This window comes from Boleophthalmus pectinirostris, unplaced genomic scaffold (genome assembly GCF_026225935.1).
Source record: "Boleophthalmus pectinirostris isolate CB_2022bp ecotype Guang Dong unplaced genomic scaffold, ASM2622593v1 HiC_scaffold_9, whole genome shotgun sequence".
In the NCBI taxonomy this organism is placed as follows: domain Eukaryota; kingdom Metazoa; phylum Chordata; class Actinopteri; order Gobiiformes; family Gobiidae; genus Boleophthalmus; species Boleophthalmus pectinirostris.
In genome coordinates this window covers 22,241,140-22,529,497 of record NW_026571541.1, presented here as the reverse complement: position 1 = coordinate 22,529,497, position 288,358 = coordinate 22,241,140, and the positions used below count along the sequence as shown (strand labels likewise).

At 38.2% G+C, this 288,358-nt stretch overlaps 1 protein-coding gene across 2 annotated transcripts; it reads right to left on the bottom strand.

Annotated features, from left to right (window-relative positions):
- Positions 1–145,447: 145,447 nt before the first annotated feature.
- On the bottom strand, positions 145,448–281,775 carry zgc:172282 (leucine-rich repeat and fibronectin type III domain-containing protein 1-like protein). 2 transcript variants are annotated; one of them, XM_055148061.1, is made up of 10 exons: positions 281,583–281,775; positions 279,447–279,598; positions 277,048–277,301; positions 275,093–275,336; positions 271,378–271,535; positions 268,125–268,505; positions 183,695–184,335; positions 176,320–176,404; positions 169,873–170,518; positions 145,448–145,587 (listed from the first exon to the last, which is right to left on the bottom strand). In XM_055148061.1, the coding sequence occupies exons 1-8, from the start codon at positions 281,773–281,775 to the stop codon at positions 176,352–176,354; spliced, it is 2,076 nt and encodes a 691-aa protein (XP_055004036.1). In that variant the 3' UTR covers positions 145,448–145,587; positions 169,873–170,518; positions 176,320–176,351. The 2 variants fall into 2 exon arrangements, with proteins under 2 accessions (XP_055004036.1, XP_020796114.1); XM_020940455.2 differs by lacking the exon at positions 176,320–176,404.
- Between the last annotated feature and the right edge of the window lie 6,583 nt (positions 281,776–288,358).

Here is a 288,358-nt window from a genome sequence, read left to right as displayed (position 1 = left end):
GCATCTATGTTTCACTTTTTAAAATTCAAAGGCAACAATGACATAGTGGACAGGGACTTAAAAGGTGGACAGATCAATCAAGGAATCGTGACAATCCTGCAGTTCCTAATGTGTCCACCAGATGCCGCCATTTCACATACTTAGGGAATTTCCATAAATCACACATATAAATATATACTTATAATCAATGCTTTCTAGTTACAATGCTGGATATATTCCACCCAGGATCCTCTTTATAGTTATGTCTGAAATAACCATACAGATAGACAAGGCCATTGACTTTGGCTGTCCTTCCCTGACCACCCTTTTACTGCCACCATAATGTTAGCTTATTGATGGCTTTGCTGTTCCAGAATGAGACCATTTATTCAGCTATTCAGTTCAGCTCTACTGTCTCCAATCTTTGGGCTGATTTATTGACTATTTTATCCACTACTAAGCCACTACTTTTTTCTTATATAAGCTATTGTTACGTTATTGTTTTTATGTCTACGGAATAAAAGGTCAGTAGCTGTCCTCTCCAGTGTTGTGCAGTAGAGATTAATTACAGTAGAATGTTCATGTTCAAACAGTTTGTGAGTGTGAATGTCCCTTTGCACTTCAAAGATATTTCTCACAAAGTTACTAAATGGTAAATTACTTGGAATAGTAAAATATTGACTATGTTGTCTTCGAAACTGAAAGAAAAAAAAAAAAAAATCATACGTGAAAGAGTGGTGCAAGAAACACAACTATTCAAATTCTAGGCTTCTAGGTTTACTCACAGTGGGAAGAGTAATCCAAACTTTTACCCAAGAAAGAGTACTGCACACTGTAAAGTATATTACACAATTAGAGTAAAAGTATGCTTGTGTGCAAAGTACTCCAGAAACAGAGGAGTCGACAAGGAAGGGAGACAAAGGGGGCTATTGTTCCGGACCTCAGGGTTTTAAGAGCCTATAATTGGACCCTTTTTCTATTAAACTATATATGAGGGGGGCCCATGTGAGGATTCTTGCCCCGGGCCTCAAAATTTTTGTCAGCGAGCCTGTTTAAAAGTACAAATTTATTAAATGGTGACTCAAGTACAATACATATTTTTAACATACATACATACTTTTTTTTCTTTTCTATTGTTTTCTTTCTTATTTCTGTCTATTTTTATTTTTTTGTTACATTTCTTGAAGTGTACATGCATCTCCTGCCTTGTATAGTTGTGTGAGTGCTGCTGTCCTCCCCAATGTCGTAGCTTGGTGCAAGATGGTTCAGCTGCTCTCAGACCAACACTCACGGTCACAGCAGTCTTATTTAAACAGACATGCGAGCACACGCAACATCGCACATTTCAAGAGCCCCCCCAGGGACACACAAACGAACGCACAAGCTCAGGATTAATAACCCAAACACTCACACACATGCAGTCTGCCAGGGAAGGAGGAGCCCGCACAGAATTCCTACAGATACACATATTGGCCGAGTCATGGTGGGAGCTGGATAACATATGGGCCTCAGAGCGGAGGACCTGAGGGAAACCATAGCAACCACATATTAAATAATCTGTGAGCTTAGTCGAGCTTCTGTTTGATCACACCAGGATTGTGAAAAGCATTGGAGATCTGTGCTGAAGTACTTTTACTTCTGATGTGTATTAATGGATTACTATAGCAAATCTGAGGAACAAAAAATGTATGCCTTCCCTTCTAGTGTTACAGGAAATGATCGATCTTTAATATATCTTTGGTTTTAATCTGGATGCCCTTCCTCTAACATTTGCATGCACCTGCCTCTTTTAGACAGGTCCAGTTGCAACAAGTTCTTCATGATTTCAACTAGATTTTTATTCCATTTTATTTTCTCTTAAAGGTGCACTATGTAACTTTTTGCTTGGGTGTGCGTTGCTTGCTTGTTTCTGCCTGGAATATTACACAGCATGATAATAAACAGCTCTATCTTACATTTATTTTTCACATATCATATATTTATCTTACATATCATTACGGATGGTTTTATAGCTCAAAAATACCTAGAAAAACAGGTGCTCCAGCTGAGAGCAGGATTGCCTCTCCACAGATCTGCTCTGCAACTTGGTCTTGAAAGGTTTGAGACAAAGCAATTATGTCTCCATGGAGGAAAAAAAAATAAATAAATACAAAATCTTTAAAAAAAAAAGAGTCTTCTTCAATCCACATTTTTATGGATATGTGAATAAACCATGTAATTTAAAAAAAGCAAATATATGTATCTGTATTCTATTCAGATCTTTGTATTTCCCTAGATAGCAATGCATTTTTGTTGTATATTACTTACAGACAGTATTATTTTGAAGTACTACCAATAAATTTACCTGAGTGCAGATTTTGCTCCCTCATCTAGCTCATTTTTCAGCAGACATCCTTTAAGACTCTGATAGCTCTGGCAGAGGAAGGCTTGTGTTAAAGGTCACAGCTTGATTGGACATGATATTTATTTATGCGACAGAACTCACTGACCCACAACAGTGTTTGCCGAGTGAGAGCAGCTAAATTATTTCAATTAGACTTTGTTTGGGCTGGTAGTGTTCACCTCACCGGACGTGCGGATATCAGCACATCCTGGTCCCCATAGTCCCAAGTTTATTTGTATCTCCGTGCACATTCTCTCACAGAAATACCAATAGTTGTTTTATTAAATATAATTATATATTATTAAACCCCATCAGTATGAGCACAAGGTAGTCTAAGATGTTTGGAATTCATTTATTGGCCAGTGGTGTTGGTGCCTGGAAAGTTGTTTATTATTAAAACAATTAGAACAGTCAAAAAAAGGACAAAGGATACAGTATTACTTTTACTTTTGGTTAAAGTTAAGGTACTTTTTTTTTTTTTTTTTTTAATCCCTGTAGAGAAATTTGTCCTTGGCATTTGACTCATTTTCAATACTGCTGCCAGGTAGGCCTGTCGTGATAAATACTAAATCAACTTATCGTTTTTTATATGCTAGATAGAAAAATATTTTTGGGGGGTCAACATTTATTCAGGGTACTATTTCTTAGTACTAGTCGTGAATTTTTCTCTATTTTTCCTGTTCTATGATTAGATTTGAGCTGTAGAGGGTTGGATAAATAATTACTGTGACTCAATATACAGTACCATTGTGTATAATTTGGCCTTTTATTTAATACAGTTTTTTTTTTTTTTTTTTTTTAAACATATTTTACAATTCAAATAGTATTGGAGGTTCATTCTTTTTAGGGTTATAGTGTCAGTCGCATCTCTGGATCTTGAAGTAGGTTTGATCCAGAATGCTTTAGCTGGAGGATTTTACATATTGCATGTCTGGGATTGATGGGGGAAACTGACCAGCAAGAACCACACGCTTTAACAAAACTTTACCAAGATGAGTGGATCTGGAGGCAGATTAACCAATCAGAGAGACGCATAGCCCTTTCAACTCAAAAACGAACATGATTATGGCATACACGTAAAAGAGGTGAAAAAACAACACAACACCATGAAACAGCACAGATTTTTTTAAAAATCACCAATTGCAACACCAAACAATTATTCATTTCAGGAGTTATATTTTGCTCTGAACCTTACAAGAATTTTCAGGAGATGTCTTCAACATTTGAGAGACACGTGCATCAAATTAGAGGCTATGGTGTCTCAAGTTAGGACAGAGGATTTTGCCCTCTATTGTCCGGTACCATTTCCGTCTGAATTCAAACAAAATGTAGAAGCTGTTATGCCGTAGGAGACCCACCCAGAGACAAGGAGAAACATGCAAACTCCAAAAACCCAGAAAAACTGTGTGACCCAAGGGTCAAAACCTGCACCCTTCTTGCTGTGCGTGCTCGCCAATCAGCCTCTGCTTTTGCTTTGGGTCTGACACGTTAGCGCTTTTCCACAGAAGCTCTCAGCAAATTCCAATTGTCCTCGTATTCGTGACGCTTTTCAAACTAAAAATCCGTGCAGCTATTTTCTGTCCCTGCAGCAGTTTTCAGAGGAGCCTCCATTTCCAACCAGAAAGACTACCTTTGCAAAGCACATCATAGCAGCACCTGGCAGTGGCTGTAGCCCCCCCTTCCTCCCCATGCCTGCACACATGGACCCCCCTTGGCACAGAGAGCAGAGGGCGGCTGTTTGCCTTGTCAAGTGCTGCCATCTTGGACACGGACATCGCAGGAGTCACGTTCAACTGTCTGTGGATGAAATGGCATGCTGAAATGCTCCTCTGGCATACTCCTTTTGCTAATACATTTTTTCCATTGGAGCTGTATAGTTGGTATTGCTTTTTAATGACTTATTTGTTCTTCCACTTCGAAATAGGCCCCTAATGAAATAGAGTTGCTATAATATGCTGCCACAAAGTGCAATTGTTTATTTTCTATTTTTTCCCTGCATTATTCAAAGATAGTCGGAGTCATGTACTAGTGTATTGCAGTATAGAAAACTCTGATATGACCACTTTTGTATATTGTATTCTTGTCTGGTTATGGCTTAAGGATACATTTGTTCCTATGCCTGGTTGTTATCAAATACCAAAAGGATAGAGATACCCAGACCTAGAATATATACATCATGCAATTTCTCTGCTCCAAAATTTAGTGTTCTGTTTTGAGTCATTTTTATGAGTATGGAGAGAGACTGGCAGAGTAGTTAGCTCTTGTGTCATTTTGTTTTGTACCATCTTCACATTGTACTAATTATGTCTAAATACACTCCTAGAAGGAAACTTGCAATTGGCCCACATAAAGCACTTTTAGCAAGTTTCATAACAGGTTTTAGAGCTGAAAAATACCTAAAAATACCTGACTGAGTGGGGCTGCCTCTCCACTAGGGGGTGTAACAATAACCCCTAGTTCTCACAATAATATCGTGAGTCATCACAATATATCAAATCACAGGTTTCTTTGTTTAAAGTCATTGCTGTGGTGCAGCAATAGCTAAAAAAACAGAGGGAACTACATCGACCATGATCCTTTGCTCCATTTTGGTACAAGCTACATGAGGAAATAGCAGTTCTAAGCACTTTTAAATCTTAGTTCTTTGAATTAAGTCTTGTCAAGGCATTTTAAGAGGAAAAAGTAGCATACTGTTTTCACAGTTTTGTTAGCCTCCACAAAATATCTCAATAAATACTGTACCGTGAGATGTATATCGTGAAAATATTGTATCATGAGATTTGGATATCATTACATACCTACTCTCCACAGATCTGACCTGTAGCTTGGTATGATTTGGTCTCCATGAAGATAGAGAGGTTTAATGCTATACTGTGAAACCTTCCTGACAATAACAGCAATAACAGCTCCAAGAATAAAAAGCATTTGATGGACCGTCCACCAGAAAATTTACACAGTGCACCTATAAACTTGTTTATCACTTATTGAAAGTCCAGTCATTCTTCTACTGGACACTGGGGATTCTTTTGGATTGGCTGCTAATTAGGTGCTTACTAGCCAATTATCAGCACCACGAGTCAAGGTAGTGACGTGAAGTGTGAGTTCCTGTGGTGCATTTAATTAGAGACTGCATCAGATTGTTAATAACATCTACATAGACATGAGTTCTTGGCAAGGTTCTTCCTGCAAACCCATATGTCTTCCTTTTAACAACTGATGGAAAGCTAGTTTCACTGGTTCTAAGTGTTTCTCATTAGTGATAAATATCAAACAAACCTAGTTAGACCAACATCTTAGTGGGAGAAATTAGAGTATTACAGTGTTCTAGTGTTTAATGGTGATTATAATATGTCCAGACAGTCACCATGGTGATAGAAGTTGGTTATCTTGTAATATTAGCTATAAACTCATTATTTTACCACGCAAATAAACAAAAAAACATCTAACTACTTCGTGGCAATGAAGCACAACACCCAGTCAGAATGAATTTAGTTTTTAATACATCTACCACACTGTTATTTACTCTGCAGACTTCCTAGTAGTAATTAATGAGGATTTCCATTTCAGACATTATGAATGCAAAAAAAAAAAATACTGCTTTGTTAAGAGATTCCCTGGGGTACAACAGTTCTGTATTTCCCATAGCTGATAGTGACAGTACAGACACTTTATTTTTTATTTTATTTGATTGTTTACGTTTAGCTGATGAAGTCACTGGACAGTTAATGAGATGTTTTTGCTGAGAGACGTATCATTTATTTCATATAGAATGCTTGAGAAAAACACGTTTTCCTTTTCGCTGCCTTGTCCCCAGATTGATAAACTACGGACGTTTGGGATTGATGACGCTGACAGCACCTGTTTAAATCATTTTGCCAGTGAGACTTGCCACCATAGATCTTTCATACAAGTAAAGATGTGTGCCCACTACCACATCAAATACAGGGCTATTTCGATATACAGTGACCGACTATGAAAGATGGTATATTAAGTCTGGTGCTCATATGTTTTTGACTTTGGAAAGATGATGTGAAATGTCAAGCTGAGGCAACACAGAAAATTCTATAATACATATATATTCATATAACTTATTCTGATAATTTCCCCAACTTTAAATGAATTCAGCTTTAACATTGTCTATTGTCTATGTGGAAATAATGGTTGTATAAAATTAAAGGGAGGGTAAGTGGCCTGTTCCCTTACTGGTTAAAAAAAACATCAATTCACAATTGAGCCTGGTTTGCCGTGTCTTAACCTGCATAGAGGACAGGTTTTTCTTATTTTCGAAGGATGGATCTCATATGAAAGATCAGACCCTCCAGAATTCACTCTGCATTGAGTAATGATTGGCTGCAGATGCCTGGGTTTAGGTAGAGAGGATTCAGCTCAGATTATTGATTCGAACATCATCTTGAGAACCAAGACACTAAAACATAAACAACTTGTCCATCAGATACAATGATTTTGTAATTAAGAATCGATCAGTTTTAAAATTTTATCAAACCAGTACTTTGCCTGAACCAATTTAAACATATTATGTCACCTTATTCCAGTCAGTTATTTTGACACAAAGCAATACCAGCTTGTCAAAACCTGATCTCATCAGATCTGAGAAGCTAAGCAGGGCCTGGCCTGGCCTGGGTAGTACTTAAATGGGAGACCACTGGGAACACCAGGTGCCACAGTGGGCCGCCAGTCGCAAAAACTGTCATTGTATCCTTAGGCAAGGCATTTTGCCCACATTGCCTAGTAAGAAAGTGGAGTGTGCATGAGTGGTGGTCGGAGCAGCCAATGGCGCAGATTGGCAGCCTTGCTTCTGTCAGTCTGCCCCAGGACAGCTTTGGCTACAATAGTAGCTTACCACCAGGAGTGAATGAAGAATGAACTGTAAAGCGCTTTGGGTATCTTAAAAGGCGCTATATAAAATGCAATGATTTATAATTCATTAATAATAATTAAAATATATTTTTACATGATTATTTCAAATAAATGATTTAGCATTAAATATTAAAATGGAAAATGATGACGCACTGTATTTAAATTACAAACATGAAGTTTGAGTGCATTAAAATGAATACATTTATTTAAATTTCATTAAAACTTTTCATGTAGAGGATCTGCCACTTAGCTGCCTCTCCATGGAGATATTAATTCATTGCTTGGAATATTCCACAGTATGGAGTTAAAATACTCAATCTCCATGGAGAGTTACTGGTCAGATCTGTGGAAAGAATAAGAATGCCTATTTCTGTATATTTTAGAAATATACAAAAAACTTAAAGATAGATCAGTGTAATCTCCTCTTTGAAACATTTCAGGCAGTTTGAAAACACCATTCCAGTGGTGGACCCCCTACCAGAAAAGCACATAAAAAAAGAAAAATCATCAAAATGTTCTTCTGTTATGTAAATTAGCATGTTTGTCATTGGCAGAGTGGAGGGATGCCTGTCTCCCATCTCCGAGCCCATCCGTCAAAGCTGATGTGAGCCTGTGTGTGTGCTTGTGTGTGTGCTTGTGTGTGTGCTTGTGTGTGCTTGTGTGTGTTGTGTGTGTGCTTGTGTGTGTGCTTGTGTGTGCTTGTGTGTGCTTGTGTGTGTGCTTGTGTGTGTGCTTGTGTGTGCTTGTGTGTGCTTGTGTGTGCTTGTGTGTGTGCAGATGTTCACCAGAGCACAGGATATTAATGGACTGAAGGCTCTCCAGCTCATTACATCTGATGAATATCAACTGCAAGCAGCCACACTACTGCTGTACACTGGCACAGGGGTGACTTTGGCCTCCTCTGGCTCCTATTGGCCTTTACATGGGCGTGTCAGGGGATGCCATTATAACAGTGGACAAAATGAGAAGGGAGTTTAAGGTCATTAGTTTCACAGGGTACATCTTAAAATCATCTGAAGATTTGAGCTGTTTTACCAGTTTGACCAGAATCATGTGTAGTAATTAATGGGCCTGTACACCCTTTTTTGTGTCTGAGCAAAATCTATCTTGCATCATTAGATATATTTTACAAGCTGTTCTAGAGGTCAAAGTAAGTCCATTAAGTTCTGTCTGCATCTACTTATAAAGCGTTTTCTTGCCCGAAAATCAGGAAGTATGGAGCTAATATGGTAGTAATTATTAGCATTACCATCACAGCTAAAATCCACTCTGACGGCTGAAACTTGTGAAAAGCGCTTATAAACTCATTGTAGTGGATAATTAGGCTGCTCAGAATGCATGAAGTAAGTGAAGAATAACTTTGGACCACTGCAAACTATAAAATCAACCAGTTCGGTTTTTCACATAGTTTAAGACTTTACAATTAGATACAATATGTGAGAAAGGAAAAATAAGATACCTAAAATGACACAATTTACATCCATACTGTAAAGAATTTATATCTGAGCACACTTTCATCGCAAACATCTACTTAAAATGTAATGTTTCACAGTATGCAATTAATGAAGTGATGCCACCAGGCCTGCTCAGATCTTGGAATAAAAATAACTGTAATTGAAAGATCCTAGATAACTACAAACAAGTTACCTTTTATAAATTTGTGTTGCTGTACTTTTGACAGCCCTCGATTTTACATTAGATTGGTTTTAAATAATTTGATTGGCAGTTCCTTCGTCATAAATATGCCACACATGTATATATTGTAAACATTAAGCTAAATAAAAAGCATGCCTCTAAGCACTTCCCACTGCACTGCAACCTCGTTCTTAAAGGCACACTACGTAACATTTCAGGTGGGGGGATTCAATTTCTGCACGTTTTCATGGAGATGTTATTGCTTTCCAGGAATGATGCACAGTACAGAATTAAACTTCCATCAGCAAAGTTGCATACTCCACCTTTAATCAATACATGGATTTGTTTAGGACAGAGCTATGAAATGTTTTGTGTGTAAATTTAAACTATATTTTCTGTTATACCATGCCATATAATTTAGCTCCACATTTTCCTTTTCCAATCCTTAAATTCGTCACAGAATTTCTCTCCCATTTTGCCAGTGCACCCAGTCAAAAGAGACGTCAGCGTGACTCTAAACAAAACAGACAGTTGTGCAGCATTGACGCACTGTTTGCTGCCACATCCACTAAAGAAGACTTTATATATTCCTGCCAAGCACTGGCTTTCTGCTATTGCTTTAAATGACTTCTGCGTATGCACTGCAGCCTCTCTCATTTGCAGCCTTCTGGGATTTGACTTGAGAAACAGTGTATTTATTTATGCATATGAGCAACAGACTGGATAGGATCTCCCATCTTCTGACATTGAAAATAGATCATTAATTTGCTGTTTAGGGTCCTGATGTGTAATTAGTAGCTGGAGAAGTCCCCTAAGCCCCCTTTCCTCACTTAAGATGACCCTTCGCACAACCACGTCCAATCTGCACACTTCACAGCTTCAGGATTTAATTTATGCTGCAAACATACATCAATTAGTGGATTGATTAGTGCCTGTCTCTGTGGGTTAGTCACAGTACCAGTGCTAAGTGACTCCTGCTAACACACACTGAAAACTTAGAACATGAATGCTAAAGAGCAGAGGTCCATAAAATACGATGATATGTATTTCAAAGACAAGCCATTCTGTTGCCTGGTTATCATATTGTGAAATAAAAATATGACCAGTCAATAAGTCAGCAAGAAGAAGTTTGCATAATACAATTAAATTCATGTTCAAAGCCATTTCAAAAGGTGCCATACCTACACACGGAGAATACTGCTCAGATCAAACAAAGATGTAGGTGTTTGCTCACGGTGTTCCAATCAGTAAAAGAGGCAGAGGTGCTCTTGGGAACAAGGATCAAACTGCAAAAATCAATGTGTAGTTTGTTTTGATTTTTGTAGGTTGAATATCAAGTTTGTGAATTTAGTGGAGCTAGTGTACATAAGCTTTTGGAGGTCACATAACATGACATGACTATGGTACATGAGACATTTAAAATCATTAGACACAAAGTCACTAAAATTGTACAAGTTAGCATACACTACATATTATAGCAGTGTTTTTGCTTTTGTATAAATAAGAAAAAGCAAAAAGGGGAGAGATGGTCCCACTCATGGTTAAGCTCTGATTCTACTTTGACTTAAAGCTTCAGAGACTAATCATAGACACAGTGTGAGGAAGGCTCACTCTGCCACCAAGATCCCAAAATATCAGACCTGATTGATGTTGATCGCAGCTGGTCTTTGGTTGTACAGCAGTTCTAAGTTTAATCATTGTCACTGTCTCACTGTGGGACCCACCACCCAGCTTTTTCATTAACAGTTACAATTTTTCCCATTGCCAGAAATGTATTCATTGCAGAAAAACAACATTGTGACACCAGGCTTTACAGGCTGTGTAAAAAAAATCCCTCTATGTAATCAAAAATCCATTACAAATGCATGGTCAATTTATACAATTTAAGTTAAAACAGTAATTCAACAATATAAACATATCATATATTTGAATTTGTCTAATCCCAACTACCGTATTTTTCAGACTATAAGTCGCTCTGGAGTGTAAGTCGCACCAGCCAAAAAATGCGTAATGAAGAAGAAAAAACATATATAAGTCACACTTTTTGGGGGAAATTTTAATTTCATTAAATTTTTATTTTATAAAATCACTTACCAGGAAATGACATCTCATCTTGAAAGGAAAGTTATAGTAATAACAATAGAATAGAGAACCACAGGCTGTTAATGTAACATGTTACTCAGATAACTATAGCATAAACAATAGAACAGAACAAGTTTACCAAACTCTCCATCTCAGTCCAAATCACTAAATCCATTGAAATCTTTATTCTTGGTGTCACTTCTGAGCAACTCCATGATGTCCAGAGGTAAACAGAGCACCGCTTTCTCTTCTGCGTAGCTATCGCAATTTTAATGTTATTTTAATAGATCCATGAGCTGTCGTCAGACTCAGCTTCAGTTTCAGTTAGAATTATTCCGGCCTTTCTGAATCCTGACAGGATGGTTTCGATTACCATTTTCAGATGCATATTTTGCTACTTGCAGCTTGAAATCTGCAAAATATGATTTTTATATACTAGTCGCACCGGAGTATAAGTCGCAGGACCACCCAATCCATGAAAAAAAGTGCAACATAGTCTGAAAAATATTATATTCATAATTTGCAAAGACATCATGCTGGGGGTGTTCATTAATGCGTATCTATTGGAATAATCTTCAGCAGTATCCATGGTGCCGCATGACACACATTAGCAAACAGAGACAAAAAAAAAAGTTTTAAGATAATCTGGAAACTCAAGAAATATTCAAAATGGCTTTAAATAACACAATGATCAATACAAGCATTCCTGTTTAGGTGATTTTCAACAAAAAGGTGAGACTAACTAACTGAGAAACTGTCAGTTAGCTTCACATCCACAGGGAATATGGCTGACATCAGCTCCAAAGTATGAAATGAGCAAATGAGTGCTTCTCTTGCCAGTGTCTCCAAACAAATCTGATCCCACCACCTTTCCTTTCATTCTCACTGACATTTCTCCAATCTCCCTGGATGCAAATTTCAGCAATTGCACCAACTATAATGGTAACTGCTGTAGCTAGATTTAGAGATAAATTCCATCACATTGTCTTCATGAAGCAATAGCCAAGCGACTATGTTTTGGCTTGGTAGCAGAGCTTTGTTTACCACCTTGTAATTTTGTCTTTATAGCCTGTTGTCTGGTGCCTTTGAGAGAAAACCATTCGTAAAGTGGCCATTCTCTTTTTGGGGTAATGTTGTTTTTAGAGGCGCAATCGTCACATCAGTTCCGCGGAGACTCTTTTCCCCAAAGCTATAATCCACCATTGATGTAGTGGGAGCACCATGGACATGTCGTAGGCCCAGTCGTACTGCTTAAATCGCAAATCTCAGAGTTGGTCCCATGTGGCCTCTAAAGCAGCCAGCTGTCAAAAGAGGAGTTCGTCAAAGCGCGAACAGCAGGGGAGTGTGAGGACTGGGTTGGAAATATAGTCGAGCACTTCCTCAACATTTAGCAGTTAGTCTGTGCGGTCAGACTACTCTAACTGTCACAACAGAAACGCCTGATACGTGTGATGTGTGGTGCAGCCAATAACTGCTGAGACAAAGGGGGATGTTTTGACTTTGAGTGAATGAAAGTTGAAAATCCACAACTGACTTTGTATTTGGGTGATAGAGGTGGAGGAAAATGATTAAAATTGTAGTTTTGGAGATTGCACAATTAGAGTATCAAGTATATCCTCTCCATAATAATTAAAAAAAAAAAGTCTGTAAAAAGAGATGATTAAAATCAAAGCAAAGAAAAACTTTCAGTAACTTTTTTTCTTCAGTTTTGTTCATTGTTGTCTTTGTATTTTCATTTAAGCATGTTTTATCACTCATATTCCACCATTTGATCACAGACATGAATACACAATCAAGAACCGATGACACTCCAGGAGATCAAACATTAAAAAGGCATCTGAAAAAAGGTAGGCTGTTTGTATTTTTAAAAATTAAAAATCTGAATTTTGTTGGACTTGTATGAAAGAAACATTTTCCATGATTGGACCGGATTCACATGCAGTTATTCAATTAAAAATGCAATAATTTCTTATTGTTGAAAATAGTTGGAACACTGTTGGGGGATGTTTTGGGAATTGGGGCAACAGTGGGGTGCAGGGGATAGAGTGGCTGATCCTCTCAAAACTAGAAAGATGGTGGTGGTTTGACCAGTGTATACAGTGCCACTGTCATGTAGTATACATGGATTATACAAGGCTTTTTCTCACAGTAGTGCACAATACTCAACCTCAAAGTCTTTTAGTTCAGAGGTATGCTCTGCCCATGAATAAAAATTGGTTTTGAAAAGGTTTGATTGCCCTTCTCTTTGCTGTTTGTTTTTCCTGGCCTTGTGGTGAACCACCATTTTGACTTTCTTTACCGCTGTGCCCCAGGTGCCCTCTGGAAAATGCTGCTAGGGTACTCCCAACACACACACTGGCTTTGGTGTGTACTGTGCCACTATCTCACTTAGGCCCTGCTCCCTTTGGCTACAGCCTGCTCTGTGTACACGGCTACTGAGCACTGGCCTTTGTTGTAGCTGAATGCTGCCAACAGTCTCTCCTCACCGCAGGCGTCTGGCTAACTGTCCCCTATGTTTTTGACGTTGTCTTTGTATTCTTTTCTTTTGAGCATGTTTTATCACTCATATTCCACCATTTGATCAATTTCAGACATGAATACACAATGAAGGACCGTTGACACCCCAGGAGATCAAACATTAAAAAAGCATCTGAAAAGAGGTAAGCTGTTCATATTTTTAAAAATGAATAATCAGAATTTTTGTTGGACTCACATGAAAGAAACATTTTCCATGATTGGTCCAGATTCACACACAGTTATTAAATTAAAATTTTAATAATTTCTTATTGTTGAAAATAGTTGGAACGATCTGTTCTGTAGTTTGCGCTGTTGTGGGATTTGGGGAAACAGTAGGAATGCAGGGGTTGAATCTCTAATAACCAGAAAGACATGTGGTGATTCAACCAGTGTATACTATTGTTGTGTCCTTTGGCAAAACACCACATCCACCTAGGATTAGTATGAGGTGTGTGTGTGTGAGTGGGGGTTGGAGACTAACTGACATAAGCCAGACTGATGTGTGTAGCTATCTTCCCTGTATGCTTTTCAAAAAATATATGAATATATACATATTTGTTGTATTCTTGTGAGTTGGTGACCTCATAAATATCTTATTAATACAATTGGGGCAATACTGACAAACATACCTTGCTATAAAACACCCATTTTATCAGCCATGCAGAAACTATGGGAGGAGAGTAAGGAAAATTAAAGTAAGTAAAACACCATATGGAGTCAAAAGTTTGCACTCACATCTCTCTGAGATGTGGAGATGTGAACTGAATATCCTCGCTGTCAAAGATATACACGAGTCAATGTTAACGTTCCCACATCTGCCCCGTGTACCCTGTGTAAGTTTGAAGTAAAGGTCAATCCAAGTGAAAAAATAGAAATGTCAACAGTGTTTACACACCGTGCTATAGTTGTCAGCCAGGTTACACGATCTGTCTACTGCTGCTTCCTCAGAAAGCATTGTGCATTACATTAGTGCATACTGCATCAAATATAATTGGCATTTGATATTATTGAATATGCACAAACAAATCCAGCTTGATTTGCATGATGGGGAACGCTACATTTGAATAATAATAAGAAATGCATAAGGGACATAAATACTGAGACCAACTGAGAGGGAAGAAAGACATTCTGCAGCACTGTGAAAACTTTCATTCAGAAAAAAGTTTTGTGGAAAAATAATTCAGTAAAGACAGGTTAAGAGGAACATTAAGAAGGCTGAATAAAAAACCCACGTGGAATAAAAGGTGATACGGACAATAGGCTGAGATTAACCGATGTTTCCATATTAACAACATACTGTAGTGAAAGGAGCATGGGTGAGTGGAGAGGCCTTGCCTCAAGTGGAGGAGTTCAAGTATCTCGGGGTCTTGTTCACGAGTGAGGGGAGGATGGAGCGTGAGATTGACAGGCAGATTGGTGCAGCATCGGCAGTGATGCTGTCGCTGTATCGAACTGTTGTGGTGAAGAGGGACCTGAGATGAAAGGCAAAGCTCTCGATTTACTGGTCAGTCCACGTTCCTACCCTCACCTATGGTCATGAGCTCTGGGTAATGGCCGAAAGGACAAGATTGACACAAGCGGTCAAAATGAGTTTCCTCCACAGGGTGGCTGAGTGCTCCCTTAGAGTTAGGGTGAGGAGCTCAGTCACACAGGAGGAACTTGGAGTAGAGCCGCTGCTCCTGCACATCAAGAGGAGCCAACTGAGATGGCTCAGGCATCTGTTCCAGTTACCTCCCTCAGGAGGTGTTTTGGGCATGTCCCGCTGAAGGAGGCCCCAGGGAAGACCCAGGACATGCTGGAAAGACTATCTCTCGGCTGGCCTGGAAATGCCTTGGGGTCCCACCAGAAGAGCTGGAGGAAGTGTCTGGGGTGAGGAAGTCTGTGAGTCCCTGCTTAGACTGCTGCCCATGTGACCCAGCCCCGGGTAAGGGGAAGAAAATGGATGGATGAAAGGAGCATTTTGTTTTCTGGTGTAACTCTTCTTGTCAATGGTCCAGTGAGTCTCCATGGAGATGTTCCACAGTATCACTTTACACGTATGTATTCCCAATGGAAACAGGCAAGCTCCTCCAGGCGGCATAGTCACTAGCATTTGTGCTTCGCAGCAAGAAAGTTCTGGGTTCGATTCCCATGTTGCAGGCGTGGAGCTTGCATATTTCACCCCGTGTCTGGGTGGGTTTCCTCTGGACACACCGGTTTCCCAAATCAACCCAAATCATCCACCAAATGTATAATTCTCCAGCAAAAGTCCTAATCAAGCCCAGCAAAAAGATCAGCAACAAGAGATGGGTCCCCAGCCCTTAGGTTACAGGTTTCATTTGCAAAACATAATGTGACATTCTTTCTGATAGTGTGAGTATGGGCAAAACACAAACTTCCACAAAGTTCCACAAACTTGCTCTCTTCTTGTCTCTCTGAGCACAGATCCCCTTCAGTCTTATCTCTGAAAACCCTGATGCGCAAAGAATTTTTGGACCGAAGCACTCATTTCCAAGTCAAGTTATCTTTTATATATAGACCACAAACTTTCTACATACACATGATTTATAAATAAGATCCCAGGATTATGAAGAGGCAACCGCAATTAATTCTAGTTTTTCAATATAATACAAACACATGTATGGATAAAGTAAGTGAGGAATCATTTTAAGCCACTGCAAACCATTTAAAATTACAGTTCTGTTTTTAACGTTTTAAGATAATAAAAAGCACACAGGAACAAACAGGAAGTCAAGTGACAACCCAAGTGAAATTTTTCCTTGTTGAATTAACAGTTTCTTGTCTTTAACAATTTGATCAATTCCAATCCTTTCTTTGCTACTGCACTTTCGGGACTGTTAGTACAATACACACTCCACTGCACTTGCCTCTACATAACACAGTAGGGCATTGTACTGCAGGCTCCATCCTGGCCTTGGGGCACCAGCTTTACCTCTCACAATCCACATCCATTCTGCCACATGGGAGATGAGCTCACGTATTCCCACAAACCAGTAAATTCAGAGCTAGAATCCACAACCTTCAGATTCTGAATATGTTTCTCTGATATTTATTGCTGTACATTTGAAAGACGTTTTGAACCAAGACACTGCATTTATTGAATCAATTTGTTTTTTTCAAAATAGAAATTAGAAAAAAACAACAGAAAACAGAAATAGAATAAATAAAAAAGTATACAAATAAAATAATAACTGTAAGACATTATTCAGTAGCCTGATTCATCAGCTGAAACCGGAAACCGTCTGACCTCGCAGCATTAGGATTCGTTCGCTCAACGATAGGTGGGTACTTTTTTTTTATTTAACCCATCGTGGCATTGATTGTGACCTATGTAATGTGCCAAATCTCATAGGAAGTAGGGCAATAATGCCTTTCCCCTTGATAAAATTCACCAAACATTTCTTTGTTCTGGCTTTCTGGATTTTGGGAATAATTGCCAACACAGAATGTATGGCTTCATCTACATCCATCTCGACCGCTTTGTTTACTACTACTAATAATAATAGTGCATCAGTTTTATATAGCACTTTTTTTGGAGACTCTAAGACACTTTACAGAGCATTATTCATTCACTCCATACCCAGTGGTGGTAAACTACTACTGTAGCCACAGCTGCCCTGGGGCAGAATGACAGAAGCAAGGTTGCCAATCTGCGCCATCTGCCCCTCCGACCACCACCAACACTCACACACACACCATTTTCATACTAGGCAATGAGGGTGAAGTGCCTTGCCTAACCTGATTTTCCCAGTGGTCTCCCATCCAAGTACTAACCAGGCCTGGCCCTGCTTAGCTTTTGAGATCTGACGGGATCAGGCTTTGGGCACAATGGTAGGTATGGTCACAATGGCCATGGTTAACTGTTGTGCTGCACCACAAAAGGGATCCAGCACTAGGTGGCGCCAGCCTGGCTAATAATTTAGTATAATACAAAAAAAAAAAAAAAAAAAGAAAAAGAAATTGGGTTAAAATTATATTTAGTATGCATAGTATGTAATTTATTTTGCTATATGTAAATATTTGTAAAGTTTCATGATCAGTGTACATAAGCAACTACATAATTTTTGAAACTATGTAATGAACAGGGATGGGTTAATATAAGTTTTTCTTCTTACCACTGATTTTCGAGAAATGTGCTTTTCTGTTGTTTACAATATATTTGTAGTATGTATGATTATTTTTTCTCTCTTGGCACAAACTGGAAATAAAAACAAATCAATCCATCAGTTTTACTGCAAATGGTGCTGTCTTGTTAAGTTCGTCTTTCTGCCCATTTGATGAATTAAATGTTCCAAAAGAGATGTTGAAAGTTTCCATGGCAACGTCTTTTTCATTTAAACCATATCAGAGAGAGTTCCTTATTTATTTAATAGCTTGCATTCACTCAACTAATGGATAATTGCAGAATGGATGCGTAATAAGTCCAATGCAGTGTTCTTTTGCTCTAATCAACGCACCCTCCAAACCACATCTCAAAAACTCACTGCAGTAAACTCACTCAAGTAATCTTCTGTATTTTTCATCTGTTTTTGCCAAGGACTTAATTATTAAGTCCCCACTCTGCCTCTCAGTATCTTAGCCTTCTTGTCTGCAGCTCAAAGTTGGTTATTTATTTTTTTGTTTTATTTTTTTGCCAAACATTATTCTCGGTTGGTCTTCCTTAGAAAACGCGCTAACTGACAAACTGTCTGGGTAGCAGTGTCTGGCATCTCTTATAGTCATTTGGCTCTGCATTTAATGAAGACTACAATCTAGCAAGTGGGAAGCAGACATCCCCTAAGCTCGCTGCTCGGCTGTTATCATGATCCTCCTTCAGACCATTTGTTCCACTTTTTTATGCCATTGTGTTGTGTTTTCTCCACAATTAGCGGGGTAGTCAACTCAAGATGAAACTCAATGAGAGCTGTGACCAATTGCACATGGACAAATGCCCAGTTGTTTCTGATATTTTTAAGTTATATTTAGAGCATAATTCATTTCTCTGATGGAGATAACTAGCAGCCAGCGATTCCCAAACAGATTATTTCATTTTCACATGCTGTAAGGTATCATAATATAATTTTGTGTTAAGGATATTTTGAGATGAAATATCATGATTTAATAATTATCTCAATAAGTGACACCATAACCAAAAACTTAAATCCTTAATTTTCTTTCAGTACTGTCAGTAATTCTTTAAGTATGTGACCTTTATCAAATCAAACTTTCTAAATGAAAGTAACGTTAAAGGTGCACATTTATAGTAGAAGGTTGGCTACCTGCTTGTGTCCATGGAAATGTTATTGCTTTGTCTAGAATGTTTCTAGATTAAACATTAATGTTTGTATAGATTAAACCAATATATCACAGGGGAGACAAGCAGCACTACACTATATTACAGTTCAGATCTGTAGAGAGTCGCCCTTAAAAGGATATGTTTAATGTCACACCATGGAACATTCTAGGGAAAGCATTAACATGTCCATGCAGACAAGTAGGAAGGACCCTCCATCAGAAGAGTTGTGCAGTGCACCTTTAAAGAAATGTATGTAATATTTTTTGCAAGGATACTGATTGATTTAAATTACTTAATTTTGACTCTTAAATACTCCCAGTAACAATTAGCCAGAATAATCATGATTATCAATTTACCAAATAATCTTGACATCCATAGAATTTATGGGTTAAAGGCAAATCTAAAAGGGACAGTTTGGGATTTTGGGCATAGGGCCTCACACTTTTTGAAAAATTCAATCCTGTCCTTGTGTTTCCAGAGGTTACTGGTGCTAGGCAAGTGCATGTCAAAGGCCATAGTTAGTCTGCCACTAAAAACAGTCTTACCCATTCCACAAAGCACCCAAGGCCAAACATTTATAACGGCAGACTATCGATGTGAATGTCCGTGTTGATAGAATCATTTTAGAAGTAAAACCAACCTTGCATTTGAAGGATTTATGTCTGAGCAGCAGCAGCACGTTGCTCTTCCTGGTAGAAAGCTTGGCAGGTGCAGACTGATATGTGACAAAATAGTCCCTCAACATACGATGATTCATGCGATGCAAGGTCAGTTTTATTTCAAACATTATTCTAACAAGACAGACATTTACATTGATAGTCTGGTGTAATTCTAGATTTGCTTTAGGTGCTTTGTGGAATGGATAAGACTGTTTTTAGTGGCAAGCGAACTATGACCATTGACATGTTCTAGCTTAGCACCAGCGACCTCTGCAAATACAAGGACTGGATGGAATATTTAAAAAAAGTGTCTCCACACGTCTCCAACACTCTGGCTCACTAGGAAATGAGGCTTTATGTCAAAAATTTAAAACTGTCCCTTTAACTATTCTCTCTTGGTAATTTCTGACTTTTTGGTTGCAGCATATCACTGTCACTTATAACTAAACACAAGAACTGTAAATACACCTACATACACCTAACATACATCTTAGGTGTATTATCTTAGCAAGTGCCTGTGTTTGTGATTTTATCCACTTGTTGCATAGCCAGTAATGTATCCTATTATTTCCTTCTCCAGATAGTGAATGACTTGCTTCCCTCTCTTGGATTCTTCCCAGTACTAAAACGGAGACACCAGTGTGCATTTGTATTGCCTCATTTGTCTGTATTTCCCTGTTACTGTGCGCATGAATTTGGTTTGCATATTCACTTGCATATTCACAGCTTTGACCTTGTGCAGCCAGGCATAATGGAGCTTCCTTTATTTCCCCACAGGTGTACTTGGTGAGAGGGGAGTCCGTGCGTGCTCGTGTGGGCAGGTGTGGGCTCGTGCGAACAGTGGAAGTCCTTGTGCAATCAACCACATCTAGTCCTCATTTCGCACAGGTACCGGGGCATTGTTGTGCATGTGTCACAGTGCGGGGCCACTCCATGTTTAGTCGAAGTTCGCTCATCTGAAAACCTGCTTGTTCACAATTAAAGACAGTGCTCGTTGAGGCACATCTTTTATTTTTTCTGTTTTTATTACTACTAGTTGCACCACACTTGTTTCAATTTGTAATAAAATGGATAGTAGGGAAGTAGTAGTAGTATAGTAGGGTTTAGTAGTGGGTAATATGGCTGTTATTCACTCAGAGCCTTCTAGATGCTCAGCAATAGGTGGAGTGTGTGAGGAAAAGTGAGATAGCCGTATTAAAATGAGCCCATATTACACTATTTTCTGAGCTATGTTATAATGTTGTTTGCTTATCAAAAACATTTCTGGAGTTGTGTTTTGTTTCATTCATACATGACACACAAATCCTGCCTTGTGATGTCATGGCAATACAGGAAGTGCTCCACTCTGTATTTAAAATCCATATATACTTTCACTAGCACATACTTTTGTTTTCTGGGGACCCATATTTTAAAAGTCACAAATCTTCATGTCCCAAGTCAACAGACATTATCAGCCTAGTGCACATTTGTTTACATTTTATAGAAATGAAGCTTAAACCCACATGGCTAATTTGCATAAACTATAACCTATAAAACAAAAACAAAACAAAAAACAGCTCGCTCCTTGTGCACTGATGCGGTTAGCTTCTGTTGGACTGAAGGACACGACTCAATGGAATATATGTAAAAATCGGTTTGAGGTCAGTAAGCACAACCAAAATTAATACGCAGAATTATGAGGCGCACTGTCGATTTTTCAGAAAATTAAGGGATTTTAAGTGTGCCTTATAGTCTGAAAAATATGGTACTCAAGATTAAAAAAACAAAAAACAAACAGAAAATTGGTTAGGCAAGACGGTGCTGCCGAAAAAGTGAGGAACAGGGGTCCACGGAGAAGAAGTGAGGAGCGGGGGTTGCACAGAGATGTATGTATATGTATATTGCAGACATACATGCAGACCGTGACAAGGCAACCCAATAAAATCTCTTCACTCAGTCTTTGGGAAATGCACTAGCATCATTTGGATCATTTCAGCTCTGGACTTGCCAATCTACTGAACAAAAGTACCGCTTCATGACATCACAAGGTGGAACAGAGCATTTGGAGCTTTGGAGATGTAGATAGATTTGTAACAAAGGTTTACTCAGACATGTGTGGATGAGGTATGTTTTTGAGAAAGTAACGCATTTTGCTTAATGTAGAACCTTTACATTTTGAATCACGATCTAACAATATGACCAGAAAATTGACACGTGGATGAAATCACTATCCTTTTTTTATCACCATATCACCCAGCCTTAAGTTATACATTTTTACACATGGGGTTCTACATACAGCTAATACAGTAAACAAGCCGAGTCATACATTTTAAAAAACATTCTCTTGCAGCCACTCAACCATGTTTTTGTATTTCAAAGCTATTTGTCAAAAATCAATAGACCGTACATTTTAATCAAGCAACATTTTGGACACACAAACATTTCAAAAACACTGTTGACACGTGATGGCCAAAACAAACTGTTATTTTATTTACCACAATGAAACTAAAAATATCAAGCCTTGACAGAAAACTCTACAAACTATGCTAATGCTAACCAGCATATTAGGTAACAGTCGCTGTAATGAGATTGGATGTTTAGCGCTTCCTTTGTAATGCTAATAGAGTGTACTAGCAGGTGCAGTCATTTCTTTTATCGGGTTTAGGTGAAGAGCGGGTCAAATACCTCTTTTATCCATCCACTGCATTTTTGACTGCTTTGTTGTTTTAATAATTTTGAATTTCAATTTCTCTACCTCACTTGAGACATGATGTGGCTCCACTGACTTATTAGGAGAATAACACACTTACACACGTTTGCTTAGGGTGACCAGACGTCACCATTTACCCAGGAAGTTTTGAGCCCTGTGTCCCCTGTCCCAGTGGATTTATCCAAAACCAGAGATTTGTCCCAGTTTTATACAAGAAATGTCCCTGGTGTCCCTATTTTTGAATAATCTGATCCCTGCCAAGAATAAAGATAGGTATAAATTGTCATTTGTTTAGGTAAAATTGCAGAAAACACAAAAAATATGACTATTTTGACTCATGATTCATGTTAGTCTTGAATAAGTCATGAATGGGCCAAGCACATAACTGTTTTCCTTAATTATGTACTCCTTTCACAGTTTTATTATTGTCAACCACCCCAAACTGGGGGTGTCCCAGTTTTTGATTTTGAAAATCTGGTCACCCTATATTTGCTGCTTTATAACAACTAAGAACTCAATGCAAAATCACACCCTTGAAACATAATTATGCTGCAAACAGCGTGTAAAACTGTCATCAAATCCACGCTCAATGATACTTCCAGGTGCCTTCTCTTCATGTAATTCAAGTAACACTTAGAACTGCCAGTTTTCTCCCCAACAAACATGGCTGAACATCTGCTGGTTCACTCTATCCTCTTAAACTTCCATTAAGTCTCACTTTGGTATTCTTTTCAAGGAGGGAGTCGAACCGCCCATGTGCATCTATTCTATTTGCTGCGCTACTGCTCCACTGCATTACCGCTGCCTGATTTTCCTCAAGGGAAAATTTGACAAAGTAAAACATCACATGAGCCTCCACAGTATATTGTGTGTGCATGTTAAATATTTAATGTGACAGGAAATAAAAGGTAGCACTAACGGCAAGGGCAGAGAATGGCAGTTTAAGTTAGCCTCTGGTCAAGTGAAGCTGGAGATTAGCACAGATCAAACAATGGCTGTTACTGTGTATATTCAAGATTGATTTGCCGGCATTGGCCTCTTGGCGGTTGTGAAATGACATTTTGTAATTAGCTTGTTTACCTTGTTTGTTTTGCTGACTAACATTTGGGTAGCGTGTTATGACCTATGCTTTTTGATTTGCTAATTGCACTATCATTGTAAATGCTTTCATCAGGATAGTATTTGCTTTTTGCTTGCTTGTTAGGTAATTCATCCAAATTTGACCCATCCTTCAATGCATCTGGAGCAGTGGGCAACTGCCCATGTTTTGGATTGACCCGACATGTTTTCACATGTTCCTGTGCCCGAGGAGCAGCCCTCAGCTGACCTCCAAACTTCTTTCAACTGACTTCAAGCAGGAGCCCTGTAGACAAGCACACGCTTGCTTCCCTGGCAAGGGAAAAGAAAGACCCTGGTGAAAGAAAGAGCCTTACTTTAGTGGTCTTTCTTTCACCTGGGGCTAAATATACCGTGAGGGCGATGCACGCTGGTGGCAGCAGAAAAGAAGCTTCCTGAACAGCACAGACAGACCCAGCCTTACATGTGCAGACAGAGGCTAGCGGAGAAGTGTCTTGCCGATAAAAAGTTGATCCAATTTGCCTTGTCAGACGCAGGATTCAAACAGACAGCTCTGCAGCACCCATTCACACAAATAGATGTGATCCAAGTGCTTTTTTGAGACATTTCCATGCTCTTTTACTTGCAATGTGGACTGTGTAGGTCGGCCTGAGGTCGGCTGCTTTCACACCTCACTCGCCCTGCTTCAGAGTGCGTCAGGAGCCATTCTGAGACCAACTGTTTCAAACTGTTTCTGAGAAGCCATTTACTGCAGTGCAAAATACAGCTGTGGACACAGGCCCTAGCACATCTTTCTCTAACTCTGATAGAAAACTCTTATGTCGACCTAACCAGTAAGAGTGTAGCACCCTAAGACACACACCCTCCACACAGAAAGGCCCCAAGCATGTGGGAATCGAATTTGGGAGCTGTGCTAACCACCCAGCCACGTCCACCAACAAATGAGCCACTTTATTGGTTTGATGCAATAAACTAAAAATGTTTTTTTTTTCACTTTCATTCATGACATATAGTTTATTTTTGCCAACTTTCAATTCAGAATTTCATGAACTTTTTAAAACTCCGATAAGCTGGTTTGTTTAACTTCTAGAATCTATATCTCTCCGATGAAGTCAGAGCCCAAACCGATCAAAACATGCCCTTTGCAGTTGGTGCGTATATGCAGCTTCAGTGTACAAGACTGTGATGTAATCGGAGGAAGTAGTGGGAGAGCGCGTAGGCATTTAGTTCTTACCAAAACAATACAAAAAAACATGTTCACACCACGGAGCGGTTTAGTGAAGCTTTGGGAGCTTTTTATCTTGTGTTGGACTGCACACCCACAGCAGAGGCCACATGGAACTGCAAATGTCAGACTGTAAATAAAGTGAACTCGGATTAATGAGAAGTAGCAGCCCAACGAGCCCAGAGATCCCACAAAATGAACCAAAATGTGTCATACAAGAGGACAGGGAACTGAAAAATCAATTGCGAAAAACAACTTAATTAAATTGTTGTAGCTGTATTGTGAAATCATTTGCCAGAGATAAATTAGATGCATATTTATTAATTTATTAATTGATTAATTTATATTTATGCTCTTCTCTGAATAGAGGAATAGTTTGAAAACATACGATCTATAATGATAAAGAAAGGCTAATATTTAAACATTCAGTATTAAACTTCATACACATAACATATTTAGATCACATCACCATGGCATTTGGCTCAATAAAGTTTGTCTATGTCATGAGTAATCTTGCCATTGGTCACCCTGCATTAGGTTAGATACAAAAAAAAAAGTGTCATAAATTTTCTAGGACCAACCTTCATATTCTCCCCACATGTGAAGCACCAGGAGGAATCCAGAACCCTCAAAACCAGTGTCTCGTGAGTGCAGAGAATTTCTGTGTTATATATGACAAATGCAAATGTGGCTGGACAGAGAGCACTGGAGCTCCAAGAGGTCATAGAACCCCCAGGCTACCCTTATGAAGTCTGCCTCTGTTGGTCTGGTCAGGCACACACTAGGTCAGCTGAAGGTCATTTATATGTCTCTCAACCTTCTCTCCTTGCACTGTGGAGCAGATGTGGTCTTGTTGCTTCTCCATTCTCTCATTTTCACTTACAACACATCACACACTTCCTATCAATCTGTCCTTTACCAGATTACATCTTCTAGACAACCACTCTCTGCTCTTGTAAATAAGCAGTAAAAACACTTAGCGTTCTCTATTACCCACATGCTTGTTTCAGTCATTGTTTTGCTTGTGAGAGGTGAATCACCCTAACAAGAAGAGGTTGTTGTCAAAGAATGCAAGGAGACATAGGAAAAAATAAGAAGAAAAAGAAGTACAGAGCCTTGATCTTAGTTTTTGATTAATAATGAATGGAATCTCTCCAAGGGAAAACTTTTTTTTTTTTTTAAATAACAAACACACAATTACCTATCTCCTCCTTGTAGTATGAACTCCCTTTCTTCTAATGGCTTCTCCCCACTTGAGCAGAAACTCTGAGGTGTGCTGCTCGCAGGTCATGTAGTAATTCCAAAGACAGTTTTAAAGACTAGCCCTAGGCCTCCATGGTTTAAAGGAGACGCTATCTTCTATATTTATGCTCTTTCAGGTTGGCTGCTTCCATTCATCACTAGATCACCATCTGAATCCAGGTTACTGGGAGAACTATGTGTGCTGTATGTGCCCCATTTTATCACCTTAACCTTGCTTCGATACTATCTTCACCTTCAGCAGGAGTTACACACAGCCCAATATTATTCCAATGATATCTATGAAAGATCTTTGTTAAGATTTAAAGATTATATTCATCATTATGAGCATAAGCATTAAAACCAATTGTGCTTGTATCTCGTTACAGTTATAATCTTTGACTCCCGTGGTTCATTATGTTATAATTTGCACAGTTTAAATGTATATACACTAGCGGTTAAAAGTTTTAGAACACCCTAATTTTTCCAGTTATTTATTGCAACTCAAGTCATGCAAGTCCAATGAAGAGCTTGAAATGATACAAAGGTAAGAACTGAACAGCCAAAGGTAAAAAAAAAAAAAATCAACAACACAGAAGATACCAAAACACAAGTCCAAGCTGTGCCAAAACTACGTTAGGAAAAAAGAACAAGATGGTAAGCTTGGCCAACACAGTCTCCAGATTTAAGTCACACTGAGCTGGTTTTGGGATGAACTGGACAGAAAAGTAAAAGCCAAGCAACCTACAAGTGCCACACATTTATGGGAACTTCTGCAACAGACTTGGGAAGAACTTTCTGAAGAATGTTTGATTCTGTTGTAAAAAAGAATGAGCCACGAGTGTGTTCAGCTGTTGTATCTGCCAAAGGTAGACACTCATGAATCAAAAGTTTAGAATATGTTTTGGTCAATGGAAAACAGTAAAGGGTAAAAAAATTGGGAAAAGTGTGGTGTTCTGAAACTTTTGACTGGTAGTGTATGTAAAGAATATAGAAACTTGTCTGACTTCCACTTCCAGATCAGGCTAGCGAGCAGTGAATGTTTGCCATTTCTACCAAAATGAGTACACTACGCTGTTGAATAATGGTGAAAATAAGCAATTACAGATTGCTCAAATATGCACTAATCTCTTCAAATAAAATTTTGGTTGAGGAAATGGTGATGGGAAACAACTATAACATGATTAAAAGTTGATTTTGCATGATAGTACACTTTTAAAGCAGACCTAGGTGTGTATCTTCATTAGAGACAAGCAGCTCAAAGTAAGATTTCAGGTCTTTAGCAATGAAACACATGTAGTTGAACACATAAAAGACCAACACTGAGGAATATTCCAGGCAGTCCAAACAAGACAAAATTGCATCAACATGGAAACAGCAGGTGGTGGACTGTCCACCATAAAAGTTACACAGTACACCTTTAATGCTTTATTGCTACTGTAAGGACCAAGCTAACCGTTATAGAACAACTGCTTCCCCACCTGAACTCCTGTCACCTCTTATATTATAACACTTTATGACATTTGCTGTACATCTCTGCCTGTCCTCCACTCTGCCACTTGTTAGTTTATTTATCTACTACCTTTTTTCACTCGAGGCTCCCTGCGATCACATCTTCTGCCTGTCCCTTCTCTGTAAGTGAATTATGGATAGCAAAGTCAGCACTGCACCCGACCTCTGGGTTGTGTTTTTCCTCCACTCATTGTAGAATCAATATTTTGCTTCTGCCTTTTATGTCTCCTCATTTTCAAGGCCAATGAAGCCAAAGTGCTGTTTATTTTCTGTCATTTGTATTACATTCAAAAAAAAAAAAAAAAAAAAAATCCACTTACCAAACCGTCAAATAGCCCGAAGTGTTTTGAGAAAATTGCTCAAGTCGGAGAAACAACATTACAGCTCAACGGGGAAATGGCTGTCACAGTTTTTGTATGGCTTTGTGAAATTATACTTGTTCTATCTTTGATGTTGTTTCATTACATTGCTATTTCAGTGTATTTACATCTTACTAATCATATCCGCCTTAAGAATATGACCACCTAGCAAATATGCCGTCTTGGATGTAAAAACGGTAGCACTTAATATTTTGTTTTCAGTTGTGTACAGCTGACTAAAACTAAGGATCAAGGTCTTGAAAAGAATCCAACTGCTCCTTGTTGGCAAGAAAATGTTTAAGAGCCCATATTTAACATACAAATCCAGCATATTTAGGCTGAGTTCTTAAATTGAAAACACTCTGTTTCACCTTGTGATGTCATGTGGCAATAAAGGAAGTGCTCCACTGTGTTTTTAAACTCTACACTCTGTTGAACAAAGGGTAAAAGGAGCTGTTAACTTGAAAATTACTGGTTCATGACACCACAAGGTAGAACAGAGCATTTTAACCTTTGCAGATGTAGACAGACTAATAATATGGGATTAATTAATTTAAATTAATCAAACATGTGTGAATGAAACAAATCACAAATATTTTTGAGGAGGTAACAGCATTATAACATGATTTAAAGCTCACAATAGTAAATTTTGCATAATGTTTTAATATCTCATATGCAGTAGGCAAGGCAAGGCAAGTTTATTTGTATAGCACAATTCGTACACAAAGTAATTCAAAGTGCTTTATAGAATAAGAAATACATTAAAATCATAATAAAAACAAATCAAAACATAAATAATCATGAAGATTAAAATTAAAAAAGAGAGACATACATTGGAGAGAAAAGTGCGGAATGAAAACCTTTCAGTTATATGCACAGTTAAACAGAAATGTTTTGAGCCTGGATTTAAACAGCGTCACAGAAGAGTCTGTCTCACATGTTCAGGAAGACTGTTCCAGGTTTTAGCTGCATGAACCTGAAACGCTGACTCCCCTTGTTTAGTCCTGACTCTGGGCACCAGCAGGAGGCCTGTCCCTGAGCTCCTCAGAGTGCGAGATGGTTCATATGACACTAACATGTCACAGATGGACTTTGGTGCTTGGCCATGGAGAGACTTGTACACAAGCAGAGCTGCTTTAAAGTCAGTGCAGAGACCTGAGCACAGGACTTATGTGCTCGTTCTTCCTAGTTCGAGTAAGGACCCGAGCTGCAGCGTTCTGGATGTTCTTCAGCATCTCACAGCTCGTTTGGAGAGACCAGTGAGCAGACCATTACAGTAGTCTAACCTACTGGAGACAAACGCATGGATAAGTTTCTCCAAGTCTGCTTTAGACAGTAAACCTTTGATTTTTGCTATGTTTTTTAGATGGTAAAAGGCTGCAGATGTTATTGATTTGATGTGGCTGTTAAAGTTCAAGTCTGAGTCCATTATTACCCCTAAGATTTCTTGCCTGATTTGAAGGTTTTAGAGAGAGAGACTGGAGGTGACTGCTGACACTGTCCCTTTGTTTCTGTGGACCAAACACTATGAATTAAGCCTTGTCAGAGTTTAGCTGGAGAAAGTTGTTTTGCATCCACACACTGATCTGTTGGATGCAGTGACAAAGTGAGTCCACTGGTCCATAGTCTCCTGCTGCCAGAGAGACGTAGATCTAAGTGTCATCTGCATAATTGTGGTAGGACACATTATTGCTGCTTATTAACTGGCCTAATGGCAGCATGTAGCGATTGAACAACAGGGGGCCCAGGACTGACCCCTGAGGCACCCCACAGGTCAGGGCCATATGATCTGAGACACAGTTTCCAATTTCAACAAAATACTTCCTGTCTTCTAGATAGGACTTGAACCAGTTTAGTACAGTACCAGAGATGCCCACCCAGTCCTCTAGTCTCTGTAAGAGGATCCCATGATCGACAGTGTCAAAAGCAGCACTAAGATCTAACAGGATCAAGACTGAGACTTTGCCTGCATCAGTGTTCAGGCGGATGTCATTTGTCACCTTGATAAGAGCAGTCTCAGTGCTGTGGTGGGCTCTAAAACCTGACTGGAAAACATCAAAGGAGTTGTTCATTTGGAGAAAGTTCGTAAGCTGTTGGTAAACAGCTTTTTCAAGGACTTTGCCAAAAAAAGGCAGATTTGAGATGGGTCGGAAATTGTTCAGTACTGTGGCATCAACACTGCTCTTCTTTAGGAGAGGCTTAATGACCGCAGTTTTCAACGCGTTTGTTCCAGATTGAAGTGACATGTTAACTATGTGAGTGAGTGGTGAAAGTAAACTGTTGAGGACGGACTTTAGAAATCTAGTGGGTAACATGTCCAGGCAGCAAGTAGATGAACTCAGACTGGTAACGATCTTTAAAACAGTTTTGTCAGTTACAGGTGCAAAGTGATTCAGCTCTAAGTGTCTCTGTGGCTGCATGCTTGTTATTTGTGTTGTGGAATTGATGGCATTTTTGATGCCCTGAACTTTGTCATTAAAGAAAACTGCAAACTCATTACATTTAGATGTGGAAATTAGTTCTAGTGGCAGTGGAGCTGGAGGGTTTGTTAATCTGTTCACTGTTGCAAACAGGACACGAGAGTTGTTACTGCAATTACCAATAATGTCTGAAAAATACTTCTCTCTTGTTTTACTCAAAGTGTAGTTGTACATATGCATTTTTCCTCTGTAAATCTCATAATGAACCTGGAGGTTTGACTTGGGCCATTTCCGCTCAGCCTTCCGGCACTCCCTTTTCTGTGCTCTGACTGAGTCATCATTTCTCCACGGAGCTTTTTGCCTATCTTTAACCATTTTAACTTTTATCGGGGCAATGGCATCCAGAACATTCAAAACACTCAAAGTCACAGAGTTCAACGCATCATCAACATTAGAACATGAGGCAATTTCAAAATGTTATCATTTCCATGAACAGTGCACCTGTGTTATCATTTATGTGTCTTCTTCGAACAACTGTAGGAGCAGCCGGTGGTTTGGGAATAACAGACAGGTCAAAGAAGACACAGAAATGATCAGACAGAGCAACATCAACCACATTGACATTTGAAATATTTACACCCTTTGTAATGAGCAGGTCCAGAGTGTTGCCCTCTGTTGTGAGTGGGCTCACTGACATGCTGAGTCAGACCAAAAGTTTCAAGGACAACACTAAGCTCTTTGGCATTTTTGTCACACACATTATCCACATGTACATTAAAATCACCTGTAATGACTAAACCATCAAAGTCTGTGGATACAACTGAAAGCATCTCAGTAAAATCATCAATAAAACTTTGACAGTGCTGAGGAGGTTTGTATATGACGATGTAGAGTATGGACGGTGATTGTTTTAGTAATATGTCTGGTATATGTATGGTGGCTGAATGCTCTATCTGCTGACAACCAAACTGGTGGGGTTGACTAATGACTCTTTTGACATGAAAGTAAAACAATAAATTCCCTTTAGAGGCAAGATAATAGCTGATGCTACAGGGCCGAGTTACAGGTCAGATCTGTGGAGAGGTGACCTCGCTCACATTACAAAAGCATGTTTTGCCAAAGTTTTTTTGAGGAATAAAAACACTTCATATTGAATAAACGCCAAAAAAAAAAAAAAGTCTATCTCCGTGGAGACAAGCAGGTTGCACATGTTTCAACCACATGTGAACGCAACCCGTTGGAGCAACAGCATAACCTTTTAACGTTTTTAAGGCAAGGCAAGTTATTTGTGTAACACAAGTCGTACACAAAGTAATTTACAGTGCTTTACGGAATAAGAAATTTATTAAAATCAAAATACAAACAAATCAATACATAAATACTCATCTTAAAATTAAAAAGAGAGGGAGACATTAAATGAGAGGGAAGAGTGCAGAATGAAAACCTTTCAGTCATATGCACAGCTAAACAGAACTGTTTTGAGTCTGGATTTAAACAAAGTTAGAGTAGATTGTAGTTGATTGACAGTGTTATGTTTTATTAAAAACAGACCAGTGATTATTGCATGAAAAGTTGTTAACTATGGGATGTTTCTTTTGTCTTCTCTTTGGCGTCACTGCTAAAATAACTGGACTCTTTAATGCATAATATTTTGGCCAAACTGAGTTAAAGAAATCCATGCTGTTAGAAGCACTTGGGTGGGTTATTTTCTGTGGTAATAAAAACCCAAAGCACCATTTACCTTTAAACAATCATTCAGTCCTCATGCAGTCTTCATAGGAGGTTTGCTTAGATAACAGTGAGTGCTCATACACCTACATGCTGTGTAGAAAATACGCTCCTGTCAGTTGCTTGGTTTTGCTTATGTCTTTGGATGTCTGCATTGTTGGAAATAGCACTGTACATCAGCATGAGGTAATATTGATTTTGGGGAAGGTTACTCATACATGTAATGACAGCTCTTTCAGAGACATTGGACATTTTGTGGAAAAACAAACAACAATGCCAACTTTGGAATGCCCATATTGGATTATACAACAGGCTGGTGACGAAGCAAGATGCTGGGTATTGGTGTGATGATTGTGCACAGTATACTTACCTACGCAGAGCAAAATAACTGGCTACCAGCTAGGTCTGTCTGCAGATGCAATTTAGATAGCCACAAGAGCAAACATCATCATCCTTAAAGCTAACTTTGTGATAGACTACAAGTATATTGGACAAACATGGCCTGTGATTGCAGCGGCGAAGAGAGCAAGAGCCACAGTTTCTCTTCATTTCAAGTTGAACAGAGTTTGGTTCTGTTGGAGTATGACCCAGTGCAACAAGATGAACTCCTTTGATGCCTTCACAAACTCACAAGAATTCATCTTGTGGTGCTCAGTCAATGCCCAGCCAGTGGCGAACTGGATCAACATGGGTGTATAGTTGTTTAGAAGTGTACAAAAATATTGAAATATTGTGGTGAAACAATATGGTTATTGTGAGCAGCTGTATCAATATATTGCCAAGAGTAGTTTTTTTGTTTTTGTTTATTTTTCTTTTAGCATTTTTTGTTGCTTATTTAGTGAAAAGGACTTGAACTTGCTTGTGTGATACACTTGACTTATTAACTGCTCAAGAAGTGGTTTAACAAAGAGATATTGTTGCTAAAATGTGTTTGGTCTTTAAAAACAGCAATATACCACACACTATGATGTGCAATATGATGATTATTGAATGTACTGCCATATCGTGATAGTATCATAACGTGAGGTATGTATCGTGTATCATATCGAATTGTGATTCCCAGCTCTATTGTTGTTTAGACAACCATGTCCCTAAACAAACATTGGCATGCCAACAAATGGAGCTAGTGTAAATTCAGCCTACATACTGCTACTGACTGCTTGTGCAATTGTGGATGGGAAGTCTTGGAGATACTTTTATAGATTTACCAAAAGTTTGTTTATCAGTTTGCAACATTGTTCCGCCTTTCCTTGTTGTTTTCAACATTTTCACAACTTCGTAATCCATATGCTGTACACAAAACATATTTATCTTGGTATCATTCTCTCAAAAGTCCTCTAAGAATCAATATATGTTTTGAAGTTTGAATGGACACAATCTCAAAAACTACAGTATTGTTCCTGCTGGAGATTGCTATGTTCTCCAAAAGGACAGAGCAGAGTGTGTTTCCAGAGGAGTGCTTTATACATTTCTATTTTCCACATGGGATCTGTCACAATAAACAGCTTTGTCACATAATGGAGTGATATGTTTTCAGAAGCCAAAATAACTTGAGGCTTTTGTGTACAACTTCAGACTGAGTTGACTTTTCCACAAATGATCTCATGCTGGGATTGGAAATGAATGTTTTTAATTTGCACCTTAAACGCTGTCGAAAACTGTCAACTTTGTATTTTGTGGACACAACAGAGACAGAGCAATAAGAAAAAGAACTCATGAGGAAGACAATCACTGCAGTGACTAATGGGCCTGCAAAATCTGCTTAATAACAGAATGTATGTGATGTGGAGTAAATGATAAAATATACACTTGACTTCGACAATTCCATAAGTAAGCCGCAACCAGTTCAATTAATATAGAAGGTCAAATGAAAAAAAAAGAAGATATGGTTTATTTGAATTAATCGTCCACTAGTTCATGATCTTTCTTCAAACTGAATTATTTGCACATACGTACCATATTTTTCAGACTGAAGTCACGCCAAAGTATAAGTCTCACCAGCCAAAAAATGCATAATGAAGAAGAAAAAACATTATCTAAGTCACACCAGACTATAAGTTGCACTTTTTGGGGGAAATTAATTTAATAAAATCAAAGACCAGGAACTGACATTTCATCTTGAAATGCAAGATGTAGTAATAACAATAGAATAGAGAACAACAGGCTGAACAGTTGTCTGGTATGTTAACATAACATATGAACAGTTATTTAGATAACTATAGGATAGGAAAAACAGAACAAGTTTACCAAACTCTCGATTTCACTCCAAATCACTAAATTCATTGAATTCTTCATCCTCAGTGTCACTTCTGAGCAACTTGGCCACCTCCGCAGGTAAACGGGGTGCAGCTTCTGTGTAGCTGTCATCAGACTCAGCATCAGTACCAGTTAGAATGATTCCTGCCTTTCTGAATCCTGACAGGATTGTTTTGATTGTCACTGAAGTCCAGACTTTATCGATCCATCCAAAGGAAAGTTGCATGGCCCACCCTCCCGGTTGTCATGAAGCTGTGTTCTCCATCCCCACTTTTCCCCAGCCCCTCACAAGTTTCTCGCTCACTCCAAACTTTCTTTCTACTTGCAGCAGGACAGCGGCTTTTTCTGCAGGAGAAAGTAGAGCACAGTAGACGGCGAAGTGACAGTGGTACAGACGAAATAGTAGTAGCAGATACTGACACACAAGCCTAGAGCCTCTCGCGGCTGTCAGTGTAAAAATTTTAATATATAAGTTGCAGAGCCACCCAAACCATGAAAAAAAGTGCAACTTATAGTCCAAAAAATACAGTTCATAGATGGATAGATGGATGGATGTCAGGTAAAAAGTAAAGCAAGCTGAAGCTTAATCCATTGTTTCAAAACAAATTCAAACCCTCATTTTGGACTTTGAAAGGTGTGTAAAGCTCTTATAAAATGCTCAGAAAGCACAAGTTAACTTGTGACCACTGTGCTTAAAATGAACCAGCTTTGTTTTTCACGATTTAAGACTCTAAAAATCAGGTACAGTGCCTTTTGTTTTATTTTTTTTTGCTGTTCCACGCTTAGATGAGTGTAGATGATTTGCTGTGCTGAAAAATAATGAAAACGCCCTATGATAACACTAGAGATATAAATATTGCAGCAATTTACCTGCTATTATTATCACACCATTACTTCAATTAAAAACAGGTAAAAGCTACTCCCTTGTGAAATACTATTTGCATACCAGGGCTGAATTATGAAAGTATACAGTCCCTCGCTGGCTGAACGTATGCATAGCGCGATGTGTACTGCTACCTGGAGGACATTATTATTCCTGAGAGTACTGACCCAATCTGCTGATCTAGCTTTGCGTGTTATGTAAGCTTATTGTGCACCTCAACTTGAGCAGCTCATGAAAGAATGCTTATAGATGGTAATAAACGCGAATGCCTTTATGGACCCTCTGGGACGCCGTACTCGGGTTGTGATTACTCCTCAGCAGGCCTAATGAAGCCTCGCGTTCAGGGTCATGGAGGAGATATATGTGTGTGGTAGATTGCTTACAATGATACAAGGGAAACAGCCAATTATACTGCAGTAACATGCATAATATTGAGTCACTGTGGTGTGTTTTCCCGTGTCTCTATTTTAACAAGCGGAATCCGTCGAGGCCACACTTCTTTTACTTGCAACTTTAAGTGGAGAATAAATGAATAGTAAATCCCATAGAAAAGACGCTATTACTTGACTATTGTCTGTATGATGGGCTGAAAGATCTCTACTTGATGTACTTTGTGCAATATCTATCAGTGCGTGTAAATGGTTTAGACTTTTACTTTATTGCGATAAGAGGGACTTGATCTATAAAAAAATGTTTTGACAACTACTGTAGATAAATGCAACAAATCATGAAATGCATGTATTCACTGCCAACTATGAATCTAAAAGGAGCATATTTTTCCATCACACCAAGCCTAACTTTCACACAGCAAAATCAGAACTTATTTATGATGAGTAATAAAGTCTGTTGTCTTAAAAGTTCAAACTCAGAATAAGCTCATATCTTAGCCCATGCTATAGATTTACAATTTATGATATTTTTTAGTTTGAAACTACAGTTGAAACAATAGCTCAGAGTGATTCAAAGGCTGGTGGTTCAAATCCTGCTTTCAACATTAACATCAATGAGAGAACAATTGCAGCTCTCACAGATGAATGATGTTGTTATGTCCTTAGGCAAGACACTTGCCCCCAGTGTCTGCGTACACTGATGTAGGAATGTGTGAATGTGTGTGGTTCCTTGATGTAAAGAACTTTGAGTTCCTTAAACTTGGAGAAGCCTCCTAGCAGGTCTGGCACCACCTAGTGCCTTTGCTCAATTTAATTCCTCTCCAGTGACTAGGTCAGGAATTGGTATACACTAGTCGGTTTGCAAGAACGCCAGAAGTTGTAGACTGTGCACCGGCCAATCAGCGAAGAGTGGTGAAGCCATGTCTGGGTCCCTTTTGTGGTACATCTCGACCACATTGATGTGGATGTAGATGAAGCCATACATTCTGTGTTGGCAACGTTTCCCGAGATCAAGGATTTAAAGCCGGAACAAAAAGAATGTTTGGTGAATTTTATCAAGGGGAAAGACTTTATTTTACATATTACATTCTTCCTACGGATTTGGGAAACGCTTAATATACCAGTTAGCCCCTTTAGCAGTGCTTTACATACATCACGACTAAATAGCAGCAATTAGTTAAATAAAAATTGTACCTGCTTACTGTCGAGCGAACGAATTGTAATGCTGCGAGGTCAGCTGGTTTCCACAAAATGAAACTGGCTGATGAATCAGGCTAGAAGCCACCATAACTATTGACCAAAGATAGTTCCACCAGCCTTGGTGTCCACTGTACAGTTTTGTTCATCTATGATCAAAAATATCCAACATGTCTTTTCCTGGGGATAATCTTGTGTTGTACATGAAGAAAACATGAGCTGCTGGTCTCACAATGAGATGGGTTAGATTACACTTAGAACTGTTGTACAACTAAAGATGAGCTGTGACTGATATCAAGCGTGTCTGATATTTTGGAATCTTTGTCTCTACAGAGTGAGCCCCCTCTCTCTGTGTTTACGATTAATCCTTGTCAACAGTAAACACAAGTGCACTGTCAAAGCTGTGAAGTACAGCTGTGAAGGGGACACGTTTCATTCACATCATAGTGCACCTCATGAAACTCAGCCAATCCTTATGTATTTTACCTAGTGCTCTTAATGCCTTAATGTTTTTGTCTCTCACTCTCCTTTATTGGTTATGACCTAGATTTTAAGCCACTGAGCAGCAGTTTCATTGTGACACATGCACATCTTTATCTTCTCCCCATCTTTTATTAATCACTGACCAACGCATGACAACAAAAGAGCCCCTGAACACTCAAAAAGAAAAGAAGCTCATCATGTAATTTAGCAAAAATACAATTAAGATAACACATGGCTGAATATGAACTTAACACATAACCATAAAGTGTTTTGTTTAAAAAAACAAAACAACAAACACTGGGATGTTTGCTCATAGAACCTGGAGTCGATAATTTCAAAGGCAGACATTGCTGAGCTGAAGTTTGGCCTTTGTGAAATAGTGCTGTAAAAGTGGCAGCCCAGTGTCCGCTTCAATAAGTTCAGATAAAAGTAAGTCTCTCGCCGTCAGCGTAACCTTTCCAATTACTGCTGATCTGGCCGGGTTTGTTATTTGAGTCCTGTCCCGTCCCATTAGGCATTACAAATGTGATATTTGGTTAAAAAGGTCAGGTATCGCAACTACTTTTGATCATTTTAGCCATTTCTCATGAAAGGTTACACATTACTGGGGCATTACAGAGTGTAATGGATGTCAAGTGTGGTAAGCACATGGTGTAACAGCCCTGACAGCAGCTCTGCCTTATGGACCACTGCCTGTCTAATGCACTTGTTTATAGGTCACAACACAGCCACTGATTATGGTTACTTTACATGTCAACATGTGTGAGGATACATACTTCTCTCCATGGAGATGCCTTTGCTTTGCCTGGAAGGTTGCAGTATGTATTGATCATTTGTAAATTGAATTTACACAGATACAGTTGTTAAAAAATATCTTGGAAAAAACTAAGTATATATTTTAGTTATATATTTTAACCTATATTGTTGGTGAAGTGAATCTTATCAAATCTTTTTTTTTTTTATTGAAAATATGATGGCAATCTTTTACATTATATCTTATTTTTGAGGAAACAGCCAGCAAACTCTGTGTTGCAATGTATTTCTTTTTGACCTGCAGTTCTCAGACTAACCTAAAATGTTGAAAATAAGCAAGTCATTTATAGAGTCTTATCTGCTGAGTTAGAAGCTTGAACCTTGGAGAAAATACATTTGAGATAACAACAACAACAACAACTAGCTCTGAAAAGATTTGTCTTCATGGACTACTCTGCAGTGTCCCCCCCGGTGCTGCCCCTGACACGTGGGTCCCATTTCAGAAGGACCCAGTGTCTCCTCTGTGCCAAGATGGATGCTGAAATAAACAACCATAGACATCAAAGCACATCTCCTGTCTTCTCTGCTCCTTTTAAGGTCGCCTTGACCAAAAGTGTAACACAACATGCCACCTGAGCGCACTTACGGTACAAGCAGGGCACAAAGCACTAATGGACATAATACACAGAGGTGGGAATAGCAAGACTCGGCTGGAGCAAAGGAAAGGGTCAGAAATAGTCCAGCGCGAAAAATGTTGGGTTGTGAATGCAATAAATGACTTAAACAGACTGTGTAGACTTTGGCACTTAGACCCAATGAGAGGTACTCAGGATTAAGGATTTCTCAAAAATAAAATAATAATAATAAAACAATTTGGAATTATACTGAACGAACCATGCCCATGACTAGTATACCAGTAATCCATTCTACTCAGAGACACAGAATAATAGTTTTTCCATCTGCACACACAACACATCCTCTGCTGAAGTGCTGGGCATATTACAGGTTTTACTCGTAAGCATTGCCTTCCCATAACCCAGTCCCAGTGTGCTTTTAGAACCACTGTAATCTGTAACACATCACTTAATATCCAACTGACAACTCTGTGCTTTACTTCTGGCACAGTGTCTGGCAGAGCTGGTCTGTGTATGTGAAACAAAAGGCAGTGATGGCAGGCGGTGGGGCGGGTGTGTGGACACCTCACTGAGTACAATGGGCCTGTCAGCTCTGACACATGCAAATCCAAATGCCAGGTCGGCCTGACATGGGTCTGTTCTTTCCCCAGCTCCTCTCCACTGCCTCTCATTGTGCAGTGTGCTCGCTATCAGCACGTCTCATGGATTATTGACTGATCCTTGTGAAAATGTAATATCACTGCAAAGGATAAGAATACATACAAATGGTTTAGCAGTTTGCGCTTAATACACAATAAACAAAGCATCAAACCAAGTCGAGTAATGGTCTCCCATTAACTTTACACCAATATTATTCACAACAGCTTCTGCCTCTGCCCGAGTCATACTCATACTCACCCTACTCATAGGCAATTATTTGTCGTGGCATTCCTCGTTTCTGTGGGTCAGTGCAATTCTTTTACAACTATTTGTTGGGTCGCACTTCCAAAACCTCAAATCACAAGGTTCCAACATGTTGTGAATCCACAATTGTCGCTTACGATCAACTTTACAACGATCAGAGCAGCCAGTACGCCCCAGGCTCCCGTTGCCTAGTGACAGCTTTTTAACTGTAGAAATAGTGGGGAAGACACCAACAGGACTTTTCCATTTATCATCATAGCTACAATGACTGTAACAGGCTCCTCACCTCCAGCTCACACTGTAGAGGAAATGCATCACTCTGGTAGGCTTTAAAAACAGGATTTAATTCACACGCGTTTTCTTCTTGTTATTCATTTTCACTGTGAATAAGAGATAAGAGATAAATGTTGCAAAATGTCCTTGTGTCTGTGTTTTGCTAAATGTGTCACATCTTAAAACCTCCAAAGGTGTAAATATAGATACTTTAAACAGCCTTCCACTTTAATGGCCCCTCTGTAATAACAACCTCCTGTTGACCTCCAGATTCAGACATGGTGTTAGACACCATAGCACCATTCAGATAATAATTTTAAATGCATTTGAAACACATGCAGCTTCACCCTGCCTCTGAAACCTCTGATCATGATATCTCTGTAAATCTTTTGTGAGCATAAGAGGGGTGACCAGTGCCATCTAACTGTCTGCTATTTCTTTACAAAATGATGTGAAGAGAGAATTCTATATTAAAGACAAGATAAGACATTTAAAAGAAACACATTCTATTGTTACATTGGCCATTCTTCTTGTAATTTGTCATTTGTCATCTCCTCAATGTGTCACTGCTATCCCTGTATCTCCATAATTGCTATGAGAGTTCTGAGAAAAATCTGCAGTTCATGGAAGCCACTTTTCTGTCACAAAAAGTTAACAACACTGATTCCCTGCTGGTCCTCGGGGCACACGTCACAAAGCAACACCAATATACTATGAGTCATTATAAAAGCCAAATAATGGAAACGCTACAAGAGAAGAGTGAGAAAATAGTCTTTTCTGCCTCCAGGCAACTGCAGCAGGGAATATGTCTAATCAAATAAGTAGCCCCCCTCGATAACTTGACTGACTGCTTCACACTTGTCCAGTCTGTCCTCTGGCTGCTGGACTCATTTAAACCTCTGTTTCTGCAAAAAGGCATTAAAGGTGGAACTTTTTTGGGTGAGGGTTCACCACATGCTTTTCTCCATTGAGATACTTTAAAGGTCCTATATTACACAAAATGGAGTCTTATGAACTTTAAGCCATGTTAGAATGCTGTTACCACCTGAAAAACATACTTGGAGTTGTGTTTTGTTGCAGTTTTGTATCATTCACATTTTTGAGGAACTCTTTATAATTAATCTGTTTATATCTCTAAAGCTCCGTTCAACTTTGTGATGTCATATAGTGGTAGTTTTCAAGTTAACAGCTCCTTCTACCTTTAGTTCAGTAAAGAGAGGCAATTCCAGGACTTAAAATGACCAAATCATTTTAGTGAAAGTAAATGGAGTTTAAACACACAGTGTTTTCCATTTGAGCGAATAACTGCGTAAATATGCAAGATTTGTGTGTTAAACATGTGTGAAAAAATCAAAACCCCCGGTATGTTTTTGAATAGGAAACAGCATTACCACATACGGAAAATAGTTTGATATCGGTCCTTTAAGTATGACATTAAATGTATCACCATGGAGACAAGACAAGCAACCAGGCCAAGTTACAGGTCAGATCTGTGGTGAGACAACCTCGCCCACAAAGCATTAATATATATTTTTAGTAATAATACATTTTGGCATACTGTGGACCATTCCAGGCAAAGCAATAGCAGGTGACACAACCCTCCACTAGAAAATTTGCAACTGTTTTGTTTGAAACTGGTGTGTTAGTTGAAATAGACCTAGTTTTAGTCCTGGATTAGTCCAGGTTCAGTCTTGGTTTAACTGTGGTTGAGATTGGAACAATGTTTGAACTTGGCCCTGGTTAGAAAACAACACAACTCAGCCACTATGTCCCCTGTTACTGAGGTTTAACTTTGACATTAGTTATTTTTTCCTGTGATTTTGTTTTGTTTTGGACTTGGGTTGTCTGTTCCTGATCTCTTCTTTGGGCTCTTGTTTGAACCTGGTTTAGCCCTGATATTTCTCTTTCAATCTTCAACCACAAACGGATCTAAAATGCTCCTTGGCCAAACAATATCTAAGACTTTGTTATTCTGTTTTTACTCAGGATCTACTTTTTTGTTGCTTTATGGGTATCCACCATGGTGTCCAGCGCACTGTGTGATGTGACTCGGTGTGTTGTCTCATTACTGCGAGCTGCGGGGTTCTTACACTTCCCCAAAGCGCTGTGCGTATGTGCATGTGCGTGTGTGAGTGCACGTCTGGTCACCCGCGCTGCCTGGCTAGGACACATTCAGTGCAAGTGAGGAGCTAACAAGGCAGTGCAGGCAGAACAAAGCAAGTTGCTCAGTACTGGGGATCTAGAGTTGTAGCTTCGTCTGTTTAGTACATACCTCTGTTTATCATTGATCACTGAGTTTACATACCATTCATTAGTTTTGCCTCTACCACAGAGTATGAGTTATGTTTTAATTTGTGCAGGTTCGTGCTGCTGCATATACTCAAAACTTCACTTTACAACATGTCTTTGTATTGAAATCATTTTGCAACTTCTCAGATGATATTGTCAATTATACTGTTAATCTAGATGTAATTCAGGCATCAATGGTGTTTCAAGATCAAAATATGCACTACAGGTAAAATCCTCAAACTAAGGTAGTCTTAACCAAGCCTAGCTCAACATCTGGAGATGGGTTCCCAGGTGTTGTGCCCACAGACATTGAAGGATAGATTAATTAGAAGGATGGGCCATGGAGAGGATAACCTACTCTACTGGGACAATAAACTGCACCTTAACCTTTGTGAATGAGGAAATGAGGAATGAGGAAAAAAACAAGTATATAGCACTTTTACTACTACTTTAATACTATTACTTTAAATACTATTGCTGCATATGTGTAAACAGGGTATGAGTCATTGTATCTTGGAAGTGCACGCAGTGCTTTGAAACAATAAGTCTTGTTTAATTCAAACCTTCATCTTTTTTCTTTGAGTTATATGGCAGAGGACAAATATAATTTAATAACTAATCAAGTGTTGATGAAGATGAACTGGTCCTATTACTTGATTTGATCCTGTGCCTGTTGTTTTTTATGGCACACACTAATGCCAGACTATATTTGTATAAAGCAATTATAGCAGCAGTGTGCATCACAATCAAGACATTAATCAGCATTCCTGTGCTGACAGTATATCTGACCTGTACAGTGTCTGCTGCTCACTCTGAGAGCACCATTCGTAGGTGTAATTACAATCAAGCCGCTTCAATTAGTCAGCCAGACAGGAGCACAGTGTCATTTGTATGGAGTTTACTGAGCTGAGTTTTAGGACCTCTACACAGAAAAAAATCAAAAGATGACTTCATAGTACAGTGTGTATAAAAACACATATGTTTAAGAGTTGACCTTTATCTAAATGGTGGTGCCCCTAAGTTGACCTCCAAATGTGTCCAGAAAGTATCATCTCTTTTTCTTTAACGTAAGGATGTCCAAACATTTTTTTCATTGCATAATTATATAAACATAGCGAGCCAAGCAGAGGCCCACAAACCTATCAATAGTGAATACTTTTAAAAGTTGCCTTTATCTGAGATTTTAAAGTGCTATCTCAATTTCTCAGGGCCTCCATGTGTTTGTTTTTGAAGTATAATAATGGTACGAGGATACCCGAGGAACAAAAATGAGTTTGAGTGCCACATTTGGCCCCTGTGCCATAGTTTTCTGCTCTAATACTATTAATGCCAGCTGTCAAATTACTGGCCATGTGTACTGAGGACACTTTTCAACCATTTTAAAACTTACATTAGGACTAAGTGTGAAGCAAGTTCCCTTTTTGGTGTCAATTTACCAAAGAAAACTGTCCACCAAATAAGCCCAGATTTGCATAATTATTTGATATAGGGTTTTACATTGAATGTCCTTGATATTACCGCCTCCATTTCATCTGGTTTGGGATTTGTACAGAAAAACCCTCTGGCTGGATTATTCATCTCAACACATCACTTACAAAAGTTAGTATAACAAGAAAGGAACAATGCATGCTCAAGTACCAATGTTATTGAAAAGCTGTTATTTCAATATTCTGGACCAGATGTGTTCCATACCCACAGAGCATTGTCCACACTGAATGCACCTCCTTGTATTAGTCCTGTCACACATGCTGAGAGGGCCGATGACTTTGCCAGCTGGTGCAACTGTTTCAGGTCAGGTCTACTGGCTGGGGAGTGTAAACCTTGTGGTCCACCTTCACACGCTCACACACACACAGACACACAATAACAAAGACTGAAAGCTAGTCCCAGTCTGACCAGGCCTTGTGATAATGAATAAGCCAAACACTTGCTGTTTTTTTTTTGTTTTTTGTTTTTTCCGTTTGGTAACATTTGAAAGGCAGCCGGGTCAGTGGGGAACCTTGTCACTCTCATGCTGTGAGCACCTATCTTCCTGTCTTTAATTGTTTCCAACCCTGGGTCTGACATCTACATTGTTGTCAAGCTCTTTGATAGAAATACAACAGAAAAGATGAAGTTAAAACAACAAAAATATCTGCCAAATTTAATCAGACCTCATTATTTGTTACTGTACCATTCATTTTTAAACACTCCTGTAAAAGTAAACAGCTAAGCACATTTTTTCTCCTTCTATTTCACAATACTGTCTAGACAATCAATAATAAAAGATGCATGGGGGCCCGGTCAAGCAGAAGTAAACAGCAAGGCCAAAAATTCAAGTTAATGCATCTGATATAAAAATGTATTCAACAGATACATATGTACTCTAGTTTATGAAACTGTTTACCTTTTTTCTGTACCATTTTTGGTTCTAAAGTTACATACATTTTAAACAGACCATGTAAGCAACATGGAACAAAAAATATTTCCCAAATTTCAAAGACCTGCAAATCATGTAAATAAATGGATGTATTTCATCATATCTTGTGTTATTCAATCTTTGAACTGTTGATGAAGGTACATGATTTTTCCAAAAAAAATGTATTTAAAATTATAAAAATTTGCTTGGAAGGACTGATATATTTTATAGAAATAGTTACCTTTCATTTTGAAGTAATATTAAAGTATTCAGAAGAAAAAAGCTGACAAATTATGCAAAATCATGCACCTTCTACTTGCTTGCACAATTTTCCCTACGTTACCTTTCCCTCCGTTACCATGACCTTTCTTAATAAAAAATCTCATTACTCAGAAAGTAAGAGGTTTTTCAACTTAATCTTGTACCATGTGGTAGAAAACTATATGAAGCAAATATTCAAACCAGTTTGTTAAGGATATGTAAGTGAGAGCCAGTAGTTATCGCTGTTTGTATTTATTGCCCAAAAAGTGCTGTATTTCATTCCCTCCGTTACCGACATGAGTTTTTAAATTTTTTGTCAACAACTTGAAAGAATATTGCAGGTTTAACTTTACCCTGTTGGAGTGTTAACTCTTTCCTACATTCTGATACCTTACTTCTTTCAATAGTCCCTCTAGTTTCTGAATAAGAGCTATTTGAATATAAAAAATCTGCCCCTGTTTCCCTCCGTCCCTCCGTTGACAGGACCCATGGATGACATTAAAAAAAACAAAAACAAAACACTTGTTTTGAGGGAGTGACTGTAGTTTGTAACATTATAGAAAGCTCCAAAAAGTCAATTTTGCATAAACAATGATTTAAAGGGCCCATATTACACTGTTTTCTAATCTATGTTATAATGTTGTTTCCGCATCACAAACATAGCCAGAGCTGTGTTTTGTTTCATTATGAGTTCTTCTTTCAAATTGAAACCACTCTGTGATGTCATGTGTTGCTCTACAGTGTTTTTAAACTCCATACACCTTCACTAGAATCATTTGGATAATCTTAGCCCTGGAATTTCCAATCTCTACTCAACTAAAGGTAAAAGGTGTCTCTTATCATGAAAATAGAGCCCTGCACCTGATGCAAAACAATGCGGCGCGGGACACATTTTGAAAGCTCTTTGCAGGCGTGAGCTGGAGTGGGACTGCACACTGCGGGAGCGGGTAGGTGGGGTGATAAACTGCAGTCCCGCAAACTAAATATGAGTGTAAACTAAAATATAGAAATTATTAATGTTTGCCTATCATACATCATTTGTGCTGAATATTTGATTTGGCATTAATAAAAACATTTTAAGAAGCCTAAACTTTTGTATGTGGTCTAATCTCCTTTCTGCTTCTCCGTGTCTGATAGAGTTTAAGAAAGCAAATGTACCCATCTTGCGGGACTTGCGGGCGAAAACGGGACAAAATATGTGGGCCGGAGTGGGACTGAAAATTACAATTCTTTGTGGGAGTGGGAGTGCACAATGTGGGTGTAGGCAGGAGCGGGATTGAAAATTCTGTCCTGCGCAGACCTCTACTTGAAAACTAAAACTACATGACATCACAAGGTGGAACAGAACATTATGGGTTACATACATGGGTGTATGAGACAAAACACAACTCCAGATATGTTTTTGAGGAAGTAACAACATTATAACATAGCTAACAGCTCATATGTTTTGTGTAATATAGAACCAATTTTTAGAACTCTTATTTACAAAGTTAGCATGGGTTGTCTTTACACTGCCACGTTTTTGCACTCATAAAATTACACATTAAACTTCTAACTTCTATAAGGTCTGCCATATCAGCGAGGTTACTTGGTGTAGGGAAGTAAAGTGGAGAGAAAATCATTGTATAATGGGCTTTCGCAACCTCTGAATCAGAAGAATAATAAGTTATGAAAGGATGTGGCGTAGCTGGGCAGCTTTCGGTATAATTATTAGTAGCAGTTCATGCTATAAATGTAAGGCCTAGAACCATTGTCTATCTGAAATCCACAGATTGGAACTCTTGTCGTTCATATTACCTCTTGAGTGTTAAAATAATGATCTCTTATGCTACGCTCTCATAAATTAAACACGCCAACTAATTAGACGCCATTGTCAGGGAATACTTTTCTTTCCTCTGTAGTCGATCTACCCATGAGTCTATTCCACTGTTAGCTTTTACTGTCCAAATGAAACCCACCTTCATCAATAAGTCATAGTGCGCCCAGTGACAAAGTTCAAAGGTCGCAAGGTTAAGAGCGGTAATCATATTCTCTCATGGCTGATGTGATTCCAAGAGTCCATCAATATTAAAGATGGCGGCGTGTCTGTGTGTCCATGAGTGTGCGCCACATTGAGCAGTACATTCATGTCACAGAACACGCCATCGAGTCCATTGTATGTGTGATATATTGGACAGCGTTATGCAAATGACAGGCTATTGGAGGAGACGAGGAATTTCTTATGACGAGGGGATTCAGAGGATGTTAGAAATGTAGCCTAATAGTGTGGAAAATAACTCAAGCAGCAATGGGGAAGAATTTAGAGGGAACATTTCGAGATGATCATTAACATATTTGTCAAAGCTCGGAGTGTGTTAGGTGTAGGTCATTATCGGTGTGTCTTGTGGGTGACTAAAAAGTCTCAAATTTATTTATTTTTTTCTAATGAAATTATTTTATTAATTTGCAATGGCTACCAAAAAAGCCATATTGGTTTTATTGCAGTTTGTGGTCAGATACATTGTGTATTTACATAATTTAAATAGACTTAAACTTAGACAAACTTTATTGATCCTCAAGGGAAATTATTTGGACACAGTAGCTTATCACAATATATTATATATCAAAGAGCATAAATTTAATTGCAATAATAAAATTGAAAATAAGTTGCAAAAGTTGGGTAAGGAAAAACAGTGCAAAGATGAAATAGTGATTAAGATGACAGAAAGTTATCTATGACATAAGGGTGAGTTGTTGTGCTGTACTGTTATATTAATTATCGTATACATCAGGGGTCACAAAACTTTTTTCTCTGGGAGCCACATTATTGCTTCTGACTGTGATGGGGGGCCGGGGTCGGGTTGGCTGTTAAACAGAACTGTATTACCCTGACAACGCAGATTATTTTCTTTGAAATCCTTCACACTTTCTTTACATATCAGATAAACTGCACAGTCCTTACACTGAACAAAAAAATAATCATCCACTATTCTTTGAAAACTTCGCACTCTCTGTCAACTTTTTGTCCTTAACTGCACTACAGTACTCTGCGAGTGCGTTGACTAAGCTCATCAGGTGATGAAAATTCAGCAGCAAATGTAAATAATTTAATTTAAATACAAATATAAATACGTCATATAAATATAATTTTTAAATTGAAAAAAAATAATAATACAAAATACAAGATGCAGACGTGTTATTATTGGCCAAAAAGCAATTAAAAAAATAGGCCATGACAACTTTTGAGGATTGCCTCATAGGGCCAGTTCAATTGTTGGGGGCAGAGGGGCTGGGGGCTGGTCAAAGGGGCGTGGAGGGCTCGGAGTCGGCCTGCGGGCCTTAGTTTGACGACCCCTGCTGTAAATGTAGTCCTGTATCTCTCACTTTTTCAGCAGAGGATCCTGTTGGAGGATGAGCTCCTCTGACCCTTTATAGTCTGGAGCAGTGGGAGAGCAAGAGTGTTGATGAAGGAGAGCTGTTTGTCCAGTGTCCTCCTGTCCCTCACTGCATTCAATGTCCCTTTTGCTGGTGCTGAGTAAGGTTGGCAGTTTGACTCCCATTTCAATGAGTTCATGACATGTCCTTGGGTGAGACATGTCCCCCAACTTTTATGTTTTTGAGTGTCTCTTGGTTGCTTTAGTGTGTTTGAATTTCTTTTTTAATTATAGTTTTTATTCTATTCATAGCTAGGTACACTTCATTCTGCACTATGATTTTGAGACGACCACTGAACATTTGTTCTTTGCTGCTTGCTCAATTTATTGTGCTCAATTGTGCTCAAGTAGTTCATACTGATATTGTGTCTTTGGGCAAAGCTGTCAGTGTGAATAATACGTATATGATTAGGATTCATCGCAAAGGCCATTTGTGCAGATTAGCAGCCAAGTTTTTGTCCGTCAGCATCGGAGCAGCTGTGACTTCAGAAGTGTGTAAGGAGTGAATTAACAAAGCAATGCAATTAAAACATTTTGTGAAGCAACACTAATATGTTCAAAAAATCTATTTTGCATAAACAATGATTTACAATGAATTGTTTACATTTTTTTTCCTCATCCAAAACATACCTAGAGTTGTGTTTTATTGTTTGTTAGCAACACTAATATTTACAAAAAATCAAGGTAGAGGAGAGTGTGTGTGTACATACTTTGAACTGGGTAAAATAAAGCTGGATTTTGGCTGTTATCAATGCCAACATTTCTCATTTGAAAACGTTTTACCGCAGCGTTCAGTCGAATGTGGGAAACGCGATCCTTCCTGTTGTGAAAGCTCGCAGGTGGTGAATAACACACTCCTACTCTTTGTTGTGACCAAGTGGGATGCTTTTGTTTACTGCCTGGTTCTGCTGATGGTCAGGGATTATGCCTCGTATGCTTTTCTTTCTATTTCAGATGTGATTTAAGTGTTTTTTATTACTTCATTATTACTAATTCAGTTTGTGCAGTTCAGAATTTGTAATGAAAGGATTTTTTAAAAGTTTAGCAAAGGCAATAGTGAAAAATCTGCCTGACCAGCCAGTCCCTTCTACATTCTCTTTGAATCCAGAAAAATTAAACGTCCATCCAAATTTGAAATGATCCAACCACAGCTGCTAATTTGTCATGTGTCTCTCAAATGTGGAAGACATCTTTCTTGTAACATTCAATACAAAATATATAACTTCTTTTACCTGAGATAAGTAATAGTTTGGTGCTTTGATTATTGATTCTGTAAAAAATTATGGACCATGGACACAATGGACACAAATGGACCATGCGTCTCTCTCTCTCTGATTGCTTAATCCACCTGTCAATCATGTCCCCTGAAATAGCAGAGCCAGGATATGACTCCAGATCCACTAACTTTTGTACAATTTTATCAAAGAGTGTGGCCGTGGCTGGTCAGATAATGCAGGAACCATTGACTGTGTACTAATAAAAATCTACTGGAGCTTTAGCTAATTTGTGAAAGTTTAGACAACAGTGTACAATGTAAAGTCTAGAATCTGCTCACATCTGCTCAGAGCTCAGATAGAGAAATCGTGTCACCACAGCCGAGTGCCTCCACTGTTTGCTGACAGTTGAAATAACTTTGCCTCTCTCAGTCTTTCTGCTGCATGACTACACCCTCATAGACCATGGTCCCACTGAGCAGCGCGTTGGAATCTCACGTCTCTGTGTTCCTTCACTGCTAAGAAGAGTGGCCTACATTCACCAAACGCCACATCAGCTCCATTGTTGTTTGTCAAATCCATTTGAATTTCAGCAAAAGCCAGGCCACCCACGGTCCGCGCCCGCCTCTTTGAGCTGTGAAAGCTGCCAGAGTGAGTGCCGTAATGCCGTTTTATTGAATGGAGACTTTCTGATTTGCTGTCATCTCCGGCCTCTTTATCGTCAGTGGGGGACAGTGGATTCTTATACACACACAGCATGTCTGAGCTTAACCAATAGAGACCATGACTCACAACAGGACACAAAGAACCTGCATGCATTTTGAAATAAAAATAAACATCTTGGTAACACTTAATAGCCTTAAAAGTGCGTTTCAGGTAAAGGGTAGACCACCTGCTTGTCTCCATGAACATAGTATTACTTCGTCTGAAATGTTTCACAGTGTGACATTAAATTTATCCATCTACCATTTCATTTAATTATGTGTGTTTTGATTGCTCACTGCACACCTATAGTCAGGGAGCCGTCCTCTGCACAGATCTGACCGGTATCTTGGTCTGGTAGAATCTCCTGCTTGCTTCCATGGAGATAGTCAAGTTTAATACCATATGGTGACCCATTCCAAGCAAAGTAGGCAGACCCTCCACTGGAAAAGTTACACAGTGCACTTTTAATAAACCACGAATAAATACTTAATTGAACAAATGCCTGATTCTGGCTTAGAAACTTCTTAACACCTTAACCCTGACTTGTAATCTTAAACCCTGAATATTTATTGATAAACTACTCCTAGAGCCAGTGATGGTTTATGGACCTAAAACTGTGTAGGAGAAGTCTGACGCATCCCTCTGACGCAACAATCCAAGCAAAACGCAAACAGAGCATTGTGTGTGCTCAGAGAAGACACATTTGGACCAATGTTTTAACGCAGCAAGCATGAATGACACAAAATACAACTCCAGGAATTAATATATGACAAAAAAAAAATATTTTGTATAATTTGTGTCATTTAAGTCTTTGTTGATGCTTTATTAAGATTTATTAAGGTGTAGTTGATAAAATTTGTATCCACATCTTTACTGAATGATGTGACTGGAATTGACTACGTTTTATTACTGTCAGATATTCCTGTCCACACCACTGCACCACAACACGGTGTGATTGCAACCAAATGTCAGATCTGACTATAGGGACTGTTTTTGGCCCCAACAGTTGGTTTTTAATTTAACAAAATGTCGGAGGTTCATCTTGGGCTGGAGGAAGGTCAGGTTTGACTATAAAATTGTTTATATGTATTTTTAAGCCTAAAACAATAACTTGTAAAGATCATTGTATGGTAAAAATAAATGAAATACTGTACATAACACAATAGACACTGACTACTGCAGCATTTTTTTAAAGGTCTTATATTCTGCCTAACTGGCTCATGTTAGAATGTTGTTACCCTGTCACAAACATACCTGGAGTTGTGTTTTGTTTCATCCTTACAGTCACAGCCTGTTTCCATCTCCAACTCCAACTCCAGCTCAAAATGCTCTGTTCCACCTTGTGATGTCATGAAGCAGTAGTAGTTATCTTTTATCTTTAGCTCAGCAGAGTTTGGCAAGTCAAGATCTAAAATGGTCTTAAAGGGACAGTCCAGATTTTTATATATATTTTTTTACATAGGACCTCATTTGGTGTTGGAAACGTGTGGAGACTCTTTTTTAAATATTCCATTCAGTTCTTGTATTGGCAGAGGTCGCTGGTGCTAGGCTAGTGCATGTCAATGGCCATAGTTAGCCTGCCACTAAAAACAGTCTTATCCACTCCACAAAGCACCCGAAGCAAATCTATCTCTGTCGATGTAAATGTCTGTGTCGACAGAATAATGTTTGAAATAAAACTAACCTTGCATCGCGTGATTCGTCGCATGTTGAGGGACTATTTTCACAGCAGCAGCAGAATTTTACTTTGCTGGTGAGATAGGTGCTAGGTGATATCAGTCTGCTTCTGCCAAGCTTTCTATCAGGAAGTACAACTCGCTGCTGCTGCTCAGACATAAATCCTTCAAATGCAAGGTTGGTTTTACTTCTAAAATTATTCTATCGAAACAGACATTTACACCGACAGTCTGACGTTAAAAATGTTTTGCCTCGGGTGCTTTGTGGAGTGGGTAAGACTGTTTTTAGTGGCAGGATAACTATGGCCATTGACATGCACTAGCCTAGCACCAGCGACCTATGCAAATACAGGGACTGGATGGAATATTTTAAAAAAGCATCTCCACACGTCTTCAACACTCCGGCTCACTAGGAAATGAGGCCCTATGTCCAAAATTCCAGACTGTCCCTTTAATGGCTCTAGTCAAGGTGTAGAGAGTTTAAAAACACATTGAGTGGAGCACTTCCTGTATTACCACATGATATCACAAGGTGGAACAGAGTGTTTCCTGTTGAAGAGAAGAACACAACCTAAATCTGCAGGGTTTGTGTTAAACGTGTGTAAATGAAACAAAACACAACTCCAAGCCTGTTTTGTTGACGAGGAAACGTTATAACCTAGATCAGAAAATGCGGGGCAGCCCTTTGACTCTTCATTAGTTTTTGGTGCCAATGTGAATTACTTAAAGGGAAAACCTAAAATGTAGTATCTCAGTTCACAGGCTGTAGGTGGCATAGAGCAGTGGATCGGTAACAAGGTTGACATTTCATGAGGTGGTGCTGCTCAGTTGAGTCAGCTTAGGACAATTCTTGTTATCTCCTTAAATACAGGGAAGGGAAACACTCTTTTAATAATACACAAGCTTCAGGAGCAAAGAGGGTCATAAAGTGCGTTACATAATCAAAATAAATGAGACAGCAATATGCTCAAAAGATAATGCCATTAAAACTAACAGCGTTCTCTGAGTCATTTTACTGTGGTGGGAGTTCGCAACAAGGCAATAGGAAAAAAAAAAAGACAGATGTGATGTTATTGCATTACTCATATAACAATTTCATAAATAAAAATCGAGCTCACAATTGGGGAATAAGCTGCTGTTGTGCAATAATATATTCATAATGCTGCCACATATGAGGGGTTTCAGTGGATGTGTGTGCAGTTTCCCATTATTATAAAGAGCAGAGGTCTTATTTGTAACAATATAAGGTGGAATTCATAACCACTACTTAAACTGTATGGAAGGACGGAACAGACTTTCTCAAACATCTCGTCTTTCTGAGTAAAGATCATGACATAGAGATTTTAGCTTTATTGATCCACAAGGGAAATTACTTGGACACAGGAGCTCACACAATGACATCACAAAATATTCTAATAACAAAGAGAATAATAAATATAAATGGTAATAATAAATTATAAATAAGTAGGGCAGCACTGCACACTTCCATGCCACCCGATCAGCTCAAAGTATTCATCTGAAAGTTCCACATTTTCCCAATCGCTTTCAGTAAAATGAAATCCATTCTAAACTGACAATGTGTAGAATCAAGAAATCCAGAGTATTTCATATCAGTCTGGCTTCTCTGTGTCTTCTCTATCTGTGACTTCCAAACTGTGCTGTTAAAATACAGCTGTCAGACATGAGGTTAAGTAGTTTGAAATGTCAACTACAGCTGTGTGAACTTTGCAACATTACCCTTGGATTAGAATCAGTCAGTAAGGATGATCAAATGCAATATTGGTGGTGATGGTGATGGCGATGGCGTGTTTGACTGTATGCATCTTTTAGAATAATAAACGAATATATACAGAGTTCCCACGGTCATGGAAATCCTGGAAAAGTCATGGAAATTGTCATTTTACAGCCCTGGAAAAGTCATGGCATTTTGTACATTCAATGAAAATTTTGGAAAAGTCATGGAATCTGAGTATCTCTTTGACGCAACTATAGCATTCTGTTAAGTTATCATTAGACTCTTATGAGCGTATGCGCCTTTTGTTTAAAAGAAACTACATTAAATTCACTGACAGCTCAGATCAGTGAAAAAGGTTAACATTTCACATTTAGCCCTAAAAGTATGCTCAGTTTTACACATGTATGGTCATGATATATATCTATATCTATATCTATATCTATCTATCTATCTATCTATCTATATAAAAAAAATAAAAATGTGTTTCTCACCTTCCACGGTGGTAGGTCTCTCTCACCCTCATTGAGCTCGGGTCCTCTACCAGAGGCCTGGGAGCTTGAGAGTTCTGCGCAGTATCTTTGCTGTTCCCAGTACTGCACTTTTCTGGACTGAGATGTCCGTTGTTTTTCCCGGTATCTGTTGTAGCCACTCTTCCAGTTTGGGGGTTACAGCCCCGAGTGCTCCGATCACCACAGGCACCACTGATGCCTTTACTTTCCAGGCTCTCTCCAGCTCTTCCTTGAGCCCCTGGTATTTCTCTAGCTTCTCGTGTTCCTTTTTCCTGATATTACCATCGCTTGGTATTGCGATGTCAACCACCACGGCTCTGCTCTGTTTCTTATCCACCACCACTATGTCTGGTTGGTTCGCCATCACCATTCTGTCAGTCTGTATCTGGAAGTCCCACAGGATCTTGGCTCGGTCATTCTCCACAACCTTTGGAGGTGTTTCCCACCTTGATCCTGGGGTCTCCAGCCCGTACTCTGCACAGATGTTTCTGTACACTATGCCCGCCACTTGGTTATGTCGCTCCATGTATGCTTTCCCTGCCAGCATCTTACACCCCGCAGTTATGTGCTGGACTGTCTCAGGAGCCTCTTTGCACAGTCTACACCGTGGGTCTTGTCTGGTGTGGTAGATCTGGGCCTCTATTGCTCGAGTGCCCAGGGCCTGCTCCTGAGCAGCCAGGATCAGTGCCTCTGTGCTGTCCTTCAGACCAGCCCTCTCAAGCCATTGGTAGGATTTCTTGATATCAGCCACTTCAGTTATGTTCCGGTGGTACGCCCCATGTAGGGGTTTGTCCTGCCATGATGGTCCCTCCAGCACCTCTTCCTCTGGACCCCACTGTCTGAGACATTCTCTGAGCACCTCATCTGCTGGGGCCTTGTCCTTGATGTACTCAAGGAGCTTGGATGTTTCATCCTCCTGGACAGTGGTTCCCACACTCACTAGTCCTCGGCCCCCTTCCTTCCAGGCCTGCGTACAGTCTCAGGGTGCTGGATTTGGGATGGAACCCTCCATGCATGGTCAGGAGCTTTCGTGTTTTAACATCTGTGGTCTGTATCTCCTCCTTTGGCCAGCTTACAATCCCTGCAGGGTATCTGATCACTGGCAGGGCGTAGCTGTTGATTGCCTGCACCTTGTTCTTGCCATTGAGCTGGCTTCTAAGGACTTGCCTCACTCTTTGCAGGTATTTGGCCGTAGCCGCTTTCCTTGTTGCCTCTTCGAGGTTGCCATTTGCTTGTGGGATACCAAGGTACTTGTAACTGTCCTCAACGTCTGCTATTTGTTCCCTCTGGGAGTGACACCCCCTCTGTGGACTACCTTCCCTCTCTTTGTCACCATCCTGCTACATTTCTCAAGCCCGAATGACATCCCAATGTCTGTACTGTAGATCCTTGTGGTGTGGATCAGTGAGTCGATGTCTCGCTCACTCTTAGCGTACAGCTTGATGTCATCCATGTAGAGGAGGTGACTGATGGTGGCCCCGTTTCTGAGTCGGTATCCATAGCCAGTGCGGTCGATTATTTGGCTGAGAGGGTTCAGGCCTATGCAGAACAGTAGTGGGGACAGTGAGTCTCCTTGGTATATGCCACATTTGATGGACACATGTGCAAGTGGCTTCCCCTTGGCTTCAAGGGTGGTTTTCCACAACCGCATCGAGTTCGCAATGAACGCCCTTAGAGTCCTGTTGATATTGTACAGCTTCAAGCACTCAGTGATCCATGTGTGTGGCATTGAGTCGTAGGCTTTCTTGTAATCAATCCAGGCAGTGCACAGGTTGGTCTTACGGGTTCTGCAGTCGCGGGCGACTGTTCGGTCAACCAGGAGTTGGTGTTTGGCTCCCCTGGTGTTTTTGCCGATACCCTTCTGTGCTGCACTCATGTATTGATTCATGTGCCCACTTATCTTAGCCGCAATGATGCCTGACATGAGCTTCCATGTTGTGGAGAGACAGGTTATTGGCCGATAGTTGGATGGGACTGCACCCTTTGAAGGATCCTTTAGGATCAGGATCGTACGCCCTTGGGTTAACCATTCAGGGTGAGTCCCATCCCTTAGCAGCTGGTTCATTTGTGCTGCCAGGCGCTCGTGGAGGGCAGTGAGCTTCTTTAGCCAGTACGCATGGATCATGTCAGGGCCTGGTCCAGTTTTTCATACCTGAGACTCTTCCCTGGATGTCTGCCACTGTGATGGTGACTGGATTCTGTTCAGGGAGGTTGCTGTGGTCTTCTCTCAGATCCACCAGCCACTGTGCATCGGTGTTATGTGATGCCTCCCTTTCCCATATGCCTTTCCAGTACCTCTCAGTCTCCAGCCTTGGTGGGTATGCTCTGCTGTTATTACCCTACCCTGCCACTGAGCGTACACTTTCGCCGGTTGTGTTGCGAACAGCCGGTTTATTCGTCTGGCCTCGTTATTTCATGTGTGTACCTCTTTAGGCGGCTGGCCAAGGCTTGGAGCCTTTGTTTGGCAGTTTCGAGTGCTTCAGGTATGGGCAACTGGTTGTACCTCTTGGGCACTTGCTTTTTCATTGCACCTTTCTGGGCCTCTGACAGTTGGCTCACTTCTCTCCGCACCTCCTTGATTTTAGCCTCTAACCGTCTTTGCCATGGTGGGTATTGTATCGCATGGCTCCCATGGTTGCTCTTATAGCCCAACACATCTAGGATCACTGCTGCTGAAGTGTATATCAGCTCATTGGTTTCAGTGATTGTTGTGGTAGGGATCACTGTCAGTGCTGCATTCACATCGTCTAGGAGACTTTCAGATGGTACTTCACATAGCCTCTGTAACCGGCATCGGGGTTGCCTATATATATATAATATATATATATATTATATATATATATATATATATATTTTATTTTTTTTTACTTGCTGCTGCACTAGTCTAAAGTCTAACCTCTCTTTCTCTGGCAGAACTACCCTTTATTTGGTTCCATCATAATTCTTTCATTTGACCTTAGGTGTGCAGTTCCTGTTCCACAAAGCACAATAGGTGTTAAATGTTATAATTCTTATGTAAATGTCAGTTCAGAAATGACTTTTTATTTGCACTGGACTTGAATAAATCTAACATTTTATAACTGATAATATATTGTAGAGGATGCCCTTTCTGTAGGTGAGTGGGAATTGAACCAACAACCTCATAATCTGCAGTACCATTTCCTCCAGTTCTTTTTCATGGTATCTACTCTAATGAAGCATTTACCTTAATCACATATTCATTAAAAAAATTAATAAATCATATAAGTTAGAATATTTTTGGTGACTTAGAAAAAAAAATAAAATCTTTAAATCATCTACATTTTCAATTTCAGCACAAAACAGCAGCCTCTAGCACAAGTACTTCACATGCCCTTTAGCTTGAGAATTGATTTTAAACTTTCATTTATTGATTACTCCAGAAGCTACACATTTTTCTTGCAGTTTCACTTTTTGCTCATCAGGAACTAGTCTTTATTTTTAGCCTTGCCTTTACATTAATACTTCCCCAATATTTAACTCCAGCCTTTGAAAGCACTTAACGCAAATGTATTCAGTCGAAAAAGTCTGACGAGTTGGCGTGCCTATAGCTTGCTACTTACTGCAGGAGTCCATAAGTGGTAATTGTAGAAGGCTTCTGAAAAGTCTCTCTCTTTCTCTCTCTCTCCTCTTCATCCATTTTGCTTACACTTCTTATTTCCACCTCTTTGTCTCACTGTTATGCACAGTTTGGTACAGTGACAAGTCAGGTTTGGAACTGCATTCATATTGCTAAGGTATTAAGAAAGCTGATATTAATAAGATCTGCTTTGAAATTTCACACACAATATTGTAGAGAAATTGGGGCATTAATTTTAAATTCTATGTCTGAATAAAAAGAAAGTTTTGAAAGTTTAAAATAGTCTTTAAAGAGGGAGTTCACTGTGTTGTTTGGGGCCTTAACTGTCTGTCTCATATTTAGCATACGTATTTGTGATGTAGTAAACTTAGTAGTCATTTAGGGAGATGTTTGACATTGGAACTATTACCAAGGTCAGAGTCAACCATTACCAACTGGATTTTGCTAAAGTTAGATAAATGTAGCTCCCCAACACAATGACTGAATACTTGACTACAGCATATCAGAGGACATCAAAAGATCTCACTTTCTGTTGAATAAATAATCTGCTGTGACAATTTTTTTCCACGGATTCTATGATGCTTACAGACCAAATGAACTAAAAAATAACCAAATCAAAATAACTCTCCACTCAATGCAGACACTGTCAACGTCCACTAACTGGAGAGCATTTGTGGACTTGGTCTGTCCAAGAGGAGACAGTTGTTTTTATCCTCTGTTCAAAAGTAAAAGTCAGCTACTTAAAGTCTTCCTCATTCGCTTTTTTAACACATGCCACAATCACAGTCATCTTAAATCTTTCCGATTGTGCTAGAGTGGTAGTCAAAGCCCAAACAAGAGCAAAAGAACAAGTCAGGATCCAGATTTGAAAACAGAAATAGCAAATCAAACCAAAACACGTTCTAAACACGAAGTATTTCCATAAGGGCACCGTCCCATGTCACTGTTTCATGGGCCTACTCCCCTCCTGACCTTGTGCCAGCTTGATTTATGCATTGACTTAGTGTTTATTCAAGCAATGGTCCAAATCGTGCTAGAATGTGATGTGTGTTGTGGCTTAGTGCCCATTCAGCTAAATCAGTTCATGCCAAGTTGCTAACTTATGTCACGCAGAGCAGTTGCATTAGTTTAGAAGTTTATCCCATTTTTCTTTGGATTCTGGTATTTGTTTCACACCAACAACTAAGATTCAATATGGTGGCGAATGAAGGTTTTGTCACGTGACAGGCAAAGACCTATTTGGATTCCAGGTACACCCACAGACTGTATAAAGAAGTGACTAAGTGAGTGTTATGTCACCCATACTGTTACGTTCCAGTCAAATAAAGCTCACGAGGCTAGCAGTTATAGGAGCCAATTTGGAGCTGAGTTTTGCCGCATTGGGAAGTTGGGAGTTTATTTACAGACAAAATTGCTAAATAAAAACTAGGGCTGTGCCAAAAATCAAAAGATCGATAAATCACTCTACTTTGGTCGATCTTGATAATAAGGCATGTGCATTTTAATTGACAGGTCAACAGTCAAGCTTGGGGCACTAAGTGGTGCTGACGAGGATTTATAATCTATTGTCCTCTTTCTCCTCCTCTGCTGCTTATCATTACAATCCAAGTTATAGAAAGTAACTAACTATTTTCTAACTGTTGATGAAATTTAAGACCTCATTTAGTGCACGGACATTGCACGTGGACATGTCTCTGCCGGTAATGGTAATGTGCGTATACAATAGCTTTTAGGCATAAGCTATTGTACAAACTCATTACAAACTTTACATGTGGATTTCTCCTGAATTATTGGTCCTAACAACAAGGAATATAGTGATCCTTACACACTTCCCTTTATGTCTGAAGTCCACATGTCAGTGTTTTTAATAAGATTAAGTCAAAAATTGAGATTGATCAATTTTTGGGAAAAAACAAAACAAAAAATCTTGTCTCTTTTTCCCCAGCCCTAAATATCTACATATATAAAAAATATCATAAAAAACAGGATAATGTAGTTTTTAAGACCAAAATGACGAGTCTGACAGCAGCAATTACAGAGAGAGAGGTGGCATTTTTCATTGTAAAGTCATTTGGAGTAAGAGTCGATGGAGATGGAAGCACCTCCATGTTCACCTCCTAGTTGGAATGCGGCGGCTAGTGGGTTAGCTCTGTCCGTTTATATATATAGTCTATGGGTATACCAAATCAAATGCTTTACATTACAATAAGATACAAAAAGCTAAACCACTAGTCAAGAAGAGAATAATCTAACTGTAATGAGCACTGGCACTGGCGGTATACCATCTATTGGCTGGTGGAAACAAATGTACCTGATGAATAATGACCATACAGTTTTCCTTGAAAGCACCGCAGACTATTAATTACACAAGTAAATGGATAAACAAACTCCTTTCAAAAGCAAATATGGAACAGTAAATACTCTCCTTATTATGTCCTGCTAATTGGGTCCCATCGAACATACACCAGAAGCATTGGAGAAACCTGTCTGGGGTCGTGATTCAGAAGCAGTGTTTCTCTTCAGCAATGTGCAGCCAGTCTCCAAAACTAATGCACAATGAGAGAACATCATAGCATTATTAACACAAGGTCTAAAATAAGCTCCACCATCTTTCAAATCGGCAGCATTCCTCACTACACAGCCAGAAAAATTTCAAAGCAATGAAAGTAGAAAAAAAGTAAATATTAAAAAGAGAACACTTGTGAGTCATGACATTCAGTACATTTATTCTTAGTGCACTGCTTGGCCTTGTAGACATACATTTGAAGGCCCACCTCATAACTTAAAAGCTAAAATAAAAGCATGTTTTTCAATATTTTATCCAGAGAGAAAAATTTACTGTGAACAGGCTTGCATCTCCACAAACCTGTCTCTTACTTTGCCTGAAGGACTGCCTGGCTCTGCTTGTCTCCATGGAAATGTTCCTTCTGCTGACTTCCTTTGCTTTGAATGACATATTCAGAAGTTTAACTGAGTCGACTATACAGTCTATAATTGTAGAGTAAGAATATAAAATGCATTTTATAACTATGATGTGACAAAAAAGACAAATACATGGATTCATATTCTGGTTTGATGTTTGGTACACAGTGTTTCTGTCTGTGTTCTCTGGATCTGCTCTGACACTATTAGAAATGAGAGAGTACATCTTCATGAAATCACACTAAAAGTGTGTTTTTGGTGAAACATAGATGTTTCCACATAAAATGCTAAACTGGATAAAATGCATTTTGTAATGTGTTAAAAAGTTTAAAGGAATGACTTTATTGTAAATATGGAACATTATTTTCATGCCTTTCTTTCTGTTTTGAGAATGCACTTTGTGTATTTGAAAGAAATATCTCATCTTGAAAGTATTTATTGAAGCCTGTGTGCTTCTTAATACTCACAGAGCCATCACTTTATTATGAGGGTGCTGCTATATTTCATTTGCCTGACTTGTTATTGCTGCATATGGCTTTGCTCCTGGCTGAATTGCTGTATAATTGGGTTTCCCAGTTTTCCCCATGCAGGTTCCTCAATGTAATTTTTCACCTGCTTGAGCAGTTGTTTTTTTTTTTTTTTGTGTGTGTGTGTGACTTATCTATAATGTTAGAGTTTGTGGTTGCTTTCCTGGCTTTTGGACAAGCTGTGCTTATATTTTCAGATAGTGTGACTGTGGCAAATAGTTTGCATGATTTTTAAACCCAAACTTTGAATGAAAACATAATTTGTTTTGCCTTTACTCCAGAATTTAATTTGAATTTGAATTTATTTTGAACTATTTGGATTTTGCAAAGTTTTATCAGTAGCTAAACTCGAGCCACTGGGGTTGCTGTTTGATCCCAGCTCCAAACAATGCATACTGTTGTGATGTCCATGGGCAAAACACTTCACCTCCCCTGGAAGCCTGGCTACTATAGAGAATCCCCACATAAGCTGTACAATGAATATTGCATTGTGATGCACTTATGGATTTAAGCATACATGTTCATGTGAGATACCCTCTTGGTGTTTGTAAACTGGATGCCTGCTTTCTAAAGCCCGGTGCCCTTCTATACACCAGCTCCAGTGCATTTTCAATGGGATAGTCTCAGATGGCCTTATCCTTCTGGACAATGATTAGCATTTGTGCCAAACAGCATACATGTGATGGACCGTGTATTAAACATTTCTTAACTTTCTTAACGTTACGCTTGACAACAATGCACCAAAAATAAAGTGTCACAACAATTTGAGTTATATTTTATTAACCGCCATAAATCCTGCATACATTAGTGAACTTTCAGTACTGGAGCTGCAAGTTATGATTGCAAATGTAGCAAACATAAACAACCACCATTTGTCTGCACTGCTACAAATGTCAACATTTATGTTTTAGCTGTCCTACTGAAATGAATAGGCCCGAATCCTCTGTTCCACCTTGCATTGTCATGCACTGGTCATTTCCAAGTTAGCAACTACCTTTTACATTTAGTTTGGTAGAGATTGGCAGTTCCAGGACTGAAATTATCCAAATGATTCTAGTGAAGGTGTATGTAGTTAAAGCACAGTAGAGCTCTTTTTTTATTACCACATGCCATTACAAGATGGAACAGAATATTTTCCATTACATTTCAGAATTCAATATTCAAGGTTTTAAATGAATGTGAATGATGTTTTTGATGAGGAGACATTATAACATAGATCAGAAAATAGTGTAATAGAGGCTCTTTAATTTATTTCATTCATACATCTATTTGCTTATTTATTCAAAACCCTTACTGCTCACACCGGCCGATCAGTAGACATGTACATGGAAGTGACATTGAGATTTTTTCCCTGGATCAAAACAATATATCAGCTTAATGGACTGAAGTGAGATAATGTTCCTGTTCAATTACCATCTGCCATAATACTTACACTTCCTGATTTAATCTGTTTCTGCCACATAAAATCAAACATGTTAACAGTCATGCATGACCTGAGTCGTGCATGCATGCATGCACCTTACTCTCTTGCTCTACTTCCACTGCTCCATAAACATTTCATCAATACATCCTGAGACAAAACCATGTCTTTTAAACATTTATACTCACATGACAGGTCCTATACTCTGCTTTCCTACACGCCACTCTGTCCTTCGTGAAACCATCGTGAGGAAATTATCAACAGCACAGAGACAAGATAGTGGTCGGTGGTCTTAGGCAACTCAACAATGCAAGACACATCAATATTTAAATGCAGGTGTATGGGGAATTTCCAAATTGCTTTTTCCTTTCTCTGCAGTCTGGAATATTGAAGCCAAGCCCCTCAAGGGAATCTCCACCAGCTGCACATGAGGTGTACATGTGCTGGGGGCGCTGTCTTGATGTATCGAGTGTGGAGGAGTTTTCTGTTACCGATAAATCCTCCCTCTCCTCTCCAGCATGTGCTTGTATTGTGCTTATGTAAGGTGCTGTATAAGACTGCGTGTGATTTGTGGTTTACCCAGGCTGTTTAAGGACAAGCTTTTAATATAATACCAACATGATCAAGCGTGTTCTGATGTTATAGGGCTTTGAATGTAACATGGCAAGGGCACTGGTTTAACATTGGGCCGGTGGCTTTCAATTTCAGGCCCTCTACCCAATTTTTTCCCATGTATCTGGACAAAATTGTCTTGCCTCAGTACAAGTATATCGCATAAGCCGCTCTCAAGGTCAAAATATGTCTTCTTTGTGCTGTCTGCATCTATTTATAAATGTTTTTTTATCATCACACAATCAGGAAATGTGTGGTTGACATTCTAGTTGTTGTTAGCTGTTAGTTGTGGCTGGAGTTTCCAGTTGTGAAAACTGCTTATAAACTCATCGCTGTGAATAATTAGGATGCTCAGAATGCATAAGACAAGGGTGTAATAACTTTTGACCAGTGTAAACCATTTAAAACAGACTAGTTTGTTTTAAGATTTTAAGACAATAAAGATCAGGTAAGATGACTTTAAAGAAGACATATTGAGCTTTATTAAGGTACTTATTGATACTCTAATACACTCATAGAATATTTGGTCATTGTAAAACGTGATCCTGATCTAAAAGTATTTAGTAATAGAAACATTTCCATTTACATCTGGTTTAAAACCTGTAATGGTATGATCCTAGTATTTTGGGGTGCATAAGTTATATTTTCTTCGCTCTCTAGCCTCCAATACAGGATTACACAGAATTAATCTAAAAAAACAACAACAACAAAAAACAAGTGAAGGGTTGAAAGCTTTGTAAAGTTGATTTTGTTGACAAATGTTTCTCCTTTAATATAATGGATAGGATTTATACCTGTTATTATAATATACTACTACTACTACTACTACCACTGCTGGTCCTCTCGATACTTGACACTTACAACACTGTACATGTTAGATTTGCTTTTCCTTAACATTGTCTCCCAGTTTTATTCCTTTTTCATCATGTCAGTCTGAACATGGGTTCCTTTCTTTGATAGAATAAAGAGCATTTGTAAAACATAATTTTCTATCTATTCTTTTGATGATCTTGTGGGTGTGGCCATCGGGGAACTGCTGCACTGGGATCATGAATAAGTGATAGCTTGTTGAGTTTCAGTTGAAGTTGCTCATTGAAGCGTTTTGTCTTTGTATCAGTGGCCTATGTTCTGTTCTGTTATTCAACCATTGGGCAATTGTGAAACAACTGACGAGATTGAGTTTGAGAGGTTGGTGAACAAAGCTTAAAGAAATATTTCTTTACATCAAACTACTGGACCAGTATTTAGCCAGGAATCAGTCACATTACTTACTACCCTAACAATACTATAATTTATAACCAAATTTTAATCATTATAATAATTATTTGTCACTATTTTATATGAAGATTGTTTTTTTGTTTTTTTTTAGATTACATAGAGATTTTTTTTTCTAATAAATTAATATTGTGTAATAATCCAACTAATTACAATACCAACAGAGAGTAAGTGCAGCTGCCGTGGAGGTTGGGCAGAATGGAGCTCTGCTTCATCACATCAGGTTCCAAAAAACTAAAACATTTGATTTTATACATTTAAATTTATACATTTACAACTGCTACCCTACTCAGATTTACAAAATGAAGATCAAAAACTGTCTGTGTTTTAGGTTAGATCAAGGTATGATTTAGCAATTAAAAAAACAATGTATTTTTCAAAAAAAACTAAAACAAAAAACAAAAAGAAGTAGTTCAAACCTGAATTTGGACTATAAAAGCATGTATTCAGATATATGACTGTTTCACTGTATTTTTATATACTGAGACGAAAGCATTTTGTTATTGTTTAAATATTTTGTTCATGAAAAGGCAGTAAACAATTCCTGTGTGTTCCTTTACCAAATATTTAGCCTGTTATATAACACCCTGGAATAATGAACAGATACCTGCCTCCACTCTCTGGCCTCTGGATGAGAATAAAACAGCACATGACATACTGTTCCTCCTCCAACCTTCCCACCACTGTACCCCCCTCCCTCACTCTCTCTCCCTCCCTCTCCTCCCTTCTTCCCTCCTTCTCCATCTCTCCCTCCCCTCCCTCCATTTTTCCTCGCCTCTTAACTCCTACAATCTATCCATCGCTCCTCTCTCAGTTTCTGCCCTTCTGCTGTAGCTGCACCCGTCTCCTGATCTCCCGGTGTCGCTCGTCCCTGTCCTTCACAGCACTCCCTCCTTACTGTAACCACAACTACTTCCTCATCAAGTCTCTGCCCTTTTTTCAGACCAAGGCTTCGGTTCACAGTACTACTCTGTTATACGCTCAGGAAACAAAACCAAACATCGTCCCACTGACTGTTTAAGGTTACATAAGTGATTTTGCTAGGTTCTTTAAGAATTTTACACTGACAAGGTTCAGAGCCTTGACTATTAAAATACTTATTTTTCACAATGTGCCCAATTGAAAAGATGTTTGTAGAAAGTGATTCCAAACAAAGTTTTAGGAGTTTAGGTGATAGCAGACTATTTAACCCAGACAGTGTTGTTTTCGATATAATAACTATTCATGTGGTTTAGAGGTGTACTGTAAAATCAGTTGATCAACATTCCCTGGAGGTATAATGCTAAATAAGGCACTGGTCTGTCTGAAGCTCTGTTACTCAAGTTACACAGCACAATCTGACCATAAAGACTTAGCTGGAACTACAATAGGTGAGATGAAATTTTAAAATTACTGTCACAAGTTAGGCTACATTCAAATTGCAGCCTGAAGTCACCCAAATCCAATTTTTTTGTCCCTATGCCACCTCTATCTGATAGTTTAATGACAGTCTGAATGACACAGATCCGATTTTTTCAAATGCGACCCAGGCCACATGGATATATGCTCCTAAAACTGATACATATTCGATCTTTTGACATGTGACTTCAGTCTGAACCACCAGGTCACATTCATCCCACCTACTTGTCAGGCTCGGAGGGAAAGCGACGTTAGAGAGTTTATTAATATTTATATTCAGACTGAACTGGAGAGCATTACGAATCAGTGCTAGGGATAAAGGAAAGTAACACAAACCAGATGTGATGTAATATAAGTGGCATTTATAAAGTAAATGTAAGGAAGTATTATAACACAAAAAGGTGTTTTACAATTGATAAATCAAAAAATCCAAATACAACTAAACCATACATCTAATGGGATCAGTATAAATCAAAAGAAAATACAAATGCCCAAGGGCCAAGCCAAACTAAGAATTTCAAAAAGAAACGATCAGGTCAATAGCGACCCCTAGAATCTCAACACACAATTCACATTAGCAATGGGATGAAACAAAGACACGTCTATTCACAAGTGTGGCGAATTGAAACTGACATCCAGCCACGAGGAGGAACAGGTGCACATAACAGCACATTTATTGGATGAGGCAATGGGATGTGTAGAAAGGGGACTGGAGGAACGGGAAGTCAATCCTCCAACCAGGCACAACGAACATCGGAGTCAGCCCAACAGAGAAAGGACCACACTCCACCAATCAGGCACCAGGTACCACACAGCATGTGCAAATATGGAGGGCACCAGCGGTGAAACAAACAGGGAGCACTGGGCAAGGCGGATCCGCACCGCGAGCCGTAAGAGAGGAGTCTTATCAGAACCGGGTGTTTTTTTAAATAAATTGCTAAAGAAATGGCCGAGTGCGGGTACAGGCGGTCCTGGCTTCAATGTCCAAGAAATAAAGAGCCTGTGAGTCAAATACAAGGAGGCTAAAGACTCAAACAAACAAAGCGGCCTTGGACATGTAACCTGTCCATTTTACGAAGAACTGGACCCGAGTTTGGGAGATTTTAGGTGACTTCCTTAAACACTGAGCATTTAAAGTTCACAATGAAGATCACATGCAAGACGGATTTAATTGGAAATGTGAATGACCTCGCAAAAAAAGTTGGATTTCACAAAAAAGTTGAAGTTGGGTATTAACACCTGTGGTCTGAATGTAGCCTTAGTTAGCATTAACCAACAGTTTTTCAGTTAGTCGCTCTCACCTTTTGTCAAAAATCAAACTCCGAAACAGGACCAAGAACACTCATATTGATCGCAGGCTCCTGAAAGTTTGTTGTATAAATCCATTTTTTTTCTTGAGTTTTCAGATTCAGAAAATGCTTTTTGGCAGTGTTTGCTAATGTCTGTATTCTTTTACCATGGAAAATGATGACTGTTCCACAATAGACATACGTGAAAACCACCCCCAGCATGATGTAAAAGTAATACATTCAGTTTGATGCATTATTCATAGACGTTATCAGTAAGTCTTTCGCTGACGGTAATGCTATATAATCTTTGCAGTACATTATGATTTTACTGTTACTCTGAGAGACACATGTAAACAGAGAAGGAACAGACTTCAAGTGTATCGTATCATTGAAATGGTATTTTTGAAACTGCCAATGGAATTCATAGGTGGAGAAATTCATCGTTATTATTTCATCTTATTTTTCGTCTGCAGAGCCAAAACATAATTTTGTTGCGAATAAAGTCATGTTTGGGTGAGTTTATGAGATGGGTTATTACAGCCACGCAGTTAAAGTTAAATTTACTGGATTTAAACTCTAAAACCAGGACCTGGAAAAGAAGTAGGCGTTTATGGATGTCTGTAAATATTCAGTAAGTGCTGTTCTGACTGTTTTCTAACCATCACAATTTACACAGTTTCCTCGACATCAGGGGGGAGCTGATTTGGCAAGCGTTTTTGTTTGGGTAATTCAATGTTGTTTTTGAATGAACTCATATGTTTTGAAAAATATTGTGCTGCTAGATTCTGATGCCACTGAAACTGCTGAAGTCTAGTTCTTATTTTTACACTGGTCAACTATTTCATTTTAAAGAACCACCGCATATAACATGTGTCCTTACTCAGGCTTGCATCTCCTCAAACCTGACTCTTGCCCTGTTTTAATCTGACAATTTCATTAGTGAGATGCATTTACTCTTTATGTTGCATTATCTCTTTTACTTACTGGGCCTTGAGGAATACATTTTGTTATGTCGTGTTTTTCTATGCATGCTTGAATGCCAATAAAGAACCTTGAACCTTACTTTGGCATGTTTTGGCTTTAGTATAAATATGGCTTCAAATGTATATATCTCCGTGCGGAATGTTCCGAAGTATAGTTTTAACTATTCTCCCTCCAGAAAGTTACGCAGTGTTAGCCAAGATGAATCGGAATACACTAAACCGTTTGCAAGAACCTTGGAAGTGCGAGTGCAGCAGGCATCAGTCAATAAGCGAAGAGTCATGTATTCTGTGTTGGCAACGATTCCCGAGATCGAGCATTTAAAGGCGGAACAAAAAGAATGTTTTTTGAATTTTATCAAGGGGAAAGACATTATTGCTCTTCTTTCTACAGGATTTGGGAAAAGCTTAATTTACCTGTTAGCCCCGTTATTGGCGCATTACATATGTCACGACCAAATAGCAGCGATTGGTTAAATGAAAAAAGTACCTGCCTACTATCAAGCGAACAAATTCTAACTCAAATTCTAATTCAAATTAGAAGTCAGACTTTGTGGAAACCAGCTGATGAATCAGGCTAACGCAGTGTAGCTTTAAGATGTAAAATTGGATTTTAGACAAACTGTTTGCAGCACCCCCCTGTTGTAAAAGTAGGTGCACATGATCTCTGTACAGTGCAGTTAGAAGCTATGGCACTCCTCCATGTCATATTTCCTCAGTAGAAGGAGCAGCGTGCCGGTGTATGTGGCTAACCCTTTGAGCCAGTGCTGTCATACAGCTATGATCCAGGAGCTAATCCCTTAGTCTCCGAGCTGAAGGCTGCACAACTGGGTCACACAGCCTCCTGTCTCCTGTCTCTGCTACCCTGAGGCCTGGACCTGCTCACTCAGGAGGGCTCTGTCTTTATTTACTCTTACATCTTCATTAGAAAGCTTAAATGTAAATGCCAAGACCCTTTTTGGGCTGTGTTCCAAAAAATATAAGAAAACTGCAAAAATGTATGAGAAAATGCTTGTAACCACCAGACTGAATGTTACTGGTGAATGAAAGATAGTTGATAGCATCTGGATACCAAAATTAATTAAAAACACTCTAAAAGCAAAGACAACCAGCTTTGTTTTCATTTTGTACCTATTGTTCCAGATAAGCACATACATCTTTCTTGTTTTATTTCTTCGCTTTCAGCCTGTAATTGACTAAAGAAAATTTTGTCCAGTTGATTGATTAGTTGACTAAAAAGGAGCATGCTCTCTAAACTTTTCAGTATCTGTGATCTGCCCATGCATCTGACTCAAATGGCACTCAAAAGACTACAACTGCAAAGGAGCTGATGCAAAAATAACTAAAATAGAAAAGTACTCAGAAACTCTGTGTTTATCTCATGACTCATTCCCAAATCTTCAACTACTGCTCATGCCATACTCTTTATTTCTGCTGCTGTGCACATAAATCCTTATTTAGATCATAATTGACTTACAATTTTTCATCATCAGTTCTTCATTAAGATGCCACTGATTGACTGACTGAAATCTAAAAGACTACAGCCTTATTTTTACTTAAGTTTTTCATGTGGTTTTGACAAAGAGATTTGGGCTAAGTTGCCCCATTAGATACCAACCTGCACAGTTTATCTGTTGTTATTATAACAGGGGTCTCCCTTTTTCCTCCAGTTTACAAAATGAAAATGCCAGAGAGCTACTAGTTTCAGCAGTTACAAGAAATGGAGTATGTTTAAGTGCCACTGCGAGCCTTAAATGAGGTACAGTTAGACGCCTATAAAACATAAAACATTATCTATTTATTAGTGCACAAAGTTAGGCATCAAAATGATACATGTACAATGGTAATAGCCTTTTAATTTGGCAAATTTTACTTATTCAGGACAATTTGTGTAATTCAGAAATCCCTTGGTGAGCTTCTTGGAAGGGGGTGCAGAGCTACTTGTAGCTCCCGATCTACAGGTTGGAGACCCCCTGTATTAAAGGTCCTATTAATTATGAAAAATGAGATCTTGTGAGCTTTAAGGCATGTTAGAATGTTGTTACCCTATCAAAAACATGTTTGAGTAACCCATGTGTACTAGTATGTCTACATTTCCGGAGCTCAAAATACTCAGTTCCATTTTGTGAGGTCGTGACGCAATAATGTTCAAGTTAACAGCTACCTTTTACCTTTTGTTCTGTAAACACTATTTGCACTAGTGATGAAAAACAGCCATATAAAATCTATGACAACTATAACATTTCATACAATATAAGGATCAAATAATAACCTGACTCAACATTTTACCTCCTTTTCTCCTTATTATCCTTATTTAGCATCCTGCAGACATAAACATAAACCACAAGCTTTTACTCTCATTGTAGATGCTATTATATGCCCAATTTGTTTATCACTGCTCTAAAATTGCAACCATTACACCTTACTGATGTTGTCTCGGATGCTTTTGAGTCTAACCTCCAGTGCTTATGTCATGGAATCATTGGGAAAGTAGGCTATCTCTACCATGGCTGGCTGGAGCAGGCACAGCTTGTTTAAAGGGGAAAATGATGAGGCTGCACTTCACTGGAGTTGTACACGTTTAGTTTGTGCAGCAAATCTCCTCAGCAGCAGCCTCTTCATTAAACCAGGGTCCCAGTAATGTATGACCCCGCATGTGCTGAGGGTGGGGCAGGGCTGGGGCAGACAATGCATCGCTAGAGGAAAATGCAAGCTCATAAAAAAAAATAATAAATGGAAGAAAGAAGAAGATCATGGTATGCCTTTCCATGGGTTTTAGATTGGTGAGATCTATGACACCATTGCTATGACAATTCACAATTTAAAAACAAAATCAAAACACTATTAAACAAGAAGCTGAAATAAGTAACCAAAATAAAATAAATTTACAGTAGCTTTCATGTAATCTATAATTCAATTAATTAAAGTTAAAGGTGTACTATGTAACTTTTTTGCTTTTTGCATTGCCTGGAATATATTTATCATACCGCTATTTTTATTGCTCCAAAAAGATCCTAGAAAACATGCATTTATATTTTGAGCAGACTTGCAAATGCCCAGATCTGACCTGTAGCCTAGTCTGGTTTAGTCACTTTCTGTATTTTTCAGACTATAGGTTGTACTTTTTTTCATGGTTTGGGTGAGCCTGTGACTTATACTCCGGTGCGACTTATATATTAACATTTTCACACTGACAGCCGCGAGAGGGCGCTGTAGGCTTGTGTGCCAGCCTCCTATTACATCTGTACCACTGTCACTTGGTGCTCTACTGCGCATGTCTCCTGCAGAAAGAGCCGCTCCTGCTTGTATCATGTCAGTCGCACCATTCCTTCTGAACCACTGAAAATTTAAAATTTTAACAAATTTATAAAGACAGTTGAGAGGATTGAAATGTCCCCAAAAAGAAAATCATATTTTGCAGATTACAAGATGCAAGTAGCGAAATCTGCAGCTGAAAACTAAATCTAACAGCAGAAAGAAAGTTTGGAGTGAGCGAGAAATGTGACAGCCAGGAGGGTGCGCCCTGCAACTTTCCTGGAAGTCACTGGATGGATCAGAAAAGCAGAAATTCAGAGACAACCAAAACCATCCTGTCAGGATTCAGAAATGCCAGAATAATTTTAACTGTAACTGATGCTGAGTCTGACAACAGCTACACAGAAGAGGAAATGGCGCTCCGTTTATCTCTGGAGGTCACAGAGTTGCTCAGAAGTGACACAGAGGATGAAGAATTCAATGGATTTAGTGATTTGGAGTGAGATCAAGAGTTTGGTAAACGTGTTCTGTTCTGTTGTTTATGCTATAATTATCTGAAGAACTGTTCATATGTTACATTAACAGCCTGTTGTTCTCTATTCTGTTGTTATTACTATAACTTGTGTTTCAAGATGAAATGATGGTTCCTGGTCTCTGATTTAAAAAAATAAATTTCCCCCAAAAAGTGCGACTTATAGTCCGGTGTGACTTATATATGTGTTTTTCTTCTTCATTATGCATTTTTTTGGCTGGTGCAACTTATACTCCAGAGCGACTTACAGTCAGAAAAATACAGTACTTGTCTCCATAGAGGTATATACTGTATGTTTAATGTGATATTGTGGAACATTCCACGAAAATCAATAATATCTCATTGCTGACAAACAGATGGCAACCCTCCACCAAGTTACACAATGTTGCTTTTAGTCCAAAACATAGCAAAGGAAGATTTATGTGGTTTTATTGCTGTCAAATAAACTGTGGAGTCTCTGGAGCTAGGACTTCTGCAAAGGAGTTTACACCCAACCCCCATTTTATTTGATGTGAGTGACGAGACTTCCAATATTTTTTAAACTTCAACCAAAGATTTGATTTTAGAGGTTAATACCATTCCCTCTCGATTCACAAAAATGTGTTAAAAGTAATTATGTATCTTATGAGGGAGGAACAACACTTCTTCATTGGCTGCAACAGGCTGTTATCCGGTAAAGAATCATTTTAGAAGGGCAATGGACACAAACTACATTTTGAGAACTGAAAAATGAAACCACCTCTCACTTTGACACTTTGGCCCTGCCCAGACTCTGCGTGTTTTTGGAAAGAATTCATAAAACATATACGCAACTTCTTATCCTATTTTACCCTTTCTTATAAAGATGTGCTGTTTGGTATTTGCAGTGTGCATCAAACAAAAAGTAAACAATATTATATAATGAATTTGTTAATCAAGTAACCTACTAGTTGGTTTCAAAGCTGAGACCAAACCTACACCCTTGTCTTAATAAAGTCCCTTTCTCTGCCGAAGTCCCAATAGCTTTCATCTTGCACAAGAAAAACTCATCATTTAGAAAACCAGACATTGTCTAAGTGGGAGATTTGTGGAACATTTTCTTCTGAAGAATTTCACAATTGTTGGTTATCTTTTTGTGCTTGTAAAATAGCAGTATGTTTAGTAAAGTTTTGCTATTCAAGCTTTTCAGTGGCAGTGTTCTCAACCACTCTGTTTGAAAAAGTGATATTTTCGTTCTTCTAATCATAAAAAACAGAACTGGCTCATTTAAAACTATTTGTAGTGGCCCAAAGTTGTTCACACTCACTTACCTTATGCATTTTGAACATATTAATTACTCACTCTGATGACTTTAAAGTGCTTTTCACAATTTTCAAAGTACCGTACTTTCTGGGCTATTAGGCGCTCTGGATTATAAGGCGCACTGTCATTAAATGGTCTATTTTCGAACTTTTTTCACAAATAAACCGCACCAGACTTGAAACGAAAGACAACTGTTAGATGGCTCAGTCGGACTTTGTTTGGTGCGTTCACGGTGACTCTTGGCTTTGTTCAATTGTGGCGTGTAGGGAGGGTGCTGTCTGGGACCACTGGATTGTCGGCGTGTCCACAGTGACTCAGTTGTTCAGTTGTGGCTAGAAGTGGCACATTACACTCGCTTTTTCGGTTCGTTCCTCCGTTCCATTCCTCGTCCGCGTGGAGTGAGGAGTGTGGCTGTGGGTGTGTTTCGCTGCGTGGTCGCTGTCTGCTCCGTGTGTGTTTGCGTGCGCTGCTAGTGGTGTGGCTTTGTAGTTTACTGAAGTTGTGCTGGGACACCTGAGTGGATTCGTATATAGGGTGCTCTGGATTTTGTCGTTTTGATGGGGTTGGAGGCTTAAGAGCTCACCTAATAGCCTGGAAAATATGGTAACTTCCTGATAAACTTCCAAAAAAATGCTTTAGAATTAGATGCAGACAGTACACAGCAGACTTAGTTTGACTTCAAGACTTGCTTATACAATACATCTGAACTGGGGTACGACAAATCTACATTCAGGTACAGACAGGCCCTTTAAGCAGTTTTGTGAATTCTTTCTTGGGAGATTTAGTAGATAACTGAAAAATTGAAGCCCATCATCCAATCTCTGAGGCAGGCTTGGTTACCAGAGGCCGCAGCCGCAGTGTAAAAGGCCTATTAATTACATATTCTTAAATAAAATATTGAACAATCTTCTCCAGTCTCCCGCTGAGAGGCACCATCTGGCATTTTCTCTTGAAACCCAAACTGCAAAGTGAATTCAGAAGATGATAGAACGAGTGAGGATTTACCTGAGAGGCTTGGAGAGATCCTTGAAGGCAACCTGAAATCAAACCGCTAATGTCTTTATTTGAGAGTATCTGGAGCATTATGTATGAATGAAACCAGGGCTATTCGTGCTTGAAGGTGGCTAGTACTCAGTCAGTACTCATTACTCATTACTCAGTTACTTGGGAAATTGTACTTTGCAGAGTACTTTTATAGCAGAATTCTTTTATTGGTTACTTTTCACATTGCGAGTAAGTCTACAAGTGACAAAAGATTTATGTTAATTTGAATGTTTGTGTTTCTAGCTCTTTCAGATTACTTTTTTCTCATTTGTGTGTCTATCCTAAAATAAATACCACATTTTTTGCATCATTTATATTTTGTCCTTCCAGTATATTAACTTCAAATTATAAATCAGCTATTCTTTCACTTGAGTAGGAGTTTTCCCAAATACTCTGACTTGAGTCATTTCTTGGACCACTACTTTGTGCTTCTACTTGAGTAATATTATTTTGAAGTAACATCATTCCTACACTGAAAAAAAAAAGGTCGCTGGATTTGCGTAAAAAAGTTATGGAAAGCGGTTGCATGCAATAAAATTATGTTTAGGCTTTGAAACTTATTTTGATCCCCTCTGCACGTATTTTTCTCAGAACATGAATGTCACTTTTTCATGTTGATGAAATTTGATCAAATCATGCTGAATATGCATATTTATCTTATGTTACCTTATGGTGAAATGTGTAAGTATGTATAATTTAATTTAATTGATCTAATTCTGTAAAATAATACAAAAATAGTATTGTCTTAAACAGAATCAAACACACACAGAGCACAAGTACAGAGACACACAGTTTGGAGCTGGACAGTGTAAAGATTTATTCCAGTGAAGACGCTCTGGTCTCTGTGGACACAGGAATAACACATGATGATCACATTCTGATGATCTACTCTGTTATACATGTTTAAATACACTTATAGCACTTATTAATACAATAATGGACCAGAACAGAATCACATGAACATTAGAACTGTATCTGCAGAAACAAAACTCAAAATGTGCTGCTTTTCTTCCTCTAAACGCATTAACAGGAAGGGCATCTGGTATAAAGTCTCCTAGTGTCACATCACCCTGTAGAAACACAATAACTGTTTCAAAAGGAAGTTCACTTTGAAAAATTTGTTTAAAATCATTTTAGTTGAGTTACTTACTTTGTTCATCTGTGGTCTGTGTTTTGTTGGTTCTCACACATCTTCCTTTTTTCTGAAACATCAGCTGTAACATTCATGAACTTCCTCACAGCTCCAGCAGAGCTCTGGACGTCACTCTGTGTTTGCAGATGACTCTGGAAACAACACATTAAAATCTGAGTACAACTGTCACACTCTTGTAGATGGACAGTCAAATACAATTTGTTTCATGGAAACACTCCTTACATTAACTCTAATTTCAAATAAAACACCACAAACATGTTTTAACAATGAAAACATTCGAGGCCAGAGAAGTAAATACAATTTTTAAAAAGTCTTACCTCTAGATCAGCTCTCATAATCCTCCTGCTCCACACTGCATGTCCTCTGCTCCTGGAACTGTCCTGTGTCCTGTTACATTTGAATTTTCCCTCCAAAAGTTACCAGAGATTATAATAAAGTCATGTTTCCTCAACCTGATTAAAACATGCAGATCTAACATCGGCCACAATCAAGCGACCTTTGTAAGATTTAAACATGCTGGACAGTGAAACATAAAAAAGTCAAGTTATTGTTGTCAAATTAGTTTTTGCAATTTGAGCAACCCCTCTCGGACCATTTTTTCAGTGTACTTGAGTCAAATTTTTGGTTACTTAACTCTACCTACCTCTGTTCATGCTAAAAGTGCTGCTACATTTTGTATCAATTATTCTGGAGTAGTTTGTACATGTTTTGGGCAAAGTTGCTTTAATAGATTTCAAATTGCATACATTTTTCCATCTCCATTATAATTTCATCTTTTTAGAATATTTTCATTAACTATGAAAAACTGCTTTATAAACCTACTTAATAACAAGTCAGGATAACATAGAAGAACACACAGAATATACAGAAGTAGCAGTAGTTTTCCCAAAAACTTGTTCACTCACACTCGAGTCATTTCTTGGACCACTGCTTTGTACTTCTATTTGAGTGATATTATTTTGAAGTAATGTCATTCTTACTTGAGTAAAATTTTTCTTTTCTCTACCCACCTCTGTTCGTGCTAAAAGAGCTGTTACTTTTTGTACCTATTATTTTGAAGTAACATGGAAATATTACATGTTTTGGGCAAAGTTGCTTTAATAGATATCAAATTATCCATTGCTATTATAATTCTTTTTAGACTATTTTCGTTAACTATGAAAAACTGCTTATACATTACCGGTCAAAAGTTTTAGAACACCCTAATTTTTCCAGTTATTTATTGTAATTAAAATCATGCAAGTCCAATGAAGAGCTTGAAATGCTACAAAGGTAAGTACTGAACAGCCAGAGGTTAAACAAAAATAATAATGACCCAAAACACAAATTCAAGCTCTGCCAAAACTACATCAGGAAAAGAACAACATGGTAAAGCTTGAAAACATGGAGTGACCAGCACAGTCTCCAGATTTAAGCCACACTGAGCTGGTTTTGGGCTGAAGTGGACAGAAGAGTAAAAGTCAAGCAACCTACAAGTGTCACACATTTATGGGAACTTCTGCAACAGACTTGGGAAGAACTTTCTGAAGAATATTTGATTCTATTGTAAAAGAATGAGCCACGAGTGTGTTCAGTTGTTATATCTGCCAAAGGTGGACACTTTAATAAATTAAAAGTTTAGAATATGTTTTGGTCTATAAATTAATTCCATGATTTCTTTTTAGCTCACATTGCTTATTTGTTCTATGCGTTCATGTCAGATTGCAATGACACAATGAACTGAATAATTTTCTGTTAAAAAAAAAAAAACTCAGAAAAGTGTGCGATTCTAAACTTTTGACCGATAGTGTAACTCTACCTAATAACAACACTTCGAATAAGACATAGAATACAAGTAGTAGCTTTCCCAAATACTTTTTCATCCCCACTACTTTGTACTTCTACTTCAGTAATATAATTTTGAAGGAACACTAGTCCTTCTCCACCCACATCTGTTCTTGCTTGTGTTTGTCCTTGAAAATGAAATGCGAATAATCCAAGTATGTTTTTCCCAGCTCACAGCAGAGCAGCAGCCAGGGCTTGGTGCATGGTGCATTTGATTGCAGCTCCAAACCTGATTTTGTAACAAGGGCTGGATGGTAGAAGTGTAGCAGTGAAGAATCGATCTGACTGAGCTCCCCGAGGGACTCTTTTATTGTCAGGCGCGTTTGTTTAAGCTCAGCACAAACTCTAACTTTGCTTGTTTTATACAGTTTGCATTTTTCATAAGATACAAGAGATCTGGGTTTAGCAGCACAGGAAAAATATAAAATCTTTACATATATATTTCCGTTATTGCTATTATTTTAACATATGTCCTCCAAACTGCAACAATTAGTCGATAAAACTAATAATATGTACATAACTTTAAAGGTGCACTGAGTAACTAACCAGCTTGTCTCCATGGAGATGTGCCTAGAATGTTCCACAGTACAGCAATAAACTTAAGAATCTCCATGAAGGCTTGCAAGCCAAATTACAAGTCAGATTTGTGGAGAGGCGACCCCACTCATAGTAAGAATTTATGTTTTTAAGGATATTTTTGAGCAATAAATGGCACCTGTAAAATGAATAGATACAAGACAAAGTTTAATGGACAGTTTAAACTAAAGTGTTAACATCTCCATGGAGACAAACAGATTTCAGCTCCTCTAGAAAAGTTACACAGAGCACGTTTAACAGTTTTGTGTAAAAACTGAAACACATAAAGAATATACTAGTACAGAATTCATTAAAGGGCCCATATTGTGGTATTTTCTGATCTATGTTGTTTCCTCATCACAAACATACCTGGAGTTGTGTTTTGTTTCATTCACACACATTTAACACACAAACCCTGCATATTGAAGCTGAGGTGGTCTCTCAAACAGAAAACACTCTGTTCAACCTTGTGATGTCATGTGGTAATACAGGAAGTGCTTTGCTCCACACAGCTTCACCCATGGATCTATTAAAATAACTGGATAGGGTATTGCTGCTCGTAGCTGCGTTCAGTTGACATAGTGGCCCCTTTCTGGTACTCCAGCAGAAAAATCCCTCCAGCCGTGAAAGGATTTTTCTCATAGAGCGCAATGTAATGTAATGCAATGTCGGCTGACAGGGCACCTACAACTTTCAAAAATGTCAGAGTTTGTGGCCGATTTTTATCCTATTTTTAGATCATAAATTTTTTCTCAGCTCAAAATCCTTCAGTTTCTTCATTAGCTCCAGCTACGCTCTGCTCCGCTGTAGCTCCACTCACTCTGATTGTTCAAAGCGATCGCATGATACAGAAGACCGTGCTCTGTGTGAAGCTGTTCATTTGAACTTTACAACTTCCATGACATCACAAGGTGGAACTGATAATTTTAAGTTTTGGAGCTCTAGACAGACTAATAATAAAGGGTTACTCAAACATGTGTGAATGAAACAAAACGCAACACCAGGTTTTTTTTTTTTTGATGAAGTAACAACATTCTAACATGGCTTAAAGCTCACAAGAGTTGCTATAAATACTGCCATATTTTTGTATCATATTTGTCCCATCTTCCCAAAACCACTAGCTGTTCCTTTTCCTCCTTCTCTTCCACACACTACCCTCGTAACAGCTTTTGTGAGTTAGGAGCGTCTGCAGAATTCACCTGTGCCCAATAAAGCGCCAACACTTCCCCAGTAACAGTCACAGTAGTTTTTTGATCATGGCTTTAAATGAGGCTCTTCACTGTGAACAGTCCTGCCCTCATCTCTGTGGACTTGTGCAGAAGGAGCAGGAGCAGACACGCTGAGCTCACACTACCTCCACTGTTAACAACATCGGATACACAGGAGCCTTCCTACTGGCTATTCTCCAACAAACTATGGTCTGTATCTGCTAGCTTGCACCAGCTCTCATGGTCAAGGGAATCATTAGGAAAGGAAGAGGAGTTTAAGGATTTATACAAATAATGCATTTGTAGTTGAGAGTCATAGACAAAAAAAAAAAAAAAGATCAAATTGCTACGAGACTGTGCCCACATGGGAAAAATGATCTGGCGAGATGTGATCCTCTGTCTTCACATTTGAAGGGTTACACGCCTCGTTCACACTCTGGAACAGTTGTGGGGCTCCACATAGAGATTTGTGTCTCACAGAACTTTGCTACACATTTTATTTTGTAGTGATAGGACCAATATTGACACAAGTATTCGTTGCTAAAATCAGTGGACAGCACAGACTATGTGGTAATTTCCATGCTTAAACATTATTTGAAAAAGATCCACAAAGAGATATTTAAGCCCTCTTCATCCGTAACTTAGTTTAAAGTGAGAAAGAAGAGAAGCTCTCCTCCTCTGTCTGTGTCCCTCTGGACTGTGCATGTTAGAGCAGCAGCAGTGGGGCAGAGGGGGGGAGAAAGAAGGGTGTGGAGCTGGAGACACACAGACAACAGAAGAGCAGGTTGTTTTAGTATAATCGTTGTAATAATACAAATGAAGTGTAAATGACATATTTTATACTGAGTGTATTTAATCAGTAGTGATGTATGTGATAACATTACACTGCTGAAGGATTGGTGTTTAATGCAGACAAAGCACTCACATTTCCATGGAGACAAGTAGGCAGCAGACCCTCCTGCATAAAAAATACATAGTGCACCTTTAAAAATACATTAGATTAGACCACTCAATACCGTTAAGTCACTGATTGATTTTTTTCAGATGCCACTCAGGCTAAACAGTATAGATAATACAAGCCTAAAGCAAATATTGACCATTAAGATTCAATGAGTCAGTTAATGAATTACAAAAGTTTTGACATTTTAGTGTTTTTGATCAGTTATGAAAAGAAATTATGCTAAACTAAAATGACATAAAATTACACTAAATTGAGAAATAGCCTTGCTATTAAATGTGAGCCTCTTGAATGTCTGTATACAGATTCTGTTACCCTGTTCCCTGTGTCTGATGGACATTGCATTAAGAAACTTTGAGTGCTCTTTATTTGAGACCACTTGACATTTAGCCAGCACAGACTGGTGTAATCACTCCACAGTGCACTACATATGAAGTAGACCTGGACTTTGACTTTTAGATACTTGGTCAAATGAAAACAAAACCAAAGCAGACTGAATCTGTGTATCATTCATTCATTTGTTTTTCAAAATAAAACCAAAAATAAGAAAATAAAAAAAACAACAACACCATTTTCTTCATTATTTGTCTCCAAAACCAAAATGAAAAAAATGCATAAGGATTAATTTTTTCAGTTTTTGATTGTATTTAAATGAATAATGGAGAGAAAAAAAAACAAAAAACTTTTATGCTGCATACAGACTGAACAGGACTGAACTAGGACTAAACCAGGACTGAGTATCAGGACAGGCCTGGAGGTGCACCCCCGTAGATCAGGAGTGAGACTAGGACCAGACCAAGATCAGACCCGGACCAGACCGGGACCAGACTGGGACCAGACTGGGACCAGGACAGGACAGAGACCGAGACTGAGACAGGACTGAGACCGGAAATGAGACTGAGACTAGACCAGGACTGAGACCTGGACTGCGACTGGGACCAGAGCATGACCTGGTTTACTCCAGGTTCAGTCCTGGTTCAGACCTGATTTAGATCTGGTCTGAACCTGGCAAAAAAGTCCTGCATCGCAGTTTACGTCATGGAAACAGGAAACGTTTTTTCCATTATTCATTTAAACACAAAATCGAAAACTTAAAAAAATAATCATTATCAATTTTTTCATTTTGGTTTTAGAGACAAATAATGAAGGAAAATAGTTTTTTTTTTTTTTTTTTTTCCGTTTTCTTATTTTTGGTTTTATTTTGAAAAATGAATAAACGAAAGATACATGGGTTCAGACTGGCTCAGTGCAAAGACTTGCGGTGAATCTGAAAATTGCTAATAACCTTTTAGTAGCCTGGGATCCAGACTGTTTCCTTCTGAGGATCTCATAGTCACCACCTCACCACCTACCATTTAATACAAAATCAATCTTCTCTTACCCCACATCTAGAGTAGTGTTTTGGCTTCATTCAGTGACAAACTTGATTCATCAGCCTAGTGTCTTCAAATAGCCATAACACAAATACCCCAGACGACCTATTATAATCTTTCATATTTTGCCTATAAATGGGACTTTTGTAGACAGTGAATTGAAGTCCTCAGCACCGGTCTAATCAAGTACATCAACTGATCAGCCTCAGCCTCTAATCACTGGATTTAGGTCACAATTACACTCTTGTCTTGATTCTCATTCTTTCATGTAGAGCAGTGTGTAGGCAGAGCACAGGTGAAATGTTTGTGATTGCAACTGTGTGTATGTGCAGATGTCCAGGTTTGGAAGAGCATATAGTGTACACTGATATACAGAACTAAAAGTAAAAGGTAGTTGTTAACTTGAAAAGTACCACTTCATGACATCACAAAGTGGAACAGAGCATTTTGAGCCTGGGATATGTAGACTAATAACACAGGATTACTCAACCATGTGTGAATGAAACAACACAATTCAAAGTATGTTTTTGAGGAAGTAACAGAATTCTAATATGGATAAAAGCTCATGAGTTTTGTGTATTGTGAATTTTGCATTATACCTTTAAGACCTTTAAGCACTGACAATGATCAAGTGCCTGAACTTCAGAAACATGAAGGAGCACCACCCTGTGACACCATCTAGCAGAACAGAGCATTTTAAGTTCTTGAGAAGAAGATGACAAAAAAAACCACAGGTCAATTGTTTTTTTTTGTTTTTTTTTTTAACAGGGAACAAGTTGATTTGGCCTGTTATTGGCCCTTTAAATATACTCTAAAGCTGTGTTTATATGATGACGGTCTGAACAGAAAACGCAAAAGTGGCGTCGCGTCTTCACTTTGTCGGAAGGAATTCTGCTGGTGATGGTGATGCAAAAGTGTGTAGAATTTGATTGTGTATGTTTGTACTTAAAGCAACAAGGGCATCTTTGGACATACAGAAGTTTTCACACGCATTTTCATCAGCTTCTCCTTCCACAAAGTTGTCCCACCATCAACTGGTTCTCCCAGGTCTCGTCCATAGTCACTGGCTCACCTGCAACGAACTGGTGCATCCAGAATTTGACAGAGGTAATTGCAGATCCTTCTCTCTTTACTAATAGTATCTCTGCATATTCTGTACAATTGTTGGGATGCCTTCTGTAAGTTTATTAGAGCTGCCAGAGCAACCTGAAGGTCCGACATGTTTGTTTCTGTGTACTGTATGTATGTGACGTAAACACGTACGCAACATGACCAGATCTGACCAGAGTTTTACGTCTTGGGCAGTGAAGATGGAAAGTCTATGGCAGAGCATATTCAACTTTTCCACTCTGGAGGGTGGTTTCAAATTTTTGCATTTTTAAGCCCCAAAAATGTCATCACTGTCTAAACGAAAGGGACTTCCGATAAAATATTTGGTTGTTTTTACCCTCAAGCGTTCTCGTGTAAACAGGCCCTTACACTAGTTCCTGCCTTTTCCAAAGATTATTCCCCAAATGGTTCACAAGCAAGATAAGTCCAATCTGAAAGTACACAGTTGAGTTGTGTATTTGATGATTTAGTTCCCCAGATTTCTCTTGCTTAGCCCCTGACTAAAACAGCAGCAAGGTGGAGTGCAAAGATACGCCTGACCCAAACCCGACCCTCTGAACCTGGGCTCAAACGAGGCTTCAAAACTTTGGCAAAACTTCACTAATGATGACTGTGAAACGTCTCATCTCCCATCACGTCCCGCCCACCCCACTCTCCAAGTCCAATTCTGTGAACTAAATCTGCATGTTCCAGTCATTCCTGTCTATTACTGACTGCTCACTGTCTTTCTCCTGGTATGGAGGTTTTCACGTCCTGGGGCTGCTTCAGACTGGTCTATGTCAGCACTAATAAAAAAGTACAGTATTGTCAAACTCCATTTCGACACTAAGGGGAAAACTCTATAAAGATTTTAGCACCACATTGAAAAACAATCTTAAGTCTTAAAATAAAACAATAGAATGTAATTTTCAACACAAAATAATAGTAGTTTCTTCAGTATTACTATATGGTCTTATGGGTAGCACTTTAAAATATAGTCCATGACTTACTAGGTACTTATGTGGAGCGTGACCATTTTAAAGCTATTCAGGAAATTAAATTGATGTATTTTGTTATTAATATTACGCTATTTTCTGATCTATGGGATAATGTTGTTTGCTCATCAACAACATCGCCGCAGTTGTGTTTTGTTTCATTCACATTTGTTTAACACACAAAACCTGCACATTTAGACGTTCTTCTCAAACTGAAAACACTTTGTGATGTAATTTGGTAACACAGAAAATGCTCCACTGTGTTTATAAAGCCAATACGCCTTCACTAGAAACATTTGGATGATTTCAGCCCTGGAATTGCCAATCTCTACTGAACAAACGGTAAAAGTAGCTGTTAACTTCAAAACTACAGCTTCATGACATCAGAAGGTGAAACAGGACATGTTGAGTTTTGGAGATGTAGACAGAGCAATAATGCAGGATTATTCAAACACGTGTGACTCCAAGTATGTTTTCGATGAGGTAACAACATTCTCACATGGCTTAAAGCTCACAAGAATACATTTTGCGTAATGTATGACCTTGAATATGTTTTTTTGTTTTGTTTTACTTTGCTTTTTTCCACACACACTTGTTATAATCATTTTATATTTTCAATTAAAGTTTTAGTATTGATTAGTTTCTAGGTACTTCTTTGCCAGCCCTGATAAGAAGAAACTCTAAACTGTCGCAAAATGCATAATAGAGAGAGCAACTTTTTTGTTTTCTTGATCACATTAATTTTATTTTTGGAAGTTATGTTCAAAATCTGATGGGTAAAATTTGTCAGTGACTTTTCTTTTTAGCCATGCTGCAAATATCCACTGCAGTCAATAGAAAGCAGACTAAAGTAACTATTTTTTTCCCTCTATGTCACAATTATAAAGCACACTGCTTTCAGAAAATGCTTAGAATGGCGCTTGCTGCTGTGAGACCCTGCTGGCCTCCGAGCACTTTACCTCAAATCTGTCAGTGCCTGCTCTGACCAAATCCCTTAACAAACATTATTGCCTCTTGGTCACCACATCTGAGTTGGGACAGAGCTGTGCTGAATAACATGGAAAGGCCAAAATAAAAATGCCTATTAGAAATAAGACATGTACTGTTATGTGCTTCATCATTTCTGAACAAGTTCTGTGATGAAATGACTTTAGAAATGCCCTGGAGGACTTTCTTCTGAAGTTCAGGTATAAGTCTGAACTGAGCATTTCTACAGACAGAAGTGCTCAGTTGGTGATTTCATTCCATCGCCAACAAAAAGTGTTGTTGTTTCTTTGGGCAAGACACCTGAATAGCCGTGATGAGCCGTGTTATTTAAAAAGAATATGGAGGGAATGAATATTTCAATGCAATGCACCATAAGACCAAAACGGTATTATTATTAAAGAAACAAAATATTTTCCCACATGTTTGAGTTTGGTTCATAAAATAATAAAGGTACACTATGTAAGTTTTCTGGTGAAGGGTCTGCCACCTGTTTGTTTGATTGAAATGTAATTGTAAAACTACCTATGGTATTAAATTGATCATAGATTAAAGTACAGATGTTTTGTTTTTTTTACCTAAAAATACCATGAAAAACATAGATTCTGTGGCATTGATCTCCATGGAGATAGAAAGGTTTTATGCCATTCAGTATAGTTTTACAGGCAAAGCAATCTCCTTGAAAACAAGAACATCACCAAACAAGAACGTCCCCATGTTCTTGTTTTCAAGGAGACTGCTTAGACCCCCCCTCCATCAAAGATATACCTCTAAGTATAACTGGTTTCATTATATTAGGTGCCCTTGTCTCCTCAGATAATATGAGACAGCGTCCAGCAGACTTCCTGTGTTTTCCCACAGCACTCTGAAAGCTAAACCATGCTTAGCTGTGGGATTGCCTCCTGTGTCCCTGTGCGAAGCTGCCGGACACTTTTGGACACTTCAAAACACTAGTGATTGTGGCACAGGTTTCAGAGTTTGACCACTGGCTCACTGCCCGGAACCCATCGCATTTAGCACATCTTTCTCTCCATATCTCCGCATTAGTCATATCTCATTATATAAGCCACTTCAGACTGTGTACTTGTCCCCACAGTGATTCTTCTACTCCTTTCTAGTTAAGTATCAGTGCCAAGAGCGTGCGGCACTGTTTGCATTACTACATTACTCATAATCTCTTTAACACTGGCCCATGCATTATTAAAAGTACTCACTGGTGGTCTTTCCGGTCACATTACTGTACAAGAGCCAACCTGCCTAAGATTAGCAGCTAAGCCTTGCATTGATTTGCTATGCAGCTAATTTAGTCACATAAAATTTCACTCAAATGCAAGTAAATGGAGTTGGGAGTGTGATTATTTGCCAGGGGCCCTGAGTACATACTGTAATCAATGCACATTAATTGCATATTAAGATGTGGAGAGGCATGGAGACGGTAATGATGTGTGACTCAGTTATATTAAAATGCCTAACTCCAGTGTACTTAGCCACTGTTACAACTACATGCTTGTGGTAAGTATAACGAAGTGGAGACTCAAGGTTTAAATATAATCAAAACATCTATGTTGATTTAAATTAATTATAAATGGAGGTATGTATGTATGTGTCTTGTTGTATTTGGCTTGGTGCATGGGGCTAAAGGCTCATTTTTGCTCCACTTTCATACGTAAAAAGAGCCGTGCGTTGTAGTAACTGTATTTATAGTTTCGAATGTTTCTAATTTTAACCACCATAGGGCGCTAAACAGTTTTAGAATAAAAAAAACCCTGAAAAACTAGAGCAACAAATGAACAAACATGACGGCGCCCACAGCAATTTTTAGATCGCATCTGTTGGAAAACAGGGAAGAAAAATTACGTGAGGAGCATTTGTTTTGCAGATTTGTTTTTGTCACATTTAAACAGTTTAGCTTCCATTGTCCAGCTGTGTTCACTACTGCCCCCAGTGGTTAGTCCAAGTACAAGCCTGTTGATAAGATTCCACGTGTTCTGAAGAGATGGATCAAATTATGGACAGTGCAAGGCAGGGGAAGAAAAGTCAAGCGTAAATTAGCTTTGGTTACAAGCAACAGTAGGAGATCTGCATGGAGGTTTCTGCATGGGTACAACAGTGGCTTAATGTGTGGAGGGGAATTTACTGTGCAGTTCATGTTGTTGGTTGTTGGGCAAGACACGGTATGAATGTTTTCAATGGTGGTAGGAAAGGCTATATGCTCAGAACAGCTGCTACGCCTCTCTTTGACTGCAATGGTGAGTTTCAATAACAACTGATTTATATATTATATATATATATATATATAGTATTTTCATTTATAAATTTTTTAAAAATGCATTCATAAACGATTTTTGCAACATTCCGCCATTCCGATACACAAGGTAATTATTAAGTTGCGGCGGTGCTCTTTTTGGGACAATATTTTCATGGACTGGCGACGTAGGAAGCATGGTCTTCACAGCATGGTTTAGTCCTGGTTAAATCCTGGTTTAGATCTGGTTTAGACCTGGTTTTAGTACTGATTTTAGACCTGGTTTTAGTCCTGATTTTAGACTTGGTTTAGACCTGGTTTAGACCTAGTTTAGACCCGGTTTAGAGGTCTGGCCCACGCAACGAACACGAGAAGACATGGTCCACGTGGTGTATACAAGGCAAAAAAGCTCCAAACTATGAATAGTTTGTCAGAATAGTGACATAATTTTACAGCTAAACATGCACGCACAATTACTGATATCAATACTGCTGCAGATGTGTACAGAGGTGGACCGTTATTTTTTTCTTCGTGTGTGTGTCGTAACTCCCCACTGGCTCTTTGGCGCCCCACAGGAGAGACAGGCCTCACCTATTGAAAACTGCTGCTCTACAACATTGCATTAATCTTCTCTAACTCCGTGAAGACAAGCATGTGACAGGTCAGATCAGTGGAGAGGTGACCATGCTTACAAGATAATGTGTGTTTTTTCAAGCTATTTTTGGGAAATAATAACAAAGATGAGATGATACATTTAATACCAAACTGTGGAAAATTTCAGGCAAAGCAATAACATCTCTATGGAGACAAGTAGGTAACTGATACTCCACAAGAAAAGTTCTATAGTGCACCTTTAATGATCTTATTAGATTTATTTATGATTTTAAAGGAGCATTTTTACAGGTGCGATTTACTCAAATGCAACAAAAACAATGCATTCAACAGCACTTCCTACATCCTGCAACAACAGTTAGAACATGAAAGCTGTGAACAGTACAACTAGGTCTTTCATTGTACACTGCGCAAACCCAACAGACATAACTTCACATCATTTTGATTTTAAATAATACAATTTCTCTTCTGCCACGTCTCTATTTGAAACATCTGGCTCATGAAAGCAGGCCTCTTAAGCAGGTCATGCTGTGATCAAATCCGCAGTTCTGTGTGAGGAGCATATGTGACAGCTCCGACCGGATTGGCTGCTGAAGCTTTGGAGGTTTTCTCACTTCCAAGTAGGTGAACTCATTTCTATCAAAGACCAGGCTCTCTGTGAGATTTGGCGTCTGGGGAGCCCTCATGTTGTTTTAATGCGTAGCAAAAGTGGATTAAAACTGTGACAGGGCGAGTGTAATGTGCACAGTTTAAAACCCATCAGGAGGCCCACATCTGTCCATCGGGTGGTAGGTTGATACCTGCTGCTAGCATTACAAGCTGCTGTTGTGTCCACTGGCAAGATGCTTTACTAATCAGTTTGAGTTTATGTTCTGCAGGGCTTGACATTAAAGGTCTGATATTATGCAAAATATACTCTTGTGAGCTTTAAGACACGTTATAATGTTACCTCATCTAAAACATGTTTGAGTAACTCTTTATTATTAGGCTGTCTACATCTCCAAAACTAAAAATTCTCTGTTCCACTTTGTGATGTCATGAAGTTGTAGACTTTAACACCTATCTTTAACCTTTTGTTCTGTAGAGATTGGATTCCAGGACTGAAATTATTCAAAGAAAGTTGTGAAGGTGTGTAGAGTTTAAAAACACAGTGGAGCACTTCCTGTCCTACCACATGACATCACAAGGTGGAACCGTGTTTTCAGCTTGACAGAAGAACCAGTCTAAATATGAAGGGTTTTTGCGTTAAATATGTGTGAAGGAAACAAAAGACAACTCTAGATTTGTGTTAGATGAGATGACAACATTATAACATAGATAAAAAAAATAACATAAAATGGCTCCTTTAAAGATGCACTAAAACTTTTCTATAGGGGGTCTGCTACGATGGACCATGATATTACTTTGCCTAGATTTGTTCTTTGTTTATACTTTGTCCATCTAGCATTTATTCAATTATAGATGCTCAAACATCCCTTGAAAAATATAGAACCCTACAGTGGGCGGACTTGCCTCTCCACCGATCTGATTTGTTACTCTGAGTATGATGTCACTTGCTTATTTCCATGGAATTAAACATATTCAATGCCATACTGTGAAACGTGTAAGAAAAATCGATCATCAAGCAGATGGTGGAAAAACATCATTGTACACATTCAACACTATCCTTTATACTGTTTACTGTTATTGTGTCCTTGGGCAAGACACTTAACTCAGTTTCCCTGTTTGAACAAATGTGTGATTAACGTGGTTGAAGAAGCCATTGGAGCAGATTGGAAGGCAGATTTCAGCCTGTCAGCCTCTGGGCAGCTGTGGCTAGAGAGCAATGCTAAAAATCAGCTTTGTGTTGTTTTAGACAACATTATCTATCACTGTTGGTTCATAATGTTTGTCTACAGATGTGAAGATTGGCAGTCCGAATCCTGCTGTCATTGGGCTATCAGGTCCACTTATCCACAGGTTGGCGGCGCAATTCCAGCTCCCACAGATGAATGCTGTTTTAGTATCCCTGGGCAAGACATTTAACCCCCCTCACCCTGAGTGGACTCAATCAATGCACACTAATTGCATATTAAGATGTAGAGAGGCACTGAGACAGTAATGATGTGTGACTCAGTTCTATATAAAAATGTGACCTTTTTCCAAAGTTTAAATCAAAAGTTTAATGTGAAGTTGTTTCATTGTAGGTGGTGCATTGATTTTTTTCACATCTGTAAGCGACACCGTTCTAACTGAAGAAAAACTGCTGTTAAACTACATTGTAACTACATTATTATATACTTTGTTGGTTTCACACTCAGTGGTCTACAACAGCACTGTGACTCTTGCCATGTGCCCAAGTGTATAATTGCTGTAATATTATTTTGATTACCAGAATAGTAGGCTCCCTTAATCCCAAGTCACAGGGAAAGCAACAAATTGGACTCATGCTATTTTCCATCAGTTAGTATTTTTAGCGACCCAGAGACCAATCACGATCTGCGTGTGGCTCTTGATTGTTCTGCAGTAGCCCGCAGAGCTCCCATACATGACATGAGTGACAATGTGTTCATTTGACTTCTGCCAGCTGAGGTCCCTGATAACATAGATAGGGGATCACATGCTCGTGGGTTGCCATATTCAAAAGAAATTCTCAAAGCATGTTCCAAGTACATTTATCCCAAATTATTACAATCTGACAACCTGGCACGCACTAGCGCACACGGTGTACAGATAAGTCCCCCCGCGATGGCTCCTGCTCATCCCAGTTCCATTGTAAGGATCTATGCATTCATATAAGAGATTAATCAGGCAAATATAATTTCAGGGTTGGTATTGGTGTGGTATTTTTGCATTCTGTGCCCTTCTCCTTGGTGTTATGCATGTGTATTTCTCATTTCTCATCGTACGGTGACAAACATGGAACGCAATGTGTTGAAGTAGACAGACTCCCTGCTCAGACTGCTGCCTCTGCGTACAGTACAGTACAGATCTCTGTTCCATTTAACCCAGATGAGCAGTCAAATAGATCTATGTGTATGAATGAAACATGATGAGCAAGCAAAGTGAAAAATACCCAATGCATAGTAAAGTGTTTTCAACTTACTACAACAACATTGAGAGTGAGACATAAACAATGAAAAAAGACACTAGAAGAACAGTGTAGATAATGATGTGTAGAGACTCACTCATGGTTAGAATCTTGATGGAGCCATATGCTTGTTTCTTCAGCAGAGATACTTGAAGCCTGTTTATCGATTCCACTCACAAGCCTGGGATGAAGATAGAGCTATACCCTGTTGTCTCGTCTCCCCACCCGTCTGGGACTCCCCTGTGGCTAAATAAAGCTCACAGTTAACTACCTGGGAGAGTCAAGAATGAAAGTCAGCTATGGATCAGTAATGGTGGTCCCCCGTAGTAGAATCTTGAGGAAGACATTATGTCATAAATCAAACTGTCTCATACATAGACCATGATTTTCCATTTTGTACATTGTAGATCTCAAAATGTAAACTGATAGAAAGGTGCTGTGCCTGATCTTTACCATATTAAAAATGTGAAAAACACAACTAGTTCATTTAAAACAGCATGAGTTGTAGTTTAGCAAAAAGTCAAAAGGTCAAAGTGAATTATAAAGTATTAATTATAAAGCATTTTCACATTTGCAAACCAGTAAATGCACTCTTAATTACAAGGCCAGGAATGTGTTGCCACTACAAACCATTCGAAATAATAAATAAAGATTTGGTAAAAGCCAGATTGTTCAGAGACAACAATCACACACACTCTCTTTTGAATGGAGGACTCCTGCTTGTCCTGATGATTCGTATTGTCAGGATTAAAGCATGTCTGATGTATCACTTGCACCAGAATCGTGCTGAATGAAAATGAGGCTGTCTGTTCTGCTCCCCTCTGGGTGTACTTTAGCAATGGTACGCTCCCTCAGATGCAAACATTTACTACCTTCAATATGTTTGATACATCAAAGCCCCTGTGCAGAGTTTTAGAGCTAAAAGAGTGTGCAGAGAAGTGTCATTGATTTCCCTTGAGTCAAATGCTGCTCTAACTGTTCCACACTGACCTTGCAGCCTCAGTGCATCGCAGAAGTCGCACACAACTTTGCTTGGATTCTGCAAAGAGAGGAGTCAATTTTTTAAAGATGCACTATGTCATTTTTCAGGTGGGGTTTCATTGGAATGTTGCACACTGTGGCATTAAATGTATCTTTCATTTTCATTCAATTAGACTTTGAATAACATACATTGTTGACCAAGGTTGCAGATCTAACCTGTAACTCACTGTATCACCTGCTTGTATCTGTGACCATTTTAATGCTATAGTGTGGAACATTCTAGGAAAAACAATAATAGCTTCATGGACGCAACCCCTACCAGAAAAGGCCCCATCCACACTAGTACTATTCGAGTCGAAGCTGAACCGCATCATCGCACAATAGGGAGCTGATTTTTGAGCACTCATGAGCCATGAGGTTTAGTTTAGTTTCTGTAAAACGTAAATAAATATGTGGAAAGCTGTGTGGATAGGAAGGGCTAAGGCTTGCGGACACATAAACAACATGTCTTGACACAAATCAATTGCTATACGGTGATAAGGTGATTCGTTTCAGTGTAAACGTAGCCAAAGTTACATAGTTCACCTTTTAATGCATCATAATCATATAGTGTTTGTAAATGGATACAGTTTAAACATTAGAGAGCTCATATTACTCTGTTTTCTGATCTGTTATAATGTTGTTTCGTCATTGCAAACAAACCTGGAGTTTGTGTTTGTTTCATTCACACATGTTTAACACACAAACCCGGCTCTTCTCTGAAACAGAAAATACTCTGTTCCAACTTGTGATGTCATGTGGTAATATGGGAAGTGCTCCAACCTTCACTAGAATTATTTGGATGATTTCAGACCAGGAATCTCCTATCTCTCCTGAACTAAAGGTAAAAGGTAGATGTTAACCTGAAAACTACCACTTCATGACATCACAAGGTGGAATAGAGCATTTTGAGCTTTGGAAACATAGACAGACTAATAATAAAGCATTACTCAAACATGTGTGAATGAAACAAATCACCACTCCGGGGCAGGTGTGTTTTTGAGGAAGTAACAGCATTATAAAATGGCTTAAAGCTCACAAGAGCTAATTTATGTAATATAACTGCTCATTCACCCAAAATGTTTCTTGACTTTCTTGATTATTTCAGCTATGTTTGAATGTGGATATGAGTTCTGCTATTGTCTGTGTTGCATTATTCAGTCCCTGCTGTCACACACTGTAGTGGAGTGGTGCTTTCAGACTGGGTGGGGCTGTCAGCGTGTGCCTCCCCTGGCCGCACATATCATGGAGATTTAGAATAGACTGTTTCAGGATGAGGTCAAAAAGCCTGCTCTAATATTTTACCAACAGAACAAACAGCTATTTTAGGAGCAGAAGCAAGTGACGCAAACCGCTAGTGGATATCTCCCTCTAAATGCTTCTCCTAAAAATAAAACAGCTTTACCACAGTGTGTAGCTTCTTTGTTGACTGTCACAACCAAACTCTAACGCTAACCACAAGAAAAATAAGCTGTTTTTTGTTTCCAATACTACAAAGCCTGTAAACCAAATGCATTCTAGTTCTATTGTCAAGGTGCATTCATGTTAATAGTCTTTGTTGCTTTAGGGCTAGGCAGTGTTATACTCAAGCTATTTCCAGCGTTAATGTAAAAGGACATACTGTCTAAGAATGTTCTATGTAATTTTCTTAATTAATCTTTGTTTATTGTTTCCAACGTTGTGCTAAAAATGTCAAATTTGCTACAGGTTATCTCATAGGGATTTCTTTAATAGCTCAAGTAGTGTATAAATTAAGTTGTAGTGTAGTGTCGCTCTGGTGGATTGAGGCTGCAGGTGCTGGGGTTTGTGTAGTGATGATTCAGATCAGAGAAAGCCATTTTAGGTTTAAACCAAGTAGATTTCAGCATTGAAACTCACAACCCATAGCCTGATTCATCAGCTGGTTTCATTTCGTGGAAACCGTCTGACCTTGCAGCATTAGAATTCATTCGCTTTTCTGCTATTTGGTCGTGACATATGTAATGTGCTGCTTAACTGGTACATTAAGCTTTTCCCAAATCCTGTAGGAAGAAGGGCAATAACGCCTTGATAAAATTCACCAAACATTCTCTTTGTTCTGACTTTAAATCCTTGATCTCGGGAATCGCTGCTAACACACACTGTATGGCTCTTCGCTGATTGACTGGTATCTGGACTCGCACTTCCGGGGTTCTTGCAAACCATCTAGTGTATTTCAATTCCTGGCCTAGTCCCTGGAGAGAAATTAAATTGAATGGAGGCACTAGGTGGCGCCAGCCTGGCTAGACAACCCAAACAACCCCCAACCCAAACCCATTCTTCTTTCCGATTGGATAATGTTCTTTTTTTCTAGAGCCTCTGCTAATTGGTCTCTGATGCTACGAGACTGACGAGACTGATTTCTATACCTGGATCAGACACCAAGTCTCTCTGAACAAGCTGTACATGTGAAATGGCCTATATGTCCCTGGATGATTGTAAGCCTCTGAAACTCCAGCCTGGAATAAGTTTAATTAAGCAACGCATAAGGCTTCAGCTCAGAGGCACTATTAAGAATAGCAGTCACTGTTAAATAACTGGGCTGTTAGAGAATGTGGAGAGGGGAAAATGAGCATGGCTTTCATTAGAACATAAAGACTAATCAGTAAAGTGTAACAAATTCTACCATATGTTGCACTGAACTAAACTTACTAACTTCCAAACCTCCTTGTCAAAATCTGAGCTCTTCAGATCTCAGAGGCTCAGCAGGATCGGGCCAGGTTAGTACTTGGATGGAGACCGCTGGGAGCACTTTCAAATGTCCCGGAGTCACAATAGACAATGCACTTACATTTGAACAGCATGTTACGGACATTTACAAAAGAAGCCATCAACGATTGTCAATAATCAGAAAACTCAAAGGACTCTATGTTTCTCCGCATCTGTTATTACTGTTGTACAAATCCATTATCCAGCCCATCATGTTGTATTGTTCCACCTGCTTTTTCAGTATGTAAGAAAAAAAACAAAAACACTCTGAACTCACAAAGGTAACACACACAGCTGCTAAAATCATAGGACTCAGGGCCACTGGACACATTGCACTTTCCATAGAACAGGACCCCAGTCACCCACTACAGCACAGAACACCTCACCCCTCTGCCCTCAGGACGGAGGGGCAGTGTGCTGAGGTGCAGGAGGACCTGCTTTGGCAGAAGCCTAATGCCCTCTACCATCACATTTCTAAACACCAGGCCCTGTTGAGTTTACTGTAATGTCTAATGTAATGTGTCTGTGTGTGTTGTGTTTTTTTTTTTTTTTTTTTTTTTTTTTTTGCTGTGCGTGGAAAGGAATTGCCCCTTGGGGACAATACAACTCTAAAGTCTAATACCAGGTGCCACAGTGGGGCGTCATTGGCAAAAAGTGTCCTTAGGCAAGACACTTCAGCCACATTGCCTTGTATGTTTGCATGAGTGTTGGTCTTGGTCGGAGGGGCCAATGGCACAGATTGACAGCCTCGCTTCCATCAGTCCGTCCCAGGGAAGTTGTAGCTATAATAGCTTACCATCACAGAGTGTGCAGTGAATGAAGAATGCATGAGATTGTAAAGCATCTGGAAAAAAGTTTTTATACGACTAATGCATTATTATTATTGTGATTATTACTAAAACTATATTGCAAGAGATACTACCACTATTTACAGTAATCTACATTCATAAATACTACTTTTGTCCCAGCATAGGTACAGTATGGTTGCACTGATGCTCCAGACATTGTTAGAGTTCAGAGGGTTTTCAAATATTCATCCACAGCAGGGAGCAGAGCAACTGTGATTCGCTTAACACATTTGAATCAGTTCTTTATAGATTACTCTATTAATGAATTTAGAATTGTCTTTTGAACTTTAAATGTAGTGATTATAATTTTTGAAGACTTTGGGATCACTTTGAAGTTACTAAACCACTTAAAAATAGACAAAAATAAAAGCACTTTTTTTTTTCTTTTTATTTGGTTGAGAAAAAGATCTGAGTTTGCTTGCAACTTCACAAACATGACTCCTATTTATATGACTTATTTTATCCCTGGAGAAAGTTCCCAAGTATGGTATTAAGTTTATGTTTCTATGGAATCATTCCGGCCACCTCCAAAAAGATGCAATATTGTAAAGATTAGGATAATGTATTTCTTACAAATACTTTTCATGTATTTTTATAATTGTGCATATTGTATAGTAGGGATGTAACAATAACCGAAATATTGCAATAAATATTGTACCGTGAAATGCATATCCTGATAATATCGTACTGAGAGATTTGGTTATTGTTAAATCCCTATTGCATAGTAGTTCTCAGTTATAGTTTTACCTCAAGTAAGTTGCAGATGCATGATTTCAAAAGAGAATATGTCCCTACAGTATATCGTAAGACACCATCTTTTGGCTAACATTTCAATGGCCAATAAATAAACTATGAAGCTCTATATGGATATTGCAGCCCAAATATATTTAGATCTCACATGTCCAGTCAACCTTGGATGACCACAGCTCCTCTGTCCTCTCATGCTTTGCCTGCTTCCATTCGTGCTTTAAACCTCCAAATCCTCCCTCCTCTCTCCAGGGAGTCTCAAAGATGTCCACCATACATTATTCATCACCATGGCGCTGTCCAGAAGTCCGCGCACATGTGACTAGAGCCAAAGTTTGTAAGTGATTGTCTCTTATCCCCCTCCCACGGGACCACTGCTGTCTCAAACACATTCTGGGAGCTCTAGTTGAAAGGGGAGATGTATTTAATCCGTCTGAAGAAAGAATTCGGGTAAACAAGAGAATTGGGGACAACGATTAATCATGGTGAAAAATATGCAAGGTGAAATTGTTCCACCATTTTGTAATCAATTAAACAGAGTAGTTTTGACTTCTAGCAAGATGTCTTTATGTTCTGTAACTGATATTTTTGTAAGGTTTACTTTTTGGTCTTGGTGCTATGATTTCTTTCTTGTTTTGTATTTTTTCCATTACAAAGTTTGACATTTTATGCAAGATAGTACTTAAAGATGACATAGGTCTTTTAGTATTTGTGTTTCTACTTGTAAATCAAAATCCCATAATTGACTGAACAATTTGTGTTGAAATGCACGGTGAAATGGTTAGGTATTATAAACTCAGGCTGTTTGTAATGTAGTTAGTCCATTACATAGCCCTGGTGCTGCGTTAACAGGTGATACAAGGACAGAAGCAAATGCAAAGTTTGAAAGTGTTTATTGGTTGACTGATTAAATTTATTTTGCAGTGAAGTGACCTGTAAAAGAAAATTATATAAGTAAATGGTAGAAGTGCATTTATTTAAGGAATTGTGAGCAAAATAAATTGTACTTACCCCAAAATGGCCGCCCATTCAAGTCAATGGGCCGAGCGCAATGGCGCATGATTCCAGATTAGCCTTTAGCCCGGCTAGGTACTTCTGGTGGCTCTGGGCCGATCGAGCATGTGCAGTAGTGCTCTTTTCTCCCACGGGCACACGCGAATGCATGCGAGCGCACGCATGGAGTGCGGGCTCGTGTATCACACGATGGCTGTAGACCAATCGGAGCGAGAGGAGCTAGAGCGGAACTGGAGCTAACGATTATAAAGCGTTTTTTAAGACAGTTGAATGATTTTGAGCTGAGAAAAAGTTTATGATCTAAAAATAGGTAAAAAACAAATCTGACATTTGTGTAAGTTGTAGGTGCCCTGTCAGCCGAACAGCAGTTTATGATTACATTGCGCGCTATGAGAAAATCCTCTCTCAGCCCTTCAGGCTTTTCTCTGCCCCACACCAACAGGTGGCGTTCAGAAGCCAGTGGAGACCCAGCTGATGTCTCCTAACATCCAGGACTCCTTAAACCCTGAGGAAAGAAGTCCGGTTCAGGAACTAACACCCCTGGAGAACAGGCTCTCTGGTCAGAGAGCTGTGCAAAGAATTGGAGCAAACAAGGGCCAAGCTTTCTGATCAAGTCCAAAGAAACTTTCTTTTGGACTGCAAGCTTAAGCAAGAGGAGAAGATGGCCAAAGAAAAGGCCTTGGAGTTCACTAAGACTTTTCAGAAGAAGGACAAAGAATTCCAAGACTTATTTACTGCACATAAGGACATCCCGTAAGGTACAGAAACATGTGCAACTAAAACAAGAGCTTGCCAACTCAATAAAAGTAAGGGAAAAGACAAACGAAAAAGACTTGGAGTTGCAAAAAATCACTGCTACTCTTCAGAAGAAGGAAAAGCAACTACAAGACCTAGAGAACACACATAAGGAGATCCGGTACCTGTATAATGCTAAAATACAGGAAAATGTGCAGTTAAAACAAGATCTTACCAACTCCAAAAGATTCATGGAAAAGATGAACAAAAAACTTGAAGTTGAAGGAGCTCAAAGCTAATCTCCTGAAAAAAGAGAAGGACCTGGAAAACCAAATGAGTGTGCACAAGGAGATAAGGTACCTGTATAACAAAACAGTGTCAGACCATGTCCAGCTCAAACAAGAGCTGGCCAACACCAGAAAGGCCTATGAGACGTTGACAGAAGAACTTGTAATGATGTTGAGAAACTGTCCAGGTGCAGGAGCCGTCTTCTGAACCCTTCACAGCACGAGAGGAGCTGCATTTCCCGAAGTTTCACTGTGAATCTCAAAGGTCACAACGATGTAGCCACCCAAAGCGGCCGTAGTGGAGCAGCAGAGGAGGGGGCTGAGGCGTCAACAGCGCTAAACACCTCCAACCATTATATTAAGAAATATTTTAAATGTGTGCTTTAGCCTTTATTTAGTACTTATTCATGTTTATAGTTTTGTTTCCATTGTTTAATTCACAAGCCAGCCACATGGCAGATTGCGGTGGCTTCTTATTTATGCAGAAATGTGTAAAGTGAATGTACAAAAAATAATATAATATCATGATAAAAGAAAGCAAATGATTAAAATGACAATGATGGTTCGGTTTTTTCCCCTCTAAGCTTTGATTTAATGCCTGTTGATGAGAGACAGAGAGAGAGAGAGAGAGAGAGGTAGGGCTGAACAATATATCAATATAATGATATTGCAAATAATCAATAATGACAAAAATAAAAATACAATACAAAGTTCTCCATATGAAAAGAAATGACAGTTTTGAGTAGATGCAAAAATGGCAGATTTTATTCAGTTTCCTTATTGTGTTCTCTTTTAACCCAGTTTGGTCTTAGTATAAGTTTTAATTTTGCTTAACTTATTGTGTCAAAAAATTTAAGTACCGGTATTGCTATGATATAGTAACTCTTGTTGTCTGCCTCAGGTGTTATGGCTAATAGAGTCCCCAGGGAGCCAGAGCACCTTAAGAAGATTTCGGGCAACCATTTTGTTAGCAGGAGGGTTGCACAGATATTTTAAGTCTTTTATATTTAGTATTTTTTAGATTAATAACTGCTAAACACTCCTAAATTAATAAAGATATATATATATATATATATATATATATATATATATATATATATATATATATATATATATATATATATATATATATATATATATATATATATATATATATTATATATATTTTTCTATTTTGATATAATTGAAGATTTGAATGATCTGTACTTACTTGTTGTGGAGCTCACCCAATTAAAGGAGGTGGCCTCTAAAAGGAACCAGCTTCAACTTTGTCAGGAGAAGTGCTGTGTGTGGGTGCAGGTTATTGCCATGCCTGTTTTTAACTTTTGGACTTTAGTAAATATTTTTCAATTTTTTTTCTTGTTTGTGGAATAAATTCTCTTTGAGTCTGCACTAAAAATCGTCTCAATTTGATTCTGTTCCTCTTAGATCACTAAGGTTGCTGTCCAGGCTATTACACTGTAACTTTTCTGGAGAAGGATCCACCTCTCCAAGGAAATGCTTTTACTTTTGCATTGCATGGACATAAGCAGGTAATGCCATAAGGCCAAGGTCAGATCTGTACAAAGGCAAAACCACTCACATTATGACATGTCACCCATTGTGTTCAGCTCCAGTCAAATGAAGCTCACAGAGGCTGGCATTTATAGTAGTGAATTTGAAGCCATATAAGGAGTAGGAATTGATTGATTTGTGATGAATAAAACTATTTTTGGCTAAGTGCTACATGGATAACCTTAATGCTGTACTGTAGAGCATTCAAGGCGGACCAATAGCATCTCCACAAAGACAAGTGGACAATGAGTGCACCTTTAAAATCCATTAAAAATATTTTCGCTCACTGCCTAATGGTGATTAAAGACAAAGTTTGAAGTTGAAGGTATTCTCTCTGTTCTAATAGAGGGTGTACAGGCTTTGTTCAAACTTGAGAAATATTGAAAACAAGCCAGCGTGAGTCTAGTCTTCTGCGGCTCTTGACTATTGTCTCTTGCCCAAGTCATTAGTTGGTGCGTGACTAACAGGGAGATAAGTGGACACCAGAGTGACAACTATAAACATTTGGCTTTTATCATGAACAAATGCCTAATCACTGCACTAAAGCTAAGTGCACACACAAATGCTACAAATGATAGCTCTGGCACAAGCATATTTAGGAGATTGGCCGTGCCACAACTCCACAGACTGTTAATGATGTGAAATACAATTATGTGTGTGTGTTTTTTTTTTGTTTTGTTTGTTTGTTTTGTTTTTTATTTGTATTTTTTTTTACTGGTCTCCATGGAGATGTTACTGTTTTGTCTGAGCTCTTCCTCATGGAGATAAGCAAGGTACACAGGTGAGTTCTGTGGAGAGGTGATCCAGGGCTCAGTATGAATCCATGTTTTTCAATGCATTTGTGAGCAATAAGACCGATGTGAGATAGAGAAGTTTAATGTCATATTAAAGGTGCACTGTGTAACATTTCTAATGCAGGGTTCGCCACTTGCTTTTCTCCATGTAAATGCTTTGTCTAGATTAAACCTATCTATCACATAGGAAAGCAGTTTACAGCATGTTACATTACAGTTCAGATCTGTGGAGGGTTGCCCCTATTCACAAAAGAAATTACTGTATTTTTGAACAATAACCTGTAATAAATAAATGTTACCTGGATATGTTTAATTAGCCTGATTCATCAGCCTATTTCACTTCGAGGAACCCGGCTGATACTTTTTTATTGATACTTTTTTATTGAACCAATCGCTGTTATTTGGTCATGACATATGTAATGCGCCACTAACAGGGCTAATTTGTATATTAAGCTTTTCCCAAATCCCGTAGGAACAAGGGCAATAACGTCTTTCCCTTTAATAAAATTCACCAAACATTCTCTTTGAATGTTTGAAATCCTGGAATCTCGGGAATCGTTGCCAACACAGAATGCATGGCTTTGTTTACATCCATCTCGACAGCTTTGTTTACTGTTGTGCTGTACTACAAAATGGGACCCAGTTATGGCTTCACAGCTCTTCGCTGATTGGCCAGTGTGCAGTCTACAACTTCCAGGGTTCTTGCAAACTGTCTAGTGTATTCCAATTCCTGACCTAGTCGCTGGAGAGAAATGAAATTGAGCAGAGGCACTAGATGGCACCAGCCTGGCTAATGTTTAATGCCATACAACGGAAAATTACAGGCAAAGCAATAACATCTCCATGGAGTCAAGCAGGTAGCGGAGCCCCACCAGAAAATGTACACAGTGCACCTTTTAGTGTGAATTACTCATACTGTGAACATTTGAGGGAAACCAATGTCATCTCCATGGAGACAACCAAGTGACAGAACCTCTACCAGAAAAGCTGCATACATCTCTATGTATTAGCACAATGTATGTAACCCACTTGTGCACAAATGTATTTAAATTTTTAACAGTGTCCTTTGAACACAGCGTTGCCTCTTGTGGGTTACATGAGACAAAAAGTAAAAATGTGCCAGTGCACTGTAGTCCAAATGTTCCAGTTTAGTGCTCCTCTGATTCAGATGGTGCTAATTGGTGAATACATGGGTGCCAGATAGTTTCTCTTTTAAGTAAATTTAACCTTTCATGTAGTTACAAAAATACTCCCTGTGAGTCTTATAATTTTAATAGTAAACTAACAATTAGAGATGGGTTACAAATTTGGATTCTGATGGATTGTCAAAATATGCAGCTTAGTGGTTCTCATGTGACATATGTCTGTACACAGAATTATTTATCTTAAACTGAATAAAACACAAATTTGAAGTAGAATTCTGTGTGAACTGTCACCTAAGTCATATTTCTCACAGTTCACACCTTTGCTCAATGGATTTAAACCAACAACAAACTGCTTGCTATAAACAACTAGGGTGTGCTAGTTCCAATCTAGTTAGCTCCTTCCTTCAGACAGATTTTAAGGCAGTGACTTACCAGAAGTCTGTCAGAACTGACGGAGCGACTTGGATGAATGGCCAAAAAATATTCACTCTATAAAACTTTTGTCCAGTTGACAGAGCTAAATTTTCTTTGAAATGGATCCAGCCTGGACAACTGAGGGATTTCACTCACAACAAACTCTTATCCTTTTTTCTGTAGTCTGAAATTCTGTCTTATTCTCGTTTTTTTTTTTTTTTTTTTTTTTTTTTTTTTTAACTGGAAAAATATCAAATGGGAAGAATATTAAATTATGATATCAGAAATGCAGAAACGACAAAACAGACAGCAAACCCATGATGAAAAAGCTTTGGTTAGTGGGCAAACTTGTGGGAGCATTGATTTGTTGTGATGAAAAATCCAGACCTTCTTACCTTAGTAATGAAAAGTAGGATGGACTGCCTAACCGGATGGATAAAGGGCCTACAGGTGCAGTTCCTGGTGGAGAGAGAGAAAGTTTTGAAACAATCAGAATACAGGTTTATTCAAATCCAAACTGTGTTTTAAATCGTAAAACAGAGAAAATGACCATTAAGCTTATCTTGGCTTGTACATTTGGTATGGAGTTAAAAAACAATCAGGGGATTACTTGATTCATTTGGTTGTCTGGCAAATCAAGAAAGACATCTTTCATCCTGAGTTTAGCGCTTCACTCACTGATTCTGCAGAAATCCACCATGTTTTTCAGTGACCTTTGATATATATGTTTGTTCTTTCTTTTTTCCTTGTAAGCAGCCACATTTGTTTTGATACAGACAGGACAATGCAAGTTCCTGGCTGGCTAATCCACCAATCACTTATCTGAACTCTGGGAGATTCCCCGGTGAGCAGGCTCACATCATCGTAAAGAGGTCCAACATTTTTGGTTGGAGGCTCTAGGGGGTGCTAAGGTTTTCAATGTGGGTGCTCGCTTAACTTGTTAATTTATATGCATTGTGCTGAATAACTAAAATTTGCATAATTCAATTCATAAATATATCAATTTTGGTGCCTAACTTTGTGCACAGTGTAGGCTGCTCTTTTTAATTGTATTATTTATGCAGCATTTTTGAGAAAAATAGAGCCTTTTAACTATGGAGCCTACCCCTGCCATGTTTTTCCCACCCCTGTTTGTAAAGTAGAAGAAGGGATAGAAGTGTGTATTCTGGATCCCAAGCAAATCCCAGACAATTCATTCGCCATTGTTGATCTCAGGTCTGAACATCTTTCCAGGAAATCTCCTTGTGTGATACTATTTTATGCACAAACATCCAAAATGCCAAATCATCATGTTAGCAACTCTTCACCCCTCTCCTCTTTTCCTCCAGCGACAAAGAAGATCAGACGGTCCATGATTGAAGCATCTTTCCTGAAACATCTCGTAATGGCCTTCTCAGCGGTGAGTTCGGAGGCTGATTCTTCAACTGCTTTCAATTATCCAGAGCTCCAACTGTTGTGACGGCTAGCACCCACCGTACCACCCACACAACCGCACCCACGGGAGACAGGCCTTTGTTTTCCAATAACATTCATTGAGGTACGTTTCTTTTAACACTTGTTTTGTCTGTAGCATCCAAAGACAACTAAACATCTTTGATTATGTGCATGAAAACCACGGTTGTTTCATTTGCATTTAATAAAGTGTGAATTTGAATGTTGTTTTAATAAAATGGGGGTGTTTTAAAAGCGGACAGAGACTTGTTATCCTCTGATTGTTAAAATGTGTAAAAAGTTTCAGAGGAGCCATTCATTTTGCCATCTCAAGTGGGTAGTTATGAATTTTAAGTAGCGCTGTAAAACAATGGTCCAATTAATTAGATACAAAAATGTGAGGAAAGTGCCTGTATTTTTAGTAAGAATTGTAAAAAATACGCACTCTGTAAAAAGGCACTTCTCCACTTCTAACCAGAACTAACCAAAATACACCACTTCAGTGCTATGTTATAGGTTGTATTTGTGAATCACAAGATGACTGGAAGTAATATTTTCCCAAGGTGCTTAAGAGGTCCTAGTATAAGAATGAACAAAGTATTTAGGGAAATGACTACTGCAGTAAGATTAACTGTGTCTGTTTGGACGTAACATCTGATTTATAATTTGATGTGTAATTGGAAGTATAAAACACAAATGCACAAAATCTGGTGTTTTCAAAGGATGAACCACAACATGTACAAAAAGTAATAAAAAAGTGGTGCAAGAAACACAAATGTTCAAATCATTTTATATTGTCAACAGAAATCAAAACAAGTGTATTAATAAAGCACATTTAAAACAGCCAAAGCTTACAACAATAATACAACAACAGTATAAGCATTAAAAATAAAGAAATAACACAATGGAAATATAAAACCAAGATGTCACACACTCTCACTCTAAATACCACTGAGAAAAAGGTGTGTTTTAGTAGAGATTTAAAGTGCTACAGTGTTGTACGGATGTGCAAAGGTAAACTATTCCACAGCTGTGGTTCAACCCCAAAAAAGGCCCAATCTCCTCAGGTCTTCATCCTGCTCCTGGGGACAGCAAGAGGTGCTGATCTGCAGAGCACAGAGCTCTGGATGGGACATGGAGCTGGAGGAGTTCAGATTAATAAAATGCCAGACCATTAAGACTTAAAAACAATCATCATGATTTTGAAATTAATTTTAAAACATACATGGAGCCTGTGCAAAAATCTAAGAACTGGTGTGATATTCACCTGAAATAATGGAAAAAGTAACCAAAACTACTGAAGAGTACTGTTACACTGTATAATGGTAGTGGTCAAGTATGGTGTCTAAAACTTCTCTGATGCAGAATTATGATGCAGAATTACAATTTTATCAAAAAGTTACTCAAGTAAATGTACTAAATGAATCTGAGTACTACTTCTGACCTGGATGTACTTTATTGAAAAAGATTGCTTTCAAATTACATCTGGCATAAAACTGTCAAATCACTAATCATAAGTATTAATTCACTTTTATTATCAAATGGGAAAACTGTTCAGATGTAACGAAGCTGGTGTCATAGATTGGCAGAAATGTTTTGTGTGACACAGTTATACTAGGCTAACTTCTTGCGTCCATAGAAAGCTGCATGCTGTGTGCCTGCGCCACTGCTCCACTGCTCTGTGCATGAGAAAGAAGCCTGAGCAGTCTCATTTTGTGCAGTGCGGTCCCTGTGCAGAGCTGGGTCAGTCCGAGGCTCAGTGTACCATGTAAATCAACCTTGTGTGCAGCTCCTACCTGCTCGCTTCTGTTGTTAACCGCATGACCGGGCACTCTGAGGCAAGAAGGAGACAGGGGAGGGTGAAGAGAGTCAAACACAGCAGCCAGGGAGACATGCGAAGAAGATAAGACAGCCACTGATTTAACTACATGTATGTTCAATGCAAAATCTATTACCTTAACTGCTTAAAGCCAGAGCATGGACATCTGTAGCTCAAAAAAATGGCCACAATAAATGCATGCTTTTTCTTTCTGTATATTCCTGTTACACTGAACAAGCATGCATCTTTGCTCTGAGTGGGCTTGCAAATCCACAAGACTGACTCTTATTTGGCCTAGAGGAGGGCCTGCTAGTTGCTATGGAAATGTTTCTTTGCCTTTAACATTCAACATATGGTATAAAATGTCTTGGAGAATGTTCCATATATGATTTTAACTTTGTAATCATGCTTTAATAAGGCATATCGATCTTTATAGTAAAAGCAATATTCACTCATCATCTCCCATTTGCACCACAAGACCATTTTAAAATTTTGTAACACATTTACCAAAAATAATAATAACAAAAAATGTAATATTGCAAGGGTTGTTTTGAAGTTACACTTAATATTGTCTTTATTATAAAGTTTAAAAAGGCTACCAAAAGAGCCGAGTAAAACAAAACAAACTTGAACTTTAAATTTGCTAGTTGTTATTTGATTTTGTTACTGTTTTGTCCAAGATATGTTTTTATTTTTTTCAACGTCACCCACCCATGCTCACAAATATCAACAACATTTACACTCCTGCAATATTCAACACACCTAGAAAGAGAAAACACTGTAGCTAAAAATAATGCTGGTACGACATATAGCGTGGTGAAAGGTAGATAAAAGGTAAGTCGCCAGCTCAGGCAGGTTAAGTTAACTGCATGAGCGAGCAGTGATAGGGAGAGGATGGGCACCTGCCAGGAGTTAAGTGTGGCCAAATAGGAGCTGCTTCCAGTTGGAGAAATAGCACAGAGAATAAAATGCACTTTGGTTATCTTTGTCACTAAACAGGATGAGACAGGACTGCAGAGATGAAGGAGAGTGCCTGGAGTAATAAGCCCTCTGCTTCCTTCATGCATCATTTAAAAGAGGATGTTTGGTGGAAAAGGTTAAAAAGGCGTGGAGCTCTGGACAGCAGTTGGAAGCCCGTGCCTGAAAAATGATTCATTGCGGTGAAGAAGAGGAAGAAGAGAGTAAGAGGGGGGGACAAGGACGGGTCAGGAAAAGAGGGCGGATGAGCTCCAAAACAGGACATCAGAGGAAAGTTGGACGCTCAAACTGGAATGTGAACAGGTAAAATGGATACTGCATATGAGGCATATATGTCAGAAGTTAGAAAAGTGTGATACCTGAAGAAACGTGTTGTACGCAATAAGCAAATTGCAAAGACTACAGTTTTGGAAGTACCATAACTTCTACCACTAACAAAATCCTGTAGTTTAGACAGACTTACAGTAGATAGACAACCGTTATTGATCCACAAGAGAAAATATTTGGGCACAGTAGATCCCACATCACAGTATAATATAATAACATAAAGCAGCAATATAAATGGTAATAATCATTTCAATATAAGTAGCAAAAATAGCAAGAGACTGGTGCAAAATAAGGCATAATTATGCAAATGCATCTGTGCAAGTAAAAATTAAATATAGAAATATAGTAATACAAATATATGCCAGCTATATACAAGAGGTGAGTAATGATCTGTGAAAATATGTTCTGAAATTCTGGTCATGTTTCTGTTTTTTTAAGACAGTTCTCCTAGCCAGGCTGGCGCCATCTAGTGCCTCCGCTCAATTTAATTTCTCTCCATTAACTAGGTCAGGAATACACTAGACGGTTTGCAAAAACCCCGTGCGAGTGCCCAAACTCGCACTCGCCAATCAGAGAAGAGCCATACATTCTGTGTTGGCAACGATTCCCAAGATCAAGGATTTAAAGCCGGAACAAAGAGAAGGTTTGGTGAATTTTATCAAGGGGTAAGACGTTATTGCCCTTCTTCTTGCAGAATTTGGGAAAAGCTTAATATACCGATTAGCCCAGTTAGCGGTGCATTACATACGTCACGACCAAATAGCAGCTATTGGTTAAATGAAAAAAAGTACCCGCCTACTGTCATGTGAACGAATCCTAACAAGTCAGAAAAATCGGATGTCGATATTTTGGCCAAATTGTTCAGTCATATTGGTGGCTTTTTTCTCTGTAATTACAGCAATATCTTTTCCAGTGTTACACTTGGATGATTTCAAAAAGTTTCAAAATGTACTCACCTATGGCCCCCAAAAAGTGACATGGCCTCGACAAAGTAGGTCAACACTGGTGGAGAAAATATATGTGATGACGAGATCATCAAGAGAGCGTGCCTGCAGGGCTTGCTAGAGGGATGTTTAAAATGTCAAAAATGTCACATATCTCAAGGATGAATAGGATTTATTCAATTTACATGACAAGGCAGTTTATGTTAGCTTTCTAAAAACAAAATAAAAATAAAATAAAACTGTGGAGTGTTTATCCTGTCAGAATGTAATGCTTGAAATCAATATTGCATACAAATTAGATACAATAATATATGGGTTGGTTTCTACTGTACAATTGATTTGAGTTTTAAAAGTGCATGGTTGAGGGTTCACCACCTGCTTGTCTCCATGGAGATGTTATTGCTTAGCCTGGAATATTCCATGGTATGACATTAAACATACATCTAGCATCTATTCATTACAGATGTTTCTATTTCTCAAAAATACAATAATTCCTTCTGTGAAGAGGGGTGACTCTCCACAGATCTGAACCATAATGTGGCGTAGTGCTGTAACCTGCCTGTCTCCCTTGTGATTGACAGGCTAAATCTATACAGTGGGCTATTCTAGACAAAGCGACAACATTTTCATGGAGACAAGCAGGTGCCGGACTCTCCACTAGAAATGTTACACAGTGCACCTTTAAGGAAAAAAGTGTCAGAAACCATCACATTTTTTCCCAAGTATTCAAAAGATTCTGTGCCTTAACACACCAGAGTAAAGCAGGCCTAGTGTAATCTGCCTAATATAAAGTAATAACAATAAAATGTGTATGTAATCTGTATAAGAACATATTAATTTGAAGTCCACCTATCACAGTGTTTGTCTATTCAACTGAAAGTTTTACACACAGCAATTAAACACATAACATCAAGAGAGCTGTTGTTGAAATTACCCCCAATTCAGTCAAATTGAAAATCCATGCTACAACACCATCAGAAGTCTTCAGGGTATTCTAACTGCCAAATTGAACTAATTGGAAAATCAAGTTGGTGCTGTGTTTTCTCCCTGGAAAATGCCATTTAATAAATTAGAAGAACAGTGCAGCTGTCTATAATATAACCTTTTGTAGATAAAGCTACCTGTCTTTTGTCTGTTGGTGAGTATTACATTTCTATGGGGTATTAATTGCTAACATGTAACATATTTACATCACCATGTTACTGTTTGTTGTTTTGAAAATGCATATTCAGCAAAAACAACATATAAATAGTTTAGTTTCACCCTCTCTGTCACTCCACCTTCAGAGCGCTATCACAACACCATTAGTATGTATCCCATTAATGAAACTACTGCACATTGCAACAGGTTTGTGAAGTTGTAATTTACAGTTGTGTATCATGTTTTGTATGTCTATGGAAAATTGGAGTGCAGTAGCATGTGTGATGTAGCTTGTGGGGTGAGTTTAAGGGCCTGTTTATATGAGAATTGAAAGTGCCTTTTGTTTAGATGGTGACAGTGTTTTTGGGACTTAAAAATGCAAAAATCTGAAAGCACCCTCCAGAGTGGAAAAGCTGAATGCGCTTCTCTGTAGTGTTTCCATCTACACTGCCCAAGACGCAAAACTCTGGTCAGATCTGCTCACGTCGCGTACACGTTTACGCCGCATACATACAGTACACAGAAACTTGGCGTGCATACCCAATCAAACTCCAGACACTTTTGCATCACTCTATGCACACGCATTTCCTCCCAAAAAAGCTTGTGTAAATGTGAAAAAAAAACTGAAGATGCAACTCCACCTTTGCATCTTCTGTTCAGGCCGCCATCATATAAATGTAGCCTAACACAGGTTCGTATGGTAAACCATAAAGACGGGCCAGGGATAAATCACTAGATTATTCAAACATGCATGGATGACATCTAAAACCTCTTCAGGCATGTTTTTGATAAGGGAACTATCTTATAACTAGCCTGATTCATCAGCCTGTTTCACTTCGTAGAAACTGTCTGACCTCGCAGGGTTAACTGGTATATTAAGCTTTTCTCAAATCCCATAGGAAGAAGGGCAATAACATCTTTCCTCTTATTAAAATTCACCAAACATTGTTTTTGTTCCGGCTTTATATCCTCGATCTCGAGAATTGTTGCCAACACAGAATGTATGGCTACTAGCTGATTGACAGGCACTTCCTGACCTAATTACTGGAGAAAAATGAAATTGAGTAGAGGCACTAGGTGGCGCCAGTAGGGCTATGTTATAACATAAGAAAGCTCCAAAATAGTAGATTTGGATAATACTTCCATAAAAAATCCACCTTTTGATAAACATTTCCACAAGTAACAATGCAATATAAAAAGAAATGCTACATCAAGTTTGCACAGCTGTCAGCAACATGAAGATAAGCTGAAGGTCCAAGCTACTGACCTTTGGGGTAAGGCCATGAACTGTATCTGATGGAACTATACACAAGAACAAGATTGGAGATATAAGCTTGATAGATGTTCTCTTAGGGATAGGCTGACAGGACTGTGCACTTCCTGATGCATATACAGATAACATACCAGAGAGAGAGAGATAGAGAGAACGAGATAGAGAGAGAGAAAGAGAAAGATCATCAGTGCTTCTCTAATGGAGTTCTGCCGAGTCATGGCTCTGTGGTCTCCTAATTGACTTCTTATCATCTGCATATCATTTACATAGTGATACCCAGGGCTGTGAGGCTGGGGGAGGCGACTGGAGAGAGGGAGGCTAGTGCGTATGTGCAGTGGAGACGAGTGCAGTGCGAGCGCCGTTAGATGGATCCATTAATCATGTACTTAACCTCATCAGGAAGTCCACATACACACTCAATACATATCCGACGACTGAAGGGGGCGTTAGAATAATTGTTGGGTTAAAAATGGAAAGAAAAGAGGCTTGAAAAAATGTGATTGATTTTTATTATTTATTTATTTTTATTTATTTATTTTTTCACTTCAAAAAAACATTTGAAATTGACAGCATTCTACCCTACTTTGCTATGGACTGCATCTGGGCTTCTTAAATTAGCTTTGTTGGAATTTTGTTGGAATAAGGCCAACCACAACATCAGCAAAAGAGAAAACATTCCAGTTAAAATTATACACAGCAGTGGTCGAACTCATATCATGATTTTGGCCTGCTCCAAATAGTAGTTTTAATTGTCATAGTTGTAGTAATTGTAGGAGCACAATAGGCATAGCAGCAGCAATGGCAGTACTAGTAGTAATAGTAGCCTAGTATCAGTATCAATAGTTGTAGTAGTAGTAGCTGTAGCACTTACAGTAGGAGAAGACATAGTAGTAGTAGTAGTAGTAGTAGAATCAGAAGTTGAGAACAGGGTATGACATTCAGAAGAATACTTTTTTTCCTTCTTCTGAACTAATCTATTTTAGGAAAATATTAATTCTGTATGTTATTAGGTTATTTTTTTCAAGCTAAAAGTTTGTTTTAATAATTGGCAGTTTCGACTGATCACTAGCGGTCTTCCATTTTGAAACCAATTCCTTCTTCCGTGTACACCATCTCAAGGTTAGGTAGTTATAGGGACGGTACAAGATCTCATGCCACAAGATCTCGCAAGAAAAAATTGCCACAAGATCGTGCACACAAGAGCAAAATTATCTTGTGAGATTTATTCCCCATGTGTTTACATTTAGATAAAACAAAAAAGGGTTACATGTTGGTGAGTTACATCTCTTACAGTTCAAAAAAGCAGTACTAGAATGTATGTTATTGGGTTCTTTTTTCAGACCAAGAGTTTTCATCCCTGACAGTTTCGACTGTTTCAAGTGGTCACGTGATGTTGCTGTGATGTGTCCGGTCAGCTGATTTAAACAGTCCAACTTCCTCAGGACAGTATCCCAGGTGTGTGAGAGTAAAAAAGCCCCCTCGTCTCGGTTTATAGTCCAATGGGCACGTTTCCATATTTTGATTGCGTTTTTATTCCAGCGAAGATGTTTGTTGTTTGCTCCGTCCCAGTCCATAATGTGGTTTTCTCTTTTACAGTGGTAGAAATGGCCGATTTTACTTGTTCCTGTTCTGCTTTGTGTTTCGCTGCTCGCTTTTGTGCACGCCTTCGCTCTTTCCTTCTTGCATTCTTCATTCTTTGTTTTTTTTGTGTGTGCGTACTGAAGGCCCTCCCTGTTTCCTTGATGTCATGTCACATGTGACCACTCTGAGGAAGACGACTAGTGAGCCGTCAAAACTGTCAGGTAAGAAAGCAAACTCTTAGTCTGAAAAAAGAACCGAATAACATAAATTATTGAAATACCAAATAAACCTCAATGGACTAGTACAAATTCTGGCTTTTCAATCCAGTACTTTTAAAATGAAAATTACTTCCGGTAACATCTAAATAAAAAACATTGGCCCAGATGACCACCTCAAAATATTCCTTATACTGACAGACTGAGCAGAACGGCATAGGAGCAACAAACGCTTGGAAAGTTCATTACACAGAAGTTGGTAAGAAAAAGGACAGGAGGCTGCAAAAGGTAAGGCAAGTGTGCAAAATGTACGAAATGAACCAAATAACCTGTTCTGTTTACTAAAAAGGGAAAATTAATCCAGGCTTATCCTCTTGGAGCGGTAATCTGCCAACAAAGCCAAGATGATACAGGAAATAATGAGATTATCAAACAGAAGGCGATGGGAGCAATAGGACACACACCACGCTGTACACATAGGTTACACTTGTTTCTCAACAGGAGGCACATGGAGTCAGCAATTAGAGGCCACACTGTTCTGCCAATGATGGATCACATTCAAATACACTAATGCTAAATAAACCAATGGAGAGCACCAAACTTTCTCTGTAAAAGGGCCCATATTGCTCTATTTTCTGATCTATGTTATAATGTTTCCTCACCACAAACTTACCCAGAGTTGTGTTTTGTTTCATTCACACATGTTTAACACACAAACCCTGCATAGTTCTTCTCTCAACCTGAAAACACTCTTCCACCTTGTGACCTCATCTGGTAATACAAGTGTTCTATTGTGTTTTTAAACTCCTTACAACTTCACAAGAATCATTTAGAATATGTCAGCCCTAGAGTTGCCCATTTCTACTGAAGTAAAGGTAAAAGGTAGCTGTAAATTTTAAAATGACCACTTCCTGATATCACAGGGTGGAACACAGCATTTTGTGCTTTGGAGATGTAGACAGACTATTAATAAAGTAGGTCTGGAGAATCAACTTAAACAGGTTGGCGGTGAGGCAGGATTGGCCCGGTGTAGAAGTGCCCCACCAATCAGGGATCAGGGCTCTCACAGCAGGAGTCCACAGGGACAGGAAAAATTAAAACACAAAAAACAAGTCAAAGAACTGGAGGCCCGGGGCTGTAACATTGAGCAACCACACAGACAGGCCACACATGATCTGGTACTTATATTAACTGGAAAACTAGTGATGGACATATATAATTCTTCAGTGTTTAATAAATGGGCTATTCAGTCAGCATGCATCTTCATAACAGTTTTAAATGGTTAAGTCCTTTTAACCATCTTGTAATTGTTTTCCATTCTCACATACCTAGTCCAAGCTCCAGTTGGAGTGATTCATGCATTTTTGAGTAAACTTTATTGCCCTGCAATCAAAATGCCATTGCTCTAAAAATTCCTGTGTATATTACATTTTAAAATAATGATCCAAGCGTACCGTAGATAATAACTATACAGCACAAGACAAAAGAAAAATATGTCTTCTTTAACTTTAATTGCATGCCTACACGGAAACCGGCAGAGTTCCACCATGTCTCTGTCAGCACTAATTAACTAATGAGACTTTTTGTTCACTATAGTGTTAAATAGTGGTGCACTAACACTGATGTCAGTTGTAAAGTATCGGTCTATATGTGCTAACTCCAACGTCCATATGTGTAGCTTTACAGTATTGCATTTTCCCTTACACATTTATCATGACACATGGTAAATTGGACACAGGGGACTGGACCTGATCGATCATAATTTGGTCAGGTGTAGAAATCCTGTGGCACATATGGCAGCTGTGTGCAGTGTACACACATCTTATTGGGTTTAGTCCAATGGTCCATCCATACAGCAGCTGTCACACACCATCATCCTCCATCACCGATGTCACTGAGCCACACACAGGGAGGACAGCGGCCCGATGGGGGCAATGGACTCATGTTTAATCCTACCACGCACCAATCAATTGTTCTGCTCATTAATATGAAGCATTGACAATGCATAAACACAATAAAGCTTATTAGAAGTGCACAAGAGCAGCAATGTAACACAACTGTACAACTGGTTTCATAAATAAAGTCTTCAAAGACTAAAAAAGAGACCTTAAATATGAAATCTAAAACAAATATTTTAAAATTACACTGAAACATTCAATTTATGTTTCAGTAATAGATTTTAAATGGGATATGTTTTATGATTTGAATTATTTGTTATTACTGGTTAGCCTCCTAGTTGATATTTGTATGGGAAAAATAAATGGGAATTCTACTTCCAGATGTACCCGCTCACTATAAAATTTTTTATGATCATGTCTCAATGGAGCCACAAACCTTCAAAAAGAAATGTACCTGATAATATTGTTGTCATCATCCATCCACACAAAAGCACAAACAATACGATTTAAATTAGCATTTTTCTAATATTATTACAAATAACATTGTTGACTCTTTTCTAACTCAGTTACTCAGCATGTGGTTGTGGACACTTATCTTCAAACATGACAGAAATATGATCTTGTACGTGCCTATATTTCTTGAGAAAAACGGTCTTAGAAACTAGCATGTGGCGTGTTCAAGTTGTTAATATGTGAGCGTGCGCAGCGTGAGCCTTGTGTTGTTTTGAAGTCTCATCTGATAAAAAATGTTGTTGGCGCGTAATGACCAGCTATGTGAGCGGGTGATCTCCAAAGACTCAGAGAAGGAGCGGAACAGGGGGCAGAAGAAAGTTTAGAAGTGGTCCGTTCCGATGGAAAGAAAAAGAAGAAGAGACAGAATAATCCGAGGTCAAAACCCAAAGAAGGATAATAAAGGAAACATTAATTGGGAGTGAGAATGCAGAGGCAGCACGAGGGGCCTTGATGATACACAGATGCTGCAGTAATTGAATAGATTTTGCTGCTGAGTTGGGAGAGCTCTGGTTTTACAGCGCACATGGCTTTGGGATGCACGAAAACACAGAGCAGCCTTGATCTGTTCAGTTTACACAAATAAAGAAGACCTCAAGACGCCTTGGTTTACAGTTGGGTCTATAAGCAGTTCGGATGAAGACGGGAAGAATTGGGTATCCTCACTAATTGCAGCACTGGGAATGGGGTTTGGTTGTGTTCCTTTCTGCTCATGTTTATAATGTGCAACAGAATTAAAATTTTGAGGGAATGAACCATTTCATCACCAACCGAAGCACCAGAGCAGAATAAGAGCAAGACCTTTCCTGTTGTGTTCACTTGGTTCCCCCTGGACAGTGCTATGATGCTGTAGGACACAGAGGAAACCTTTGATTGAGACACAAAGGCGACCGAGATGAGCAGTATAAATGTTACAGCAAAAACTGCAACAGTGTCTTTTGTGATCAATAATAATCATAAACAGACTCAAAAATTAGAAAAACTAAAATTGCAAACTGAAGGAAAGGTGTAAGAAACACAAATGTTCAAATCATTTATTGTTGTCAACATAAAACTTTTGTCACTTCTAGACTAACTAACAGTGGAAAGAGTAACCAAAACTTAGCAAGGCACATTTGCTTTTATAGCACAGTTTATGCACAAAGTAGTTCAAAGTGCTTTACAGAAAAAGAAAAACATTGAAATCACAATACAAACTAATTAAAACATACATAATCATCACAAAATGATTCTTCTCTTTAATTTTGATTCTCTAATTTTGACTTAATTTGATGGGATAATTCCTGCTGTAAATATAAATTAAAGTTTTTACACCAATCAAGAAGCAATTTGTGAAGAAAAGTTGAAAAACAATCACAAGAAATAGAAAGTATATAATAATAACATCACACTAGGGAGAATTTACAAGCAAGAAACACTGTATTTTTCTATTAGTTTAAAAGCCATTAAAAAAAAATAAAGGTCTTTTATTTGTCCGTTAATAATTTTTGGGGGGGTTTGAGGAGTTATGCTCGGAAAGAGTTATGGAATTTCCTAATGTGATGTCACGCTTTCCAATTAGTAGTAGTAGTAGTAGTAGAAGTACAATTTTAAACCTAAAAAAATGAGAAAATGAGTGTGAATGTTTTTACTAAATTCTTAAATATAACGATCTTAACTGTGTTTTAGTCAAATGAGTATTCCAACCTGACAAGAGAGTAAAGTAAAAACCTTTCAGTCAAATCCAGTGGTGCAAAGTAATGAAATACAAAAATAAAAGTACAAGAGGCTCTATTCGCGCTTATGTCACAAAACCAGGAAGACGTTTGGAAAGATGCGATGACAGCTTTTGGTGTAATTCCCAACACTGGCTCGCTGACTGACTGTGATAAAACCCAATGAAGTAAATGTGATCAGTGGTAAAATGAAGACTGCATACGTGTGTGCTGTTTGGAATCATCTTGAATTTGGCGCCTCGTCTCTTCTAATCGCATATACCCAGTGCACTCGGAGTTGTGCGTCAGTTTGGAAATGATGAAAACTGAGGTATGGTTGTAAATGTTAATTAGACGAACATAATGGAGCGCTACAATGACACGGGGATGAAGAAAACTGGGTCTGAGAAGTTGTAATCACATCTTTCCTAACGTTGTCCTGGTTTGTGATTTAAGCGTGAATAGAACCTATATTTTAATTACAAATTTTAGGTATTTATACTTTACTTAAGTGCATTTTTGGTTTGATACCTGTTGAAATGGCTGAGTCGATTATTTTAGCACATTTAATTTTAGTTTCTGTCCCAACTTTGAGCTAACCAAATACACAAAAACACAAAAATGGCTTCAAAAAATAAGAAGTAAACTTTTTATCTCATTAAGTCTTTTAATTGTTCAAAATGCCCTTTAAGTACATTCTAAAAAGGTAGGTAGATTTTTTCCTGTTTTACTTTTACCTGAGTAACTTTTTGCCCTTGTATCTGTACTTTTACTTATGTAACAAAATTGAGTACTTCATACACCACTGATCACATGCACATTTAAGCAGATCCATGTGTTATGTTTTTATCATTGCTATTGCAGTGTAGTTTTCGTTTTTGGTTTTCGCCTTTTGCCCATCCATCCAGCAGCTGTCAGTGTCCATCCTATACTCCATCACCGCTGCCACTCAGTCCCTCTGAGGTGGACAAGGTGATGAACTGAGAGCTATGGGCTCATACTAAATCCTCTGCAGTCATTTATCCTGCTCAGATGTCCTCCAGAAAACTGCCCTATTACTTTCACCACCTTCTTGCTCTCAGAGTTTAGAGAGTTTGGGGCGTTTATTGAAAAATAAATATGCTTTTTTTTTTTTTTTTTTCAATTAAGGGCCTGTGTGCCTCTATTTTCGGATCTAAGTTATAATGTTGTTTCCTCATCTTAAATTCGTCGGACGATAATTGAATGCAGGGTTATTTTTTTATGTATTGTACACTGAAATGGAGCAAAGGATCATGGTCTATGTAGTTCTCTCTGCCCATTTTTTTGGCTATTGCTGCACCATAACTCTTAATTTAAGCAGAGACAATATTCAATATATTGTGATGGTCCACGATATTATTGTGAGAACTTTGACGATACGATATCACGATATTTTGGTTATTGTTACATCCCTACTACTAAACTAAAGGTAAAAAGTAGCTGTTAACATAGAAACTAACACTACATGACTGGAACAGAGCATTTTAAGCTTTGGAGATAGACAGACTAATAATGCAAGATTATGTAAACATGTATAAATGAAACAAAATACAACTCCAGGTATGTTTTTAATGAAGTAACAGCATTATAAAATGGTTTAAAGCTCACAAGAGACAATTTGGTGTAATGCAGAACCTTTTAAGTTTACCTTCATTAAGTTAGTGTGAGAACTCTCCCTTTATCCACTCATCTCTTCTACACTGTTTTAGCAGGCTTCATTTGATAGTCGAACTCGTGTTTTGTTTTGCACTTGGAGCGGCACAGCAGACTGATCAGATTTCTTGCTGCATAAAACAGGCCTGATGAGCATGTGTACACACTCGGAGTATAAGAGGATCTGAATGAACAAGGCCCATCACCATTCTGCCATGTTAAGAGTCCAGCACAGACATGAGCTTTCACTGCACATAAACTCTCACGACATCCCAGTTTGAATAGATTTAAACAACAAAACAATGAATATAAATCTGCTTGCAGTAATCCCGCTCTGCACTCCACACTTTAGTTTTTCAATTTTCACTTTTTTTTCCAGTTACACCTTAAAATGCATTTGGCAGGTTCTGATGATTCTCAAATTTTGACCGAATTTGGTGTGATAATACTTGGTGTAAATATAAATGACTGCATTGATTGTGAAGAAAAGTTGAAAAATTTGTTGAAAATTACAGGAAGTACAGAGTTCTATTTTAGAGAGGTCCATATTCATGAGGGATGGTAAGGAGAATTCTGTCCAAAAGTTCAGCACAATTTACACAGAAGAATCACATTTTATTCAATATTTCAAACATTATTTCAACAAAATAAACGTGTTTTCTTAATTTTTTATTTGTCAAATATTAATTTCTGTGTACATCAGAGGGGTTTTGGTAGCCTGATTCATGAGCCAGTTTCACTTCGTGGAAACAGTCTGACCTCACAGCATTAGGATTCGTTCATTCGAAGGTAGGCGGGTACTATTTTTTATTTAATCAATCGCTGCTATTTGGTCGTGGCTTTAAGTCCTCGATCTGGTAATTGTTGCCAACACAGAATGTATGGTTTTGTCTACATTTATCTCGACCGCTTTGTTTACTGTTGTGCTGTATCACAAAAGGGACCTAGACAGGCACTTGAGTTTGATGTCATGGTTTCACAGCTCTTCGATGATTGGCCGGTGCACAGTCTACAACTATGAGATTCTTGCAAACCGTCTAGGGTATTCCAATTCCTGACCTAGTTGGAAAGAAATGAAATAGAGCGGAGGAACTAGGTGGCGACAGCCTGGCTAGGGTTTTGGCACAGGCAGTGTATAATATGGTTGCTTAGTAAAAGTAATGGATTTCCCTTGGGTGATGTTATGTTTTCTTTGCAGGAAGTGAAATTTGAAACCAAAAAAACTGCCAAATTATTGTGTATTTTTAGTTTTAGTAAGATTTGTTTTTTTCATAAATCAAGTAGTCCAACATATCATAGTTACTTAGTATATTTGGTAAAACACAAAAATGCACCTTTTATTTTAAATTGGGATTATCATCACCCTTTACAAGAAAAGTTACATAGTGTTCCTTTCAACCTTTAGTAACTTTTTTATTTGTATTTTAACATTTTCCTGACCTTTGTAGGTACACAGTCAAAGTTGGGCAATTCCTTGACAAAAAAGAGTGTGTTGCCTCGTGTTTTTTCTGTCTAAAGTCCCTTTTTTGTGCTAAAACTGCATGTTAGTGACAGGTCAGAGCACACAGCACTTTGGTTACAGAGTAGCAGCACAGGCTAATGCTTCACTTTCACTTTCTCTGCACACTGCCCATATGCTCCAGAGCAAAGCAGGGATTTACCACTACGGATGGCCTCACTCTGCCATGACTCAACCCAAAAGTCTGTCAAACACTGGTGCTGTCTGAATAAGATATTGGGATATTTAAAGAACCCATATTACACTGTTTTTGGATCTATGTTATAATGTTGTTTCTGCATCAAAACATACCTGGAGTTGTGTTTTGTTTAATTCACACAAATAACACACAAACCCTGCATATTTCTTTTCCATCTTGTGATGTCATGTGGTAATACAGGAAGTGTTTTTAAACTCCATACACCTTCACTGGATTTTGTTTTATTATATAAAGCAACGGCTCTTGAGGTTTTTTTTGTTGTTTGTTTTTTCCCCCCCAAGTACAGGGTAAACATTAGCCAGGCTGGCGCCACCTAGTGCCTCTGCTCAATTTCATTTCTCTCCAGCGACTTGGTCAGGAATTGAAATACACTAGGCGGTTTTGCAAGAACCTCAGAAGTTGTAGACGGCGCACCGGCCAGTCAGCGAAGAGCTGTGAAGCCATGACTGGGTCTCTTGTGTGGTACAGCACAACAGTAAACAAAGAGGTCGAGATGGATGTAGACGAAGTCAAAAAGTACCCGCCTACCCTCAAGCGAACAAATCCTATTGTTGTGAGGTCTGACGGTTTCCTGGTGAAACTGGCTGATGAATCAGACTAGGTAAATGTGCCTATAAGAAGACAATTCCAAGTCTAAACTGGGGGTTAAACCAGGTCATAAACTGAAGCTTCACATTTTGAAAAGCTCAGATTTCAAATATATTACAATTTTAAGATCATTAAACATGTTCACTTCCTCTAGACACTCCAGAGATAAGGTCTAATATAATGGATGATTTTAAATACCTGTAATAATAATTGCAATTATCCACGTGCTTATCTAATTGATCATATCATTCAGTTTTAGTGGCTCTCATAAGTCTTTGTCATTTTTATATTACTCTCTTTTGTCTTGTCACACCTGTGCTGATGTGAGATAAAGACGCTCACACTAAAAGCCAACCTGAAACTATAACCTCAACTAGTAAAGGCATATTTTACAGCTAAGATTACAATTAGGATTAAGAGTAGGGATTTTATATTTAAACTGAATTCTAGTTTAAATATAGCAAACTGAGCCACTGAAAATCCACTGAAAACACATCAAGAATTATATTTCTTACATAGTTCATTATAGATACTTACATATTATTAAAGGATTACTGCTTTTCTGATGCAGAGTCACACTTGTTTGTCATCATAAAAAAAACATTATTTTGGCTAGAATGTTCCATAGTAAGACATTATATTTTTATATCTTGCAATTATTCAATGACAGTTTTTATTGCTATTAAAATGCCTTAAACATGCAGTCTTAGTTTGAACAGCCTTGCCTTTCCACTGATATATGATTGCTTGTTTATCTCCGTGGAGATGGATGTGTTTAATACTGTGTAACATTTCAGACAAGGCCTTAACATTTTACAAGCACATGATAAACTCTCCACCTGAAATGTTACAGTGCACCTTTAATGGCGCTGCTCTTTTCATTCTAGAAGCCAGTGTGGTCGTGATGGTAAAGCTAACACACACTTCCTGATTATTGGCTGATTATTGGCTGATTATTGGATACTAAAATGCTGTCCAATAAGATGCAGATAGTACACAGCAAAAATTCAAAAACTGGACCCATATTTTACACAGGTGTTTAAGTGAACTTTACCTTGGCCTTGTGACAAGCTGATCTACTGTTAACATTACTCCCTACCTGACAGTGCTGACAGAAAGAACCATGTGTCACAGCTTATTAAAGGAATGTCATATTCACAGAGGAAGTCACACCTTGTTCAGAATGCCAGACTCCATTTCCCACAATCCCTTTGATAATATGAACATTTTCACTTAGTTATTACAGTGTGTGTATAGTGGCCCTACTTTCTGTACATTCACTGCGAGATAGAAACCATTTTCAATAGGTGCTTTATGTCATCTGCCCTTAGCCTTCTCTCTCTCAAGGATGAACGCACAAGGTTGGCACAGGCAGAGTATGTGGCATTGACAGCTGACAATGAAAGATTTTATGCAATTAAAAGTAGATGAAAAGCTTGAAGACTGAATCTAATGTGGAATGGAATATGTATGTCATTTACTAAGTGTTGGAAATATATTTAGTTGTGTGGCCATGCTGGCTTGTCAAAGTCTGACCTCGTCACATCTCAGAAGCTGAACAAGGCCAAACCTGGTTAGTATTTGGATGGGAGTCCTCTGGGAATTTCAGGTGCCACAGTGGGGCAACAGTGGGTGCCAGTGGCAAAAACTGTTATTGCATCCTTCACCCACATTGGTGTGTGAAAGTGGTGTGTGTGTGCGAGATTGGTGGTGATCAGAGGAGCCGATGGCGCAGATTGGCACCCTCACTTCTGCCAATCTGCCCCATGGAAGCTGTGGCTACAATTGTATCGTACCCCCACTGTGTGGAGTGAATGAATAAATGCTCTGTAAACCACCCAAAAAACTGCTATATGAAATTGAATAATGAATAATAGTTAAGTTGATGGATTGATTCCCACTGTCAGCATTAAATACTGCCATGATTTGGGAAGACACTACAACTAATATGAATATCAAGAAAAGTATGTAAAAAGAACAAATACACACATTTTAAACAATTACATTGATGGTAACCATAATGTTTTGTATTTATAAGTTTCGATATTATGAAACATTAGGGCTATTGCCATAACAATTGACAATTTAAAACAAATACCATCTTTTAATTAGTAAAAATAACAGGAAGCTAAAACTAAAAGTAAAATTGAGGACCTTTGTTAAAAGATGTAATATTTTGTTTTTTAATTATTTAATTTTGTTTATTGTTAAGGCAACAATGCTAGAATTTTGTCACTATGAAACTCATGGTAGCTCATTTCTATTCCTTCTTTTAGTTTGCTTTTTACAGATAATGATCAGTCGTAACATCTTGTCAGATTCTTAGAAATTGTGGTCTTACCTAATCAACTGACTCTTTTAACACTTTCACTTTAAGGATATAGTGGGCAGCTAGCTTTATCTGACTTCCATGTTAGAAAACAGCGGTGCTCAGTAGGAGCTGACTTACAACAGAGTCGATTATCCTCTGATGGATAGCTGCACATCACACTAGTGAGCAGCATACATATATGTGTATGTATGTATGTATATATATATATATATATATATATATATATATATATATATATATATATATATATATATATATATATATATATATATATATATATATATATATATATATATATATATATATATATATATATATTATTATATGTACCAAAAAACTACATAACATATCACATAATCCTATGTGTATCACCGATTAAGAAAATACTATTATAATAACATTACAATTACATCCATTACAATCTGTCTAAATCCTGGGGAGCTATAGGTGTATTAAGATATTCATAGGTACATATTACATGTACACTGCAATTACATGCACCACAAACTTACTCTGTGATTAAGTTGCACATAGATTTTTGATGGATTATAGGTACTGTGTACACTGTAATTTTCTGAGTAAGTGGGCAGTTTTTTAGACAGTTTTATACAGGTAACACAACAAGTGGGCATGTGATACTATAGAGACAGACTGCAGGGTTAGAAAATGTGGCCCTCATGGAATTATTGAAATCCCAGTACTGTTACTACAAAGTTACTCAAGTACAAGTACAAATATTCACAATAAAGCCAATTATAAGCATTAATTAATGACTAGTGCTATTGGTGCTATCTATCACCAGTACTGCCACAACTGGAAGTGCTAGTACAACTGTTAATGACATTCTTTATGAAATTATAATCAGGACTTTTGTGTTTTCTAAAATGTTGAGTAACTTGGGCAGAGTAAAGAGAAGCAAATTATGTGTCAGAAAGTCTTGATAGAACTGCATCAAAGTGAGATGTGTGAACTTTATAATGAATTTCAATGAACTTTGAGTTGGTGCATTCATTTGGACTTTTTGCTCTCAGCTGGAGCTTCCAATCAGACTGTTAACAAAGCTACAGTTGTCACTCAGTGTCTCAGCTCATCATTGACTTTCTGATCACATTTTTGTCTGTAATCAAACACAACACCAAATATTATCTAGAACGTTTTGTAGTTTGCAAATTACAACCCATAGTCTTGAATGTTCATTTTTCATTTTGTTAGAGCAGTGCAGCCATGTGCGTTAAATGTATTCCGGAGCTTGTCCTCCTTGTGGTCAAAGGGGAGATTAATCAGGAAAAGTCACTGAATTGGTTTAATTATTACAATTTGAGCAACTTTGACTTTGAGACAAAATAGAGGTCAAAGCAAATGAGCTGTGCATGAGGAAGTGATTGTTCTGTTCTCAGCGCACACTGCAGCAGGTTTACTAAAATACACATTCATTTAAGTGTGTCATTCACCTTTAACTGGTTGTAATTACAGAGCTGGGTGCTGTGCTTACACTCCAGTAGTTTAGCTTTGAAAGTTGAGTGAAAGGCATTGTAGCTGTTTTCATTGTTAAAACTCCGGGTCTCAGCTCCTGTGGTTTTCAGATAAGTCATACTTGAATTATTTTTATTTTTGAATCTCTTGTAACATAAGATTCCCTGAGATTAATAAGTAAATGTCTAATACAATTCAAATATGTATATCTGGTTAGGTGTAATTTTGTGAAAATGCTTACTTGGTTCTTCCTAACATGGAAGACTTTCACAATCAGCCCAGTTTAAATCCTATTATGTAGATTTGGTTTGGTCCTATTCTTGTTCTGGTTTACTTCTGGTCTAGTTCAGTTTTAGTGCCAGATTTAGATTCCAGGTTCATGCCAGTTTGGTGTGGTGTTTGAAATTTTGTGATTTTCTTTCATTTTGTTCGGGCCTTACAATGTTAACGGCCTGTTTGGGCTTGGAAGGGCAATGTTTTTTGTATCCAATATTAAAACATGGTCCATACTGTTTTTGCTACAAGCAGGAAACAATTACCAAAGTATCCTAATTATAAAGGAAATTAAACCAATTGAGCAGTATAAATCCAAACTCAAGAGCTTTTAAAAAGTGGCCGTCTGCCAACAAACTATTAGAGTGCATCTGACATGAGGCGTCCTGCTAATGTAGGACTTTGTTATACGCTGAGCGGGTTCAGTGATGGGATGATAACACGCAGAATTGGAGTATTATTGAAGTGGCAAAGAGCCAGCTTTCTGCCCTGATGTATTAAGAAATTAGGCTTAGCTTATCTCCACTTGTGTGATATTGCTGCCACTGAATGACTAATGAGTGCGCTGATAGTGTGATCCTATCAGAGTTTGGAGCACTTCCCAAAGTCCCTGCTAAAAGTCTGAATGGAGCACCACAAGTTTCTCTGTGTTAAAAGTGTATGCAGAAAGCTGTACTGCTGGGGTTACAACTTTATCATTTCCCGATTCTAGTAATAATATATGTTTTTTCTTACTGATATTTTAAAAGTTGTGAGTGAATTAGAGTGTCGATTAGGCATTTTTTTCTGTCCAAGCCCACGTCCGACAGAGCAGTGATCGAATCTGACCCAAGCCCAAATAGGCATTAATAAATTTGTGTCCGAACTCAGCTGAACCTGATACAATTAAAATCACACTATTTTTATAGGCCTCCTAATGACACACGTAGGATGTGGTTCGGGATATAGCAAAAATAATGGCAAGACTTTATTACTCGCCTCTCGTAAAGTGGTAAATTTAAAGTGCAGCCAAAGTCTCATCCATATTATCCATAAAAAATGTCCTCCACAAATAATGACATCCAGTCCACAAAACTGCATTGTTAATCCAATTTGAGGCATTATTTAAAATTAAAAAGGTGAAAGTAGTTCATGTGTCTGTTTACATCCACACATCACGGATTGAGGTGGAGCTCGAGATTCGTGATGGTGACTCTACTTCCTGTGTATCGCCAACCTTTTATCCTTTAAAAATCATGTATCTGAAGTATTGCACCACATTTCACAAATAATAATAACACAGTTTTGACTTGTATCTAAACTAGAAGTGCAGTGCGCTGATCTTTTAAACACTTAAGAGTCACAAAGCCAGCGATTGTACTGTAGACAGGAAACAGCTGACATGCTGATGTGTCCAAGTCTGACCCAAGCCCGAACATAAGTTCTAAATAGTATATTTTTGTGAATGAGAATACAATAGGCTGATCATACCAATAATCCATACATTTTCTTCTGCTTATCCAGGCTGGGTCGCGGGGGCCCCCAGTCTAAACATTAACCCAGACATTCCTACACCGCGCAAATTCCAAAAAACATTTTGAATTACCTTGACCACCTAACCAGAAAACCAACAATGGAAATGATTTTCTTGTTAAAGTTAAGTATCACCTCACCACATACATGTTGTTGTATATGCCTTGATTATTATAGGTCTGGACAACAACAGTGTTTGCTTTTAACATAGTCTTGTTGTGCCTTCTGCCTGTGTATCCATGCAGTAAACATGTGAGAGTGTAGGTGCAGCTCATGTCTGTACATTTTGTGTGGGTATGTGTGAGTAATTTGCATGCTTTGTTAGGTTTCATATATTCTGATTTAGCCGTATGCACATTGCATTGGATCAGCTCATTGCATTTCGCTCCCCAGTCTATGCACTGTTTAAGAAAAATATTATTACCACCTGGCTATGTTTTGTGTTGATGAGATCATACATATACATATGCATATATATTGTGATAAGATTATGATGAGTCAGTCAAAATTTGCATAATCCGTACCCTTTAATTTTGACTGCCCTAACAAAGACTTCAGCTATAACCTAAAAATGAGCCCATAATTCACATTTCTAACATCTATGGTCCTTGGACAATCCTTGGAGGGACCAAACCAAACCAGTTTGTCAAGACGTTCACACATGATTAAAAAGGTGTTAAAACTGGATATATGTATTAAAGCAGGGGTCTCCAACGTGTAGCTTGGGAGCTACCAGTAGCTCTCCACCTCCTTCCAAGTAGCTCGTCAAGGGGTTTCTGAATTACACGTATAGTGCTGAATATGTAAAATTTACCATTGCACGTGTCATTCTGAAGTTTAACTTTGTACACTAATAAATGAACAATGGTTTATGTTCTATAGGCAGCTAACTGTACCTCATCTAAAGCCTGCTGTGGCTCTTTTATATGCTAAATTTATTCTGACCGTTAAAATTAGTAGCTCTTTGATATATATATATATATATATATATATATATATATATATATATATATATACACACACACACACACACATATATATATATATATATATATATATATATATATATATATATATATATATATATATATATATATATTTTATTTTTTTTTTTTCTAAAGGTAGCTCACTAGAGGAATTACACTATTTCCTGATCTATGTTATAATATTTCCTCATCAAAAACCCAGAGTTGTGGTTTTTTCAGTCACACATGTTTAACACAGAATATTTATGCTCTGTTCCACCTTGTGATGTCATGCAGTAATACGAAAAGTGCTCCATTGTGTTTTTGAACTCCACACACTTTCATTAGAGTGATTTGGATAATTTCATCCCTGGAATTGACGATCTCTACTGAAACAAACTCTACTGAACAAAAGGTAAAAGGAAGCTGTTACCTTGAAAACTACAGCTTCATTACATCACAAGGTGGAACAGAGCATTCTGAGCTTCGGAGATGTACATAGACTACTATTAAAAGATTACTCAAACACATGTAAAAGAAACAAAACACACCTCCAGGTATGTTTCTGGTGAGGTAACTCCATTATAAGATGTCTGAAAGCTCATAGGATTCAATTTCGCGTAATATAGGACCTTTAAAAAAAGAGGCACGAAATTGCTGAGACTTCTAGATGGAGAGAAGAGGCGGACAACTTTTAAATTGCAGTTAGAGTGAGGAGAAGAACCAGCAACACATTTAGATGTACACAATCACAATACAAATACAGCCAGGATAGGGTGCTGTCAACTTGACGAAATGTTTACTTTATGTCTAATACCCACTCGCGCGCCGATCTATGGCTATTTTGTGTCTACCTTTTGCAAGAATACCAGATTGCACAGTATTCAGACCTATTTTCCATTAGCAGTCTTGCCCTGTGTTTGGGAAGAAGTACCAGCCAATACACTATCAAAGTAAACACACAAACAGCTCCCCAGTATACGAAGACAGGAGGCAGAGGCGAGTGAGTAATGAGAAAGGCTGCGCGGAGAGGGAGTTGAAAACCAGGTTGAGGAATTGGGTAAAGACACAAAAGGTTACAGGGATATATCACACGTCTTTGCACCTTTAATTAAAGTGTTTTTGGGACAACAGTGGAGCAGTCCTGTTAAATAAAAGGTGAGAGAAATGTGTAGTTCACAGGAATGCAGAGGTGACAGATTTGTTTTGTTTTTTTCACTCTAAAGTGTAAGTTTTGCTCCACACAAAACAGTTGCATTTCATTATCAGTTGAGTTCGAACAGGTGTTGTTTGAAATGCAGTGTTTTCAGTTTCAGGGGAGATAAATAAGAAATACGACAACTCACAATGGAAAAAAAAAACAAAAAAACACTTGTGATGGGAGCACTGATACTTAAAGAGGTATTGGTGGTATTACACTTATTAATTATTTACACATAGCATATTTAGATTACCATGTTTCGAAAATGTTTTGAAAATGCTAAATTTGGCAAAAAACAAAAAACATGTATTCAAATGTTGGTTTCAGTTTCATTTTTGAAGATCTGAGTCTCCTCTTGCTTCCAGTCACTCCCCCTTCAGAGCTATCATAACACAATCATCATGTATCCTGCTAATGAAACGAATCATTTTACAAATTGTATTGTAATAAGTTTTGTGAAGTTAATGCGTGTTGTTTTCTATCTTACTTTTGTAAATGTATATGAAAAATAGCCATGTGGGAGCGGTTCAAATAGTGCCTGGGAAAGATTTAGCATTTTGCTTTAAAGTTATGATGATACGTATGGATGCATTAAAAACACAAATAAAAATATATGTGTAAATATATGACTAAGGAATCATAATCCTAAAGGGACAGTCCAGAATTTTGGACATAGGGCATCATTTCCTAGTTAGCCAGAGTGTTGGAGACGTGTGGAGATACAGTTTTTAAATATTCCATCCAGTCCTTGTATTTGCAGAGGTCGCTGGTGCTAGGCTAGTGCATGTCAATGGCCATAGTTAGCCTGCCACTAAAAACAGTCTTACCCACTCCACAAAACACACCCGAAGCAAATCTGTTATTACGCAAGTCGATGTGAATGTCTGTGTTGATAGAATAATGTTTGAAATAAAAATGACCTTGTATTGCATGAATTGTTGCATGTTGAGGGACTATTTTCTCATATATCAATCTGCCACTGCCAAGCTTTCTATCAGGGGAGTACAACTCACTGCTGCTGCTCAGACATAAATCCTTCAATGCAAGGTTGGTTTTACTTCTAAAATTATTCTATCGACACAGACAATCACATCACTGACTGGAGTTATAATAGATTTGCTTCGGGTTCTTTGTGGAGAGGGTAAGACTGTTTTTAGTGGCAGGCTAACTATGGCCATTGACATGCACTAGCCTAGCACCAGCGACCTCTGCAAATACAAGGACTGGATGGAATATTTAAAAACTGTGTCTCCACACGTCTCCAACACTCTGACTAACTAGGAAATGGGTCCTATGTCCAAAATTCTGAACTGTCCCTTTAATACAACACAAGAAAATCTAAATATGCTATACTTACTGTTTTAACTGAATTATAACTTAATTATTTTAGAATTTTCTTTTATACTAATTTATACTAAATATAAAACTTATAAAAGTGGCCCACAGCTGCATACCTCTTGAGAATATTGGTGTAAAGATCAAAATTAAGAGGTTACTCAGATGACCTATGAACATATTTTGAGCAGAAGGACGGGTTGGAGGCATCGGGGGAGAGGGGTACAGAACTCCTGACCTGGGTTATCCATCACATTTGTACATACCCGACTGCCCAGGCAAATAAGGCAACAGCTGCTTGGCACAGGCCTCCACACCATATGCTCATATCTCACTCTGTTACAGTTCTCGCACATTGCATTTGGAACAACAGCAAATGTATAATGAGCAAGTTTGTGTAATGAACTTATCCAGTATGTGCAGAAAGTTAAGAAGTACCCTCAATTGCAATTAGGAAAGAATGTGTGAATGCATTTTTAATGAATACATTTGGCAACTGTTGTAGTGTTTGTGGTGTATTAAAGGTGCTCTTTTCTGAAGTAGTTTTTCTTGTGTTGGGGTTCCTAAATGCTTGTGTTCTTTGAAATATTGGTTTGGTTGGAATGGTCCACTGGGTCTTGATTTAATTACAGCTGTTTTATTGTAGAAATATACCTTTAGTCGGGTCACCTATCCACAGATCTAACTTGGCATGGTGGTGTCACCTGCTTGTCTCCATAGAGATAGGTACTTTTAATGCCATACTGTGGGAGATATCAGCTATAGAAATAACATCTAAAGGGCAAATATTATGCTGTTTTCTGATCTATGTTATAATGTTGTTTCCTCGTCAAAAATATGTAAATAGAGATTTGTTTTGGTTCTTTCATCCATGTTTAACACATAAATCTGCATGTTTAGGCTGATTTCTTCTCTCAAACTGACATTGTGATCTCATGGTAATAGAGGAAATACTCCACTGTATTTTTAAACTGTCTTTTTACTAGAAACATGTGGATGATTTCAGCCCTGCAGTTACCAATCTCTACTAAACAAAAGGTAAAAAAATAGCTGTTAACTTGAAAACTACCTCACAAGGAGGAACAGAGCGTTTTGGGCTTTGGAAATGTAGACAGACTAATAATAAAAGATTATGTCTGTCTGTAACTTTCTTATTAAATTACCTTGAACTTTTCTTGACTAGAGATTGTCTGGTCTGGTGCCATCCAGTCAGTACGTTTGTGGAATAGCTTACTCTGTGTCACCTGAAACAACAGCGCCTTCTATTTTCTTTTGTGTTTGACAAATTCTGAGGCAATCTCCATTTCCATTCCTCTTCTTGTCTGTAATGTTCTTTCTGTCAAGACGAAGCAATTATTCATACTTTTCGCTCCCTCAACCTTCAGAATGTTTTTTTTAACCATATTTCAGCAGAATTATTTGGAAGTTAGTTTTGTGAGTGCTAGCAAACCCTCAACTCAATTTGCCTGTGTTATGTACTTGCTGAGTTCATTGTCATGGGCTGTGTTTTGGCTTGTTTGTGGAGATTGGAGTGGGATGGCTGTGTATTCATCAGTACTGCTTATTTTTCATCAGCCTCTCTCCAACAGAGCCATGCATGTGCCCTTCAAGTCAAGGCAGAATCAATGAGTGATGTTCCGCTGCCCGGCTGTCTCTCTTCCACTCTCTCCTCCATCTCTAATAACCACTTAACCTGCTCCAGTCATTTGTCCCAACCTTTCTTATATAAAATAATGCAATTCTTTTCATTTCATAGATTTTCTTATATCTGTCCTCTTATTGTCATTTTTAGCCATCTGTAGCATTATCTGAGTTATCAGATTTAGAATGAAACTTTGCCATGTGGAGGCTTCATGGACTCCAGGATACAAATTGTTAACCTTTAAATAAATAATTAATATTTTGGTATGAAATGGATTAATATAGCTTAATAAGGTTCCAAGAGTGAAATCTTGAAGGTGCAATTTTTAAATTGCATAAATCCTAATTCCTACCATCAGTAGCATATACTTGTATATAACGTAAGTGTTAAACTTCAAGTTCTATTTATATAGGCAAAATGTAGCTGCTAATGAAGTCATATGGTGTGAGCTCACTCACTCATTCTATTGTTGCTTGTGATAATTGTTTTGGTACAGTCTCACACTGAGCTCTGTGCACACACTGCTTCATTATTGATGAGTCACTTAAATGTTAAATAGGTATTTAATAAAATTGTAATGTTTGTTATTATTGTTTAGATTAAGTACTTTCTATTACAATGTACAAGGTATTATTGTTATATTTGCTTTAACAAACCAAAACTGTCACACCTCACCCTGTTTGATTTATTAGAGCAGAAAACATCATCATCTAAAAATATGAGTGGTGACAGGTGATTCACTGGGGTGGACAGAGGACGACTGGGCGGAATGCCTAGGGTCACACTTAAAGATGCATTTGATTTGAATTTGGCCGAACCTGGTCCACAGCTGGGGTAGTCGTGCCAATGAGCATCACACATAAGCCAGCCTGATGGTCTCCTGTTCTCAGTTCTACTGCAGTGTACGCAATGTAAGAGCTCTGATAGATCACACCACATGAATCCACAGAGGACTTGTGCTTGTTCTTAGTCATTGTTACTTGCAGGGTTGTCAAAGAGCCATTCTATTGGCATACATTTAAAGCACCTCCACTGTAGTTATGGTGGTTTTATTGCTTGAAAATATCTTTAAAACATGCATCCTTACATGTGAGTGGGTTCACTTCTACACAGGCCTGACTTGTAACCTATAACCACCACATGCTTGTCTCCAAGGAGATGTTACTGTTTGGTTCAAGGCCTGCTGTGCACTGGTTCTTTTTTTCTTAAAAGATGTTTTGATGACACTCTACAAGAAGTGAGGAAATGGAAATTGGAGCATTTTATAATGGCTTGCATGAAAAACCTGTGCACACCGTTCATTGTCAATATAACTAGAGCCAAATGTGGCCCATAAACGTGTCTTTTCACTAATCCTTTGTACATCCAAACTGTTACATTTATTGGAAGCTTGGGCCCTGTCTAAGTGCTGGCTTAACACTGCAGTAGCATGTAATGAGTGGCACTGGGAGGACAGATCTCAGGCCTTTGGTCATGTGTGTATGTGTGTGTGTGTGTGCTGTAATCTATGTTTATCTTTGGCACAGAGCACAGTCAAAGCAAGGCCGGCAGTAATGGGTAAAAATGGGCACAAGCTCTAAAAGGCAGTGCTGATGGGAATAATGGAAAAAAGGTGCTGCTTATCAATGCAATTATTCATGCAGCTTTCTAAATGAAGATGTCCCTGACAGCAGTCAAATTTAATACTTCACATTATGGTAAATGTGTAATGAATGGTGGAGTTTGAACCTCTGGCAAAACAACAACACTAACGGAATATTTGGGAGATTAATTTGATTAAGGAGTAATTGTGAAATGTGTTCAAATCAAATGGGTAATGCTTTTTGTGTGGCTGTGTTGGCTTTTTATAAATGTATTGTGCTAAAGTGTTGTGTTTAACATACACAAAGAAAATATTACTTATTTTGAAAGACATCATAGAATACATTTTTAGAGCTTTTAACCAGCTTATAATGTTGTTCCCTCATTTACATTGAAGTCAAATCACTTTCATTACTGCTGCGTTCTTATATTAACATGTCTGGGCATTTTCCTCATTACCTAGTTTAACCATTTTCCCAATGACAATTCCCTTTGCTGCCAGTAGATAGCGAGCTGCTCCAGATCAGAATATGGAAAGCAATGAAGCTGGGAAACAATGTATGTTTTTTTTTTTTCTTTTTTAGGCATTATTAAATTAAATTCCAGAGCAAAGGTACTCATGACCAATAATAATAATAATACTAATCTATGGGTCCCCAAAATGGCTCTCAAATAATCTTGCATTGTGTGTTTTTTTTTTATATATATAATTATTTTAATATAAATCTTGTTACTGAAATGCTCCCGAATTCAACTTTTGATACTTTTGATGAAGTGGCAAAACTCAATCAATAATGTTCATTCATTCTTAAAAACCTCATTAAAGCTGCTATAAAATTCTCAACCAATATTTCATAATGAGGTTGTCAATGCTGAAAAGTTCAACACTAATTAAAAGGAAACAACACTTTAGAAACTTGTTAAAAATCAGATATGAATTGAACTGATAGACTTGGTTTCAAAGAGTGCTCTTGAGAGTGTGTTGAACAAAGACGAGGGTGAAACATGTGGCATCTGAACCGAGGAAAACCTTTGATCTGATTGACTTATCTCTTTGATTGGATTCTCAAGATAACGCCTTTATTTTGATTATTTTTTAAGTGTTTTTGAAGCACTAATATTTCTTAACTTGTTGTCACATAACCTCACTTGTGGTTTCCTGAATTAACTCTTTGAATGAAATACTGTTGAGAGAGTGTTCTTATTTTCAAAACTGCCAGAGTAAATCTTCAGCCTTTTAAGTAGAGTTAATTATTATTAGTTTTGACTGAATAGGTTTTACTTTGCAGACTTTTCTATTACAAGTCTCAATTTGTCCAAGCTGGATGAGGAATATGGACTGTAACATATGCTGATCTTTTATCCAAATGCAGTTTAATAACCAAGAAAGAGGTGTTGGGTTTACAAATGTGTACACAGGAAATGTGTTGCTGACTTAAGGCTTAGAAGACCTTATGCATTTAAAGAGGACATTTGCGCTTGCATATTATGAATTCTATAATCATGTAAGCTTACAAAAAGAGTTCACATTTTGTTACTGGGCTGACAAAGCTACAACTGTCTTTTTTATATTGTTGATCAGAAATATGATGATTGTTTTGAGCTTGTGTCATTTTAGAATGACTTTGTGGGTAGTTGTGAAGTATTCAAATTTTAAGTTTTGACCTCTCATATCACAAAAATGAAAAGCTGGTTGGCTTTGTGCTAATAGAGTCTAATTATACAGAATAACAGTGTTTAATGCTTCACTCATAGATATTTTTCTGTTATTGTTAAATTTTTTATTATGAAATCATACGGAGCTCAACTGTGAACCCCACACCACACTTCTGGATGAAAATAAACTTGAAAATATAAAATATTAGGAGTTCAAAGACTTAATGGAATAATATTAATCAGTTGCAAACTTGCTCAGGGCTAATCTATGTGTTAACAATGACCACAAGATCTATAATTTCATTCAAAAATTTGTCTCCGAAATGTATAAACCATCAAGTTAAATCTGTTTTAGATGTGCTTTTTGAACTTTGGACAATTGCATTATATATATTAGCTTCTTTGAACTCTTAATCTCAATAAGTCTATGGGAAAAATGAATTGAAAATGTGCTTCAGTGTTCTTGTCAGTCACCCCCTTCTGAACCCCGGGAGATGGAACGAGGGAAATTCTGCAGTTCAATATCATAAGAAAGTTGATCCCACCCGAGTAATGACCTGCAAGAGAAAGCAAAGTCAGTGCTCCACGTTACTGTTAGGGCCTTTATGCACTGCCCCTAGTGGACATGTGACGTTAGCTGTTATCTGTACAGTATAATTAGCACTGCTCAGTAATGTGATGGAGTCGCCATGTGTCAGTGATCAGACTACTTGACACACTGTTCCTTTTACGACTTTGTGCCAAGCGTGGACAAATTTCACTTTCGCCATGACAAGACACCCACCCAATTAGGCTCTCCTCTGCACGAACATTACCATTTTTTTTACTGCAGCAGCCATCACAGTGTTTTTCCTTTGTGGTTTTCTATAACAGCGGCTCTCTCATGTGGAAGATTTGGAGAGGGAGAGATAGAGAGAGAGAGAAAGAGAAAGAGAGAGAGAAAGAGAGAGAGGATGGTAAGTTTAGGTTTAATTAGCTGGACTTAGACTTGATGAGATCTGGTGGTGTGCATCCAACCTGAGCGGAGACCAGGGGAGAGCTGGGGTTTAAGACTATCCCTCACTGTGAACTGGCTTTATTATAACACATATGATGGTTGTGGGTGCAAGATTAAAGTGGCTGTACCCGATTTCAGTACAAAATGTACAGATACTGTATATTGCACAAACAGTGATTGGTGTAGAAATCAGTCTGCTGTGTGCATCTAAATAGTTAGATCATCTGCAAATCGGGAAGTGCGCTCTTAGTATTCTAGTTTGCTGTCAGCATTATCGCAAAAAGTTGTGAAACTTGCTTAGAAACAGCTTAGAAAATGAATAATTAGGATGTTAGGAATCACCTTGGATCACCGCAAACTGTTTCAAATAAACTACTTAAGTTTTACAACTTAGGTCATAAAGTGAGAAACAGCTCCTTTATATAGAAAGTGAATAAGGTGCAATTTTCACAAACACACTCATCTAATACCAGTTACAATATCAGAAATCTGCTTGGACAATCTCATACATCAATTAGTTTTTTTCTATTACGTGGTTGGCAGTTCGATCCTGACCGCACACTCTCGTGTCCTTGGGCAAGACACTTTGAAGTAAAGGATGTTGCCTCCAGTGTTGCAGATCTATAACTGTGTTGTTGAGTGTGAACAGAATGGAATTAATCTTTGGACAATTGACAGATGTTGAACTGGGTCTTATTATTTTTGGTAGTAAAGCATCTTTCATCAATACTCACTGTATTTAATCAAATATTAGTAATTTATGGCACGTGGCAGGTTAGATTCTAAAAAGAATGCTGTTATGATCAATATAAGAGGAAAATAATGAATTGAAGAATTCTCATCAGCACTCCTTACATGTGTTAGTGCTCAGAAAATTTCACTCTCAGTCGATCACACACTTGCTATTTTTTACTGTACATCTGTGAAGTGTGATATCAGTTATTGTCTGTTTATCATGCATTCACATATTATACTTATGTGTTGTGTTTCCGTGCTTCTTGCAGTAATTTTCTGGAGACCATAACCTTAACTGTCCAATGTGACTCAATACACACACTGTTTTTCTGTATTTGCTGCTTTAAAGATTCAGCATTGTGCAAAATAGACTTTTGTGAGCTTCACGCCATGCTAGAATGATGTTTTCTCATGAAAATCATACCTGGAGTTGTGTTTTGTTTCGTTCACGCATGTTTCCATAATCCTGCATTATTAAACAGGTCAAAAGCTCAAAATGCTTTGTTCAACCTTGTGATGCTGTGTAGTGGTAATTTTCAAGTCAACAGCTACGTTCTACCTTTTGTTCAGTAGAGACACAGTGGAGCACTTCCTGTATTACCACATGACATCACAAGTTTGAACAGTGTTTTCAGTTTGAGATAAGAACTAAATTTGCAGGGTTTGTTTATTAAATATGTGTAAATACAAACAAAACTCCAGGAACATTTTTGATGAGGAAAGAATTTTATAAATATATCAAAAAATAGTACAATATAGGACTTTTAATGTCCTCTATACATTCTGAACAGGTTTTGAACCCAAAGTAATTCTCTTATTTACAAGCACACACAATTGAGTGCAAGGACCTGAATTTTGTTGGAGCACAGAGAAGATTAAAATTATGTTAAAAACATTAGCTCTGGTGACAGACAGCAAATACAGGATTATTCAAATATGCCCAAAGAAAGGTGTAACAGAGGACACTGGGTCTCCTGAATGTTGCTTTTTCTGAAATAAAGAGTTGGTAAATGGATTCCATTGTGATTCCTACTACTTGAACCACAAAGTTAATTCACTGTGGCCACTTCTCAAGGGACCAGCCAAGAGCAAATCTCATTTAAAACCCTCCTAACCTCTGAAATCTGAAGTTAGTTCAATTTTTTTCTCCACCTGAGTCATTGCAGCTGTTTTGCTCAACCATTCACACCATGAGAGGTTACTGTGACACAGCAGTCTGACTCCTATTGTTCAAAAGACAAAACTAGGAAAAAAAAAAAAAAGGAAATGTGCAGCTCTTAAAACAAGTGAAATAGATGGGATTGTGATTATTTGTTATTACCTTTAAAGCCACAGTATCTGACTTTTTATACCAAAGACTTAAGACATAAAATAAAAGCATGTTTTGTTTTTTTTTTTTTTTCATTTTGGTTGTATTCATTGCACTGAAAAACTACAAAACATGCATCCTTACTGTGAGCTGGCTTGCATTTCCTCAAACCTGACTCTTATTTAGCCTGGAAGAAAGAAATAGTTCATTTGGCTACAGTATGCCACAGTATGGCACTGGATCTATCTGTCTCCATGGAAAATATTCTAGGGTTTTAACATTTTATTTTTCATGGAGTTATGCATGTGTTGTGCTATCACCAGAAAATTACAAACTGTATCTTTAAGAGTTGTATATAAAAAAACTAGAAAATGTGTGTACATATGTTGGTAAATGGCAGTGGTGGATGAAGTATTCAGGTTCTCTACTTAAGTAAGTACAGATACAAAGGTAAAAAGTAAAAGTATCACATGAAAAAATCTACTCGAATAAAAATATTAAAGTGCCTGTTTAAAAATGTACTTAAATGTAAAAAGCAGTATTTTGCAGAAATTTTTAGAACAAATAAAGGATGAAATGAACTAACTCAAATCAAATGTGCTAAAAAAACATACCATACATACTACCTACTACACAAAAATGCTTCTTACATTTCAATCCAAATGTAAAATGTGATCTTTGTAAAGACACTAGGAGATGTATTTACCTTGTTGAAATGTTTCGGCTACTAGCTGCAAGCAGTTGTGAAGATGGCTTGTATCTAGCATCCAAAACAACAAGGTAAATGGAAACATGGAGACGTTACATAGTGCACATAGTGTTACAAGTTTCTTTTATAGACATAATGGTTAAAAGCAACAAATAAGTCAATGTTCCGTATATATTGAGACCATTTTATACAAAACCCAGTCTAGAGTTGTCCTGGGAATTGTTATTAAGTTCTTCACAAACAACGCAAGTTTCTATTGTAACTTAAGAAATCCTATTCAATCTCACTACAATGATGTGTTAACAGCAATGAGAAACTAAGTATTGATTCTTACCTGAGTCTATTCACTCCAAGAACAGCCAAGGACAGAGAGAAAAACTTGTGCTTCTTGTTACATATTTTTGTTTTTACCTAGTATGCCTGTCTTTCTGCCTGTCTGTCTGTGTGTCTAGCTTGTCCTAATTCTGTTAAAACTCTCACTGGAGGCCTACATGACAAGAATTGTGGATGTAAGAGCGTGCGCCGGCCCTGCAGATAAGAGGGCTCTGATTAAATTTGGTGCACCTTGATGCATACATTTCCATACTAATGGCGACATCATTTTTCCCTTAAAGTGGCTTACTGTAACTTCACGAGCTGGGAGACATTTTGCACATTAAGACCTTGGCAAAGAAGGGCTCCATAAATATTTGCCTTGATTAATGGACTCAGCTGCATTTGTGATTGGCTTATTAGAATACAATAGCAGCCAGTGCATAAAATAACATCATTTATTTTTAGTCTTTGTTAAGGGTTTAAGGATTTTTAAAGGCACATATGGTGGAGGGTAGGACACCTGCTTGTCTCCAAGAAGATGTTCATGCTTTGACTGAAATGTTCTACAGTATGGCAATAAACAGAATCAAGTAACAGCACCAGGCCAAGTTCCAAGTCAGATCTGTAAAGAGGCCAACCCAAGAAAGCTTAAAAAGTTTAAACAGCTATAATAAAAAAGGAAGATAGAAGTTAAAAAACATACTGTGGAACATTTAGAGCAGACCTATTATGCAAAAATACGTTTTCAGATCTTTTAGCCATGATATAGTTGTTTTCCCTTCTCATTTACCCTCTCAAAGTTGTATTTGGAGTGATTTCTTTAATCACTTATTTTCAAGACGCCGATTAAACCCGGTTTTCACCGCCGCTGGCATACACCCACTGCTCTATAATCACTTCAGTCTCCAATAAAATTTTCTTAATCTTTGATATGTGTAGGATTCGGCAGCGTTGCATAGTTATTTTGGAAGAGATGAGCTGCAGCTATCCATAGGGCAGCTGCAGATCCATATCCACAGGAGGTGCCGACAGCTTAAATAGCTCTTTATTGTGATGATATTTACTGTGACATCAGCTCCCATTGGGCACCACAGTTTTCTATATGTGGAAGTCAGCAGACTTTTGTTCTTTCTTTTATCATTGCTGTTGTTAGTTCATTGTTTCAGATGAATATTGCAAATGAAAACATAATGATCCACGGGTGTCACAGAGTATAACTATATAGGAGTTAGAGCAGACAAAGGCACAATAGGCTTTCTTTAAGTAGAAGCATCTTCATGGAGACAAGCAGGTGAGCCATCCAGCAGAAAAGTTACATAGTGCACCTTTAAAAAAGTTTGCATGCAAAGATGACTCTGAAAATGAATTCTTGATAATAAGTGGTGGTGGTGGTGGTGGTGGTGGTGTTTGCACTGTTGTCTTCTCACTCACTGATGTTGATTTGCTTTCATTAAAATAAGATTGCTCGGTGTGGTGTGAGCTCAAGAGAAGAAGCATGAATCAAATTTTAATATTGGGATGATTGTGTGAAATGAGACCCCAGGTGCCATATTCTGCACAGCTGCTGAGCTTCGCTCTTTCCATTCCCCTGTCATGCATTAGAGACACTGTCAAACACTGCTCTAATATAAGACATGCCACAGAGAGCAGCACTATGAAGCTCTAGGAAGGTCTGTACAGGCTTTATCAGGGGCATCTTTGACAAACACACTCAGACTTACAGAGGCACAGTTAGATTTAAAAGCATTTAAAACAAAAACAGATCAATAGAAAATGATGAAATATGGATACAGTGTGATACTGATTTGGTTAGCACTATTGATTGTTCTAGTCTATGTGTATTATCATATTGACTAGCGTAAAATACACTTTGGTATATTTTATACACTTTGGTATATTTTACAAAGCCAAACTGTGGCAGAACTATAATGGTAATGCTTACTTTGCTTATGTAATGCAGTGGAAGTTTTAATTGCTCTGTTTATTACAATAATAATTCATAAACAACAAATGTATTGTTTCTTTAAAAAAAAAAAAAATCATAGAATATCATCAGCCAGGCACAAAAAAATTTGTTCTCGTTTATAAATCTTTGTGAAACATAAAAAAAAACAAAAAAAAAAAAAAAAACATCTATTATACACAACAATCTGAGTTTGAAATTTGAAACATTTTATGAGTGCAAAACAATTATGTAACTTTTGAACAAACATCTGAATGCAGCCTTCAAAAAGATGGAAGGTCTTTTGCACAGAATATTTCTTTTATACATAGAACACATCCATGGTATGTTGTCAGTCAGTGGTAAGAGCTGCAGAGTTGTAAAGTGGAAAAGCAGTTACATTGAAGCAGAAGGCCGAGCTAAAACTGTGAGCTTCTCTGAGGGAGTCCTGAACATGGTTTAGATACACCCAGAGGAGGGAGAGGGAATACTATGGTAAAAAGTTTTTAAATTTGAGCTGCCAAACTGGAAGCCTTGAGGAAGACCAACCAAATGTTAGTTTGTATATATCATATTCTAAATGTAAAATACCAATATATTTGGGGTATCAATGTAGCTTTACACTTATAAAACCAAACACACATTCAAAACACCAGCAATTCAATAATTGCGCAATAGATACATTTGATGCCATAATGTGGAGCATTTTAGGCAGTAAAACAGGTAGCGGACCCCCACCAGAAAAGGTACATATGGTCCTTGAGACAATGACAGACTCTGCACATGTCAAAAAGGTTAAGATTAAGGTTAAGGTACACATTATTGTCCCAGTAGGGAAATTGTCCTCTGCATTTGACCCATTCTTCAGAGACACTGGAGCTCTGAACCTTTTGGGAGCTCCACAGTGGGAACCCATCTTCAGGTCTTGAGCGGCTTGGTCAGGACATCCTTAGTTGGAGGATTTGATTGTGTATGTGTATGTGTATGTTTAGCTCCAGGTACTGCAGCTTCCGGGAGCTTGGGCCCAGAAAAAATTCTCCCATAGAAGCACAATGCATTTTTTGAGAATTCAAACTGCTCGTGTTCGGCTGACAGGACATCCACAGCTTTCACAAAGGTCAGATTTTGTTGGGATTCTTTTCTATTTTCACAACAGAAACTTAAAAAAATAAAATAAATTAAGTCCTCAAAGCACCTAAAAGCTAGCTTTGTAAAAGTTAACCTAGTCCCACTCTGAGCCCGCGCCCGCTTCACTCTAGCAGCTCTCACTCTGATTGGCCCACATGCACCACGCCAAGCATGTTACAGACGTCACACAGATGGGAGACACTAGCCCCTATTGAGGAAGTAAATGCAGATGTGAAAATCTTTTTTGGGCCCATGCGCCAATCTGCACAGGCCACTGAAAACAATACAGATCTTGGATTCATCTTCCAGATTTTATTATAGTTCTGTGGTTGATGGGGGAAAACTCGAGGGCCCACAGGAAACCCATAGACATGAGGAGAAACATGCAGACCATGTTGGTGTGAGGTGTGAGTGCTCTCTGAATGTCAGCCATGCACCAGGCTCCACACACACAAATAATGACCGAGAGAGGGTTTGTGGAGTTGAAGCAGACTTAATGACTTAAATAAAACAAGTTTGCAAGTTAGTTTGACATTTATATTACAGAGTCCATAGTTATGAAGTATTTTGTCAATTACATGGTCTATTTTGCCAATTATATTTTTGCTAATGATCTCCTTTATGCAGTGGTATAAACTTTAGGCCAAATCTCCCTGCTCTAATTTTCATAAGCCGTTATTGCTTCTCTGTACAGTCCCTGTATCTCTGCAAAAATCCATTACATTTCCAACTGTCTCGACTCCTCTTCTCTAGAGATATACAGTCTATAAGCTTTTTTTTTCTCAGATATATTTTACTTTCTTTACTGTTATACCCAGCCTAATCCTCTGAGCGCTCTGTGTGTATATGCGAAGAGACAGGAGAATCGACAGTAACAGGTGGCAGTCCTGACTATAAAGGAGAAGGCTCGCACTGATCTGGAGCTGGCCGACTGCCAACTCCACCCAAAGACGGAGACGAAACCACATTCATGCAGGCCATGACGTGGAGGGAGAGAGAGAGCTATACACACCAGATTGGGTATTACAGTTGAGAGGGAGGAAAGAAAGAAAGAAAAGAAAAAAAACGAGACAAGATGATGAGGCTATCGGGGTTGTTGCAATGAAAGCGCGGAAATGGCTGATGGGAAATGGGCAGAGAGTCAGTGATAGGGTGATATATTGTGGAAGGGAGGACAGATCTGGGTTAGATACAGGAAGTAACAAGAAGGAAGAAGGATTCAACACAAGATTGCATATTTCGCAAGATCTCGCCTCTCCATAAAGCAGTGGGAATTGCATATAGGGCTTTCAGGCTGTACATTATTACTTTCCATAAATATCTTCAAAGCATGTATTTAAAGGCTGATTTCACAGGAGATTTTAATTGGTAGGAATTATAAGTATTGTACATGGTTGCATTCGGCGGTAATTGGATGGTTTTCATATTTTCACTGGTGAGAAAGAGATTACTATGATTGGTCATAAGTGTTTTGATTGGATAATATTGAGGGAATGGGTAGTACTTTTCAATGAGAGTTCAAGTGTTCATTTTGTTCTTTGTTTTCATCAGTGAGAAAGAATAAATGGTGGTTGAATGAAAGGGCTGACCCATTATGAGAATTGTAGTGCGTAACAACAGTTTTTATCAGAATTTTTGATAGTTTCCGAGATGGAAAAGTTAGAGTGACCTCGTTCTTGCAAATGCCTCATCCTTGTGCTTCTCTGTATCAGACAGTGATGGAGGATCTACTGCATGGGAACAGATCTGACAAGATACTTACTCTGAAGAATAAGGAGAACAGCTTTTCATAATCCTCTATTGTTGTGGAGTTTTGAATCTGTCTGTGCAAACTCACAGTCATCCAGGTAAGTTACATAAAGTTTCAAAAAGTAGTTTCTGTGCTGAAGGTGTTTCATCCAGGAAGATTATTAAGTTCTTTTAAGAGTGTGATGTCACCCATAGCGTTCAGCTCCAGTCAAATGAAGCAGTTATAGCAGTTGTAGAAGCGAATTTGGAGCCAGTTCTATATTAGGAATAGAAATGTACAAAATGACACAATAGCAAAATAAAAACCAGGATCATGAAGAGCGGCTTTATAAGAACATTTTAAGACCAAAATGACGTGACTGCAGCAGTTACAGAGAGTGGGATGAAAATGCTTTCAGTAGTAGATGGAGGTGAGTGCGCCCCCATGAGCACTTCCTATTTGGAACGAGGTGGCTCGTGAGTTAGCTATGTCCATTTATATATACAGTTTATGCTGATAATGAACAGATTTTTGGTGTGCTTGAAAACCACTGTGAGAAAAATACTGTTCTAAGGGGAGTTAGTGATGAAACCAAGTCTTGCCCATTACAGTGAATGGGTCTCAGGTCAGCTATAGGGTCACTACATGAGGCCCATTAGCAAAGCAGTCAGGTATTGCAATAAAACACTTGTAATTGAATACATGAAAATTAGATAAAGTTTAATGCCATACTGTAGTGCATTCTAGGCCAGGGGTCATCAAACTTTTTTCTCTGGGGGCCACATTATTGCTCCTGACTGTGATGGGGACCGCAGTCAAGTCGGCCGTACAACTGACTTATATGACCCTGACGTCACAGATGATATTCTTTGAAAACCGCCACACTTTCTTTACATATCAGACAAACTAGACGTTCTTACACTGAACAAAGTAATAATCGGTTGTCCACTGTTCTTTGAAAACTCTGCATTTTAGCACTCTGTCAACTTTTCATTTAACACTTGCCATTCTGGTGTCCTTAACTGCACTACAGAACTCTACGTGTGCTTTGACTGTCAGTTTGATCTCGAGCTTGTCAAGTGACGAAAATTCGGCAGCAAATGTAAATACGTCATATAATTATTTAAATATAATACTTCATATAAATATATATATTTTTAAATTGAAAATCAACAAAATACAAGATGGAGACATGTTATTCTTTGCCAAAAAATGGGTCATGACAACTTTTGAGAATTGCCTCATAGGACCAGTACCAGTGGTGGGAGACAGAGGGACTGGAGGGCGTGGCGGACTGGAGTTGTCTCACAAACCTTAGCAAACAATAACATTTCCATGGTGTCAAGCAGGTGGTGGACTCTTCACCAGAAAAGTTACATGGTGCACCTTTACACCAGCGTTTTACATACCACCTTTTCACCACATTGCCTGCTTTCAGAAACCACGCCTATTTGAGACCTGTTGTCAGTATTGTCTTTTTAGGTCAAGCAGGATGTGCAGACTTCCCCCTCCCCTAGACACTTCTTCCTAAATTTTTTGCTAGAATCTATAATTTTGGTAGGCACTTGAGTTCAATGCAGACGTGCAAAACCTAATTCTGTATTGTGTAATTTCTTGAAAAGTCAATTAGATGAATACAAGTTTGTTTTGAATGTGTACAATAAAGAAATGCAAATTAACTACATTTTCCAAAGTCTCAGATTCATCTTTGTGTTCAAACCTGTAATTACTGTCAGTGTGGCTGTGTACAATCACTGTATAGACAATAGCAGCCCTTTTGGCACAGATGCTATCTTTGACCTGCATAATTACATGTTTACTGCAACATGATTATAGAGCTAAAAAAGAACAAATTGACAAAACAAAACAGCCAGCCAAAACACATCGAGAAACACATCCATTTTTACAATTTCTTTTATTGGAAAATATCCACACACCATAAAAATTACATGTACAAAACTATAAGATTTCAAATTGCTTTATGTACATATTACAAAAGATAAAGCCAAAAGAAAAATCGTGAGGGTGCACGGGGGAGGGAGGGGCGGATTGTGCGATGGGGGTCAAAGGTTATCGGGTTCTCTCTCTTTTGATACTATTCCAACATGTCGGCAGGGAGCGGCAGCCATGACAGTGATGGGAGGAGTGACAGAATGAAATGAGGAGACAAAACTCACACATGCATACACACATACACATACACACACATACGCAAATGCACACACAGCTAGTCCATAGAGATTCAATGGCACCTGTAAATGAGTCAAGCACCTCCAGTCAAATTGAAAATGAAGCACCGATGATATCCTCACCATTGTGGAATAAAGGGATTTCTGTGTAAGAACTCTAGAGGGAGGAGTAGTTCAAGATTGTAATGTTAAAAGACCTGTCAACAATCAAAGCAAGTCATTTTGTGTGGTTAGAAGAATATAGATCTGTAAGTCCGACTGGCGTATTTCAAAGCATTGATATGAAGTGTTGTAATGAAATGAATGAATCTGATGATTGATGAGATGCATTATTTTTTTATCAAATAATGATATACTCGATACTCTGAAAGCAGTCACAGCACAGGACAAAAGTACTCTTATATTATCAGATTTAAATTTAAAGTTAAATTAAACAAAATATTCCAGATTCAGACGAATGAAGATTGGAAAAATTGTGTTTTGGGAGCGAGTAATAGTTAATAGAGTGACCACATTTTCAAATTTCAAAACTGGGACACACCCGGGTTGGGATATTTGATATAAATAAAATAGTGAAAAGAACACACTGTCCATCCTCGACTCACATGTGGGTCAGTTTATGATCTGAGGGACTTGTCTTGGTGCATTTTTTGTCTCATGCCCATTTTCAAGCACGGTTTTTGTATTTCAGGAAAAACAAATAACAATATGTTCCCGTTTTTACTGTTGGTGGGGATGAAATCAGTCAAATTGGTCATAGGTCACCTGGGATATTTCTTGTATAAAACTGGGACAAATCAGTAGTTTTGGATCAATCTGTTGAGACAGAAAACACAGGGCTCAAAACTGGGACTGTCTTGGGGAAATAGAACATCTGGTCACTCTAAATTAATAAAACTATTACTCGCCAATAGTTAACTAAGACTTCTAGTAATGCATATTGCAATTAACTGGTAGTTCTGGCTCTTGGTTTTCCAAAGAATACATTTTTATTAAGCCTGGGGTATGTTTTGTAGATGAGTAAATTTTGTGTTTTTCCCCAAAGAGTATAGTATAACTCCCCAATTTCTCTTCACTGTCTGAAAAACGTGGTTCTAAAGCTGTGCATATGCTGGGAAATGAATGCATGTGAATATTAACAATGTGCCAAAGGATTTGTGAGAGCTAGGGACTAGTTAGATTTAAATACTAGTACTATTTAGATTTAAACACCTACTTCCTCTTTCTGCAGTTTGAAAACTAGGTACCCATTCTTTAAATCAAACAATTAAAATTTTCCAAACTAGTAGAAAACATAAACTGTCATAGCATCCCCAAATTACCCAACAAAACATTTAAATATCACACCCCAATTTGTGATAACTAATTCAGCAGTGCGATTAGAAAGTGACAGTTCTCAGATTGGCTTTGGTCTCCGGCACTAGGACACCAGACTCCAGCTGTTCTCACATCAGATTTCCCAAACTTGTCCAGAGCTGAGTTGACTGATGCTAATAGTGATGCTAAGTGACATAATTGACGTGAATGAAGCCGTGACAGAACAGCGGTGACTGATACCCTGCTCCTCTGTTGTCTCTTGTAGCTGTTGATTTCTGGGTAACTTCAGACGTTCTTTGTGGCTTCCCTTTTGATCACTGGCTCTGCAACAAAAAAAAACAAAAACAAGAAAAGTGCCACAAATTAGTCTGTGAATTAACAGTTGTTTATGTTGTAGAAAAAGTGCTCTCCTCAAAAGACAATGTAATTTTCTTGTAATCTGCAATAAAGAACAAGGGTATGGATTAAGATGCTTATTATGTGGCTATAATAATACCCTGAAAATCTCATTTGAATTGGTTCCCAGAATGAGAATGTTTCATTAATTTGTTCTAGCCTGAGGTAAAGTATACAAAAATTGTTTTATCTTTTGGAAGAGGTGCAAGAAAATCTACATTTTGCCCCAAAAAGTTTTCAAGTTAACAAGGTATCATAAAACATTCTATATACTTTCAGGGTTCATGGTAATTACACAGATTTAGATTTCCTTTGGGATCATAAAGTATCTAAACACAAACTTGAACAAGCAGAGCTGAAGGGCCCATATTACGCTATTTTCAGACCTGTTATAATACAGTTTCCTCATCAAAATCATACATATATTCTTCACATATATTTCTCTCAAACATCTTGTGACATCATGTGGTAATACAGGAAGTGCTCCACTGTGATTTAAACTCCATATACCTTCAATAGAATCATTTGGATAATTTCAGACCAGAAATGTCCAATCTCTACTGAACAAAAGATAAAAAGTGACTGCTGACTTGGAAAATATCCACACACCATAAAAATTACATGTACAAAACTATAAGATTTCAAATTGCTTTATGTACATATTACAACAGATACAAAAGAAAAATTGTGAGGGTGCATGAGGAAGGGAGGGGCGATTGTGCAATGGGGTCAAAGGTTATTGGTTTCTCTCTCTTTTGATACTATTCCAACATGTCGGCAGGGAGCGGCAGCCATGACAGTGATGGGAGGAGTGACAGAATGAAATGATGAGACAAAACTCACACATGCATACACACACATACACACACATACACACACATACACACACATACACACACAAACGCACACAAAGCTAGTCCATAGAGATTCAATGGCACCTGTAAATGAGTCAAGCACCTCCAGTCAAATTGACTTTGAAACTACTGCTTCATGACATCACAAAGTGGAACAGAGCATTTTTTAACTTTGGAGATGTAGACTAATAAGAAAGCATTAGTCAAACATGTGTGAATGAAACAAAACACAACTCTGAGTAAATACAAGGGTTAGGGTTAATTTATTTATGTCATTTTTTCTAATTGATTATTTTATGTTGTTCCAAAGCAAAGAATCTGGATTTAAAGTTCTTAAAATAATAACATAAAATATTTAATAGGAAAAGGTGTCATATTTTTTATGTATGTTCAACATTTTGCTTTAAACTGAGGAAAGAAGAATCCAAAATCATGACCCCATATTCCCCTATTGTCAAATGAATACTGAATGTATGCTGTCAGAGCTGAAGATGTGTTCTTTGACAAAAATAAAATTGGAAATGAGACTGGAAGGGACAGCTCCTGTTGTGTGGGAGATGGAACCAGAGAAGCCAGACTGATATTGGACAGGTACAGAGGAGGGGCAGAGTCAATACGTCTGTAATAGAATACTAAAGCGTACGTGGTGCATAGGGTTACAATGACACATAAATCAATGTGAAAACCCACTACAAAGAAACAGCTCAACAGAAAAGAAAACACAACGCTTTTCATGGACATAACACATTTATGACCAATGATTTAATTGCTCGAGTGAATCCTATAGTAGAAGAATTGCTGATCTAACTTAGTCGATAACGTGGACGGCATCTGACCTTTAGCATGTACACATGATCTGCATAATGTGTACCGTGCGTAGGAAATATGTCACCCCATTAAGAGCTCGTTATAGCAACGGGGTGTCAATGCTTCTGTAAAACTATTTAATTAAAGGTTGAATGGGCGTGTGGCTATGGATTTACGAGGACTGAAAATGAAAGCTGTGGCCCGGCCCACCATCGCTCTCCTTGTTAAACTTGGACAAATTTCCTGCTGTTGGGCTCATTAGCTGTAATGCGAACACGCCGAGTGATTAGTTGTCATTTTGTAGGTATATGTCTTGAGGGGGCCTGCAAACTAATGCACTGGAACCAGCTGTGAAAAGTAAAATGGGAACTAAACTATACATAAAAAAGTGCTATGATAAGGATTGTCAATGGATTCATTTTAAGGTGCATTATGTAACTTTTTGGTTTAGGATCCGTCACCTCTCTCCGTCTATGGATATGTCATTGCCTTGCCTGGAATGTTCCACAGTATGACATTAAACAGCTCTACCTTACATTTATTAAATTACATTGGTTTTATAGCTCAAAAATACCTATAAAATCAGGCATTCTGACTTTTTAAAAATCATTTTAGGTTGTTGTAAAGTTCTGAAATACCTTATAGTAGGGATGTAACAATAACCGAAATATCGTGTTATCGTATCGTCAAAGTTCTCACAATAATATCATGGACCATCACAATATATCAAACAAATCTCTTTAAGAGTTATGGTGTAGCAGTAGCTAAAAAAAGACAGAGGGAACTACACTGACCATGATCCTTTGCTCCATTTCAGTGCAGACTACATGAAGAAATAACACTTCTAAGCACTTTTAATTCTTAGTTGTTTGGATTAAGACTTGTCAAGGCATTTTAAGAGGAAAAAGTAGCATATTAACAGTTTTGTTAGCCTCCGCAAAATATTGTACCGAGAGATTTGGATATTGTTAAATCCCTAATCGCGAGCGTCCCTGCCATATCATGAGGTTTCCCATAATATCGCAATAAATATCGTACCATGAGGTTCATACCATGACGATATCATATCGTGAGACTTGGATATCATTACACCCCCACCTTATTGTAGTAAATATAGAATAAAAACAACAATTGGATTAAACATATTGCTTATTTTTTGTAAATTACTTCAGTTTGTTAATATGAATTACAGTGGCCTATAGTCTTGAAAATGTGAAAATTCTGGCTGAAACAAAATCTGAATGTCCAAAAGCTCTCAAAATGGCACCCATAGCAGGAAAAAAATCATGTGACATCCATCAATACGCCGAGGTTAGTAACTTACTTCATTAACGCTACATGCAGCAGGCAAAAAAAAAAAGTCGGTGTGATGAATAGCATGAAATAGACATGTCTACATAGTTACACAGAGATGCTAAGTGTTTCTGACGACTGTTAATGGGCCGCCAATCCCTCTCCAGTCATGTTGGTGTGATGAAATAGCAGCACAGCTCACATATGGGTCACTGGAGCACATGGATGTCATCAGCAGACTCAATAATGACAGCGCCTTTAGCTAGCAGCGCTCTTATGAACGCCTCCAGAGCAGAGTACTCATATGTGCGCAACACTATGAGCATTTCAATCATAGACACTCCCAGAGTTTCATTTTAATGATCCTTACAGACACACACACACACACACACACAGAAAAACATACTATTTATTATTATTTTTATTTTTTTTCCTTAAACTGCAACATAGGTAGATCACCACTAATGTTTTATTCATTGTAAACTGTATTATTAATCTTAAATAAGTGTAATAGAAATGGGACCAGGGACTTCCAGTTCAAAGAGAAGCCCTGTCTCATCAGAGTGACTTTTTAAATGTAGGTATTTTATTCTGTGAAGAATGGCAGCTAAACCACTGGGAGTCTTGATTTGTCAAATAATCACAACTAAAGACAGGACTGTGGTGATAGGGGGTCGGTGAAAACAGAGATTTTCTGAGCACTCAATTGTAAAATGGAGCAGGATTACTCTACTTGCTTGAATCAATTATAATACAACTTTGCAAAAGCTAGAGATGACGGAACAGAGGTAAAACAAGATTAAAACCTACAATAATCATAATGACACTATAGCACTGAAATCTTTAATTGGGATTTTCTTTCAAGGAAAAAAATCCACTTATATGTGTCCTCTTGAATATGTTTAAACTAAAATAAAACATATTTACTCAAAGATTCATTGAGCTGTTGCTGAGCCCAGTTTAGTGTTTTCCTTGGTCCCAAAGCTCCAATAGATCACACCAGTGGAATGCCTCAAAGCACAGATAATGTTGCTTTTAAGCATGAATTTACAAACACTATCATCTTGTGGGAATACTAAAAGAACAAACAATTATTTCCATACTCTTAAGGCAGAATGTTTCATTCTGTTTGGAATCCATACATGACTCACAAACACAGAGCTTTGGTTGTGTTCTTGAAGAATAATATTATGGAGGTTTGTCTAGAATCAATATATCTACATGTTTATGTGAGCATTTACAAGACAAAAAGATGTTACGCTACAAGACTCACAGCTGCTGCAATAAAGCATGCTCTAATCACCCATAAGTCACTGCACAGATCCGATTAATGCTGATGCATGGTTCAATAAAAATGACATACTCAGATCAGGTTGGTACAGTGATTAACCAAGATGACCTTTTCATCATTGGATAGCCTGTATGTGTTAGTATGTACTGCTATACTAAACATTTTGCAGGAAAGCAGGAAAAATGGGCAATGGTGTGAGCCATTGTAATGACAGGAGCTCAGCTTGGTCAGAAGTGCCTAAACTGGTGTTCACTTTGGGAAGATCACAGTTTTGTCTGAAACTGAAGAGAACTAGACGTCTCTGCTTTAATATTGTCTTAAATTGCAAACCCTTCACGACGAATAAAAGTATGCACTACGCATTAGTGGGTGTATGCCTCATTAGTCCAGCAGTGGGCCATGGTAGAAGAAGTATCAAGGTCATTTGGAAAGTGTTTTTGAAATCAACACTGCCACCCAAAAGTCATTTTCAATCTAAGAATAAGCAGTACCTTCTAAACATCAATTTCAAAAACATTATTCTGATGACGTCTGTTGAAACTTTAATAATCAGTATTCATTGGTTTTCGGCATAGGATAAATCCTGATTTGAAGGATTTGGTGTGGCAAAGGTCCTCTGTTGTTAAAGCAATATAACCACACCACATGCTAGCAGTCTTTTTGCATTTGTAAGAGTTAGAAAATGAAAGGGAAATGGGGAGAAGGTTTTATTGCTTTTATTCTGACAGAGCACTTGTTTTAACTATTGATCACATGTTTAACAAAAACTAATCCTAGACACAATGAAAGAAGGTCTCACTCTGTGACCACGATGCAAAAATATTAGACATGCTTGATGATTTGCAGCTCATCTTTGGTAATAGGACAGATCTAAGTTTGATTTTTGTCCCTGTCTCACTGTGAGACCTACGACCCACCATTTTGAGCCACAGTCAGAAATCTTTCATCACAGACGGCCAAAATCGTGCTGTAGACACCCAGCTTAAAATCCATGAATATGTTAATGTGACATTATCAAAAGAGGCCTTGATGGCTTTGGTGTGCAGTCACTGTGGCACTTCTGAATGATCATGAGTTAGTCCAGTAGTAAAGACGTTGTCCCATACACAACTGTAAAAATGGTCCTGTAGGTAAGAGGTCATAAACATAAGGCAAAAACAACCAAACATAGTGAATGTTATAAAGTATTAGCCTTGATCCACAAAACCCTTTATTGCAGCTTTCCTTCACCTATCATTATGAGCATGTTCAGTCTCAGACAAAACAGTCCTTAAGTGCACTTCAAACCCAAAAGACGCCAATCTCTAAATTCCACTCTCTCAACAATCTGGCCCCCCTCTTATCCCCAGCCCCATACAAACAAAATGCATCAGCGTTTTGCTGTGTTCCTGCTGACAATGTAACAGCCACAGGGCAATCTGGAGCTTAAACCTTAAACCTACACAAGATTCTAATCCAACAATAGACCCTTTTCTCCCCATCGGCAAAAGGAAATAGGCTTTTCCGTAGAGAATGAAAAAGTGGAGGTTTGAATTCAGAGTCTGACATGTGACGAGACATGCAGTTTTTGAATCCTTGTGTTATGTGTAAAACAATGTTGTGAAAGCTGTTTTTGTGATGTTCAAAGTGCAAATGCACCCCTGTCAGGCAAATCAACTAAAATAATTGTGTCAGAAATAAGATGCAAATTGAGCTGATCACTGAAAAGGTTTTAAAAGCTAATTCTTCTCTTTGTAAATTGAGAAGTCATAGTTTTGATCATGACTGGCAGTGATGTTTTGGGTGAAAAATACAATTAACATTTTATTACAATTAACTATTTGATTTATGATTTTTTTTTTTCTTTTAATGAAGATTTAGTTGACAGTTAGTTAGTTGCATTTTAAATGGCCTATATTATGCTATTTTCTGATCTATATTTAAAATATTTCCTCATCACAAACAGATAAACCCTGCATGAGTTCTTTTCTCAAACAGAAAACACTCTGTTCCACTCTGTGATGTCATATGGTAGTACAGGAAGTGCTCCAATGTGTTTTTAAACTCTATACACCTTCACTAGAATAATTTGGATGATTTCATACCTGGAATTACCAATCTCTACTGAACTTTGGAGATGTAGACAGACTAATAAGAAAGGAAATTAATAAATAATAAACTTTTATTCATAAATATGGTAACACTTTAGATTAAGGACCACATATTAATAGCTGGTTAACAGAAAAATGCATAATAAGTGCTTAATTACATCTTTTGTTAGCTATTTTCTTTCCATTAAAGTAGTGGAGATTATATTACATATTTCTGTACATACATTGAAATCTTAATAAGTATTAATAAGTGTTTGATTAATACCAACTAATAGCTAAGTGACAGCTAAATAGCAAACCAATTACCACTTAGTTAGCTATTAATATGTGGTCCCTAAACTAACGTGTTACCATAAACATGTTAGTTTTTATTAATCATGCATCAACAATAGTGCCTAAAAATTCAGATTTAATCATTTTCGTAGCCTATTCGAAAGTTCTGTACTGTTATTGGAGACACTGTATTTTGTGATGGTCTTGTTAGTTATTTTTCACTGTTCAAACGGGGACAAATATTCACAAACTAAAATAACATCTACTGGGGTAACCTCCAGTTTTTCACTCCATCTGGTCTGTAAACACAAGTCGGCATTTATTAGCAAGCAGTCTGAGAATTTAGTTAATTAAAATGTAATTCCTCTTCACAGTTAGCTACATTTCTAACTGATGAAATGAAAAACTACAAAATTGGACTTGACCTGGAGTCAACTGCAACTGTGGACCCATCAGTAGTGTCAAAGATGTAGTTTTTCAGTTCCAACCATGTCTTCAGCCCTGTGCGCTGACAAATGTAGAGAAGTCTCAAGGTAGAGCAATCTATTTCTAATGAGCCCTACTACGCTGGCCTACTTTACCCAAGGTCCACGCATCCCAGGACAATATAGTTCTACAACCTGGGTCAGTACAAGAAACTTTGTCTTACTGCACCAGATCAGTCACTGTCTTCAGTTACTAAGGTATTTACACATGGCTCTTCATAGCAGTCAAAAAGAAGTAGAGTTTTTGGTACTTTTAGGTCACAAAATCTAGAAGTTCAGTTGGTGATTAGATGAAGAGCAATGGAGATCAGATCAAGAACCTTACGAAATCATGTTTTGTGGTATTTTGTAACTACAACAGATGTACATTGAATGGGATAACTTTGAAAGTGAAGTATTACACATAAACTAAATAGGGGTTGTCAAAGAAACATCCACACGCAACATATACAAAACTGAAAGAAGCTGGGACTAAACTTGTAACTCATCTTGGACTAGATCAGGACTGCAACAGGACCAGAGTGAGTTCAAACAAGGACACACTATAAGATCCACGTAAATAGAAGAGTACGCCTCAGTCCTTCTCCATTGACCTTTGATCTCACATCTTTGCACAGCCTTTCAGACACATTTACATTTCTAAGAGTTTATGTTATGTAACCATACAGTCAAAATGCAATAAAGCCATCTCCACTCCCACTCTTGTTTTCTCTCTCTCAGCTGGAAGCCCCTCACATGTCGTGACAATACAGTCTCTGGATCCTCGTTTACATTTGGCTTAGCGCTGCAGACATTTATATGTAAATGGACAGAGGTATTTTCGATTTCGCAGTATCATTTCGCAACCTGCTGATTCATGTTCACTTATTTTTTCCCCTATTTCCTTACAAACATAAAACATCTCCAGTATCTGTGATGAGAGGCAAGTAAAGCTTCTATTTAGTAGAATGAGGTGACTTTAAAGAACACATTTCCTTTTTTGAGCTGAGTTGTATTGTATTGAGTTGAGTTGTATTTTGTTTCTTAACACAAACACTGCATATTAAGGTGGTGTTCTTCTCTAAAACTGACAGGACATGGAGCACAGGAGGTGCTCCACTGTGTTTTTTAAATTTCATGCACCTTCACTAGAATAATTTGGATACTTCCTGCCCTGAAATAGCCAATCTCTACGAAACGAATAACGAATTACAGTATCACCATATCACTGTATTGGAAACGATTTGCGTCCAGACATGATCCACATAGTAACGCGAAACTGCCTGAAATGCTAGTCACATGACTAGGCTAGTGTCACATCATCACCATGTCACTACGTCACGTGGGCGGTAAAAACAAGGAAGTAGAGAAACATTTCTGAAATTGCAGCAGCCGATTTCGAGCCGAGAAAGATGGCAAGTGTGAAAACTGTCTTTTCGACTAGCAAGTAGCTCTAGCTACGCTGTTTCCTGTTTGTCTATGGTGTGTTTAAACTGTTTTCCGCAATAGGAAGGTGAAAGTCACAGTGACGTGGTCCAATAAGGATGGCAACTAAAGCTCCTATGTCAGCATATCAATGTTTTCAGGCGTCCACACAGTGCTGGATCAGATCTGTACTCAGATGAATTCTTTAGAGTTGGCGGCACCAGATCATTCCGTTTCTGGAGCCATTTTCCATCGGATTAGTGTGGACGAAAACTCCATCCACAACAAAAATGACTTGAATATGTACTAGTGTGGATGGGGCCTAAAGGTAAAAGGTAGCCATTAACATGTAAACTGCCACTAGATGACATCACAAGGTGGAGCACAGCATTTTGAGCTTTGGAAATGTAGAGTAATAATAAAGGGTGATGTGAAACAAAACACAACTCCAGGTATTGTTTTTGATGAGGTAGTGACATTCTAACATGACTTAAAGCTCAAAGGAGTCAATTTTGTGTAATGTAGAACCTTTAAAATACATAAACTGTAAATAACTAATTCTGAATACTAAATTGCAAGTATCCATTTATAGCTTCTCATCTGTAGCCAAACCTTTTCCCCTCCAACGCAGCTGACTTTTACAAGTTTGTGTATCAGTGAAATGTCAGCCAGTTCACAGCATCATGTTTAATATTTAACACGGTGATAAATATAATTGCCGGGTCCCTGTTTGCATGGGTGCCTTTGGGTGCTGATGAAGTGTGATTCTGCTGTGCTAAGCCACCAGTCTAAATCAAGGCCCAGTGTTATGCGTGCATGTGCTTTACCAGTGCACGTTTAATGGAACAATAAAAATGTACACCATGAGGGGAATTTATGAGGCTGTATCAATAAAATATGGGGTCCGATGTTAAAAGAATGGACAGATCAGGGGTGAATTATCAAGACTGATCTTTTAGCTGAGACATACAAAAGAGGTGATGGGCTTGTAACCTTCGTAGTATAAAACATAGACAGTAAATATATCAAGCTGTAAAGATTGTCAGGATACATGTGCGTTTTGAACCAGTAAACTACGGTAACGTAAGTCATGTTAACTAGTTTGTCACTATAGGGAGAATTCTTAATCAAAGGGGCTGAGACAAAAGTGTTGTATATAACAAAGACAAAACATGCGATTGGAATTCAAAGCAGCCATAAAACGTATTATGGAAGCATTTTAGCAGTAAACTTGCTTGCAATGTTTTTGTCTAAATATAAGCCAGCACATGTTTGGCAATTATGAATTTCTGTCAGTGTCCTTAAAGAGTTGCAAATGCAAGGAGCAGCAACTTAAAGGACCCATATTATGCTGTTTTCTGATCTATGTTGTCATGTTTTATTCACACATCTTTAACACACACACACACTCTGCATATTTAGGCTGAGGTCTTCTCTCAAACTAGAAACACTCCGTTCCACTTTGTGATATCATGTGGCAGGAAGTGCTCAAACTTTATACACCTTCACGAGAAACATTTCAGCCCTGGGATTGCCAGTTTATACTGAACTAAAGGTAAAACATAGCTGTTAACTTGAAAACTACCACTACAAGAGAACATGCATGAACAAAGCATTTTGAGCTTTGGAGATGCAGACAGACTAATAATAAATGATTACTCAAACATGTGCGAAAGAAACAAGAACAAGTCCAGATATGTTTTTGAGGAGGTAACAACATTCTAACATAGCCTAAAGCTCACAGAGTCAGTTTTGTGTAATATATGACCTTTAAAAGTGACAAAGACATCAACCATATGAATATTTTAGAACTGAAAGTCATAATTTCAGATGGAGGGGAGAGTTGTGTATGACTATATAGCAAGGGGAAGGTTTTTGAATGACATATCAAAACAAAAAATAGTCCATAAACTCGCTATGGTAATTTCGTGGTAGTATCAGTCATGCATTCCGAGTTTTTCCCAGTTTTGCCTTCTATTTAACTACAAACCAGATATAAATATCAGCCAATAACCCTACCTCCACTATTACTACTCCATTAGAAAAAGTATTGTTCCAAGCCTATGTACCAACACGGAAAATCTCACTAACAAAGACATAACATGTTCACAGCATACGTCAATGCCACATCCTGGACATGGAAAAGGGAAGAAGAGATTGGGTCAAAAATAAACCTGATTGCATATTCCCTTTTTGCTTGCGTATGTCGTGTCATCTATTATTCATATTAGCATGTTCCCTGTTAACAACTAGCATGATAACATTGCGCTTCCTGATACTCGAAGGATAAAAATGCTCTCTAAATAGTTGGGAGACAGCAAACAACGGACTCATTTCCACTTTAAGAGAATATCTGTACTGTGGTAAAACAATTTTGCTCAACAATTGTACAGACACTTTAAAGATGCACCCTGTAACTTTTCTGGTGGAGGGTCCATCTCCTTTTCTTCTTTTTTGTCTCCATGACGATGTAATTGCTTTGCTTGGAATGTTTCACAGTATGATATTAAACCTAATTGTCTCCATGGAAACAAGCAGAATATGCCACCAGACTAAGCTACCAGTCAGATCTCTGGAAAGGATGACTCACTGACTGTAGTTGAGCATCTTCTTCGAGCAATAAAAACACCCATAACTGAATGAATGGTAGATGGACAGGTTTAATGATACACTGTGAAACATGAAGCTACACAGCATACCTCCACAACACATCTTTAAAGGTGCATTGTGTGACTTTTTGGTTGGGGGTCTTTCAAACAACCAGGGGAGACAGGGCCTTTTCTGTGACCAGCTCTGCCCCCCCACGTCCGAACAGCTCTCACAGTGGAGTATCTTAAGTCTCGTCTTAACACCCCCTTTACTCTCTGGCTTTTAGCACTGCTTGAGTTGTGTGGCCCTCTGTGTCTTTTATTTAATTTTATGTATTTATGTGTATATCTATCTATATCTATATCTATCTATATATCTCTCTCTCTATCTATCTATCTATCTATCTTTTTAGCTTTAGGCATTTCAACACTTTTTATTTATGATTTACTGTCTTTTATTATATTAATTTGTTTGTGCAGAACTTTGAAGACTGTCATGTTTATAAAATAAGCTATATAAATAAAGTGAATGGGATTGGATTGGATTATTTCTACGGAAAAGTCATTGCTATGCCTGAAATGTTCCACAGTGTGGCATTAACCTTACACTTAAATTACAGTTGGTTTGGTTACCTCAAAAGTACCTATGAAAACAGGTATTCTGACTGTGAGCAAAGTCGCCTCTCCACAGATCTGACCTGTAACTTGGTCTGGTTTCGTCTCCGTGAAGATAGAAAGGTTTAATGCCATACTGTGGAACATTCCAGACAAAGCAATAACGTCTCCATGAAGAAAAGCATTTGATGGACCCACCACCAAAGAATGCACCCAATGCACCTTTAACACAAACATGGAAATGGAAGAAGGGATTCGGACAAAAATAAACACGATCGCATATTCCCTTTTTGCTGGCGTATGTCGTGTCATCTATTATTCATACTCGCATGTTCCCATAGAGGGGCCCAGAGACACGTCACATCACAATAGAAGAGATACAGCTGCTGCTCAAAAGACACTGAGTAATCCTCCTCATCACCCACTCACTGCTCACTACAGCCCCTCCCTTTCCTATTCACTCTTTTATCACCACCAAGTCCTTCTTCAAATCCTTTTCCATTCCCCTTTTATTCTTTTCTATGTTGGCTTATCCAGTGCCGGGACTTTACTTCATAACTGCGCTGTTCATGTCTGTTGATAGTGTATTTGTACAAAATGAAAACATGCATGGGAAAACATAAATGCTGTTTGGGTTGGTTTTTTACTTGACCCACTTCAACACAATATTCTATACATGCACTAATGCTCTTACTGCTCGTCTTTTCCTGGCAACCCCCAAGGGCGATACTTGCATCTTACGTCAACAAAGGTCACATGACATTGGTCTATTGATCGCACACATGAAGGAAGGTACTAGTATATGGAGTGGTAAAGATTTGTGGTCAGATAGACACTGAGAGACACACGGGGAAAAAGCTGATTAGTCACAATAACTACTTCAATAAGTAATTTCAGCTCAAAACACAACTGAAATTTAACCAGAAAAATGATTTCTAAAAAACACACCACACTTAAAAAAAAAAAAAAAAAAATGTAATTATTCAATTCTATTATGCACCAAAGTAAATGAAAAAGTAAAAGTGAAAGGTGCACTATGTAACTATATGTTTTGTTGGGGTTCCATCACCTTCTTGTTTCGATGGAGATGTCATTGCTCTGCTTGAAATGTTCCACAGTATGACATTAAACTGCTCTACCTTACATTTATTCAATTAAAGGTGGTTTTATAGCTCAAAAATACCTAGCAAAACAAACATTCTGACTGTGAGCGTTGTTGCCTCTTCACAGATCTGACCTGGAACTTGATCTGACTTGGTCTTCATGAAGATAGAAAGGTTTAATGCCATACTGTGAAACATTCCTGATGAAGCAATAACATTTCCATGGAGAAATTCATTACCAGCACTTCTACCAAAAAAGATACACAATGCACCTTTAACCCTCTCAGGCTCAAATTAATTTTTAGTATCAGGAAAAATCTGATATTTGGGGAAAATTATAATATGGGGTAGTAATATACAATCCTGACTTTTTTATCCTTTGTAAACAAAAAAAGTATTTTGCACTTCTGGCAGGCCATTTGCGTGTAGCCATTCTTGCACAGTCTGCATCGTCCATGTTTATCAGCATGGATGGGAGAAAAGGCTCCGGAGTAAAAAAAGCTCATAAAATATGGATGTGGAGTAAGTAGGTAATTGGAATTTAGCTGTTGCAAATCTGCAACGCCTGCCTGGAGAGGGTTAAGTTGTGAATCTTGTTCAGTGTCAGCAGTCACCTCCAGTCTCTCTCTCTAAAACCTTCAAATCAGGCAAGAAATCTTAGGGGTAATAATGGACTCAGACTTGAACTTTAACAGCCACATCAAATCAATAACATCTGCAGCCTTTTACCATCTAAAACACATATAGCAAAAATCAAAGGTTTTACTGTCTAAATCAGACTTGGAGAAACTTATCCATGCGTTTGTCTCCAGTAGGTTAGACTACTGTAATGGTCTGCTCACTGGTCTCTCCAAACGAGCTGTGAGATGCTGCAGAACATCCAGAACGCTGCAGCTCGGGTCCTTACTCGAACTAGGAAGTACGAGCACATAAGTCCTGTGCTCAGGTCTCTGCACTGGCTTCCTGTGCCTCAGAGAATAGACTTTAAAGCAGCTCTGCTTGTGTACAAGTCTCTCCATGGCCGAGCACCAAAGTCCATCTGTGACATGTTAGTGTCATATGAACCATCTCGCACTCTGAGGAGCTCAGGGACCGGCCTCCTGCTGGTGCCCAGAGTCAGGACTAAACAAGGGGAGTCAGCGTTTCAGGTTCATGCAGCTAAAACCTGGAACAGTCTTCCTGAACATGTGAGACAGGCCTCTTCTGTGACGCTGTTTAAATCCAGACTCAAAACATTTCTGTTTAACTGTGCATATAACTGAAAGGTTTTCATTCCGCACTCTTCTCTCCAATTTATGTCTCTCTTTTTTAAATTTTAATCTTCATGATTATTTATGTTTTGATTTGTTTTTATTATGATTTTAATGTATTTCTTATTCTGTAAAGCACTTTGAATTACTTTGTGTACGAATTGTGCTATACAAATAAACTTGCCTTGCCTTGCCTTGTTCACTTAATGAATTTCCGATTCTGACAACTATATGCTGGTCCCTTGCTGTACAATGCCAGAACTTCCATTTCTTTTCTACATTGTATCTTATCTGTAATTGTTGGCTTTTTTTTTTTTTTGAAAAGTAGCTTCACCATTATTTTACTTTAAATGAGCTATGAACTATCTTCAGCACATGAAAAACACAACTAGTTCATTTAAAACAGTGCGCCAAAGTTCTTCCTCACATACATTTTGAATTCCTAGCATCTTAATTATTCACATTGATTTATAGGAGTTTCACAACTCTCAGAGGCTAGAGCAGAGTAACAACTAAGAACTAGCATGCTAACAGTGCACTTCCTGATTCTAGTAGTATAAAAATGCTTTCCAAATAGTTGGAGACAGAAAACAGTGGTCTCATTTCTACTTTAAGAGCTGCTTACAACATATCAGTAGCCTGATTCATCAGCCGGTTTCACTGCGTGGAAACCGTCTGACCTCGCAGCATTAGGACTGGTTTGCTCGACGGTAAGCAAGTACTTTTTTAATTTAACCAATCGCTGCTGTTTGGTCGTGACGTATGTAATGCACCAAATCCCATAGGAAGAAGGGCAATAACGTCTTTCCCCTTGATAAAATTCACCAAACATTCTCTTTGTTCCAGCTTTAAATCCTCGATTTCGGGAATTATTGCCAACACAGAATGTATGGCTTCATCTACTTTCATCTCGACTGCTTTGTTTACTGTTGTGCTGCACCACAAAAAGGACCCAGACAGGTGCTTGAGTTTGACGTCACGGCTTCACAGCTCTTCGCTGATTGGCCGGTGCACAGTCTACAACTATGGGGTTCTTCCAAACCGTCTACTTGCTCAACAACATTAAAAAAAAAAACAAAAAAAAAACATGTACAGCCACTTGTATTACACATTAGGACTAGGTTAGGAAAAACAGCACTGTAAATACATTTACCTGATCAACATTAAAAAAAAGTACGAGAAGCAATGAACCATGAATGAATTGTCAGTATAGTAAATCATGTACACAGATAGTCCCTTTAGCTTCCTAGAACATTTACTCCGAGAATGTTTTTTTCACCGACACATTACCGTATGCATGGCCTCACTAGACGCCAGATGTGACACGTCCGCTTAGCTACTACATACATACACTGCTGTACATACACTAACCTTATACATATCTCACATTCACATTTAGTCTACAATAACAGCCCCAATCCCCCTGTCTTCTCCCACTTACCAGATCCACTGACAGCTACACACCATGGCCAAATTGTAGGAGATAGAACTGTCAAGTACAATGGAAGCAGGCTATTTTTGTATTCTCATGAAAAGACCAAGGTTGAAGTCCTTTTTTGCTTTCTTTTTTTCCATTTGAGTTGCTTTTAAGCGTGGGATAACTCAGTCTCCCAAAACATTGTAATAGTTGTAATCATGGTGCAACCCCAGTGCAACAACAGCGTGTCTTGTCAGTGGTAATTTTTATTTTATTCAAATGTGTAATTATGTGTTTCAAGCAGGTAAGGAAGCAAAAATCTGTTCTAAATCTCATTCGAGCATCCTCACAAACTACATATTAAAGGGTCCATGTTACCCTATTTTCTGATCTATGTTATAATGTTGTTTAATCATTAAAAGCAGACCTGGAGTGGTTTCATTTACACATGTTAACATTAACACATGAATCCTGCACATTTAGGCTGAATTCTTCTCTCAAACAGAAAACACTTTGTACCACCTTGTGATGTCATGTAGTAATACAGGAGGTACTCCTCTGTATTTTTAAATCAAATCAAAATCTAATCAAATTTATTTGTATATCACATTTATAACAGCCAAAACCTACCAAAGTGCTGAACAGAGAAATAAAACATATAATAGGCAAAGCAACTATAATAATAATAATAATAATAATAATATAATAATAATAATAATAATAATAATAATAATAATAATAATAATAATAATAGCGAGTTGCCAAGGTGTCTCTTCCTAACTCTGGGCAAATGCCAAAGAGAAAAGGTAAGTTTTGAGCAAGGATTTAAAGTGCTCTAGTGTTTGTGCAATTCTAATGCACAAAGGCAAAGTGTTCCACAGTTGTGGACCAACTAGAGGGAAGACCCCATCTCCCATCTCAGGTGCTGGTCTGCAGAGCACAAACCTCTGGATGAGACATGAGGCTGAAGGAGAAAAATTTGGAAGGTGCCATGCCATTAAGACTCTTAAAAACAATCATTAAACATTTTTAATTGATTATAAAACATACAGGGAGCCACTGCAGGGATTTAAGAACAGGAGTGATGTGGTCCCTCCGTTTCTTTCCAGTTAAAAGGTGAGCTGCTGCATTCTGGACCCCCTGTAGGCGGTTGAGCTGGGCCTGGTCAATGCAGCATACAAAGAGTTACAGTAGTCAAATTGCAAGGGCACAAATGCATGAATGATCTTTACAAAGTACAAGTTTAAGAGTTTTAAACTCCATACACCTTCACTACAATCATTTGGATAATTTCAGCCCTGAAAATGCCAATCGCTACTGAACGAAAGGTAAAAGGTGGCTGGTAATTTGAGAATTATACAGATTCATGACATCACAAGGTGGAACAGAGCATTTTGAGCTTTGGATATGTAGATAGACTAATAATAAAGGGTTACTCAAACATGTGTGAATGAAAGAAAACACAACTTCAGGTATGATTTTGACAAGGTAACATCACTGTAACATGGCTTAAAGCTCAGTAGAGTCAGTTTTCAGTAATATAGGCCCTTTAAGTCATACAAATATTTGGAGAAGTGGGTTTTTTTGTTTTTTGTTTTTTTATTTTTATTGGAGGGTTCTCCAATTGGGAGTAGTTCAAACCTGTGTATACTGAGATATCCTTGGGTAAGACATTTCATCCACCTTGCCCTGTATGAATATGCATGAATAATGCATATTTGAATGTCCAAAAAAGTGCTATATTAATAAAATACAATATTATAAGTTATAAGTAGGTCTTCCAGATACAGAATGACCTTATGCACCCTTTTGTATTTTATATGGCATAATTTAAACTAGTTCCTTTCCCCATATTATGCTACAGCAAACAGTCTGAGGCTCTGTTCAAATCTTGCAAGGTCAGAACAAGCCCACATTATCTACGTAACTAAATCTGTTTTATGTCCCATTATTAATACTACTGATCTGTGTGCAAAGATTTCACACAGACGATTTCCTTGGCTGGGGTCCATATAGCTCAAATTGACGATGTGTAAGCTTTTAGCGGCTACCATGATGATTGGGCATAATAGAAAAGACAAGGGCATAATTCAGATGCATTTTAAGGTGCTTTGGTGACCAGTGCACTCAGAGTTGCAGAGGGAGGAGACAGGATGAGCAGGGATGAAGGCAGGATCATGTATGGGCAATTTATCATCATCGTCAAACTGTCTGAGGAAAGTCGTGTCAGGCCTTATTCACTTTTATCTAAGCAACATAAAGTCAGGATTTACTTTACGGAAGGGATCTGTGGATATCCTCCCACTGAGAGCTCTTCATGTAAGTCATGGTACTTTTTCATGGTACTTAAAGAGACACACATGAAGGAGATTAACTACAAGTGTGTTGAAGAGGAAATCCACTATAGTTTATCATATGCATGCAAGACGTTTTGTTATGTAAGTATTAGTACTAAATTGATGTACAGTTAGTTAGTGGAATCACTTAAAGGTCCTATATTACACAAAACACATGTGTGAAAGAAACAAAATACAACTCCAGATATGTTTGTGATGAGGAAACAACATTATAACATAAATCAGTAATATGGGCCCTTTAAATGTAAAGGTTGGTAGTTGGCCCAGTGCCCAAACCAAGAAAGTTGGGAAGGTCAGATTGCTCTTTGTCTTTGTGTGGGATTGCCATGTGAAACTGTACTCTTCGTTTGACATTTTTATCCATCTCAAAATGTTTTGTTAAATAAAAGTGGGTGATTTAAGTAGATTAATTTAATAAAAACAATTATTTGGAGCTCTGTATAATCCCTCAGTCATCCAGAAATGATCCAAAAATTCATTTCTGTCAACTGGACAAATGATTTGGAGAATCATAAAATTTTTAGTTGGAAAAAGGTGTCACAGTACATTTATTTTAAAAGAAAGTGTGTGTTTTCTGAGTGTAACAGTGTCTTGCTTCTTTGTGAGAATACATCTAGGCTATAATTTAACAGCCCCTCTCCAAGCTGCTGGTCCTACTTTGTGATTCATTTTATTGTGTTGAGTTTATTCCCACTAGAGGTGGACAGTGGCTGGAGCGTATCCCAGCAAACAGTGAAACAGTGGGCCTCGGGCACACTACAAACTGGACAGTGGCCAGTTAGCCCAACGGGCTGACACTGACAAATACTCACAGATTCATTCATGATCAGCTCCACTAGTGCTTTTGAGTTCTGTTGTTGCTGTAGCCTTTTAAACACAATGAAGGATTAAAGTGTCTTGCCCTCGGACACAGCAGCAGTATTCATCTGTGAAAGCTGTGGAATCACACTGCCAACCTGTGTCTCAGTGGATCTGAGAGTTACAATCTATTTTATCTTCTCTTTTTGTTTATCTCATTTTCTAATCTAGTTAACCACTATACAGACCAAACACACACTCATACACATACTAGTAGACATTGTAAGGAAGTGCATTGCTCAAGGACACATTGTTGGAATCTGAGATATAGTGAATGAATGAATAAGAGCCCCAGAACAAAGGCTTTTTAGTAGCTTTTGGTATTTTGGTCCAAAATCCGGTTGAAATGTCTTACATGATTCTATGACGCAAGTACTTGATCAATACTTTGCAGAGGTTAAAAATAACACAGCGCACATCCAAACCTAACACCGTGTTACAGTCACTTGTGTGTGCGCCTCTGATCTGACACAGGAAGAACAAGTGTGGAGCAGGTGAGGCACGCTACACGTACACTGTGAAGTCTTCTTGGCATAAAAGGTGTTCTCACTTTTGATAATGATCTAAAAATACAGTGTACTGTGAGTCTATTAGGGCTCTGTCAGTGGCAGGTATGTGAGAAACCTACTTTAACACATCGCAGTTTGATTTCCTTACATCCCTGTTTTGCTATTCTGAAAAACATTATGTAAGTATCTCATGGATGTCACTAATACGGCACTGAAATGCAAGTGCAAAAATATTCAGTGTGAATTTATGGTAACTTAATGTGTTACCATGACAACTAGCCATAAAACAAAGGAAACGTAGATAGTGCAAGTTAACTCAATTGCTACATCTTTTAACTTCTCAAAACTATATTTATACTTTTATATTTTATTTTTACTCGTACATACACATTTATATGATTATGCTTTATCTGACACCAGTTTTTTTTTTTTTTAATACCATTTATATTTTTGCTCTCTGTTATTATAATGTATTGAGATGTATGAGCTACTGTGCCCAAATAATTTCCCTTGTGGATCAGTAAAGTTTATCTAAGTTTAAGTCTAAACAACTTGAAATAAAACATGTAGAAAGATATTTTAAAATCTATATGAAGAGAAAAGAATGATAAATTGCTAGTGTCTGTTAAAAGCTCTAGACTTTAATTTTTCTCCATGTATTTGAGCAAAATCTGTCTTGCCCCAGCACAGTTTTATTGTATAAGCAGTTGAGGTCAAAATATGTTAGCTGTGTGCTGTCTGATTAGAAAGCCTTTTATTGTCCACTAATCAGGAAGTGTAAGTTAGCATGCTAGATGTTGTTTGTTTTACTGTCACGGCAAAACTCCTCACTTGTCGAATGATTGGAATGCATAAGGTAACTGAGGAATAACTTTGGACCAAATTATATTCTAAAAAACACATAATACATACATCAATAAAAAGTAGTGAAATTACCAAAAAGTTTGAAAGTACAAGTAGAAATATTTTGCCCGTTTACAGACTAAGTCAAATATTTTCAGTAACAGTCACTATAATATCTCTTTCTCATGTCCCCACTTTACTTCAGAGAAACTTACGACAAAATGTGCGAAATAAATTTCAATTCCATCAAGATACAAAGAAGAAAAAGACAAAAATAGAATCTGACACATTATACTGAAAACTTCTGAACACCACCAACCTACAGTACTCTATGCACAACTAAATGCCTCTGTTTTTACATTCCCATTTTACTTTGTGTATTTTTCATGTTTATGTTCATGCTTTTAAATTGACCAGATGGCTGTAGCGGTCACTGCAAAGATACAGACAAACAGGAAATACAGTATTTATGTGCTGTCGTTTGAATTTGGACAAATTGTACTTTTGGAGAGGACACACAGAAAAGAGGTGCGCATTACCTCAAGCACAACTATTTTTAGAAGCTTCAGATAATATTCCTGGAAGTTGATACTAAATGGATTTTGTGCAACTTTGACATTTTACCAGGATAATGTTAAACAGCTAAAGGGATGTAACTTTTTAGAGGTGGAACTGCATGAGTCCATGAAAATAGAAACAAAACCATACTGCAGAATATTCTCCATAGAGATAGCAAAGTTTTATGCCATACTGTGAAATATTATAAGCAAAACAACATTTCCATTAAAACAAGCATGAGACTGCCCTCCTCCAAGCCATTCAGAGTCAGGTTTGTGGAGATGGTAAGTAAGGATGTCTAGTAAAAACATTCATAATAAAAAGCATACATTTATTTTAGCCAGTTTTTTGACAGAAAAGTTACATGCTATGGCTTTACTTTGAGCTTTCTGATTATGGTAGCCCTATAAGGAATAAATCTATCAGCTTTCACTATCAACTTATTTTCAGGGTTATTAAATACACTAAAATACTATACATGCATTATGAATTTCAGACTTCTGGTCATTGCGCAATGCAAACTGGGAAGGATTCCCCAGTATGCATTGCCGAATTTTCCGATTGTTTCTAGTTCTGACATTGTCATATTTTAGTTTTGGGATTCAGACATTGTAATTGTGTGGTTGTTGGATGTCCTAACAGCGGAAAACGGCTCGAGAAATTTGTTTGCGAATTTCATAACGGCAAAAAGGGAATCTGATGTGTGTGACTGCAAACCTTCGTTCAAACTGTTTCCCTTCCCAACAATTGAAAATTAGTGAAAGGCGAAGGCGATGGGCAGTATTTATACACAGGAAAGACGAAAAAGGTAACTTTTGACTACCTAAATCATCCCAGTTTGCAGCGAACATTTTGTATGTGGAGCGCCAAACAAAACTAAATCCCGATCCTTCGCTCAACCTTGGTTACGAAATTTAAAAAGTCAATGCCAAAGCGAAAGGCACTAGCTGTTCACCAAGAAACACCTTCCACTGCAAAGCGACCAAGACATGATGTTGCTGTATAGCCACGAGAATGTGCAAGCTCAGCCTGTTTGTCCTTCTGTACCTCTCGCTAAACACACAGGATCCCGTTTTGATGGCGCTCAACATACAAAATGTTGATGGGATGATTTAGGCAGCCAGAGGTTACCTTTTTCGTCTTTCCTGTAAATCAGTACTGCCCATCGCCTTCGCCTTTCACTATTTTTCAATTCCCCTGGGAAGGAAAACAGTTTGAATGGAGGTTTGCAGTCACACACATCTGATTCCCTTTTGCATTTATGGAGTTTGCAAACTTCCAAAGCCCATTTCTCGAGCCGATTTCCAGTGTTAGGACATCCAACAACCACACAATTACAATGTCCGAATCCCAAAACTGAAACATCAGAATCAGAAACAAAAGTGATATGGTTCAAAATACTAGAAAAGATTGGCTTTGTTAATAGACGCGTCCCACTGGGAAAACAAACATGGCGGTTTGATGCTCAGTTTTACGGAAAATCCTTCTCAGTCTGCATTGTGCGATGACCAGAAGTCCGAAATTTGTGATGCATCTATTGATCGCTATGAATAACACTAATACTTACAGCAATTAATTGTATGTGAAAGAAAATATGTGTCACTATTCTCATGAAAAAAACAAAAAACTAAAAAAATTAAAAATAAACTTATTTTATTTAAATAAAATAAAATAAATACATCTCTCGATACATGTCAACACACTAGTCATTTTGGAAGGTATTTTTTAATCCAAACTCTTAATCTATAGCTTATGATAAATCATATTTTGTAGGCCCATATAGGAGGAGTGTATCAGTATAAGATGTGTTAAACGTATAAAACTCCAGTGTTACTAAAGGGATTGTCCAGCCCCCATCCCAATCCCTCCTGCAGGCGACGTTAGCGTGACCGCTTCACCCGTATTATTCACTTCTCAACTTAGTTCTGTTAGCGCCTCAAGCTAGCACCAGGAAGACACATGTGACTCAGAGGAAGCGAGAGAGAGAGAGAGAGAGAGGAGATCAGAGTCGTGACAGGTGTGAGGGAAGATTTTTTTTTCTCAATTTGTACTCAATTAAATGTGTAGTTGCAAATTATGATCAGTGAAAAGTGAAATTATTATTCACAGTAAAATGATTGGCCACTAGAAAAGGTTTGTAGTTCTGGTAGGCATACTGTGTGGCAATTAATTTGGCTACAAGTGATAGGCAACTACACAATTAACCCGACCATAGACTGTGTAAAAAGGACTAAGGGAGTGTGACGTTACCCATTGTGTTCAGCTCCAGTCAAAAGAAGATCATGAGGCTAGCAGTTATTGGAGCAAATCTGGAGCCAGTTCCATATTAGGAAGAGCAAAGGAGAAAATTCAATTTGTCAACTGGACAAATGTTTATTTTGATCGAAAACATTTCACAGCTCATCCAAGCTGCTTTTTCAGTTCTGGTCAGACGCTGGTGGACACTTCCTTATACCTGCCTGAAGGGAGGAGCTAACTACACTGAAACTACTCTGAAACAGAAACAGACAGAAACCGGTCCACCTAAAGCACGCCCAAAGCCATCAGGAACTCAACCTCTCTACAAACAGTTTTTAATGTTTATCAGAAAATAACCACTCAGTATTCTGTTTGAGTGTAATTTTTAGGACATTTAGGGCCGGATTCAGGATTCGGGACAACAGCTTAGATTTCAGAACTGTCCCACGTCTGGCCACCCTAACCTGGACGACTGAAGGATTTTACACACATATTAGGAACAGGACTGTTTTTTATGGACAAAATAACAAAACAAAAACACCAGGGTTGTGGAGTGGGTTAATACAAACAATTTAAGACCAAAATCACGAAGGCTCACTGCACCAGTTACAGAGAGATTGGTGACAATTTTTTCAATGTAAAGTCAATTGGAGCCAATGGAGCCAGAAGCGCCGCAATGCTCACTTCCTATTTGGAATGTGATGGGAAGTGGGTTAGCTATGGCCATTTATAAATACAGTCTATGAACCCAACCAATGTGAACAGAAATATGTAAAACATCCATTTTTACTATAGTTAGGTTAAATTAGGTTACTTAGGTTAAGGTCCCATTTATAGTTGTTAAAAACCACACAGGAAAACATGTGCAAGTCCAACATTAGACAAGGATCTGTTGTCCCAGGTCCCAGGGTTTTAGGGGTCCAGAACTGGAGTCTCTATATTAAAGTGGGGCTCATGCGAGACTTCTTGCCCCAAGCCCCCAAATTTCTTTCAACGGGCCTGCTCCTAAACTACATCACTGTATCAATCGGTACAACTGCAAATCGATTTAGGTAACTGCTAAAAAACAATTAGCAGCAATGGCGCTAAAACAAGAGGCAACTGATTCAAAATGGTGGTGCTACTGTCTCACAGAAAGCAATTAGCAGGTGTTGTTAAAGTCATGGCCTAATTAGGTTTTAGAGCACTTGGGGCAAGAGGAGATAGAGGAAGGGGGTCTTAAACTCAGGGGCAGGACTGAACCCGAAAATTTTGGTCTACAGCCAAGGTGAATGCTGGCGGGTTACCATATGTCATACTAATTAATGGCACTGAAATATTGCCTTTTCTTTTGGCTCCGTTTTCATTGAGGTTAATGGGCTCATCGTCTGATCACTCACCTGTTTAAGTGGGCCTGCAGTACTGATCCACAGGGGTATCCCAGCCTTAGCTCCCGAGGCGTTGGAGAGAGGATTCGCTAGTTGATACCAAACCAGTCCAGTTCAAAAAGTCTGCATTTTTCATTTCACATAGTCCAAATTCAAGCTCAAACAAGTTCTGCTCCACTGCTTTTGTGCTTTCTTGATTCCAGTTTTGTCTACCAGGTTAATCCGTACATTGGCAGACGCCGTGGAGCAGCGTTCCTGTGTTGAGCCAGTGCAAATGTTTGCGTCATATTACTTTTCAAATTCCATGCATTTTTTTTCAATCTCTCCGACAAAGTTTTCATTTCATATATTTGGATATACTGTGTAAGTGCCGCTGCTTTGAAAACAACTGGGTCCACCTAAACAGAGATAGTGATACAAAAACGTTGAAATCCACCAATGATGTTGCTTTCAAATCTTGTGAGAACCAGGTGAAGGTCTATATGCCTGTGTTATAGAGAAACAAAGAATGAGGGGAGTAAAAGGGAGTGACAGAAGGGGCACAGGAGAGGGCAGTCCAGGTGTTGTTTTTTTTTTTCTTCTGGCTTTTTCATTAGGCTGTCCCTGGTGGTGCAGTGTGCGCTCCACGTCCACCATTTTGAACAACAACATCAGGGCTCTGTGAAGACAAAACAAACAGCAATAAGTGAAAGGTCATGAAGTGCTCCGAAGTCAATAAGGACAACACTGTTTGCTGTTGTACATGAAAGATTTCAGACAATTGGCTGTCAGTATCTATTTCAAAAGTGGTGTATTTAATGCCAGAGTATAAGCTTATATTGTGGGGACTGACTTGTTTTTAATGTGACTTAACTTAAAGGGCCCATATTACACTATTTTCTGATCTGTTATAATGTTTCCTCATCATAAATATACCTGGAGTTGGTTGTGTTTTGTTATATTGGCACATATTTATCACACAAATACTGAATATTTAGGCTGAGTTCTTCTTTCGAACAGGAAACACCCTGTTCCACCTTCTGATGTAATACAGAAAGTGCTTCACTGTGTTTTTAAATTCCATACGCCTTCACTAGAATCATTTTATTAATTCCAGCCCATAGCCCATAAAAATAGAAATCTTTACCAAACTTAAAGTAAATTTAGGCTACGTTTATATGATGACAGTCTGAACAGAAGACCCAACTTTTTATTCCACGTTCAGACAAGCGTTTTTGTGAGAAAATTTGCGTGCATACAGTGATGCAAAAGTGTGTGGAATTTGATTGTGTATGCATGCAAGGCGGCTAGGTGGTGACGTTAGGTGATGATGTATGTGACGTAAACGTGTAAGTGATGTGAGCAGATCAGACCAGAGTTTTGTGTCTTGAGCAGTGGAAACGGAAAAACCATGGCGGAGTGTATTCAACTTTTCCACTCTGAAGGGTGTTTTCAGATTTTTGTGTTTTTAAGCCCCAAAAACACCATCACCGTCCAAATGAAAGGCACTTCCGATAAAATATTTAGTCGTTTTAACCCACAAAAACAGACCCTGAAAAAATAATAATAACGTAGCATTATAACATGGCTTAAAGCTCAAAAAAGTCAATTTTGCGTAACATAGAACCTCACCAGGCCAAATAAGAAGTCAGATCTGTGGAAAAAAATCCTCACAGTAATAATCCATGCTTTTTTATGGTAATTTTGATCAGTAAAAACATCAGAATGAAATGAATGCTAACTAGATTAACGCTATACTGTGGAACATCCCTGGCAATGCAATAACCTGACTGACTCTGAACAGAAAACATATCGGGAGTGCATCTTTAAAATGGCCGGTGACGCAGCTGCCTCTGGTGTTATTTCTTTGTTGTCCTAATACCAGGTGTAGCTGTTTTTGTGATTTTATGAAAAGCAATATTAACAGAAGCTAAACAAATCTGCTGATCTAACAAGGAAAATAAAGGCATCTGTGGGGGCAAGAGTTTTGCTGTGAAAATATGGTGACAATATAAGACTTTGGAAAGTTTAAAAAAGTGCATCTTGTTCTATTGATCAGCATTTGCAGTTTTAAGGTATGGTACTGTAAACATATATGATATCTTATTGTGCATAACAATTTTAACAGTCATTTAATTATGGGAACAAACCATGCCATAAATGTATTAATATAACAACTGAACATTTTATCGTTTTATGGTTTGCATTAACATGGTGCAGCGTAATTCTGGCAACCAACCTGCCAACAGTATATTACCAATTACATATATATATATTTTTTTACATTATAGTCTTACACAGTGACTGAGTGAGCAATTTGGTGAACTTGAGTTTGGGGCCGTCACTATAATGCACCGTTTTTGTTTTTGTTTGGTTTTATTATTTTTCTTATGATTATTATTTAAAAGTAAACTACTCCCATTTAATATCATACTGAAAGAAAATCAAATTTCTCTAAGGCCTAGGCCATTAATAGCACTGAGGGAAATTGATTGGGGGCCCCTCCAGGTTTGGGGGCCCTAGGCAGCCGCCTACTTTTGCCTAATGGTAGCGCCGCCTCTGGTCTTACACTACTATAAAGTAAAATATACTGTACTGGAAATCCACATTTTACAGTACAAATGTGGCAACCACTCTTGCCAGTAATATATTAACAGTGTAAAATATATTGGTTCCATGGGTAACATAATTTCAGTAGAACATGAATTTTCTGTGTGGGGCCAACTCTATATTCTGTAGATGTTCATATGTCAGTTTAGGGCAAGACACAAGACATATGATTTGAAACTGATCATATATTTTGTCCCAGAGATCGCAGTGGGAATTTTAAAATGCTTTTATGTCCCACAAACAATGCACCTAATTAAATTGTTTATTAAAAGGTCCTATATTACGCAAAATCGACTCTTGTGAGCCATTAGTCATTTTATAACACTGTTCCTCAAAAATATACCCGGAGTTGTGTTTTGTTTCGTTCACACATGTTTGAGTACCCTTTTTTTTATTAGTCTACATCTCCAAAGCTCAAAATGTTCTGTTCCACCTAGCGATGTCAAGAAGGAGTAGTTGTAACGTTAACAGCTACCTTTTACCTTTTGTTCACTAGAGATTCAGCAGAGTTTCAGATTGGGAATTCCTGCTGAAATGATCCAAATGATTCTATTGAAGGTGTATGGAGTTTAAAAACGCAGAAGAACACAATCTTAAAATGCAGGGTTTGTGTGTTAAACATGTTTGATGAAACAAAACACTTGTTATGTGTCTGATGAGCAAATTATAACATAGCTCACAGAAATAGCGTAATATGGGCCCTTTAGGTTACACTTTACTAAGACCAGAAAATGGAAAATGACATAAACGACTCCCGATAGAGTTTACTCTTTATGCTATTTCCTTTTGTGTTATTCTGCGTCTGTTGAAAACGAGCAGTGCTGTGTATTTAATATATATCACATCCAGTGGGAGAACAAGGATGATGCAACAGTATGGAGCTCTGGAGGTTTGAAATGTCAGCTTTACTTCACATCTGTGTGACTGGATCTCACCATTTAGACCAGAGCCTTTTAGTCATTAAATGCCAACTACAGCGCAACTTCCCCCGGCATCCTGCTGCCTTACAAAGCATGACGCTGTACCCAGGTTCCCTTAATTGCCGCTATTATTGCTTCTTTGCAGTGGTGTTTAAAAAGCCCCCATTAAAGCTATATTTCTAACTTTTAACTCTCCAAATTTGCTCACATTTGTCACGGATGTGCAGGACAACAAAAATGAGTGAAGACAACAGAACAGTGGTATTTTGTTGGATAATAAATAGAGAGTGTGCTGTGGTGGTTTGTCTTTCTTTTCTTAGCTGTGCCATTTATAGTTGGTTATTAGGGTACATTTTAAACAGTGGTGGAGTGTAACAAAGTGGTAAAGCACTGTACTTAAGTACAAATGTTGGGTATCTTTACTTTACATTATTGTACATTTTTAGTGAATACTTTTTACTTTTCCTTTATTACATTTGAGAGCAGGTATCTGTGTTTCTACTCCACTACATTTTGAACAGGACTCTCAAACTGAATACACTTTGTGATGTCATGTGGCAACACAGGAAGTGCTCCAATGTGTTTTTAAACTCCATACGGCTTCACTGGAGTCATTTGGATAATTCAGCCCTGGAATTGCCAATCTCTACTGAACTAAAAGTAAAAGTTTCAAGACATTTCAAGGTGGAACAAAGCATTTTGAGCTTTGGAGATGCACAACGTAATAATACAGGCTTATGTAAACGTGTGAGTAAAGCAAAACCCAACTCCAGGTATGTTTGTGATGAGGTAACATTATAATAACAAAGCTTAGTTATGAAGTTAACATATTAAATATTAATATAGGACTTTTACATAAATTATACATTGTACTTATAGGTCACTAAATAATAAATGATAAACTTGTCTTAAGAAAAGAATATAATAACTAAAACGCATTTAAAACGATTCAGAAATAGTCATACATTTCAAACCAGCAAAAAAGTTTCAACCTCTTTCAGACAAGATAAATATCCTACACAAGTACAAGCCATTTAAGCTTCTGCTGCTTGTCACATTTTGCAGTGTATGTGTGAAGCAGCATCTTCTTTAAGTGTCTTTATGTAGCATCGGCATTTAAGGTGTCACTTTAAGAATGCTACATGCGTTCCCTCGGTAACGCTTACATCCATCACATATGCTCTGTCTGCTCCTCCATCTCCCTATACTTTTCTCCCTCACCATCAATCCAGAGCAGGCTGCTGAGGGACGGGAGGAGATACAGGGGAAAGAGCCGTAAACCACATGTGATAAGATTTGTCTGGGAGGGCAGGAGAGATGGACGAAGGGCAGGAGAGATGGACGGAGGACAGGGAACGAAGGCGGAGATGGTCCAGACAAAGAGGTGGGAAGATGGATAAAGAGAGGAGAGGGGAGGAGAAATAGGGCTTATCACGTAAACAATGTGGGCAGAGAGATACGAGCAGCAGGGGCACAAAAGGAGAAAAGTACTTCACTAAAGGCAGGACAATTAGACAGGGAAGTAAGAGGAAGTATTCACCCAAAGTAAATACTATGTAGTGTGTGTAGTGTCAAGCAAGTCTGTAAGTTATTAGCTAAAATCTATTACTACTACTATACTATTACTATTACTATTACTATCAAAAATGTGTATGTACTGTGTTGATACTTTGCAGCCCCAACATTCCCTGGGGGTCTGAAGCTAACTGTAGGCACTACTCTGATAGAAATTCTGCTAATTTAGTTTTACTTTATTTTATTTTAACACAATCAGACCAAAAAGTGCAGATTTAACTGAAACTACACTAGGTGAGATGATTTGTGCCAAAAGTACACCTTGTCTCTCATCTTTTTGTTGAGAATCAAGCACCTAAACAGGACCATGAATGCATGTAGTGGTAGCAGGCTCCTAAATCTGCTGTTTAAATCAGTTTTTTTTTTTTTTCTTGAGTTTTCAGATCTTAAAACAGTTTTGTCTGTGTTTGCTAATGCACGCAATGTGTCACTATGGTAATTCCTAAACATTCCACCATAGGAGATGCATGTAGAACCCCTCAGTGTGACATCACAGCAAAGTATCAATTAAAACAGACCAAGAGTCCACTTTGTGGAAACCGTCTGACCTGGCAGCATTAGGATTTGTTCGCTCGACCATAGGCCGATACTTTTTTTATTCAACCAATCGCTGCTATTTGGTCGTGACGTATGCAATGCAGTACCACAAAAAGGACACAGACAGGCACTTGAGTTTGACGTCATGGCTTCACAGCTCTTCGCTGATTGGCCGGTGCACAGTCTACAACTTCCGGGGTTCTTGCAAACCATCTAGTGTATTCTCCTGACCTCTTCCTGACCTAGTCACTGGAGAGAAATGAAATTGAGTGGAGTCACTAGGTGGCACCAGCCTGGCTGTCAGATGCAACCCTCCAGCCATGAAATGCTCTGGTCTGATCATTTTTGCACCACATTCTTTGTCCCTGATATTGTATAGACGTGACTAACAGGTGGAGAGCACAGAAAGCCATGGCAGTAGGTAAAATAAGTTACATATTTTGTTCAGAATAATACAAGAAATTTTAAGGTGTCTTTAACATTTTTTGGGACATGTGCTACAAATAAGCAGCTGTGACTGGCACATCCCTAATAAGTACCATTGTCACACTATGGTCTGGTCCCAGAACTATCTGGGATTAAATGAAACTATGCAATGAAACTATTACCCTATTACCCTATCCACTACAATACCTGTTGTGTTGGTATGTATAAAGGCATTACTTGGCAATGTGTTATATCTGAAATGTTTTATTTAATTTGGGTGAAATTGTAGTGCTTTGATAGAGAGTTCAGAGGAGTGAGGGATTGGGAGCCCAGAGGGATTAAGGACTGGACAGCAGGAAAGGGGGCAGGCATCTTGGGAAGGGAGGCTTCAGTTTTAAGTGCCAGTCATTACTTTGAGAGTGAAGTTTTGTGGTCTACTGAGCTTCAGATCTTATAGGCCCTCCACTCCACACTACGAGGCCGTCTGCTGTCTGCTGCTGGAGGCGTCCGGGAAGACAGGGAGGTGAGAGAGGGTGAGAGAGAGAGGGAGAGAGAGAGAGGGAGAGAGAGACAGAGGGAGAGAGCAAAGCCAAAAACAATCGTGAGAGTGGAGACATGACAAGAAGCAATATGAAACACACAAACACATAGGGCTTCACAATATATCAAAAAGTTACTGTTTTGGTGTTCAGGCTATGTGGATCTCCTCAAACTGGATCACAGCAATATGAGCGTCTATCTGCCAGAGAAGTGGGCCGTACTTTCTCCAACTTTTATCTGCTCTTATATTTCCACACTAAGTAACTTTTTTTGAAAGACCTGCATTCGGTAGGTCCGCCTCTCTGCAGATCTGACATTGAACTGCTTGTGTCCATAGAGATAGAGACTTTCTTGCCATGTGGAAAATTCCAGGCAAAGCAATAACATCTCCATGAAGACAAATATGTGGCAGACCCTCCATATGAACTAACTACTGTCGGTAATTAGTTGTTTCTTTATTAACTGATTTGTTGGAATAGTATTGATTAGAGACTGACCAATGTTTTTTTTTTTCTTTCATGGCTGATGCCAATACAGATACCGATATTTTGGGGCTGATATACAGGGCAAATTTGTATTATTTTCTAACTATTCTATTTCTAACTACTACTTTTACAACTATTTTCTTCATTATTTGTCTCCAAAACCAAAATGAAAAAAACATAACCATTCGTTTTTTTCAGTTTTTGATTTTGGGTTTAAATAAATAATGGAAAAAATGGATAACGGCTTCTTGTTTCCATAACTAAAACTGCAATGCTGGACTTATGCGCCACATACAGACTGAACCAGGACTAAAACAGGACTAAAACAGGACTAAACCAGGTCTAAACCAGGACTAAACCAGGACTAAACCAGGACTAAACCAACTGAACCAGGACTGAGTGTTGGGACGGTCCCAGAGGTTTGCGCCCGCGTAAACTGTCAGATGATCAGGACTAAGACCGGGACCAGACCAGGACCAGAACCAGACCAGGACGAGACCAGGACTGAGACTGGAACCAGACCAGGAGTGAGACAGTGACTGAGACCAGAACTGAGACCGGTTTAGTCCTGGTTCAGTCCTAGTTTAGACCTGGTTTATTCCTGGTTTAGCCGTTTGCGGCACAAAAGTCTGGCATCGAAGTTTAAGTCACGGAAACGGGAAACGGCCATTATCCGTTTTTTCCATTATTCATTTAAACCCAAAATCGAAAACTTTGGTTTTGGAGACAAATATTGAAGAAAACTGTTTTTTGTTTGTCTGTTTGTTTGTTCTCTCTTTTTGTTTTTATTTTGAAAAACGAATGAACGAATGATACACAGATTTTTATATTATGTTGTATCCTTGTGCACAACTTCAAACATATTGGCCACACAGCAGTTCTGTTTACCACAGTGCTTTTCTCATACCGTGCAGCCCTACTGTCACACACCATTGCAACACGGACCCACACGGACGCTCCAGAGTGCCACAACAGTGTATGAAAAATCGTGAAAAAAGCCCACGGTAAGGACTTGTGAGAGGCAGACGACGGTGAAGAATAGTGTCGGCCATGTTGGATGACACCAGGAAGAGGAGTGATAGATGAATCTTCACAGAGGACGGGCAGGATCCAGGGTCACTGCTTGGCCACACACAGATACACACCAGGCACATCTTTACAATAGTAGTGTCCTAATCTGATGAGAACTTGTGAAGACAGCTTGGGGCCTTGCTTTTCAAAATGTGCAAATGTATGTGTGAGAGCTAGAGGGAAGTCACTGACCGCTGGCTACATGTCACAGTTAATCTAGAAGTGGCCATTGTCGCAAACAGACTGGATATTATGCGGATTAAGTTGGTTTGCCTTTGGTGGTTTGTTCATAATATTAAAAATAAGCTTTAAAGGTGCACTGCGTAACATTTCTAGTGGAGGATTTGCTGCCTCCTTGATTAAACCATCACATTGGAGCAAGCACAGATAGATATGTTTAATGTCATACCATGGACAATTCCAGGGAAGGCAATAACAAGCAGGACAAGCAAGCAGGTAGTAGATCCCTCCACCAGAAAAGTTACACAGTGCATCTTTAAAATTGACAGTGAACTCTTTTGTATAGGTAAAGGTGCACACAATAACTTTTCTAGTGGAGTGTCTGCATTGTTTCTAGTGTGCTAAATCATGGCATGAACTTATCTATGCGGAGACTACAGTGTCAATTTACATGTCAGATCTGTGGAGAGCCAAGCCCATTCACAGTAAAAATCCATATTCATATTTAGCAAATGTGATAGACAATATGTCAGTTTAATGCAATACTGTGAAACATTCCAGGCCAATCAATAACATCTCCATGGAGACAAACTTGTAGTGCATGACTTTCCACCAGAAAAATGACAGTGCACTTTTAGGCAGATTATTCTGAAATATACTATACCTATAACTTAAATGTATTATTCAAATTAAAAGCACTTCTATGCACTTTTATTCAAAATGGAAAAGTCAATAAATCCTGTATCTCTCTCTGCTAAAGAAGTCTTAGTTAATAATTTCTCAGATCTGTCTTGGAGTGGAATATTTTCTTTGATTCTTCAAACATAATGTGAAACATTCTCAGTGAATAGAATCATTTCATTCAAATGAGAGGAAAACATGTCAATGCCAATAATACTTCTTGTGTGCACATTAACACGCTGTATAAGCATAGTATAAGTATAGCATTTTTCCACCTACAGAGATGATATTCTCTTAACATAAGAGTTGTTTTGGCCAAAAACCTACTTAACATTTCAAACTTTCGCTTCATGAATATTCAAAACCTTACATTTTATTTTCTGCTTAAGGATATTCCTTGAAACTGCAAGACCTAGTGCCCTCTAGAGTGAACTTTCTACTTATTTTAATGATTATGTCCTTGTGTAAACCTAAAGTTTGTCTAAGTTAAAGGTGCACAAGTTTTCTGCTTGCTGATGCATTCGCTGTATCAGACTGTTGTAATGAAGAAGGAGCTGAGCCGAAAGACAAAGCTCTTGATTTATGATTAACTTTCCTACCCTGACCTACGTTCATGAGCTTTGGGTAATGACCGAAAGAACAAGATTGCATATACGAGTAGTCCAAATGAGTTTCCTTCTCAGGGTGGCTGGGCGCTCCCTTAACGAAAGGGTGAACAGCTCAGTCACACAGGAGGAGCTCAGGGTAGAGTCGCTGCTCCTCCACATCGAGAGGAGCTAGCTGAGGTGGCTGTTCTGTTGCCTCCTGGATGCCTGGAGGAAGTGTGTGTGGAGAAGGACTGTGGGCATCCCTGTGTAGACTGCTGCCTCCACAACCTGCCTCTTGGTACAGTGGAAGAAAATGGATGGGTCTGTTCTCCATGGCATCAAACTTTCTCCACGGAGATAAGGATTTGACAACACTAAATTATTTCTTTTCCATGCAAATAAAGCTCCATGAGAGAAAAAGGTGGCAAACCGTCAATCAGAAAAGTTACGTAGTGTGTATTTGAGTGTATTTTTGTTGTATACCGTTGTAATAAATGTTCTATTGTTGTCCCATAATTGTTTATACACTAACAAAATAACCATGCCACTCAACCATCCACATCACACACTCTGCTCTGACAGAGGAGTTTCAGGTGAGGTTGTGGTTGGAGACAAGCTTGTCTTTAATGGGGCTTTCTGTGCGCGTCTTTCTGCCAGTCGCACCTTGTTCCTGGGGCGCTTTGTTTCCGCGGCGACTTGCTTCTCTCTGATCAGATCAATGTTGCCTTTCTCTGCAATGCACCAACCAGTAAAACACATCACAGGCTACAACTCCAACTGCTATAACCTCAACACGCTGTGCACACTGTAGTTCTGTCTTTGTGGCTTGGCCTCAAAGTGCCATCGCTCCTGGAAATCAAAGTACTACAACAATACACAACTAGTGGCAACTTGTTTCTTTCGATCAAACTAAAAATCGTAATTACACTGCAGCTGTGCTCTTTGGATATACTTTGGGTCAGGGTTATGTGAGGTTGCAACAGTTAACTATGCCTATAGGGGAAAACAAGCAAGTTCACAATGTAGTCTATAGTGTTAGTGCCGGGAAGTACAAAAACAGATTTCAAGCAAGATTTATGTCCAACAAAATCTAACCTTTCACACAGCTAATGAGCACATGCTTTCCTTGTTCTACAGAGGCATAATTTAACAGAATATACTGCCCCTGAGTTACACACAGATCCCAGTGTGTCAAATTAGCTTAATGGTAAGTGCTGCTACTGGTTATGGTAGGGGTAGTTATAAGAGATCAACCAATATGGGCTTTTTCATGTCCAACGTCGATAGAGATTGTTTAGAATTCAGAGCAAATGACGGCCGATAAGCTCTGCTGATATTTTTGAGCCAATATGATGAGGCGAGTTTGATTATTTTCCACAAATTATGTAACTCAAATTTACTACAAACTCACCCAAAGCCCTTTTTACTGCAAACCTATGAGAGCGCTGTGTAGTTACGTTTGTGGAGCGATGTCTCCATATTAATGTGTTAATATAAAGCTTTGAATGTATTTTTTAAGATGCTCATTGACCAAATATCAGCCTGTACTAGAGATTTAATTTTGATACAGTCCAAATATCATCTGTCTTTATTAGTTATAGTACAGACAGATATAGCATCAGTAGTAGTAGTAATTCAAATCTAGCTGGTTCTACATATAGACCTGCATATAATATTAATTCAACTAATTTATATTAAGGGTGCACTGTGCGGCTTTTCTGTTGGGGGTTCCATCAAATTCTTGTCTCCATGGAGATGTTATTGCTTTCCCTGTAATGTTCCACAGTATGGTATTAAAGCTAGCTACACTTTTATGTGACATTTGTATGCAAATATTTCAAAAAAGAGTTTTGCTTATACTTTTTAGCATTAATTATTTTTCGTAATTTCATCATGTGCAGCACTTTGGGCACTGTATCAGTTTATAAATGTGCTGTATAAATAAACCTGACCTTGAGCTAAACTTATGTGTCTTGCACTATTCAGTTGCAGGTGTTTTTATTGCATGACTTTTAAAACTCTGTGAGCAGGGATGCCTTTCTATAGTTCTTACCTGTAACTTGGCACCATAACCCCATGGAGATAGATAAGTTTAATGTAGTACTGTGACACATTTGTTTGTAAGTGTGTATAATGTTCTGAAATACTAAATGAGACCCCAGTTTTAGCAGCTGCAATGGGAGGCATCTTTCACTGGCAACACTTTCCAGCTACCAAGAACATGACCTAAAAACCCAGAATCCATTACTTCAAACCAATTAACAGCCCCTGTAGTTTAATTTGATCCAATAAAAAATCTAGCTGGCTTTGTAACAACATCCCCTGGTGATTAATTGTGTAATAAGTGTCATTTTAGTCTTCGTCCAGAGTTGGTGGAGGTGGAACTTTGGCTGAACCCGCTAAGCTAGCCTGGGCCCTCCAAAGATCTCCTCCTCTTACTGCTATCAGCGCATGGCTCAATGGCACCTAATTTCAGCCCATTCACAAAGGCCAATAGAATGACGAAATGGAGAGCTGATAAAGCATGGCGACTCAGCTATTTAAGCCACTCATGTGAAATGGTGTCTGGGGTTTTTTATACGTTCTAATGAAAGCCCAGTTTGTCGAGTGGATTAATGTTAAAGGGGAAGTGTGCTGAAGTAGGCTTATTGCAGAAAATTGGACCTCCAAAGGAACAGAACATGTCCCTGGATGTGTGTGGTTTAGACTAGTTAAGTACAGAGTGGAGTCTTTAAAATGTGAGTTTGATCTACCAATAATGTATGCACATTTTACTTTATTTATTTATTTGCTTTTTGAATATTGGCCTTTGCTTTATAATGAAACCCTCAGTGCTTGTTTTAAATGTCAATGTCTGTTTAAGAAATTGGAAAAAAATTGTCAGGAGAGGAAATGTTCAATGCTTTCTTTTGGATGGTCAGCTACCCGCTTGTCTCCATGGAGATGCTATTTCCTTTCATTTTCTCTATCTCAATGGAGACCAGGTCAAATCCGTGGAGAGGTGACCTGGCACAAAGTAAGAATGTATGATTTCAAGGTATTTATGAACAGTAAAAACACCTATAGTTAATGCAAGTTAATTCAGTATATTCTAGGAAAAGCAATCATATATGGATCTCTTGTGCACCTTTATACACAAAATGACTTTTTCCATAGCAACTTATTTGTGAATCTAAGTGGTTGAAAGAAGTTAAAGATTGATTTCAGTTGGGGTTACAGGGTTTCTTGGACTTTCGTCATGCCTTATGGCAAAAGGCACAGGTTCTAATTCACTACAGGCCTTTTTCCCCATTATAATATTGGAATTTGTTTATGTACCCGTTGGGTTTAATTATAACCCATCTGAATATGGAGTCAATGCGCAGAGTAGCACGGCAATGACTCAAGGGGCACAATTTACATGGAGTGAAGCCAAGACTGATAATACATTAATGGGGCCATGTATAGAAGAAGCTTTTTTAATTATGTTATAATTAAGGTCTATCATACCAATCATTAAATCATATCATTTAAGATATTTTGGCTAAAAATTTCTCCTAATGAAGCATTGTCTCAAAGTAGCCCCTGTAAGTTTAACAAGTGCAAAAACTTTTCTTGTTAATGTGAAAGTTGGAGTGTTTTGAACCTTTCTTTTGTTGTAAAGCACGAACGTTACCTCTTTTACACTCAGCACTCAGCTTGTGTCATTCTAAATAGCTAACAAGCTTTCTGTGGCTGCTTCAAGTCTAACTATTTCCAGCAGGTTTAATGCAAGATAATGGATTGCGCAGAAAGAGCAGACGTTCGTAACTCTGGGAGTCGAGCAAAGTCTACAAAGTATGTGACCGCGATAAGCCATAACTTTCACTTTGTAATGACGGATGAAGGCTTCGATATGTTTTAATAAGTCATTTCTCCAATAAGGTTTGCTCTTTGGCCTTAGCACCTGATTCATCATTGATCAAAGTTTAATTAAAACTTTTGATTAAAGCTCAGAGCTGTAAAGGTCCACAAGGATGTCAGAGGGTTCAGTTGTTCACACTCAAGCACGCAGCGCATTATTCTCTCACTCCATTTCATAGTCTCAATTGCACCTTATCTAACATCCTCCTTTATCTCTGATTGTGTTTTTTGCTCCCTCTTGTCTCTGTGTGCTCGTGCTATCTGTGTCTCTAGCATTTGTCAGTCTTGCACCTCTTTCATTTAGCCCGTCCCCTCTCAGCGGCTGTCCTAATGTCTTTTCCCCCCCGCGGTCTGTCTCTACCTGCCAGATCCTTGGGGGAGGTTGCTTCTTTGGCGACAGATGGCGGTCTGTTTTTCATCTCGATGGCCACTCGGGAAGTGAAGCGGGCCTTAGTAGGGGAGAGCACTTCTTCACTAGCCAAAGAGTCAGTCCTAGACATAATGTTCTGGCTTGTGCTCTCCTCCTCCACCAGAGCAACAGTGTCTCTGAGGGTGTTGCTAGGCGACACGGCTCGGGACGGGCCCAGCTCTTGGTCCTCTTGACCATCAGTCACTTTGGATGCAGACTGAGGGAGGACCTGTACCTGTCCTCCTTGCCCGTTGCTCTGTGTTCTTGGTGCAGCCGCAGAAATGGCCGCTTTCCCGTGGCCCGTTCCATGGCTGTACACTTTGTATCGTATCATTAAGATAATTATAAAAACCAGAACCGAAGCCACAATGATTCCACCAATGATAATGATCATAGTTCCTCCCAGAAAGTGGCTATGGATAGCCTGGCACTGACTGAACTCTGTGTCGGTGTTAAAGGAGAGACATCCCAAAGGGCGAGTGGCAGTGAGTGAAGTGACCACATCATCAAACACCGCCAAAACACACAGGTCGTAGCTCCGCCCAGGCGCCAGGTCACGGACCAGGAAGTCGTTGGTCGTGGATGGAATCATTCTGTCAACACAAGAAGAGAAAAAACAATGTTAGTAAAGTAAGTCTATTTTAGCTTTGCTTGATTATCTCAATTCTAAGAGAAGCAAATTTGTCCTTATTGCCCCCCACATGCATCTATACTATCCATCTAGCATACATATCCATTATTATGCAGTGTGTATTTTTATTTTTTTCATATTATGAGTCTCAAATTCCTCAGACCATACACCACCTGTTTTTGGATCCCACATGTTTTTTGAATGTGATTACCACACTCCATTTGCTTACCCGTGTTTGAAATGTACCAATTCCATTTTGAAGGATGAAACTATTGGTATGCCACTGCCTCTAACCAGGGCAAAATGAAGAAATATGTGGATTATTTTCTTCACTGATCAAACTTATGGACATGAGGTTGTATGCACCAAATGCTAATAAGGCTCATGGTATGAAGGTGCTGAATAAATGTCACACATTACATACATGTATGAACTTGGGTATGGGCCTGTTACATTCATCACTACTGCTGTGGTATTCAAACTGTGTGAATAACTGCATTACTAGCAACATTTTATGAATGTCTTTATAGCAACTTTGTCTGAATCTAGTCAACTACAGTCAAATAATAAGATTGTTATTTAAATCTCACACATATTTTCCAGACAAGTGAATATTGCATGAGAGCATGCTTTTCAGTGCTGATACAAAGGTGGTAAATAGGGAATTATTTGTCATAACTTTCAAAACAAAGTGGGGAAACATATTTACTGTGGTGACATTTGTAAAGGTCATGTGGCAGAGAAAGCTTTCAGATTGAGTTGACTTTCAGATGAAATTCTACAGGTGACTAAATGAGCTCTCAAAAAAGGAAATTTGATATGTAAAGTCCAAATGAAGGGTGGGCCAAATTGACAAAAATTAAATATCTTAATATTTTTTGGATTATATCTCCATGACAATGAGCAGATGATAGTATGGCAGTTCATCAAAAGTATCTATAAATGTCTTGGTTGAGTTTCAAATATCTCGCTAAATATGAATGGAATGTGAAATGAACTACAAACCTCCAAAAATATGACCTATGCCAGCTCTTCTTGTAGACTTTTAAAAATATTTTCTATTATGTACTCAGTATACTGCCAGCTCCATCTTTGTTATCTTGGCCTATGTCATCAGAGCTATATACTCCCTACAACAGACTGGACTGGACAATACTCTCACAATGTCTTCAGGGTCCATGTCTCGCTCTGATGGTGAAACTCTAGGATGACTTCAGTTTATTCTACCACAGTACTTGTTCAGCATACCTCCCAAACTACATTTGTGATAGCAATAAAAAGTTAAATTCTGTCAACTGGACAAAAGTTTTTAGAGAGAAAGTTTCGCCACTCATCATTTTCTCCTGTTGACACATTTCAAGGTTCTTTTGCTGTAGGCAGTTGAGGCAAAACACAGGCAACATTTGTGATATTATTCATTTTTCATTGTATCTTCCACCTTTTGTGAAAATTGTGCTTGCCACTGCTACCTTTACCACATTTACTAATACCTAAATAACCACCTTACTTACTCCTAAAGTCCTATACATATTTTATTATTGAAATCAAGTAATACAGTGCACTTTGATTACCTGTACAAAAAATATCTCTGAAATTATTATTTTACTTCACCAAAGGGAAAAAAATAAAATAAAATAAAGTATTACAAACTCGAAGTGCCCTCATAACACTGTGCACCGTATTATTTAATGCATGGCTGTGTCCCCACATTACACATTTTTTAAAAGTAAATCTAGGTTATAATGTTGTTTTCCTTATCAAAAACATACCTGGAGTTTTGTTTTGCTTCATTCACACATTTAAAACACAAATCCTGCATATTTAATCTGAGTTCTTCTGTCAAACTGAAAATACTTCATCACTTCTACGTCATGTGGTAACACAGGAAGTGCTCCAGTGTTTTTAAAACTCAATCCACAACTTCTGGATAATTTCAGCCCTGGAACAGCCAATCTCAACTGAACTATACTGAACTAACTTGAAAACTACTGCTTTATGAGTTTGGGAGATGTAGACAGACTAATAAACCAGGATTACTCAAACATGTGAATGAAATAAAACACAACTCGAGGTATGTTTTTGATGAGGTAACATTATTATAACATGGCTTAAAGCTCACAAGAGTCATTTTTTTATAGTGTCCTTTCTATTACATAAGTGCAACATACATAAATAAAAATAAATAAACCCTAACCTCCTTTTCTTCTCCCCTTATAGCCCAGTGTGTGAATGATGTTCTCTGTGCCACACTACATGGCACGGTGCTGTAGGTGACATTGCACAGTGGGCACGCTGTCAGGGCTTGGCACAGGCTTGAATCAGAACCAGCCCAGGTCCTGCGCAGCTCCTGCCAACACAAACCTGCCCGAGAGCAGCCCTCTCTGTGCTCCTGTCCCACTGCACCGGTCTACAACACAGCCAGTGTCATGCTCGAACAAGTCTTCCCTTTGCTTTTTCATCCATGTTTTGCAGCTATGTCACAGTATGTCCTTATGGAAAGGTCTGTCATAGTAAAAAAAAGTATATAAGATGATAACAATAATATCAAAACCAAATCATAAAGCTGAATTATTCCCAAAATGTATTCTAAATGTGCAATATACATAATAGAATGCAACACTAAAAGTTGAACTGTGTAACTTTTTTGGCAGAAGGTTCATCACCTTCTTTTCTCCACAGAGATACTGCTTGGAATGTTCCACAGTATGGCATTATACTGTATTTCGCTGTTTTTACCTGACAATTCTATTCTAGATTAGACCACAGGATATAACTGTAATGCACTTATAAACCAAGTCACATTTTAAACAAAACTTTGAGTCTGTAGTAACTATGGAAATATAAAGTAGAAAAGAAATAGAAATCATATTTGATGGAGATAAATAATGCCATACTGTGTAATATTATAGCCATAGGAATAACATTTCTATGGCAACAAGCAAGAGTAGGCCCAAATAAAACGCCTGAGATGTTGAGATATTGAGATGCAAGCCCACACACTTTGCATTAAACATACCAAAAAAAGAAAAAAAGAAAAAAGAAAAGAAAAATAATAATAATAAAACTCAAAACAAGCACACACAAAATACATGCTTTAGTTTTAGTCTAACATTTTTTGTCAATTCTTATTTTTTTTCTCCCTGTAGAAGAACTCACAGTATTCTGTTGACTGTGAATAAACTCCCAATACCCATTTTAAGCACCACTTAAGACAGTGCTTTCTTGTTGGTAATTATTGCAGTAAATCCCTCTCACTAAGAGATGATTGTATTATTGATTCTGTCTGTAATCACATTATTTCTGATCAGTTTATATGCCTGCACCACCAAGCTATTATTGTATGTCAGATATAGGATGATACATGGACGCAATGTACATATCCATTTAGTGCAGCCTATGGCATAAGACACCCTACCACACTGGTCCTTATTTCCCTATGGAGATTGCAATTCTGCAGTAATCTGACACATATCCAGGACCCCCCACTCTCCCCTTTCCCGTACTGCGGCAGAAGTAATCTCTACGTGATTAAACACATTCTTAATTCTTAACATGTCACCTGTAATCTCAGTCTCACCCAGGGCAGGACACCACTATCCTGGGGGAAATTCCAGCAGGTAAACAACATTGCCTCCTCTCTGTAGGTATATTAGTCAGCCCTATCTTTTTGTCACCTACGATACATTTTCTTTCGATTCCATTCAGCTACTCCCACATGAACCGTGAGACTTTGTGCCATTGCATTCACATAAATATTCCCACCTCTGTATGCGCGGAGACAGGCTACAGGCAGTATTTCAGAGAGAGGCAGGATTGAAGGGAAGTGGTTGGGAGGGGCAGTGGGCAGGAGCAGACTATAGGCCAGAGCGGTCTCAGTGCCAGGCTTATCGACGGTATTGAACCTCCTCCAAGAACATGCACGAATACCCTGGCAAGAAGGTCCAGCTTTGTCTACTGTCTCCTTATGTGTCAGAAGATTTGGCTATGAAGTCAAATACAATAAATTATAAAGCACAGCTCACGGCAGTGTTTTTCTGGTAAACATTTTGAGATTAATACTGTATTTTTCGGACTATAAGATGCACCGGCCAAAAAATGCATAATGAAGAAGAAAACATAGTTGCACCGGACTATAAGTTGCACTTTTTTAGGGGAAATATATTTTAGAAAATCAGAGACCAGGAACTGATATTTCATTTTGAAAGGCAAGTTATAGTATTAACAATTAGAAATTTTAGTAAGAAATGCACTCATCTTTGCACTATTCAAAGAAATGTCTACAAATTCTAAAATTAAAATAATAAATTTGATTGACAGCTGTAATAATATATGAGATTTCTGCAAAATTACATCAAAACACTTCAGGTCATTTCAGTTTACACACATTAAATCAATAGACTATATCAGGAGGCAGCTGTCATGCTTGTTGGGGAATCTTATACTATATTATACATACTTATTTATAGTTAGTATTTTTTTCCCTTATCTTTCAAATGCGTTGTATGTATTTCTCCTGCAGACCACATCCAGACTGTTAAATTAACTTGTAAATTTGTGCAAATATTGACAGATTCTGAGACCGGCCTTAAATGTGAATTCCACCATGCTCTGCTTGTTATCGTCTGGTCTTATGGCGTCTCAAGTCACTGCGTTAATCTATACACGCTACACGGTCTACACGCTACTCTTCCTGATGAGCCGTGGGCAGATGGCATGTCATAAATATCAATTATGTTATTATGGATCTGCTTTGGATCAATCACTTCCAAGGCAGACTGGCTCCGACTGCATCCAAGAAGCCCTCAGCAGCTCCAGATTATCTCTCCTAACCATCAGCTGTGCCTTCAAATGCTGTTTCTCCTGTGCTTGTCACGGAGGGCACATCTTGAGAGAATCACACGGATAATCTCCCGGAGTGTCCCCTGCTGGAGCACTGTGTTCTGAATTGGGCTCAAACCGTGAAACCAGAACTGCCCCGAGGCGAAGCTAAAAGGCACATGAACTTCAGCCGTGATGTGCATGGTTAGGCTGTGTTTTAAAGTTATAGTTGTGCTATACATCATGATCAAAACTGTAATTAGATTTGGAGCAATTTGTAAATCGCCATGGCTGCAATCAGGCCTGTTTCGATAACGGATTTTGAAGCATGATATACAGAGATAAACTGTGAAAATACTTCATGCCACTGACCCAAAGCAGGATAATCCCACTAAACACATTTTTAAATAGACAGTATTCTTAAAAAGCCAGAGCTGCAACAAATAAATGTCAGAATGAAGCAATAATCAGCAATAGAAGTGACTTATTCTTAGCCAGGTTTCTGTCACCTAATGCCTCCGCTCAATTTCATTTCTTTCCAGCGACTAGGTCAAAAATCGGAATATAGACGGTTTGGAAGAACCCTGGAAGTTGTAGACCGTGCACTGGCCAGTCAGCAAAGAGCTGTGAAGATGACTTCAAATTGAAGCGCCTGTCTGGGTTCCTTTCGTGGTACAGCACAACAGTAAACAAATCGGTTGAGATGGATGTAGATGAAGCCATTCTGTGTTGGCAACGATTCCCAAGATCAAGGATTTAAAGCCAGAACAAAGAGAATGATTGGTGAATTTTATCAGGGGGAAAAACGTTATTGCCCTTCTTCCTACGGGATTTGGCACACTGCATACATCACGACCAAATGGCAGCAACTGGTTAAATAAAAAATGTACCCGCCTACCTTCAAATGAACAAATCTTGAAGCTGTGAGGTCAGATGGTTTCCATGAAGTGCAACTGGCTGATGAATCAGACTAAATTATTCTACCCTCTACAGCTCAAATCTTAAGTTATTATGTAAAAATGGCAAAAAAAAAAATCTCCAGACTACAGCAAAGAACAAGTACCCATGATAAATACTGACCACCTAAATACTATAGTTCCAGCTTTCATATTTAACGGTAATTATCATGACAGGCCAAGCTGCAATTAGTTAGAAGAAAAGAACAAACAAAACAAAAAGAACAAAAAGTAAAAGAACAAAATATCCTGTCAGAATTGTATTGTCCAAGAACCAGTAGTGTGCTGTTGGAATGCTAGTTGTTGCAGAGTTGTTTAAAATTTGCAGTGTGAACAGAATCCAACTATAAACATAAATCACAAATCTAATCACTATCGATTTTCGTTTTCTCCAAAATGGTACAGCCCTACTTGTAGTTTTCTAACCTGGTTTGGTGACCTCTGCTGGCTGGAGGTGGTATGAATATGTGAACAATTTTGTTGCAGCATGCAGAGGTGGAAATAACAATATTGAAAACAAGCCAGATGGTGATGGCAATTTAGTTTAAAAGCCTCAAATTTGCAGCCATGTGTTCCTACTTCAGAAATGACCCTTCTCTGTTCTCTTACAAACAGATGGAAAAGCCTGATTTCAAGAGGAGTAAATAATAATAGTAATTTGAAATATGATTAATTTGATTGATTGAGTCTTCCATTTGTTTTCTCCCATCAATTTCCCATCAGTCACAGGGTACTGAGACCTATGGTTCAATCAATATGACACATTTAGGAATACTGATGCCATGACACTAAAATTTCAATTACAATTTTGATACTAAGGAAAAGGAAACACACTACTGGTTTCGATACCATAGTGATAATAAAATAAATAATAGTAGTTTCCTTAATATTGTCCTGTACTTCAGGCTTATATTAGTTCTGATAGGAATCAAAACCATAACAAAACAATTCAAGAAAGTTCCAAAATCTGTATATCATTTGTTCATTCGTTCATTTATTTTTCAAAATAAAACCAAAAATAAGAAACTAAAAAAACAGCTATTTTCTACATTATTTGTCTCCAAGACCAAAATTAAAATTGATAACGATTAGTTTTTCAGTGATGCTGAACTTATGCGCAGACTGAACCAGGACTGATCCCAGAACTGAACCAGGACTAAAACAGGACTAAACCAGGAATGAACCAGGACTGAGTGTCAGGACGGGCCCGGAGGTGTGCCCATGTAGACTGTTGGGTTCAGGATTGAGATTGGGACCAGACCGGGACCAGACCTGGACTGAGACTGGTTTAGTCCTGGTTTATACTTGGTTTAGTCCTGGTTCAGCTCTGGGATCAGTTCGGGTTCAGTCCTGGTTCAGTCCGTATGCAGCGCAGAAGTTCGGCAACGTAGTTTAAGTCACACAAACGGGAAACAGCCGTTATCCATTTTTTCCTTATTCACTTAAACACAAAATCGAAAACTGAAAAAACAAATCAGTATCAATTTTTTTCATTTTGATTTTGGAGACAAATAATGAAGAAAATGGTTGCTGTTTTTTTTTTTTTCATTTTCTTATTTTTGGTTTTATTTTGAAAAACGAATGAACGAATGATACATGGATTGTGCAATTTTGTCCCCTGTATGTAATTTTTTCAGTAAAGATACATAGATACTTTTGATTCCAGCTTCAGTATTGAATAGTAGCTGGGTATTGATACTTTTGACAACCTTATTCTGGAAAGCCAACCACTCTGCCACTACTGTATTCCCCTCCAGTTTTAAAAATTTCTTTGAAAAATGTTGTGATTTATAGTACAGTATCTCATGGGTCATGTTCCTTGTTAAAGGGTTATTTCTTTCATAGAATCCTCTCTCACCAAAAGGGTCACAGGAGCACAATCATTCTCTTCCAAGGCTATTTGAACACTCTGTTTGCTAACACACAAGTCTGAATTTAGATCTCTCTGTGGGAAAATTTGAGTTCTCCACCAGGCGTTGATGCTGCCATATGCACAAACATTATTCAACCATCTTCCATTATAGAAATTAGAATGGACATATGGCACTTAATTGGCCCCCTGTATAGCATCTGTTTGCGTTTTGTGCTTGTGTTGTTATGAGGAGATTGATGAAACCTTTCCCAGAGATCAATAATTGAGTACGGCTGGACTTTGGAGCCTTGCATCTGTCTCAGGCCAAGCAGGAAAGCATCGCCAAGCTCATTTGACTTTGAAAAGCTGGTGGGTTCTGTCAGCGGGTTCAACCACCAGCATGCCCGGTTAGCACTAAGTAGAGTCATTTCTAAGCACAATCTGAAAAAAATAAGATCACAAAATCCCACAAACAAAGCCACAGCCATTGTCGTTTTGTTTAGCGTTCATGTTTACTCATACCACATGCAGAACGTATGAACTGGCACAGACACCTGCAAGCAATCCAGGAATCATTCAAGTACGCAAATAGAAAAGAAAAAGTCATTGTTTGTCTCAGAAGAGATTAGAATGAGCCTTGTGATTGAAGAGTGTGTATTTATGCAACAAGATACTGCATGACAATGATCTGATTAAGGTGGCCAAATGTTGACATTTACCAGAGAGTGTATTTGTACTTGAAATGTCTTGTTAGGGGTCAACAGTGGCTCGTAACTCTTCCAGTTCCAGGCTAGTAACTTGTGCGTGAAATACATTGACAAACATTGATTGGCAAAGATGTATTTATATTCAGCAACTGATATTTTGCAGCTGAAGTCATCAACATTCCCTGAGGGTGTGATGCTAACTGTAAGAACTGCTCTGTCTGAGGGTTGTTAGTCTTTACTTTAACACAGTCTGAACAGAAAGAAACTAATTTAGCTGGATCTACAACAAGTGAGCTGATTTGTGCTCTTAAACACCTCCCAAACTCTCTCTCACATAACTTTACAGTAGTTCGTATTAGCCAACAGTTTTTCAGGTAGTCTGTCTTTGATATTGATCACAGGCTCCTGAATATTCAGTATTCAGTTTCAAAGATGTGACTGATAATTGTCAGTTAAATTGACTTAAAGCAATCAAAGTGTGTGGACGCTTTCCTTAATGAATAACTAGAGATGTAATGATATCCAAATCTCCCGGTACGAGCCTCATTTGAGTGGCACTAAACTCTATGGGTGAAGTCACACTTGCTTAGTCCACTTGGTTTATGGTAGAGCATAAGTTTGGATATTTCTTTCAAAAACATTGAATCTCCCATATAAGCTCCTGCCCTCCATCTGAAATGAGGACATCAAAAAATTCTAGCATAAACGGGAGCTATAGGGTCATGAATTTGAGTAGCTAACCGCCCTGCAACTGTACACAGCAAGTAGAAGAGCCACCAAATAATCATCAAAGAGCGTGAAGTCAGAGTTTCTTTGATTCTTTTTCAAAAGGCAGAATAACTTTTGAATTCCACAAAAGTGCCTGATGTATTTGAAATTCAAATCCATTAACCTCCTTGGCCTTGAAGCTTAATTAAAAATACAAAGTGCAAGTGCCTCGCCTGCTTATTTCTTGGATTTGTTTGTCTAGGCACCATTAGGGCTTCATTATGCTATTACGAGGAGGAATCTGAAAATCATTCAAATTCAGAAACAGAATGTGTACTCTGACAAATTTGTCCTTGGTACAACTCCTTACAGCTTTACTTTTCTCATTTCTATTCCACTTGACTTTCAGTTAAAAAATGACCCAGTTCCACCTCCGATGCTCACATTTTAAGACCCTGGTTGGTCTCGTAGCAGCCGTTATACAGTGACCAGTCAGGGCAGGGAGTCAGCTCCCTATGTGCTGTGATGGAGAGCAGTCTGTCACAGCAGATGTACAGAGGCCCCATGAATACTCAAAGGATATGCTAATGTTTGGCCCCTATGCATATTTTTGGCACTGATCACAAATTTTACAGTGAGTTCCTTCACTTCTGTAGTGTTGCATCAGCTTGTATGTTTGATGTGTACATTTGGATGGGCTGGGTTCACATAACATCACAACATTAGACATGGTTTAAAGGCCCAATTTACCATCCAGCGTCAAATCGTCTGCATCACAATGCAGAGAGTCTGCGTCGATGCGTGCCCCCTACACAGAGCCTCTGTGTCGACCGACGTGCACTGACATGTGATTGATCGTCCCTACCACCGCACTACAGACATTTCCTGTACTCGACTGTCCTTTCTTTCAATATACATTGAGAAATAATTTGTTTAATGCAGCTTTGCGCATATGTGTTTACGTTTTACAGAAACAAAACTTAAAACTGCATGGCTAACTTGCATAAGCTAAGGTCTCAAAAAACAGCTCGCTCCTTGTGCCCTGATGCGGCCAGCTTCTGTCTGACTTAAAAAGGATGGACATATGTCCTAGCCCCCTAGCGTTTTGGCGGTGAATTACTTCGCGGTGCATAGACCTCGACGCAGATCCATTAATCAAAAATGACGTCGACAAGGCGACTGCGGCAGTGTGCGTTGAGTCAGAACTATACTTCACCTTTAAGACTGAGCCAGTGGACAGGTCAGGTGCTGTTAAGATTGCAGAACTGTAATATTAAACACGTTTATGGTAAATATTTTGGACTTACTGGGCCTATGCACCTGAAACAAAAACTGGCACAAAGCACAACCTCTTCTCTCTCAGCATAGATAAACCAAAGTAGAGGTCTGCGCGGGACAGAATTTTCAATCCCGCTCCCTTCCGCACCTGCATTGTCCGCCTGCTTTTTTAAGCTCTGTCAAACACGGAGGAGCGGAAAGGAACTGTCAGAAATGTGTGTGAAATTAGACCACATCAGCAAATTTAGGTTGCTTGAAATGTTTTTTTATTAATGCCAAATAAAATATCATACATTAATCATTTGTATATTTTACTTTACACTAATATTTAGTTTGCAGGACTGCAGTTTATCATCCCACCCACCCGCTCTTGCATTGTGCAGTCTCGCTCCTGCCGTGCCCGCAATGAGCTTTCAAAATGTGCCCTGCACCGCACTGTTTTGTGTCGGAGACCCGCGGGCCTCAGTATCTCGCCATTATTCAACCCCAAAAGTTCAGATGGTGTAAAGGACTGTAAGCCAAAAACATTTCTATAGCAAGTTTATGAAACCGTCCGCAAACAAATAATAATAAGGTTTAGGCCTTACTTGGTCTATGTATTGCCTAATCATTTTCATAAAGATTTATATCTGACTCTAGCAAAAAGATGAACTTAGTGAGTGACTAATTTGAGGATTTTTTATTTTTTTGGTATTTACATGTAAAAAGACAGATTAAAGTAGTTATTCACAAGTTTAGTCTGTCTTCATATAAATAAATCCTTTTTTTTTTTTTTTTTTCTGCACATATAGTTGTTTTTTGCATGAACTCCCATGTCAGTGTAGTCTTGTGAGTGCAGTTAGGATCAGAGACATAGAGATATGTAACAGAACTTTTGTCATGCCCCATGTTTTTAGTCAACCAAGAATTTCTTCAGTCAGCCCGAAGTAAGAACTAAATTTGCATTTCATTCTTCCCATAGACATTCAAAAATATATATTAAAAGCCAGAATACATGCTCACAGCTAATAAGTTCATAAAACATTATATAGTGTTAATAAAACATTTTGCAGAATGTTGCGTTTTAAATGTGCTTTTTTGGCTTAAAACAACAGTGATATAAAAATGAGTTAACACAAAGCTGGTTAACTCTTAACTCTTAATACTATTATTATTATTATGTTTAAGTCTATTCGAAAAATTAACACAAATAATTACTTCTGGAACCAGAGCAGGCGGTCACTGTTGAGCTCCACTGGGTTCAACATCTGTGGATCAAGTTTGGACATTTCTTTAAAAACAGTGAATCTTCTATAGGGCCATACAGACCAATGCTCTCCATCTGAAATTGACATAATCAAATTCAAGAATGTGAAAGAAATCTACTGACATGTTTGCAACCTCTATCATCTACCTGTATGCGGTTTCATCTTTAAATAAAGACCGGTAATTATTGTGAATTGCTGTCATTTCCCCAGGTTATATCTCTTCTCTAAAGCACCACCTAACTGCAGCACACACCATCTAACTACATAATAACAGTGATGCACAACCCCAATGGGAGTTTTATGCTCTGGAATATCAGTAAACTCACATTTTAGTGATGACATGAGACGACACGGGTGCACAGTGCCGAAGACATCTACGCATGAATCAAGAGCTGCTAGTCACGCATTTGTTCAGTGTATCGAAAAGCGTGTGTTGACTTTCAAACTGCAGTATCTTCAACCCTACCTCAGTAGTCACAACTTTTTTCCCCCCTATTTTTTCCACGTAAGCAGCTGAACTAAGCTTACTCTCAGCTATCACAACTTCTCTGCTCGATCACTGCCAATGTGGATGAACTATCTTGTTGCCGTGGACCATATCAGCACCCAGCAACTGTTGTCCCACCTGTAACCTTAACAATAAAGCACTGCTGTCTTCTCAACGCATCACCATCTCCTCTGCTCTTCTCCATCATCAACTCATCCTCATCCACTTCATTACTGCCTGGTATTAAGTATGGGGGTATATGGTCAGTTAGACCATATACAGATTAGGCTACTTTCAGACTGCAGCCTAAAGTGACCCAGATCAGATGTTTTCACCTCATGTGACCTGTATCTGATCTTTTAACTGTCTAAACAACACAGATCCAATTTTTTCAAATGCAACCCGGGTCACTTGAATATGTTCTCCTAAAACCCATACATATGGCCATACCCCCCTCAGATCCCCTCAGATCTCAAAGGTTAAGCAGGGCTGGGCCTGTGTAGTACCTGGATGGGAGACCACTGGGAATTCCAGGTGCCACAGTGGGGCGCCAGGGGAAAAAACTGTCGTTGTGTCCACTTCACCCACATTGCCTAGTATGGAAGTGGTGTGTGCATGAGTGATGGTGGTGGTCGGAGGGGCCGCAGCCTCGCTTCCTTCAGTTTGCCCCAAGGCAGCTGTCTCTACAGTAGTAGCTTACCACCACTGAGTGTGGAGTGAATGAAGAATGAACTGTAAAGCATTTTGGGTATCTTGAAAGTTGCTATATAAATACAATGATTAATTAATTAACATATCCGATCTTTTGACATGCAACTTCAATCTGAACGGCCAGGTTGTATTCATCCCACCTACACGTCAGACTCGAAGGAAAAGCAAGGTTAGCGAGTTAATTAATATTTGAGGGGATCGCTGTTTTCAGGCCAAATTGGAGGGGTCCTGGAGGGAACCAGGCAGTTTTTGAAATTATTGCCAAAGAAATGGCCATTAGCACAGCTACAGGCCGTCCTGACTACAATGTCAACAAAAAATAAAGAGCCTGCGAGCCAAATACAAGGAGGCTAAAGACTCGAAGTGGCCATGGACGTTTAACCTGTCCATTTTACGAAGAACTGGACCATATTTTGTCAGACAAGCCCAGCGTTTAGGTGACTTCTGCAAACACTGAGCACGCTTGCTGTGTGTGACGTCGTCGTGTCTTCCAATGCGCATGCGGGACACGTTTGGGGCGTTAAAAGTTCACACTGGAGATCACATACAAGTTGCATTTAAGTGGAAATGTGAACGACCTTGCAGAAAATTGGATTTCACAAAAAATTCTGAATTGAGGATCAAGCCCAGCAGTCTGAATGTAACCTTAGTCAGAATTAAAACATCTGAGCTGATGTGCAGTTAAACAAGTTCTTCTCAAATACTGTATAGATAAATATAGCTGACATAGTTTTTCATTTAGTCATACTCTCCATTTTGTTGATAACTTTTTTCCTGAGTTTCCATCTAAAAATGTGTCTGGCTGTGCTTCGATCACCAGTTTCGCAGCATAACCTCTCTCTCATTTGCAGTATTATTAGTGTCTAGACTCTTGGGAGATCTACCATTAACTAAATCCAATCCGGCACATCTATTCTACTGGATCACTCTGTCTCTGTATTGAACTCCACAGCTCATGATTCATTTGTCCGTTTACATGGCGTCTCTGAGTGCCGCGGCTTCTACTTATTTCAAAGTTCTTCTCCAAGTGTGCCTTTATTTTCTTTTCTTTGTAACTACACTGACAGTCTAAGAGCACTTGTTCCAGCAGTAGCGGCCTAACAAGCCTCGCTCCCTGCACTACCCTGTGGAGTCCAGTGCCAGTGTCTGTGCATAAGTGTGGTCAGTTCTTTGACATTTGCGCACCCCATAGAGAAACGTCTACTTGCGCACTGTTTGGGAGCACGAGCTTGACATTTTCCTATCGTCTGCATTCAGTTATGTTGAGTGACGGGTGGGACGGTTGTTTGTAAATACTGTCCATCAATCAGCCCGGGGCAGCTCAAAATGCACACTGGCGCGTCACTGCTCACAATGTGGTGAATTGGCTTCTGGGGCCCAGGGTTCTGACTGTTGATCCAAGCAGGACGTCAAGTGAATATTTATGGTAATGTGGGCTGGGTGTTTTTAAATAATTTAATGCAGCAATTATTCCTTCAGCGTAGGCAGTACAGAACGGTGCAGGGCCAGGGGTTGACAGCACAAAGTTCCTCCACTGCATAAGACAGTCTGACAGAGACAGACACAGAAATAAATGAGGAGAAAGGAAATTCAGTGAGCTCCAGTTTAATGTTCCATCCGCATACCAAACCATACTTTATCATGCATGTTCAGTCTGACCCATTCTTAAAGCTGGGGTACTGGATATTTCACTTTTTCATACATGGGAGGAACTAGTCTTTGAATTGTTAGCAGTTCCCATCTCTCACAAACACATATTGCTACTAGGGTTGTAAACGTACTAAAAATCAGACAAAATAGTCCCTACCAATATTTGCCATTTTATTTTAATAAACAAAAATAAACGTTTATTCCGATATTTTTCCCAACTCAGTAGTATTAATTTAACATGTTTTAGTTCACATTTTGTTTATTAGACATTCTGAGATGTATTCAGTGATATGACGACAGGGTTACCTCTGCCGCTATTTCATTGGCTGCAACAGAGTGATGTCATTAGTGGAGCCAGGAGCCTAAACTGGGGAAGCAACAGGACAGGGTCAGCACCTGAAGATGGAGGCTTGAGCAGGCGTGAGTTAAGACGCTGCTCACCAAACTTTGAAAAACTTTTCAAAAGGAACTTACTTGGCTTCATCTTCAATTAAACTTGCCTCATAATGAGTCACCGCGGAAAAAGAGTGACTATTGCCACAAGTGCACCTCCCAAATGGAGCCCTACTCGTGCGCTGTTAGCAGCCTGACTCTATTGACAACTATTCCATGGAAAAATGTTTGGACATTACCTCACAAATATCTCATCACCAACAAGCAAAGGGAAATCTGATACAAACTTCTACATCGCTGTTATCCGCTAAAGAATCATCTTAGAAGGGCAATGGATACAAACTGTACATTTTGCGAATTGAAAAACAAAACCACCTCTCTGTGTTTTTGGGAAGAATTCATAAAACATATATGCAACTTCTTATCCCATTTTACCCTTTCTTATAAAGATGTGCTGTTTGGCTTTACATATTTTTTTTTGAAATAGTGTTTGACATTTTAGTATCAGAACAATCCTAATTTCTAAAAAGTTTAAAAATAAAAAAATCAAAAATCAAAAACAATATTATCTTAATTACAAAGTAGTAATCTAGGTACCCCACCTTTAAAATATTAAGTTCCCCCTGGTAATGTCATACAGTGGTGCCTTCCTGTATGTCCATACATGATAAATAGTAATGGTCACATTTTATTACTGCACCTTTCCACCTTCAAGGCACTCAAAGCGGTTTACATGAAAGAACCATGCACTGGTTCACACACACATACACCAGTGCATGCAGAGACTAGGGAGAGGAGAGTTAAGTGTCATGCCCAAGGACACAAGAACTTCATCTGTGAGAGCCAGAATTACACCACTGCCAACATTTGGATCAGCTCACCAACACTCTACCAACTCTGTCCAACATCTTCACCTTCATTTGTATCTTATTATCTCACAATGATCAAATTTTCTATTTCGTGAAATGTTTGCCAAATATTTATCAAACAAGAAATATTACATTTTCAACTTATTCATGTATTTCTGAAACTTAATTACGAAAACCTAATTTTTAATTAACCGAAGTGCCCCTTAAAGGCCTGTACAAACAGTACTCCTGATAAAAATAAGAAACTTCAAATTTACACAGCTTGCTCTTATTAAAAGCAAATATTAGAACTGAACTACTTAGCAAGCATGTCACTTCACAGGGCACAGGGGCCATTAGGTATTCAGAAGACCCAAGGGAGCAGGCTTTAATGTTACCAAATTTAATTATGAAAATAGGAGCCAAATAATAATTAGTCATTCTGTGTGTGCGCGTGCTTTGGGGCGTGGTGGGTGCAGGGTCCTGTCCAGTTGGCCCCTGTTAAAAGGTGAAGCATCTCTCTTCATCTGCCCCCTGGGATCTGAGTCAGGGGCAGAACCAAGAGGTTGGGAGTGTTAAATATTCACCAGGAGAGTGTTTTGACATGTCTCCTCTTAGGCTGTTTTATCTCCTCACCACATACTATATATTTCACATCTCTCCTGCACATACAGTCTCTGCATGAAGATGATCCTGCACCATCTCAGACCTGCCCAACACAGCATGGCATCTGCCTCTTCATCTCTATTCTCTCAATTTCAATTCATCTCATCAAAACATCTCAATTTGCATCGCGTCATTTCACTTTTTTTTTTTTTTGTATGTATGCATGTCTTGTAAACCTCATCCCTCCACAAGACAAAGTTACAGTTCTTTGTGTACATAGGGATGATCATTGCTGAATATTTAATATGTTTTTCTGACATGAAACGCTGCATTATGCAAAGCTTGTGAATAGTCTGACCTCTTTCCATCCAAACTGTCAAGCTTTAGAAAGACTCATATAAACAAAATATATGATGTTGTCCATAACTGTCATTATTGTGTTTTTGCCGCTATATAGTTACTCTAGTCTAAAAATGACGCCCCATTGAAATCACAATATTGATCCAAGCTGACAGCGCTTTAGGCCTGGGAATCACAGGGAGAAAGATAATATGAAGTACATCTATTTTAACCATCAACACAGTGAATATGTCAAATGTATTGCATAAACACGTTTCCTTCCACTAAATAAGCAACACAATTGTCCTGTGGTCACAAAAAAATGCCAAAATAAACCAAAAAATACTTGGTGATATATGCGTACAGCAACCTATGATAAAAATACTGTATCACCAGATTTAATGTCACGATATATCGATAGTTCAGAGACTGGCTTGCACTGTAAACATGTGAGTGAGCAGCATTTTTTCCACAACTTTTTACAAAATAGCTTTGCAACGCTGAAACATTTAGGATTCACTAAATGTTTTTGGAGAATGAAGTAAGTACAGATCAGAGCGTGTGCACAGGCGACGATACCTTCAATGCAGAAGAATAAAGATAACTCAAGATCTCTCAAAATACAATTGTAAACCAAAGTGAAAATATGGTTAGAAGTAAATTTATCATAACATATCTCCAATAAAGGGCACATATTAGGCTATTTTCCCATTATTTTAGTATGTTATAATGTTTCTTCAAAAACATACCTGGAGTTGTGTTTTGTTTCATTCACACACATGTTTAACACACAAAGTCTTCAGCTCTAGATAGAAAATACACTGCGTTCCACCTTGTGATGTCATGTGGTAATACAGGAAAAGCTCCACTGTGTTTTTAAACTCCACACACCTTCACTAGAATCATGTGGATGATTTCAGGCCTGGAATTGCTAATCTCTACTGAACTAAATGTAAAAGTTAGCTGTTAACTTGAAAACTACCACTGCATGACATCACAAGGTGGAACAAAGTATTTTGAGCTTTGGAGATGTAGACAGACAGACATGTAGATTACGCAGGATTACTCAAACATGTGTGAATGAAACAAAACCCAACTCCAGGTATGTTTCTGAGGAGGTAACAACATTCTAACATGACTTAAAACTCACAAGAGTCCATTTTGTGTAATATATGGCTTTTATTTATTTATTTATTTTAAGTTATTCTGTCCATCTAATGACTTGACATTTTCTGTTTTGATTATGTGTTTCATTCCAGTGGGTAACTTGGATTACAATGGAGTTAAATCAATCAATAAATAACACGCAGTCCAACTTATAAGGAAGTAAGAGGATAGTGTGTTGCGTATTGAGTGTTTTTTGTGTGAGTGTGAGTGCTTTGCCACTCAGGGCTTTTAGGTTTGATTCCTGACAACAATGCAATGATAAAAGCAGCCAAGCGAGCACCAGCAGAACCAGAACCTGCTGTCTACGCGGTGTCCAAGAATAGCTGCTGCTCTATGACAAGAACAATGCAGATCAATATAATGACATCACAGCCAAAGTGAGTGTGTTGATTTATACACATATGACACATGTTTGCCCCTGCTGCAGTCGAGCTCTATTGGAATTCATAAAAAGGACAATGTATTGAAAATGGTGCTTAATTTTGTTAGTAATGAGAAATTTTGCTGCTAGGGACTACAATAACAACCAAAAAACACTTGTCTTTTTTACTCATGAATCTAAAATGCATGTAGCTGGAGGACATTTGTACAGCGTTCACATTTGATGATCATTTAGTTTCATAATCGCACTATCATGCTCCTATCAAAAGTATAATCTCACTGATGGTCAATTTGAGCTAAATGGGCCAAATGAGGGGACCTGTTAGAGTGGCAGCTTGATTGGAATTTGAATAGAAGTAATTTGATACGTGTAAATATGCAAGTTAAAATTATTGCTTAACTTGATTAAATCAGATATGAAATGAATTTAAAACTAATCACATAGAATTGCTAATTTCATTTCATTATTATTACATTCACCCTGCTGTCTCAACACGTATAACATAATATGATTGAGTTTCAGAATCTTGTTTCTACAAAGTTTCTCAAATTTAGAATCTGATGATGCCAAAAATGATTTCAGTATTTTTCATTCACTTCAAGACATTAAGGAGGAGGAGGGTTTGCCATGCACTTGTTTCCATGGTGATGTTATTTGTTAGCCTGGAATGTTCCACAGTAGCACTAAACAAATATATCTTGTATTTACTCAATTATGGTTGTTTTTATTTCTCATAACTACAGCAAAACACACGTTACTACCTTGAGTGGGCCCGCTTCTCTACGGATCTGACCAGTAACTTGGCCTGGTGATGTGGCCAGCTTGTCGCCATGGAGACAGTTAAATTAAATGCCATACTGTAGCACTGTATTAATAGATCAAGGAGCATAAAAACCAATTGTGATGCTTCTTAGCCAATCAAATCTGTGCATTCAAGGCGATCACAACTCTGAATTCAGACACAGACAGAGGAAAGAGGTTTTGAGATCTGTGGAAAAATGTATTGAGGCTGTTAAATCGAGATGTGAAAACTAAAGAAAAAGGGAAACTCAAGCTGCTATTTTTATTTTTATTTTTTCTGAAATTAAGCACTTTGTTTTAAGATGCATAATTTAGCCATTTTATTTATTTTCTCGAATTAATTTTAAACTGCAGCCCTATATCTAATGTAAGCCTACTGTGTGTTTCAGTGTTCATACATTTTGTTGAAATGTTTTTAACTTGTATTTTCTTTGATTTCTATTATTCATACATTCAGACATTGATAAAACTAGGCTACTTCTGTTTCACAATCATAATGCAAGTTAGACATTATGATGTCCCGGACCTCTGCTTGAAGAGATTTTCTCTAACCGGACCTAGTCAAATTTTAGTTGAATACCCGAGCTGTAGAACATTTCAGAAAAAAAGTCAAACAGGTGGCGGACCAAAACCAGAAACGTTACTAAACTGTTAAAACTACTGACCTGAACAGCAATTTGGCCTTGTGGTGTCAACAGAGAGAATTTTAATGCTATACTGTGGAGCATTCCAGGCAAAGCAAATACAAGCAGGTGGCATACATAGTGCAGATTTACGTGAATTATTTTGTCAGCAAATAAAGCATGACCAATTCCAGTTTCTTTAAATCCTTCAAAAACTTCATCAGGAATACAAACAACTCAAAATCATACTTACATAATTACACTATAGAAGTTCTAACAGTCTGTATCACTACTTCTGTTAATTAAACTACCTTAAAGTCAACACGCTTTTAAACACACTAAAGGGTGAAAGACTTCTACATTAACACAGATAAATATGATAAAATACTTGTGGAGTGAATTATTATCACCTCTCCGAGCTTTCCTCCCACCTCTCCAGCTGCTTCGCTTTGTCCTCGGTAGACAAAGGACTCATTATATTACATAAGCATTCTTTACATTGTTGTCAAGTGTCTATAAAAATGTTACTGTGGCTCACTGCAAAACAAACTCAACCTTTTCGTAGATGTACACGGCGGCCTTGACAATAAATGTTTGTACTATCTATTGTGTTGTCTGCTATGGAACAGCAACAGGAGGAATGGCAAATATGCATTCAGGGGCTTGTATAAAGTAACTGAATTCCACAAAAATAAGTAGAGTTGTCGCTGTAGAATAATATGATAGAAATGGCGGCTATGCTGTTCAAGTTATGACAATAAAATGTCAGATTGTCACATTATGGTGCCACTTACAGCAGTAATAGATGGAAATGGCATGGGATAACAAGGGTACATGCATTAGCAGATCTGTTTTCTGTGAGTACTTACCATGTAATTATCATACTTACTCTTTGACTTTAAAGGTCCTACATTACGCAAAATGGACTCTTGTGAGCTTGCATTTTGTTTCATTCATATAAATTTGAGTACTGTATTTTTCAGACTATAAGGCGCACCGGATTATGAGGCACATTAAGCGAAACAAGCGGAAGACACTTGAGTTTTTTATTTCCTACGAGGAGGACTCAAATATAGATTGAGTAACAATGTGGTTAATGCAGCTTTGCACACATTTGTTTACGTTTTACAGAAACAAAACATAAAACCCCATGGTTAATTTGCATAAACTAAAAGTGATAAAAAAACAGCTCGCTCCTTGTGCGCTGTCAGACTAAAGAACACGACTCAGTGGAATATATGTGAAAATCAGTTCGAGGCCAGTAAGCACAACCAGAATTAATACATAAAGTGCACCGAATTATAAGGTGTACTGTCCATTTTTGAGAAAATTAAGAGATTTTAAATCAGCCTTATTGTCCGAAAAATATGGTAACCCTTTATTATTTAGATCTCCAAAGCTGAAAATGCTCTGTTCTACATTGTGATGTCATGTAGTGGCAGTTTTCAAGTTGACAGCTCCCTTTATTTTTAGTTCAGCAATTCCAGGGTTGAAATTATCCAAATGATAGTGCCGTATGGACTAGCATTTGATAAATTTTTCTTTTTCTCTTTAATTAACGGTCATTTTGCTCACTTTATTTATGTTGGTCACTTTTTTTTGGCCACTGTTGTGATGAAAAGACTGAAGAGTTTTTGTCTTTTGGACACATGTGCACTCAACTTTATATTGCAGTAACTGGGATACTGCATCTATTACATGCACCGTGACAAAACCTGGATACTCAAAAAAAAAACAAAAAAACAGTCATAACCGGGATACTCATGTGCATGTAAACACGCTCCCTGAGTGGTACAGTGATCACCAAGGAGGTGTGCCACAGCTGAAACGTGGGACCGTGAGGCCGCAACTCCAGTGTTTGAGCTGTCAGACGCAGCCTTGTTTCCTTACGCTACCCACAGCAACCTACATTTGGTTTGTCGATTAAAAATGAATGTGATCGATGAAATTCTTAATGATCGTTGTATAGTATGGACTTTAAAAAATACAATGGAGCACTTCATGTATTACCACATGAGATCCCAAGATGCAGTGTTTTCATCCTAAATATGCAGGATTTGTGTTAAACAAGTGTGAATGATCAAACGAAAACCACTTTTGAGGAAGATCTACGCATGTGACGAAGACAGCGCCCCCCGGTAAAGCCAGCATGTTTTTAGGTCTGCTCAAACAAAGTCAATGCTAAATCAGATCATTGGACCTCTCCTATGCCATTCTTGGACAAAAACCCTACAAAAACCCTACATCAATACGAGCGTGACCAAAGAGAAAGTGTTTAAAACGGGATGCGGGCCTGGTGAGTGAGGTCCGAGAGGAGGACACAAAGAAGCCAGCGCTGACATAATTGAAGGGGCTGCATTGATGAGCGTGACCTCCAGCTGTCCCTGGTCTGGACCTACGTTGTGGCCATTTGACCACAGAGCCCGATCAATGACCAAGAGCTCTGAATGAGACGCAGAATGGATCGTACAGTAGGAGAGGCTTCCCTGCATGCCCCTATCCAATCAATGTATTTTCTGTATGATTTTCAGACCAGTGTACAACACGTCGAAGGTCCTATATTACACAAAATGGCCTCTTGTGAGCTTTGAGTCATGTTATAATGCTGCTGCCTCATTAAAAAACATACCTGCATTATGCTTTGCTTCATTCACACATGTTTGAGAAATCCTTTATTATGTCTACATCACCCATGCTCAAAATGCTCTGTTCCACCTTGCGATGTCACGGTAAAGCTAACAACTAGCATGCTGACACACTTCCTGATTTTTCGAACAATAAAAGAGGGTTTGTGAGAGCTATAGGAATAAGTTGATTTATTGAACATTAAAGGCTGATTTAAAAGGCTCATATTATGCTATTTTTATCTATGTTATAATGTTTTCTCATCAAAAATACTCGGAGTTGTGTTTTATTTCAGTCGCACATGTTGTGATATGTGGTAACACAAGAAGCACCCCATTGCGTTTTAAAATTCATACACCTTAACTAGAAACATTTGGATGAGTTCAACCCTGGAATTGCCCATCTCGACTGAACTAAAGTTAAAACTACCACTACATGATATCACAAGGTGGAACAAAACATTTTGAGCTTCGACGATGTAGACTAATAATAAAGGGTTACTTAAATGTGAGATTGAAACAAAACACAATGCCAGGTATGTTTTTGAATAAGTAACAGCTTTCTAAAATGGCTTAAAGCTCATTAGAGTCAATTTTATGTAATGTAGGACCTTTAAATACCTAAATAATAACAACAATACAGTTATACTAAAAATATAAACAAAACAGTAAAGGATCAACTTAAGCTGTAACAGAGGTACTATATATATTAGGTAAAGAGAATAAGTGTGAACAAAGCACATCTTCATTTGATGTTATACAAAGGAACAAGTTACCATAGTGACAGAAAAGCACAATAAAAATAATTATAATAACATGCCTTACACTGCACTATCTACATGGAGATAGGGCTGTGTTCCGAATGCAATGGAAGAGATTATGCCCCTTCTGAACACTTGATCTCACCGTTCTCAGCAGGTCTGCTCTAAGAGGCTTATTTTTCATGTACAAAACCCAGAGATAGTCCCATCACATGACAAGAAGTTACACAAAGATAACACTTATTTATTGTGTCTGTCTCCCATCTAAGCCTTTTGAGAATTTGGATTTTTGTCCCATAAAATCTGTTTACATATATTTATTATATCAATATGTTTTTTCTTATTACAAACATTTAACACTAAGATATGTGCATTATTTTAAGGGTGTTTATGTTATTTCACTGGCGAACGGGAATGGCTACAAGGTTAGAGCAATGACCTACCCAACCAGCTGCTTGGTCCTTGGGCAAGGCACTTCACTATGTATCGAGTGATTGGTGACGGTCGGATGGACTGACTGGCAACCTTGCTTCAGTGAGTCTACCCCATGGCATCAGGCTGAGTCATTCACTCAACAATGAAAAAGAGTTATGTAAATCAAATGCATTTTTATATTAATATATTGTGCATAGGGAGTTTATTTTCTGTAACATCAACCTGTCAGGGCCTGTAGATAGAATAAGACCAAAGTTATAATCTGGTATATTTACATGTGTTTAAATGTTCATGTGTTTGCCTTTTAAAAATAAAACCAATAAAAGAAATGAATAAAAATGATAAAATAACATCAGTAAATGTATATAAACTAGTCTATTCTATTCACATTTAGATGACATTGACTAAAGGTCCAATACTATGCAAAATTTACCTATGTTGTAATGCTGTTACCTCATCAAAAGCATATCTCGAGTGGTGTTTTGTTTCATTCACACTTTTAAATAATACTTTGTTATTAGTGTGTCTACATCTTTAAAGCTCAAAATGCTCTGTTCCACCTTGTGATGTCATGAAATGGTTGTTTTCAAGTTAACAGCTACCTTTAATCTTTAGTTCAGTAGAGATGGCCAGTTCCAGGTAGCCAGGCTTGCGCCACCTAGTGCCTCCACTCAATTTCATTTGACTCCAGCAACTAGGTCAGGAATCAAAATACACTACACGGTTTGCAAAAACCCTGGAAGTGCAAGTTCGGACACCAGCCAATCAGCGAAGAGTGATATATTCAGTGTTGTCAACGATTCCCGAAACTGAGGATTTAAAGCCGGAATAAAGAGAATGTTTGGTGAATTTCATCAAGGGGACAGACGTTATTGCCCTTCTTCCTACGGGATTTGGGAAAAGCTTAATATACCAGTTAACCCTGTTAGCGGCGCATAACATATGTCACGACCAAATAGCAGCGATTGGTTAAATGATCAAAAATACCCGCCTACCATCGAGGGAACGAAATCTAATGCTGCGAGGTCAGACGGTTTGTACGAACTGAAATGCAGTAAAACAAAGTAAAATCGGCTGATGAATCAGGCTAAGTTCCAGGGCTGATATTACCCAAATTCTAGTCGAGGTGAATGGAGTTTAAAAATACATTGGAGCACTTCCCGTATTACCACATGACATCCAGTTTGAGAAAAGAACTTAATCTAAATATGCAGGGTTTATGTGTTAAACATGTGTGAATGAAACAAAACTCAACTACACATATGTCTGTGATAAAGAAACAACATTATAACATAGATCATGAACTAGTGTACAGTAATATGGGTCCATTAACCAATGCGAATCCTTTTTTACAGTTTGAGATCAGGGTTTTCTGATGCACATTTGAGCTATTTTGGACAAAGCTAGTTAGTAAAAGCCCATATACTTCATGCAAAGTGTTTGTTGTGGATCATAGTCGCGCCTGGAGACTATTATTCTTTGTGGTCATATACTCAGTGGGTAGTGGACATGAAGCGCAGCATCAGAGCCCAGCTGCCAGTCTCACAGTCCAGCTCTGTGACATTATCATGGCATTTCTCTTCACACATCAGTCTCTATTCCCTCTGGCCTTACACACTGTCACACATACAGTGTTTTGCAGATCAATCGATTTTGTTTCATTTAAAAGTTTTGTTCCTGTCATAATCCAGTCTCCTGTTTTCCCCTCCCTTTTTCCCTGTGTGCCAGCCAGCTTCACTTACCGCTGCTCCTCAGTCCTGCCAGCACCTGCCCTGCCATTTCAAAGAGTTACCTCTGCTCCTTGGTCCTGCCAGCACCTGCCTTGCCACTCCAAATTCTCATCTTGGCTCCTTGGTCCAGTAAAACTGTTAAATAAAAACTCTGAATTGTGTATTTGACTCTGTCTGCTTTTGGGTCCAAATCTGGTTCACCCCTGACAGTTCTTATTTAATCATCTTTTTCTTAAAAATATGAAAAACAGAACTAGTTCATTTAAATGGTTTGCAGTGGTCCAAAGTATTCCTCATTTGTCTTCTGAGAATAGTAATTATTCACAACTATGACTTCAGAAGCACTTTTCAGAACATTTTTGAGCCCAGGCTGGAATTTTGCCATGATGTTGAAGCTAATAACAAATAACATGCTAACACTCACTTCCTGACTTATTTTGACCTCAAGAGCTGCTTCTACCACATATCTGTACTATGGCAAATTTTGTCCAAATACATGGGAAAAAATCACAGGCCCTTTTAGTTGATTCAGACCTCATTTATTACTGACTTGGATTGGACCTGGTTTTGTTGTTCTATTTTTTTAGGTGCATAGTTCTAGATCTGCAGTCCAAATTTTCTCCAAAGGAATATAACAAGGCTTCCAATAAGAGATAAGACTCAGGTGTATTACAGGCAGATGGTGCACCTGATTAAATGTGCTTCTAAACTTGTCCAAAATTATAGCTATGAAATGAAAGCTGCCAAGTCTGTCTGTCAATGTGCTTTCACAAACTTTTTCTCCTGCAACCTCCCAAATAACTACAAATTAATTATTTGGTAATGCATTTTAATAAACTATGTGTTCATTTTTAATTAAGTCTTTCTTCGTGCTTTGGAAAGCCTCTAAATAGTATAGTTATTATTAAGATAAACTAGTGATATTTCTGTCAATGTTATTAGAAAATAGAAATGAACAAATTAATAAAAGTCTAAATTTGTCCATTCAACAAATGTTAAATTAATGAAACTGCTGTTGCCATTATATATAATATTATGGTAAAATAATAAAAGCCCAAGTTGAAAGCGAGGTTCTCTTTTTTCTTTCTATGCTGCAATCTACAGCTGAATAATTTATTGACCGTGGTTGAAGGAAGATAACTGTCTGACCACAGCTAAGATGGCTCCCACGATGCGGCTCTTTTACATTTTACATCATTCAGTCCTCTTATTATTGCTGCTAAATTAGTTACGTTTTAGTTGTTGTATTTCTTCAACAAAATTGAAAGGCACTGATTTCTAGATTCTTCTGCTCACCAATGGTATTACATTATTGATTTTCTTTCATTTTCTTTTTTAAGAAAAACTGTAGAAATCCTTAAATAACTGATAATAGATTCAACTTTTTTTTAGAGTATTCACAAATGTTACTGTTTTTGCGATTTTTTGGGAAATTACTTTTTTGAATAGATAGATAGAGATAATAGATAACGGCATACAGCCACTGCTATGTGCTTATTTTGTTCTAGTCATTTTGTTACAAATGAAATAAAATCTCCTACTCACTAGTGTGATCTGCACTTATCCATAGGAGGTGTCGACTCTTTGTTGTAATGACTTTTCACTGCAACATCAGCTCCCATTGGGCACTAAAGTTTTCTAACGCAGAAGTCAGTGGACTTATTTCTTTCATTAAGTTGTTTTAGATGAATAGTGCGTTTATACCATTATGCAAATAACATAATGATCAATGGGTGTCATAGATTATAACTGTATAGCGGACTCAGGCACAACAGGTCCTCTTTAACTTAATTCAGCTTCAAATTAAATTAATGTAACTGTGCATCAAATACGATCTAAAATAATGTAAAACAGTATACTTATTTTACTTTAGGTCTATCTGGCTCTGCATGCTACTGTATATCCCCCATATAACCCTGAGTGGCGGATGACAGCCCCTCCTCAGCATGGAGCAGGCCTGGGGGAAGCTTGTTAGTGGGAGGCACCACTCTGACCATAAATGAAGGAGGGAAGTGGTTACATAAGTGTCCTTGGAAGTGCCCTCTACACACTATATGTGACAAACGCACAGCGGATTTCAAGGCTGAAGGTATACCAGGTAATATGATGACATAAGCTCTGGGGTAGAGATTAAAGTAGGTCAGGGCAAGTATTCTTTACAGAACAATGTATAGATACACCTGCACCTGTTCTCTTGTGCTTTTGCACATGCTTTTGGCTAATTTGTGTGTCTGGAGACCTTTTTTTTTTTTTTTTTTTTATGACAAAACAAAGACATTTTGTAACTGATTTACATATTTATGTGATTCTTTTTAATTCAATGCCAGGGGTCTAAAGATCTTAAGAAACCCCTGCAGGCAATTACTCATCCTCCCACCTCATGTCAATCTTATTCTCAGATATCTTAATACGTAGTGGAGGGTCTGCCACTTGCTTGTTGCCATGGATATGTTGTGGCATTGCAGAGAATGTTCCACGGTATGACATTAAACAAATCTCTGTCCATGGAGACAAGGCGTTGACGCCACCAGGTCGAGTTACAAGTCAGATCAGTGGAGAGACCATCCAGCTCACAGTAAGAATGTGTGTTTTTTGCTTTATATTTGAACAATAAAACACTACTGAATTAAAGCAATAATACCATTCTGTGTAACATTTCAGGCAAGCAGGTAGTGTACCTCCAACCAGAAAAGTTACTTAGTGTACCTTTAATTTCATCAAATGTGGTAGGCTTTTCTGGTACAAAATATTATTTGTATGTCCTGCAGAAAGACAGGGCAGATTCTAGTTTTGTGGGGCCCAATATGCCAAGATCCTTTATCCAAATTATGAATGTTAATGCCCCAAACTACAGTGTAAAAAACAAACTATAAACTTGGACAGGAGACTTAACATTACTTATTCTTAGCCCTTACTTACACCAATAAGAAATTTCAGTGCGCTGCTGTCCCCAGTTCATGATAAACACACTGCATTTTACAATTATAGTCTCATTTACATAAAACAATAAAATAAAATAAAATAAATGAAGAACTATGCCATTATTTCCTGACTATTTCCTATATAATCTACTATCACTGTTACATACTCAGCCTAAACTAATCCTCTTTATTAACTGGTACATTATAAATCAATATACCAATGTCTGGGCATCCTATTATTCAATATATGGGATTCATAACCTTTAGCCAGTGAAGTGAAAGGGCAGTGGATAACCAATATGAGATAAGGACTGGTCTAATCCCTCTGTAACTCTTGTCTATGGGCACAGAGGACAGAGTGAGCCCAGACAAAACACTGAATATGTGAGCTCAACATCATAGACACAAATAATACTGTATGTGGCCTATGCATGGAGAGGATTTACCAGGGCTTAACACAATGCTTGGAATAACAACAACTGTGATTTCAGAGTTAAGACTGAACTACAAGAGCAGGGATTAAATTATATGTACCCTTATTTATTTTACTTATATTATTATGCATAGTAGTCAAACTGTTAAAGGTCTTGAATGATGTAAAATTGATCCTTGTGAGATTTATGTTATAATGTTGAAGGAAGATGATGAAGATGAGGGAACAACATTGTAACAAATCAGACTCTTTCCAAAATTAATGTAATAATAACATCAATCTTTTTTTTTTTTTTTTTAAGTATAATTTTATGTTAGTGGTGGGCCCTTGCATAAATATTTTGGTTAAGAGTGCATAGCTGTCCAGCATTTTGTTTTAGAATGTTGTATTTGACATGCTGTATTGTAGATGACACACACGACACACATTTAAAGACAGCTACAGACCAATAAATAAACAAATAACCATAACGAACTAAAACAAAGACCTCCTCATTATAAAGCCAACTCATAATTTTGTAATCCGGCAACCAAAATACATCAGGGTTTGATGACTGTACAGCAATAAATAAAATATTCCTCAAATCAGAATAGAGGGAAGAACTGCAGATTTGTGTAAATGAATGAATGAATGAATGAATAATAAAATACAATAAATAAATAAATTCATGAATAAAATTATAAATAAATAAATGTTGGCTGTTTAGATGTTCCACTCAGAATTCAACACAGTCCAAAGTTTACATCTGGGCCATAAACATTTATGCACTGTGCGACTTTTCAGTTGGGAGTCTGTTACCATTGCGAGGGATTTGCCGTTGCTCTGCTTCAAAAGTTCCATACTGTGGCATTAAACAGATCTACCTTACATGTATTCAATTGCAGGTGGTTTTATTGTTCAAAAATACCTAGAAAAACAAGCATTCCAACTGTGCCTCTCCACAGATTTGACCTGAAAGTTGGCCTGGTTTGGTCTCCATGAAGATAAAAGGTTTAATACGACTTAATACTGTGAAACATTTCAGACAGAGCCATAACATCTTTCTATAGAGAACAACAGCTGACGGATCCTCCACCAAAAAAGTTACACAATACACCTTTAAGGACAAATTGACATAAAAGACAAGAAACTATGTGACCAAAACAGCTCGTCAAAGCCTGATCTTCTCACATCTCAGAAGCTAAAGAATGCTGGGCCTGGTTAATACTTGGACGGGAGACTGCTGGGATTACCGGGTGCCACTGTGGGGCGCCAGTGGCAGTCGTTGTGTTGGGGGTACAAAGCTTACCTCCAAGTGTGGAGAGAATGAATAATGCAAAGGTAAAGCGCTTTGGGGGTCTAGAAAGGCACTATATAATTATGTAAATCCAACGGTTGAGTAACTAAGAATCACTTACTTTACAGAACTTATTCGTAAAACTTATACTACATGATTAGACTTTTGATCGTAACACAGTTCAAATAAAGGTTTTGAATTTACTGTGAATAAATGTGCAGACCTTTTAGAATAACATTAAAACTTGTGGTTAGCTGAAAGGAGATGCCCTCATATAACATTACCTGAACAGACCTTTTTAATCTATAGAGCAGTGATGTTATGAATGCAGAGGTTGTTAGGGTTTAGTTTGACGAGAGAAAATAATGTCCAATCTGGTGAATAGCACAATAATCTCTATACTGTAATGCCCTTTGACCTGCGCTCAGTTCCTGAGGACAATGGATGACCTTTATGGACTCAATGGTGTCATCTCTCATATTAATACTGACTAAAGTAATGGCCTCTGATCTGGCATCACACTAAAGCATATAGAAAGCATTTTAAACCCAATGAACCTGACCTGGAAGGCAACTGATAGATGCAACAGCAATTGTAAAATGATCACGGGGTTCACAGCAGACTTTAATTTTATTTCTTCACTATCCTCTGTCATAAAGCAACAGAAGAGGCTCTACCCAAGCTTACATCACAAACCAGGAAGATGTTTGGAAAGATTACAACTTCCCAGGCCCAGTTTTCTTCATCTCCATGTCATTGTAGAGTTCCCGTTATGTTCGGCTAATCAACAATTACAACCATACCTCAGTTTTCATCATTTCCCCACTGACGCACGACTCCGAGCGCTCCGGGTACATGAGATTAGAAGAGATGAGGCACCAAATTCAAGATGATTCCAAACAGCACATACATATGCAGTCTTCATTTTACCGCTGATCACATTTACTTCAACGGGTTTTATCACAATTGGTTTTAATAGATCCATGTTTGCTGAGCTCACTGTCGGTAACTACATCGAAGCTTGTAATCGCATCTTTCCCAAAGTCTTCCTTGTTTGTGACGTAAGCGTGAATAGAGTCTATTTTGGTTGTTTTCATACTGACCCATAGAACACTGAGAAGTCATTTGAAACCCAGCTATAATGTGAGTAATGAAACTGGCCCCTCCCTACTAAACAATGCGGGTGAAGTGTCTTGCCTCGGGACACAACAACTAAGCAGGAACAGCCTTGCAAAAGCTTCTGAGATCTGATGAGATTGGGCATTAACAAGCAGATATAGTTTATAGACTCTATAAAGAAGTGGACTGAGGGATTGTGACGTCGGCCATACAGTTCAGCTCCAAACAAATAAAGTCAATGGAGGCTAGCGGTTATAGCGGCTAACAAGATATAAATAAGTAACAATCAATATGCAATCTTTTATGGTTTAAAGTTACACAGGGCTACTATAACTATACTATAAACATTGTGGGACTTCATTTGTACTGTACTGTGGCTGCTATGATTGGTAATATACAGTAAATCATAGTATGTTTTTTTTTTTTTTGTTCAATACAGATTTATGCTAAAGGCCAAAAGGGAATGCTGTATGTGAGTGTGAGTAAGAGTGAGTAAGAGTGTTGGGAGTAACGCGATATTAAAGTAATGAATTACTGCAGTGCATTGCTTTTTGCTGTAACGCAGTAATGTAAGGCATTACAGGGAAAAAAAAAAATAATATTTTACTCGGTACAAATGTCCTGGTTAAGACCTGGTTAATACCTGGTTTAGTCCTGGTTTAGTCCTGGTTAAGACCTGGTTTAGACCTGGTTTAGTCCTGGTTTAGTCCTGGTTTAGTCCTGGTTTAGACATGGTTTAGTCCTGGTTTAGTCCTGGTTTATACCTGGTTTAGTCCTGGTTTAGACCTGGTTTAGACCTGGTTTAGACCTGGATTAGTCCTGGTTTAGCCCTGGTTTAATCCTGGTTAAGACCTGGTTTAAACCTGGTTTAGACCTTGTTTAGTCCTGGTTTAGACCTGGTTCAGCTCTGGTTTAGACTTGGTTCAGTCCTGGTTTAGTCCTGATTTAGACCTGGTTCAATTCTCAGTTCAGTACTGGTTTAGTCCTGATTTAGACCTGGTTCAATCTTCCTGGTTCAATTCTCAGTTCAGTCCTGGTTTAGTCCTGGTTTAGTCCATATACGGCACAAAAGTTTGGCATCTTCACTCGCTGATGGTTATTTGACAATCAGTGACAGTTATTCTGGTGAGAGTAATTTAAAAAATAATGCAGTACTTCGTGTAATGCCTTACATTTTAAATGCAGTAATATTGTAATGTAACAAATTACTTTGAAATTACAGTAACAAGTAATAAATAACACATTATAATTTTGAAGTAACTTGCCCAACAGTGGTGAGTAATGCTGGACAGATTGTGACCCCTACCGCATTCATATTGCGCAATGTGGGTGAAGTGTCTTGCCTAAGGACACAACAGCTACCCAGGACCTTTCTCAGCTCAGATGCGACGAGATCGGGCATTGACAAGCAGGTCCGGTCACATACACAGCTCCATGCTCCTCACGTCCTGTGGCTGCTGAGTTTCATAAAACAGGTCTGCTCAGTGTGACCTGCAAACTGACTGACCCCACTGTTTTAATCTCACTTCCTCCTCTGCTCCACTCTGCCATTCTGTTCCATCACTCCGACAAACAGGAAGAGATAATCTGGCTGCAGATTATAGTGAGATTACTTGTGTCTACTGCGCTGTATGTTGACTGTACATCAGTGAGGAGCATGATGCAGGACGGGAAGAGAGGAATGTACTGTATAAAAAACGTGCAGGGTGCAAGACTTCAGTAGTAATGCATCCAGGAACTGATTTATTCCTTGGAATTCTCAATTTAATCTTAGAATTCTCAGCGTTCCCACAGAAAATTGACTTTAAAGGGCCCATTTTACGACTTTTTTCTCTTCTCTCAAACAGAAAACACTTTATTTTGTGATGTGTTTCTAACTCCATACACGTTCACGAATAATTTGGATAATTTCAGACCTGGAAATGCCCATCTCTACACAACTAAATGTAAAAGGAAACTGTTAACTTGAAAACTTCTTCATGACATCACAAGGGAGAACAGAGCATTTTGAGCTTTGGCGAGTAATAAAGGATTACTCACATGTGAATGAAACAAAACACAACTCCAGGTTTGCTTTTGAGGAGGTAACAGCAGTAGATTTTTTGTAATATAGGCCTTTAATCACAGAATTCTCACTGTAAAAGGGAAAAATAGCCTTTCATGATCTTTTAATCATGTTAAAACTGTGTTCCCTCATTATTAGCTGACTCAGAGTTGTACTGAATTGATTCGTTCATGTCTGAGCAATCCTGTATTGTTTGAGTGAGGCTTGAGAGCTCAGAAAATTTGCTTTCACCAGTCCCCTATCTCCCTTACTGCTCTGTAGGACTGTCAAAAGCTAGTCAATATTAAAACTAGTACTGAAAGATAGATACTCATTTGAATAAGTATCGATACTAAAAAAGCCACATACACAAGACATAAATGAACCTTTCCTGAATAGCTTTAGAATGATCTTGAGCTGTATAAGAGCACATAGACAAGTAAGCGCTCATGGATCACTTTGGAATCTACCCGGACAACTGAGGGATGACACAGTTATAAGACCACATGGTATTATAAAAGAAAGTACTACAATTTAATGGCAAAAGGAGAAATTCAGTTCAATCCTCAGAGGCGTGAAAGCACCATTATGACCCTGAATGATTATGATAATATGACCCCACACTCAGTACAGCTCAGTAGCTCACTCCTTAGCTCACTAACAGAAACTGTAAACAAGTAGGGTGTTTCAGTTTCAGAGTAGTTTCAGTGTAGTTAGCTCCTCCATTCAGACAGATATAAGGAAGTGTCCACCAGTACCTGAGCAGAACTGAAGAAGCAGATTGGATGAGCTGTGAAACATTTTCAACCAAATAAACTTTTGTCCATTTGACAAAATTGAATCTCTCCTTTTTTCATGGATTCTACTTGGACGACTGAGGGACTGTACACACTATGATTTAATGCTGAAAAGAAGCCAGCCTATTCCTTAGTACTGAAATAGAGTTTGAAAAGCATTACTGCTCTGTACTGCTTCCACACATGTATTGAAAAGCGTCTTGTAAACAATGGACCTGTTTCTTTTATTGAGCCCTTCTAGGTCAATATTGCAATTTACAGGGGACAAAATGTAAAATCATGATCTATGTGTGCTATAGTTTAACTCTACATTTGTAACCCCATTTTTATTCTTTCTTTTTTCCACATTTTTTAATCGTTTTATTTATTTATTTTACCTTGGCCCTTCTTCTCTTCCATTCCTGACACTAAAAGCCACTTTGCAAAGGATTAAAAACAGAGGCCTAATTTGTAAATCAGCAGTTACTGGAGCACTTTTGGATTGCTGTCATGAGCAGGGGGATCAGGTCAAAACAGTTGCCGGAAACCTTCCATTAAACTCCATTAAAACAGGATCAAATTAATCCCTGGTCAAAAAGACAAAATCAGGTAACACATCAAATCAACAAACAGAAAAGACCACTGCAGACTGGGATTCCCTCACAAGAGTTAACTGTGCACTTCCTGGTTCTCGAAGGATAAAACACTTTCTCAGTAAAGCTAACAATGACTAACATGTTGACAGCGTGCTTCCTGATTATTGTGTGCCTGGACAAACACTTCACAAAAACAGATAACACACAAAATGACACATAAAAACAGAAAAAGCCACTGCAGACTGAGAATCCGTCACAAGAGTCAAATGTGCATATCCTGGTTCTTGAAGGATAAAACACTTTCACAAATACACTAACAGTAACTACTATGTTAACAGCGCACTTCCTGATCCTTGTGTGCCTCAACAAACACTCCAAATACAAACTACTAATAACAACAATAATAATAATAATGCTAAAATAAACGCTCAGATTTAATCATACTAGTCTTAAATTAATAAAACCAGTAAAATAAAATAAAAGAAACCATGAATAGCAATAAATAAAACCAATAAAATCCATTAAAAATAAATAAAAGACACAGACTTAACAGACAAATGCTTCACAAAAACAGGTACCACATAAAATCAACAAACAGAAAAAGCCACTGCAGACTCCGAATACCTTACAAAAGCATACACATTGAGTATATACTTTTGCCATCACGTTTCTCAGGGGGTGTGAAGCTAACTGAAAGCACTACTCTGTCAGATGCTCTGTTACTCATGTTATATTTAATCTGAGCTTTATTTTAACACAGTCTGACTTGGTTGGAACTACACTATTGAACTACAAAATGACAGTTAAAACAGACAAATAACTAAACAGGAAAATTAACATTCATATTGATCACAACCTCCTGAAAATGCTCTGTTTAAACCCATTTTTTCATGTTTCTAGATAAACATTTTGACTGTATTTGCCCATATGTGCATCGTGTCACTATGGTAACTGATGAATACCACCAATAAAGGTCCTCGAGCCTCAATGTGATGTTATTGCAAAGTATCAGCTGTCTATAGAAAGTGAAAAACACATGGCCCTGTCAAATGAACCAGAGCGTATGTCAAGTCTACCGCCCATTCAGAGACACTTGGATGGCTTATTTAATGGATACGCTGACCTGAGGAGTTAGAGGCAAGGCAAGGCAAGTTTATTTGTATAGCACAATTCGTACACAAAGTAATTCAAAGTGCTTTACAGAATAAGAAATACATTAAAATCATAATAAAAACAAATCAAAACATAAATAATCATGAAGATTAAAATTTTAAAAAAGAGAGACATAAATTGGAGAGAAGAGTGCGGAATGAAAACCTTTCAGTTATATGCACAGTCAAACAGAAATGTTTTGAGTCTGGATTTAAACAGCGTCACAGAAGAGTCTGTCTCACATGTTCAGGAAGACTGTTCCAGGTTTTAGCTGCATGAACCTGAAACGCTGACTCCCCTTGTTTAGTCCTGACTCTGGGCACCAGCAGGAGGCCGGTCCCTGAGGTCCTCAGAGTGCGAGATGGTTCATATGACACTAACATGTCACAGATGTACTTTGGTGCTCGGCCATGGAGAGACTTGTACACAAGTAGAGCTTCTTTAAAGTCTATTCTCTGAGGCACAGGAAGCCAGTGCAGAGACCTGAGCACAGGACTTATGTGCTCGTTCTTCCTAGTTCGAGTAAGGACCCGAGCTGCAGCGTTCTGGATGTTCTGCAGTTGTCTCACAGCTCGTTTGGAGAGACCAGTGAGCAGACCATTACAGTAGTCTAATCTACTGGAGACAAACGCATGGATAAGTTTCTCCAAGTCTGCTTTAGACAGTAAACCTTTGATTTTTGCTATGTTTTTTAGATGGTAAAAGGCTGCAGATGTTATTGATTTGATGTGGCTGTTAAAATTCAAGTCTGAGTCCATTATTACCCCTAGATTTCTTGCCTGATTTGAAGGTTTTAGAGAGAGAGACTGGAGGTGACTGCTGACACTGTCCCTTTGTTTTTGTGGACCAAAGACTATGACTTCAGTCTTGTCAGAGTTTAGCTGGAGAAAGTTGTTTTGCATCCACACACTGATCTGTTGGATGCAGTGACAAAGTGAGTCCACTGGTCCATAGTCTCCTGCTGCCAAAGAGACGTAGATCTGAGTGTCATCTGCCTAATTGTGGTAGGACACATTATTGCTGCTTATTAACTGGCCTAATGGCAGCATGTAGAGATTGAACAACAGGGGGCCCAGGATTGACCCCTGAGGCACCCCACAGGTCAGGGCCATGTGATCTGAGACACAGTTTCCAATTTCAACAAAATACTCTGATGCATCCAAAGCACACAGCTCCTAACATGTAACACCAGTACAGAGAAAGTACTGACCTTTGGATTCTTGTTAGCAGACATCCTATATAAAGCGCATACTGTATGATACATGTGACTTTTTCTAAATACCACATTCTAACTTAGGTTTACTGCAAATGCCCCTGTGATTCATGTATAGGTCACTCAATACATATATGTTTTCCTCACATCTTTGAGTTATACTTCACTAAAAAGACAGCAGACCTATATATCACCACATAGGTAACAGATAGACTGAGTTCTTCTCGCAAACTGAAAATACTCTGTTCCACCTTGTGACATTGTGTGGTAATAGTGCAAGTGTTTTCAGACTCCATGCACCTTCCCTAGAATAATTTGGATGATTTTAGACCAGGAATTGCTATTGTCAATTAAACAAAATGTAGCTGTTAACTTGAAAACTATCACTACATGACATCACGAAGCGGAAGAGAGCATTTTGACCTTTGGAGATGTAAACAGACTAATAAAACAGGAGTATGAAACATGTGTGAATGAAAAAAAAACATGTTTTTCATGAGGTAGAACCATTCTAACATGGCTTGGAGCTCACATTAACCCATTTTGTGTAATAAAAGACCTTTAAGTAAAAAGGAACATTTTGTATTCAGAATTATTCAGATTTAGTAACTACATATTTAAGCGGTTAGGTTATAAATTAAAGGTGTTTGTAATTGTTCTGGTGGAGGGTCTGTCACCTTGCAATTTGGGTCAGATCTGTGGAGAGGCAACCCCATGTACAGTGAGAATACATGGTGGACACGTGGAATGAAATAAACGCAAGAGATATAAGTTAAATACCGTACTGCTAAATATTTCTGGCAGAGCAATAACATCCCCATGGAAACAAGAAGGTAGCCAACCCACCAACCAAAAAGTTACATAGAGTGCCTTTAAGAAGTTATTGAACCTGTGTCATGCGAGACTTTCTTTACTTTATTAATTAAGTCTAAGGTGTTGCCCCAAAAAGTGCTACACCAGCTGCAATCCAAAATCACAAGGATGCAGTAATGCATGTCCACTTTGAATCGAATCCAATACATCAAATGTTGAAGTGTAATGAAATCAAAATAGGTGTAGAGGCAATTTGGCAAAACACCTTCCTGCCTGTTGCAGCAGAAACAACAAAGCACTAAAGTTAACGTGATAAATAAATAATAAAGACTTGTTAACAAAGTGGAGGTAAACGAAGTGTGTCAGGCTAATTCTCCTATTGATCCTGGTGCTTGCACTGTGCCTCTGTTCCATTCTTGGTTAATTTGTGAAACAGAAAACCTCCAAGCATTTAGTCAGAGCTCAATATTTAAGCAGGTGAACAGTGATGTTTATTGGCACCACTTTCTTTATTATTATTATTATTATCATTATTATTATTATTATTATTATTATATTATTATTATTATTATTATTAATAATAATAATAATAATAATAATAATAATAATAATAATAATTAATAATAATAATAATAATAATAATAATAATAATAATTTATTTGTATTTATTTATTTATTTATTTTATTTTTTTGAGAAATTTGTGAGATTCTGGGTTTCATTCTTGACTAAGGGTCTACTGCAGCTCAAATAATTTTTAGTAGTCTTAATAGCCTTTTCCCCTGTTTGTATATTTTAAACAGAACAATAGTTGTAGTATAATAATTAGAATGACTTGTCATGTATTCAAAACATGATAAATACAAGTTTATTTGAAACTGTTTGCAGTGGTCCAGTTATTTCTTACTATGCATTTTGAAAGTTTTAACTACACATCACAATGAGTTTATAAGATTTTATAAGATTTTCAGAGACCAGATCAGAGTCAGATGCTAATAACAAATAGCATGCTAACTGCACACTTCCTTGTTCTCGAAAAATAAAACCCTTTTAAAGTAATGCTAGCAACAACTACCATGTTAACAGCGCACTTCCTAATTCTTGGAGCATAAGATGCTTTATAATTATGCAGGCAGCACACAGTGGTCTCTTCTTAATATATATATTAATATAAAATACTAATAAATGTATTACTGACAAATATCAAATATGCATTTAGCTTAGAGTTATTATTTATTATTTTTTCTGTTCTCAATTACAAAAAAAAAAAAGGCTAATTAATGCATAGTTGTCATAAAGAATTACCATACATTTATCTTATAATTTGTTCCTAATTTTCTATGCAGTGTATTCCTCTCCACATTTTGGTTCCTCATTTCAAGCCTGTTTTTTCAAGGGAACCAGAAGAGGCTGAGTGACTTGAACAAGCATGCACTATGTATTGTGTCCTCCTCAGCATCCATTACAGACTACAAAGAGCCTTTGAAGATGTTTAAGGATGTGGCTGGGGATGAGGAGCATCTTGTAAACTGATTAGATGAGTGCTCCACAGACACACAGCAGAGAAGCCACTGTATTTTAAAAACAATCTGGTCCCTGAGCAGCGACCTTCACAGGGCAGAGAGCTACAAGGGCTCTGCCATTGAGCCGGCCCATTGTTTGAAGTGCTCTGCAGAAAGAGACTGCATCAGCTTGATTTTTATTAGAGCTATTCCCAGTGTATTTTTATTAGAGCAATTCCCAGTGTAACAACTTTGTGAAGGAAGAAAAGACTGGCTAAGAGTGGATTGCACACATAGATGGGTCCAAGATAAAGTACTATCTGATCCATTCTTGCAGGAGCCTGAACACTGAGAAATTGATTCCCATTTTTGGATTACCCGTGTGTGTTTTCAGGTGTGTTTTATAGACACAAAAAAAATCATAAAAGAAACAGTCAGAATCCAGCTAGCACAGTTCCACAAGCTCACCATCTTCTGCGGAGGAAGACATGGGAATGTGTGCTGTGAGGGAGATTAGTGCGTCTCTTGTTTCTCAGCAAAAAGCCTATAGGCCAAGTTCCCTACAGTTGATGTACTATGATCTGACTGAAGTCTGCATGTTCCCATGATGCCATTTTCTTTAAGCTACTTCAACTTCCAAATGCAGTCATGAACACAAAGGTGAACTGTGAACAGATGCCAGACCATCAGACTTTAACCACTGGAGATCCCTGATACTAACAGAAGTGGGATCAAGAATAACTCAGGCCAACGGACTCCAGTGTATATGACCCCAAAGAAAGAAGAAGTAGCTCAGGTAGTCTTATAACCATAGACTGTATATATAAATGGGTAAGCCAACTAGAAGCCAGATTCCAAATAGGAAATGAGCGTGGGCACACTTTCGGCTTCATCAGCTCTCCAAATTTGGCCCATAACTGATAGCCTTGGGGAGTTTCTTATAAATGGAACCAGACACTATAGCCCCTTCTTTATACAGTCTATATTATACTTTCTTTACATCAGTTCCTTCTGTGCCTGGGCTGGAAGATGAATCCAAGATGGTGCCTTATTGTTTTCAATGGCCTGTGCTCAATGGTGCATTTAAAAACTATTTAATTACACATTACTACCTGAATACAAAAAATATCTATGAGTAAAAATTCTTTCTGAGCCGGAGCTCCCAGGAGCTGCAGTACCTATAGAACGGTCACTAATCGATCTCGCTCGCAGACAGAAGGGGACTGTCTTATTCAGTTCTAATTATAGATCTATGCTGTGTATGAGATCGGAAGGCATGTTTGTATTAGCCAGCCCCAAGGCAGCTGCGGCTACAGAATTAGCTTTCCACTAAGTCAGAAGGAGCAATGGCTGATCCATGTGTTTGAGAAGGATGAAAAGTTATCCCCATTGCCTTAGCATTTAATAATTCAAAACCAAATATTTACATCCTTTGAATGGTCAACCGTCTTTAAAATGGCACCATATAAGAAGAAGCTGAAAGCCCCGAATAACACTGTGTGAGGAGTGTCAAGCTTGTACTACACAATGTACTACGTTCCAAACCATTATTATGTTTCTCATGAAAAATCTATTCTCATGAATATATGAGGTGGTATGCAGGTAAACACGCTGTTATGACTAATATTCTTAAACTCGCACACACACACGCACACGCACGACACACACACACACACACACACACACACACACACACATACAAACGCTGTCCCTCAGTCTGTGACAGTCGTAACAAGGCAGGGGGAAATGTCAGTCTCTTTGTCAAGCAGAAGAGCCTGACAGAATCAATTAGCAGGCAGGGAGAAGAGAGAATACTGGATTCAATTAAACTGACAGCTTTCCCCATAGGCACACCACTGACTGGGCCATTATTCAACCAAAGTACTCGTGTTTGTGTGCCACAGACAGACACACGGACACACAGACAGACAGACAGACAGACAGACAGAGAGACACACAGAGAGAAGAGAGACAAGGACAGGGAGAAAAGAGACAGGCAGAGAGGGAGAAAGGCAGCGAGAAAAGAAACTGGCAGGGAGAGGAAGGGAGAATGAGAGACAGGATGAGGAAAGGGAGAGAGCGAAAAACAAGGAGAACGTAGGCAGATAGGCAGAGAGAATAAGAGACAGAATGAGAGGGAGAAAGAGAGACAGAGAAGGAGAGAGGAGGAGAAACAGAGACAGGGGGAGAGACAGAGAGAGATAAAGGAAGAGAGAAGAGAGAGAGACAGACAAAGAGAGAGAGGGAGACAGACATAGAATGAGAGGCAGAGAGAGACAAAGAGAGAAAGGGTTTTAGAGAGAGAGAAAGAGAGAGGGGCAGGCAGAGAGACAGAGGGAGAGATAAAGAAAGAGAGAGAAACAAAATAGAGACAAAGGACAGGGAGACAGAGCAAGAAAAAGAGAGAGAATGGGAAGGGGAGACAGAGAGATAAAGAAAAAGAGGGGAGAAACAGACAGAGAAGGAGAGAGGGAGAAACAGAGAGACAGGGAGAGAGACAGAGATATCTAAATACAAGAGAGGAGAGGGAGGCAGACAAAGAGAGAGAGAGAGACAGGGAGACAGACAGAGAGATAAAGAAAGAAGGAGAAACAGAGACGGAGAAGGAGAGGCTAGAAACAGAGAGACAGGGAGAGAGACAGAGAGAGGTAAAGAAAGAGGACAGAGAGTCAAGCAAAGAGAGAGAGAGGCAGAGAGAGACAAAGAGAGAAAGGGTTTTAGAGAGAGAAAGAGAGAGGAGTGTGTTTATCTTCAGGATGAACTCATTTCTCCACGATCGCCCCAAGGTCAGTCGGCTCTGTTCAGGATTTAGACCCTCACAAAGTCCACAGTCAAAATCTAATCCCCTCCTCAGCTGTTCCATCACACACACACATACATACACACACACACACACACACATACACACACACACACACACTAGGATCCAGGTTCAGGGAGCAGCGCTGGTGTAAGTGTGCACAACTGAATCAAGCAGGACACAGCATTTGACATTTTCCATTACCATCACAAAAGGAGTGGTTTAAAAAGATCCATTTCTTTCTATGATCTGTAATATTGTTATATTGTTGTTTCCTCATCAAAAACATACCTGGAGTTGTGTTTTGTTTCATCCACTCATGTTTAACACACAAACTGCACATTAAAGCTGAGTTCTTGTCTCATACAGAAACCAAACCAAACCAAACCAAAACTCGTTTCCACCTTGTGTGTGGTAATACAGGAAGTGCTTCATTGTGTTTTTAAGCTTCGTACACCTTCACTAGAATCATTTGGATAATTTCACCCCTGGAACTGCCAGTCTCTACAGAACAGGTAAAAGGTAGCTGTTGATTTGGAAACGACAGCTTCATGACATCATAGGGTGGAGCAGAGCTTTTTGAGTTATGTTATTGGGTTCTTTTTTCAGACCAATAGTTTGTTTTCATACCTGACTCACTAGTGGTCTCCCTCAGACTGGTCATGTGATGTTGCTGTGACATGTCCGGTCAAGTGATTTATACAGGTTTTGGCGCCGTCTTCCTACAGGTGGAGGCAGGATAGGACAGTATCCCAGGTGTGTGAGAGTAAAAAAGCCCCCTCATCCCGGTTTATCATCCCGTGGGCATGTTTCTGTATTTCGATTGCCTCTTTAAACCGGGATGAGGGGGCTTTTTTACTCTCACACACCTGGGAAATGACAAGGTATAAGGATAAACAAACTCTTAGTCTGAAAAAAGAACCTCATAACATAAATAATCGGAAGACCAAATGAACCTCATTGGACGAGAGCATTTTGAACTTTGTAGACAGGCTAATAATGCAGGGTTACTCAAACGTGTGAATGAAACATAACTCAAATCCATTTATGTTTTTGAAGAGGTAACAACAGTCTAACATGGCTTAAAGCTCACAAAAGTCAATCTGAGTTAAGTTTGAGTTTAAAATATTCACTGTGAAACTCCTAGAGGCATTAAACTGAAAACTACAAAAGAATCTGTTCAGTAAGTCAATGATTCTTATTCAAACAAATCTGACCTTTAAAAGTTATTTCCAGTTTTTTCGTATAAGGAGTATCAATATATACATGAAGACAATTAAGTGTATACTCCAAGTACTAACCGATGTACACAAACTCCATCCAAACAAGGAATCAAACCCACAGCGACAGAATGGGTTATTCCATAGTTTTCATGTGTGACCAATTATCACAGTTTATCATGCATAATATCTCCACTTGATAAAAAAGGGAAAAAATTGTTCTCACTAACTAAAATTTTGGAATGTTATAATCCTGGATTTTACATATTCCCCCCTAAAGCCTCCTAAATATTAACAGTGTTTCTTGTATGCATTAAACATTTGGTTTTAGATTATTCCAGGTTGCAAATATTGAACAAGATGATACTTTCAAGGTTTGAAAAGTTTCAGAGCCACGGTATTAGAGCTAAAACTTTTCCAATTTTCTTTGCCTGTAAGTACGCGCGGCAAACATGGATGACTCAGCACCCTTTGAAACACCCAGTAAAAATAAAAATAGGATCAAATGAGTGAAGTTGCAAAATTTCCATAATGTATTTTGCGTTGCCATGACTCTATAGTTTGTGTGCGTGGGCGTGCCAAAGTTCGAACTTTATGAATTTCTCAGTGCGGTTCAGAGCTCCTTAAATGTTTTGGTTTTTTTGAGTATACAAAAGTGCCTTACTGAGTATAATTTTTCCCAATTTTTTGCCTGACAGACGCTATAATCACCAACCTGGCTTTAGTGGAGAGAACACATCACCAGGACAGCAGTGAGTCTGTATACATGCGGTGGATTATAGCACGGCGTTTGGTTTATCTCAATCTTTGTCACTCAGTTGAATAATGACAAGAACCTCTCCAACCTTATCTGCGTTTCCGAAGCTATCCTTGTCTCATTTGTTATTCACAGCAGCTCGAGGTACAGATAAACGCACAGAATGACTTATTATGAATGAATTTGTAGAATGCAATACTCAATGGGCCAAACAATTAGAGCTGAATAGGTCTGTGCTTTGCAGTGTTCTGTGGGGCAATCAATGCATTTGCTCAACTCACTGTGAATGTTAACAATTCAGAGTGCCTTATCGATGAGAGTTTCTGAACTTTTCGAAGTAAAAGAAAAGTCACTCTCAAATGTGGAATTGTAGTAGTAGCAGCAGTACTATCACGGTCAAAAAGTCATTGTAAATTTATGAGAGTCAGTTGCATTACTTTCGACAATTCAACCAGGAATGGCCCAAGGTAGAAAAGGTTTCAAAGGTAGCTTTTTTTTTTTTTTTTTTTAATGGAGACGTTTTGACTGCCATCCAGAAGTCTTTTTCAGTCTGAAGGTACGGGTCTGAGAAGCTAGAATTTATACTGCGCTGAGCTAGATTAGTCCTGCCTTAGGGGAGGAGTTATAACCTGAAACTGCCCTGTCTTTATTTTCCTGTAAACCTTGTCAAGGGTCATTCCACCTTATAGTCCTCTGAAAGCCAAAGCCCTCACCGTTGCTAAGTGCTTGATTAGCATGCCACTGGTCTCATTTCTCACTTGACCAGGTTTGAGCAGACTGTTGTAAACAGTACACAGGTTATACTGTAACCACTGTTTCTCATCAAAGAAGGATTCTCTTTTTCAGAAGGTCCTAAATTACACAAAATTTACTCTTGTGAGCAATGTTGTTACATACGTGGAACTGGGTTTTGTTTCAATCACACATATTTGAGTATTCCTTTATTCTTAGTCTAACTACATCTTCACAGCTCAAAATGCTCTGTTCCAAATTGTGATGTCATGTAGTTGTCATTTTCAAGTCCACAGCTACCTTTTACATTTTATTTATTGGTGTTTTCTGTTTGAGAAAAGAGCTCAACCTAAATATGCAGGGTTTGTGTGTTAAACATGTGTGAATGAAACAAAACACAACTCTAGGCATATTTTGATGAGGAAACAATATTATAACATAGATCAGAAAATTGTGTAATAACAGATCTTCAACAAAAAAAGCCTCCTTCCCACCGCTTTCAAACTAACCATTGTCCCTGCTCAAGGGCGTAGGTTTGGTTTCAGTTTTGGCGGGGACATTATCAGCGAACACCCCCTTCATATGTTTTATGAATTCTTTCCAAAAACACACAGAGTCTGGGCATTTCCAAAATAAGTGAGAGGTGGTTTCATTTTTCAGTTCGCAAAATGTACAGTTTGTATCCATTGCCCTTCTAAGATGATTCTTTAGCAGATAACAGCGATGTAGACGTTTGTATCAGATTTCCCTTTGCTTGTTGGTGATGAGATATTTTTGAGCTAATGTCCATACATTTTTCCATGGAATATTGTCAATAGAGTCCGGCTGCTAACAGCGCACGAGTAGGGCTCCGTTTGGGAGGTGCACTTGTGGTGATGGTTGCTCTTTTTCTGCGGAGACTCATTATAAGGCAAGTTTAATCAAAGATGAAGCCAAGTAAGTTCCTTTTGAAATGATTTTCAAAGTTTGGTGCACTCACACCTATTCAAGCTGCCATCTTCAGGTGCTGACCCTGTCCTGCTGCTTCCCCAGTTTAGGCTCCTGGCACCACTTATGACATCCCTCTGTTGCAGCCAATAAAATAGCTGCAGGGGTGACCCTGTCGTCATATCACTAAATACATCTCAGAATGTCTAATAAACAACTGTGAACTAAAACTTGTTAAAATAATACTACTGAGTTTGGGAAAATATCAGAATAAATTTATATTTTTGTTTATTAAAATAAAATGGCAATGTTGGTGGGGACTATTTTGTCTTCCCCAAAAATTGGTTGTGACATGTCTTCACCATCCCTATGCAAGCCTACACCCTTGTCCCTGCTTGTCTACTTGTCTGCACCTCACTGTCTTTAAATGGGGATGGACAGCAGACTAAGCCAGACGGCCTTCTGTGTTCATACTGTATTTGGTGCAATGGTTGTTTAATTTTTCAATGCAATGCCCCTTGCATTCTTCACTACAGCGGATTGAGTGCATATTTCAGTGGGATTCTTCTCCAAGCCATGAACCAGCTTCTATTATAGTGGCCTTTAAAAATGTCAACATGCTAAAGACAGCTAAGACAGTTCTCCTATAAACTTAAAAACATGAAGTCGCCTATTTCAGTGGGTCAAATGTAGAGGACACATCCCCATGAGGACAAAAGAGTAAACCTTACACATCCTTAACCTTAAGTATTAACGCTAACATCACTGCCTTCACCACTAATTGAATCTGACACCAGTAATGATACAACAAATTAAAAAGGAATATATAGTAACTTGTACAAGAACGTAACCTTTTAAATGACACTTGATCAAAAGGGACTCATTAAAATGCAGCACAAAAACATTATGCAGTCTCTACCATAACACAGCTAATGTGTAGTATCTTTTGTTTACATGCAGCTCATTTCACTTCACTTTTTCAGTCTAGTTTCTGACCTTGGAATACACCATAATGTGAGATGCATGCTAATTGGATGAAAGGAGCACCCTGGCCAGTCAAGGTGAGGAGATTTCTTGTAAAGTAATTGCCAGGATCGTGTCTCTCAGTGGGTGATTTTTCCCGCCTACCGTGATTAAGAATGACGCCAGATTGTACATCCACAATAATCCTCTATAAGGCAGTGAAATGTAAGTAAGCTACAATAATTACGCTTGTATTTGGATCCACTCTGCCCCCATTGGGAATATCAGGTATACTTAACTTAGGAGCTGGATTGTGACAAAGTGCCCTGCCAGTGCTGTCCGTCTCGTTCAAATTCTGAGCAACATTGCGGGACATGGGTAATTTATCCTGCAATAGTGACAGTTTGACTTGCAATTGGAATTCCCTTTTGAATATAGCAAGTTTTTGAAACCTTTAAACTGAACAGAGCAATAGAGACGTATGCTGCTGGTACTACTGCTGGGTTTCAGGGGACATAGACTTAACATATAAATGGATATAGTTAACACGCCAGCCGCTTCCAAATAAGAAGTGAGCAAGGACTCGATGACGGCTCCATTTTGCTTTGTATTAAAAAAAACAAAAAAAAAAACAAAAAACACCTCTCTCCTTAACTGTTACAGTGAGCCTCATCATTTCGGTCTTAAGATGTTCGTATTAACCCTTTTTATTTCTGTAAATCAATTCCTGTTCCTAATATGGAACTCAGCTCCAAATTCACCCGTATAACTGCGAGCCGAATGCTATGGGTGACATGACAGTCTCTTAGTCCAAAATTGTGAGTTCCAAGGTCTGGTCATTATTGGTTTGTGAATTTCCTTTTTGGATGTGTCAACAGAAACTACAATGTTATCATGAATCGGGAAACATGACTCTTGCACCCCTTTTGGAAGTATGGCCAATTGTTTTTCAGTTAGTCACTCTCACCTTTTTGGTTGAAAATCAAACACCTAAACAGGACTGTGTATGACTGCACTACCCCTGTCAAATAATTAATACTACGAAATATTAATATGTGCATTGTGTCACCATAGAAATTTCTGAACATTCCCCCACAGATGTACATGAAATACCCCACAGTGTGATGTTACTACCATAGACTGTATAAAAGAAGTGGACTAAGCGAGCGTGATGTCACCCATAGTGTTCATCGCCGCTCAAATGAGGATTGTGATGCTCCCAGTTACAGGAACGAATCTGGAGCCAGTATGTTATGAATAGGATTTTTTTGACGGACACAATAGCAAAAAACTAAATTCAGGATCATATGTCATAAACATTTTAAGACCAAAATGATGAGACTCACTGCAGCAGTTACAGAGAGAGGGGTGACAATATCCCAATGTAAGTCAACTGGAGCCAGGGTCAGGAGGAGCCAGAACAGCCTCCTGGCGAACTTCCTATTTGGTTCGAAGCAGCTAGTGTGTTAGCTATGTCCACTCATAGATACTGTCTATGGTTACTACTACTACAAACAACTACTTGGAGACTGAATCCTGTTCTCAGCATGGTCTTTGTATCTTTTGGCCACACACTTCCATGTTATAGTGAGCCGGAGCGAGGCATAAACACTCCTGTCATCATACTTGGGTTACATCACTGGTGCAAGGTTCTATACAGCACAAGGCCAGGCCAAGGGACTGCAGGTGATAATGGTGTAAAGAAAGAAATATCTTCCAATATCCTGTGGAAGTAGTGAAATAGTAAATATAGAGTGTATGTCATTAGGTTCACTTTACCTGAATGCTAATGCTTTTTTATTTTTTTATTTCAAGAATTATTAGTTTGTAGTTTGTAGTTTCCATCCAGTTCAGCAGAATAAAGAATCAATACACTGTCCATGTTTCAGTTCTCTTCTGTAGTTCAGTCCTCGTTTAGACCTGATTTATATCTGGTTTAGATCTAGTGCGATAAGGTCACCACCACTTATCTCATTAATATATAATATAATTACTTATATTGTATATACATTTTATTGGTTCTCAAAATCTAAAGTACTTCTACGATTTACTGCAAAAAAACTAAATTGGGCATGCAGTACTTGCTTGTAGAATACTATTTTTCTTTGCACCTTTAAAAAAAAACAAAAAACAAACAAACAAAAAAAAAAAAAAACACTTAACACACACAAATGGCTTCTATCACATCTGTGTTGCCTGTAAGAAAAGCCATTACACACCCAGGCTGTTGTTCCTCCCTGAAGTAGCCCTAATATGTGCTTTTTCAAGAGATCACTGCCACATTCCATCTCATTTATCAAGAGCACCCATCCAAGCAGCATGCATGGACCACCCAGCAACCCACACCCAGTCCAAAGTCATGCAGCGCAAATGATACAAAGGCAGCAGACAGAGGACGTGACATGAGAGGATTAAATCAAATGTGGACTTTAGGCTAAATTTAGAACATCTACCAAGCCAGGTTAGCAAACAGAGTAAAACACACACACAAGTAACATCTAGTATCTGCAGTGCTACGTGTTAGTATAATAGATTCCACAATGCAATGGATTTCACTTACTTTAAAAAAATGCATTAAAAAAAAGTTAATTGTTTACATTATTTGTTTATGCATCACAAAGAACTTGATATGAATCTCACTGAATATATTTCCATTTAACATTTAAATGCTTACTCCGCTTACTCAGTATGAATAATGAAGCTGAACTCATCCAAGACAATAACTGAAATATTGTGATATTGTTCTAAATTTCTTCCTGTCTCTGTCCAACCTTAGTGATGTCCTTAGTAAGGCTGTCCAGCGACGTTTAATCTCATCATATTCTTCGGCCAATATAGTTTTTTCGGCCCCATCCCAGCAGATGTTGGCAAAACAGCTGTCACTCGATCAGCTGCAGACGAGCCCGAGTTTGCTTGCAGTTTTTCAGTTTCCAGGTAGTTGTGAATCAACAGGGACTCGTACTGGGATCAACCAGGACTCGTACTGAGACTCCAACATTATAGTACCGTGTCCAAAGTTCAAAATTGATGGTCGGGACTTAACAATATAGCACAAATTTCCAAAAAAGGAGTGACAATGACACCAGCACACAGGTACACACATTCACAGTGGAAGCATATAAATTAATTGTTATGTTGCAGCATGAGCCAAAAAATCATACTACATAGACCATGATCCTTTGCTCCATTTCACTGCAGACTACTTGAAAAAAAAAAAATATATAATATATATATATATATATATATATATATATATATATATATATATGTGTGTGTGTGTGTGTGTGTGTGTATGTATGTGTATGTATGTATGTGTGTATGTGTGTATGTGTGTGTGTGTGTGTGTGTGTATATATATATATATATATGTGTGTGTGTGTGTGTGTGTGTGTGTGTGTGTATGTATGTATGTATGTATGTATGTGTGTGTGTGTGTGTGTGTGTGTGTGTGTGTGTGTATATATATATATATATAATCCTTCATCACATTGGAGCACAAAGAGGGTACAATACACAACACATCCTCCTCCCATCTCACTCTTTTCATCACCACCAGGAGATTTTCCTTAGAAATCCATTCACATACATCTATTCCGATTCTAGACTGCCTTTCTTTTGTTGATCTGATGCGTGTCACCAAATTGTTTAAATATTATAAATCATCATGAATTGAAAAATGAAATGTAAAGGTGCACTGTGTAACTTCTGTAGCGGAGGGTCTGTCAAATGCTTTTCTCCATTTCAATCGTCATGCGTCATGGAGACTAAACCAGACCAAGTTACGGGTCAAATCTGTGAAGAGGAAAGCCCGTTCACCGTCAGAATGCCTGTTTTTCTATGAATTTTTTAGCTATAAATCCCCCTGTAATTGAATAAACATAAGGTAGAGCTGTTTAAAGTCATACTGTGGAACTTTCCAGACAAAGCAATGACATTTCCATAGAAACAAGCAGACCCCTAACCAAAAAATTTCATAGCGCACATTTAAAATAAAATAAATAAATCTGAAAAACATGTCAAATAAGCAAAGGTTATAAGTATGGCATTGAATGAGAGACGGACTATGTTATGTAAGAGCACTGCTGACACTGGGGAGCATGTATTTAGTTCAGCTGGGGGATTAAAGCCTAATTTTACATCTATCTAAGTGGGCCATAGGGGGAGAGAGGGGGGCAGAGGCTGGTGCTTGTTAATGGCCTAAGAGTCTTGTAAAGGGTAGACTTAAAATGCAGTGACATCTTGTACTTGATACACACTGTTGGTTTAGAGGCTTGGAAAAACAAGATAAATACTGTCCAAGCTGCAGATTTGGGCTTTAGCTAAGTCCTGCATTTTTAAAGAGGTACAGTAGTATAATCAGCACTCTGTTTTGTAGTAAGAATGTGCATGTAATTCAGATGTTTATTAACACACAAAAATAAGGATAATCTCACAACTGTATCAATAAATTTGGATTTTAGTTATCTGATCACAAAGGTAGATTATTTGGGTAATATAATGTCCTCTACAGCAAAACAAAGATAAGTAAGTCCCGGAGACTTTTACATTGATGTAAGTTTATGGAATTCTTGTAAAGTCAAAAGTGTGGTTTAAAATTTGCTTAGTGTAAATTATTGATTTTTAAAGGTCCCCTATTACATTAAATTGACAATTGTGAGCTTTAAGGCATGTTATAATGTTGTCAACACAAATATACCTGGAAACTGGAGTTGGGTTTTGTTTCATTCACGCCTGTTTGAGTAATCCTTTAATATTAGTTTGTCTTCATCTCAAAATCTCATAATTCTCTGTTCCACCTTGTGATGTCATGTTGTCGTGGTTACCTTTTACCTTTTGCTCAGTAGAAATAGGCAATTACAGGGCTGAAATTACCCAAATGATTCTCGTGAGGGTGTATGGAGTTTAAAAACACAACGGAGCACTTCCTGTATTACCACATGACATCACAAGGTGGAGTGGAGTGTTTTCTGTTTGAGAAGAACTCAGCCTAAATGTGCAGGGTTAGTGTATTTAACATGGGAATGAAAGAAAACACAACTCCAGGAAACATGAGGATACAACATTATAACATAGATCAGAAAACAGAGTAATATGGGCCCTTTGAAACATTCATCACAAATCAAACCACAATCTCAATGTTTTGTTTTTTTCCCCAAAAAATATTAGTACTTTTAAAATTGTAAACAAACCACCAAAATTAATTAAAAATAAAATACGAAAATTTGAGTTTGCATTTCTCATTTTTCTTTCAATTATTTTTTAATTTGAAACTAATTATATTTTCCTTTTCAACAATTTTATGACAAAATCACAAGCAAAAACAAAATAAACCACCAAACCAAAGACAAAAACATTCAATTTGGTTTCAGCACAAAGCATGCACAAAGGTTGGCAGGCCTGTTCAGAGCGGAGGTACATATGCATTGGCAGCCTCACAAGTTGGACCATGATTAGATCATATACTTCCCATTTAAAAGAACCCCTGTGGTGCTCAAAGGGGAGATCTTACAGAACAGCTAGTAGAGATCTCATTTGTTTTACATGTATTATGAAACTAACTTAATTACATGGACAAGCTTAGTGTTTGTGGTGTAAATGAGCATGCTTAAGGTAAGAAAAGACACATGCATATGACTGAATACATTTACTGTCTTTGCCACATTGTACAGGTATTATATTACTTATAGGTCCATGATTTTCTTTAGTAATTATTTATATTATTTATACAAAACAAAACAAAACAAAACATAGACTACAACCCCACTGATTATGACCAAAAGGGTGTAGGCTGAAGTAAAAAATACTTATAATGCCTAACCCTTTTAAACAATGATATATTCCAAGAAAGAAAGCAGCATATGAACAGCAAGTTTGCATTTACAATTTCACTTACGACTTACTATATATAAGAGACACAATATAAATTAAAACAAACAAAATTTAATGCATAATTCATTCATTCCTCAGCTCTATATCTTTTAAAACATAACGCTTTTTAAAGCTTCTACAGTGTTAAAATCATCACAAAGATTGTTCCTTACACTAATCCCTCTAACAGAAATACAATCACTTTTTAAATAAAAAAATCTTCTTATCTTCACTTTTTAAAGATGACAGTTTTGTTTTATTGTTTATGGTTGCACAGACCAATAATAATGACAAAGAAGGTACAACATTTTTCATCCATGATCGCATCAAAACAAAAGGTGATGTCAAAGAAAAGCATGTGCCCAGCCAATAGTCGTGGTTTACTTGTGAAGACAATATATCTAGTCTTTTAGGTATTTCTGTAAGATTTGATGTTTATATTATTTTTTAAGTGCACCAAGTTAGTACAAGCTTTGATATGGTCATCTACGCTCTTCCATAAGTCTACTCCACATCTAGTAACACACATGTTTTTGAGAGTGGTTCGAGAGAATTGCTATTTAAAATTCATTTGTCCTCTCAAGTTGTATTTGAATTCATTTGTGCAAAACAGTTTTTGAATGTTATCTTGGAGCAGGTTGGGCTTCACATTCTTACATGAGATTTAAGACATTTTAGAATGTAGTTACCCTATAAAATCATACCTAGAGTTGTGTTTTGTTTTATTCACACAGGTTTGAATAACTATAATTATTAATCTGAGCAAAGTTCAAAATGCCCTGTTCCACCTTGTGATGTCATGTAGTGGTAGTTTCCAAGTTAACAGCTACATTTTACCTTTAGTTCAGTAGAGATTGGCAGTTCCATGGGTGAAGGTGAAGGAAGGCTAATGAAGATGTATAGAGTTTAAAAACAAAGTGGAGCACTCCCTGTATTACGTCATGACATCACAAGGTGGAGCAGAGTGTTTTCTATTTGAGAGAAGAACTAAATATGCATATTGTGTGTTAAACATGTCCATCTCCAGGTATGTTTGTGACGAGGAAACCACATTATAACATAGATCAGAAAATAATCCTAAAATGGACCCTTTATTAAACAATGTGTTTATTGCAAATGAAATTAGGCAAGCTAACATGTTATTATCGTGTGTGTACCAAAGAAAAACATGTTCTTGACTGACCTACTTGGCTGAAGTTAATATTTTCTTTTCTCACTCATTTTTAACTTTGCAACTAGATGAATAAATGTCTGTTTACTAATTTATAACAGTTCAAATGAAAATCCATATAAAAGTACCCCAGGCTTATGAAGTTCAAAACAGTTCTTGCACTGACTTCTTTACATATTCGCCTCATGTTATACCCCATCGCAAATCACCTACTTGTTTTATGCAAATGCCATGTCAGCAAAATATTTCCATGTACACATATACCACACATAGACACACAACAGTACAGAGGGCTGCTGTCTCCTTGCTAATACATATTTCATCCGCCATTACAAGCACATAAACAGGCACTGATGCATGAACGAGTGGAGACAGTGAGCTATGGCCTATTACAGCCATCGGCCTATTGTAAGTCTACTACCTGTCACTTGGAATTAAGGCTGCGAAATCACAGTTTGAATGGACTCAATTAGGACTCATCACAAACAGACGTGGAGTTGTGTTTTGTTTCATTCACACCATTAATACACAAATCCTGCACATTTAGACACAGTTTTTCTCTCAAACAGAAAACACAAAAAAGTTAAAAGGTATCTGTTAACTTGAAAACTACCATTACATGACATCACAAGGTGGAACAGAGCATTTTGAGCGTTAGAGATGTAGACAAACCAATAAACCACGATTATTCAAACATATGAATAAAATGAAACACAGCTCCCAGTATATTTTTAAGGAGGTAACAACATTTTAACATGGCTTAACGCTCACAAGAGTTAAATTTGCGTAACAGGGGGGCATTAAGTACCATAATGAAGTACCATAATCTCCTGTTTCAACAAAATATCCTGTCTTATTCTGCAGAAAAGGTGCCAACCCTGTAGTTTAGATCTGTACAAACATCTATTTTCTTCAGTTCATATTTCAGTCTTGATAAATGATCAGTGGTTACATTTTTTCAAAGCTCTTTACTTTGAAGGTGCACTGCATAACTTTACTGGTACAGGGTCCACCACCTGCCTGTATGGATAAGTCATTGCTTTGGGCTGGAATGTTCTACAACACTATGGGAATGAACCTGAGTATCTCCATTTTTTTTTCCCTGGGGATCCATATTCAATAGACATTATTCGTACATCACAAAATAAATTTGTGACCATTATTGAACATTAATGAAGATATTTTATTGTTGTTGAGTGATTGTGTCTCTCTGAACAATTAATATTACTCAAGTTTTAAACAATGAAAAATAGTAATCAGTGTTTCCCACAAAAAATTGGTTAGGCAAGGAGCTGCTGCTGAAAAAGTGAGAAAACAGGGGGGGTGACCTACATGCAGATCGTAACAAGGCGACTCCAAAAAAATCTCTTACGACCCAGTCTTTGGAAAACAATGAATAAAAAGACCTGTAATGAAAGAAATGCTGTACATATATGTTTAATGTTATACTGTGTAACATCCCAGACATAACAATAACATCTCTACAGAGACAAGCAAGTGAGACATCAGACAAGTTATACAGTGCACCTTTAAGGAACCACTCACCCATTCACACACAAACACATTCAGCCCAAGGACACAACGACAGTATTAACCTGTGAGAGCTGGAATCGCACTGCCAACCTGTGAGTGGGTGGATCTGACCTCTTGACCAGTAATGTTTATATCGAGAGCAGGATTCGAACCACAAACCTTCAGATCAGTGGATCCAACTACCAACTGAGCTAAACCAACTGTCGTCTTTTTGCCAGTTCAGTGTGAACTTTGAACAAGATCCTGTACTTAAAACAAAAATTACAAGTCTAATCACAATCCTTATCCAAAAAATCGCAATTAAATCTGTTTACCAAATTGGTCAGCCGTACTCAGAATGCGCGGCTCAAGGATACGCAACTTAAATGATCCAGCGCAAACTTGAAATCTACTGTGATTATAATGAACTGTCCTGCTTTTACCTCTCCTCCTCTGCATCCTCGCTCCCCTCACCTGCTTTCTTCATAAACCTACAAAGTAGCAATGAGCGCGGCTGCTAGAAGGACGAGCGTGTATGTGTACATAGCTAGCTAGCGTTTATTTAAAAGTCATTACTGAAGCAATCCCGCTGCGTCAAAGTGGTAGGAGCGGACGATCGGAAATGAGGGAGAACGCATTATGGACAAATTAGGAAAGGATTCGAATGAGCCGAACAAATGGTGCAGAGGAAAAGAATAACAGTGAGATTAGGGAGTGAATGATAAAGTCCAACATGTGAAGATGATAAGGATGGTGGACATGCCCTTCGAAAATTCCTTGTAGCCAATTAAAAAAGACTGCCACTGGGATTCGTATCATTTTTGAGCTATTTTTATCAAACAAAAAATGCATTTAATGAGGCACTGTTGCTAAGGAAGTGTGTCTCACTAGAATGTTTTATGTGATCTATCTCTATAAAACCCAGTGGTGGAGGTGGTACTCAATTTGATTGCTTAAGTAAAAGATACTGAAGCAATAAAAATACTAAAGTACAAGAAAAAGTATCATATGAAAAAATTTACTTAAGAAAAGGTATTAAGTACTTAAAGAGTAAAAAAATGTACTTTGTGCAAAAGTTTGAGAGCTAATAAAGTTTCAAATGTAGTGATTTTGATAAAGAATTGTGTTGAAGTTTTATTATTAGTATTTTTCAAGCTGTTTTTATTGTTTGTTCAAAATTATGACCTTGATGAAAAATAAGCCTGCTCCTCAGCTGATCTCATACAATAATAATTACAAAAAAGAAGAAGAATAAAAAAAAACTAAACAACTTTTCAGTCCAGTAAAAAAAAAAAAAAAAAAGAGTAGAGTGTAGAGGGGTAGAAAGTACAGATGTAGTCAAGTTAAAGAAAAAAGTATCCACTTTAAAATATACTACAGAGAAGTACAGGAACCTAAAATGTATATAGTACAGTACTTTTACTTCATTATCACTCATATAGTCCCATTACATAGTCTAATACAAAGCCAAAATATACTAAGTAGGAAGTAGTAGTAAGTGGTAATTCTGTCCCACCTCCTACTTTTCTTCGTGCAGATATTATTGCTTCACCAGAGTAAGAAGTAAGTATGAATGCTATCCGACTTGTTTGTTTCTGTGTACTATATGTACGGGACGTGAACAGACCTGACCAGAGTTTTGAGCCGTAGGCAGCGTAGACAGAAATGCTACAGCAGAGCCAATTCAACTTTTCCACTCTGGAGGGTGGTTTCCGATTTTTGGGTTTTTAAACCCCAAAAACACCGTCACCGTCTAAACGAAAGGCACTTCCGATAATTTATTTATTTTTTTACCCGCAAGTGTTCCTGTGTAAACAGGCCCTAAATGCATGAAAACAAATGAGTTTAATGCCATACTGTAGCATTCCAAGAAAAGCAAAAATGTCTCCATGTAGACAAGCAAGTGGCATACTCTTCACAAAGTTACATAGTGGACTTTTAATAAATAAATACTTTTAAAAACATAAAATTACTAAACATGTAACTGGTTTAATTTTGTGGTTTGTAGTCATAGTGGGAAAAGCTGTAATCAAATAGAATCTTTCCAAACACAGAGCTCTCTTCCTGGCTGCATCCCAAACATGTGTGAATGCGCCCTTGTCTCCACTTCCTGCATGAGCGCTCTGAGAAGTCCAGGCTTCCTTTAAGTGCTTTGAGGTATTCATTTCAGTCCACATCTAACACCACCGCATGGTGTGTAACAGCATCTCCCACAATGCATCTCTGACAATGAGGAGAAAGCTTGTTATTTTTGACATTATGATGTTCTTTGGTTGGCTGTATTTTGCTGTTTTGGGACGCTTCAGTCCATCTCGGGGCCTCTCCCTCCCTCGTGTTATCCAGTGGAACAAAGACAGTGCTTTCTCTTGTCCAAAGCAAAAGAAAGCACATGTTTTGGAGCAGAGACGATGGAGCTTCTCTGGGCACTTCTCCAGACTTGAGAAGGCAGTAGTGTGACAGCAGTGATTATCCGACAGGGCCTCCTCTTTTCTGCTTTGCTGACAGTGATCGCACACACAGCCATGTATCACCGTGACATCTCTATAGCAACAGCACAGGGTACACACACTGTGTCCCCGAGATACACTGGTCAGTGCAGTGTCTGCCGCTCGGACTGCAGAGGCACTAGCAATACAGACACCAGTGCAAACAAGCAGTGTTTGGAAATTAGAGCTAGAATGCTCTGTGAATGGCATTATATTTAAGTACCTTAAATATGATGCTGTTGTAATAGTCAGTAATGCATTTTTTGTATTAAATTTTTTTCAATGCTCCCTCCCCATGAGTCACCTTTCCATGTATTTGCCAAGCCATGAAATGATTCTCCCAAAACTATTGATTATTAGATCTCAAGAGTTCTGCAGGTCTAGTAGAAAGAGGTGCAAGTAACAACCTTAGAATCTCCAAACCAACAGAGGAGATGTGTCCCTCTGCACATACGTCAGCCTTTAGATGAGGACATTGTCATCAGTTCTTCCCAAGAAATTAGTAACATATTAGTGAAATTAAGAGTATCATTCAGAGTGCCAGTCATCTGGACCATTAGGTAGACACTCATCTCAGTGAAGGCTCAGTGAAGGTTTTAAAAGAGGTTTCCCGTGCTAGATGGCATGTGAACTAATGAAGATGCTGCTGCTATAGTTGTAATTATCATTAATTAATTACGTGTTTCATTTGTCTTACATCTATTTAAATATTTCCAGTGTAATTGCTTTTTACATTTAGCTATTTATTTGTGCAGTTGTGACCCAAGTGTTGTGACAGTATAAACTCACCTCAAACACCACAAACCACTGCACTTGTTTTTTCTGCCCTCCCACTTCCTCACACTTAGGCACTTCCTCTCTTGAAAAGCCACTTTAGAAGTCACACCTCTCTGTATTGGCTCCACTTTGAGCCTGGCCTGTACTTACTGTATTCATCCTGGAGTGGGCAAACAGCTCAGTGCATGTAGGTGGTACAAAGTATGCATATGTTTAGAACAGGTAATTTGAGGGTCTGTACTTCACCTCACTACTCTTAAACAGGGAAAATCTTAAATAGTAAGTAAGCAAATACAGAGTAATATCATTTCTTCTTAACATTTGACCAGCCAACGGTTAAATGGAATACTAAAGAGATGAATGTTTGTTCAAAGGCTAAGGACACTGGAAATAGGTAGATGATTGCCCTCTAACCATTAAGGCAGTCATAGTTTGATCCCCACTATGGTGATTGCATTCTGCTGGGAAGAATACTTTGAAAATGTATTTAGATACAGAATACTGAATATTCAAATGCATTTTGTAACGTTTTCTGTTACATGGTTCAGTCAGAGCACTATATTCAGAAAAATACTTTTAGACCAAGTTGCATTATGTTACAGTGAAAAACACACAAAATTTAATTGCAAACATCTTATTTGTTTGTCATTAACTAAATGCATTAATTAAAGTCTAATTAGACAAGAAAAATTTGCATGCACACACTTTTCTTACTAAAAACCTGCACTTCAAAGCCAAAATTGTGTGATCAAGTATCACCGTGTAATCCTTTGATTTTAGGAAACTCTTCTGAATACCACCAAATGAAAAAGTAATTGTACCAGAATACAGTTCCTCAAAATTAGTATTCTGAATCCGTACTTTAGGTGCATGTAGTCAGTTACTTCTTGTTGTGTCCTTGGGTAAGATGTTCTAACCCATATTGAATTGCTTTTCACTTGGAGTATTTCTTAAAAAAACTATTCTGATAGCAAACTTTATTGCAAAATGTCTGAAGTATGGCCAGCCTAAGAGATAAAACAGATTGCCACACTGATATAATAACAATACATTCAATAGAAATTGTTTTGCGCTTTCCTATTTCACTTATAATCATGACATATTGCAGAAGCCACATATTGCTTTATATCCAACAGAGTGTAACCTATCCTACTCTAATATAGTATGCTCTCTTTTAGATAATGGGCACAGGGACACATGGCATATGCCCCTGTGAGCTCTTAAGAATGTGACTGCAAACATGTATCAGAGCAGAGGAGCAGGCCCCATGTCTTCATAATGATAACTTGGGAAAACAAGCGACGCATTATAGTGCCTTTACAAAATGGCCTCTGTGAACCTTATCCTTACATAAATATCAACAAATGCTGACACTTTTATCTCAAAATTGTCAGGCTCAGGGCACAAAAGGCTTTAACTAAATAACCGCTAAGATGGCTTTAAGGAAACAGCTCATTAATTTCACTTCTTTCAAACACCGCCATTTTTCTGCTGAAGAAACTAAGGCGAAACTGTCCGAGTGGTGAAAACCATTAGGGCCTTGATTTGACGTCAATAGTAAATTGTCAAGCATCATTAAGCTGAAATGTGAATGAGGTGAAATTAGTGGGTAAGAACTGCTCTGGTATGCGTTTGGGTGTTTTCTGATTGGGAGGAGATGCAGGGGGTGGAGAGGTAATGACTCTGGAGCAGGTGGTATCACATCTGGAGTGACTGTCAGCTCATCACATTTTGTCATTTAAGTTAGACATTGATTAAATATAAAATGCACGCTATTATGCAGAAAAACTTCCTAAACTTGAGTAATACTTTTCACATTCTGTACGGAAACTGATGTACAGAAATATGTACAGAAATCTCGCAGACCTCGTCAACAATCTAGGTTTAGGTCCCAAATACACTAGCAGCCACATACTTTTACACGTGTAAGCTTGCGAAACGTCAGCTGTGGGTCAAGCAGGACATCGGTGCTGGTTCTGGCTCTGTTTCTGACCGCAAGTATCAGAGCAATCAAAGAGCCAATCTAGAGAGACGCTGTTGTTTACGCCCCTTCGCATCTGCACCACTGGTTTCGCAAGGAGCAAGCGCATAGCACCAGTGTCAATCAAAACTGTTGCTAACACCTGTTACACCAGTAGGAGCGACCTCAGGGAAAGAAGGCACCTGTTATGTTATTAGGTTATTTTTTCAGACCAAGAGTTTGTTTTCATACCTGACAGTTTCGACTTCTGTGATGTTGCAGTGACGTGTCTAGCCAGCTGATTTATACAGATTTTGGGGCTGTCTTCCTACGACTGGAGGCAGGACGACACGGGCACGTCACAGCAACATCACGTGACCACTCTGAGGAAGATCGCTTGTGAGCAGTTGAAACTGTCAGGTATGAAAACAAACCCTTGGACTGAAAAAATAATCTATAACATAAATTATCAGAAGACCAAATGAACCTCACTGGACTAAGAAGGCACCTGATTTTTCTGTTATTAATGTTCATATCTTGATTTACAGACAAAATAGCCAAATAAAAAAACTAGGATTATATTCAGTTCATTAATATTAGGATATTAAGATCACAATGACGAGACAGACAGCAGCAGTTACAAAGACAGGGGCAACATTTTTCCAGTAGAAAGTGAATTGGAGCAGATGGAGCCGGAAAATGCAATGAGACAAAAACAATTCTACGAAAACAATACAACTGAATAAGAAATACAAATCTAAATGTATATATATATTTTCCATCAATGTCACTAAATATCCTCAAGGATGTTTGGATTCAATCATTATTGTTCCATACTCCTACACACAAACAAGCTACACTTCAATATTTAGCTCAAGGACTATGAAAAACAGGGGCAGGGTTCAAGTGGTCAACCTTTCAGTGCATGCCCATGAACCACAACGTAATACACTCAACCACTGGCCTTTGCCACAATATACAGCATCTATCTACGTTATTTTACATGGATTCATAAAGTTGTCAAATGGTCGTGGCACTTCCATAAGTTCATTCATAGTCTGGAGCAGATACAATTATTTCTTATTGACTTAGCGTTGAGAGCAAAGGGAGAGGGGACTCACTTAAATTGAATAAACATACATATAGCTTTTTCAAAACAATACAAGGTAACATGGTGATCTAAATATGTTACGTGTTAGCAATTAATGCCCCACAGACGTGTCATGTCCACTCTTTAAGAATCACAACACCCTAACCAGATCTTAATCATCATCCAACATTTGAGATACAAGGATGTTTGAAATGTCTGGGTTCTGTTCTCACTCTTTCTTCAGAGACAGATTTACTGGTCTTTGTGGCTGGACAGCCCATCAGGAAGTTGGGGTTTTGGGCACCAGAAAAAGAAGTCTTTTGGGAAAACAGTAGAAAGGGAAGAGCAGATAAAGAATGGTCCACCTCACTATCTCTATGGAGTCAGCAGAGAGGCTACAGGAGCAGTGTGATTCAGCAGACCTGCATGAACCCAGCTGATTATAGTCCAACCCCAAGCACCAGGCAGGAGGAGCAGGAGCAGAGACTTTATGAATCATAGAGCTATAAAACAAGAAAGCCAGTGTTCAGATATGCGACTCCATGAAAAACACAGATACCACTGCCAGGGAGACATTTAGAAGGAGACCAGCGGGAGAGAGGGGTCAGAGCTAAAATCAATCACTGCACTTTAGTCCGGAAGAAGCATTCACAGCTCTATTTTATTAAGACGTTTAACCACAAAGAGACTGAGTGCTAGATAAGCAAGAGCAGAGATGAAAATTAAACTGGACTCAATAAATCTGGGGTATACAAACTATGGCCCTGCAAACTACAGCTTTAATTAAATTCTGCCCTCAATAACAAAAATTGCATTTTGATGCAAACTTCAAATTAATGTTCCAAGCCACCAGAATGATTCACTCTATTGAGAATTGGCCTTTGGCTAATATCTTTCAAGATCTGGCCCTCAGTGAAAAAGGTTTACACACCAACGCAAGACATTTGCTTACAAATCAAGCAAAAAAATTTTTTTTTTTTTTTTTCAAACAGATTCTTCATTTGAGAAATCTTTTACTAAAATGTTGTACAAGTGACCCAATGGCAAGTCTAACCTTGCACAACAATATTTGTGAGTTTGCAAACTCACAAATCCATCATGGCCTGCTCTGACTGGTGCAATAGGCCCTGGCTGCTGGTTGGTGGACTAGTCACAGAGCAGTACTGAGGTTTGGGCTGAGGCCAAAGATGAAGCTCTCAAATGAACCAAAACAACCATGGTCATGTCAAATGACACACTTCAGCTTATTTGAGCAAAAATACAAACAGACAGATTTTGGTCAGAGAGGATGTCTGTGCTTTTCTCTCATCTGGATGTAACAAATGTTAGATTTTTTGTCTTGTTCCGCTATTGTGGCACTTCGATCAGTCAGACTCAAATATTCATCACAGTGCTCTACCTTTTCACAATCATTTTCAGCAAGAACCATTCAGATTGTATTCATCAGAGTGTCACACATTCAATCTGGTGTGAGCCAGGTTATGGCAAGTCTGGATCAACTTAAGTGCTAGCCTTCATACATTTGTCTTTTACATTTGAATAGTGGCAGAGAGGTTAGCTTGACAGCAAAATGTTTCTTTGTTGAAATTAATGAGGTCCATCAATAAAAGTGTGTAAGTGAACTTGTGTGCCTCCACCAATTAAAGTCCATGATCCTTGAGATAGTAAAAACAGTCCATAAGGTATGACAGGCTAATTCTAACATGCTATTCTCTTCCTGACGGCCTTTGATGAAAACAAGTCTGTAATTAGGCCTGGCATACTAATTTGATGGATGCCAAGTTGCCCAAAATTGTCAATATTGTTTAAATAGAGTTGCAAAGGCTTTAATCCAATTAGGCCTCAAATTAATGAGCGCTTGCATGACATCAACAGAGCCACTGGTGGGATAGCTGCCGGTCACTGTTTAATAAAATGATTCACGATGTACTAATAAGCTTAAGGGCCCAATGACAAACCACTGGCCCTCCCTCTCTCACACACATTAACTGCTGCTACCTGCTTTTTTCTCCAGACCAAACTGCCCCGTCAGAACATATTCAAGGACAAGAACGCCGGTAGGGTCCTGTTACATGTATACACCCCATGTTTCCTTCTGCCTATCTGCCAGCTTGTTAACGCTTCCATCATCTTAAATCAATGTTTAATTATCCGGCAACACACCCCTTGACTCGATAGTGCCTTGCTCTCCAGCTTCCCTTCGCTAGCCTTCTGATCGCTTCCTAGTCCCTTTTGAGATCTTATGGGGAGGGAAGAGTAATTAAAAGACACTATGAGCGAGGATGGAATGATGGTTTGAAGGATCTTGGGCATCAGGGGGAGGGGTCGGATTTGTTTGCTAAGAAGGGATAATAGATGGATTGCGTCCCTTAAGAGTTTTTTGACAATGCGTAAACAAGCACTTCATTATGCTGGAATTTCTGTCAGATATGTTCACAGCGCCACATGTTTTTTAAGATTAATCATTGTTTTGCCATTTCTTTTAACATAATTTAAATATCCTGCATCTGTACCTTTCTCCATATTTTTGAGCAAAATTTGTTTGCCCCAGTGCAGATGTTGTACTACTAGGGCTGAGTATCATTAAGAAGTTGCCGATACGATACATACCTCGATACATAGACCACGATACAATACATACCTCGATTCAGTGAGCTTTTGGTTCGATACTAATTGATACAATATATTTCAAATTGATTCGATACTGGTCAATAAAAAATAAACACCCCCATTTTAAATACACCCATTTTAATCCTCAAAACAGTGAATATGTCAAATGTGTTACATGAAAGAGTTCCTTCCTCTAAACAAGCAACAAAACTGTAGCTCTGTAACAAAAAAATTAATAAAATATACCAAAAAATACTCAAATACACAATATACCTACATAGCACCCCATGATATCGATACTGTATCATCACATTAAATGAGACGATATATCAATATTCCGATATTTTTCACACTCTTATCTACTACTGCATCTAATTAGAAGGCATTTTATTGTCCAATAATCAGGAAGTGCATGTTAGCCTGCTAGTTGTTGTTAGCTTTTACCAACATTCTTTTTTAAGAGTTGTGAAAAATCCTAGCCTAAGTGTGGAATACCTTTAGACCTGCTAATAGCTCTGTATTAACTTTTTTTGTTTTGTTTTGTTTGTATTGTTTTCTTTTTTTTACTTTTTAATGGTGCACTATGTAACTTTTTGTCCATCACATGCTTGTTTCCATGGATATGTCACTGCACTGTCTGAAATGTTCCACAATACAACAGCTCTACCTTACATGTATTCAATTACAGGGGGTTTTATGGCTCAAAAATGGCTAAAGAAAGAGGCATTCTGACTGCGAGTGGGGTTGCCTCTCCACAGATCTGACCCATAACTTGGTCTGGTTTGGTCTCTGTGAAGATAGAAAGGTTTAATGCCATACTGTGAAACATTCCAGACAAAGCAATAGCATCTCCATGGAGAAAAGCATTTAATGAACTCTCCAACAGTCAGTGAAAATCAGATGCAGCACCTTCTTTCACATGTTTTAATCTGAACCTACAGGGATTATGTTACACTGAACTCAAATTAAACTATACTAACTCTGTGACTTCCACTCTGCCCCTCTGGCAAATTAGCTTTGACAAAACATTTAATTCATGTCAAATGATTGCTGACTTGCTATCCATGGTCCAGTTGGGCAGAGGACAACCAGCAAGGAACTTTAGAATCAAAATCAATAGTACACAGACAAATCTAACCCAATCACCGAAACCAAATCCAATGTATTGAGCCTTGTCCCAATGCATATTAAGGCTGGACAAGATTAGCAAACACCTAGCTCGCTTTTGTGTCGATTGCGTCTACAGTGGGGAAAAGTGGGAGCGCGCACATCACGACTGCAATAATCTGTTTTAATATGGAGATTTATATGATTGGACGGCTGGCTTCTCATCTTGTTTTAAGCACTCAGTGGAAGTGGATATTAGAGGTCTAACCCAAAGATTGGTAAAGGTTATGTTAGGATTAAGGAAGACAGGGAATACCAGCAAAACAATCTTGTATATCATTTATTTTTGTTTAGCCAATATCAAAACAGGAGTTGCCTCATGGGTTTTCAAAGATTATTTGATTTAGTTGAGTTTTCTGACAGGAGTATGTGAAGGTAAAGGTTATGATGATGTATTTAAGATTACATGGAACAATAAAGTCATAGTGAACCTTATATTTCCTTTATGCCAGATGCCCTTCCTGTTAGTAAATGTAGTATTTTGACCAAGGACATCCTAAGAGTTTGAACTGTGGATCTTCTATTTGTTGGGTGAATGCCTAACTGACCCACTCTACTATAACCACTGTTAAAAACACTTGGACACTGAGTTGTTACAGTCTTAATTACACAAATGATGACATATTCTTAAAAGGGGGGCAAGAGCTAGTTTTCCCTACATGACAGTGTTGTTTCCTGCAAGACTTTATAGTTAAGTTGGCCGCCTTGACAACAAGTGGCCCCCGCCCTGACTATGTCCTTCCAAATGAAGTGAATCCTTGCAAAACTATGATTGTTGCAATGAATCTTCGTGCAGCCCCGCTCACTTCTCTGTGGACCTGTCCCTATCTTTATTAAAGGTGCTCTATGTACCTCATTGGCTGGGGGTCCGACACCTGCTTATTTTTATGGATACATCATTGCTCTGCCTGAAATGTTCCAGCGAAAGACATTAAACAGCTTTATCTTACATTTATTCAAATACAATTGGTTTTATAGTTCAAAAATATATTGAACTAGAAAAGCACTCAGAGAGCGCAGACCTCCGCCAAGGACTACAGTCCCCCTCATATTAATTGTGTTTTCCATAAATATTTGTCTCGTATCTTTCAATTTGGAATATGAAAGAGGATCCGATTGTCCATCCCTGAGTCAAATTTCATGGGGTTTGGTCAATAATTAATCGAGATATTGAGAAACAAAATTTTTGGCCCCATTTGCCACAATGTTAACTAAAATTTCAAAGTGATGCAGAATCCAGGATTTCTTCCGGATCACCCCCAAAATGAAATCAGTTCTTCCTTTTCACATTTCCAACAAATCCTGAAATTTCATCAAAATCGGTCCATAACTTTTTGAGTTATGTTTCTAACAGACAAACAAACAAACAAACAAACAGACAAACGCTGGCAAAAACATAACCTCCTTGGCGGAGGTAAAAATAGTATTCAGACTCTGTGTGCAGGGTTGCCTCTCCACAGAGGTTACCTGTAACTTGGTCTGGTTTGGACTACATGAAGGTAGAAAGGTTCAGTACCATACTGTGAAACATTCTAGACAAAGCAATAACATCTCTACAGAGAAAAGCATTTGACAACCCTGCACCAGCAAAGATACACACTGCAGCGTTAACTTTTCTGAATGATACAAAACAATTTAAAACAATATCTAAGTAAGTTAAAATTACTTAAATTAAGAAATTTCACTTTATTTGAGAAGATTCAACTTGACAAGTAAAATTATCTACCAATGGAATGAGTGCGGTTTTCTTAATTCATGCATTCAATGATTTTGTTTCTTATTTTAAGTCTTGTAAAGGCTTGTTGTTTTTCTCATTTTTAAAGTAGCCAGATGTATTTTATTTTAACTACAAAAAGTCTTGTTCCATTGGTAGATTTTACTTGTCAAGTGAAATTTACTCAAATCATGATCAAACTTTCTTAATTCAAGTGATCTTAACTTGGCAGGATTTGAGTTTTTGCAGTGCATATAATAACTTTTGAATCGGAAAAGTCCATATTTAGTCCATATTTAGTCCAAAAGTCCTATTTAAAGCATTTGAAAAACAAGACATAAATAGAAAGAAATGGTCCTAGATTGAATTATGAGATGTCAGGGTCTTGGGTCTTGTTCATTTACTTGACCAGTAGCAGCCCCATTGATTTGTAACATAGCGCCCCCTGCATTATACGACACCACATTTGACCCCGGGTGACGAATGCTTCTGTTTGCAGTGTGTATGAAACATGACTACAACAACACTACTTTCTCTTATAGATTTCATATGGGCTGGCTGGGTCCATTCTATTCCTGTAACCCAACACTGTGATGGCCTCTATCTCCTGTCCTCTCTTCCTGTCACTCGCCAGCTTGATTACTCCATTATTCATGCACTCATCAAATATCCTATCCCTCTTTGATTCCCCCATTGTAGCTTGTCATCCCAGAATCCCTCTATAAATAACCTAACACATGCGTCTTTGGTCATGTACAGTTGTGTTACACCTAAATAGGTCACACCATTTCTCCATACATTTTAATGCACACTGAGAAGACCCACTGATTTACATACAGTGCTATTAGCGGCCACTGTACCCCTCCCTCGCTTTCTATCTCCCATTCCTGTCTATTGGTTTTTAATCCATTTGACCCCATTAAGAATCAACTGATGCACGATTGAACACAGAAGAGGTTAAGCTGCTTTACATATGAATTGTAAAGGGCCTGATTTGTATAATTGCTGTGTATTTTTAACCCGGCAGTATTAGCGCACAATGGAATTAGCTGAAGATAAGCTGAACAAGAGATACTAGAGTTAAAGAGCTTATTGGACACCTCACTGGGAGCAAATCAGTTTGTTTAACACATTTTAATATAGTGCATATCTAGTGTATAGGAAATGTCGGACTAAATGCCAGGCCGGGTCTGACTCATAAATAATATGGTGTCATTATGCCTTATGTCATGTCTTGTGTATTGCATTATGTAAATGAAGACGAGTGAAGGTCACCAACACAACCTCTGATATTTAGTGTAACAAGAGCTGTATGGAGATCAACCATGTTCATTTGAGCTCTTATGTTATGTAGATTATAGGAACTATACACGTAGCATGCACCTGTTTTGTAATTAAAAGAGGCGGTATTTTTCTTCTGTGGGGTATTAACCTCTAACACATAACATATTTAGATCGCCATGTTACCTTTTATGGTTTTGAAAATGCCATATTCGCTGACAACAACATAGTTACTCACCCTATCACAACACAATCAGCATCCATCCTGCTAATGAAACTACTGCACGTCGCATTTGGTTTGTCACGATGCTGTGTACAGTTTTGCATCATGCTTTTGAATACTTTACAATAGTTATCAGTAAAAGCCTTGTACATTACATGGAGTTAATGTGGTGCAATACTTCAGATACAAGATTTTTAAAGCATAAAAGATTGCAGATAAAGTCCACAGGAAGTAGAGTCACTATACGCGCGCTGGACGTAAACAAACACACGTGCGACTCTTGCCTTTTTACTTTCAAAGAACGACTCAAATGGATTAATAGCGCGGTGTTGTCGACTGGATGTCATTATTTGCGGAGGACAAATTCTATGGATAATACAGGGTGAGTAATAAAGTCTTCTTATTGAGCTGGTACGATTAATTGATTGGTTAGGCTGTATGGTGTTCTCCGGAGATCATCTACATGACGCTCTTTCCTACGGCTCTCAATGAGGACATTTTCCCACTGTCTGATATCTAGTATTAGTATTCTCAAGTGTTCAAGTGTTTTGCATCGGCTCATATGATATATGGGAGCACAAAGTCTGACTGTTTCCTCCCCATTTTTATACCGATTCTCCTAAACGCTGCCAATACGCCATTATACTGTAGCTACAAGTTAGAAACATGTTCAGTATTGTTCTGCGGTCATCTGAAACATGTCAAATACGTCTGCATACATCAATATGCATTGGAGATAAGTTCTATATAAGTTACACATAGGTTCAAAGCACGTTACTCATTACTTATGTGTATGCTAGACACTTTCTCAACGTATTTGGACTTATGAAAAACTTACACTTAACGTGTGTCAAAGATCGCATAACTTACCTACAACTTATGGCCAGCGTTTACAGGAAGTATAAACATACGCTGACATACGACAAGAAATTTTCAGCATGCTCAAAATTTTTCGACGAGCTTGCCGTATGTCGCCGTATGCCAGCGTGCTTCAGCGTGCTTCGGCGTGCTCAGAACTTATACCAGACTTACCTAGAACTTATGCGACGTATGCCAGCATATTTGCCAAATTTTTCATATGTCGCCATACGTTTTTTAAATCGTCAAGGTGTGACAGCAGTTTAATCCAAGTGCTCCTCTGTGTTTTTTAAGTCCATAAACCTGTTTTGGAGTCATTCCTATCTGTCAAATTGCCAAAGCACAGCTAACCAACATCAGGGCTCTCAACAGTGGTACTATTAAAAAAATAATAATAAATAAATATATTGCATTACAATTACTTATTTTCCATTGAATATTTTTATGTTATAGGAAATAGTAATTCTAATGCAATTTAAGAATGTCCGAATACTGGAAAATATATGACCTAGAAGGACATAAACCCATAATATATATGCTACAGAATATATTAAAACACCCACAGCAGCCTGAGAAGTAATTAAACAGCCTATTTCTAATGTTGTGACTAAATTAAACTTTTCGCCCCACGTCCCAGACCTCACAACCTCCAGACAGTATTTCGAAAACAATTTGTGGCATTGGCTTCCCTTTGATGTCTTAACACATTCACTCAGACCCCAGCAAACAGGCTAATGAATACATCAAGGCTGCAATTGGCCACCAGCTCCTGTTTAGTGCGGAAGTATATGCAAGAGAAAGAAGAGCCTCTAATCTTTAAAGTGCACTCCTGAGTTCCATTTGATCCACGGAAAGAACACGAGCCGGGGCTGCTTTACTTGGCCTTATTTTGGGAGGCTATTGTCACGTTTGGCCAAGATACAAAAAGTAAAAGAAAAAAAACTATTCAATAAGCTGGTAAAATGAGGCTGAAATTTCTTGAACCAACATTCTCATTTCATTTTAAGGTATAAAGATGATTAAATAGTGACAGACATTTTTATGTGACATCAAAAGAGTACTGATAACATATACATTTGTTTTAATTATATTTTGGAAAAACAACTAAAGAACCTTAACATCAATAGTATCAATCATAAATAAAAACATAGGTGTTTAGGCTATACTTGATATTGATATACTTGATATATTGATATTTAAAGAGCCTATATATTCTATTTTCTGATTTATGTGATAACTTTTCCTCATTAAACATACTCGGAGTTGTGTTTTGTTTCATTCACACATGTTTAACACAAAAACCCTGCATGTTCTCAAATGAAAAACATTCACAAGTTGTGCGCTCCACTGTGTTTTTTAAAATCCATACCTTCACTAGAATCATTTAGATAATGCCCATCTCTATCTCTACTGAAGGTAAAAGATATTTATTAACTTGAAAAGTACCACTGTATGACACACAAGGTGGAACACAGCATTTTGAGCTTTGGAGATATAGACAGACTAATAAACCAGGATTACTCAAACATGTGTGAACAAAACAAAACATCAGTCCAGGTATGTTTTAGCAAAGGTAAAATCATTCTAACATGGCTTAAAGCTCACAATCCATTTTGTGTAATATAGGATCTTTAACTGTAATACATATATATATATATATTTTTTTTTTCCTGCTTGTCCGTCATTCTGTCATTGCTGTTGTAAATGTGTGTGGCACTCAATAATTAAATGTGCCAAGGTGTAGGCTATACTCTTTACATAACCATTACATTTAAATGACAGCAACCCACACATATGGAGACTTAATATGTTTAGCATTTCCTGCACCCGCCTGAGACTGTCACATTCACATTGACAGTTTTGTTTAACTTTGCCATAACATAACATTATATTACATTTGTTTCAACATCTATGTGTATCCATGTGTGGCATTTAAGCTAAAATGACCAAATGAGATACTGGTACTTTGCAGGTGATGTCTTCTACGTTACTTGGGGGTCTAACACTAACTGTAGGCCATTGTTTTCCAAAGACTGGGTCGCCTTGTCACGATCTGCATGTAGGTCTGCAATATACAGCTCTGACACTGGAGAGAGCTAGTGAATATCCTATTCTCAGTAGGGTCAGTATTTCTATGATTATTCCTTTCACTGCTACATATATGTGTGAGCTGGGATTTTCTCTACTCACAAAAATAAAGACAAAGCAGAGGAACAGACTGAATGTTGTTGCACTCTCCTCCTGCACCAGGACTGGAACGCCTCAAAAACGCAGACAAGCCCATCTATCTCACTAGAAATTTTAAATGTTAAGACATGTTTTGTATAATTTCTAATCTTTTTGTAATTATTTTATTGACTAGTTTGTTCCAATATTGCTAGTTCAATTGAATGTTGAAAACACTAAAGCCACATTTAATGTCCAAATAGGCGACTTATGGATCCTTTTATTGCTGGTCCAATTACTGATTTTCATTGTTTAATACTTAAGTTATACTAATTGTTCAGAGAGACTCCGTCAATGATAAAACATCCTCATTAATGTTCAGTAATGATCAAATCTACCTTTATTTTGTGATCTACAAATAATGTCTATTGACATGGGTTGCGAAAATTTGTGACTTTTAAAATATGGGTTTCCAGAAAAAAAGTTTGGGAAACAACAGGCAACGCTCTGTTACTCAAGTTAGACTGGAACAACAAGTGAGATGCTTTGTGCTGTTGATTAAGTCTCTCAAAAACATTACAGTCACAAGACAGCGAATATTAACCAACAATTTTTTAATTAGTCGCTCTCACCTTTTTTGCTGAAAATCAAACAGGACCATGAACACTCGTACTGACACCTGCAAATCTGTTGTTTAATCCATTTTGTATTTTTACTTGCATATTCAGACCATCTTAAAACTTCTTTGGCTGTGTTTGCAAGGGTGTTCATTGTATCACCATGGTAACTGATGAACATTCCCCCACAGAAATACAAGCAGAGCACCCCCAGCAAGATGTCACTGCCAAGTATCAATAGCTGTGAGTGTATTGTCCCTTGATCCCAGTTTAATTTCCCAAGAGTCTGACTAGATCCCTTATTTGGAGTGACATGCAATAACTTCAAAAGGGTGCATACTTTGACTTCATTCATTAAAGTTCATAATATTAAGGTGCAAAAGTGAGTGAGAGGAGGGGGCGGGATAAAAAGAAGATTCAAGTTGGGGCCAGAGTTAATATAGTCAGTGAAACAGGGCACAAGGCCAGAGATGAGAAGGGAGAAGCTATAGGTGGCAGGGGCCCAAAGGTGCAAGGTGAAAAAGTCGTTAGATAAAAAAGAAAGATGAAATAAAGGGATGAGGGAGATGGGAGGAGGAGAGACTCATTAGCTGAGAGGACCATGACAGAGAGAGCACAGTTGGCAGATCTCTGGAGGCATAGTCCAACACAAGCAGGGTACAACCCAAAGCACATTACTAATGCAGGGAGAAGTCAGACATAACAAAAAACACAGGAGGTAGACCGCAAAGTACACAGACCCAGACAGCTGTGGGGTGACTAGCCAACTACTGCCAACAGAGTCCGTAATGTAAATGTACCTTTTCACTTTTAAGTATAAAGTTTGTCAAGTGGGAGCAGCTCCATGGAGATTTTTACTGCTTTCCTTAAAATGTTCCACAATATGATACTAAACTTATCTCTGTTGCACTTGTTTAATTACTAATTGTAAAACTCAGAATACTCATTGTAGTGGACCAAACAGAAAGACAAAAACAAGGTACAAAAAATACAAATAAAAAGTTTAAATTTAATAAGAGAAAAAAGGCTCAAATTAGGTAAATCATTAACAACTAAACAAACTGAACAGAACAAAACTAACCCAACCAGACCAGACAAAGAACAGGGGTGTTTAACTATATGATCGCCAACTAAAACTGAACACACCAGCAGGGAATTACACTAAATAATTAACTAAAACTACTAACTTAATCAAAGTAATAAAAAGGCAAATGAGCATAATACAGAAAATAATAAGTGATAATAAAATGGCCTTAAACAAACTAGACAAACAAACTTAGAAAAATAAATTAAATAGTTCTCCCCCCTTTGTTTGGCTTGGATGGTCTCTGCCAAGGGTCCTCCAAACAAACAAAAAGAACAAGTGTAAGTGAATAAATCAGACTTAAACTAAAATGTGTGCACCCAAATTAGATTATAAATCTGAAAAAAGGAATTCAATTATGTGGTGTAATTATGTTAATGTAAATGAAATGAAATGAAATGAAATAATACTCACACCGTGGAGTGGTGGCAGAGGTATCCACCACACTCATAATAACATGTATTCATACTGTGTGTGGTGTTGTCTATCCATGGATCTGACCTGTAACCTGCCTGGTGCTACCTGTTTTCTCCATGGAGATAGATACGTTTAATGCCATACTTTATATTCACTGGGGTGACAGTGGCTCAGTTGATAAGTGTTTGTTCCTGCACTGAACTGAAAGTTGGCGGTTCAAATCCCCCTCTCGACATAAACATCATTGGTTGAGTGGTTGGTTCTGGTTCTGGACTCAGTCCTGATCTCAGTCCCGGTCTGGTCCCGGTCTAGGCCTGGTCTCAGTCCTGGCCTCAGTGCTGGTCCTTGTCTCGGTCTGGGTCCAGTCTCAGCCCTGGTCTGGTTCCAGTCTCAGTATTAAACCAGCACTAAACCAGGACTAAATCAGGACTGTCAGATGATCAGGGCTGAGACCGGGACCAGACCGGGACTCAGACCAGGACTGAGACTGGTTTAGTCCTGGTTTAGTCCTGCCTTGGTTTAGACCTGGTTTAGTTCTGTTTTAGTCCTGCTTTATTTCTGGTTCAGTCGGTATGCTGCGCAAAATTCAGCATTGCAGTTTAAGTCACAGAAATAGGAAACATTGGTTATCTGCTTTTTCCATTATTCATTTAAATACAAAATCGAAAAATGAAAAAACAAATTGTTATCCTTTTTTTTTTCAATAATGACAAAAAATGTTGTTTTTAATTTCTTAATTTTGGTTTTATTTTGAAAAACCAGTGAATGAGTGATACATGGATTGAAAAGTACTATATAAAACTGTGACCATTTCCCATTTCCCACTGCAAAACAACAATAACATCTCCATGGAGATAAGAATGTGGCAGATCAAGAAAGTTACACAGGGCAAAAAAAAAGGAAAAGATTCAAGTTAGTTTCTTAGTAGCTGGACTTGTTGTACAATGGCCTTTGTGAATACATGCTGATAATGTGATGACAATGTGTTTAAGATCGCCCAGCTTTAACAGTGAAGATGTCTTTGAATGGCCCAAAGCCGTCCTGGCAGCCCTCCTCCTGCAGGCTTGTGATGCGATCGACAGCTATAGCCCTATCATCAAGCTCTCTGCTGCCAGAGGGCCCATAGACACGCATACACAGACTCACAAAGACGCACACAGTAGCTCCCTCTCAGCATGCTCATGATGTCCTCCACACACAGCTACACTTGAATAGACATCGATTGTATTAGTCAGGGGGGCTGGAGAGCATGTCTTAGAGTCTGGGTTAACTTATTCACCGACAGCCCATGTCCCATAAGCCTATTGCACTCACAGGAGGAGTACACATGCACATACACAGTCATACACAGGAGCTAAAATGGCATTGATTATAAGTAGGGGGGTTGGAGGCTGCATCATAGAAAGCCCTCTTTATACCTCAGGAAATCTCTCGGAGCTTGGAGGCCTTTGTGAAAAAAGGAAATGTTTCTAAATTGACCCACTGCTAAAATAGTCACTGGTCAAAAACGTCAAATAACCCAAGGCAGTTTGTAGAGGTGTGCAGTTGAATGATAAGGTTTTAAAGATAGCTGAATTAAATGGACACAATGGTACATTTGAAACTTTTTGGATCAATTAGTATTATCTAATGTTGTGCTGGTAAATCTGGCCACCTAACATCCATGTATACTGTAACTGTGTCACTAAGCAAAACACCTCACCCAACATACCTGTGGCAATGTGAATATATTTGTCTGCTGTATACTACAAGGCCATTGGCACCAAATGTCCAATCTGTCACAACATGCACAAAGTGTGGGCTATAAATAATGGTATTCTAAGACTTAGACTTAGACTAACTTTATTGATCCACAAGGGAAATTATTTGATATTCAAATGTATTCCCAGCCATCCTGAATGGACTAATACACCATCAATGTTTCATGACTTTTAACACAGGGGAACTTGCAATGCAATCTTTATGCTGCGTTCAGAGTGTGGTGTCAGAGGTGTAAGGTTTACATGCAAAATCTCTGGAGGACGCATGTCTTGGCTGATCCAATGTTCACGTGGTGCGTTTAAAGCAGTGTGTTCTGAGCATACGCACAGCACACTGGAGCACTGATGCCACAGTATCAACGAGTTCAAATATTTGAGCTTTCTGTGAAATTTGCTGTGTGTAAATGAGTTTCAAGGGTCTGCCCTCAAATGCAAAGGCAAATCCAACTACAGGCATTTGGCGCGATTCTGATGCCACTGTGTGAACTCAGCATTACAAATGTGCTTTGAGTACTCCCTTCCAAGGAGGATATGCTGAATACGGCGAACCACTAATGGCATTTGTGAGAAGCTGCCTCAGCATTCAGGTGTAAAGCAACACACAGAACCTAATGCAGGGAGGCCAATACATGCATCATCATTCTGCAAGAAATCAACCATTTAAAGCCATATGGTGACAATAAAGGGTGTTTAGTTCAAGACCAGATTGAGCACTTACTGTTGTGTCTCTGAGCAAGACATGCAGCCCCAGTTGCCACTCCAGTTTTGGTAATGAATGGTTGTTTGAGACAGGAATGGAAACCAGCACAATAAACCAGCCCAATGCAATAGGTAGCAGCCAAGAGTCATGGCTACTGTATTACTACTGTAGGACAGCTGCCCTGGGGCAGACTGAGGGAAGCAAGGAAGCCAATCTATGCCATAGGCCCCTCCGACCACCACCAATCACTCACTCACTCACGCACACACACACACACACACACACGCACACGCACACGTCTTATTCATACTAGGCAAAGTGCCCAAGGATATAATGCCAGTTTTCACTAGAGCCACTGCTGCTTCACTGTAACACCTGGTATTGTCCACAGTCTCCCATCCAAGTATTAACCAGGCTGAGCCAGGCTTAGGCCAAGATCTGATGAAATTGTGCATTGACAACCAAGTATGACCACATAATTATTCATAAATACGTAATATAAAATCTGAAGTAACTGTATAGATAAACTTTCACCCATCATCGTTCCATTCCATTCCATTCCATTCCATTTTCTTCCGCTTATCCGGGGCCGGGTCGCGGAGGAAGCAGTCCAAGCAGGGACTCCCAGACCTCCCTTTCCACGCACACTTCCTCCAGCTCTTCTGGGGGGACCCCAAGGCGTTCCCAGGCCAGCCGAGAAACATAGTCCCTCCAGCGTGTCCTGGGTCTTCCCTGGGCCATCATCGTCTAAAATCATTCTTGAACAAAAATCAATTATATATAAGCGTAAAAAGAGTCGTTTGAATTTATTTATTGCACATACGTTGACCTTCACAAAAGAGGTAATATGTTGGAAGAAAACATTTTCCAGTAACATGTGTACAAGGAAGTATTAGTAAATGTATTAAGTATGAGCCCATTTTGTTTGCCACCACCAGATCAAATGAACATGGTGCCCCTATGTGCCCTGCATCTCCTCTCTGGGCTCTGTGTCTGTGCTAATGGATATTGACCAAAGAAAGTGCAGTGCGAGTGCGGACTCTTGGTATAGTCTAACACTGCAAGATCCAGCATTATATTTATTTTTTCTAAACCTAATGCAGCACTGCAAAGACTACTCATTTTTTAACAACATGACACAACATGTGTTTTTAGTTTTTTGTTTACTAAAGCTGTACTCTGTAATATTTCTTGAACATTTCTTAAAACATTATTCATCCAATCAGCAATGAATATGTAATACAGATCAGTGTTTAAATGTGAGAATATACAGAATATCTACTTAAACGTGTATTTAAAATAGGGCTGTCAAAGCAGAACTCCAGCAGCTCTTTAGCTCTTTGTAGACAACAAAATATCAGCACCGGTGCCACAGTCCACAGGATCTATAAGCTCCAGCAATATCTCATAGAAAGATAAATACTTTATTTACCCCGAAGGAAATTCATATTTCAGCAGCAACAATGATACACAATAATAAAATAATAATACAAAAAAAAAAAGAATAATGTCAATGCTCTGAGTCATGTGAATGTCACTCGGTCAAATATGAGCACCAAACTGTCCTCCTTTCATAAGAAGCATCCAGATCATGCAGCCTGTCAGCACCAATATGAGCATATGATGAGCGCTCCGCAGTATCAGTTCATTTCCGCATTTGCGTCTCCCCGTGTATGTGTGTGAGATGGTGTCCCTCTGTGCACGTGTGTGTGTGCCACAAATGCATAGATGCACACCGGTGATCAAAGCAGGGCCAACAATAACAATGACTCCAGCCAGCCCTCGATAAAGTAAAGGACGGCGTTGTGGGAGAGAGATGAAGTCTGTGTCAATGATCAGCAGCAACTGTACAAAGTTTGAGCTGCAAATGAGCTGATAAATTTGGATCACAGTCTGAACCTGGTCATTTAGTTTTATCCCCCAAAAGAATAAAGCAGAGGGAGGGATAGGGAAAACAGGGAGAGACAAATCTAGCCCAGCAAATTGCACTCTCGGTGTTTGTATTGGTTGAATTACTGCATTGCCTTCTCCATAAACATTTGCCCCACAGTTTCAGTGTGTTATGTATGATTCTATCATATCACACACATTTCATGCTGATATAGACAGTAGCACATGGTAATTAAAAGTGAGCCAGGAGACCAAATGGAAATATACATTTTAAAGGAAATATAAATTGCAGTGGAAGGTCCATCAGTGGTATATCAAAATGTGCATGCATGTAGGGCTAACTATAAGACTATAAAGATTTCAATATTAAGTATAGTTTTTAACCAAATGTAGTTATTCAAAGAGGTGGCATCATGCAAGAACAATGTTTTGGATCTTTCTATCATGTTATAACATTTCCTCACCAAAAATGCCTACAGAGGGTTTAGGTGTCATCCACGCATGTGTGAGCAAACCCAGGGGGACACAAAACGTCAAAAACTAAAATATTATTACTTTGCCTAGAATGTCCCACACTATGGCACTAAACCTATCCACCTCCAAAGCGACACCACAGGACAAAACACAGGTCAGATCTGTGTAGAGGCTACCCTGCACAGTGAGAATGCATGCAAACAAGTGTGATTGCATAAATTCAAGACATTCCTGGAGATTGACATGTGAAAAGTTACATTGTACTTTTACATAATCTCTAATTTGGACCTCACAGCATATGTTTTGACTTAGACTTTTACAAACTTCTATGATCCACAAGGGAAATTATTTGGACACACATTAGAATAAATATAATAATAAAGTGCAAAAATATAAATGGTCAAAATAATTTCAAAAGAAGTAGCAAAAATAGCAAGAGACATGTGCCGAATAAGTCATAATTATATAAATGTATATGTACAAGTTCAAATAAAACAGATATATAGTAATAGTAGTAATACAAATATATCTCAGTTATATACAAGAGGTCATATGGAGAAACAGTGCAAAGATAAAATAGTGATTGACAGGGTGAGTTGTTTTACAGTTGTATTTGTGCTGCTCTCTATGGCCTCACTATTATTTACCAACACCTACCTTTTCAGTTTAATCAAAGCTGTGTGATTTGTGATTAGTAGTGTCTAGACTACCCACTTCTGGTCACAAAGCTGAAAAACCTATTCACTAATACGCAATGCCCCCCACCCAAATCACAAGCACTGCAGTTTGTACCTGTGGAGTGACTGCGCCCACAAGAAAACATTTGGCCTTCAACCTGCAGGTGCACATGGACAGTTGCTATGCAGATCAACTGGTTGCCATGCTGGGAATAAAAAAAAAAAAAAGAAAAAAAACTCATCTCTCACAGTTGGATGAAGTGTCTGCGTAAACAAGAGTTCTCTCCGTTAAAAATAAAAGGATAATCAGCCATCAGCAGAGACTTGCGTTTTCATATCTCACAAGAGTCGGTTTCTCCAAATAAAGAGCCCTCTGGTTGTCTTGTCAACAGGGATAGATTTAACTTGTTCAATTAAGAGAATCCTTCAAGGGTTTGGCCCCAAGTCACTGCTGCTGGTGATTAAAAGCCCTCATTGGGTTACCTTAGCAGCAGATGGATGGCCGATTCTTTGCTGCTTTTTCGCTACAGAAATGTAAACTATTAGCATTCACTATTCATGTGCAATTAGAGCAGGGAAACAGGGTCATGATTTTATTTGTCACAGAACAAGACATTTTCTACATTTCTACCAGTTGTATATATTTGCCCTGAAATATACTCCTGAAGAGTTAAGGTGTCATTTGGTACTTGACAATGGTTAATCAGAGCCTTCTTAAAGCATGTTGTTTGACTACACTATTTACAAGCTAAATAATAACGCATCAAGAAAGACTTGATTCATGAACAAATAGTTTATTATTTCAGACTTGGTAACTACTTGATGAGGGGGTTAGAGTTCAAAGTTAGAGTTAGGGTACTCATTAAATAGTTACTAAATCTGGATCAATCCTAATACACTTTGTTCATTATGAATTGAGCTCAGCAGTGACTGCCCACCACTGGTCCTGGAAGTAATTTTACCATTCAGATTTTCCACATATTATAAGAAAAAAAAAAGGATAAAAAGTGTAAAGCACATTAAAAGTTTGAAAGCTTGCTCAGGGCTAACCAGCTGTGGTAGCTAATGACCACTAAGACTGTACTTTTATTTAAAATCTGTTTCTAAAACTTTATTATGCTATTAACTAAATTATGAAAACATTTAAAAGAAGCACATTTTGCATTTTAAATGTGCCTTTTGGACTTGAAACAACAGTGTTCTGGATATTAGTTATCACATAGCTGGTTAGCCAATGCAGTGCCTTTGACCTCTTAAAATTTTAATCTTATATGGGAAAGATGAACGGAAAATGTACCCCCGGAAACACAGTGGACTTCAAAGTGGGCAGGACTGTTAAGCTCCATTAGGTCTCACGTTTTATTAAATCTAATGAAGTTTTAGCTATTATAAAGTGTTACTCGTTATTCTTTAATAGTATCAGAGCTGGGAATCACAGGGTCCCTCATGTTTCGATACGATATATATGGCTCAAGATACATTATTATCACGATACAGTGATATGTGTGATAATTGATATTGAACATAATAGTCTGTGATACATTGCTGCTTTTTAAGAGCCAAGTACATTTTAGCAACAATATTTCACAATTTATCAAGTGTATAATACATAATCAACTTTTATTCCTCTAAATATGCAACAAAATTATTATTAGTCACACAAAAAAATAAATAAATACATTTAAATATATTTTAAAAATTCTCTTACAGCAGCCCACGATAACGATGAAGCATCACCAAATTTAGTACCACGATATAACAATACTACAAAGTGTGACTAAAACTATCAACAGCTTACTGACAATTAAATCTGTGTTCTTCTCATTTAAAAGCAATTGTAAAAGCTACATTAACAAACTTTAAATTGAGAGTTTTAACGATTATGTTTTAGATTTATTCCATGGATGAAAGAAAACACCTCTAGTGGGTCTCTGGAGATAAATAAAGGCTGAACATATAGACTATGCAATCAATGTGCGATTACTGTAGTGCCAGGAGACAGTTATAGCCACACAGATCTAAGAGACTTTCCCAAACAGTTGCTATGACGACTCCAGAACATATGAGATTCACTCGGAGCTGAAAATAAATCGGGCTTTCCCAGGCTTCCACAGACATTTATCCAGTAATGTGCCAGAGCTTTGGGTTTTTGCACAGAGAAAGTCTGTATTGCCCAAGAGCACCATCATTTAGAGAGAATCATAGTATGCATAAGTCATGTTTTGAGCTTTCACCATGCATACAGCACTGTAAGAAATAACAAGATTATGTAACTTTTTGGGGTGGGGGTTGGGAGGGGGTGCACATTAAGTCAGCATTTGAACACCTGCTCAATTTGAAGTAGAACACATGAACTATAAATGGGACTTTGCGTTGTCTGCCTCATAGACACAACATAAAGATGGCCTAAATGCACAGAATAGTGTGCGTAACCATGGGTTTTAAAGGTTCTATATCACGGAAAACTGGCTCTTTTGAGCTTTAAGCCAATTTAGAATGTTGTCATCGCATCATAAACACACCTGGAGTTGTGTTTTGTTTCATTCACACACGTCTGAGTAATCCTGCATTATTTGTCTGTCTACATCTCCAAATCTCAAAATGCTCTGTTCCACCTTATGATGCCTTGTAGTGTTAGTTTTCAAATTATCTGCTACCTTTAACACTTAGTTCAACAGAGATGGGCAATTCCAGGACTGAAATTATACAAATGACTTAAGTGAAGGTGTATGGGGCCACAGAGGGTCACTTCTTGTATTTCATAAAAGGTATAGGTGTACACATATCTAATGGTGGAGTTAGCAGTTTGGGGGCCCTAGGCAATCTTGAGTTTGGGGCTTTTATATATATTTATTGTCTGTTTTTCCCCATTGTTCTTGAGACATGCACATCTCTATTTATTTGAATTATGGTGGATTGGAAACTTACGCCTTACTAGTTCAGTCACCTACTGGATAACCAGAACTGAGAGTAGTTTTATTTTTTTGCTAGTACAATTACATTTATTTTTGTTTACATGTATTATGATTATTATGATTATTATTTTCTTATGATTATTGTTTAAAAGTAAACTACTCTCATTTAATGTCATATAGAGAGAAAATCTAATTGCTCTGAGGCCTCGGTCATTAGTGGCAATTGTGTGGGGGCCCCTCCAGGTTTGGGGGCCCTAGGCAGTTGCCTACTTTTGCCTAATGGTAGCACTGCTTCTACGCATATCACCCGTGCAAGGCTATGACAGTAAACATAGAAAGTAACACATGACATGTTTTTTTTTTTTTGGGGGGGGGGGGGGTTGTATGTTACTCTTGGGAAAGAAACAAATCACATCTCCAGGTATCATTTTGATGAGGAAACAGTAGAGCCTAATATAGGCTCTTTAAAGAAATGAAAAATGTTCGAACCTTTGAATGCTCAAATGTCCTCAAAATGGCATCCTTGACAGAAAAAGGCATGTGACTAAAACCCACAAATAGACTGACTATGTATATGTTTCAGGTTCATGTGCGTGCCATTTAAGAACCCCATACAAAAGGTAGAATATTTAGTTTCCAGTTGCTAATGTCTACAGCAACAGTCCTATATTTCAGCCTATGGATAAAGTCGTTTTTTGGCTAGCTTTACCGCTAGGCTGAATCACTAATCAGCCATAAAAGTTGTGTATTAATCAATATCATGCCTCCCTAAGAATCAATTAGCATTAGATGTTGTAAGAAACAAAATAAAAAAATAAAAATGAAATACACCATATGAACAGAGCACACAGCATAAGCCTGTGCCAACATATTACATGGGTAACTGACTTAAGACTACAATCGTCTTCATGACTTTAGCTGATTAGACGTGTATAAGTGCATGACAGCATAATCTCCACGTGTATCCTCCATCACGAGCTCTCATCCTCCCAGCAGAGGCTCATGCAGGATTTACATACCAAAAGGCCCACATGCACAAATCTACTAACACATACGAATCACCCAGGAGTCAGCAAAGAAACACTACAATGATAAAGCTTAGCCAGGGATTCTGGTGGAAACACGGCAATAACTGATTTTATTGCAGGCAGGGAGACAGTGGCTTCTCTGAAACACAGGCTTAGAGATAATCAAACAGTAGATTCAGCACACCCAAAGCTTTCATAATTGATTTAACAAGGCTGGAAGGTTAACAGTATTTGACAAAGCCTTCTCTACAAGCACCACGTAAGATTGAGTACTATAAGATGAATGCATAATTAGTGTAAATGAGCCATACTCGGAACAACAAACCACAATAGAAAACAATGTCATTTAGGCTAAAAGGAGTCATTAATATGAACATACAGGGGTATTCACTATGAACCTGAGATGATACAAACCACAACTCACATACTGATCTTTTTAACCAACCTCAAAGTTATCAGAGAACCTTGGCAAAAATAGTTAGGACCAACCGAGAGTCACTAGCTGAATTTTGGGTTAAGAAGCTGTGAAGAATTGCTGCAAAAGTTTGAGACGCCAACCCAGTGTGCTTGTCCAATACTGAGCTTGCTCTAAGTGGACCAACAAGTTTCAGCGTCCTTTGTTTGCCAGTGTGACAAGATCAGCACAGTTCGCGTTGAAGATGCAAGGGACCGGCTAGCCAGTGATAGCCACAAATCCAGTTGATAGCATCTAATCTAAAAGCCTCTCTGAATTAGATGTCTTGACTGGGAACATTACATCGCTTTGGGAAACTAATAGGTCCTTCGCCAGCTTTTGGCGCTCGGGCCTAATGAGGACAAAACTGCCTTCAACAATTGGGCAGAGTTCAAAACAAAGGAAAATATCTTACTGAAATACACAATAGATACAGTGCTGCACTAATGTAAACCCTAAGGCCAAATTATAAATCAAATGTACAGACCTGTAGACCAAGGTGTCATCCCCGGAGCTGTTGTACTGGACCTGGAACATCCTCACTCCTGTTATGGGCGCCTGACTGCTCCACCTGATGAGGGCCGAGTTTCCCGTCAGCTCCACCAATGAGACTCTCCGATCCGTTCCTCGTGTCTCGTTGCTAGGTAACGCGGCCTTAGAGGAGGTGAGGATGTCCGAGGGGGCGGGGTCAGAGGAGGGGTCTCGACTCCGGCTGGTGCTGTTGGCCAGGTGGGGCACGGCGGTTACAACCAGCTCCACTCGGCCCGTAGACTCCCCCGCAGCGTTGGAGGCAATGCAGGTGAAATTCCCAGCGTCCTTAGCAGTTGTGGCATTGATTTCCAGGCTTCCGTTAGGGTAAACCATAGTTCTGAAACATACACAAAAAGATACTTATAAATGTTGTTTGTATTAAATCTTTTTTTCTGTATTCATCTATAAAAAAGATCCAAAGAAATACAACATTTTTAATATTTTTGTACAACCAAATTGGAGCCTAGAGCCGTCCTGGGGTTAAAATGATTATTACAGAGGTCTGCCAGGTTTTCTGATTCACTTGCCCATGGTCTTAACCTTAGCCTCACATCACAAGAGAATGAACAGTTGATCAGTCCATGTGCCAACCTTAGAATAAAGAGGTAATTTAAGGGCAAGAACCAATTATCACTACGGCTGTCTTTAACCCTAGGCTCGTGCTAAAAATACACACATTAGTTCCATAATTTGTGCTTTTCAACATAGAAAACTAATGGATAATAATAATGTTGAAAATCTTGGACACAATAGCTCTATGATTATGTGGCTGCATTGGTTGAATTAAACTAGACAGCTAACCACTCACTCTAAGACAGAATGGAATTTTTTTAATAATAATCATGTATTTTTCAAAATGGACTCTGCTATTTATTCTGTTGAGTTATGAGATTTCTTGTTCATACCAGAAATGGAGTCAATACATATCCGAAGGTGGAAATCTAGTGTATTCCCATTCAGAAAGAACCAGCATTCAAACGATATGTTTAAACCTCAAGCTTTGTCCAGTGTAGATCAAAACACAAACAAAAGAAAAACATAAAAAATAAAATAATAAATACAACTGAGGAGAAGCTGACCTGATGTGGTCAAATATGAGGTAGGCTTACTACAAAAAGTGTCTTACCAAGACAAAAATGTATTAAAACAGACTTCAGCAGTGAATGAAGAATAACTTCATCGCAAATAAACTGTTCACAAAACTAGAGATAGATAGATAATACTTTATTGATCCCCAAACTAAACAGAAAATAAGTAACTACACTGAAGTCTTCCCCGATTGACTAACCTGATTACCTTTTATACTCCCTGGGAGGAAGTACATCCCCCAGGTAAGTATCAACATCCTTTTACAGGCCACAGATGTTTAAAAGAAACTATAAACACAAAATGACTAAAACCAAATACACAAAAACAACAAAACAAAACAGAACTCAAACCTGTTCCCCCGTCCACATGGTCTGGCCCATGACCTCCCCCAGACGCTTTAAAAATGGTCGGCTTAGGACACATCCCCTCTTTTGCCTCCAGACCATGTGGAGGAACAGGTGCAGTATGTGAATATGGATGTATGTAACTGAACTGTATAACCGAAATGAAATAACAAATAAAGTATGTGTTTAAATTAACAGTGTGTGCCTTGTTAATTTAACTAAACTAAGAAAACAGAACCCAGGATTATTGTGGCTGAATTATCTTTTATTTTGAATTGTGAGAAATGTATGGCTTGTATTGTGTGCAAGTGAAGAATGTGCCACATGATGTAGAGATAATTAAAGTGGAAGAGCCGGCTTTGCCTATGCACACCTCTGCATTGACCTCACTACAATATTTATATGTGATTATGCTGCATATGGAGCGCATGTAAAGTTGAGGAGCAGTGCCAGCTAGGTTACCAGATGGCAAGCCTGTAATAGGTCACAAAGGGATCGTTTGAACGACATGGAAGTCTCACCCCACCAACACAACCCCTGTGGCCTACATCCTGGTATACATAATGCCTTGTTACAGCTTCTATTGTGCAATAAGATACTGTATGCTGTTTATTTTCTCAAGGTTTTTGATCATATGTTTATTAATACTTTTACAAACAGAGTAATACAGATCCATTTTGTTGATTGTAAACAAAGTCCTTCCTAAAATTCTTGACAACCTGCTTACCTATAGCAAATTCAAAATGTTACATGATCATGTAGCTATATTTGTTTTGATACGGATGGACCACACATATTCGTTATTGGCTAATGCACCTGTCAATCACTCATATATTCCTGTCAGACTCATGTATTCCTAAAGTATTGAAGTGGGTGTCTGGACAGTTTGATATGGGAACAGTTTTATTTTTAATTTTTTTATTTTTTTCCCACTCAAGACTTGAATGAACGATAACGCAAGCATGCCTGAAAATAAGCAAGTAAGATAATATATATCTAGCTATATATATATATATATATATATATATATATATATATATATATATATATATATATATATATATCTATATATATATATATATATATATATATATATATATATATATATATATATATATATATATATATATATATATATATATATATATATATATATATATATATATGTTACGGCCCCAGGCCTTAGGTTTAATTTGCTGTGTGATTTTTGCGAAGTTCTCCTAATTCCTGCTGCAGGAGTCCTGGTCTGTGATTGGTGGGGCAAGTCAACGCCCACCTCACCTGCAGCCACCTCCCCCTATTTAAGGAGATTGCCAGCACCTGTTCGGGGCTGCTGGAATTGGTGGCCAGTATGCCATTTTGTTTTGTGTTTGTGTGTGTAGTTTAGTTTAGTTTTGTGCCTTTTTTGATTTGGTCACACGATTCTGTTTGTGGGCTTATGTGGTTTAATTTGGGGAACTTGAATTTTGCACAGTATGTATTCTTTAAGATAGCTTTGGTAACCAGAGTTGTTGCTTTTTTTGTAATACTGCTTGCAAATTTTGACAATGGCAAAACTGAGTACTTTCAATTACAAATATGCTGTTAACATATTAAATAATGATTAAATAATAATTAAATTATGTAAAGTATGTGATTATGGCCATGTCATTAGTTCTTTTTCAGTTGTGACCCATAATTACTTTTATTTTGGACTTATTTATGATGGCTTGGTCACTTGTTACTCTGAAGTACAGAAATCAGATCAGTGTGTACATAGATGAGGGAGCGGGGTACCTGGATGTGTTTGATATGAGTCGGCCTTCAGGACTGATCCAGTGGACCTCTGGCTCTGGGTCTCCGTTGGCTTTGCACTTGAGGCTGGCGGGCTGTCCATCCATCGCCACCGTCTGAGGAGACTTACGGGTCAGAACTGGTGGATCACAGATGAATTCCTGAAAAACAACAAAGCAATCATGTCTTAAGCCATTCACTCTTCATACATGCCTGACCCAGGAGTTTACCGAGTGTTTTGTCAGAACAGAGCCATGTGTGAATGAATGAATGCATTTCTAACTGTATTTCTGGTGCAATCAGATTTCTTGGTTATGCTACGTGATTACATTAGATTAGATTTTATTTGCACATACAACTAAAAAAAACAAAAAAAAACCCACTGCAAATAGACAGGGCCCAGTGCAGCCCGGGGCCCCTCTCAAAGTCTGTATTGTGTGCATTAGATGACATGTAGTGTGGGCCCACCAGGATGGTTTGATTGCAAGGCCCAGAATTTGGTGCTACACTCCTGCCAGCAGCTTTGCAATGTGGAAGAATGCACAGAGAGCCAAAAGCCAGGTTAAGTGTGAATAGAGCAGACATGGGAAGGTTCTAAAACTGCTGAATGTTTGAATAGACGTCATTGCTGAGTGTTCTGAACGTTTATACTCAGCAATTTACTGGGAACTTAAGTGTAAATGGGACTTTTGCTATACCCAAATGCAAAAACTCATTTGTGTGTCCATATTGTCTTGCAACATCTACATAGGTATGTATGAATAGTAAATCAGTAAGTGCACCATTACATTTCCATCAGCAGTTAATCTTGTAGCTTCCATCTTAAGTGTTAAGAGCTGTAGCCTATTATCATCATGAATGCCTTTGACACAGTACAATTTAGTTCCATATCGGAGGCTTTCACATGCACAAAGATGGATAATACCAGGGTAGAATACCGCTGAATGTGAATGTCTTTATAAGTCATATAATTGTGGTGACATGGTTGAAACTGTAAGTGTGTAAGAAATTGCCGTTAAAATGTCCTATTGAGATTTGATATTTTGGTTTCTTTGATTTAATGTCTCAGACCAATTTGTAAAAAGGGCAAGGAACAAAGAAAGCTGTATCAACATTCATAAGTGCTGCAAAATCAAATTATGTGTTTTGAAGATAAAATTTCAGTTTAGGGGTGGGCGATATCTCAATATTTTAAATATATTGAGATATTTTTAAATCACGATATGGATTTTGACATATTGTATATATTGATATAATACTTATATTCAGTTCTGATTTGACCGCTTCCCTTGTTTGCCTTGTTTGCACCACAAACCTTTTCCACACATTACATCCTCTATCACAGAGACAACACTCGTATTCCACTGAGTCGTGTCCTTTAGTCCGAAAGAAACTGAACTGCATCAGCAGCACAAGGAGAACACTGTTTATGCAAATAAGCCATGTGGTTTAAAGTTTTGTTTCTGTAAAACGTAAACACATGTGCGAAAAACTGCATTAAACACATTATAATCTCAAACAGGCTGATGTGGCTCTATAGTCGTTATGCTTTATATGTTGTAGTTTAGTAATGTATAATGTATTTGTGCAGAAGATTTTAATGAATAATCTGCTACAGTGTAACTTGTACAATAGTGTTTGGAAATGTTTGGTTTGATCTGCAGTGGATTGTGGGATACTTCATAGCTCCTTACTGCTGGATAGGAACATGGATCTATTAAAATAAGGAACCTCCTGAGCTTCCTCTCCTAAAGGAGCTCAGGGTTATCGTACGGTTAACAGAGTTAATGCAAAGATGAGCTTGAGTTGAGTTGTTTTATTTATGAATGAAAAGAAGGCAACATGTATTATTTATTTTATTTTACAGTGAAATTATTATTATTTATGTAATCAGGGATTTTTTTGTAATCTTGAATGTGGCAGAAGCACTTTGTTCCTATATGAACTGCCCACCTCTTGCACGTCAGTAAAAAAATAAATTTTTGAATTTGGCAGATTTTTTATGCAGTAGTTTTGGGGGGTTATTTTTCCTGTACAGATATCAAGATATATACATATATCGAGGTATAGCAAAATATATTGAGATTTTTTTTTCTCCATATCACCAATCCCTATTTCAGTCCATATAATATAAAATGATCACTATGGGGTCCACTAGATGCTTTTCTCCGTAGATAGGTTATTTATTTGGCTGGAATTTTCATCATTGTGGCTTTCCTCTTCTCTCTGTTGCATTTATTCAAATACAGATGTTTTTATTTTCAAAAATCAAAAGATATGGCCTGCATTAACCCAATACACCACTGGCGTCACTCCATGGAAATAGACAGTCATAATGTGGACCATTACAGGCAAAGTAATGGGAAAATTCTAGGGCCACAACATCTCGCAAGATAAAATTGAAATGTGAATTATGCATTCACATTCCAAAAATGGTCTTGTGAGATTGAAAAGCTGTAGTTCCAAAAAGCAGTTCAGACAGACAGTGATAAAGTCATTGTATATAAAAGAAATTATGTCAAAATTTCATCTGGTCTCATTCTCATGGGCCCAGTCTCTAACTTGTCCCACATCTAGCAACATCATCTCCATGGAGACAAGCAGGTGGCTAATCCTCCACCAGAAAAAACACACTAGACTGCACTTTTAAATTCGAAAACAAGCATAATTAAGCATAATTCACTCTTGTGAGCTTTCAGCCATATTAGAATGTTGTTACCTCCTCAAAAACATACCTGGAGTTGTGTTTTGTTTCATTCACATATGTTTGAGTTTTGAGTTTATTGCTGTTATCTCCAATGTCCAAAATGTTCTGTTGCACCTTGTAATGTCATGTAGTGGTAGTTTTCAAGTTAAGAAAACTACCTTTTAACTTTAGTTCAGTATTGGAAGTTCCAGGCCTGAGATGGTATGGCCTAGAAATGATTTTAGTGAAGGTGTATGGCAGGGGTCACCAAACTTTTTTCTCTAGGGGCCACATTATCGCTCTTGACTCTGATGGGGGCTGGGGTCACGTAGGCCTGACAAAATTGTGTGACCCTGATGACGCAGATTATATTCTTAGAAAAATGTCACACTTTCTTTACATATCAGACAAACTGCACAGTCCTTACACTGAACAAAAAAATAGTAGTCGTCCACTGTTCTTTGAAAACTCGGCACTCTCAATTTTTTGTACTTTAACACTCCCCATTTTGCTGTCTTTAACTGCACTACCGTACTCTGCATGTGCGTTGACAGTTACTGTTTGAGCTCGAGCTCGTCAACTTGTCTCAAACTCGGCAAATGTAAATAAGTCATATAATTATTTAAATATAAATACTTCACATAAATATAATTTTTTAATTGATAAAATCAACAAGATGCCGATGTGTTATTATTTGCCAAAAAGTAATATAAAAAAATAGGCCATGACAACTTTTGAGGATTGCCTTATAAGGCCAGTTCAAGTGGTGGGGGCAGAGGGGCTGGGGGACCGGTCAAAGGGGCATAGAGGGCCGGAGTCGGACAGCGGGCCTTAGTTTGATGACCCCTGGTGTATGGTGTTAACATGACAAGGTGAAATAGGGTGTTTTTTGTTTGAGAGAAGGAGGATTTGTATGTTAAACAAAACACAAGTTCAGTTATGTTTTTGATGAGAAAAAGACAACATTGATCAGCGTAATATGGACCCTTTAAAAGAACACATGCTTTAACTTTGAGATATAATGCACTTTACCTCTTCAGGAATGGTCCAGAAGTACTTGGCACTGAGGTCAGGCGGAGATGCACACGTCTCTAGATCATCTTCTCGGGTCAGCCTCCTGAGCCACAGCAGCTCACAGTTACAGTGGAGAGGGTTCCCCCCAAAACTCAGGACCAGCGAGGAGAGAGGGGAGCCTTTGGACTTGGCATAAACCGGGATTCTCAGGAACAATGGATCTGGAGGGATTTTCTTTAGCTTGTTAGACGTCATGTCAAGCCTGCGCAAGAAAAGGATTATGTGAGGAGAGGAAAGAGGAAGTCATCCATAGAGCACACACAAAGCTGCTGACAATGCAATAAAGTGGATTTGGGGTTTTGCCTGGAATGCTACCTAGCAAGATTGTGGCTAATTTAGTTTTGTCCTCAATGAGTGCGTATACATGCACATCAATAACCCGGTTATTAGCCATATCCCGGTTATGTCAGTATTCGGGTTACTGCGTATACATGCGCACTGAGAAACCGGGATACTCATATCCGCGTATACATGATCAAATGGAGTATCCCGGTTTCTTGACATAATCTTACAAATGCGCAGGCGCAAAAATTAACTTAAATCAATTTCATAAACCAGGAAAAATACAAACCGTGAGCTCCTTTAGCATAAGAAGCTAAGGAGTTACGAGATCTCCCACAATCCACTGCGCAGATTCTTCATTAAAATCTTCTGCATAAATAAACTCAACTTTACAACATATAAACCATAAACACTATAGACACATCAGCCCGTTTGATCATATAATTCAGCTGTGATCATATTTGTTTACGTTTTACAGAAACGAAACTTAAGACCGTGGGCTAATTAGCATAAACTGTTAGCGGCGATAAAAACTCGCTCCTTGCGCCGCTGATGTGATCAGTTTCTTTTGGACTAAATGACACGACTCTGTGGATTATGTGTGTTATTTCTGTGACAGAAGAGGCGCTGATGATGGTAAGTGTGTTCCGTGCATATAGAGTATAGGATATAGTTCATGTTTTAGCTTTTCAGCGATCACACGAGTGCAGATTGTACGTGTGCAGGTTTAGCGCAGCTCTTTATTTTACGTCATTTCACTCGTTTGGTCACTTTATTTGTGTTGGTCAATTTATTTATGTAACTACTATTGTGGTGAAAGGCTGGAAAGTGTCTTTTGGACGCATGCGCACTCAACTTTATGTTGCAGTAACCGGGGTACTGCGTATACATGCCACAAGTATCCCGGTTACTATCGGAATAAACCAGCTACAGTAACCCGGTTTCTAATAACCGGGATACTGCCATAACCGGGTTACTGCGTATACATGCACCATCAAGAAACCGGGATACTCAAAAAACCCGATCATAACCGGGTTACTGATGTGCATGTATACGCACTCAATGTCTATTTTTAGAATATACTATATTAACACATTTGAACAAGTTTTAATTTTAGTAACACATTTTATCTTAGTAGTAGGCAAAGCTGGGGTGTACTAAATTACATTTACTCAAGTACATTTCCTGAACGAAATTGAGTAGCCTAGTCAAACAGCGTACTTTTACTTCTGCTTGATTAGTAGTTCCTCCTTCCAATATGATTTTGTTTTTCACAATTGTGACATCTTTCCTTTGAAAACACCAGATTGTGTGCATGAATAAACTATAAATCATACATTGAACATAATATAACTGTTACTCCTACAGTCCCTGAATACTTTTTAAACTCTTATTTGAGTAATTTCTGGCACTCACAACTTTGTACTTCTATTTGAGTAAGATTATTTTGAAGTAACAGTAATCTTACTTGAGAGAAACATTTGGCTACTCTGTTTTCATCTCCTTGTAGATGATGAAGAATAAGTCAAATCTGATTTAGTTGCCAAAAATGTATGCCTAGTTAGGTATAGTTTTCATCTTTATTCATTACATAAAAAAAAATGCATTTGTTATTTCATCTGGGCCGTTACCTGGCTAGTTTGTGCAGATTGGTGAACACTCCTTGTGGGACATTTTCTATGAGGTTGTGGTCCATGTTTAAGGTGTTGACATTGGTGAGGCGTCCGATGGTTTCCCAAGGGACCTCCATCAAGTTGTTGTAGCTCAGGTCCAGGTCCTCCAGCGTGGCCAGGAAGTCGTCAAAGGCATGTGGGGAAATGGAGTGGAGCTGGTTATTCGCCAGGATCAGATGACGTAGGTTGGTCAGGCCTTTGAAATGGTCATCCTATAAAGAAACAATATACAATGTCATGTGTAGTGGGATTTGAAGATGTGGGCTGGCTGAAAACAATGGTTACATTTTATAATAACTGCAGCTTAATTAACCCTTGTATTGTGTTGGGGTCCTTTACTGGCCCAAAAGCATTTTCAGTCTATGATTAAGTTGACTCAGCATTAATGGAATTCAGTGATATTTTGCCCGTCTGTGCACCGATTTATAGCATCGATGGTGTTCTGGGTCCCTTGGCAATGTAATGTAACCTAAATCAAGCATAATAGAGTCAAACTGTAAACTCACACAGGTGCATCCCCCCAGCTGATGTGACATTTTTATTATTATTACTTTTTTTCTGTTCCTGAAAAAGAACTGTAAGGTGGATTTTCACAATTAGAGAACTAGATTTTAGGAAAGACTTTTCATCCGACAGTTACCCTTTTCATTGCTATTTCAGCTAGACCTCTGCTTGCTTCTCGCTCTCTGTGTTATATTCTGTTTGGTTGTTTTCAACACAAGGCAGAGCAGTGAGATTACGTGCTGCTGACCTGGCTGGTTTCTAAGACCTTTGCCTCATATGATCCCTGGTAAAGACTGGTAAAGGTTTGATTTTCTCTCTCCTGACCTGGAGTTTTCACTTTTCACCCCTGCTTCCTGCCTGATCTGAGCTGTTGTGTAACCTCTAAAGCTTTATGCAATCTAAGAAAACCTATAAGAATGTTATTGTCCATATGGTGCAAATAACATCACTACAATTTCAGTAGGCCCATAGGAAGCCCACATATTTCTGATAGCTGCATTATGACGCAGTATGCAGTGAAATTCTTAAAAGTATATTAAGTTTTCTGAATGAGTGTCTGCCATCTGCTTGTCTCCATCGAGATCGTTTTGCCTGGAGTATTCCACAGTATGGCAATATATACTTAACTAACTTGCATTTATTCAATTGGAGGTGTATTTATAACAAAGAAATATACATTCTTACTATAAGCGAGGGTCACCTCTATACAGATCTGACCTGTAACTTGCCCTGGTGGTACTACTTCACCTCCTTCTCTCCATGGAGCAAGCATGTTTAATGCCATGGAGCATGTTTAATCTTCATTTCTTTCATTCATTCATTTATTTATTTGTTTGAGCCAGGTAATTCAAAAACAATAACAAAAATAGTGATATGTACATGAACATATTTGGGACCTGGTGCTCAAAAATAGTAGGATGAAGTTTAAAAAACTTATAGAGTCCTACCCCAAAATTAATGAAATACTGTGGAACATTCTAGGCATTAAGCATTAACATCATGGAGACAAACAACAAATGTTGCAGGCTCTCAACCAGGAAAGTGCATAGTACACTGTTAAATGTCCAATATTACACTAAAATGACTCTTGTGAGCTTTAAGCCATGTCAGAATGTGGTTACATCAAAAACATACTCAGTGTGGTGCTTTGTTTTATTCACATATGTTTGAGTAATCTTTTATTATTCGTCTGTCTACAGCCCCAAGGCTCAAAATCTGTTCCACCTTGTGTCATGTCATGAAGCAGTTGTTTTTTCAAGTTATCAGCTACCTTTTACCATTAGTTCAATAGAGACAGGCAATTCCAGATCTGAAATTATCCAAATGATTGTAGTGAAAGTGTATAGAGTTTAAAAACACAATGGCCCACCTCTTGTATTACCACATGACATGACAAGAGTGTTTTCTGTTTGAGAGAAGAACTCAACATGGCTAAAGCCTAAATATGCAGGGAATGTGTGTTAAACATGTGTGAATGAAACAAAACACAACTCCAGGTATGGTTGTGTGAACGACATTACAGTATAATATAGACCTTAAGTTATGTGTATTTTATATATCCTGATCGATCCAGTCACACATGTTACTGAGAAGTAGTTCTAAGCAGGCACATCCTAAATGCAAAAGTATATTTTAAGTCTCTGCAAGTGTTTACAAACCTTGCAATTCAGACCGTAGTCAACACTGCAAACATTATAAGGCTATCTATTTTCTCCGAGGCAGCTTGAACAATCCTAAAGGGTAGCCGCACAATCCTGAGTTTAATTAATTTTCTTATCAGAGCAGTGAAAGATCATCCATTTTCTTTATTTCCTTTTGATAAATGTAAAGAGGGCTGTGTCCATCCATCTCACCTTGATCACAGTTAATCTATTGGAGTCGAGGTGCAGGGCCCGGAGGCGGCGTAGGTCGCTGAAGGCCCCTGGCAGGATCTGACTGATGGTGTTGCGGGACAGAGTCAGGTGCAGCAGGCCCGTCATGTTGGCAAAGTCCTTCCTGCGCACGGCTGTGGAGGAGGGAACCATGACAACAGGGTCAGTGTGGGCTGGACAGGGTTAGGGTTTATGGCACACTACATGGAGTCAACATGGCAAAACAATCAATTAGTCTGGTGGTTAATGGATATTTTTGAATTAAAGGAGCTTTATCAGATTTGTATAGTCTTAAAAATGTGAGAAAAACACAAGTTCATTTTAAGTGGTCCAATGTTATTCCTTATTTACCTTAGGCATTCCAAACATCATCGTTAGTCACCATGATGAGTTTACAAGCTTTTCACAAGGCCTGTTTGGACTTGACCCCAGGACTAAACCATAACTAAACCATGACTAGACCAGGACTGAACCAGGACCCAACCAGGACTAAACCAGTGTCATTAGCAAAGTATGTGTATATATATATACACATACATACATACATACACATACACACTAAAGTCTCTGTCAGCCTGGTCTGCCATCGTTTCAGGAAATGGCCAGGACCGTGCAGTTGTTTCCAGGGCAACAGACACGCGTCAAGTATTTTTCTCCTGTTCGTCCATGGCGTCCAAGATGTGCGTTGAGGGCGTCTAAACTCCAATGCAAAGGTGTCCAAATAGAGGCGTCTAGGGCTTTTTTGGACACTGCGGTCTAAACAGGCTTTAAGGAAGCAGTGCAGAGTTTTGTACGGACAGTAAAGTTAACAACTAACATGCAAATACATATGTCCTGATTATAAAACATTTTTTTATTAGATGCAAACAGCACACACTGGACATATTTTGCCCTCAAGAGCTGCATATACAATATATTTGTACTGGGGCAAGACACATTTTGCTCAGATATATGGGGAAAAATTGGGTGCAGGGCCGTTAACCTTTCATTTTGACAACACATTATTTTGGTTCTACAATTTTAACTTTGTTTCGTTGTGGGTTTTGTCTAGCTTTAACAACATAACACATCAACATCAACAACATCATCAGCATCAGCATCAACAACAACAACAACAAAAAGGTTCTCCCACATTTCCAAAGCACAATAGGCTACTTGAATAAGGCTCCTGTGGGCCATGCTTCTAAAATATTTTAAAATAAGGACTTAGCCCAGTCAAATATAAGCTTTAAAACTTCATGAAGGTTCAAGAATATAAGCTTTAAATACATGAGTGCCCTGGCATCTTTTTTTCTTGCAAATGTAAGCCCCCAGACACAAATGAACACCTTCAATATGGTTTAACTACCTAAACAACATGTATGTACAAATTATATTCTTTGTGTAGTTCAGTGTTTTTATGTGCATTGTCCCTGATAAATAAACAAACTAAAATTAAACTAAAACATATTGAACTATCTGACAATATTCAGATAGTCAGGAGGGAGGATAGTGAAGCAATGTTTGCACAAATTATAGGGGAGAATAATGTCTAAATTGCATGCCTTTGCACTATGATTTCCTTATATTAATCACTTAGCGTCCTCCTTTAGTTGGAACTGTACATTTAAATGAAGTCATACATATTCAGAATCGACTGAGAAGCTTTCAGCATAAATGTGTATAAAATTTACTGTCAGAACTTCAAATCCTGTGAACAGCATTTATCTCATTAACTTGCTATTGTATTCAACAGTGACAACAGCTCTGTGTAATGTAAAATTGATAAGCAGCTAATTGTCAACCTGATCTAACTGTTTGCATGTAAATAATGACACAATGAATCCCCTAGGCTAGCATCGGCGGTTTAGTAATTGTTTGAAACTCCAGACGTATAGCGCAATTATACATGACAGGCTCCTACCTACTACAACTACAGTATACTTAGCCCACTGCCTGATTGTTCCAGTCTCAAATAAACTGCAAATTAATTCGATAATGGAAGAGAGAACATTGGATTCGCTGGGAGAGATAAATACGCTCTATACAAGCCTGGTTGAGACAAGCACCAGCGATCTAAATGCCAGCCGTTGATTAAGGTCTGATTGGATAATTAAGACGGCGACAGATCCAACTCACCTGTAATGAAGTTCTCCTGCAGTCGGAGCTCCACAGTACGACGGTCTATGGCCCCGGGTACGAAGAGCAGACCGGTTTTGGAGCAGAGGATGGCGAGAGATGGGGAGAGGCTCTGGCACATGCAGCGTTTGGGACACGGTTGGCCCCTGCACACTGCCGCTAGCAAGAGCAAAGACAACCACAGACTCTCCATTGTCCTCCGCTGGGAACAAGGCAACTGCAAAAAAAACAAAACAAAAAAAACAAAGCAGAAGAAGAAACGCGATGAGCTGTGAATTCAAGAGGGCTCTCACATCATCAGCGCAGGGAAAAGAAGGCTGTGCATGCAGACAACCTTGGCTGACTCATTGACCTACTGAGAAAGATGACCAGTCTTGAGATGACGCACTGTTGATCTGTGTACAGAAATATCATGTATGATGAAGGGAACTGTTTAGAATGGAGGGGATGCTCAGTAATTAAAGCAATGTGCGTACATGAGTTAGGACAAGACATGTTTTAATAATGATTCTGAAAATAATTTAGGTTTTCTGATGTGAACAATAAAAAGTTTGTTGAATTTAGCAAAGAAAATATATTAAAGAAGGGGTATTACACTTCTATGGGGTATTAACTACTAGCACATAATATATTTACATCACCGTGTTACCTGCTATTGTTTTGAAAATGCTATATTGCTGAAAAGAACATAATAACATGTTTACTAAGTTTTATTTTCATGATCCCCCTCTCCTTTTGATTTCCAAGCTAAGTCACTCCCCCTTCAGAGTGCAATCACATTACAATCAGTGCAATTCTCTAATGAAACTACAGCATGTTGCATCAGTTTTGTGTAGTTATAGTGATTGTTGTATTATATTTATGGAGAATTGTCGTGCAGGAGCATAGCGCTGAGGCTTGTGGGCTGAGCAATGGATAGACTCTTACATCTACCTTAAGGAGGTTTTTTTTTTTGTTTGTTTGTTTGTTTTTGTTTTTTGTTTTTTTTAATGAGGAAACTATATAGTATAACATCAGAAAGCATAGTGCATAATACCCTCTCTTTAAAGCAGGGGTGTCAAACTCAAATTCACATTCCATTTATTGAACATTTTCAACAACATCTGCATGTTTTCTCTTCTTTCCAGATATGTAATGTTAAACCTTTTCTTATTCATATAAATGCTTAATAATACTTTTGCTTAAACATTCAATCCAGAACAAGTGAAATATAAAATAATAGCAAAATTTTAAATAAATAATGTCTCTATATTCTATCTGTAGCCAGTGGGCAGCTCTAATACATGTTTGATATGATCTTACGGGCCAAATATAATTATATCACGAGCCAGATTTGGTCCCCAGGCCTGAGTTTGACATGCCTGCATTAAAGCATTGTGCATACATGAGTTGTTCACACCAAGTACTACCCAAGAAAATATTTGTTTTTTTGAGCACGATTGGCACAGCTGCCAATAGTCGTGACCAAGCTCAGCTCAGGATCTGGAGATGGGTCCCTAGGCGTTGCAGTAATTGTTTTAAACATCAGTTGCTGTTTAGTACAATTACACACAACATGTTAGTACCTACAAAATAATTCTATATTTGGAAAAGAAAACATTGCATCTACTCCATCAACCTGTCAAGTAGTTCCAATGAGAGACTAATGCACAGATGTAAAGACATTTGGCTCCAAGCAAGAGCTAAGTAGAATCATCCAAAACATACACCCATACTACATTTTGAGAACCATCAATGTATAATGTTCCTCATTTTTCAGACACGGCAATTACTCACATTATAAACAAGAGAAGACTGTATTGTTAAGCTGAATTAAAAGCTATTTAGTACCAAAATTCCTCTTCAAATTCAATAAAATAGATATAATTTAGGGTGACTTCTCAGTTAAGGACAGCTGCGAAACTTTGCAAAGAATTCCAAAACCCCACAGTTACACAAAGAGGAAATGCTTCACACCCACAATCAAATAGGACACAGTTGCACTCTCCAATCTACCACCCTTCAGTATATTAAATGCATATCAAAGCAGAATTTCCATTACTTATCACAGACCAGCCACAACTCAGTGACTAGGCTCATTACAGGCTGCGCTGAACTGTTTATCAGACTATTATATGCATAGGCTCCAATAACAATACAATACCAGATATGTTTCCAGCAGTCACAAAAGCCCAGGATTTTATTCAAAGGACACAACAAACACATATTGACAAAGTCTTTGTTTAGTTTGTCTGGGCTGACAGTATAATCTCTATTCCACAGTAATGAATCAATCAGTTCTTTCACACTACATATTTCAATGGGCTCTCCAAAGTCGCAGTGAGTATCACATAACTGATTTCAATATGAAGGTGCTTAAGAAATGTCACTTCCGCTGTCAATAGTTACACAAATAGAAAACAATTATTCAGTCATTTTCCATTTTTGTTGGTTTGGTAAGATTTAAGTGCTCTTTATTTTCCCCATATAGAAAAATGAGTTGTCTATTTGATTGTTTCTTCAAGCTCCTGTTCTTGAGCTGCTGTAGACTGGAGGATTGGAGACCTGCTGGGCAAGCTGGCATGGGGGAAACCTGGAGGATCCCAAACAGAGGTGGGACCAAGTCGTTGTTTTGCAGGTCTCAAGTGAGTCTCAAGTCCCAAGACCTTAAGTCCAAGTCAAGTCAAAGACAGGCAAGTCCCAGTCAAGTCTGGAGTCACTGGCCCATAAGTCCAAGTCAAGTCCAAGTCGTTCAAGTTCAAGTCAATTCAAGTCTTTAAACAAAGTACCAAATATAGCTTAGATTTTTGCAATTCATATCACTTTTAAGATAAATTGTACTTTAAAAAAAAACATTATAAATACTCATATATAAATATATTGAGTATATAAGATATATAAGAGTTGTAGAAATTAATTTAGAACATTTTTCCTTTTTAAATGTCTTGACAAGATCTTAGTTTGAAACATTATTGTCAGAACAGAAAGAAATCAGATTTAAAAGTGCTTCTCAAGTCTTCTCAAGTCAGAGACCTCTAGTCCAAGTCAAGACCCAAGTCTCTGACCTTCAAGTCCAAGTCAAGACCCAAGTCTTAGTCCATTTTATCAAATCACATCTCAAGTCCTAAAAATAGTGACTCAAGTCTGACTCAAGTCCAAGTTACGACGTGCAAGGCACCACCTCTGATCCCAAACATGAAAAACATGGAATGTATTTATGTATTGATCTTTATTTAACCAGGAAACTCACACTGAGATTTGGAATTTCTTTTTTGGGAGAGTCCTGGCCTTAGAGGAGACCCTATTGCACATGTTTTTAGTGGTAGGTGAAACTGGAACACCCAGAGGAAACCTATGCAGGCATGGAGACAAAATGCCAAAACAAAACCCAGGACTTTCTTGCTAAGACTAGGAGTTCTAACCACTGCACCACCATGATGCCCAAAATGAAAAGACCTCATCTAACAATGTCAACAAAGAAATTATTTTCAGTAAGTGTGCTGTAAAAAACAGTAGTAAAAGAAAATTCCATTCTAGACTGAGACTAGCACACCTATTTGTTTAGAGTTTCTGTTGTGAGCTAGAGCTATTGAACTACAAGCGTGAACTGTCCCTGAGTCATATTTTGCATAATCGTTCAGGCCCCTAATGGGTGATCTCACGCCTACATATGACTCAGGAACAGGTTTTATTATTATTTTGGGGAAAACAAAAAAAACAAGCCAAAAAAATCTGTAAATGAGTAAACATAAATAGGTAGGTTTGTTGTGTGTGGAACATTCAAGGCAAAGCAATACTATCTCTTTAAAGACAAACATGTGGGCTACCTTCCTCCAGAAAAGTCCACCTTTAATCACTGTATTATTTTGACTTCCTGTTGTTGCTTCGTTCATTTCAACCAAACTGGAAAATAATTGCTACATCTATCATAAAAGCAGCAAACAGTATATGCATAATACATATCCTTTATTGATTCCAGGCTCCAAATACAGCACATTGTGTATATAGTCCACCCCCGGATGTTCTGCTCATTTGTGTGCCTTTACCTCCAGCCTCCCCCTTCCCTCCCTGTGCGTCGAGCCCCTGCTGTTGTTTACTTCTTGTCTGTAATTGGCTGGAACCTTGGGCTGTGCAGCCAATCATTGCTCATCAATATAATACACAAGGACTGCTGGGCCCATTTGTTTTTCATGGCCACATTGTGAGCTACTTTCCAGACCCTGGTTTTGTAAAGGTCGATATTGTTGTCTTTATGAAGAAGGGCTTGTTTAATCTGCAGTTTTAACAACAGTCAACCCAAGTTTATTTCTCTGACTGTATCTTTTTATATCTCACAATAGAGGTTATACCTTATTGGATGAGAATATATAAAGGTGGGCTCTGTAAATCTCCAAGACTTACCACAAAGCTGCTCCAAATCAATAGCTTGGTGTAATGTTTTGTACTCATGTATTTCTTGGTAATTTCTGCTCTCAAAGGTTTACACATTTAAATTCGACTTCAAAATTGCAGTAAAGAGCAACTCTCCTTTCGTAAAATCTTCATGTTTAACTTGACAAAAGAAAAAGGATATAGTAATAACAGGCTTGAAGCTTCTCTATCTCACAAAGCCGTGAGGACATAATGCTTTCTATTATCGCACTGGTGCACTAACGCTGGGCCTCACTTTTGATATAGAATTTACATGCTGCTGGATAATGTGGCCCGGTTTACAATAGTGAAGAGGAGATGTGGTCTGACAGAGCAGGATAGCACAAGGCTTCAAAAATGATTTCACAATTTGCTGGATTGAGAACTAGCTGCTGGTTCACAACAAATGACTCACACAAAAGATTTATTTTAGGTTAAGGTCAAAGTAAAAATTGAACCAAAATTGCGTAGATCAGATGGAGGGTTTTCCCAGAGCTACTGCGAATTCTGTGTACACTATAGCCCGACTTGACCATGTTTTGTAGGGAAAACTGTGTAGGGCTTCACAGACACAGGGAGAACATGCAAACTCCATATAAAAAAGCCTTGTGCTGGAATCATTTTAGAGAAGTATCTAGTATAATTTTGTAGGTAACTGTACTTTGCTTAAATACATTTTACAGTGGGTACTTTTTACTTTTACTTCACGACATTTGAGAATATGTAGCTATACTTTGTACTTCAGTAAATTTTAGAGCTGGACTGAAAAATAAAAAGTACTTCTTTATAGTTTGAGACCTGCTGAAAAACCTGAGTCACTTTTTGTAGCACATTTCATTTGAGTTAACATTCCAACTATGGGCAAACCAACTACATAAAAACACAAAAAACAAAAAAAGAAAAATTAAGAAATGAGTTGAATCAGTTCAAATCAGCTGAATTCTTTATCAAAAATCACAAATTTAATTATTTAATAGTTCTAAAAATTTCTGCAAGACACTTTTAATTTTGACTCTTAAAGTACAGCTTAAACAGGTACTTAAGTGGTTTTACTTAAGTAGATTTTTTTCATGGGATACTTTTAATTTTACTGGAGTAATCTTTTTTTCCCCCTACGTCTTTACTTTTATTAAGTAATAAAATTGAGTACTTCATCCACTGCATCAAGTAAAGTCTAGTAAAAGACCAAAAGTATATTCTGGTTGATTATTAATTGAATGAGCATTTTATAGTCAGAGCTGTAGTCAGAAGGTTGCTCAGGTTTCAAAGGTAGTCATCTAGATAATGTTTGTGAAATTGAGTCATTTCGACCAGATTTCAGATACTGAGGTAAAAGGAGATTAGTGGTGCCCTACTCCTCCCTTAGGACAGGACTAATCTATCTCCCCTTCCCTCATTGCAGTATAAATTATAGCTCAATCAGGCCAGCACCTTCAGATTGAAAATGACTTCCTGATGGCAGTCGAAACGTCTCAATTTGAAAAACAGTTTGAAACCTTTTCTACCTTGGACAGATGAGGACAAATGAAGGATTACACCAGCTACTTGGTTCTTGGTGTTGTGGGTTACAGAACTTGTATATCAGGGCCAAAAAGGTGAGGTTGTTCTCAAATGAAATGCTTAATATCATTCACCACTGCCAGTTAAAGGTCTTATATTATGCAAAATTTACTCTTGTGAGCTTGTAGCCTTGTTATAACTTTGTTACCTCATCAAAAACACAGCCAAAGATGTGTTTCATTCACAAGTTTGAGTAACCCTTTATTATTCATCATTCTACAACTTCTACATATTCTGTACTTTAGACTTAGACTTAGACAATTAATTGATCCAGTAAATAACACTAGCTCACATATCGCACGAGATTACAAAATAATAAACATAAGTTATCAATATACATAAATTACTAATATTGGATTAGAGACAATGCGTTTGATGCTGTTTGCACATAGTGATCAAACCTTATACCTTAATTATATACAATTTCAACTCATTTATATGAATACGCGTAGGTAGCTCATTTTAACAGTTGTATTATGCTGAAATAGGGCTCCGACTAAAGATAGCACATATTGACAGGCCAATTTAGCCATCAAATAATGCTCCTACTGTAGAATCACCATTATTCACTCATTTCTATGAATTTGGGTAGAGGTAGCTCATTTCGACAGGCCTTTATCTTCTATCAAATAAGGCTCCCACTATATAAGAGAAAGAAATTACTGAAAACACTGAAATCATTATAAATAAATATCATAGGCTACAGTGTGAATTTCCTATTATAATATAGTGATATTTTATTTATGCATCGCCTTTCTAAACAAAGTTACGTTTTCTACACATGGAAAGAAAATAAAATGTGATGTAATGAAAATGATAACAATAAA

Bases quoted from the DNA above. Each gene is read 5' to 3' on its own strand.
- zgc:172282 (XM_055148061.1), bottom strand. From the start codon at position 281,775: ATGGAGAGTCTGTGGTTGTCTTTGCTCTTGCTAGCGGCAGTGTGCAGG. The intron at 277,302-279,446 runs GTGAGATGGATG...GTTTCTTTATAG, and splicing joins ATAGATTAACTGTGATCAAG to GATGACCATTTCAAAGGCCT. The intron at 271,536-275,092 runs GTAAAGTGCATT...GTTGTTTTTCAG, and splicing joins TCTGGACCATTCCTGAAGAG to GAATTCATCTGTGATCCACC.